This window comes from Symphalangus syndactylus, chromosome X (genome assembly GCF_028878055.3).
Source record: "Symphalangus syndactylus isolate Jambi chromosome X, NHGRI_mSymSyn1-v2.1_pri, whole genome shotgun sequence".
Classification (NCBI taxonomy): Eukaryota; Metazoa; Chordata; class Mammalia; order Primates; family Hylobatidae; genus Symphalangus; species Symphalangus syndactylus.
Window position 1 is genome coordinate 113732221 of NC_072447.2, and position 288358 is coordinate 114020578.

Below are 288358 nucleotides of genomic sequence, written 5' to 3' on the forward strand. Positions count from 1 at the left end.
AAAGATCACGTATGCATTCGACTCTCAGGTTCCATTGCGGACAGAGTGGTAGGAGTTGATTCAAAGAATAAAGTGCAGGAGGAGAAAAGGTAAGATGATGAAGTCAAAGAGAACGAGCTTGCTCTGGCTCCTACTGTTGAAAGATCACTGGACCGGGAGTTAGAACCTCAAGTTCTAGTCCTCACTCTGCCACTAACTTGTGTGACCTTAGGCAAGTCACTTCACTTTTCTGAACCTCAGTTTGTCTGTGGTACAACAGAGGTAATAATTTCTGACACTTTGCACTCCACAGTAGGTCAGTTGTGTTCATAGATGGGAGGCACTTTGGCCAAAAGAATGTAGAGCATTGTCTTCCCAGGCTCATATCTCCAAGTCAGGTAGGTAGATTATCTTTCTGCTTTAAGATTCAAACCAGACTGGGATAAAAAGGTGGAAAGGTTAAGTTCGTAGAATCATAGAAGATTAATGCCAGCAGATATTTTAGAGACCATTCTAGTCCAACCCTCTCATTTTGCTTCTGAGTACACAGAAGCACAGAGACATGATTTTCCACCAGGTTTCACTGAACCAAGCCTGGATTCTGGGTTCCGTTTTCACTGCTGTGGTTCAAGGGTCTACTTAAAAAGCAAAGTTGATTTGCTCTTGTTACTGGTTGGAGACAAGAAAGCTCTCGCCTGTGTCCCAGCAAAGATATGATCAGGACTTTTGCCTGCAGCTTTTGCAGTTCTAAATTCAACATACCATTTCAGCTCAATTATTACCTGCCTTTTACTTATGGGGACAACAATCTCCTAGTGCTTATTTAGTGCCTACTAGGTGTTTGCCACTCTGCTAGGTGCTGTGGGTGGAGTTTAGAAAAGATTAAGATCCATTCCCAGCTCTCAAAGAGCCTGGTGTGGGAGACAAGAGTCACAATGAGAGAACAATGGAAGGCAGTATGTGATTCAGAATAAAATGAGTAGTGCAGGCAATAAATGCTGTACAAGTTCAGAGGAGGGAGAGAGCTCCGGGAGCTGAGGGAGGGGGACTGGGGGGAGTGAAATTTTACGTGGGCTTTGCAGGATGGTAGGATTGTTTATGCAGATGTGGGGGAGGGCACTGAATTTGAGGTTGTGTGTGCGTGCACGTGCTTGGGTGTGTGTACACATGCAAATGCAGGGATGGGTAATAATAGGGAGCACTTAGTGAACACTCTCTATGCACCAGACACTACCTTATGGTCCCCAACATTCAGCTCATTTGACTGTGCATGACCTCATCAATTTGATAATAGTATCTTTCAATTAATAGCTGAGGCAATTGAGGCACAGGGAGGTTGAGTAAATTGTCCAAGGTGACACAGCAAGTAAATAATATAAATGGGGTTAGATTCGAATCCATATCCTAAAAACACTTTGTTATTCTACTTGTAAACCCAGAATAAAATTTTAAGCCCCCTAAATGACTGAACAGACACACCCCCCAACACACACCTCCTACCTTGGCTAAGAGGATCTGGAAAGAAAACTTGAAAAACTAGCTCAGGCTGGCCAGATGCGGTGGCTCATGCCTGTAATCCCAGCAGTTTGGGAGGCTGAGGCAGGCAGATTACCTGAGGTCAGGAGTTCAAGACCAGCCTGGCCAAAATGGTGAAACCCAGTCTCTACTAAAAATACAAAAATTAGCAAGGCATGGTGGCACATGCCAGTAGTCCCACCTACTTGGGAGGCTGAGGCAGGAGAATCAGTTGAACCTCGGAGGCGGAGGTTGCAGTGAGCCGAGATTGCACCACTGCACTCCTGTCTAGGGGATAGAGTGAGACTCTGTCTCATGGAGGTTGGATGTTGTTTTTTTTTTTTTTTTTTTTCTTAAGGGGTATAGGAATTCTATTTGGGGTGATGAAAACTTTCAGAAATAGAGTAGTGATGGTTGCACATTGTGAATGTGATTAAAGTCATTAAATTGTACAATTAAAAATCGTTAAAAAAATTAGGCGCGGTGGTTCATGCTTGTAATCCCAGCACTTTGGGAGGACCAGGTGGGTGGATCACTTCAGGCTAGGGGTTTGAGACCAGACTGGCCAACATGGTGAAACACTGTTTCTACCGAAAATTCAAAAACTAGCTGGGCATGGTGCATGCCTGTAATCCCAGCTACTTGGGAGGCTGAGGCAGGAGAATTGCTTGAACCCAGGAGGCAGAGGTTGCAGTGAGCCAAGATGGCACCACTGCACTTCGGCCTGAGCAATAGAGCGAGACTCCATTTCAAAAAAAAAGAAAAAAGAAAAGAAAAAAATAGTTAAAACGACAAATTTTATATTTTACCACAATAAAAAATCATTAGAAACCTTGACAGAAACCATCACAGAATTTCCCATGTTCAAAAAACCTCGAGGACATTCTTCATTATACCCTCTGTCTTTGGAGTTTATGCACAATTGGTCAGCATTCACATTAAATAGAGATCATAAGACTGACAAAACAGACTCTTCGTGAAAATACAATGCCAAATTCTAACCTGACCCTGGTATAGCACCACATGACAGAAAGCAGGCCCTGAAGGAAATCAAAGTATTGTACCCCAAAATACATTTCTTTGACATATTTTGAAATGGCCTTGTAAAGCTATCTTTTGTGGAGAAAATCTACATTCTATAGAGAATCTCCTTCCCTTTCCAGGTCCTTTCATGATCCAGGAGAGATTTAACTAAGAGTCGGACACGTTTTAAGGTCCAATAAGAGATTTTACATCTATTCTCTCTGAAGGTTGCTACCTGTAGGCTTCATCTACATAGCAAGAATCTTGGCTTCCACAATACCCCTTATCTTAAGCATTTCTTTCTGCTGACTTCAACTATTTACTTTAAATAAAGCTTAACTTTTTCAACCAATTGCTAGTCAGAAAGTCTTTGAATCCACCTATGACTGTGAGCTTCCCCCAACCACCTGAGATGTCCCGCCTTTCCAGGCTGAGACCAATGTATACCTTACATGTATTGATTTATATCTTTGCCTGTAACTCCTGTCTCTCTAAAATGTATAAAACCAAGCTGCAACCCGACCACCTCGGGCACAGGATCTCAGGACCTTCTGAGGCTGTGTCACATGTCATGGTCCTCACATGTGGTGCAGAATAAATCTCCTCAAATATTTTACAGAGTTTGGCTTTTTTCTTCAACATGCCTGTGAAAAAGGAATTTATGGCTCAATTTAGAAAACTGGCCTGGCTACAGTCATTATTAACCATAGTCATTGTTGCAAACTCGGGGCAGTCTAGGCCAAATTCTCAACAGAAGCTCAGCATGGAAATTGGAGGGATTACTGAAGCCATTGGCTAAGTGCTATATCCTCATTCTTGCTTCTTTGAAGATAGCCACTTGAGGTCTTGGGATGCTGTATTCCATTGCTAGGTGCTCCACAGCTTTGTCCTTAATGTTCCTTGGTTATGTTGCTGAGGATTTAACAAAACACTTAAGGAGAATGAACTAGTGAGCCTCTGAATCAAGCCTTGTTTGTTGTTGTTTATTAATTGGCACTTGTATTACTGGAAAGGGGTCTGGATGCAGACCCCAAGAGAGTGTTCTTTTTTTTTTTTTTTTTGATACGGAGTCTCGCTCTGTCGCCCAGGCTGGAGTGCAGTGGCGCGATCTCGGCTCACTGCAAGCTCCGCCTCCCGGGTTCACGCCATTCTCCTGCCTCAGCCTCTCAGAGTAGCTGGGACTACAGGCGCCCGCCACCACGCCCGGCTAATTTTTTGTATTTTTAGTAGAGACTGGGTTTCACCGTGGTCTCGATCTCCTGACCTCGTGATCCGCCCGCCTCGGCCTCCCAAAGTGCTGGGATTACAAGCGTGAGCCACCGCGCCCGGCCAAGAGAGTGTTCTTGAACCTCGAGCAAGAATTCGGGGCAAGAAAGAATTCGGAGTGAAGTCAAAGCAAGTCTATTAAGAAAGTAAAGGAATAACGAATGGCTACTCCATAGGCAGAGTAGCAGCTTGGGCTGCTCAACTGATAATTCTTATGGTTATTTCTTGATTATATGCTAAACAAGGGGTGGATTATTCATGAGTTTTCCGGGAAAGGGGTGGGCAATTCTCGGAACCGAGGGTTCCTCACCCTTTCAGACCATATAGGGTAACTTCTGGACGCTGGTGGGAGTGACTTTTAGCATGCTAATGCGTTATAATTTGCATATAATGAACAGTGGGGACGACCAGAGGTAACTTTCATCACCTTTTTGGTTTTAGTGGGGTTTGACTGGCTTATTTACTGCATCCTGTTTTATCAGCAAGGTCTTTGTGACCTATAATTTTGTGCCGACCTCCTATTGCATCCCGTGACTTGGAATGCCGAACTTTTTGGGAATGCAGCTCAGTAGGTCTCAGCCTCATTTTATCCAGCCCCTATTCAAGATGGAGTCGCTCTGGTTCTAACGCTTCTGACACTTGGAGAACATCAGGCCTATGGTAGATGTTGTACAAAACTTGAAGTCAGACAAGGCTACCTGGCTGGACTTGTTCGGAAAACCAGACTTGGAAAAAACGGGAGGGCGATGGCCTGATAATACAGTAGATTGCATTTTATGTTTTGAGCCTGGCTTGCAGCCAACATCCAAAAGTGTTTCCTAGGCAAGGTGCCTAACTGTGTTTTTCTGGATATTCTTCTAACTCATCGTGAGTCTTCAATAAATATTAAATCAACATGAGGAAGGTCCTGAGAAGGTCCTTTTACTGTCCCTTGTCTCAAGAAAAGCAAACAGCCGATCGGTAAAAAGCAGCAGGTAGGAAGAGGGGATTTTATTTCCATCAGTTGTCCTTATCCAGGTTTTGGGCTTAGAGCTGCTCCTCCACAGTCATATAGTCCTGGCTGGCTTTTCCACGCATAGGTTAGGAAGCAACTGCTCTCGGGAGGGGGAAGGGGGGAAGAGGGGGAGGGAAAGAGGTCACGGGAAGCCTCCCTTCCTCCCACTGGCCTACCATTGAAGGCCTGTCAGGAGAACGGGGAGAAGTGGGGGAGGGAGAGGGTGTGGCAGGGGTGGTCTGTGTGGCAAGAGGTAGAGAGAAAATACTGGATCAGAGCAGGAGGGGGAGGAGCAGGGAAATGAAGCCCCTGTCCTAGGCACTGAAGTGTGGAGTGGGGCTGTGGCTAGAAAGGGGAGAGAAGATGCCTTTCTGGTCTTGCATGAGTGGTGGCAGAAAGGAGGAATCGCGAAGAGGAGCCGGCCATACCCAGCACACACCCCAAAGCCAAGCTGCTCATTACTAGAAAGGCTTATTCGCTGCACAAAAGTTAGTGCGGGCCAGCTAAGTGCCTACTATGTGTCCAGTATAGAAAGAAGTGCCCTGGAGAACCAGGTCGCGGGAGGCGGAGCCAGTCAACAGGGCTTCACCGAGGGGGCGAATTCTGTACACGGTTGTGAAGGAGGGTGGCTGTGCACGCGTGCAGGCTCCGAGTGCAGAAGACTAGGCAGGCCAGGGAGGAGGCGGAAGGAGGCGGAGCCTGAGCCGGAGGAGGGAGGAGGAGGGAGAGCCGAAGCCGCGGAGGGTGGGAGGTGTGAATGGTGGACGGGTGAGGGGAGTGCCAGAGGCAGAAAAGGGAAGGAGGCGAGGAGGAGTAGTCGTGGCCCGAGGGCGTGTGGTGGGGCGAGAGCTGAACTGGAGGGGAGGAGGGAGGCAGTGGCGGTGGCAGCGGCGAGGGGGAGGAGAGAGGGAGGGGAAGAAGGAGGAAGCGAGCGCGGCTGCTGCAGGGGGAGGAAGACGGGGAGGAGGAGCCGTGCGCCGCGGCGGCGGCCGCCAGGGGAACCGAGCGCCCGGCGCGGAGAGCGCGGGAGCGGAGCAGTAGCCCGATCCGGGGCCGCGGGCCGAGCTGCCGGTGAGTGAAGCCCCGAGGGGCGCGGCGGCCGGTCCCCGGGGCCGGGCGGGAGGCGCGGGAGGTTGCGGCGCCGGGGAGGAGGGATGGGGCCGTCTTTAGTCCAGCCCCCGGCTGGCCCGGCCTCCCGCCCTCCCTCCGGCTTCCTCCCTCCGCTGCCTGCGCGAGGGGGGCAGGTCCCGGGCAGGCCGCGGGCTGGGGGTGGTGCTGCCCGGAGGGCGGGCGTCTGGGGCCGGAGGGTGGAGCTGGGGTTTCGGGGGTGTACCCGGGGGCGGGAGGCTGGACCAGGACGGCTCTAAATTGGCTGGAGGGGCCCGTCGGCGGCGAAGTTGCTAGCTGGGGGCAGAGACGGCCACGCGGTTGCAGGAGTAAGAGATCCCTCTGTGGCGAGTGCGTGAGACGAGGAGTCCGGCGTCCCTGCCATCCCCGTCGCCCTCCCCGCCTGCCCGGCCCCGCTAGCTCCTCTCCTGGCCTCCGCGTGTCCCCTAGCTCTGACCCCTTTTGGCTCCCGGTTCGCTGCCGCAGCACTGCCGGGTCTCCTTGGCTCCCGCCCTGACCCTCTCGGCCTCCGGCTTCCCCTGACCCCTGCTTGCTTCGCCACTGCCCCGTTCCCCTTTTCTTCCCTCGCTAGTTACCCCTCCCGCTTCCTAATTCCCGGTGCAATTGCCTCTTTGAGACCTTTTTTTTTTTTTTTCCTCTCCTTCCTTTTAGATTGGCCAACGGCTCCTTTCAACCCTGCCTCGTTGGTGGCCACTGGAGAAGCGCGGGGGGCTCCCCCAGACAGCCGTGGGGACAAGTTAGAGCCAGCACTTTACCCCGGGCCTTGCGTGTAGCTTCCCCTCCCCTACTCTCGGTGCCCTGGTGTCTGGAGGGGGGTTGTGGGGGTGTGCCCGCCTTACATGGTCCACCACCCGGGCAACCCTCTGGGCTTGTGTTCCATCTCACTCTTGCTTCCTGTACTGTGGTCAAGGGGAACCACTTTGCATCATGTCCCGGTATAGCTACCAGAGTCTCCTGGACTGGCTCTATGGGGGCGTGGACCCCAGTTTTGCAGGCAATGGGGGCCCCGACTGTGCTGCCTTCCTCTCTTGGCAGCAGCGGCTGCTGGAAAGTGTGGTGGTCCTGACCCTGGCTCTGTTGGAGATCCTGGTGGCCCTGCGGCACATCCTGAGGCAGACGAAGGAGGACGGTAGGGGTAGCCCTGGCAGCCAGCCAGAGCAGGTGACCCAGCGGCCAGAGGAAGGCAAGGAGAGCCTGAGCAAGAATCTGCTCTTAGTAGCCCTGTGCCTGACCTTCGGGGTGGAGGTGGGCTTTAAGTTCGCCACCAAGACCGTCATCTACCTGCTCAACCCCTGTCACCTGGTCACCATGATGCATGTGAGTCTGTTGACTTTTTCCTGGGCAGCCTAAGTGATAAGAGTCATTTATGTGCTCAGGACACTCCATAGTGTACAGCACCTCATCCCGGCGGGCAGTGGGACCCTTAAAAATGATTTTCCAACGAGTGGCTGCCTTTGTGCCGATTTCAGGTTTGGCTTTCTTTCACCTTTGCACAATGCGTCAGCCCCACAGTGGAGGTGAGGAACCTTGTGCCTGAACCCTAGGAACGACTGGCACTCACCCTGGCTGCCCCTCCCCTCCAGCCCAGCCCAGCCCTGCCCTGCCCTGGCCTTTCACAAGCAGGAAGTCCAGCCCCAGCCAGGTGCCCTTTCTGAATCACATCAGTGGACCATGACCCAGCTCCCTTGCCTTCTGTGGTAGTTAATTTCCCAGGGGCCTGGTGACACTCTTTCCTGGAGGTGGTCGCATAAACTTTCTCATCTACACTGTGGTACTTTGGGGAAATACTTTTACAGGTTTCTCTTAATGACTTTCATTTGGGAGTGTATGCTCTTAGAGTGAGGTCTTCCTTTGCGTTTTGAGGCATTGGAGCAGCACCAAGCTCCTACTAAGTGAGTTCTGAAGCAGGTCCCCAGGCTGACATGTGAACTTTGGGCTTGTGATCACTATGGTGAGAGGGTATTTCTTTTTTTGCAAACCTCTGCATCCTATCACTGTCATTCTGTCTCCTGTGGTTATAGTCCAAGGGTGCTTAGGAAGCTGATTTCTTTACCTCCTCGACTTCCACCCATTAGCGGTGCTAAGGAAAACAAATGGGATTGAAAAGGCAAGTTGCCAGATACATAAAAATAATCTGGGTGAGGACCAAGAGTGAGACTGTCTGTACTCAGCCTGTGTGGAGAGATGTTCTAAAGCTATAAAATCATGGAGGAGGAGGAAGAGGAGACTGGGAGAGCAATCAGTCTTTTTTAGATTTCAGGCTATGGAAAACCCAGTGTGTTTTATTCAGGGGCAGTTCTGAAACCTGTCATTAGCATCTTTACTGCCTTTATGTTTGTGGAAGGTTATTCTTTGGAGACTTGTGGCAGCCTAGCTTGGGGCAGGAGATTGAGATTATTATCTCCATTTTACAGGCCTGGAGGGGTTTAGGAATGGCAGGTCATTTGCTTGCAGCCAAAAGATGAATTAGTGCCTGGATTGGAAAGCAAACTCATGCACCTTGAGGTTGCAAGCTGTCAACCCCAAAGTGAGGGTGGCAGTGGGTGGTGGGGCAGTCCTGTGGGAAGACTCAGGCAGATGAGCACCACACTGTCTACCCATGGCTTGGATACTTGCTTGCACTGTGTTCCTAGGAACTCATTTGATTGCAGGCTTCTTGATGTGGTGAATGACCCCAGCCCCTTCCTTTCTTGCAGATATGGTAAGAAGGTATGGATAACTTTGGAATAAAGTGGCTGTTTTTGATTGGGTGGCTGTAAGCATTGGGGCTGGAGTGGGCAGCATTTTTTAAGAGAGGGCTTCTTGGGAAGTGATGCCATTCACAGGAAGTCCAGGGCTGTCCCAGCTAGACCTTACGTGTAAATTTCAGCCAGTCTTCTTTCTTCCTTTTTTTATGAATAGGCTTTTTGTTAATGATAGGAAACAACGCATCTTAGCCGATGCTGTGTGAGGCTGTCGGGACAGGAGTGCTTTTTTAGGATGGCAGGTGGTGAGGGTCAAAGGGTGCATCTTCTACAAAGTGGTCTTGAGGCCTCTGGCAATCACATATCTAGAAGGTTGACAAAGGACTAAATTCAGCCTGACTGGAGCTGCGGCTGATGTGATGACATCAAGACTGGCAACGCCATGGTTTTTAGAAGCAAAATTTTTAGAGGCTCTTGAAAGACTCTGGAGACCTAGTGCTGGCATTAATTCACTGTGTGACTTTGGAGAAAGTACTCTTCCTGGGCCTCAGTTTGCCTACCTGTGAAATGAGACAGAGTTGCCCTCTTAGCTCTTGACAGTCTATGTGATTCTTGTCTCCATAAGTCGTAGATGGGTATGCAAAAGAGAGCTATTCTGAAATGCTTTTGACCTCCTATGTGGAAAAAAAGGAAGCTAGTTTCTTCTCTGTGGAAGTCAGGTGGCCAGTCCCCATTCATTGTTTTCTCCCTGTGTCTCCCCAGTAAAGTAAACTCAACTGGGCCATGCTTGGGAACACATGCAGAGGATGATGGCACTTTAGGACTCTGAAGCCTTAGGATGGGGGCATGGAACAGAGCCATGCCGAGGAGTTCTTGAGCCCCATCAGAATTATGCTTCTTTGCCCTTTTCCCCTAAATCACTGCTTTGTATCATTTAAATAGTAACCCCTGGCGTACCAGGAGAGCTAGCCTCTGATTAATCCAACTTTCTATACCCTCCATATGGCTTTTCCTGGGAAGCAGGAATGTATGGATTTTTAAAAGTTGATGAGTCCTTAAAAAAAAAAATTAACAGCAGATGGTTGGAAATAATTTTCTGACTTGGTTGCAGCAATGACCAGTGATAGTATGTATACCCAGAATACCATAATACCTTGCACTTATCTAGCACTTACTGTTTATAAGGTACTTTCATATACATTGTTACTTTTAGCTTAGGCCTGGAAAAAGGGATGTTAAAATGTTTCCTGCAACAGTGTATATTCCAAAGAGGAGATACTATGTACAAAGAAATGTTTGGCAAGTGAACTAGCTGAATTAGGCTATGTTGTAGTGGCAAATTCTGTGGAATTTAGAAGTCCTAACAAGGAAAGAGAGATATTAGCTGAAGTGAAAGGGATAGCTTAGCAGAGACATGTCTGATACGTGTCTCTCAACAGGATGACTCAGTTTTGGCTTTATAAAAAGGCCTTCTTCCTCAGAGAGTCAGTGTAAGTTTGTAACAAGGGAGGTATTGCTTTAGGCCAGGAAATAGATAAGTTGGAGGGAAATTGGTTAGTCTCCCCATCTCTCATTTTTCAGTCTGCAAAATATTCATTCCCAAGGCCGTGTTACACAGGCTCTCATCATAGCCATGCTGCCTTTGGGTGACTGCCAACTTTAGTAGCATAAGGAAGGGCAGTACTTGTGTCCAGGTTCTGTTATTGATTAATATTTGTCCTGTCAGATTTCTTTTTGGCCTTGTCTGATTTCTCAAACGTGTCCTGGGACTGTAGACAGATACAGGCATGTATGGTTGACCTAGCACTATCTCACAACTAAGCCTCCAGCCAGAGATATTTGAGGGTTCTCAAGATCAGCAAGCACCAAGGTTACCACATGGTTGCTAAACCCCTTGCTAAATATCAGTGGTGTCTGTCGATTATACCAATAAGTATTTCTTCAAGCATGGCTAGTCCCTTTTTGCTTATGATTTTGGCAGGTATGGGTGACAGGGAGTGAATTTATGGAGTGACTGTCCTGTTTACTAAAAATCACCCAGTAAGTTAGTGGCACAGGTGGCTTTAGAACTGAGATGCCACAGTGGGAATCTGGGCTTAGCAGGAAGAGATTCTCATAGCTATTTAAGTCTTAAAAATCTACAGTTTCTCAGCAGAAGGGTTAAAATGCTAGATAGTTTGACTGGTTGTTGTAAAGACTGGTGGTCTTAATTTAGTGGCCCTTTACCCTCCTTGAGTCCAGTTATATTGTCTTTGTCTTAGAAACTTAAGAAAAAGATCCTATTTGGGATGTCTTGTTTAATTGTCCAATTCCTGTTGGTTCTGTATGTGTCTGTGCCAACATCTCCTGATTAGGCACAGAACTTAGTGGGGTGCAGCATATGCAGTTTAACCCTCCATGTCTATGCGCATAAGGCAGGCTGTATCCAGGCTGGACATTTGACAAAGAATAATTGGTGCTGTTGACCCCTTAGTCCCAAGCTGTTGGTTTTTAGTGAGTAACACTGAATCCCATCCTTTTTTAGAGTTGCTGTAGCTATTTGATTTTTTGTCTTCTTTACAATATATTAGAAATCTAACTTCAACCAAATATGGCTTACCCGCTTTTGGTTCACTGTTTGATTTTCTTACTTCCTCTCTCCTTGCTAAAAGTGTAGAATGACACACACTCAGAAAGTCCTGAGCTTTTTGTGAAACCCTTTGCAACTCGCTGAATACACACTGTTGCATTCCAGTTGTCATGTGATGAATTTGTTTTAGAGAAAACCTGATGGATTTGAGAAACTTGGCTTTCTGTTTTCCCCCTTGACTTCAGACCAGACACACCTCCTCATTCTCCATCTGTTGTCTGGAGCACTGATTATCATTCCTGCTTGGAATTGACGTTGGTGGGTAATGGGTACAATAAGGGATCCAGCCATCTGCTGACAGCTTATCAGATGGACTGCGTCCTGTGTCATCAGTCCAGGGGGATACAAGGGGATGATGTTTATATGGGCCTCACTAGTGAGGCATGACATTCGTTTTTAGTTTATTTCTCCCCCCAAGGAAATTTGCAGAGAATTTTTCCATCTTTCATTGTTACAGTCATTGGGGGCGTCCATATAAAGAGAGATGCTGTGGATCGGTGAATTAACCCACAGACAACCCCAGGATTTAAAATTATGATGCTAGTTTTGCTCATGGCTTGCTACAGGAACCTCAGCAAACTATTTAACCTTTTCCTATCTCAGTCTTCTCTGTGAAACGGGCCACATGGAAATGAAGCATTTGAATTCTCTGAATAATTATGTGGTCCCTTAAACAGAGAAGCTGGGCAAAACTGGTCAAAGATGGCAGATAACCAATATAGTTTTAACTTCAGAAACCGACAAAGCTCAACTCCTTATACCTCTCTTGATAGCTTCTAGAAGGCATTCCTCTAATCATTTTTGTTACTTTTCTCTGGATCCTTGCTTGTGTCTGGTTACCTTTCTGATGCATGGCATATAAAACTGGACACTGTAACTCTTATCAGAGGTCCAGCCCACACCAAGCAGAGAGGAAATATTTTTTTTCCAGTCTTTTCATGCCTTGCACCTGTTAATACAACTCAGCTTGCTTTTAAATAACAGTATGTTGCTGGCCCCTACTCAGTGGCTGATCCACAAGCTCACAGAATTTTTATTCCTTTGCCACAGATGTGCCACCTTCTTCTCAGTCTTTGTGGGACTTGTTTTTAGTTTCCTCCCCCTCTGTAAATACTCCCCTGAAGATTCTCCTCTACGAAACCTTTCCACAGGAGCCTGACATGACTCCAGTAACACTTTTTGTCCTTTCCCAGCCGTCTGAATACATGTCAGAATGTTGGGCTCTTTAATGAATACCTTTGTATGCATGTAGGTAATCTTGTGTTTGGCCAGATCATTTTTTTTTCCTGTTTCTTTAATGTTTCTCCACCTTTAGTGGGAACACTTTTTTAAATTAAAGGAATAGTGGGTTTTTCCTTTGTAACTCCTTGCAGAGCTGAATATAATCCTGTATATGCACATTAATTGTTTAATGTGTACCTGGATAATGGTGACTGACTGATTGATGGAACTGACTTTTTGCTTTCCTTTTTTCTTTCTCCACTGGTGACCCTATGTTCCTATTAAGAGAATCTTCCAGCCAGGCACGGTGGCACACGCCTGTAATCCTAGCACTTTGGGAGGCTGAGGCAGGCAGATCACGAGGTCAGGAGATTGAGACCATCTTGGCTAACACGGTGAAATCCTCTCTACTAAAAAGTACAAAAAATTAGCCAGGTGTGGTGGCACGCACCTGTAGTCCCAGCTACTTGGGAGGCTGAGGCAGGAGAATCGCTTGAACCCAGGAGGCAGAGGTTGCAGTGAGCCGAGATCGCGCCACTGCACTCCAGCCCGGGCGACAGAGTGAGACTCTGTCTCAAAAAAAGAAAAAAAAAATCTTTCTGCCTGTTTGTTGAAACAGCCACAGGAGTGAGGCAATCTCAGCTCCTGCTCGCACATCTTTTTGTAGGATTTCCATCACAAAGAGCTGGTTATTAGAATCTCTACTCTTGGCCCAAAGTGTCTGTTTGCTTTTCTCCCAATCAGGAAATTACACTGTTGGATCTTGATCTTAATCTCTTGGACATGCCAACTTTCTTGCTTCTTAATATCATATAAATAAAAAATTTTATTAAGCCAGAGACTCACTTTTCCTCTTTCTCCCCTCTTCTCTTTTTCAGTGGATACCTCATTGTTATGCCTCATTGAAATGAAGAGCCAGGTTTCTCTGCTTTTCCCGGTCTTTCATATATTTTGTTAAATTGAGAATGTCTTGTCTCAGGTGCTCCTCTCCTGCCAGTAACTGGCTAAGTGAATGCGAAGAGACTCTGGATGTGGAGAGCGGTGATTGTCAAACTTTATTTGTAAAAGAGTCTCTTGGAAGCTTGTTATAATGTGGATACCTTGTTCTCTACACAGTGATTCTGAGCAGGTCTAGGGTGAGGATGGGAATCTGCATTTATACTAGCTCTTGGTTGATTCTAATGCTGGTCAGCCTTGGACCCCACTTTTAGAGACATTATCTAGTAGCTGAAGTAATTAGGTGGGAAGTTGGTTTCAGTGCCCATCCTAATTGAGCATGAGTCTGGGTGATCTGTGGGCAAGGCATTAAGTGTTCTGGCACCACCTCAATACCTGTTAAATAGTGTGATTCAGATTAGAGGATGAGGGCCCCAAGTTACTGTGAAGAGGGTTTTAAGGTAGCTATAGAGTTCCAGTGGCTTGTTTGGTGACTGTTATGTCAATGGAGTATTTCAACCAGGCCACCTTTATTACCTTCCAGTGATATATGGAATATATCCCTCCAGTCCTTCTATATCCCTCCACTTTCCAGTCTCTAAGATCTGCAGGGACTAACAAGAGGGAATGTTGACACATGGTTTGTTGCATGCTAACTCTCTGTTTGCAGGACTCTTGTTTTAAATGTTCGTGGGAGTTTATTCTTTCTTGCGTTCACTCAACAGATATTTATCGAATGCCTACTGTGTGCCAAACATTGGTGCCAGGCATTGGAGATTCAAAGAGAAATAAGAAGCAGTCATTGCTGATGTACTTTCAAAAACAAAACCAAAAAAAAAAAAAAAAGAAGTAGCCTTTGCCTTCATTTTGCTCACAGTTTTGATGAGATGGACAAGGAAATAGATCAACTAAATTACAACATTACATGTGTATAGTAACAGATTTGAACAAAGCATAGAGGACAGGGGTCTTTTTTTTTTTTCCTAATGCGATTAAGGAAAGCTTCCTAGAAGAGGTGGCATTTGAGCTGGCTCATGTTAGCTCCATGAAAGCAAAGACCCTTGGTTTTTGTTCTCTTAGTGCCTAGAACAGGGACTGGCTCTAGTAGGTACTCAGTAAATATACTTGAATGCGTAGGAATTCACTGGGTGATGGAGGAAAGAAAGCAATTCTAGGCATAAGAAACAATAAGTGCAAAGGCTATGTGCTAGCTCCCCATTTCTCCTATTTAATATCTATTCACTTACCCAGGGTTCAAGTAGACAGGAAGAGGATGGATGTGGAGAGCAGTGATTATCAAACTTTATTTGTGAAAGAATCCCTTGGAAGCTTGTTATGATGTAGATGTCTAGCTCTCTTCACAGCAATTCTGAGCAGGTCTAGGATGAGGATGGGAATCTGCATTTATAACAAATTCCCAGATGATTCTAATGCCTGTGAGCCTTTGACCTCACTTTGAGAGATCCTACCATAAGTTCGCAGAGTTGCTTCCTCCTTCACAGAAAAGTGTTTCAACTGTAACCTGGAATTATTTGCTTATTATTATCAGGGGTAGATGTCTTACTTCTCCCTTGGCCAACTAAGTGAAACTCTAGGAATGCTCTGTCATTTCTAGGCTGTTGATAAGCGAACTGCAGATGCCCTTGAATCCTCGATAGGGGATGAGATAGAAAATTGTGTTCTCTGTGCTGTCCCAAGGAGGGCCCACACTGTCAACAACAGAGCCACAGAACATTGGGGTAAGTGAACAGACATTAAATGTGAGAAATGAGGAGATAACAGGCATCCCACCTGCAACCAGTAGATGCTTTTTAGTGGCTTGTGGATGGTTGCTGCTCTAAAGTCCACAGCAGCACTGATGAAATGTGGTGCCATCTTTCTACCTTTCTTTTTCATATCTCTTCTTCCCTGTTTCCAAGTCTGTCCACCTGATCCACCCCACACAAGCTTGCCTTCTTCCAGAGTACTGCAAGCTCCAAAACAATCCTTTCTATAATTCAAAATGCCCATCTCATCAGAGGAAATGATAGCCATGGGGGATTAGGAAGAAAGCAGTTTTATTTCAGAGGTTCATACTGAAATGTGAGTGGACAGACTCCACTGGGCATCAGGGAGAGGATGAGTTTTAAAAAAGGGCCTTGTTACCCTAACATTATATCTAATTGGTAGACTGTGTCTAGTGTTTTTAAGCAGATATCCTTTCTCATGTCCCTTGCTCAGGTTTTGGCCTCTTCTGTCCCCCTAAAGCCCCTGATCAGGAGAACTGGAGTTATCCATGCCTTGCCACCCTACATGCTGACCCCCAGGGTTTCATATTAATGTAAATCTCCCCCCACAGTGCTTGGATGCAGCAGTTAATCTGAAGGCCTGGGGAGGACCCCTCTTCTGGGCACCAGTCAGTCCTCTGTGTTTACTTAGCTCTTTCATGGCTACACAGGGCAGCGCTTGCACATCTGTCAGTTCATGGGCATCAAGGCACTTGGACCTGTTACCAGCATGAGATCCTGAAGGGAAGGGTTTGGGGGATCTCTTGATTGGTTTTGGTTCCTGTCTAGTAGCTACTGGAGGAAATGGCAGAGGGGGGAAGGATAATATGAGTTTTATTCTGAGCTGGGTGGTGTTGAGGGAAGGGAATGGATTGCAGGAGCCAGGAGGTCAGACAGGATTGGCCTGTTTGGCGAAAACAGTGCAAGCTCTGCCCTGTGGCCATGTGTTTACGTGGGTAGGAGAGGGAGGAGTGAGATCATCTGGAGGGGAAAGGAAGCATGGTACCATCCTAATTCTAGCCCAGTGCCTTCAGTCTCCCCATGTCCATCACATGCCAGTAGTGGTATAAAGTCAGGGTGTATTTTGCCTGTGAATTGAATTGTCTTTGCCAATTGACCAGCAGTGTTTGCAGAAAGACTCTGACTGACTGTGCTCTGGCTGTTGCTAGCAAAGAGACATTTCATTCAGGTGCTGATTAAATAAGGTGCAGAGCCAGATTGCACATTAAGGCCCTTAACTATGGCTCTGGGAGTCCTGGGTAAACACTTATTAGATGTTCTGGGCAGAGCACAAAAAGGCTGGTAGTCAGGTGTTCTCTTCAGAAATCAGGTTGAAGGAAAATGGGGTAAAGAGAGACTTCTATAAAGAGTTTTGATCTTCTTTTCCTACATTAATCAGATCTGAGTCGCTGGTGTGTACACATCAGGGCCAGATAAGTTTCCTCATTGGCATTTACTTGCCAAATTCTTGCTGGGACGTTGTAGGCTTGGATTGGGATACAGCGGGGATCCTGCCTTAAGTGGGGCAGTAGAAATGCTTCATTTTCCTAATGCAAGTTCAGCTTGGTGGATAGAGCCTTTGGACCATATTTCCTGGGTTTGGGTTTGAGCTCCATCACCATGTGACCTTAGGCATGTTACTTAGCTGCATCTGTAAAATGGGAATAATAATAGGGTTGTTGTGAGGGTTAAATAAAATAATTTAAATCAAGTATTTAGCAGAATTTCTGGCTTATTGTGTGCACTAAATAAATGTTAGCAGTTTTTAATAGTAATAGTATTACTTAACATTTCAAGATGACAGTGGTGTATTGGGTAAGAGTACAGGCTCTAGGGTGGTAAAAGCCTAGATTCATATTCTACCACTAGCTCTGTAACCGTGGGCAAATTACTTAACCTCTCTGAGCCTGTGTTCCCACATTCATAAAATGATATGATCAAACTTGAACATTACCAGAGTTGTTGTGAGGATTAAGTGAGAAAAATGAGAAAATATTAATAAAGCATTTAAGATAGTATCTGACACATAAGAAACATTCGATACATTTAAATGATGACGATGACGATGATGACGATGATGTCGGCAACTAAGATGGTGAGGGTGATGATGACATCATCATTCTCACTATGGCTGCTGCTTCGAGCCTGGGTGCCTGTTGTTGCAATAAGATGGTAGGGATTTGATACAGGAAAGCTTTTTCAAGAAAATCTTCCCTGACATCATAATTTCATGCAGTGGGCAAAGGTATTGGTTCCATGAAGTTAGCACCCATGTAATAATTTCTGCGGGACAGGGTTGTTTGGCTGTTTGAGGCTTAAGGACATGTTTGTGGGTAATGTGAAGGTACTTTAAATTATCCAGTCCTTTCTGGGTGACTGGGTGATTCTGTTTAAAATGGCAACTCTTCTTACATCTCTAAGATTTAAAGAATTTAGAAGGTGGTTCTCATTGTTAGGAAGCTTAGCTTTCCGGGGACCTATTGGCTTAATTATTACTGCTCTTTATCAATGGGCTGGCTCCATGGTGCAAACTCTCTTGAGATTGGTAGTCTAGGAAACCAGTGAGTTTGTGACAGAAGTATGAAAGGAGTGAGCTTGGGGGAATGGGGTGGGCATAGACTGGTGAATGGGTTTTTTTTTTTCGTTGTTGTTGTTTTCTTTTTTTTTTTTTTACTTTTTTATTTATTTCTTTTGATTAAGGGGAGTGCAACTTTCTCCAGTGCCAACTATTACCAGAGTTGGGTAACTGTTGGAGGAGGAAGGGCCACTCCCAGAGCTCCTGGGTGAAAGGCAGGTTTCAAGTGAACAAGTATCTTAGCTGAAGGAGAAGCACGGTATAGTGGAAACTGTGCTGCTTTCAGGAGAAGACTTCACTGTGCCTTGGCTTTTCGCATCAGTAAATGGACAGAAAAAACAATTATTCTTACATCTCCGGGATATGGTAATCCTGTCTCCTTAAGACCAGCTCTCTTCCTTTTCAAGACTTTGCTCTGGGGCCTCGTTTTCAAGACAGGTCTGGGGCCTAAGCCACCAATCACTAGAGAAGGACCCCTTTAAGAGCAGCCTTCTGGGGTCATGTGATTTCAGGCCTTGGGATGTGGGGGGTGTGCTGTATCCTGCCAAGGCCATTGGAAGGCCTCTGGGCATATTCCCAAGCATTGTGGGTAAGAAGGCTGTTTCTTCTTCTTGGAGGTGGGAGAATTGAGAAAGCTAAGGTCATGTTTTCTATAACCTGGTTCCTGGAAGAGGAGCTGGTTTAGAGGGCATTTCTAAACAAACAGCAACCCAAATAAACAGCAGCGCTTGGAAATTAGCTATGAAAGTTCACACATTCTAAGATGTAGGGAAGATTGTAACAAAGAGTCCTCTTCATATCAGCACTTGTTCATTGTTGGTTTGCATTTGTTAAGAGTTTCCTTTTTTAAGTTCCAGGAACTTTGTGTGTGTGTGTGTGTGTGTGTGTGTGTGTGTGTGTGCGCCTGTCACTTTATTCTCTGCACCCTGCAGGAATGTTGCTCAGAGTCATGTGCACAAGCGCCTCATTATCAGCAGCGCTTTCACACTTGGTCCCTTGGGCTGCCACCGCTACTGGCTGCTGCTTCATGTGGGTATTTCTCCCTATTTCCTGGACCCCCAGCCCCACAGGGAATGTTGGCACCCTGAGGAAAGGGGCCGCCTCTACATTTGGATCTCCCTTCTGCTGCACGGCAGCTGACTTTACTCTGCTTTCAAGTTCACCTTTCCTCAGAATAGCCCTGCAAGCTAGCACCAAGCCAAGGTCATGTTTCCTTGCTTGCATGTGGGGTTTCTGGCCAGTCAGCCAGGTGAACTGATTGACCCCCAGCCCTGTGGGGAATTTCAGGGGGGTATTGTCTTGGTCATCGGAGTCAGGGGTGGCCTTTAGGCCAAGGCTGCATTAGCTTTGTGGAGAAGAATGTGAAGCCTGCCGTGTCACAGGGTCTCCTGACCGGCTGGGTAGTGTTTGGCCATATCTCACAGCCAGTGCTGTGTTTGCTCAGATGGACGCACATGGAAACCAGGCTAGGATCATCTTCCCAAATGTCTTACTCCCTGCTTTGGCTCTGTCCTGAAAAACAATTTGCAAAGTACATTGTGGTCTGCACCTGTTGTTTTTTCATCCCCCTTTTCCACAGTCAGTTTGCAGTGAATGGAGGATTAATCCTGGCTCTTGCCACTTGTATTTTCTCTTTCCCTTCTTTCCTTGAGGTTGGGTTCTCGCTTTTCAGTTATAACTGTCCGTGGACATTAAAGACAGCTGGTGCCCCTGCTCATTTAGGACCTCCCTTAGGCCTTTTAAACGCTGGAAATGTGTAACAGGGCCAGATGGGCAAAAAAGAGTCGAATTTAGGAGAAAACTCACTAAAATTTCTGGTTATCTTTGTACACTCTCAGAAAAGTGAGGAGTGGTAGTAATAACACTTGTAACATTTTTGAATACACGTTAATTATGCTTTAGGCATGGTGCTTAGTCTACTGCCTGTATATTACCTCATTTGCAGCCTTCCAGAAAGGTTTTTTGTTTCATGTAATTTTTTTTTTTTTTTTTTTTTTGAGACAGGGTCTTGCTCTGTCACTCAGGCTGGAGTGTAGTGGTATGAATATGGCTCACTGCAGCCTTGACCCCTTGGGCTCAAGTGATCCTCTTGCCTCAGCCTCCCAAGTAGCTGGAACCACAGGCACGCATCACCACACCCAGCTAATGTTTTTATTTTTTGTAGAGATGGGGTCTTGCCATGTTGCTTAGGCTGATCTTGAATTCCTGGGCTCAAGCGATTCTTCTGCATCAGCCTCCCAAAGTGCTGGGATTATAGGAGTGAGCCACCACACCTGGCCTGTTTTATCTAATTCTTTTCTTTGCTTCTAGCTGATTTCCCCTTTGGTAGACTATAGGCACTGGATGTTCTAGCTGTACTTTCTCAGGTTGTTAAAATGGCAGAGTGATACCAAATCAGAGCTGAAAGAAACCTCTGAGATCAACTAATTTGTTTCTCCTTCATCCTTTGTTTTCCAGATGAGCAAACTGAGACCCAGAGAGGTGAAGTGATTTGCCCAAAGTCACACAGCTAAATAGAAGCAGAGCTGGGTCTCCTGACTCCCATTTCAGTATCTCTCTATAATACCACACATGGCCTCCTTCTATCCTTAACCTTCCGGCATGATAGGAACTAGACTTTTCTTCTTGCTCACTATTAGATAAATGGAAATCTTGTGTTTTTTGAGCATCATTGTTTATTGCCTTCTTGAAAGTGAGGATCTCCTGGCTGCAGGCCACCTCTTTCTTTCTTTCTCTTTTTTTTTTTTTTTTTTTTGAGACAGAGTTTCACTCTTGTTGCCCAGGCTGGAGTGCAATGGCGTGATCTTGGCTCACCGCAACCTCTGCCTCCTGGGTTCAAGCGGTTCTCCTGCCTCAGCCTCCTGAGTAGCTGGGATTACAGGCATGCACCACCATGCCCGGCTAATTTTGTATTTTTAGTAGAGATGGGGTTTCTCAATGTTGGTCAGGCTGGTCTCGAACTCCCGACCTCAGGTGATCTGCCTGCTTCCACCTCCCAAAGTGCTGGGATTACAGGCGTGAGCCACTGCGCCCGGCCTGCAGGCCACCTCTTTACCTGGCTGGTATAGCAACTGTTTTTTTCAATTTACTTTCCTGCCCTTGCTTCCTGTCTTCCACAGAGGAGTCTGGCCCTGGTGTCACCATTACTTGCTGTTTGCCCTGGACAGGCAGTTCACAGGGATGTGTGTGCTCAATGAGCCTGCATGTAGAGCCAGTATGGGTTGCTTGCAGATATTGGTTGTTTGGAAATGGGACCCACTCAGCTGTGGATATAACTGAGGACATCATTTCCTGCCTCCAAATAGAGGCCCGCATCTGATCCTAGTAAACAGTTGTATGGGGCTCCAGGGCAAGGGATCAGAATTAGAACCTTAGTCTAGCAGAGGTGACAAAGGCCAAAGAAGACAAACGTCAGAATAATCTGTCAGCCTAGTAGTAGAGGTTAGTTCATCTTGGTAAATGATGTTGAGTAGTAGAAACAGCACTGGATTAAGGGTTAGCCAGACCTGGGTCCTGGTTGTAGGTTCATCACTAACTGGTTGACAAAGCTGAGTAATTTTGGCCATTCAGGTAGCCTCTCTGTGCCTCAGTCTTCTTATATAATAAGTAATAGAGTGTGGTAGTTAAAAGTGCAGGCTCTGGAGCCGGACTAGTCAGGTTCAAATCCCAGTTCTGCTGCTTTCTAGCTGTGCAACTCAGGGAAAGTTAATTGACATATCTAGGCATGGTTTTTGATTTGTTTTGTTTGAGGTCTTCCAAGTTCATTATTTTTCTTGTTTATTGCTAGACCAGTATACCTAAAACCTCTGGGCCTGTTTTCTTATCTGCAAAATGGGGATTAATAGTAGTATCTACTTTATGGGGTTCTTGTAAGAATTAAATGCGTGACTACATGTGAAGTGTTTAGAATAGTGGTGCATGGCAAGTGTTTAATAAATATGAGTATGGCTGTTATAATCTGTAAGACAGAGGTGATCTTTGCCCTTCTTACCTTATAGGGTAAATATGAGAATCAAGTGAAATAAGGTATGTGAATGTGCTGTGAATATATGAATGTGCTGCGAATATAAGAAAGTGCTATCAAAATGAGAACAATCATCATGTCTTGAGAGCAGGAACATTTAAACATTCCTTAGCCCCCTGTTTCTGGGATCAGATATTGATGGTTATTTCTTTGGTAGCCTGGCAAAAGGGAGAAAGGTAGGTTTATATGTAGGGTTATATAAATGCTGGGGCCATTAAGCAATATAGATCCTGCTTTTTTCTTCCCAGTGTACTCAAGAGGGCTTGAAAGCCATGCATCCTAAGTAAAGTTGTTGGGGGATTTGGAATGAAAAGGAAGGACTGCTATGATACTGTTCCTTTCAGTACTCTTATTTAACAGCACCACAATCCATCCAGTGACCCAGGTTAAATCCCTAGAAACCTTGATACATCTCAATTCCCTCCTCTTCCTCCTTTTCATCATCATAGTCTCAGTCATCTTGATTCTGCCTTTCATGATCTCTTCCATTTCTCTTCCTTTTCTTCTTTGATTCCCCTGCCCTGGTTCATGTTGTTATTTATCACTGTCATCATCATCACCTGGCTTGTTAGAGCAGCCTTGTGATTGATCTTCTCTCCTCTATCCTTTACACTACTCTATCCTTTATCTACTACTCGACCCTTTACACTACTGCCAGAATGATACAAGTAAAATACATGTTGGATCATGCCATTCCCTTCCTCCAAAACCTTCGATAACTCCTTAATGCCTTCATCAGGGATGGTAAACACACAGATGCATACACTTTATATTCTTCCTGGCCGACTGTGCTAATCAATCACAGGCACGCTTTCCCAGGGAGAGTCCAAGTAGATTTAAAATCTTTTTAGCATAGCATTCTAGGTAGCCACTTATCAATCAGTCGGAGTTGGTATTAATATATAGACTAGGGATGGCACATAGATAAAGCCTGTAGAGAAATCCTAATCTCCTTATGATAGGATTCGGTATCTTCTGTGATTTTGGTCCCAACCTTTTTTTTCAGCCTTGTTATTTAGTATATTCTTCCATGTGTTCTCTGATCCAGCCACCAGCACCATGCACTTCCATTCTTCTCTGAGTTTATACTTTGTTTATGCTGCACTGTTAGACAGAAATATTCTTTCTTTTCTCTTCCTGTTGAAATGCTAGTTATCATTCAAGGCTCAGCCCAAACACTCCCTCTTGTGAAGCTGTCTTCAAGCCTCTAAGCCGGATTTAGCCTCTCTTGTCTATTTTAGCATGTTATTCTGCCTTGTATTATGTAATTGTTTGTGTATCTTCCCTACTCCTTAGATTGTATGTTCCCGAATGTAAGGTCTATGTTTTTATTAATTTTTGTATCCCCCACAGCTTCTGGTACATTCTAGACTCCTAATTTTTTAAAAAGTAAGTCTAGTCTAATCCCTTTGTTTTCCAGATGAGGAAACTGTGGCTTAGAGGAAAAGGTCATTAGTTCATTTTGGGATTTGTTGATTTTCAGATGTTTGAGATGTTGAGGATGTTGTCCAGCAGGCTATTGAGATGTGGTGAAGGCTAGAAATGTTGATTTAGGAGGTATTGGCTTCGAGAAGATAAAGGAGGAGAAGAGGAGAGCATCATGCAAGCTAGAGAAGAGAAAGAAGAAAAGTATTCTGGGGAATGTCTCCTTTGGGAGCAGAAAGAAGACTCTGACGGAGCAGCCATCCAGGAAGTGGAATGAGATCCAGGAGAGGAAGGAGTTTCAGAAGGCAGGAGCTGGTCCTCTTGTCATGAAATGTAGAGGGTGAGGCCAAGGAGGACCTGAGAGAAGGTAATTAGACTTGGTGTTTACAGGATGGTCCCTGTGGCCAGCCACCCCACCCACTTTAAAATATTTACTCTACAAATGTTAATGTGTGAAGAGTTGCATGCCAGAATATTTATGGCATCAGTGTTGGTGGATACAGAACATTGGGAAACAACCCATTAATAGCAGAATGGTAAATCTGGCCAATGAATAGTATAGCTTTTTCAAAGAAGGCTGATGTCTGAATTCACTTTCAAAATTGTTCACAATATATTGCTAAAATACAAAAATGTTGCAGAACCGTATGTATGAGAGAAACCCCTTTTTCTAAAAAAAAAAAAAAAAAAAAAAAAGCCCAAGCAGCCCCTTTATATGTGCATGTTTATGAGCACATTTTAAAAATCTAGAAGAATTCTAAATAGCACTTACTCCTGAGTGATTAGGGAGAGAGGAGAATTCTCATTTTTTAATGACCACATTTCTGTATTATTTGAATTTGGTATAAGTATGGATTTCTTTAGTGATTAAGAGAAATACTTAAATAAAGAAAGGATGATTGGCAGCCTGTGAGAATAGTTTTACTAAAAAAGATTCAATGGACAAAGGAAGCCAACTCACGAGAGAACATTTGGCAACTGCGAAAACATCATGTGTTTTGGAGGCTGTGCCACAGGTGCCTTGCTGTCTGTGTGGCTGGTAGGGGTGAGGCAGGGGGCATGGAGAGATTACGGCTGGAATGAGGCAGTTACCCCATTGCCAGGAAGTTCAGCGGAAAGGGAGGGGATAAGTAGAAGAGTAGCTAAGTGGCCAAGAGGCAGGCAGGGGCTGATTAAGAAGGAATTAAAAAAGCAAATCTCTGTGTGTGTGTTTGTGTCTGTGTGTGTGTGTGTGTGTCAGACAGATTCAGTGCTGAGCTGCAGAGAGAGAAGGAAGGGGACACTCATTGCTATGAGGAAACATCAGTGTGAAGCGGGGAGCAGGGTAGTTGAGAAGGGACAAATGAAATACCAATTTTAGTAGTAGGGAAGCTTCCAGAAAAGCATGAGATCTCAGGCCATTTAAGCCTCTGATACATGTAATGGTTGGGGACTAGGCTGGACTAGCTAATCGACTTCTCTAACGGTAGGTTAAGAAAGCTCCTTTTTGTTTATGTTTTGGTTACAAAAAATGTTTTGGCAGTAGCAGACTTACTATACTGGCTCAGAGAATAGTCTGGTGAGTGACTGAAATGGAATTTTTGTGAGCCCTTGAAGGACTTTAAGTCATCTGGACCTGCTGCTAAGTTTGGGACTAGAAGTGGAGATGGAGAACAGTGGAGGTCAGAGTCCTCAACCCTGGCTGCATCTCTCAGTCACCTAGGGCAGCAGATAATAAAACACAAACCAATGCCTGCTCCCACACCCTGTTCTTAGTAATTGATTACACTTGGGGCCTGGACATAGGCATTTAAGAAAAAACTCCTCAAGTGATTCTAATCTGTAGCCAGGGTTAGGAATCAATAGTTGAGAAGACTGGATTAAATGTGTTCTGAGCCTAAACTGACCACTAGAAATGTGTGTGTGTGTGTGTGTGTGTGTGTGTGTGTGTATTGAGTGATATCTCAATATAGTTGTTTCCTCCTCTGTATTCCCAAAGCCTTGGGAGTGGACTGCTTGTAAAGTATTGGTCCCATTGCCTGCTAGTTAGTTGTTTACTTGTCAAGAGAGATCTAAGATGTAAGATTCTCAATAATAGTAACTACCTTTATTGGGCCTTTTTCAGGGATAGGTTTTCAGACTTACCCTGAATCATACAGCTTGTAGGATGGGTGCCAGCACTAGGACCCATATCTGCCCCTTTTGAGCAGAGTGCCTGGCATATAGGTATTTGATCATTGTCACATGATGTGACAAGGAGCTTTGTTTCTTTGTGCAATGCTTCTTTTTATTAAAAAACCCAGCGGTGGTAAAATCTGACATATTTGAAAAGTCTGGTGGGAGAGAGGTTTGAGGAGAACTGCCTGGCATTCAAAAAGCTTATGATATGTTAGGTATTGTGTGGTGAATCTAGATCACATAACATGTATTAAGCAATTACTCCAGGCCTAGTCGTACTAGAGAGATACAAAAGTATTAGATGTGGTTTCTGCCCCCAGGGAACTTATTATCAAGGCTCATTAACAGTCTGACTACTGTATTTTCAGGTGGCAAGCATGTACAGAATTTATGACCAGAAAATGCTAGAGATCAGAGGGGCTTTCAAGTTCCTGAAGTTCAAGCCCATCGTTTTGCAGATAGAGAAAAAAGCCCAGAGCAGAAAGCTGCTTGCTGAAGGTCACAACACTTGGGAATGGCAGAGCCAGGGCTGGTGCATATGGGCTTACCCTTTGAGGTCCTATTACACTCTGTTCTGTCTCCCTAGAAGGACAGGTGAACCTAATGGCCCATGTTAAAACTTTAACGATATGCTTTATGCCTCCAGGCCTCCTTATGGTTTGGGGGAGGGGAGGTTAAATTTTAGTCTTTCTTAAAACCTTGAGTGGGAAGGGCCAGCACTGGTTACCTCTGGCTCAAGCCCAAGAGTTCTAAAGATGGCTAATTTTCCCTTTACTGAAACAACCACTGATTCTAGTCTAATTAGGGCACTTTTCTACTCCTCCTAAGGGTCTTTCCCAAGCTCAGTGTGTTTATGACTTTTCTACTTGAGTTCCTCATTTTTTTTTTCCTTTTTGTGAAACTCACCTTAAAGACAAGAGGTGCCTGTCCTTATGGGTGGGCTTGAGAATTATAGGAGTGGGGCCAGTTCCTAGTGATACTAGCATCAGGCTGGTTCTTTTGGCCTTGTCCCCTGCTACTTCCCAAGCTAGAAATTTAGATCCAAGTTTGGGGCTTTCTCAGAAGATTCAGGTATAATTCAAGGTAGAGGTATTCTTCCTTCCAGACCCCTCTCCCCACACAGTTAGTATTAGGGTATAATTCTAGTCACCATTAACATCTATTGAACACTTACCAAGTGCCAAGCACCCTGTGGAATAGATGCTATTATTTGCATTCCCATTTTATAGATAAGAAAAATAAGGGTCAGGGAGGTTACATAACATACCCAAGGTCACACAGCTAGAAAGTGACCAAGCTGGTATGGATGTGTAGATCCGGCTGACTCGTTACTGTTAGGCTAATGGAGCCTAACATGAAAATAAGTTACCAATTATATTTTTGTATTGACGAAGAACCATTTGCCAATTTTCTGCAAGCCAATTTAAAGAACTGGTCGAAAGAGAAGCATCCTACCTATAGTTCTGTTCCTCTGTGGGGTGGACTGTATCACCAGGCTTGCCAGTCACCTGCATTTGTCAAGTAAGTCACTTCCCTTCTCTGAGATTCAGTTTCTGCCTCTGTAAATGAGAGGGTCAGACCAGATGGTATCTAAGACCTTTTCTGGCTTCATTTGCTACTTCCTGGTAGAATGGAAAAATCGTAGAATTGGATGAAGGACACAATGCATTAGAAACACAAATGTGGGGAGTATACATAGTTCATCATGGATGGGTCAGTTAGCCAGTTACACACTATTTCTGTTTTCCCTTGTGAATTTATAATGCAACATTTTTTTTTTCTTTTCAGTGAGCTCCTTGCTAACATCAGAAAGTACTAGCTTTCCTTTTTTGTTGTTTGGTTCTTTTGTTTGTTTGAGACAGGGTCTTTCTATCACTCAGGCTAGATGCAGTGGTGTAATTACAGCTCAACTGTAACCTCGAACTCTTGGACTCAAGAGTTCCTTCCACCTCAGCCTCTCGAGTAACTAGGACCACAGGCACATGCCACCGCACCTGACTGATTTTTAAATTTTTTGTAGAGACAGGGTCTCACTGTGTTGCCCAGGCTGGTCTTGAACTTCTGGCCTCACGTGATCCTCCTGCCAAAGTCCTGGGATTACTGTTGTGAGCCACTGTGCCTGGCCTCTAGCTTTCTTAAAGTAGCTGTTATTTAATTTCAGGCCTTGTAGTCTCTAAAACTGTTGGTAAACATTGAATAAAGGCTGAAGAGTAACAGGGCACTTAAATATGAGATGCCATGTTTTATGGCTCTGTGTGAGAATTAGTAAAATTTGTGTTCTGTTTTACAAGAGGCCTTGGGAGATGATGGTTTCTAGAAGAAAAGCAATTGAAACAACAGATTGTACATGTAACTTTTATCTCCTTGCAGGGTTTAAGAGCAGGCAGATATATAACTAGGTCTAGTGTATGGTATCATTCATTTATCTGTGTGTTGTAAAAAGATCTTGTATTCAGGAACACTAGGTTAATAATCTACAAAATCTAATACTATTTGAATGGTAGGCTTGATCTTAAAATTTTTGTGTTGTTGTTATTGTTGGGTGTGTGTGTGCGTGTGTGTGTGTTGGCATATGTGTTCTTGAACCCAGTGGCCTTTATTTTGGATGGTTTGTATATCAGCTTGCATCAGGGAAGGCTCTGAGGGCTTGTCCCCAAAGCCAGGCTCTTTCCTCCTCTCCTGCTGGCTCACGTATGTCTCCAGGTTCTTATAAGGCAGAATAGACTAGGTACTGCTATTAGAAGGAACGAAATTATTTACTTTGGGACAGGAAGGAGAAGCCCTAACAGGTGGGCTCTGATGGCAGTGCTGCTTGGCACACAGTCAATGCTACACAAATGTTAAGCATTCTGCTCACTGGTCCCAGGTCAAAGCCCTTGGGATGCTCATCACTTGTGGGCTCAGGTATCAGGGCAGCTGAGTTAGAAAGCCCAACAATTTTGCTATACAGAAGGAGTTAAAAACCAGATGGCATCAAAACCCAAGCTGTACACTACGTCTTGTTCTTCAGCTGCCAACCCTGCACCTCAATCTGATTTTACCTTATTCTTACCTAGGTCTGGGTAAGTTCGTGTAATTGCATGTTTCTGCCATGAATATCCTGGTTTTCAGAAAAAGAGTGAGTGAGATGAGGCCACAGTGTGGCAGTATTTGTTTTGTTTGTTTGTTTGTTTTTGTTTTTAATATTGCTCAGTCATGCCACGAAATGGGTACCTCCTAAACACTAACTTGGATACCCTGCTGGTTTGCTGCCTTTCAGTTTTCTATTCACATAATTATTGTTTGCATTCCCATTCTAATTTTGGCCTCTGGTCTCAGAAAGAAGGAGAATTGAAATACTCAGCGTCACACGCATTACACCCACGACCCTCATTCATTTCACAAACTAGCCTCCTGTATTTCTTCTCTTCTTCTGGCTTGGCATAGGGCTTTTGAGTTAGATCGGAGCTCAAAGCAAATTTCTATTACTCATGAGCTGTGTGCCTTTAGGCAAGTCACCCAATCACTGTCATTATGCTTTTCATTTGTAAAATGGGGCTAAAAATTCTGTCTACCTCTTCAAGTTATTTAGAGAATTATGTGAGTTAATATTTCTAAAGCTCTGAGAACACCGTGTGGTACATATTAGGTATTCAAAAAATATTAGTTACAGTCTTCCTCCTTGCTCCCCAAGAAATACAGCCAGTAACAACAACCTTTCTTCTAACACCTCATGAACTTCTCCTGGCATTAGCTGTCTGAAGGGGCTGAGGTTTGCCTTTTCTTTTGACGATGGAGATTAGTCATTAGAAACTCTGGATTTCATCCTCACAGGAAACTTGAAGTTGTTGACTTTTGTTCCTTGTTAAAGAGTTGGTACAACTGGGGCGGAAATCTCCAGAGAAAAGGGCGTGTTCCTCTACTAATTACTCTGTAGACGGCAGAGGGTGTGTGAGTAATGAGCTGTATGCTGGGTGTGGGAGTTCAGTGCCCAGCCTTCAGGAAAACATGGGTAAATTTCATTGGCTCTTATAGCAGTTCGTGGCTCCTTGACTCTATCTACCCTGGAGATGTATTGGAGTCCAATAGTTAGAACCTCAGAGCCGTGGGTAATAGGCCTATTACCTACTTCTTCACAGTAATGATAACACCTCACATTTATTTTGCCCTTACTTTGTGCCAGGCACTGTCCTAAGTGCCTTATGCCCATGAACTCATTTAATCCTCACAAGAATTCTAAAAGGTAGGGTGCAGAGCAACTAAATAGCTTGTCTACAGTCACACAGCTAGTGGGGTGGAGCTCGGATTAGAAATTAGGCAGTTCAGAGCCCAGAAACTTAACCAACTGCTTGGTTGAGTCTCTAGTCCTTCAGTTTTCTTTTTTAACTTAATGTGTTGTAATTTTGTAACTCTTGGTCTTTAGAAATGCAGTTGATCTTTGGCATAATTTTTGTATCCAGCAACCTTGCTAAATGCTTTTAAGTTAATTATAATTAATATATCCGAGGATTCTTTGGATTCTCTATGTTGGCAATCATACATAATCTGCAAATAATGAGAACTTTGTCTCTTCCTTTGTGGCCATTATTTTTTTTTAATATCTTTTTCTCAACTTACTGTTTTAGTTGAGACCTCCCGTATAGTACTTAATACAAGTGACAATGTTGGGCAACTCTTCTTTTTTTTTTTTGAGACGGAGTCTCGCTCTGTCGCCCAGGCTAGAGTACAGTGGCGTGATCTCGGCCCACTGCAAGCTTCGCCTCCTGGATTCACGCCATTCTCCTGCCTCAGCCTCCCAAGTAGCTGGGACTACAGGTGCCCGCCACCATGCCTGGCTAATTTTTTTTTTTGTATTTTTTTTTTAGTAGAGACAGGGTTTCACCGTGTTAGCCAGGATGGTCTCGATCTCCTGAACTCGTGATCCACCCGCCTTAGCCTCCCAAAGTGCTGGGATTACAGGTGTGAGCCACTGCGCCCGGCCAATGTTGGGCAACTCTTATCTTGTTTTCTGCCTTAAGGGATATGCTTTCAGTGTTTCATCATAAAGTATGATCTTTGCTATAATTTTTTTGTTGGTATTATTTATTAGATTATAGAAGTTCCCTCCTATTCTAAGTTTGCTAACATTTTTTAAAAATCATAAATGGATGTTGCATTTTATCAGAAGCTTTTTCTTCATCTGTTGAGATGATCATATTGCTTTTGTTCTTTAGTCTTTCAGTGTGGTCAGTTATACTGATTGATTTTCTAATATTAAACTGTCTCTGTATTCCCGGAATCAAGTCACCTTGATCATGATGTATTATCTTTTTTGTTGTTCCTGGATATGGTTTGCTAGTATTTTACATGGTATTCTTAAACACTGTGAGTGGGCTGGGCACGGTGGCTCACGCCTATAATCCTAGCATTTTGGGAGGCCAAGGTGGGTGGATCACCTGAGGTCAGGAGTTCGAGACCAGCCTGACCAATATGGTGAAACCCCATCTCTACTAAAAATACAAAAATTATCTGGGCGTGGTGGTGTGTGCCTGTAGTCCTAGCTACTCGGGAGGCTGAGACAGGAGAATCGCTTGAATCCGGGAGGTGGAGATTGCAGTGAGCCGAGATCATGCCACTGCACTCCAGCCTGGGCGACAGAGCAAGACTCCATCTCAAAATAAATAAATAAATAAAAAATAAAATAAAATAAATCTGTGAGTGAATCTGGCTCTAGTTTTCACTTTTCATACTGCCTTTGTCAGGTTTTCTTATTAAGTTTGTGCTGGCTTCATAAAATGGATTGGCCAATGCTGCTTCCTCTTTTTCTAAACTTTGGAAAAGTTTGCATGAGATCAGAGTTATTTGTTTCTTAAAGGTTTGTTAGAACTTGCCTATAAAACTATCTGGGCTTTGATATTGTCTTTGTGGGAAGATTATGGACTACTGATTCAATTTCTTTAATGGTTATAGGAATTTTCAGACATTCTATTTTTCTTTAGTCAGTGTCTTTATGTTTTGCTAGGAATTTGACCATTTTGTCTAAATTTTCAAATTTATTGGTTTAAAATTGTTAATAGCCTCTTAACTATAAACACTACAGATATTTAAAAGTTTCTTCCTTTTCTCTCATACTATTATTTACTTCTAAAAAATCAATCTCACCAGTAGTTTGTAAGTTTTATTTATCTTTTATAGGAAATAATTGAGGCTTTGTTGATGGAGCTATTATATGTTTGTTTTCTATTTTGTTAATTGCTGCTTAGTTTAAAAATCTGTTTTGTCCTTCATATTTTCTTTGGAGTTATGTCTCGCATTGTTCTTTTCTTAACTTAGGTGGGATGCTTAGCTTATTTATTTTTAGACTTTCTTATTTGACTATATGAATTAAAAGGTTAATAATTTTTGCTACCTACTGTTTAGCTACATTCCACTAATTTTGATATGTTATAACATTTTGTTATTGCTTAGTTCCAAGTATTTTGGAATTTCCATTGTGCTTTCTTAACTCACGGGTTCTTTAGAAGGATTAACAGTTTTTTCCTAAACGTTTTGAAAGTCATCTTTTTGTTGCTGATTTCTAACTTAATAACACTGTGATCAGAGAATGTGATCTGTATATTCTGTTTCTTTGAATTTTGTTGAGATTTGTTTTGTGGCCCAGTATGATACAGTGTCCACTACATCAACCTTGTTAATTTTGCTGCTCTTCAATCACCTTACCTTATTTTTTCTCTGCTTAATCTATCAGTTACTGGGAGAGTTTTAAAAGTTTACCACCACAGAGGTAGATTTATCTATTTCTTCTTTTAGTACTGCTAACCTTTACTTTACATATTTTTGAGGTTGTGTTATTAGATATAGTATGTTAATTTTTGCGTTTATTGTTACATCTATTGATCAAATGTTCAATATAGGGGTCCCGTGGCAACTTAGAGTGTGGATAGATCTACATGCTATAAGGGTGGCTTGGTAATGGTGAAAGCATCCCTCTGGTTGGGCTGGGTAAATTGGATTTTCAGCTCCAGGGAAGAAACACCCTTAAAATCAAAATTGCACCTTCTTAAAAAATTCTTAGATTTGACATTGCCAAACAAAATTAACACCCTCATATCCTCAAGTGCCAGAGGCTTTTGTCGTTATTAAAAACACTCTTAAGAGCTGCATTCCTTCTGGGATGCATGAGAGGTTGGGAAGGAAAGCTTTATTTTTCATGGGCCTTACAGACATTACTTCTGGTTGGTCAGACATGTTTCAGACCCTTGGACTTTCTTCTTCTTATTGCCTAGTATTTTCTATGAGACCTGAGCCAAATCCTGTTACCTCTCTGCTTTTTAGGTTCAATGACTGGTTCCCTTTTCCCCTGACAGAGTGAGGTGTGGAGAAATTGAAATAATAGTTGCATAGGGATTCTAAATAATTTATTAGTTCCCTCACTTGCTCTGCAGGAAACAAAAATAAAGTCTATAGAAGACAGTGTTCACAAGGATCAAGCAACAGAAATGATGTCAGCGATTCCCTCTTTTATTAGATTTTCGAATGGAATCAGACTATGTGAAGCTGGAAGGCATACAGAGAGACAAATTACATTTGGTCACATATGGGTGGGAATGGAACTTTTCAGCTCCAGTTCTTGAGCCTATGTGGTGCTGCGAAATCTTATTTTCATGCTGTGTTAGGGCAGCAGCTCCTGATTCTGATTGCGTTTCCTAAATAAGCACTCTGAGCTGGTCCTCTTTGCTAGCCCTTCCTTACTTCTCAGAGAGTTTCAATGAAGGGGGAGCAGGTGACCCAGTTAGGGTCCCCTGTTTCAAGTGTTCTTTCATTTGAATGTAACAATACTTCTCTGTCTCTTTTTTTTAAAAAAAACTTTATTTTTTGATTATAGAAGTAGCATATGATCACAAATTAAGAAATTAGAAATATAGAAATATATAAAACAAAAGTGAAAGTTTCTGATAATCTGTCTCCCTGACCTGTTCTCTTCTCTCCCTTTTTCTCTCTCTTTTTCTCTGTCTGTTTTTTGTTTTGTTTTGTTTTGTTTTGTTTTTGAGGCTGGGTCTCACTCTGTCACCCAGGCTGGAGTGCAGTGGCATAATCATGGCTCACTGTAGCCTTGACTTCCCTGGGCTCAGGTGATCCTCATGCCTTAGCCTCCCGAGAAGCTGAGACTACAGGTGCGTGCCACCACACCTGGCTAATTTTTGTATTTTTTATAGAGACAGGGTTTCACTGCGTTGCCCAGGCTGGTTTGAACTCCTGGGCTTAAGCAATCCTTCCATCTCTGCCTCCCAAAGTGATGGGATTACGGGCATGAGCCATCTCCTTCGGCCTCTTTTTTTTTTTTTTTTTTTTTTACATTTTTTTCATGTTTTTAAATGTGGGTTTTATTATTGTTCAGATGTGAAAAGGCCAACGGATCAAGAGACAGTTGCCATTTAAAAGATAGTACATTCACTGGGTGCAGTGGCTCACGCCTGTAAACCCAGCACTTTTGGAGGCCGAGGCGGGCAGATCAAGGATTTCGAGACCAGCCTGGCCAAAATGGCGAAACCCCATCTCTACTAAAAATACAAAAATTAGCCAGGTGTGGTGGTGGGTGCCTGTAATCCCAGATACTAGGGAGGCTGAGGCAGTAGAATTGCTTGAACCCAGGGGACGGAGGTTGCAGTGAGCTGAGATCGTGCCACTGCACCCCAGCCTGGGTGACAGAGCAAGACTCCGTCTCAAAAAAAAAAAAAAAAAAGAAAAAAAAGAAAAGATAGTACATTCTTTTCAAAAGGAACTATTATGGTACATTGTGTCTTATAATTTTTAAAATTTTTAATTATACTTTCAGTTCTGGGATACACATGCAGAACGTGCAGGTTTGTTACATAGGTATATATGTGCCATGGTGGTTTGCTGCACCCATCAACCCTTTGTCTACATTAAGTATTTCTCCTAATGTTATCCCTCCTCTTTCCCTGCAACTGCCGACAGGCCCCGGTGTGTGATGTTCCTTTCCCTGTGCCAATATGTTCTCATTGTTCAACTCCCACTTATGAGTGAGAACATGAGGTGTTCGGTTTTCTGTTCCTATGTTAATTTGCTGAGAATGATGGTTTCCAGCTTCATCCATGTCCCTGTAAAGGACATTAACTGATTGTTTTTTATGGCTGCATAGTATTCCATGGTGTATATGTGCCACATTTTCTTTATCCAGTCTATCATTGATGGGCATTTGGGTTTTAACATTTTTTAAAGAGTTGATGTCTCACTCTATCACTCAGGCTTGAGTGCAGCGGCACGATCAGGGCTCACTGCAGCCTCAAACTCTGGTGCTCAAGCTGTCTTCCCACTTCAGCTTTCCAAGTAGCTGGGACTACAGATGCACACCACCATGTCTAGCTAATGTTTTATATTTTTTTTAGAGATGGGGTGTCTCACTATGTTGCCCAGGCTGGTCTCGAACTCCTGGCCTCAAGTGATCCTCCTGCCTCTACCTCCCAAAGTGCTAGAATTACAGGCATGAGCTGCAGTGCCCTGCCCTAGTCCTCCTTTTTGTAATAATTTTAAAAAGCTTTTTTTGCTTATTGTTATTATTTTTAATTAACCCATAATATTTTATATATTTTTGGAGTACAGTGTGAGATTTTGATACACGTATCCATTAACCAATGTCTCCCTAATCCCTCCTTTTCCCCTACCTTTCCCCACCTCTAGTAACTACTACTGTACTCTCTACTTCTATGACATCAACTTTTTTAGTCCTGCTCTTTTTCTTTCTTTTTTTAAAAATTATTATTATTATACTTTAAATTTTAGGATACACGTGCACAACGTGCAGGTTTGTTACATATGTAAAGACCTTGGCTAATGTGAAAGAATATCTCCTTCTCACTCTCTGATCTTTTCCTTTAAATTTGCATTTCTCACAAAAGTGTAGTGTGAAAAAAAATCCAACTTGATGGGGGAGAGGGCTCCAGATTTTACAGAATATGGCTGCATGAAGTAAAGGTCAGGGGTTGAAGGAACTGGAATTAAAAATACCAATTACTCATCTTTATTTAAAAATGGGTAAATATAAGGCAGAAAATAATATTTTAGGTACACGCATCCTGATCTAGCTATGTTTATGTGTGTTGGGGTGATGGATGGACAAGAGGTATAGTTCAAATGAGATCATTTTTGTGAAATGGCTTTGTAAACTGTAACATGCCCTATAAATATGAGATTAGCTTTAATATTGGCCCTGACTCTCCAGTGTGGCTTTGTGTGTTTGTCTAAACAGTTAGTTAATATCTGTCAGTGGTCCATTGCACAAGGAACTGACAGTGGTATCCTGTGCCTCTGTTGTTGTTGTTTTTTTGCAGTTCTAAAAGCTTAGTTAATTGCCTTCATTAGCTTAATATATACCACGTGAAAAGTGTAGAAAAGCAGAACTCAAAACTCAGAGAATAAAGGACAGAACATAACTAACTACTGATATGCACAGTAGTTACCTGATGCAGGGAATTGAAGCATATAAGCTTCATCTAGTTCTACCTCAAATACAGTAAAGTGGATGACAGCACTCTATAAACTGTAAAGCTGAATAATAATGCCAAGGATTGTTGTCATCATGACTACTGAGATGGTCTGTCACCTAGTGACTTAGCTGTGATATGCTTCCAGGAACTTCCTGAGAGCTCCTGCAAGCCCCTTTCCTGTACAGGTGCTAGAAGGTGCCATAGAAATACAGTCTCCTGATGACTGTAAAAGCCAGGCAGCTAAATTTAATAAGACATTTGTCAAGGAGATGGAAGATTATGGCCAATTTTGGTAGACAGATAGTTGCCGGCTAAAACAAAGCACGTATTGAACTGTTTTGGAGTAGGAAGAAGCATTGCTATGACAACAAATTACTTATATTTGATTTAGAAGAAGGGAGCAGTGTAGCTTAATGGTTTAGAAAGCTCATGAGAACAGTTGTTGGCACAGGTTTATGTTAAAATATAAAATGTTAAGTATGATCTGTTAAATAATTGAGCACCTCAGTGCATTCTGTCTCTTCTCTCACTCTCTCTAACCAATAAAAGACAATATAAATAAATTCAAAGAAAAAAAAGCTAGCAGAGTTACATGCAAATTGTTCCATTTTATAAGGTGCCCAAATGAAATTCACAGCCAAAATTTGCTGGAATGCAAAAAATGTCGTTTCTTTATAGGAAAAAAAGAACCCAGAGACCTATTCACTGTGTTTTCATGCCATCCGAACCTGATGATGGTAGTTTGGAGTTTCTCATTCTGTAGGTGATTAATCTTTGTGATTGGTGGTATGTTTTATTTGAAAAGAAACTACACTTCAGACCATTTCTATCCTTTGACTGTGTTCATGCCTGAGAGAATGAGTAAACAGTCGTTTGTATGAGCTGGTTATTTGTAGTTCCCCTGGGGAAGTAGGTATCAGGCAGGTAGCTAAGGCATCTAGCATCTAGAGGAAGCTTGTGGATATAGAGGCTTTCTCTTAGAAAGATAGCTCTTTCCTTTTCCTAAAGGTAAAACCAAACAGATGGCCCATATTCACTGGGGATATGTCTCAGGGTCTTCTTCATCAGGTTCTGAGGATGGGTAGATCTAAGGACTCCTTGAGGGCTCTTGAGGCAGAGAATCAGATACTTTCTAATCTCTCCTTTTTTGCTTTTCCCTGATCCCCACTTTTACCCAGTACCATCTTCCTGTTTTCCCCTTATACTTCCAGAACAGTACAGTAAAGTAGGAAACCGGGAAAAGCTTGGAAAATGGAGGACTGACTCCAAGAGGACAGGAATAACTACCCTCAACTTTTAAACTGCCTCTGCAGGCAAAACTCACAAATTTGTATTCCCCCCGCCCCACCGCCCACCCAACTTCTTTGGAGGGAAAAATTCCATTGGTCACTGTTACTGGGAGGAGGCCGTGTCATAGAGTTCATTCAGAGGAGGAAGACTGAAAATAATAAGCCAGATCTTAGGCTAACCTTCTCCTGTAAAAGAGAAGTGGCCCAGAATCACAGCTGTTTGATGAATCATAGAATTTGCCTGGCATATAGTTTAAATTTCACCTTTTTATGTGACTTGGTGTTCTGTGTTTTACTAGTTGGCATCATGTCAGATCATGTTCTACCCTCCTCGGAAACTTCTGGTGCTCTCAGTTACTTACAAAATAAAATCCAGAATTGGTGAGCTGTTCCTTAAGGCCCTTCATGATGTGGAAATAGACCTCTTAGAAAAAGGTTGCAAAAGCAATGCATACTCATTATAGAAAATTTGGAAACTAAAGAATTTGGCAGACTTTTTCTGTAAAGGGCCAGATAGTAAATGTTTTAGGCTTTGTGAACCATGCTGTGTCTGCCACAACTACTCAACTCTGCTATTGAAACACAAAAGCAGCTACAGATAAGGCCAGTATGTGAGTGAATGTGTGTGGCAGTGTTCTACTAAAACTATATACAAATCAGTCAGTGGGCCACGTTTGGTTCGCGGGTTATTGTTTGCTGAACACCGCTATAGAAAATAAAAATCACTCATAGTCTTGCCACAAAAATGTTAACATTTTTGCTTATTCTCCTTCTTCTCTTCATATTATTTTACGTGCTTGTGTCTATACTGTATATTGCCAATTTTATACCTGATTTTTTTCACTAAGCATCCTCATAAACATTTCCTGTGTTATTTAAAACTTGTCGGCATAACTCTTAATGCCTATGTGGTACTCCATCCTGTAACTGGATCATAATTTACCTAGTCATTTCCTTTTTGTTTTTTTAGGGGGGAATGGATTCTTGCTCTGTCACCCAGGCTTGAGTGCAGTGGCATGATCTCAGCTCACTGCAACCTCTGCCTCCCAGGTTGAAGCGATTCTCGTGCCTCAGCCTCCCAGGTAGCTGGGACTACAGGCTACCATCACCGCGGCCGGCTAATTTTTGTATTTTGTAGTAGAGATGGGGTTTTACCATGTTGTCCAGGCTGGTCTCGAACTCCTGATCTTAAGTGATCCGCCCACGTCGGCCTCCCAAAGTGCTCCTATTTTTTTTTTTTTTTGCAGTTATGAACTTTAAAAACTTTCTTCTTGTACAAATCTTTGTGTTTCACATTATTTTGTAGGTCACTTTCCTTGAAGTAGAGTTACCAGGACAGGGGTATGGATGTTTTTAAGCAGCTTAATATCTCTTTTTTTTTTGTTTTTTTTTTTGTTTTAAAAAGGTAGTGCTTATGTACATTCCTACTAGCAGTGGGGACAAAGAGAGCCTCTTCCAACTCATCCTCACCAACATCAGATATTGTCACTAAAGCAAAATCTTTTTTTTAAAGCAAATTTTAAAAAAATGGCATCTAAGTTAATGTGTAATTCTTTGATTATTAAGGTGATTGGAGAAAAAGTTTCAAATGATTGTTGAATGATGAATGGGATCACATAGTTCTTCTTTGGCTCAGTTTTACATAAATGTACCTTGGGCCCTAACTTGCTTCTCCTTTTCCTCATGCAGTTCCCCCCTTTCATCTTCCTGGCTCCTTCTGTTAAAAAATTCTACTCATTCTTTAGGGCTCAATCCTATCTGTATTCATGTACCTGTCTGTGGAGTCCTCCCTATTTCCTCCTACTCGATATGATCTCTCTGCCTTTGAATCCCTGTAGCACTGTGTACCTCTCTTGTGGTACTTATCTCTTTCTGCCCCTTTTTGTGGTTATCTCTGTACTGGCTCTTATGCCTATGGCGTGGACACTGGGTAATGTTATCTTTGCATTGACTCCCAGAGCCTAGTAGAGAGCTTAGTGTACAATGGGCTGATTAGCCTACCAGAGCTATGTTGAAAGGTGCCTGAGGTCTGCTGCAGATGACCTTTCAAAAAATTCGATGTTGCAATTACCTGTGATGTTTACAGAAGGGATTGGGATCACTGATAAGAGATGCTTTGCTGGTTACTTAAGATGGGCTGTATCTATAAGTCCTAGTCACTCTTTTTTGTGAAATTTGAATCATCAAATTTTCCAAGTAGTGATAAAAAACAATTTTAGCATATGTTAGGCTATTCTGTTGTGTATCTGGTAGAAGTTTATGTGATGATGGAAATGTTTTATATCTGCACTGTCTGAGATGGTAGTCACTGGCCACATGTGGCTATTGTGCACTGTATATGTGGTTACTGCAACTGAGGAAGTGATTTTTTTTGTTTGTTTTACTAATTTTAAATACTTTAAATAGCCACATGTAGCTAGTGGTAACCATATGGGACAGTGCAGGATAATGTAGAATATTTAAAGTTATGGTCTCTTTTTTATGGCCAAAAGAAGCTGAGTATGTATAGTGACCCATGGTAACATTGACATTGTAGTTTTCTGGAATTTTGGAGAGGCAGTCTAGACCCTGGTAGAACCATAGAGAGAGAGAGAGGGGAAGCCATAAGTTTGGTTCAAAATGGAAACTGATTCCAGTGGGAGGTGTATGTTGTGAGAAAAAGGAGATGATGCCAGATTGGTAGGGTAGAGGCAGAGTACAATAAGCTGGAATACCTAGAAGAGACATTTGGACATAATACGATTGGTGATAGGGAACCATTAAAGATTCATGAAAAGAGGAGTGACAGATGAGTGTGGTGTTGCAAGGTCACCTTTGCCAGGCGTATGAAGCTGCTGGGAAAGGATGTGAGTTATTGGCCCCTCCTTCAGTGGATAGGGCTGGGCAGTAGTGATTCACAGACTCCATCAAAACCCAGCCACATCAGAAAACACAAATGATTTATTTTTGCATTAGCTTCCAGTTATTGTGTGCCTTCCTGTGGTTCAGATATACACCACCATATATTGTGGAGGGCTTGTAGCTGGGGGGCTGTGGAGAATGGCCGCCTGTGTGACAGGAGGCAGGCCAGTCCCCTTTGCTTAGCCGCAAGCAAAATTTTCATCTGTGACCCCGGTGCCTTGAAAGGTGTGTCTTGAATGGCTCTTTGACTCTTCAGAAACAATCTGGGAGCCCATTCATTCTGTTCTCACTTGCCTGCTTCCTTTAAGGGCCGATAGCAAATTTCTCATTTTACTGTTAGGAGAATATTTTCAATCTCATTTTTTAACCTTTAAATTAAGTTAACCTTTCAATTAAGTTGAATTAATATTCCTTCCCACTACCTACTCCTTACTGCCCTCACTCCGTCCTTTATTAGATTGCTTATATTTCCATAACTGCATCGTGACCTTAGCACATGGACTTAATCATTAACTATCATATTCCTAAAAACAGCCTTTGGACTCATTTTTAAGAAAAAGAAAAACACTATTAAAGGGATTCTCTCTCTTCTCACACTCTCCCACATGCCCAGCTAGCCCAGCTACCCTCGTTCTCTACCCTACCTGTACTCCCACCCTCCATGCCCACTTTGGCTCAGGGAGATGGTCCAGCTGAGGAACAGCCTCCCTTTTGGGAAAACATGCTCCAGTTAAATCATACCTAGTAAGTCTTCAGAAACTCTGACCCAGGAGGGGCTTTGGGACACAACTGACAATTAAATCTCCCGGTGTCAGGAGATCTTGCAACTGAGAACTGAGTGCCCCTTCCACCTTGCTCATAATTGACAGGGGCCATTGCCTTGTGTGGGCCTCACCTCACCTGGCATCACCACTCCTCGCCCCACCTTACCTCACCTTACTCCACCTTACCCCACCATACCTCACCTCACCTTCTCTCCTGCTCTTGAGAGACAACTAGGTAACTGTGAGTAGCACTTCTCCCTTGGCATAGTGAAGCAGCTTCCTCACTGATGCTCAATTCAAGGAAAGAGAAAAGTTCTTGCCTTGAGTTATCATGGGGCAGGGGGGAAGGGGAAATTTTTTTAAAAAACTACTTTGAGCTTCACACTTAAGATTTTTACAAAAATCAATTATATTTGATTTCTCTTTTGATCATGAAGGTGGTATATAGTTTAAGGGTTGAGGCATGGATACTACTGGAATCAGACACTAGTGGACTAGAATTTTGGTTCTATCACTTGCTAGCTGTTTGAACTTGGGGAAGTTTCTTAATTTCTTTGAACCTCAGTTTACTTGTCTGTAAAATGGAGATAATAATGCTTGCTTTGCATGATTGTTGTAAAGATTAGAGAGTGTCTGTACAGCATGATTCCTGGGACCCAGTAAGGACTCAATAAAAGGTAGTTGTTATTATTAAAGCAGGTCATTTATGTTTGTAACAACCATAGGGTTAAGCTCATTGTCCCAACATCCTTTTTTCTCATCCCTCAGCATGCTTGCTTTTGCCTTCCCGAAGCTGAAGATATTTATCCTCAGGGCAAGAGACATTGGGTGTGAGGGATTTAATGAGACAGATTTTCTTGACAGAGGGATTCTTAGGTCAAGATGAGTAAGGAAAACTCGAGTAAGGAAAACTCGAGAGCTGGATGAGTAAGGAAAACTCGAGAGCGGCCTTTGCCAAGGAAATCTAAAGCAATTGCCGCCCTGTTGGAGAGATTTCTGTCCTGTCTGAAGGTAGGAATGGGGGATGGATGGATGGATAGATGACAGCCTTCTGCTGGCCTTTCGGAGAGCACATTCCCAGGAAAATAGCCTCTACTTTCTGCAGTATGGGAGTGAGGGCGGGGGACGGATATTGTTTTTGAGTGAAGGAAACCTTGTGTTCCATACTTAAGCGTCATGTTCCCCCAACCTGGGATGCTCTGTTGGCCTCATTTAAGGAAACCTTTCCAGTTGATCTTTTAATCTTCAGAAATAACACCAGAAATCAGTTATGCCATCACTTTCCTTATACAACTAACTAGCTTTCACTTAGCAGATTTTGTTCTAGGGATTCAGTGTGTCTGGATATTGAATTTTTGTACTGTCCGGGCAAGGTTTTCTGAGAGTGGTATGTGTGATGTATGTGGATAAGGGGTTGGGGGTGGCTCAGAGGGTGAGGGTGTGGAGCATTATCTTCAAAATCCCTGAGCAAGGCTGAGGGTGTTTCCATGTCTACTGCCCTAATGAGGATTCTAGCAAATAGGGGCAGTGCTGACTCATTCATAGATATTAAAATAAAATGTTAAGGGGGCTTCCTTCTAAGAGCCAACTCTAAGGCATTCTGTCCAAATTTACTCGTCTCTGTTGCTATCTCTTTTGTTAGAATGAGAAGATACTCTTGAAAAACTGTTTATGATACAAATTTGTATGTTAAATCCTACTTTTAGTGCAGAGAGGCAGCTTGCAAAAAGTAAATTCCACGGAGAGCCTTTTAGACAAACTCCTTTGGTAATGTGAATTGTAGCCTTTGAATTTCTTGGTTGTTAAATCTTGATTTTTATATATAGGTTTGCTTCAAGCAGTTTAGCTATTTTTTTACATTTTAGTAGAACGACTGGGTATGTTCCTTTTATAAAATACTCAGAGAAATGGAACCAGTGTCATGGTCTCCCTTGATCTAAGTTCCCAGAGACTTAAGACCTCAGAGCTGTAGCAGCAACTCAGCGAGTTCCATCAGCATACCGGTTCCCAGCAGCTTTTCTCTATCTGTATTTTAAGGAGTTGTATACAGAGTCACTTTTCATGATGACAAGATGCAGGGTAATATGATTTGAAAAAAGAACTGAATGAATCTTTTTTTTCCCTCTGTATTTTAATGGAGGCAAACTGAATGAATTCTTTCCTTAGTCCCTTCTGCTGGTCTTTGCCTTGGTTGAAACCTCCTTTTCCAACTTTGCTCAGCCACCCTCTGGGGTTACCTGCTGCTTGGGCTGAAGTCCTAAGGCTTAGCGACAAGTAACCATGTTGCCTCCGAGGCTAGTGGGCACAGCTGAACACTAATATTTGGGCCCTTTCAGCTTGATTTGAAGAAATGCCACTGCTAAATGTCATCTTTTTTTGTGGATCCCTATTTGACTGACTCTTTGGATAAAACAGGTGGGCAGGCAACAAATTAAGTGGGAAATGTTTCTGTGAAACAAATCCATTTAATAGTGTTACCTCATAAATAAGTAACAAACACAACCCTACTCCCTAACCCGCACTAGCCCATATAGCCAGAATGGAAAAGTAGATTGTTTCTTTGTTGCTTCTCTTACGGTTTTACTCAAGTGAATTATCAGATCAGACCCCTGTTTGTACAGAAGTTTCAAAAATGTTTGTTGTAAATTGATCTGAGCCAGTTTGGTTTTCCACAGTTAATTACACTCTATTCTGGTAGGTATCATTAATCTCCAATAGTAAGAGGTAGGTAAGGGCTATAGGTTTTTCCCCCACAGCCAGTAGATTACAGTGAAAGGAATTCTGATTAAATTCTGCCATGTAATTTTATTAATAATCAGGCACAAGACAGTTACACAGCCTGACCTGTACACCCAGAGACATTCCAGTACTTTTTTTGCAAACCACCATATTGTGTGAAAGGTTCACCGTAGATAGATGTGATGATATTTTAGCAGTAGGAGTCAGCTTACCTTCTAATTAGAGGGCACATCTGAGTCCTCCATTAAGTGTCTGGACATAAGATTTGTTGGGACTCCTGAGCCTAAGGTGTCATTTTAAAGGGGTGAAGAATGTTGGGCTAACCAGAGTCTTATATCCAATTCATGCAAAAGTGGGAGCAACTGAATATTTCTAAATGATATACCTGTCTTGAACACTAGGCAGTTTCCCTAATGAAATATTTCTAGTATCCATTGTTGTAACAAACAGACGATCAGAAGTACTTCAGAGCTGAAGCGTGTGTGACTTTTTTCCCCATTAGAAAAAAGTTGAGGTATATTTAACATACAGTAAAATTCACCCTTCTAATGGTATAGTTCTGTGAATTTTGACAAATGCATACAGTTCTAGGAACACTCCAGTCAAGATAGAGAATATTCCCACCACCCCCAAAGATTCCTCTGTGCCTTGATTGTAGGATTTTTTAAGAGCAGCTTTACTGAGATATAATTCATATACCATAAAATTCACCTACTTGAAGTGTATAATTCAGTGGTTTTCGTATACTACATTAAAAAAAATTGTGGTTAAATATATACATATAAAATACAAAATTTGCCATTTTAAGCATATTTAAGTGTACACTTCGGTAGCATTAATTTCATTCAGGATGTTATGCAACCACCACTCCTATTTCTAGCACTTTTTTTTTTTTTAAATCACACCAAACAGCAGCTCTGTACACATTAAGCAATAACTTCCAATTCTTACCTTCCCCAGGCCCTGGTAACCACTGTTCTACTTTCTGTCTCTATAAATGTGCCTATTCTAGGAACCTATTATCGGTGGAATCATATAATATTTGTCCTTTTATGTCTGGCTTGTTTTACTTAGCAAAATGTTTTCAAGGTTGTAGCATGTATCAGAACTTTGTTCCCTTTTTAAGGGTGAGTAATATTACATTGTATGTATAGATCACATTTTATTTATCTGTCAGTGGACATTTAGGTTTCTACCTTTTGGCTATTGTGAATAATGCTGCAGTGAATGTCAGCATACAAGTATTTGAGTCCTTGTTTTCAGTTCTTTTGGGTATGTATATACCTAGGAGTGGAATTGCTGGGTCATATGGTAATTCTATGTTTAGCTTTTTGAGGAACTGCCAAACTGTTTTCCACAGCAACTGGCCACTTTACATTCCCACCAGTAATGTACAAGGGTTCCAATTTCTACATATCCTCACCAGCACTTGTTATTTTCTATTTTTAAAATTATAGCCATCCTAGCAGTATGAAGTGGTATATCATTGTGGTTTTGTTTTGCATTTCCCTGATGACTAATGATGTTGAACTTTATTTCATGTGCTTATTAGCCATTTGTATATCTTCTTTGGAGAAATGTTTGTTCAAGTTCTTTGCCCATTTTTTGAAAAACCTGGGTTTTTGTTGCGAGGAATTCTTGATTGTAGGCTTTGATTAGACATTTCAGTTGCTAACTAATATCACCCCTGGAGTTTGTATTCTCAATTAGGGGTCTTCAGATGTTAACAGTGGTGTGTGGTAAATGTTTAAAGCTCTGATTTATGGCATTTGCCAATTTCCATGGTCAATTTCAAGCTACCAGTCTGGCCCCTCACTAAGGTAACAAAGGAGTTGGGAAGAGATGTACACAAATCAACTCTTTCTAGCCAGTGCTATTGGGCTTCCAGCATGCAACAGAATGTTAACTCACCACCCTATGGTGTAGAATAAAACTAACACGGAGGCATATTTATCACAGTGTCTACACTGAAACTATTTAAATTAAATTAGACATAACTAAAAGTAAATGAAAATAATTTTCAATTACAACACTTTAGCTCCTTCAATAAAAGTAAGAATAATTATTTGTTGAGCACATCATATGCTGGACGTGTTCCAAGTATTAATAGATATTATCAGTAAATAGAGGAAGAAATGTAGAATAAGTTAGTAGTAGGCTGGGACTTGAAGTCAGACCCCAGAGCCCATGTGTTTGATCTCTTTACCGCACTGTCTTCTATCCCATTAGCGGAATTTACTTACTGAGTGTTGACTACTATAAACAGAGTAGACTACTTTCTTCTAACCCCAGGGATGCTTCTGTGTTACTTTGTACCCTCCAGCCTCTCTAAATCCTGTTCAAACTGGAATTGAAAACTAAAGCTGTGGTGGTACCACATATCAACAAACTGTAAGGGGTTAAAAATATCCTTTTCCTGGTTGCAAAAAAGCATGCGTTGTAAGAAAAATTTAAGCAAGTGAGAAATGGCAAAAATAGAAAGTGAAAGTCCCCCATAAACCCATCTGCCAGAGATAATCATTATTAACAACTAGCATTTATTCTTTCAGAGCTTTTTCTTTACACATTTTTTAAAAATAACAATGGGATGATTTCTTATAATCTGAGTCTCTTTTCACTTGATAATATAGTTAGGCTATTTTCCATGCCAGTGTGTATAGCTCTACTTCATTCATTTTAATAGCTTTACTTCATTTATTTTAACAGCTACATAATATCCCTTGTGTGAAGGAGATGTAAGGGATTTTGAAGGGCTATTTTGAAGAAGTGATGATAGGTGGCACATGGGATAAAAAGGTTGAAAACTACTGTTGGGTACCAACAATAGTGGCACTATACTTTCCATTTCTCCCCCCAGAGGCTACTATAACTTACCTGAAACGATAAGACAAAAATCCATGAGCACTGGGAAGAGTTACAGGAAAACTCAAACTAAGCTAGTCAGGGATAATTGAGAGATAAGACTACATATCAAATTCCTTCACATGTCTTTAGGGCTTTACAGCTCTGGTCTTTGAAACCCTATTTGGAATCTTTCTTAATCTCCAGTAGGCCCTGCTTTGAGTTTGGGAAACATTGTTTTCCAGGAAATACAACCTTTTAATTTCCCCTCATCTGTTCCTCATCTTGAGAGATGGCCACTGTCATGTTTTCTTGCTGTGATAATCTGTCAGGTTTTTTGTTGTTGTTGTTGTTTGTTTTTGAGACAAGGTCTTGTTCTGTCACTCAGGCTGGAGTGCAGTGGCGTGATCATAGCTCACTGCAACCTTGAACTCCTAGGCTGAAGCAATCCTCCCACCACAGCCTCCTGAGTAGCGGGGACTGCCACCATTCCTTGCTTTTTTTTTTTTTTTTTTTTTTTTTACTTTTTTCTACAGATGGGGTCTCACTATATTGCCCAGGCTATTTTGGAACTCCTGGGCTCACATGATCGTCCTGCCTTGGCCTCCCAAAGTGCTGGGCTTACAGGCATGAGCTGACATGCCTTGGCCTGATATGTCAGTTTTCAGTGGTTGTCAGTGTTTCTTTGTTTTCTCCTCTGTCCTAGGCACTTGTCACTAGGAAAGTGCCTAATGACTCCATCAGGTGTGGCATTTATTATTGTTGCAACAGGGAATTGATAAGAGAAAAGAAGGCTATGTGGGGGATGAGTTAGCCAAGAAGTGGAAGAAGACAGCTGTTATTAGGTTGCTGTCAAAATAGCTTGCTTTACTCTCTGGCGTGTATCACTCCAGGGAATGAAATAATCCAAGAACGATAAGCTCTCAATTGCCATCTGTTGGTTTGTGATGCTGCTTGCCTTGTTCTAGTTAACATTGAACACTGACCTCACATGGCATTTGGAGAAACTTAGAGGAGAATAAGATGATCATAGGGTGTAAAGCAAACTGACTGAACGCTTGCAGAGAGATGGGCTAAAGGCCAGTGGTATCAGTTTATCAGGATTTGTCTGCCTTACACTCTCTTATCCTTCCCTCTTTACCCCAGGGAGCTGGCAGAATGGTGTTTCCTCTGTAATATGACATATTTAGATTCTTTTACCAGTTTAAAGAAGTTAATTTAATGGGGGTAAAGGGGGCTAAGTTTTTAGGGTTGGGGTCAGGTACTATCCTTTATAAGAAAGATTATGGGTGTTTGAAGCTCATGAATGGACATGTCATTATCTTTCAAATTACATGCTAAGGATCAGGTTTGTATCATATGTATTTTACTATGCTTTCTGGTCCATATCTCAGACAAATCACTCTATGCCAGCTGTGCTAGGTGCCAGCAGCCATGAACTGTGCCAGAGACCCTGCCTCCCTGGCTTAGGTTGATTGGACTGAGTGGCCACCTGTCACCAAGACAGCCCATCTGTCACCTAGCAGGTAACATGGGCTTGACGAGCTGAGAGCTGGCCCTTTCGTATTCCTCTCTTAGGAAATTAGAATTGGGAAGCTGAGAGCCTAAGGCAGTTTGTAACAGGGAAAAGAGCCAAAAGATGATGGGGAGTGGAGCAGTCATGACAGTCCATGTCCTAGCTAGTTTTATGAAGGGACAGAAACCATGAGCAAACAGAGGGACCTTGCAAGGGAGGAAGAGAGATGCCTTGAGAGACAGAAGAGCTGTTTCCTACAGACACCATGAACCCAGAACCACTTTCCAGTTCTCCTGAGGCCCAGCTTTATCCTACCCTAGGATTCGAATGGGATACCCGTATTCTTTCCACAAACCTCCCTTTTCTTGAGCCAGCTTGAATGAGACTCTGTTTTCCCACAATGGAAATTATCAGACCAGATCTAGGCTCCTACCTTTACAATCAACTTCTGGGTTGAGTCAACAACAGTTGGTTTACATTTAAGGCTAACATGAAGTGCTGAAGACTATTCTAGGTATTACGGGGAACAGTGGAAAAACACAGATACCTGATTATTTCTGTCAAGCTCAGTGCTGACGTTATGGGCTTTGAATCCGTGTTCCTGGCAAACAGTGAGAATGAAAAGAGGCAGGGATCCTGACTGTTCATTTATCACTTCACAGCTCTCAACCAACAGGGGGCCTTCTTTATCCTATTTAACCTCTCAGTAGAGTATTTGCCTTTTGCTTATTCCTCTTTCCAGTCAACTCTTGATTATTCATGTAATAGAGGAAAGCATTAATGTGAATGATAGAAGACTGCCCCACCTTGGCCTCTCTTCCCTGCCACAGCAGCATCCAGTCACAGAAATGGAAACAACTAGCAGGAGAGGTAAGGAGGCTGAAAAAAGGTGGGATGGGGCCAAGCAAATTAACATTGTTTCTTCTACTTTTATACCTTCTTTCTGTTAATAAATGCCGCCTGTTTGAGTTTCTCTTCTGGTGTCACTAGGAGATTGCTGGAAAAGCAATGCCATTTGCTTGATTTAAGTCAAAATATGGGATCTTTTAAAAAACTAAAATAGAGTTGGGGGCAATTGACTAGGCTGTTAGTTTCCTCTCCCATCTATTGTACCCCCTTTTTGTCGGTGCCATCCAGCTTTCTTGTTGGCTGAGTTTAATGTTGGGCCACTAGCAACCATTCTTCAGGATTTGGGACTCAGCTAGCCAAAATATCCACAATAGTATTTCTCAAAGTATGGTTCTTGACCCACTTGCATCAGAGTCACCATGTGTGCTTTTTAAAAATGCGGATTCCGTCCACCTTGAATGCATTGAAGGAAAAATGCTAATTCCTGAGCCCTATCCCAGAACTATTGAGTCCAGATATTGGGGTGGGGGACAGAATTGGCTTGGAAATATGAATTTTAACTTACCCAACTCCAGGTGATATTTATGTGCTCTCAACTTTGAGAAAGGCTACTCTGTAAAATGGTCTGAGGGGATTTGGAGGGTAGCTCTGGGAAATTACCAACACTTCTCTTTCACTCACTATTTGTAAAGCAAGTGAGTGGGTGGGGAGAGGAAAGTGGGGCATTCCAGGTGTCAGAAGGTATTTTTCTAAGTGCAGATAGTTAAAGGCTGTCTACTGAAAGGAAAGTGAAGAAAAATAGAGATGCCAGCATGCTAAATTAGATGACACTTAACACTCAAACATTTGTTGAATTAATGCCTGAATAATTAAGAGTTGATTGGGCAGAGACACAGGAAGATTGTGTTTAAGTTACAGACTTGGCTTGCATCCGTGTTTCCTTCTAAAGAGACCACCTTCTCCATTTCTGCATTGTCTTTCTTTAGAGTGAAAATAGCTAGTCATCCCCAACATATTTGGGGTTTTGTGGTAATTTAGATATCTAATAGGCGCCGCATAATGCCATTTAATGGTTGCACCTAAATATAACCCTACTAATCAAAATGAGGATATTGTGTTTAAGAGTCTGGCTATATAGTCTCTGGTCTCATTATAGTGTTGAGTCTTTTTTCAAAAACTGTCTCTATGGAGTAAAGCAGGGTCCTGTGTTTCATTGCTTTCCAGACATTCCCCAACAAGTGCTGAATGGATTTTGTTGCAAAAGTTTCTTTGGAAGTCTATTTAGAATTCAGATTGCATTTTCCCAGGGACACAATATTCTTCTTGTGGTTCAGGTTCCCAGACCAGCTGGCAAAAGCCTATTTAATGTGAAGTAGAGTAGAAGTCCAACCCCACTAGCCCCTTACCAGAATGCCTAAAAATATTTTTGATGGGGAAAAGCCTCAGGGTTCAGACCTGTGATCCTAGGCATACATCCCAGCTTCATTCTCTGAGCAGCATCATAGGGATTTATTGTTGGAGGGAACAATTCAAACTCCTTTTCTAGGCCTCCTAGGCTTTGTGTGATCTGACCTTTCTGCTCATCTCTCCAGTATCTTTTCTTACCATGTTTCCTCTGGCACTCTATACTATCCAGGCAAAAGGAACTACTTTAAGTTCCCTGAAGGCGTCTTTGTAACCTCTGGGTCATTTAAGCCTTTAGCTATGCTCTTCCCTCTGCCTGGAGCCTCCTCCTCTTGCCTACCCCTTCTCACTGGTGTTTTGTGTTACAGCCCTCAAAGCTCTGATCACCATTTTTATTATAGAGTGATTTGTATGCTTTATGTCATTTATCTTCCCTTCTGCCAGACTGAATACTCCACAGAAGCAAAGACCATGTCTATGTTCTATGTTACTCACTGTAGTATGCCCAGCACTTAGCATAGTGCCTGGTTCTTAAGTAGTAGTAGGTTCTTAATAATGATATGGCCGGTGAATGAATGATCTTGTCCAGGGGTTCCCCACCCTCTTTTACAGATGTGGACCCTGAGATTTAGAGGGGCCAAGTTTTTTTTTTCCAAGTCCATAGCAGCTGTTTTGGAATTAGAACTTAGGCCTTCTGATTTCCAGGCAATGGTATTTTCTTCCGGAGGTATACATTTCTATAAATAAAGTCTGAATGCATTGGAATAACTTATCCTGGGGGTTATTTGTAGCAGTCTCAAATCATTTGATCCGGGTCACTACTGGTGATATATAGAGGGAAATAGGAGAGTGAAGTAATGCAGAACATACCTTCTGTAATTTAGATTTGGATCATTTTTGCTGGGCCTGGAGAGGAGGAGCTAGGGGAGTACAGCTTACCCATGGCGCTGCTTATGGAATTTGGACATAACAGATGACTGTTCATTATTCTGGGATTCCACATCTGTACAGAGTGTAGAACATAACTGAATACTCAGTGAGTGTTTCTTGATTATGCGATTTGCTAAAATCACTCTGCTAGTGTGTTAAAAATACCGTTTAGAGTTTTCTATACCATTTACCATTTAATTGATAAGCATGTGGTTTGATAAATGTTGTTGTTATTATTGTTATTAGTAGTAGTTTTATGTAGTTCTTACAGAAATATAAGGGCCTTTAGATCATTTGATTTGGGGCCCTGCCTCAGCTATTAAAAATTGCATTGTACCTTAAATACCTGTTGCCTAATATTATTTGCCTTCTCATTGTGGCTCTTAGGGGTTTCTGCTGCTCAGAATAGAATGGAATCTTTCATAAGACTGGATTAAAGGGCATACGGCCTAATGCAGCAGTCTCTAACCTTTTTGGCACCAGGGACAGGTTTTGTGAAAGATAATTTTTCCATGGACTGAGGTGGGGAGTGGGGGAGGATGGTTTCAGGATGAAACTGTTCCACTTCAGATCATTAGGCATTAGATTCTCATAAGGAGCATGCAACCTAGATCCCGAGCATGCAGCCTAGATCCCTCTCATGCTCCTATGAGAATCTAATGCTGTCACTGATCTGACAGGAGGTGGAGCTCAGGCGATGATGCTCACTTATCTGGCACTCACTTCCTGCTGTATGGCTTGGTTCCTAACAGGCCATGGATTGGTACCATTCTGTGGTCTGGGGCTTGGGGACCCCCGGCCTAATGGATCATCTTAGTAAAGTTCAGAGGCATTTAGGAGGAAGACCCATCTGATGACATGCAAGGAGGAAATATCTGTAGACCCCTGGAGAAGAGGGAAAGCAGTGCTTTTCCAAGTGTAAGCTTGGGACTGAGGGTTGGATTTTTGTGGTAGGTACATGACTGGGTGGAGAGGATGACATTCCTCAGTTCTCCACTTGGCTTGCAGTAGGACACACTTCAGGAGCCCCACATCAGGATGGCTTTTTTCTCCCTGTGGTGAAGAAAACAGCTGGCAAGTGGCTAATTAAAACCATCGTAAGCCCAAAAGCTAAACTCAAAGGCCTTTGGGAGCCTTCCATTGGGCTGCCCAAAGTCCTTAGAGGCTGGTTGGCCAATATAATGAATAATAAAGGAAATTCATTGAACACCATTAAGAAAAGGTAATGCATGTCTTCCTTCAAACCATCAATGCTTTGCCCCGTCGCTGATTTGCTTGTGCAACCCTTCTTTTATGTCACTCTGAATAAACTCCCCTTTGTCTTTCTGGGCCGAGGGAACCAAATGAGTATAGAGGGACTCTTATTGGAGTCACACATTTCTTTCCTCCTTGTGATTGCCAAACCACCAAACTCTGGGCCATTTGCATGTGTCTTAATTTCTCCTCATAATGTGGCAAAACACGTTTTGGTGCTAGGTACGATACAACCCTTCCTGGAGTGAACCAAATGTGGAAAGTGCTGTAATTTGAGGCAGTTTTCAGAAAAGAGCTTCTTCTGGTACAGAAAGGCCCTTTTTCCTTTTTCCTTTCTCTTTTTTCATTTATGCCTCATCATATTTTGTCCAATTTCAGCTCATCTCAGGCTGAATTTTCCTTTTGATGTCTGCTTTATAGAATAGCCCTTGCCTGAGAAAAGAGAACAAAAGGCCAACTCTGTGGCTTTCAATTTGCAGTGTCCCCAGCCCTTTTATCCATCTCAGTGCTTCCCTGGTTGGGAACAAAACCCAAGCTCCAGGGTCAGAGTACATATGGAGGAAGAACCCTTTTTGAAAATCCAAGCACATGAGGAATTCATGTTTCATTGTCATCCTGCTTTGCAACTGGGTCAGGTACATATGCGGGGAGGAGAGAGTGGGCTTGGAAGAAAAAAAATTGGTTTGTTACCTCCACGAAAGCAGACATTCTGATTTTCCCCCAGAAGTTCCATTAAGAAGAAAGCAAGTTTTTAAGGGTTTAATTGCTAATTCAGGGTGGCTTTCAGCCATTAGGGCATCTGTATCAAGGCGCCTAGTTTGGGAGGTGGAACAGAAGTTTGACGTGCTAACATTTGGGAACTTTCTCAGACAGGATGTCTTTGTTATCTAGTTTCTTTCCATTTTTCAGTACCTGCTTTGAGATCTCTACTTTTTCTCTTCTGCTTCCTTTGGTTTCAAATCACAGAAGACCTATCTCTTTGTGCTCCCAGCTTGTTGTCTTGGTTACAGGCTTCTTCAGCTTGCCTTCCTTTGAGGGGAATATACAGTGTAAAGAAGATTTTTTGAAATGGTGACTAAGGTCCGTTTCTCTAAGGTTACTGGGATATTAAGCAGTGGGTAGAACAGTGACTTGTAAACCTGGCTGTACATTGAAATCAGCTGGGGCACTTTAAAATACTGATGCCCAGGCCCCAGGCCCAACCAGTTGAGTAGGGATCTTGAGGAGTAGGCCCCAGGAATTTTTTCTTTTATGAAACAATAAACTGCCTACGTGAGTCTAATGTGCATTCAGGATTTAGAACCGCTGAGTTTTACAGCAAAGCCAAACAACTTGGTTCTGGCTGTTTGAGCCAGGTGAAGGAAATAGAATCAACTTTTCTGTACCTTAGTTTTACCTGCCTAGAACAGAGAAGCAATAAAGCTTAAGAATTTAAAGAGGCTTACTATGACCCCCCCGTCATTATTGTTGCGTACTAAAGAGAGGTAACTTTCTTTCAAAAAAAAAAAAAAGAAAAGAAAGAAAGATCTGATTATTCAGCTCTCTTGGCTTCTGGGCTATAACAGTGGCTTGAGGATTAAAAGAAATCTTTCCAGTTGCTTGAAGAAGGGTTATCTGTATGGAGGAACAGCAGCTTCATTCCCAGTATGGTTTGGACAGTGCATTCCAGGTTTTCAAACCTGCCCCAACTTCCAGCTGACTCCTTTCTCATGCCCCAGGTGGTTAGCAGAGTTAGGCACCATACTTATATTTTTAGTGAAATTGCCTTTTAATAGTATTTTCCTAACATAAAAACAACAGATGTTCATGATTCGAGCCCAGAACATTATAGGAATATGACATATAGCAAACAAAAGTCCCCTAGAAGTCGGTCTCCCAGACATATCCATTGTAAGCATGTTTTTCCTTCTGATTTTTATCTCTGCATATGCTAAACATTTTATATTTTTATTCTAAAAATGGGATCATTCAACAATGTTTGTATTTTTTTCCTTAATATCTTAGCCATCAATCCATGTTAGTATATATAAATCAACCTCATTCTTAAAGACCCCTGATACTTAGGATTTTAGTCACACAAGGGCACAATCTCCTTCTGCTTCCCTCCAAGATTTTGCTTTCCTATGGAAAGGCTTGGGTTTTGTTTGTTTCTTTGGGCTTCAAATAGAGCAAATCCGTTGTACCTGGTATATTTATGTTTGGTTGTTATTTAAAAATTCGTACAATTTTAAAGGAATAGAATAGCATATATGATTCCCTCCAACCTCTGACCCCTGATCCACTAGTTCTTCTCCTCAGAAACAAACTGCCATTACCAGATTCTTGGAAATCTTCAGAATTACTGCATGCATAAACAAGGCTTGAATATTCTAAAATGGCTTTTGCTTAAGTAACCAAGTCTATCCATATTGTATAGAGACATCTTGTTTCATTTATTCATTCAGCAAGTACCTGATGAGCATCTCATATGTTCCAGGCACTGTGTTAAGTTCTGGACCTACAATGAAGACCATCACACAGCTCCTGCTCTCCAGGAGCTTATGGTCAGCAGGGAAGGTCAACATTTAATGAAAACATAGCTAAATATAAATGAGGAATGGTGATATGTGTTGTGAAGGAAAAGAACAGCATTTACATGCATCTTTTTTTTTTTTTTGTGACGGAGTCTTGCTCTGTTGCATAGGCTGGAGTGCAGTGGCGCCGTCTTGGCTCACTGCAACTTCCGCCTCCCAGGTTCAAGCGATTCTCCTGCCTCAGCTTCCTGAGTAGGTGGGGCTACAGGTGTGCACCACCATGCCCAGCTAATTTTTTTGTATTTTTAGTAGAGACGGGGTTTCACCATGTTGGCCAGGGTGGTCTTGATCTCTTCACCTAGTGATCCACCCACCTTGGCCTCCCAGAATGCTGGGATTACAGGCATGAGCCACCGTGCCTGGCCTACATGCATCATTTTTTAAAACAGTGATTAATGGAGTCCCCTTTCCCAATTTTTTAATACAAAGGTATGGATGGGAGATTTGCAGCAAAGATAGGGAAGCAAAGATATAACCCACAATCTTTACTCTTGCCAACAGCTCTTACCTTCTTTCCCACCAAAATTTTCCTTTGATAAAATGTCTTGCTGAGAGTTAGGGTAACTCACCAACCAGCTTTATTTTTGGTTAACAGGGTGCCGTAGAAGACCTTTGCTAGCCAGACTGTGAGCTTCTTGCAGACAGGAATTATGTCCTGCATCACTGTGTGCTCAGAACCTCAGGAAGAACAAACTGATTTAGGCACCAGGAAATAGGTGCTTTTATTACATTCTCATTTTATGCCTTAGAAGCACTGCAAATGGTAGGTATTCTTATTTCTGTTTTAAACGATGAGAAAACTGAGGCTTAAGGAGGTCTAAAAAATACTTCCTTTTAAAAAAATACACCTCTCCCCCACCATCATAAAAACCCCAACTTTGGCCATAGAGTTCATTGGTGGTGGAGCACTGCAAACATTAGCTGTCCCATGTGGCTTAGACTGTGACACAATTGGTCCTCTTGCTTCAGGGAACTAGATACCATCCATCCCTTCCATGGGTTGGCCTAGGCTCTGTTACTTCAGAGTTTTCTTGATGAGTTTCAAGGTAACCAGGTCATCCTGTTCTAAATATTTTTCTGGGATTGAGGTCAAGGAGCAGCAGGATCCTCTCTTAAATGGGTCAGAGGAGGAGGACTCCTGTGGCTCCCTGAAAGGTCAAGCCCCTTCATGCTAACTACACTGTCTTCCCTTCTCTTCCAGCTTATGTCCTGGGCTGGGCTCTGGACAGGGAGCAGAGGTAGATGTGCACATGTGTTCTGGAGGACTTTTATGTGTCCGATGGTGTGTTAGGCACTATGTGGAGTGGAGGCAGAGGGAACTCCAGAAAAGACAAACTATCTTATGGTGGAGACAAAAGGTAGTATTGGCAACAAACATGACCTCTGAAATCAGATAGTTCTGGGTTCCAGGCCTGACTCTTTGACTCACTTATTGGTTGTGCGACCTTAGGCAATTTATTTAACCTTTCTGTAGCTCAGTTTCCTGGTATGCAAACAGGAGGAAAATAATAATCTCTTACATAATAGGATTGCTGTGAAGAGTATATGAACTAATACGTGTAAGACATTGACTGTAGTGCCAGACACGTAGTAAGCACTCAGTAAGGAATAACTACTGCCATTATTGTTGTTACTAACAACAGTATGAGACTAATAAGTGATTAGTGTATAAGTACCAACAAATACCAATGGAGTTCAGAAAAAGAATGCTTAATTTTTGTAACTTATCCAGGAAATCTCTAGAGGAGACAGAAGAAGTGGAATGAAATATTCCAGGTGGAGCAAATATGAAACTGGGAGGCTGAACTGAACTGGAGTGGGGAACAAAAAGAAGTAACAAACCCAACATCTGGCACCCATGAACTCTGCCATCAGCTCACCTGTTGTCACTACCAATATGTCCAGTCCTTTATGGCTCTCCATTTTGGAGTGCCCTGAATTACTGGCTGCAGTTTTGACTTGGCCAGCTAGTTGGCCGGCTGCTCTGACTTGAGCTTGAGGGTGTCTGTGCCTTGGTGGAGTTACACGGGTCCTAACTCTGAAACTTGGTTTGTAGGTTCGAAGCCTAATTTTTATCAGCTTACCCAGGGCTCTTGGTTTCTAGTGGATTGAGTCACACTCCCCAACATTACAAAACACTTCTTAATAAATCACCAGGCTGATAAGTCAATTGATGATGAGAGAGAGACCTTTATAGAGATGAGAACACTTGTGTGTATCAGCCCTTTCTGATATCAAGGTACCTGAAGCCAAATTAAACAGGGATTGTTTTATAACCTAAAATAAGAACCTAATGGAGTTGAAAAGTCTCATGAGTGAGACCATATAGGCTTTGGTAGTCCATGGAAAACTGTACCTTTTTGCATGTCTGTCATAGCTTTGTAGTGTGACCAGAATGTGTGTCCTGTTCTCTCTCCACTGCTGGAGAAACATCAGTAACAATTTTTCTCTTGGATGTTCCTGTTTTCAATTCCATGCAAATGCTGTTTGTGTGCTATGACCATGCTATTCTCTTGAGTTTCTTCTTTCTTGACAAGATTTTTGAGTTGCCTACTTAGCGACAACATAGTGATTCTCTCATTGAGTGTTCTTTTTGGCTTTGTTCTCAAACACTAGGAATGTTTCCAAGCAGGGCTGCCACGAATGGCTATGCACTGCACAACCCTAGGAGAGGGTGCCATTCACATAGACTATAATTGAATGGCGCCACTAGGGTTGTGCAGTGCACAACCTACACAACTGTACTCGGCGGCCCTGGCATAATGTAATGTCAGTACTTTCTTCATCAAGGTACCAGTTTGGGATTGTCCTCAGGGTAAGGGGGCTGAAGCAGTGAGCTGCTGCTGTGACCAGGAAAGGAAGAAAGAAGTAAAGTTGTGGCTTTGGGAGGATTATGTCTTCTCTGTAAATGAGAGCCATCATATAGGAGAACTACGTACCTTCATTCTTTCAGTAAATAGTTTTTTGAGTGCCTACTATGTGAGGGTTGAAGAACAGGGAGGGGTTTGCATAGGAGGGAGCATCTGAACTGGGCTTTGTGAAAGAAGCAGAATATTAACATGTGAAGATGAGTCAGGAGGAGAGAATCTCAGGGGGGAAGAAATAGCGAGAAGAAAGACAGATGGGAGACCACAAGGGGTATATGGTGCATAATTCATCTTGGTTGGATAGAAAAGCATGTAAAAGGGAGTAGTGAGCAATGATGCTGGTCGGGGGTCAAATGATGATGCAGTAGGGGAGGGAGTTGAATGCCCAATTAAGGAATTTGGACTTTTATTTATCAAGCAATAAGGAGCTATCCAAAGTTTGTTTTTTAAACAGCTTTATTGGGTTATAATCATATACCATATAATTCATTCATTTAAAGTGTACAATTGAATGTTTTTTAGTATATTCACATATATGTGCAGCCACCACCACAGTCAAATTTAGAACATTTTCATCATCCAAAAAATAACTCCATACGATTTAGCTTACCCCCCTCCCTACCTTTCCCCCACTCACCAGCCCTAAGCAATGGTTAGTCTACTTTCTGTTTCTATAGATTTTATCTATTCTGGACATTTCATATAAATTGAGTAATTATAATATGTGACCTTTTTCCACTGGCTTCTTTCACTTAGTATGTTTTCGAGATTCATCTATGTTTAGCATGTATCAGTACTTCACTTATTTTTATGGCCAATTAATATTCCATTTTAAGGATATGCCACATTTTATGTATCCATTTGTCTGTTGGTGAACATTTGGGTTGTTTCTGCCTTTTGGCTATTACAGATAATACTTCTGTGAACATCTGTGTGTAAGTTTTCAGGTGCACATAGGTTTTTATTTCCCTTGGACATAGGTTTTCATTTCCCTCAGGTATAGGAGTGGAATTGCTGAGTCATATGATAACTCTATGTTTAACCTCTCAAGGAGCTGCCAGACTGTTTTTATAAAATGGCAGCATCATTTTACATCCCTACCAACAGTATAAAAGGGTTCCAATTTCTCCACATCCTCATGCACACTTGTGTTTGCCTTTTTTATTTTGGCCATGCTAGTGGGTATGAAGTGTCATCTCATTGTGGATTTGATTTGCATTTCCCTGATGACTAATGACGTTGAACATCTTTTCATGTGCATGTTGAGTACCCGTATGTTTTCTTTAGAGAGATGTCTATTCAAGGTTATTTGTCTTTTTATTGTTGAGTTTTTTAATACTTTGGCTATTTTTAATGTATATATTTAAGGTTTTCAACTTGATTATATGTATATGAAAGTCACCACAATAGAGATAACACATGCATTACATCATAGAATTATCATTTATGTGTGTATGCGTGTGTGTGTGTTGGAAATACTTAGGATCTATTCTTATAGCAAATTTTAAGTATACATTACAGTATTTTTACCTATAGTCGCCATGCTGTACATTAGATATCCAGGACTTATTTGTCCTGGAAAATTAAAACTTTGTACTTTTTGACTAACATCTTACTTTCCCAGCACCAGCCCCAGCTAACCATCATTTTATACTCAGCTTCTATGAGTTAGACTAATTTACATTTCATATTTATATGACATCATAAGATATTTTTCTTTCTGTGTCTGGCTCATTTCACTTAACATAATGTCCTTTGGGTCCTTCTGTGTTACTGCAAATGATAGGATATCCTTCTTTTTAAAGGCTGGATAATATACCACATTTTCTTTATTCATTCATCCATTGATGAACATTTATCTTTTTTCTATATCTTGGCTATTGTGAATAATGGTGCAAGGAATATAGGAGTGCAGACATCCCTTTGAGATCTTGATTTCAACTCTTGGATAAGTATTCCAGAAGTGGGATTGCTGTGTCATAGAATAGGTCTTTTTTTTTTTTGGAAACTATACTATTTTTGATAATGGCTCTATCGATCTCCATCAGCAGTTTTCCAGGGTTCTATTTTCTCCACACCCTTCCCAATATTGCCATCTTTTGCATTTTTTATAATAGCCATTCTGACAAGAGTGACATGAGAGCTCACTGTGGTTTTCATTTGCATATCCCCAATGATTAGTGATGTTGAGCACCTTTTCATATACCTGTTGTCCATTTGTATGCCTTCTTTGGAAAAATGTCTATTCAGATCCTTTGCCCATTTTAAAATTGGGTTATTTGTATTTCTGCTATTGAGTTTATGAGTTCTTTACATATTTTAAATATTGACATCAAATTTGTGGTTTGCAAATATTTGCTATATAGCTTTTTAGGTTGATGTAGTCCTAATTGTTTTTGTTTGTTTGTTGTTTACTTTTCTTGCATGTGCTTTTGATGTCATATTCAAAAAATCATTGCCAAGACCAATTTCAAAAAGTTTTTCCTTTGTTTTCTTCTAGGAGTTTTATGGTTTCAGATGTTACATTTAAGTCTTAAGCCCAACTTGAGTTGGTTTTTGTGTGTGGTGTAAGATAAGAGTCTAATTTCATTACTTTGCATGTGGATATCCAGTTACCCCAACATCATTTGTTGAAGCAAGCATCTTTTCCCCCATTGTGTATTTTTGACCCTCTAAGCTTCTTTATTCCTTTTCATCCTTTTTATTCTTTTTCTCTTCTGATGAGGTAATTTTAAATAACTGTTCTTCAAATTTGCTGGTTCTTTCTTCTGCTTGATAAGTCTCCTGTTTTTAGTTCAGTCATTGTATTCCTCAGCTCCAGAATTTGTTTGGCTGTTGTTTACAGTTTCTATCTTTTTATTTAACTTTTCATTTTGATCATAACATTGTTTTCCTGATTTCTTTGAGTTGTCCATCTGTTACTTTTCTTTTTTATTGTTGAGTCTTAAGAGCTATTTATTCTGAGTACTAGACTCCTATTAGATACATGATTTGCAGATTTTTTTCTCCCATTCTTTGGGTCCTCTCCCCTCCCCTCCCTTTCTTTTTTTCTTTTTTTCTTTCTTTTTTTTTTTTTTTTGAGACAGAGTCTCACTCTGATGCCCAGCCTGGAGTGCAGTGGCGTGATCTCAGCTCACTGCAACCTCTGCCTCCCTGGTTCAAGCACTTCTCCTGCTGAGGCAGGAGAAGTAATCCCAAGTACCTGGGATTACAGGCATGTGATGTGCCACAACGCCTGGCTAATTTTTTTTTTTTTTAATTTTTAGTAGAGACAGAGTTTCACTACGTGGGCCAGGCTGGTCTCAAACTCCTGACTTCAAGTGATCTGCCTGCCTCGGCCTCCCAAAGTGCTGGGATTACAGGTGTGAGCCACCATGCCCAGCCTGGGATGTCTTTTCACTTTCTTAATGGTGTCATTTGAAGCATAAAATATTTTAATTTTGGTGAAGTACAGTATATTTATTTTTTCTTTTGTTGCTTGTGCTTTTGGTTACATCTTAGAGTCCATTACCAAATCCTAGGTCATGACATTTATCCCTATGCTTTCTTTTACAAGTTTTATAGTTTTTGCTCTTACAGTTTGGTCTTTGATTTTGAGTAAATTTTTCTATATGGGTTATGAGGTAGGGGTCCAACTTAATTCTTTTGCCTGTGGATAACCAGTTGTCCCAGCATCATTTGTTGAAGAGACTATTCTTTCTGCCATTGGATGGTCTTGATACCTTTGTCAAAAATCAGTTCTGAGGATTTATTTCAGTACTCTCAATTCTATTCTGTTGATCTCTGTGTCTTTCCTTAGGTTAGTACCACACTGTCTTTGTTACTGGTGCCTTGTCATAAGTTGAAATCAGGCTGTGTAAGTCCTCCCACTTTTTCTTTTCAAGGTTGGTTTGGCTATTTGGGGTCCCTTGCATTTCCATATGAATTTTAAAATCAGCGTGTCAGTTTCTACAAAAAAAAATGTCAGCTGGGATTCTGATAAGTACTGTGATGAATCTGTCATTTAAAACTTTCAAGGAGGAGTGTAACAGGATCAGAATGCTATTTTAAGAATAGGAACCTGACAATACTATATAAAATTAGAGCAAGCTTATCCAGCCTGTGGACTGCATGCAGCCCAAGGCAGCTTTGAATGCAGCCCAACACAAATTCATAAATTTTCTTAAAACATTATGAGATTTTTTTGCAATTATTTTTAAAAGCTCATCAGCTATCATTAGTGTTAGTGTACTTTATGTGTGGACCAAGACAATTCTTCTTCTTCCAGTGTGGCTCAGGGAAGCCAAAAGATTGGACACCCCTGAATTAGAGTGATGAAAGAAAAACACTGGATACTTGGAGATCAGATAGGAAACTGCTGTAGTAGTTTAAGAAAATGATAGGGACCAAACTAGGAAAAGATAGTGAGGGTGGATTTCAGATGTATTGAAAAGGTTGGGCTGGGTGCAGTGGCTCACACTAGTAATCCTAGTGCTTTGGGAGGCTGAGGTGGGAGGATCACTTGAAGCCAGGAGTTTGAGACCAATCTGGGTAACAAAATGTGACCCCATATGTACAAAAAAAAATAAAAATAGCTAGGTGTGGTGGCACATGCCTGTAGTCCTAACTACTCCGGAGGCTGAGGTGAGAGGATTGCTTGAGCCTACGAGTTTGAGGCTGCAGTGAGCCATGATCACACCAATGCACTCCAGACTGGATGACAAACCAAGACCCTGACTGAGAAAAAAAAAAGAAAAAGAAAAGGTCTAAGTGACAAGACAGGATTTGGGGACCGAATACATGTGGGACAGAGAAAGGTAGGGGATCAGGGATAACTCTGAGGTGTGAAGAGAGGCTAATGGATTAGATTATAGTACCCTTTAAAATTTTGTATTATTTTGAAATGACTTTTGACTTACAGAAGAGTTGTAAAGATATTACAGAGAATTCCTGTATATCCTTCACCCAGCTTCCCCTAATGTTAACATTTTACATAACTATGGTAAAATTATTAAAACTGAAAAATTAGCATTTATGCAATGCAATATGAACTTAACTACAGTCTTTATTTGGGTTTTACCAGTTTTTTTCAGAAATGTCCCTTTTCTGTTGCAGGATCTATCTAGGATCCTTAATTGCATTTAGATATTATCTCTCTTTAGTCTTCTCTAATCTGCGGTAGTTCCTTAGTCAGTCATTGCCTTTCACAACCTTGACTATTTTGAAGAGTACTGTTCAGTTTACTCTGTAGAATGCCCCTGATTTGGGTTTACCTGATGTTTTTTCATGATTCCATTGAGATTATACAATTTGGGCATCCAATAAGGATGATGCTATCAATAGCTCATGCTTATTTTATTCCCTACAATGTGCCAGGCATTTGAACTAGGTACCTCAAGCATTTAAATTTTACAGTTACTCTATGAAATAATACTGTTGTAATCCTCACTTGACAGATAAGGGAACTGAGCCTAAAGGGTTAAGTATTCTCTGTAGGCAGCTGGACAAGGGAAGCTGAGTAATATGTCAGAATGTTGTTATTGCAAACATGGAATTAAAACAAGTGAAGTTAGAGGAATTGAAAATTTAATATGATTTGTTGCTGAATTGGCTCATAGTAGGGATGAATTTTCTATTGAAATCAGGATAATTATAGCTATTATGTGTTGAGTGCTAGCTATGTGCTAGGCATTGTGCCAAATGCTTTTCTTGCTTTGTTTCATTTTGTCCTCTCCCAAACCTTGTGAGACATAGATACTATTTTTGTCCCTATTTTACAGATGAAAATTCCTCTAATCTCTTGCCTAAGGCCAGAGTGCTGGTGAGTGGCAGAGCCACCATGTGGATCCAAGTTTGTCTTAACTCTAAAGCCTGTATTCTTAACCGCTTGGCAATGCTAAGTGTCCTCCTTCCATCTTCTTAGTAGGGATGAATTTGCCAATGGGACTAGAAAACATGCTATTTATGGGCTTGGATGTAGACACTGCTTGGTTGTGGACATTACCAAATACATGTTTGCAACTCTCCTTATTTTATACCTCAGTGGTTGGTCAACCCCATTCTTTCTTTGGGTATATTTCAAGCAGGTTACAATCTGGTCTTTCAAGTCTGAGATTTTAACACTTAACTCTTAGTAGGCACTCTTATTTCCCTTTTATTCAAATTCTTGAGGGAAGCTTCTTTATAAACTCCTTAGACTGACAAAAATAGTAAAATCTCAGAAATAGGCAAATCAAGGGAGATAATGAAATCACCAGAATGGGCGTTTAACCGTGGAGTGTAAGGGAAGCTTTCCTGGAGAAAATAATGTTTAATTTTGCATTTGAAGGGTAGATAAGAGCCACAAGAGGAAAGTTGGAAAAACCATCTGGAAGAGGGAATAGGATTAGCAAAGGCACAATTTCTTGATGTTAGAGATTTAAATTTAAAAAATAAAATCATGAAAATATTAAGAAAACAATAGGTGACTCTGTAATCCCACTGTTATAAAAGATTTTCAAAGCGTGATATCAAAGACAGAAGCCATAAAGGGAATGACAAATACATCTGATTACATAAAGATTTAAAAAGCTTCCATAAATAAAAACCTACCATAAACAGAGCTGCAACAATGACAGCCTGGGAAAATTTTTTGCAATAAATTTCAAACAATCTATATTAGCTGTCATTAATATATAAATAGCTCTTTACAACTCAATTGAAAAGAACACACCAGCTGAAAAATAGTCAAAGTGCACAGATGGTCACATCCCAAAAGAAGAAATATGGCTGGCCAATACACCTGTTAGAAAATAGTTTAACATTTCTGGTAATCTGAGGCGTGCAAATTGTGTGTGTGTGTGTTTTGCCTTTTAAATACGTGATAATTACCAAATGATAATGACCTGTTTGTCAGGTTGCAGCAGAAAACAGATCCTTGTATATTGCTGGAGGGAATAGCAATTTAAATAATTTTTCTGGAGGGTATTTTAGCATTGTGGGTCAAAAGCCTTCAAATGGATATTCCCTTTGAAGATCTAGACTGTCTTCTACCAATGTGGGCTAAGGAAATAGTAAAGGAACTGAAAATTTAGATGTAATTTACATGTGCAACCAGAGGATATTGGTTGAGTAAATTATTGCATATCCATATAATTGAATAAAATGAAGGTATTGGAAAATGAGATAGTAGAAGTGTAGTAATTGACATGAATACGTTCAGGGTACAGCTTGACATAACGCACAAGGCTGTCATGCTGGAGAGGTAGGCAGGATCCAGAGGAAAGAAGGCCTCGTCTGCCATCCTAAGAACCTTGAGCTTTTTCGGTAGGTAGTGGCAAGCCATGGAAGGATTTAAAATAGCAGATCAGAGGGGCATTTTAGATAGATCCCTCTTGTAGCAGTGTGCCTGGAGGCAGGAGACCAGTAAGGAAATTATTGCAGTGGTCCTGAAAGAGATGATGAGGGCCCGAGGGTATGAAGTAGATGGAGTCACAGGACCAACTTTGGGCAGCCCAGGGAGTTAATCTTCCTTATGGTTGGTAACAGTCATAAGCACTTGGCCTCAGGGATCCCCAGATAGCTATGTGCCATCACAGGAGATGGTGACAAGAGAACTGGAGCTTGGGGAGATCGTGTGCTAGGCCAAATACCACTCTCCTGTACCTCTCTCACTCTCTGTTTCCCTTTCATTTAGTTTGCCCATATCCCTTTATTGCTTACCCTGGCTAGCCTCTCGTTTAGGATGGCCTGTGGTCACTGGCCCTCCTTCCCAATTACATTTCTCATAGTACTAACACTTGCTCCAGTGTACAAAAGCTATCTTCTTTAAGTGCTATGAAAATGGGGATTGGTGAATGTAACACTGGGGTGGAGCAGAAGTGGATGGGAGGCTGAACAATGGTGGCAGTGAACTTGGGGCTGATATGACTGGGGGAACAGGAATGGGAAGCAGGCCAGGTGTTGGCTGAGAGGTTCGGTAGAGAAGGTGGGAACCTGGAACCAGAGAGGTTCGCAGGTAGAGGATGAACTGGAATAACAGCTGATGCCTAGATTGGATGCTTAGGAAAGAACTAAAGGTTAGTACAGGGATCTTTCCTGAGGAAGCTGAGAGAGTGTGTGGTTTTGAATGGAAACTGTGGATTTTTTCTGGGAAAACCAGCCAAAAAAGACCTCAGTTTTATAAGGATTGCAAGTGCCCACCAGACCTGGGGATGAGGCGGGTGGAAGCTATAATGAACCTGTCTTTGGGACTCTGAAACTCATCTGTGTAAATGCAATTTGCTGTCCAGTTGAGTTTATGTTTTGAGATGTCTCACACTGTAGAGAGTAGATCTTATGAGCTGGCTGATGGCACAGGTGTGGGGCTGTTGGGGTGACTCCCTGTGTGCCATGTGGTCAAGGGCCAGGGCTAGAGTCTAAAGAAAAGGAGCTCCCATGAGCCCTGGTCTGTGTCAGGTGTGAAGTGGAAGTGCATTGAACTGGGAGTTAGGGGACCTGGGCTCTCGTCAGAAAGCTTGTCAGAACCTTTTCCCCTCAGTTTTCCTCATCTCTGAAATGAGGTTTAATAACATGATTCTGCCTGCCTCCCAGGTGATGGGAAAGTGGAAGTGCTCTGTAGCACTTCTCTATATGCTACCTGCTCATGCCTTTTGTTTCAGGTGCTGAGCTGGGCAGATTTCAGCATGAATGCAAAGTGCCAAGTTGGTACTGGGGTATGCTCAGATATATTCTCATCTTTGTACCATCCTTGTTTGAACTTCTAAGTCTCATCTCTTCCTATTCTATTTGCAGCCAAAGTGATAGTTTAGCTTTTCACCTCCTAGTCTAAAAATGCATGCCACCAAAATTTTCAGGCAGTTGGAAGCCAAGCAAAGAAGAAAGCAAGGATATTCAGGCCAAGGCTGGGGGCCCTTGTACCTCTGAATTAATGTTGAATATGAATGTGACTCTAGCATGACAGGGTGAAGAGGTTCAGTATCATAAATCTGAGAAGTTCCTAAAGGAGGCCATGAGTTTTCTGGAAATGGAATATGAATAATCAGGAATCCCCAGATAACTGTGTACCATCATAGGAGGTGGAATGTAATGTAATAAATAATCTTTCAATCAGATACATTTAGTTATATCAAGTCAGCAGATTTGAAAAAGGACCCTAGAGGCCAGGCACAGTGATAAACCTGTAATCCCAGCACTTTGGTAGGCTGAGGCAGGAGGATTGCTTGAGGACAGGAGTTCGAGACCAGCCAGGGCAACATAGTGAGACTCTGTCTCCACAAAAAAAAAAAAAAAAAAAAAAAAAAAATTAGCCAGGTATGGTGGTGCACACCTGTAGTCCCAGCTACTTGAGAGGCTGAGGTAGGAGAATTGTTTCAGCCCAGGAGTTGGAGAGTGCAGTAAGCTATGATTGCACCACTGCCCTCCAGCCTGGATAACAGAGTGAGACTGTCTCAAAAAAAAAAAAAAAAAAAAAAAAAAAAAGATACCCTCTATGCTGCTATGCTGGTGATAGAAATAGGCAAGACAGAAAAGATGAAACGACTAAAGTTAGATCCATGACTGATGGAGGATAACAGGATAACCAACTGGGTTGAAACTGGAGGCTTGTTCTCTTTAGTAGTTTTCTGGGCTTCTAGCCTAGGGAAATTGTGGATCAGAACCAGCCAAATGGACTTATAAGGGAAATCTGTCCCCGAAAATCTGCTTACCTCCTCTTGTCTGTGGGTATAGAAAAGTAAGATTTAACTGTGGTGCCCAGTGTTGCATTTTTACTTCTCTGTTTAGCATGTTGGAAGTGTCTTGGGTATTCCAGAAGCTCAGGAAGGCTGCTGGCATGACTCTGGTGACTCCAGAAGTATTGAGGACCTTTCTAAGGTGGTTGGGGCCCCTGCCTCTTCTCTGTGTACTGTAGTTTCTGAGTGTAGCCTTTGATGGGCCTGATGCTGGGTAACTATGTGCAGCCTCCAACTTAGTCCCTTACCTATGGTGAGTAACTTTACTGCTGGATCAAGGGTAAAAAATATTAGCTTTGTTTATTTCTTGGACTGCTCCTGAGGGGTGGGATGGGGAGTGGGGATAAGTCAATGTTTGGATAATTGAAATTTCAAGTCTGTAATCCTTATCCAAAACCATTAAGATAGATATATTTCAGAAGTCAGAATTTTTTTGGATTTCAGAGAGGCCGTACAGTGCATGTAGAGTCTTTTACATACTCTCCCAGTGGGGTTTGAGGCAGCACCCCGCAATTAAATACATTATTATTTTTATGGGAAACATATGAATATTCACCATAAGTGGAAGAAATAAAGTCTATAAATAGCCTCACCTCAATGCAAGTCGTATTTTGCTGTAACATTAGCTTTGAAGAAAACAAACTTTCAGTTTTTAGAGCTTTTTGGATTTTGGGATTGCCAACAAAAGATTGTGGACCTGTAATTATCATCGGCTTTGTATGTTTAATGAAATTGATCAAGGGAAAAGGCACATTCTTGACAGATATTTCCTTTGATGAGGTATCATGCAGGTGATGGACTCCTGACTGTGTTCTTTTTAAGACCCTTTCTCATTTTCATTCTTCTTCCACTTCTTATTGGCAGGGATTCATGCAGGTGTCTTTCCTTATAGTGATTTTTCTTATAATACCCTTTTCTTCTAAATATGGAGTCTGAGTTAACAGAAGAACCATATACTAAAGAACATACAAGTGACAAAGCCAACAAGTCCATAATGCAGATATCCCATATTAATAAGAGCTCTCAACAATATAGGGACACGTGTCAACGATTTCTAAACCACACCATTAAGTCACTACAGGTGAAGAAACTCTACAAACATGAGTTTCATTCCTTTGTCAATCCTCAGTTCTGCTGAATGTTTTTGACTCCTGTAGTAGTTCAGTCCAAGGGCAAAAATTCAGCATCTCAGGCTACCAGGAGTGATTCAATCTCCTGGGACATTTGTGAAACATGAGGATTCCTGGAGTCCCATACTTGGGGAATCAGAATTCTTAATGGGGGAACCCAGGAATTTGTATGTTTTACAAGCTCTGCCTAGGACTTTTTTGTTCCTCTTGATGTTTGAGCACCACTGCGTGGGGGAAGGTCAAACTGCCACAGCTGCAGGTTTCCAAAGGCTGTAATCGGGGTCCACGTCACACCAGGTATCAGGGAACTGATTTGTCTGTTAGGACAAGGTTCTTTTTGTTTGGTTTTACCTGGGAGGAGAATGGAAGAGTAAAACCACCTAGGCATGCTTAGAAACAAAAGAATCAATCAAAGGGAGGCTTGGAACCTGGGGGTGGCAGTTTGATAGGGTTACCAGCTAAAATAAATACAGGACATATTTATACTAAAACTATTCATTGTTTATCTGCAATTCGAGTGTAACTAGGCATCCTGTATTTTTATTTGCTAAATTTGGCAATGTTGAGTATTGATAAACCCACCTTCTCCCCTGGGAGGCAAACCAGATGGCATGGTGTGTGCGTGTTCCATGCTCAGAATCTATTTTTACCTGCCCTGGGTTAAATTTAAGACTGACTACTTGTGTCATATTGAAACTGAAGCATTGAAATATTGAGTCTTCTCACCCTCCTTCTCCCTTTCTCATGTGTGCGTGCACACACACACGCACGCATGCATGCATGCAAGTGCAAACATGTACCTGTTGCCTTTAAACATTTTTATATTACATTATTGTGTTAGAGTTTTGGTTATTTTTTGTTATTGTTAAAGTAACATTGTCTCACTCTGTCTGGCATTTTTTCTTGCTAACCATTCTTAATTCTTCTTCAATTGCAGATCTTTCTCCTGGCCTGCCCTCCGTGTCGGGGAGCTATCGTCATCTTCAAGTAAGAGAAAACTGGCTTTTGCTCTGTTGCTCTTAGAGTATTTTTGTCTGTTTGCTAACAAGACTGATAACACATTGCTGTGAACACCTTGGGATTGTACCATTTTGTCTTTGCACTTCCCAAAGGGATAAAGGTCTGTGAGGGCCTACTGAAACAGGGAAATATTGGTTGTGAAGACCTGGTTTTTGTCAAGCCATCAAATCCTTTTTAGCAAATCCTTCCAGTAGAGGATGTATGGCCAAGGCATGCTCCCTTGGAAGGTTGCTGCCCTGCTAAAATTTCTCTTGAGAGCATGCTAGGGGCCAGACAGCTTCCTTTCTCTCAAGAATCTTTGCTTTGTGAGCCTACTGCTCCACTGAGCATATGGTTCTTCACATTGAAGGGCATTGTTCTTATGTTTTTATGGAGTTTTCCCCCTAAAGTGCAAATTAAAGTGAGGAGAGAAAAATATCCACTATTACAAGTTCGGACTTTCATAAAAATAGCAAGCATCAAATCTATTAAAGTATATTGCAGGCACATAGTGTTTCTCCGAAGGCAGGTTTATTTAAATGAAATTATCAAGAGTCCTGGAACCCTCATTTTAACCGTGAGTTGTGACCACCTCACTTATCAAACCTTTTATTAGAGTTGCTAATGAGAAGCCAAATCGACTGAATTAATTTCATCTCTTTTCTCCTTCCCTGGCCCCGGTTCTGGAGATGTTCCTGAGCAGTGAAATGGCTGCAAGCCAGAGGAAGGGAACAGGAAATAAAGAGCCCAGCAGATTCTTGGATAATTGAGAGTGGTGTAAATGGCTTTCTGATTTACTTAAGTCATTAAAGTGTTAGGTAGGGGAAAAAGGACCCCATTTGCTGCTTCAAATAGCTCCTTGAAATAGCCACTTAGTCTCTTGCCTTAGGTGAGTAACTTTCAGCTGCGTGAGGGATAATGGATCCTGATTTCATGTATTTCTTACTTGAACAGCTCCTAAGGGAAAGGGGTATTTAACCCTGTTTTCCTTCCTTGATTCTCCAAAATGAGCTCAATTATTCAGTGTAATGTTTTAAAAGTAACATTTATTGGTTCTATTTCATTATGAAAGTAACAATTCTCATTATGGAAAACACAGGGACACATAAGGAAGAAACATCATCCATCCCTAATCCAAGCACCAAGAGATAATTTTGCTTATTACCTTTCTTTTCTTAAGAAGCAGAGATCATATTGTATATTGAGGTGTTTACTGTATCTTTTCTAAATTTAACTTGGTTTATTGATACATTCATATACGTGTGTAAATCATAAATATGATTGCTGGATTTTTTTTTGTAGTGATCCTTTCTTTTCCCTTTTTTTCTTCAGCTCCTAGTTCTACCTTTCCACACTATCCCTTTGTATTACCAAAACAGTATGAATCTTTTCACATTTTTCTCCATGTGCATAGATACACACACACATACACACATACACACACAAGTTTTGGAATGTTTTGTTGTTGTTCATTGTTTGTTTTACAGAAATAGAATATCATATATACTTTAATATATCTTTTTCATTCTACAATATCTCATAGAAATCTATCAGTCTATTGATGTAGCTCTTATTCTTTTATAATGTTGTAAAATATTCCATGAATGCACAATAAGTTATTCAGCCATTCCCCTATTAATGAACATTTACTTTCTTTGCACATTTCTGCCACTACATTCAATGGTGAAATCAACATGATTTTGTATACACCCTTATATACTGTTGCTTTCAGTTTAGATATAGATGTAGGTAGAGGTATATAGGTATATGTGAATGTTTATATATTTATGTTAATAGATGTCGCCATATTGATTTGCAAAAACAGGCTGTTATGCTACACTTTTTGCTTTTGTATGTAGTATGTCAGATTATTATTTTCTTCATATCCCTGTCAGCAGTAGGTGTTATGGTTCTTTTGTAATTTTGACAACCTAATGGATGCAGTTTCTTGGCTACTAGTGAGTTTCAGTATTATCTCAATTTTTTGTGCAATTAAATTTGTTCCTCGAATTGTCTATTCATATCATCTGCACATTTGCCTGAGTTGTTTATATTTTTCTAATTTCTAAGACCTCTTTGTATATTTTAGATTTTAGCCCTTTGTCTATCATCATTGTTACAGATATCTTTCCCAAATATGTTTATATTGACTTTTTTTTTTTTTTTTAATATTTTTTTAGTAGAGACGGGGTTTCACCATGTTGGCCAGGCTGGTCTCAAACTACTGACCTCAAGTGATCTGCCTGCCTCAGCCTCCCAAAGTGCTGGGATTACAGACGTGAGCCACTGCCCCCAACCTATACTGACTTTGTTGATGGAGTACATTTCCATATAATTGTTTGCATTTTTATATCCAAATATGACTCTTTTCTTATATAGCATCTGAATTTCGAGTCTTGGTTAAGATAGTTTTCTTGAAGATAGGTAGCCAGTTGTATTGGAATAATATATTAAACGATCCCTATTTTACCCTGTGGTCTCCTTGCAGCTATTAAATGTTTTATATGCTAGGATCTACTTATGGATTCTCTATTCTGTTTCTTCTTTTTATCTATTTGTGTACCCAAATCTCATATATTTGATTACATTAGGCTTTAAAAAATATTTTTCTGGGGCCGGGCGCGGTGGCTCACACCTGTAATCCCAGCACTTTGGGAGGCTGAGGCGGGTGGATCACTTGAGGTCAGGAGTTCGAGACCAGCCTGGCTAACATAGTGAAACCGCATCTCTACTAAAAATACAAAAATTAGCCAGGCATGGTGGCACATGCCTGTAATCCCAGCTACTCAGGAAGCTGAGGCAGGAGAATCACTTGAACCCAGGAGGCGGATGTTGCAGTGAGCCAGGACTGTGCCACTGTACTGCAGCCTGGGGAACAGAGTGAGACTCTGTCTCAAAAAAAAAAAAATAAAAAAAAATTCTTGGCTATTTGTTGTCACTTGTTCGTACACACAGATTTTAAGATCATTTATATTCACCTACCTCTCTCAAATACTAGTGGAATTCTAATTAGAATTGCCTTAAGTATATATTTCAGTTTTTAAATTATATGGCTCCTTTTATCTAAGAAATGGTATTTCTTTCCATCTGTTCACGTCTTATTGTTTCAATTAGATTTATCTTTTTCTTCATATCTGCTCTATGCCTTTCTTGATGCATTTATTCTTCAAGAATTAACAGCTTTTCTGCCAGGTGCAGTGGCTCACGCCTGTAATCCTAGCACTTTGGGATGCTAAGGTGGGCATACTGCTTGAGCTCAGGAGTTTGAGACTATCGTGGACAACATGGTGAAACCTCATCTCTAACCCCCTGCCAAAAAAAAGAATTATAAAAAGAATAGAAAAAGAATTAATAGCATTCCCCCTTTCCCCCAACCACGCCGTAATGAGTGGAATATTTTTCCCCTTTCTATTCCTAAGTGCTTTTTGCTAGAATAGGAAAAGATTGTTGATTTTTAAAAATATCTTATATCTGGCTATCTTACCAAATTCTCTTGTTCTTGTAAATTTTATTTTAGTTTTATCTCTTCTTTTCCTTAGTCATACCAGTTATTTCATTTTCTTGTTGCATTTGCTAGAAATTCAGAGTTAAATAAAAATTGTGCTGATGGGCTACTCTTGCCTAAAACTGATTTTAAATGGAAATATTTTCTGTACTCCTCCATATTTGCTGTTGATGTTTGTTAAAAAGTCTATTATACTTAAGTAGTTTTCACATTTATGTAGAGATTTTTAAATATTTATTTATTTATTTATTTAGACAGTGTCTCACTTTGTTGCTAGGATGGTCTTGATCTCCTGACTTCAAGCAATTCTCCTGCCTCGGCCTCCCAAAAAGCTGGGATTACAGGTGTGAGCCACTGTGCCCAGCCAAGATTTTTTAAAAGAAGAAATGGTAGCTGTATTTTATCTAATGCTTTTTCTAATCTATTGATCATGTGGGATTTTTTCATTTAAATTTTTGATACAATAAATTACATTGATAGATTTTCTGGTTTTGAACTACTCTTACATTATTGAAATACACCCGCTGATCATAGTATATTATTATTTTGATACGTTGCTGGGTTCTATTTGTCAATATTTGATTTAGAATCTCGCTTCAATATTCCCAAGATTAGAGTCGTGTTTTTCTTAGTGTTCTTTTCTTCAAGTTTAAGGATTGAGGCCAGGTGTGGTGGCTCACGCCTATAATCCCAACACTTTGGGAGGCTGAGGTAGAAGGATTGCTTGAGGCCAGGAATTCAGGACCAGCCTGGACAACATACCAGGACTTTGTCTCTACAAAAAAAAAAAAAAAAAATTAAAATTAAAATTAAAATTAGCAGGGCATGGCGGTGTGTGCCTGTAGTCCCAGCTACTTGAGAGGCTGAGGCAGGAAGATCACTTGAGCCCAGGAGTTCGAGGCTGCAGTGAGCTATGATTGTGCTGCTGAACTCCAGCTTGGGCTACAGAGCAAGACTCAGTCTTTTAAAAAGAACAAGTTTAAGGATTAAAGTTATGGTGGCTATGTAAAATATACTGCAGAATGTTCCTTCTTTTTCTCTTGCCTGGAATACTTTAATTACCATTAGAAATTATGTATCCTGGCTGGGCGTGGTGGCGGGTGCCTGTAATCCCAGCACTTTGGGAGGCTGAGGTGGTCAGACCACCTGAGGTCAGGAGTTCAAGACCAGCCTTACCAACATGGTGAAACCCCTTCTCTACTAAAAATGCAAAAATTAGCTGAGCGTGGTGGCAGGTGCCTGTAATCCCAGCTACTCGAGAGGCTGAGGGAGGAGAATCACTTGAACTTGGGAGGCGGAGGTTGCAGTGAGATGAGATCGTACCACTGCACACCAGCCTAGGCGACAGAGACTCTGTCTCAAAAAAAAAAAAAAAAAAAAAAGAAATTATGTATCTTTTAAAGGTAAGATAATCTGTGAAGCCATCTGGTCTTGGTGCCATTTTTCAATGGGTAGACCCTTAATCACCTTTCTAATGTGTTCTGTGGTAATCTATTCAAATCTTTTTGGGTCAGTTTTGGTTGTTTGTGTTTTGCTAGGAAATTATCCATTTCTTCTAAATTTTCAAATTTGTTGCCAAATATGTAGTATCCTCCTATTTTATAATTTAAAAATATCTCCTCATCTGTAGTCATGTATTTTTTCTTGGACTTGATCTTGTCTGTTTTTGTGTTCTCTCCTCTATATATTAATCAAGTTAGTAAGCACTTACCTGGTTTTGGTTGCTACATAGAACCATGTTTTCAATTTATTTATTCTTTCTACCTTATTTATTTTTTTCTACTTAATTTTCAGCTTTTATCTTCATTAATTCCCTCTTCTGTTTTTTTCTTAATCTCTCAAGCACAAGGACAAGTATTTGTTCCTTTATTTATTTTTTGTCCTTTTTTTTTCCCAATTTTTCTTCTAGATCCAAGGGTTACATGTGCAGGTTTGTTACAAGGGTATGTTGCACGATGCTGAGGTTTGGGGCATGATTGAACCTGTCACTCAGGTAGTGATGAGCATAGTACTCAATAGGTAGGTTTTTAGCCCTTGTCATCCTCCTTCCCTCCCCTCTCTCATAGTCCCCATTGTTTGTTGTTTTTATTTATTTTTATTTTTTGACAGGTTCTCACTCTGGTGCCCAGGCTGGAGTGCAGTGGTGAGAATGCAGCTCACTATAGCCTCGACCTCTTGGGCTCAAGTGATCCTCCTGCTTCAGCCTCCCAAGTAGCTGGGACTACAGGCACTAGCCGTGACACCTAGCTAGGTAATTATTTTAGTTTTTGTAGAGATGGGGTCTTTCCGTGTTGCCCAGGCTGGTCTCAAACTCCTGGGCTCAAGAAATTCTCCCACTTCAGCGTCCCAAAGAGCTGGGATTACAGGCATGAGCTACTATGCCTGGCTTGTTTTTCCTATCTTTGTGTCTATGTGTATCTAATGTTTAGCTTCTGCTCACAAGTGAGAACATGTGGTATTTGATTTTCTGTTACTGTGTTCGTTAGCTTAGGGTAATGGCCTCCAGCTGCATCCATGCTGCTGCAAAGGACATGACTTCATTCTTTTTATGGCTGTATACTATTCCATGGTATACATGTACCATATTTTCTTTATCCAGTCCACCATTGATGGGCATCTAGATTGATTCCTTGTCTTTACTATTGTGAATAGTGCTGCGATGAATATACGGGTACTTGTATCTTTTTGGTAGAATGATTTATTTTCCTTTGGGTGTATACCCAGTAATGGGATGGCTGGGTTGAGTGGTAGTTCTGCTTTTAGTTCTTTGAGAACTCTCCAACCTGCTTTCCACAGTGGATATGAACTAATTTACATTCCCATCAACAGTATATATGCATTCCTTTTTCTCTACAGCCCCACCAGCATCTGTTATTTTTCAAATTTTTGATAATAGCCATTCTGATTGGTGTGAGATGATATCTCATTTTTTTGTTGTTGTTGTTGTTCTTTGAAACAGAATCTCGCTTTGTTGCCCAGGTTGGAGTACAGTGGCCTGATCTCGGCTCACTGCAGACTTCTTCTCCCGGGTCCAAGTGATTCTCCTGCATCAGCCTCCCAAGTAGCTGGGACTACAGGCATGTGTCACCATGCCTGGCTCATTTTTGTATTTTTAGTAGAGATGGGGTTTTACCATGTTGGCCAGGCTGGTCTTGAACTCCTGACCTCAGGTGATCTGCCTACCTCAGCCTCCCAAAGTGGTGGGATTACAGGAGTGAGCCACCATGCTTGACCTCATTGTGGTTTGATTTGCATTTCTCTAACTATTAGTGAAAAGAGATTTTTTCATGTGCTTGTTGGCTGCTTGTATGCCTTCTTTTGAGAAGTGTCTGTGCACGTCCTTTGCCCACTTTTTAGTCAGGTTATTTGTGTTTTGTTTGTTGATTTGTTTAAGTTTCTTATAGATTTGGGTTATTAGATCTTTTTCAGATGCATAGTTTGTGAATATTTTTTCCCATTCTGTATGTTGTCTGTTTACTCTGCTGATAGTTTCTTTTGCTGTGCAGAAGCTCTTTAGTTTAATTAGGTCCACTTGTCAATTTTTGTTTTTGTTTTGGTTGCTTTTGAGGACTTAGCTATAAATTCCTTGCCATGGCCAATGTCAAGAAGGTATTTTCCAGGTTTTCTTCTAGGATTTTTATAGTTTGAGATCTTACATTTAAATGTTTAATTCATCTTGAGTTAATTTTTGTATATTGTGATAGGAAGGAGTGCAGTTTCATTCTTGTGTACATGTATAGCCAGTTTCTCAGCACCATTTATTTAATAGGGAGTTCTTTCCCCATTGTTTACTTCTGTTGACTTTGCTGAACATCACATAGTTGTAGGTGTATGGCTTTATATCTGTGTTCTCTATCCTATTCCTTTAGTCTTTGTATCTGTTTTTGTACCAGTACCATGCTGTTTTGGTTACCATAGCCTTGTAGTATAGTTTGAAGTCAGGTAATGTGGTGCCTCTGGGTTTGTTCTTTTTGCTTAGGATTGCTTTGGCTATTTGGGCTGTTTTTTGGTTATGTATGAATTTTAGAATAGTTTTTTCTAATTCTGTGAAGAATGACTTTGGTAGTTTGATAGGAGTAGCATTGAATCTGTAGATTGCTTCGGGTAGTATGGCCATCTGAACGATGTTGATTATTCTAATCCATGAGAATCTAATACTTTTCCATTTGTGTCAGCTATGATTTATTTTAGCAGGGTTTTGTAGTTCTCCTCGTAGAGATCTTTCATCTCCTTGGCTGGATGTATTCCTAGGCATTTTATGTTTTTGTAGCTATTGTAAATGGGATTACATTCTTGATTTGATTCTCAGCTTGAATGTTATTGGTGTATAGAAATGCTACTGATTTTTTTTATATGATTTTGTATCCTGAAACTTCACTGAAGTCGTTTATCAGTTCTAGGAGCCTTTTGTTGGAGTCTTTAGGGTTTTCTAGGTATAGAATTATATCATCAGTGAAGAGAAGATAGTTTGAATTCTTCTTTTCCTATTTGGATGCCTTTTATTCCTCTTGCCTGATTCCTCTTGCCTGATTTCTCCTTTTATTCCTATGCCTGATTTCTCCTACTGTGTTGAATAGGAATGGTGAGAGTGGGCATCCTTGTCTTGTTCCAGTTCTCAAGGGGAATGCTTCTAGCTTTTGCTCATTCAGTATGATGTTGGCTGTGGGGTTTTCTTAGATTACTCTTATTATTTTGAGGTATATTCTTTCAATGTTTAGCTTGTTGAAGGTTTTTATCATGAAGGGAAGTTGGATTATATAAAAAACCTTTTTCTTTGACTATTGAGATGATCATATGGTCCTTGTTTTAAATTCTGTTTATGTGTCGAATCACATTTATTGATTTGCATATGTTGAACCAACTTTGCATCCCAGAAATGAAGCCTACTTGATTTTGGTGAATTAACTATTTGATGTGCTGCTGGATTCAGTTTGCTAGTATTTTGTTGAGGATTTTTGCTTCTATGTTCATCAGGGATATTGGCCTGTAGTTTTCTTTTTTCATTGTGTCTTGGCCAGATTTTGGTATCAAGGTGATGCTGGCTTTGTAGCATGATTTAGGGAGGAGTCTCTCCTCCTTGATTTTTTTTTTTTTTTGTAATAGTAAGATTGGTGCCAGCTCTTTCTTTTTTATCCATCTGATAGAATTTAGCTCTGAATCTATGTGGTCCATGGCTTTTTTTGGTTGGTAGGTTTTCTTTTTTTAAAATTACTGATTCAATTTCAGAACTTGTTATTTGCTCAAGGTTTTAGTTTCTTCCTGATTCATTCTTGGGAGGTTGTGTGTTTCCAGGAATCCATCCATTTTCTCTAGATTTTCTAATTTGTGGGCATGGAAGTGTTCATAGTAGTCTCTGAGGTTCTTTTATATTTTTTTGGGATCAGTTGTAATGTCACATTTGTCATCTCTGATTGTGGTTATTTGGGTCTTCTCTCTTTATTCATTGTTGATCTAGCTATCAATTTATAGATCTTGTTTATCCTTTCAAATAACCAACCTTTTTTTATTAATCCTTGGTATAGATTTTTTTGGGTTTCAGTTTCATTCATTTCTGCTCTGGTTTTAGTTATATCTTTTCTTCTTGCTTTGGAGTTAGTTCTTGTTTTCTAGTTCCTCTAGATACAACTTCAGCTTGTTAATTTGAGGTCTTTCTAACTTTTTGATGTAGGCATTTAGCACTATAAATTTTCCTCTTAATACTGTTTTTGCTGCATCCTATAGATTTTCATATGTTGTTTCTATGTTTTCATTAATGTCAAAGAATTTCTTGATTTCTGCCTTAATTTTATGGTTTATCCCAAAATCATTCAGGAACAAGTTGTTTAATTTCCACATAATTGGGTCTTCTTGGTATTGATTTCTATTTTTATTCCACTGTGGAACAAGAGTATGCTTGGAATGATTTCAAGCTTTTTGAATTTATTGAGACTTACTTTATGGCCAAACATGTGTTTGATCTTAGAGTATGTTCCATGTGCAGATGAGAAGAGTGTTTATTCTGTGATTGTTGGGTGGAGTATTCTGTAGATGTCTATTAGGTCCAATTGGTCAACTGTCAAATTTAAGTCCAGAATTTCTTTGTTCATTTTCTGACTTGATGATCTGTCTAACACCATAGTGGAGTATTGAAGTCCCCATTATTATTGTGTGGCTATCTAAGTCTTTTTGTAGGTTTCAAAGTATGTGTTTTATGAATTTGGGTGCTCCAATGTTGGGTGCATATGTATTTAGGATAGTTAAGTCTCCTTATTGAATTGAAGCCTTTACCATTATGTAATACTCTTATTTGTCCTTTTTTATTGTTTTTGGTTTGTAGTCTTTTTATCTGATATAAGAATATCGACCCCTGTTCTTTTTTGTTTTTCATTTGCATGATAGATTTTTCTCTATCCCATTACTTTGAGCCTGTGGGTGTCATCACATGTGAGATGCTTCTCTTGAAGACAGCAGGCAGTTAGGTCTTGGTTGTTTTTATCCATCTTGCCACTCTGTGCCCTTTCAGTGGACATTTAGACTGTTTACATTCAACATTAATATTGATATATGAGGTTTTGTTCCTTTCATGATGTTGTTAATTGGTTGCTTTGTAGTCTCGATTGTGTAGTTGCTTTTTGGAGTCTATGGGCTATGTACTTAAATGTGTTTTTGTGGTAGCAGGTATTGTTCTTTTGTTCCCATGTTTAGAACTCCCTTAAGGAGCTCTCGTAAGGCTGGTTTAGTGGTAACGAGTTCCCTTAGCATTTGCCTGTCTAGAAAAGATTTTATTTCTCCTTCTCTTATGAAGCTTAGTTTGGTGGGATATGAAATTCTTGTTTGGAATTTCTTTTTTCTAAGGATGCTGAAAATAGGCCCCCAGTCTCTTCTGGCTTGAAAGGGTTCTGCTGAGAAGTCTGCTGTTAGCCTGACGGGATTCCCTTTGTAAGTGATCTGACCCTTTTGTCTAGCTGCCTTTAAGATTTTTTCTTTTTCATTGACCTTGGAAAGTCTGATGACTATGTGTCTTGTGGATGGTCATCTTGTATAGTATCTTGCAGGAGTTCTCTGAATTTCTTTAATTTGCGTGTTGTCCTCTCTAACAAGATTGGAGAAATTTTCATGAACTGTATCCTCAAATATGTTTTCCAAGTTGCCCACTGTGTTTCTTTCTCTCTCAGGAATGCTAGTGAGTCTTAGGTTTGGTCTTATTACATAATCTCATATATCTTGAAACTTTTGCTCATTTTTAAAAATTCTTTTTTCTTTATTCTTGTCTGACTGGGTTAATTCGTAGGACCATTCTTTGAGGTCTGAATTTCTTTCCTCAGCTTGGTCTAGTCTGTTGTTAATGCTTCCAGTTGTATTTGGAAACTTTTGTAGTGAAGTTTTTCAATTCTAGCAGTTCTGTTTGGCTCTTTCTTAAAATGGCTATGTTTTCTTTTAACTCTTGGATCATTTTACTGGCTTTCTTTGATTGAGTTTCAACTTTCTCTGGAGTCTCCTTGAGCTTCTTGCCATCCAGATTCTGAATTCTGTGTATGTCCTTTCAGACATTTCAATCTGGTTAGGATCCATTGCTGTGGAGCTAGTGTGATCCTTTGGATCATCACATTTTAAAATTAAACTTTAGGTTGGGCACAGTGGCTCACACCTGTAATCCCAGCACTTTGGAAGGCTGAGGCAGGTGGATCACCTGAGGTCAGGAGTTCGAGACCAGCCTGGCCAACATGGTGAAACCCCGTCTCTACTAAAAATACAAAAAATTAGCAGGGCATGGTGGCGGGCGCCTGTAATTCCAGCTATTCAGGAGGCTGAGGCAGGAGAATTGCTTGAACCCAGGAGGCAGAGGTTGCAGTGAGCCGAGATTGCACCATTGCACTCCAGCCTATGCAACAATAGCGAAACTTTGTCTCAAAAAATAAAATTAAATTAAACTTTATACTTTGAGATAAGTATATAATATGAGGAGATTTCAAAAAGTTCACAGAAAATGGAATTAAAGATAAAAATTATAAACTTCATTTCTCAACAGAAGCTCCATGAACGTCAATTTAATTCATCCCTAAAGAATGCAATTTAATTCATCCCTAAAGAACTGAGGGTACTGGGAATGTAACTGTCAATGCATTCTTTTTTACATTATTAACTAAAGATAAATGAGGGCCTTTAAGATATATATATTTTTAAGTTTAAGAAACAAAATGAAGTCAGAAAGAGCCATATCAGGACTTTGAGATGATTGCCTAATGATTTCCCATCGAAACTCTCACAGAATTGCCCTTGTTTGATGAGAGGAATGAGCAGGAGCATTTTCCTGGTCAAGAAGTATTCCCCGGTGAAGCTTTCCTGGGCATTTTTTCACTAAAGCTTTGGCTGACTTTATCAAAACACTGTCATAATAAGTAGGTGTTATTGTCCTTTGACTCTTGAAAAAATCAACAAGCAAAATGTGTTGAGCATCCCCAAAACCTGCTGCCATGACCTTTGCTCTTGACTGGTCCACTTTTGCTTTGACCGGACCACTTTCATTGCTTGGTAGACATTGCTATGATTGTGCTTTGTCTTCAGGATCATGTTCCATCTCCTGTTATAATTCTTTGAAGACATGCTTCAGGATCTTTATCCCGCCTGTTTAAAATTTCCATTGAAAGCTCTGTCCTCATCTTCAGCTGATCTGGGTGCAATTTTGAAACCCATCATGGGGAAAGTTTGCTCATCTTTAATTTTTCAGTCAGAATTGTGTAAGCTGAGCCAATTGAGATGTCTGTGGTGTTGGCTATCATTTCTGCTATTAACCATTGGTCTTCTTCAATTAAGAAATGAACAAGATACAAATTGACGTAGGTAGTCTGCCACTGCAGGCTTCATCATCAACATCTCACCCTTTCTTAAAATGAGTTATCCTGTAAACTGCTGATGTCTTCTGGGCATTGTCTCTGTAAACTTTTATAAAGCATAAATGACTTCACCATCCTTCCACCCAAGCTTCACTATAAATTTGATGTTTGTTCTTGCTTCAATTTTAGCAGAATTATTGTTGTTCTGTTAGGGGCTCTTTTCAAACTGGTGTCTTTTCCTTCTTAGTGCCTCAAACTAGATCCTGTTCAGACATGTTAGAATAAGTTAGCACGAGTTTATTTTGGTGCAAAAAAATTTGAAATTCATGCATAGTTTTTTTTTAATAATATGTGTTTCCCATTAACTTATTGAAGACCTGTTGTCTATTAAGTATAATAATGTAGAAAAAATAATATAGGAAAAAACATGAAGAAATCCCATGTACCTTTTACCTAGTTTCCTCCACTGGTAACCTCTGGCAAAACTATAGTACAGTATCACTGCCAGGATATTTTCATTGATATGATCTGATAAACCAGAACAGTTCCGTCACCATGCGGATCTCTTCTGTCATTCTTTTATAGCCATACCCACCATCTACACATCTAAACCCCATCCCTGATCCCTGGCAACCATGAATCTATTCTTCATATCTATAATTTTGCTATTTTAGGAATCTTGTGTAAATATAATTATACATTATATTACCTTTGGGGTTGACTTTTAAAAAATCACCTAGCATAATTCCCTGGAGAGTTATCCAACGTTTTATAATACACAACATTTTTTTCTTTGTTTTCGAGACCACGTTTTGCTCTGTTGCCCAGGCTGGAGTGCAGTGGTGCATTCACGGTTCACTGCAGCCGTGGCCTGCTTGACTTAAGTGATCCTTCCACATCAGCCTCTCAAGTAGCTGGGACCACAGGTGTGCACCACTATGCCTAGCTAATAATTTTTTTTTTTTTTTGTAGAGACGGAGTCTCATGTTGTTCACACTGGTCTGAAACTTCTGGCCTCAAGTGATGCTCCTGCCTCAGCCTCCTAAAGTGCTGAGATTACAGGAATGAACCAACACGGTGGCTGATACACACCATTTTTAATGGGTGCATATTATTCCATTGTGTGGAAATACCATGTTGAGTTAAAAATCAGTATTTTCAAAAGTAGAGAGCCCTTAAAATACTTTCACTTTACATTAGTATTGTTCTTTACTGTTTAAAAGTTCTTTGCTTTAAATTTTCTCATCTAATCTCTAAAATAGTGTTGGGGGATAGTGAATACATTATCCATACTATAAATAGAGCAGTAGGGGACCGAGAACTATTACATAACTTGGCTAAGATTACTTCGTGGCAGAGTCAGGATTCCTATTCTTTCTTCTCTTGCCAGTGATCATAACATAATCAGGTTTACTGTGTGCCTAGGCATGGTGGGAAACACTTAACATTGATTATTTTATTTAATCCTTCTAACAAAACTGTGTGGGAAGTACTAATAGTAGTACTGGTACTATTAATAGTAGTTTGGTCAAGAGAACTGAGGCTCAGAAAGTTTACATGACTGGATGTGGCTTGCATGTGGTACATGCAGGATTTGATCCAAAGTTTCTCTCACTCCAGAGCCCATGCTGCTAATCATGACCTTGTGTTGCTGAAGTGAATGTTTTCTACTATCCCATTGTTGTTTAAATTGTTAAAAGTATGAAAGCATCTTATTTAAAATTCCCTATGTCTCAGTGTACATGGATGAGCTCTGTTGTGATCTTTATGCCCGTGTGTTCTTTGGGTTTGTTGACTAGCATCGTATACCTATCTCTCTTGCTTTCTCTATGGGCCCTTTGCTGTGCCAGCCACACATGAGTTTACCAGCTTCCCAGCTAACCAGGGGCCAGCATGTTCTTCCTGGAGGCACGCCCAGTCACTATAGGAAAGGGGCATGACGTGTGCAGCAGGCTGCATGTCCTGTGCTGGGCAAAGGCTGGCAACTCCCATTGGGGTGGAGAAGGGACAGGATTCTCCACATGGTTCCCATGGTACACTTGACAGGAGGGAATGATAGTACTACAGTGTTATGTCTGGGTCCTGGAATGCTTCATTTATATGTACCTCAGTTGACATGTGACTTGCTAAGTCCTGCTGCTGTAGCCTGCTGCTGGAAAGGCTGCCTCAGTGGAAAGCATGCATCCAGGGTGTGGAGCCAAAATTAGAAGGGGTTTCTACCTGGCCCACTACCACAGCAACCTTGGGCATCGTGTTCTTTTGATCTCTAGTGTCTCCAACTCCTAGAATTCCAGCCTGGCAGCCTTCTGCCTCTGAAGGCCTCTTATCCTCCCTGTTCTTGGCTCCTCTTCTCTGTAAATGCTTACATAGCAGCGTCAGAGTTGTTTGTTGTATTGTGTCTGTACATGCAGTGCTGTTCTATATCTCTTTGAATCTGAACCATTTTCTTTTGACTCATTTGGCTGATGTGAATGGTACTTTCCTGAAGAGCTATCTACCAGTGCCGTTGACATCCAAGCCACAGAATTCTTTTCCTCACTTCGGTTTGAATAAAACCAACATACCCTTAGAGATGGTTTCACACTTACTATCCTGCTACTAACTTGGAAAAATGTTACATGTCTCATTCACCTTAGGGAACCTACCCAGTCCTAAAATATGAACTAGCCTGCCTCACCGGTTATTAACAAATAAAATTTCCTTTTGAAAACCTCAGGGATAGGATAAAGGACTGTGTTGCAGTGTAACCAGACCTCCCCCTCACCCCCCAGTTCCCCCAACACATCTCACATCTCACTGGTGGCTTCTCTTTTCTTTTTCCCTTGCCTTTTGCGTCAGTTTTTTTTTCTTTCAAATATCATTATATGTAATTTGGAACATATGCATAATATGGTTGTTACTTATATCTATTAGCTATTTACATATTTTATTCTGTAGATTGTCACCTCATGGTCTCTGCTGAGTTTTGATGTACAGGTGTTTCCCTTGTTGATTTGTATGAGTTTTACATATATAAAGAGTCTTAATCCTTTATCACTTTTGCAGTAAATGTTTTCCCCAGATTGTCTTCTAACTTTTTAATGATGCTTTTGATAATAGATTTGGTTTACATTTTTATTGGTCAAATTGATTGATTTCTAAACCCCCTTCAGATCATGGTAATTTCTTCCACGGCTTTTACACTTGAAAAGACATTTCCCATTCTAAGGTTAGATAGAGAATCCAGTTTTAAAATAGTTTTAAAAATATTTAACTTGTCAGTCCATCAAAAATTCATTTTGTGACTAGCATGAAGTAGAGTATAGCTTATATTTTCCCCCAGAGAGTCATTTATTTGAGCACCATTCATCAAATAACTATTTTCCTATGATTATTGCTATTATACTTTTATCATACATAAATTCTTATATATGCTAGGATTTATTTTTTCAGCTTGTATTATTCATTGATCTCTCTCTTGGGTTTTCCATCAGTTTCATACCCTTATATTTGCAACAGCTGGTAAACCAGATTTCCTTTGCTTTCTCTGCAGCCTAGCACATTACCCACACTTTTTTCTTAGCTAGTCTCAACCATTTTTTCGTCCAAATGAACTTGGAATGTTTTTGTCAGGTTCTCCTCAAAATCCTACCAGGATTTTGATTAGAATTACTTTAAACCTAAAATTTCATTGACATCATCACAACACTGAGTCTGTCATCCAGGAAAAGACATGATATGTTAATCTATTAATTTTCTTTTATGTTCCTTAGTTGCTCACGTGCATGTGTGTATATCGCATATATTTCTCATCAGGATCATCCCTGGATAGTTGATGGTTTATGATATTTCTTTATTATATTTTCAAACTAGTTATTACTGGTAGGTAGGAAAATTTTTGATTTTGTGTGTCTATGCTTAATTCTTATTTCTAATAGTTTTTCAGTTGCTTCTCTTGGATTATTTTTGAAATTAATCACGTCAGCTCCCATATGATAACTTTATTTCCTTTTAAAGAACAAAACTACTGTTTTGCTTTCAAACCTGATTGTATTGGCTAGATCTTTTTGGATAATGTTAAATAATAGCAGTACTAGCAGGAGTCCTTCTCTTGCTTCTGATTTTAATGGAAATGTTTCTAGTGATTCACTTAATAGAAATGTTTCTAGTGGTTCATATTAGTTGGCTCTGATGTTGGCTATTGGTTTAAGTTAGATGTTTTTTTATAATGTTAGGGAATTACCTTATTCTTAAATTATCAAGTCTTTACAAAAATCAAGAATAGTTGGCCAGGTGTGGTGGCTCACGCCTGTAATCCCAGCACTTCAGGAGGCTGAGGCAGAAGGATCACTTGACATCAGGAGTTCGAGACCAGCCTGACCAACATGGTGAAATCCCATCTCTACTAAAAATACTATATATACATAGACTATATATATATATATATATATATATGTACATAGTCTATATATATAGACTATATACTATATATATATAGTCTATGTATATATACAGACATGGTGGTACATGCCTGTAATCCCAGCTACTCGAGAGGCTGCGGGAAGAGAATCACATGAACCCGGGAGGTGGAGGTTGCAGTGAGCCGAGACTGTGCCACTGCACTCAGCCTGGTTGACAGAGTCAGATTCTGTCTCAAAAAAAAAAAAAAAAAAGAATAGTTGTTGAGTTTAGCTGATGTTTTCTAGGAATCTATTAAGAGGTTCATTTGTGTTTTCTACTTTGATCTCCCCATTTGGTATATCGTATTATAGATTTCCTAATATCAATCTTTGTTAGCTTTCTAAGATAAATTTTCCTTTTCCTTTGCATGCTTGGGAGAGCCTCAGATTTGGCTTCCATACTATTAATTTGATTGATTTTGCTCTCTGCTGTCTCCAGTGTGAAATTTATTTATTTTTGTTACAATGTTAATTTCTCTGTATTTCTTTCTAGCTCTGTTGAGCTACTTACCCTAGCTTGTCTTTCCTTCTCGATGTTTTATTCTAGTGGCTTTCTATACTTGTTTCATAGAGTCCATGTTTTCTTTCATTCTGTTGAGGATATAAACAGTTTTCTAAAATATTTCTTCTGGTTTATACACAAAATTAAGACATTTTTGTTTCCTCTGAGTTGTCAGAGTAATATGCATTTCCCTTGTGCTGCCAGAGGTTTTCATATGAACTTTTTTTTTTTGTAAAGCTACAGGGTCTTGCTCTGTTGCCCAGACTGGAGTGCAGTGGCATGTTCATAGCTCATGGAATCTTCAAACTCCTGGGCTCAAGTGTTCCTCTCACCTCTGACTCCAAAATAACTGGGACTACAGGAAAACACCACCATACTTGGCTAATTTAAAAAAAAAAAAAAAAAAAAAATATATATATATATATATATATATATACAGGGTTTTGCGGTATTGCCCAGTCTTGAACTCCTGACCTCAAGTGATACTCCCACCTTGACTTCCCAGTGTTGGGAATACAGGCATGAGCCACCATGCCTGGTCAGGTTTTTTGTATGGTTTATGAATATTCAAAAAAGGATCTGTCTTTCATCAAATACAGAGTATGTAGATTGCCTTTGAATATCCTAAAGCTCAGATTCTCTCTCATATTGGTTAGAACCCTTTTCAGCTCCACCGTTGGCAGGCAGGTTGATACACATAGCTTTTAACGTGTTTCACAGTGTCTGTCAGCTACTCATCTAGTGGGTTCTGCTGGACCCATGTGGAATTGTCTACCCCTACTACAATGTTCTCAGATGCTCTGAACCAGATAAACTATGCGAAACAGTACAGCCTCCCACATGTGTTACTACCTGAGTGTTACTTGTGAGGGCTCCCACTCCTAGCACACAGTGTGCCAGCACCAGTTCTGCCACTTCTGCCCTTTTGATTTTGGGGAATTAGAGTCTCCATGTGAATGTAGACCAGTTTTGAGAATTGCTGATTTCCTCTGCAAGTAGTAACCATGTAGTCCAAATGGATGTCCAGTTTGCCAGTTTCTAGATGAACTCTTGGCTTCTAAGCCATGAGGCTGACAGTTGTGGAAGGACTCAATGTTTCCTATCTTCTTTTAGGTTTCTGTGGGCTGCTGCACGAATTGGCCAGATTGTTTTTTCTCATTTCAGCATTAGGCTTATTGTTAATGGAGATTTCTCCCAGATCCTGGTAATAAGTTGGCCATCAGTCTAAGTTTTCAGTGTTTGGGGAATTTTATCTTTTTCTATATCTTCATAGGTATTTGAGTGGGAAATTAAGAGAGGCTATGTTAGTGACTGCTAGCCAAGTGCTATTTTAAAGTAGAAATCCAGTGTATATTTTGGATTAGAGCAGAGATTGGCAATTATTTCCTGTAAAGGGCCAGAGAGTAAATATTTTAGACTTTGCAAGCCATATGATCTCTGTGTTTTAACTATTTAACTGTTTGGAGCATGAAAGCATCACAGAAAAATGCAAACAAATTAGTGTGGTTGTGTTCAAATAAAACTTTATTTACATAAACAGGAGGACCAGATGAAAAAGTTCTGGAGATAGCTGGCAGTCATGGTTACGCAACAGTGTGAATGTACTTAATGGCACTGAACTGTACACTTAAAAGCAGTTAAGTTGGAAAAAATTATATATATATATATAATCATGCCAATAAAGAAGCCAAAACAGAAGGACCATATTTTGCTGACCCTGAGTTTAGAGGAATTAGATCTAGCATAGGCAGAGAAAGAGAGGAAGAAATTACATATGTACAGTAGGACAGTGACTCTGTTAATAAGCTAGAAGGCAGTGGGAGACATTTCTTGAGTATTTAAGAGGAACACCATAATGGGGATGGTGAGATCTTGGAAAGCTACAATTCATCCTAGTGATGTCATCTTACGATCTTTACAGATGGAGATACACAAGAGTTCACATTCACAGTCTTTGACATAAGGATCAGAGCAGGGATTTTCTACTTCTCTAGAGGCTTGAGAAACCTCTGCAGCTGTCAGAAGTGTTCATATCAGAAATAAAAGCTAACCAGTCATTTCTTTTTGCTTGTAGTACAAATGGTGACTAGTGATGCTTCTGGTAGTTGATCTGAGCTCTTCCCAGGACTAGAAGATCGTAGCTTTTTAGTTATTAACCACAGCACACTTACTCAATAAAAGAGCAGTCATTAGTCTGAGTCAACTGTTTCTACAGCCTCCAGTCTAAGATTCTTCCTTATCAGCTAGAGACCTGGGCTCAAGAATTCACAATGGGCTGGGAGCCTCTTAGAGAAACTAGCCTTTTGAGACTTTCTCTGACGTTGGGCTGTCTTGTTTCTTGTTGTTGTTTTTGAAACTGTCTCACTCTGTTGCCCAGGCTGGAGTGCAGTGGCGTGATCATGGCTCACTGCAGCCTCGACCTCTGAGTTGGGATATCTTGAAGGAATACATGAAGGAAAAGGGAACAGAGATTAAGGTTTCCCAGGCTTTGGGTTGTAATCAGACGGTTTAGCTGTATTCTGAACACCCAGCACTTAATGTGCTTGGTTATCCATGTGTATGTAGCAAGGGTGGGGGAACTCATGGAGTGAGTCACTGAGTGGTATGGTTTAAATGGCAGGAAACTCTTCCCTCACCCCGCCTTGGGTAAGAAAAGTGCATAGCAGCACGCTGACACACATCCCGCTGCTCCAGAAAGTGTACAGTACCCCTCTGCTCCCCACTGAAACCCTAAAGTTGCTCATCTTCATGTGTGCCAGGAAAGGAGTGGATCTGTGATGCAAGTAGGATCATTTGGTCATATCTGCTGACTCAGTCTAAAGAAGCTTTTGAAGGGGATGAGATGAAATTTCATCTGTGCTGCAGAGAGCAGGAGGTGCGTTGCTGGATGGAGAGAGGACTGTAGGTTGCATGTGAGCCAAGGTAGATGAGGGAAGTATGGGGGTAGGCATGGGGAACCGGGGCAGCCTGACACGTGATCTTGGCATTGCAAAACTGATATCCTGTTGGCCTTCGAGCCACATGATATTATGACAGTGCAGTATCCCCATGGCCTTTTCTTTTTCTAGATTTCATTTATGATACTCTCAGATTTTTAAAAAGCATGACTTTCCCCAGGAAGAAATTCAGACCTCAGATCTCTAGGACTGCTCTGAGGTCATGAGATAGACTCAGTCTGAACCTGTTGAGTTTAAATGTCTTGGAATGATTTTAGCATCTCAGTACCCCCTTTCCCAGTGCTCATCTGGTCAGCTGCTCTGGAACCTGAGGGATTCTAAACTGAGACTTAGTTTGGGGTCATATGCAGTTAAAAAGGGACAGTCTTTTGGCACCTTCACCTCAGAGGTGGCTGCTTTTTGGCTTAGCGTTGGACTCATCACTGAAAAAGATAGTTGAGAGGTTGTTTATGACCTGAGCTGCCTTATTAAGACTCAGTTATTGGCAAAGGAGTGAAGACTCTGCTTATAAATGCTGCAGATTTAAAGGGGAAAGAGGAAACCACAGTAAGTAAAGAGCAATTCAGGGAGACCAGTTTCTCTTTTTTATCCAGAATGCTGCTCAGGTATCTGCTTTCCTAGGAGCCACCTTATTGTCAGGTTCTGCCTTCGGTTTATGTGTATTCTTCCCTTAATTCTTAGAAGAGGGAAGATGCTTTCGGGTTGTTCACAGGTCTCTCTTCCCATTCCACATAAAATAGAAGCTGCCTACCTTTACATATACTCAGTTTTATCTTCTCCAAGTCTCCCAGAAGTTCTCTTTGAAAGTTCCTAGAGCAGGGACTGCTTTTATTTTTTTTCCTTCTCCTAGGCTTTAAGCATGTGTTTAGATGTATGTCATCATTGGGTAAAAGAAAGGCTAAAGATTCAGATAACTTTTCCCATCTGCGGAAACATGGAAAGCAGTACTCAGCAGAGGAATGAGGACTGATTATTTTGGCCTCTTTTTACTTTATCCAAGTGAAGAATCTACTGTGCTATATATTGGTCAAAAGCAATTCCAAAGGGTGGGGGAGGAAGCAGTATGGCATAATAGATAAGATTTGGGCAAGTTAGATAGGAGCTGTGCAGTTGGTAATGAAGAAGCAGAACTGTTTCTTTCTCATTATAAAAGTAATCCATGCTAATTGTAAGGAAAAGAAATAAAATATTATAGAAAGCAATAAAGAATACAGTAATAATAACTGATAATTCCTGTTAATATGTTGGTATAATTTCTTCTCAGTTTTCTGTAGGTATAGATTTCGGCTCACTGCAACCTCTGCCACCCAGGTTCAAGCGATTCTCCTGCCTAAGCTTCCCGAGTAGCTGAGATTACAGGCACTGCCACCGCACCCGGCTAATTTTTGTATTTTTAGTAGAGACAGGGTTTCACCATATTGGTCAGGTTGGTCTTGAACTCCTGACCTGATCCATCCGCCTCAGCCTCCCAAAGTGTTGGGATTACAGGCGTGAGCCACCATTTTTAGAAACAAAATAAAGATCATTCTACATATCATACTTTGTAATATTTAAAATATAGCATGATTGCTTACCCATCTAAGTATTCTTAACATGATTTCTTTATTTTTTTATTTTATTTTTTATTTATTTTTATTTTATTATTATACTTCAGGTTTTAGGGTACATGTGCACAATGTGCAGGTTTGTTACATATGTATCCATGTGCCATGTTGATTTCCTGCACCCATTAACTCGTCATTTAGCATTAGGTATATCTCCTAATGCTGTCCCTCCCCCCTCCCCCCAACCCACAACAGTCCCCGGAGTGTGATGTTCCCTTTCGTGTGTCCATGAGTTCTCATTGTTCAATTCCCACCTATGAGTGAGAACATGCAGTGTTTGGGTTTTTGTCCTTGCAATAGTTTACTGAGAATGATGTTTTCCAGTTTCATCCATGTCCCTACAAAGGACATGAACTCATCATTTTTTATGGCTGCATAGTATTCCATGGTGTGTATGTGCCACATTTTCTTAATCCAGTCTATCGTTGTTGGACATTTGGGTTGGTTCCAACTCTTTGCTATTGTGAATAGTGCCACAACAAACATACATGTGCATGTGTCTTTATAGCAGCATGATTTATAGTCCTTTGGGTATATACCCAGTAATGGGATGGCTGGGTCAAATGGTATTTCTAGTTCTAGATCCCTGAGGAATCGCCACACTGACTTCCACAATGGTTGAACTAGTTACAGTCCCACCAACAGTGTAAAAGTGTTCCTATTTCTCCACATCCTCTCCAGCACCTGTTGTTTCCTGACTTTTTAATGATCGCCATTCTAACTGGTGTGAGATGGTATCTCATTGTGGTTTTGATTTGCATTTCTCTGATGGCCAGTGATGATGAGCATTTTTGCATGTGTTTTTTGGCTGCATAAATGTCTTCTTTTGAGAAGTGTCTGTTCATGTCCTTTGCCCACTTTTTGATGGGGTTGTTTGTTTTTTTCTTGTAAATCCTTAACATGATTTCTGATGGCTACATAGTATTCCATTGTTTGGATGAACATAATATAATGTATTTAAACACTGTTCTGTTCAATTCAGCATTTGATTTATCGGATAGACATGTTTTGAAGGGATCTTGAATAGTACAGTGGAATTAGAGTTATAGTTGTGGTTCTGCTTAATTCTTAGCTCTGTGATCCTGAGTAAAGATTAAAGTCTTAGCTTCCATTTCCTCATCTGTAAAAGAATGCTATTAATAGTAACCACCCTCCTGAGTAACAATGATTAGATGGCATGACCCATGTAAATTTCTTAGCATGAAATCTAACATATACCAGGTACTCAATAATTGTTAGTAGTAATGCATAGCATTATACTTGTCTTGACACTTTGTCATCTGTGTACTCACTGTTAGAATTTGGGTCTCAAGGAAAGAAAATTGCTTTCATTCAGATAAGTAAAATTTCAGAATGAAAATTGCCTTTAGATAAGTAGCCTCTTTTACCAGTTGAGTACCTTCCAGATAGGGGCATTTGCCAACTTCCGGAATTTCACAGGGAAAAAAAATTTCTGCAGTCTCTGTGGTTATGTGGCCCCATTTGGTTCAGAACAAGGAAGTGGGAAACCACCAGCTGCAACCAGGGAATTACCTTTGTGTCCACAGGCAAAGCCAGCCAAGCCTCCCTGTTCTACTTATCTTTTTTTTTTCTTTACTTGCTTGTTTTTTATGTTCTTTTAGTCTGAATTTTTTTTTTTTTGAGCGGAGTCTTGCTCTGTTGCCTAGGCTAGAGTGCAGTGGCGCGATCTCAGCTCGCTGCAACCTCCGCCTCCTGGGTTCCAGCGATTCTCCTGCCTCGGCCTCCTGAGTAGCTGGGACTTCAGGTGCATGCTACCACACTCAGCTAATTTTTTGTATTTATTTTTTTTTTAGTAGAGGTGGGGTTTCACCATATTAACCAGGATGGTCTTGATCTCCTGACCTTGTGATCCTCCCGTCTCGGCCTCCCAAAGTGCTGGGATTACAGGCGTGAGCCACCGCACCTGGCCTGGAAATTTTTAAACATATGGAAAAGTGAACAGCGCAGTACATAGAATACTTGTATAGCTTCTGCTTAGTCTCAGCAGTTGTCCTACTTTCGTTATTTTTATTTATTTTTATTTTTTTTTATACTTTAAGTTCTAGGGTACATGTGCACAACATGCAGGTTTGTTACATATGTATACATGTGCCATGTTGGTGTGCTGCACCCATTAACTTGTCATTTACATTAGGTATATGTCCTAATGCTATCCCTCCCCCAGCCCCCGACCCCATGACAGGCCCCGGCGTGTGATGTTCCCCATCCTGTGTCCAAGTGTTCTCATTGTTCAATTCCCACCTGTGAGTGAGAACATGTGGTGTTTGGTTTTCTGTCCTTGCGATAGTTTGCTGAGAACGATGGTTTCTAGCTTCATCCATGTCCCTACAAAGGATATGAACTCATCCTTTTTTATGGCTGCATAGTATTCCATGGTCTATATGTGCCACATTTTCTTAATCCAGTCTATCATTGATGGACATTTGGGTTGGTTCCAAGTCTTCGCTATTATGAATAGTGCCACAATAAACATACATGTGCATGTGTCTTTATAGCAGCATGATTTATAATCCTTTGGGTATATACCCAGTAATGGGATGGTTGGGTCAAATGGTATTTCTAGTTCTAGACCCTTGAGGAATCGCCACACTGACTTCCACAATGGTTGAACTAGTTTACAGTCCCAACAGCAGTGTAAAAGTGTTCCTATTTCTCTACATCCTCTCTAGCACCTGTTGTTTCCTGACTTTTTAATGATGGCCGTTCTAACTGGTGTGAGATGGTATCTCATTGTGGTTTTGATTTGCATTTCTCTGATGGCCAGTGATGATGAGCATTTTTTCATGTGTCTTTTGGCTGCATAAATGTCTTCTTTTGAGAAGTGTCTGTTCATATCCTTTGCCCACTTTTTGATGGGGTTTAATTTTTTCTTGTAAATTTGTTTAAGTTCATTGTAGATTCTGGATATTAGCCCTTTGTCAGATGAGTAGATTGTAAAAATTTTCTCCCATTCTGTAGGTTGCCTGTTCACTCTGATGTTGGTTTCTTTTGCTGTGCAGAAACTCTTTCGTTTAATTAGATCCCATTTGTGTATTTTGGCTTTTGTTGCCATTGCTTTTGGTGTTTTAGACATGAAGTCCTTGCCCATGCCTATGTCCTGAATCGTATTGCCTAGGTTTTCTTCTAGGGTTTTTATGGTTTCAGATCTAACATTTAAGTCTTTAATCCATCTTGAATCAATTTTTGCATAAGGTGTAAGGAAGGGATCCAGTTTCAGCTTTCTACATATGGCTAGCCAGTTTTCCCAGCATCATTTATTAAATAGGGAATCCTTTCCGCATTTCTTTTTTTTGTCAGGTTTGTCAAAGATCAGATGGTTGTAGATGTGTGGCGCTATTTCTGAGGGCTCTGTTCTGTTCCAATGGTCTATATCTCTGTTTTGGTACCAATACCATGCTGTTTTGGTTACTGTAGCCTTGTAGTATAGTTTGAAGTCAGGTAGCATGATGCCTCCAGCTTTGTTCTTTTGGCTTAGGATTGTTTTGGCAATGCAGGCTCTTTTTTGGTTCCATATGAACTTTAAAGTAGTTTTTTCCAATTCTGTGAAGAAAGTCATTGGTAGCTTGATGGGGATGGCATTGAATCTATAAATTACCTTGGGCAGTATGGCTATTTTCACGATATTGATTCTTCCTATCCATGAGCATGGAATATTCTTCCATTTGTTTGTGTCCTCTTTTATTTCACTGAGCAGTGGTTTGTAGTTCTCCTTGAAGAGGTCCTTCATATCCCTTGTAAGTTGGATTCCTGGGTATTTTATTCTCTTTGAAGCAATTGTGAATGGGAGTTCACTCATGATTTGGCTCTCTGTTTGTCTGTTGTTGGTGTATAGGAATGCTTGTGATTTTTGCACATTGATTTTGTATCCTGAGACTTTGCTGAAGTTGCCTATCAGCTTAAGGAGATTTTGGGCTGAGACGATGGGTTTTTCTAGATATACAATCATGTCATCTGCAAACAGGGACAATTTGACTTCCTCTTTTCCTAATTGAAAACCCTTTATTTCTTTCTCCTGCCTGATTGCCCTGGCCAGAACTTCCAACACTATGTTGAATAGGAGTGGTGAGAGAGGGCATCCCTGTCTTGTGCCAGTTTTCAAAGGGAATGCTTCCAGTTTATGCTCATTCAGTATGATATTGGCTGTGAGTTTCTCATAAATAGCTCTTATTATTTTGAGATACATCCAATCAATACCTAGTTTATTGAGAATTTTTAGCATGAAGTGCTGTTGAATTTTGTCAAAGGCCTTTTCTGCATCTGTTGAGATAATCATGTGGTTTTTGTCTTTGGTTCTGTTTATATGATGATTACGTTTATTGATTTGCGTGTGTTGAACCAGCCTTGCATCACAGGGATGAAGCCAACTTGATCGTGATGGATAAGCTTTTGGATGTGTTGCTGGATTCGGTTTGCCAGTATTTTATTGAGGATTTTTGCATCGATGTTCATCAGGGATATTGGTCTAAAATTCTCTTTTTTTGTTGTGTCTCTGCCAGGCTTTGGTATCAGGATGATGCTGGCCTCATAAAATAAGTTAGGGAAGATTCCCTCTTTTTCTATTGATTGGAATAGCTCCTCTTTGTACCTCTGGTAGAATTTAGCTGTGAATTCATCTGGTCCTGGACTTTTTTTGTTTGGTAGGCTATTAATTATTGCCTCAATTTCAGATCCTGTTATTGGTATATTCAGGGATTCAACTTCTTCCTGGTTTATTCTTGGGAGGGTGTATGTGTCCAGGAATTTATCCATTTCTTCTAGATTTTCTAGTTTATTTATGTAGAGGTCTTTATAGTATTCTCTGATAGTTTGTATTTCTGTGGATTCTGTGGTGATATCCCCTTTATCATTTTTTATTGCGTCTATTTGATTCTTCTCTCTTTTCTTCTTTATTAGGCTTGATAGTGGTCTATCAGTTTTGTTGATCTTTTCAGAAAACCAGCTCCTGGATTCATTGATTTTTTGAAGGGTTTTTTGTGCCTCTATCTCCTTCAGTTCTCCTCTGATCTTATTTATTTCTTACCTTCTGCTAGGTTTTGAATGTGTTTGCTCTTGCTTCTCTAGTTCTTTTAATTATGATTTTAGTGTCAATTTTAGATCTTTCCTGCTTTCTCTTGTGGGCATTTAGTGCTATAAATTTTCCTCTACACTCTGCTTTAAATGTGTCCCAGAGATTCTGGTATGTTATGTCTTTGTTCTCATTGGTTTCCAAGAACATCTTTATTTCTGCCTTCATTTCGTTATGTACCCAGTAGTCACTCAGGAGCAGGTTGTTCAGTTTCCATGTAGTTGAGCGGTTTTGAGTGAAATTCTTAATCCTGAGTTCTAGTTTGATTGCACTGTGGTCTGAGAGACAGTTTGTTATAATTTCTCTTCTTTTACATTTGCTGAGGAGTGTTTTACTTCCAACTATGTGGTCAATTTTGGAATAAGTGTGATGTGGTATTCAGAAGAATGTATATTCTGTTGATTTGGGGTGGAGAGTTCTGTAGATGTCTATTAAGTCTGCTTGGTGCAGAGCTAAGTTTAATTCCTGGATATTCTTATTAACTTTCTGTCTCATTGATCTGTCTCATTGATGTTGACAGTGGGGAGTTAAAGTCTGCCATTATTATTGTGTGGGAGTCTAAGTCTCTTTGTACGTCTCTAAGGACTTGCTTTATGAATCTGGGTGCTCCTGTAGTGGCTGCATATATATTTAGAATGGTTAGCTCTTCTTGTTGAATTGATCCCTTTACCATTATGTAATGGCCTTCTTTGTCTCTTTTGATCTTTGTTGGTTTAAAGTCTGTTTTATCAGAGAGTAGGATTGCAACCCCTGCTTTTGTTTTCCATTTGCTTGGTAGATCTTCCTCCGTCCCTTTATTTTGATCCTGTGTGTGTCTGTGCACGTGAGATGGGTCTCCTGAATACAGCACACTGATGGATCTTGACTCTTTATCCAATTTGCCAGTCTGTGTCTTTTAATTGGAGCATTTGGCCCATTTACATTTAAGGTTAATATTGTTATATGTGAATTTCATCCTGTCATTATGATGTTAGCTGGTTATTTTGCTTGTTAGTTGATGCAGTTTCTTCCTAGCATCGAAGGTCTTTACAATTTGGCATGTTTTTGCAGTGGCTGGTACTGGTTGTTTCTTTCCATGTTTAGTGTTTCTTTCAGGAGCTCTTGTAAGACAGGCCTGGTGGTGAGAAAATCAGCATTTGCTTGTCTGTAAAGGATTTTATTTCTCCTTCACTTATGAAGCTTAGTTTGGCTGGATATGAAATTCTGAGTTGAAAATTCTTTTCTTTACGAATGTTGAATATTGGCCCCCATTCTCTTCTGGCTTGTAGAGGTTCTGCTGCAAGATCTGCTGTTAGTCTGATTTGCTTCCCTTTGTGGGTAGCCTGACCTTTCTCTCTGGCTGCCCTTAACATTTTTTTCTTCATTTCAACTTTGGTGAATCTGACAATTATGTGTCTTGGATTTGCTCTTCTTGAGGAGTATCTTTGCGGTGTTCTCTGTATTTCCTGAATTTGAATGTTGGCCTGCCTTGCTAGGTTGGGGAAGTTCTCCTGGATAATATCCTGCAGAGTGTTTTCCAGCTTGGCTCCATTCTCCCCATCACTTTCAGGTACACCAATCAGATGTAGAGTTGGTCTTTTCACATAGTCCCATATTTCTTGGGGGCTTTGTTCGTTTCTTTTTATTGTTTTTTCTCTAAACTTCTTGCTGCATTTCACTCATTTGATCTTTAATCACTAATACCCTTTCTGCCACTTGATTGAATCAGCTACTGAAGCTTGTGCATGCGTCACCAATTCTCATGCCATGGTTTTGAGCTCCATCAGGTCATTTATGGTCTTCTCTACACTGTTTATTCTAGTTAGCCATTCGTCTAATCTTTTTTCAAGGTTTTTAGCTTCTTTGCGATGGGTTCGAACATCCTCTTTAGCTTGGAGAAGTTTGTTATTACCGATTGTCTGAAGCCTTCTGCTCTCAACTTGTCAAAGTCATTCTCCGTCCAGCTTTCTTTCATTGCTGGTGAGGAGCTATGTTCCTTTGGAGGAGGAGAGGTGCTCTGATTTTTGGAACGTTCAGCTTTTCTGCTCTGGTTTCTCCCCATCTTTGTGGTTTATCTACCTTTGGTCTTTGATGATGGTGACGTACAGATGGGGTTTTGGTGTGGATGTCCTTTCTGTTTGTTAGTTTTCCTTCTAACAGTCAGGACCCTCAGCTGCAGGTCTGTTGGAGTTTGCTGGAGTTCCACTCCAGAACCTGTTTGCCTGGGTATCACCAGCGGAGGCTGCAGAACAGCAAATATTGCAGAACAGCAGATGTTCCTGCCTGATCCTTCCTCTGGAAGCTTCCTCTCAGAGGGGCACCAGGCAGAAGGAGGTGTCAATCGGCCCCTACTGAGAGGTGCCACCTAGTTAGGCTACTTGGGGGTCAGGGACCCACTTGAGGAGGCAGTCTGTCCATTCTCAGATCTCAGACTCCATGCTGGGAGAACCACTACTCTCTTTAAAGCTGTCAGAAAGGGACATTTAAGTCTGCAGAAGTTTCTGCTGCCTTTTGTTCAGCTATGCCCTGCCCCCAGAGGTGGAGTCTACAGAAGCAGGCAGGCCTCCTTCAGCTGGAGTGGGCTTCACCCAGTTCGAGCTTCCTGCCTGCTTTGTTTACCTACTCAAGCCTCAGCAATGGCAGATGCCTCTCCCCCAGCCTTGCTGCCACCTTGCAGTTCTATCTCAGACTGCTATGCTAGCAGTGAGCGAGGTTCTGTGGGCATGGGACCCTTTGAGCCAGGTGCAAGATATAATCTCCTGGTGTGCTGTTTGCTAAGACCATTGGAAAAGCGCAGTATTAGGGTGGGAGTGTCCCAATTTTCCATGTACCGTCTGTCACGGCCTCCCTTGGCTAGGAAAGGGAATTCCCCGACCCCTTGTGCTTCCCAGGTGAGGCGATGCCCCTCCCTGCTTAGGCTCACGCTTCGTGGGCTGCACCCACTGTCCGACAGTCCCCAGTGAGATGAACCCGGTACCTCAGTTGGAAATGCAGAAATCACCGGTCTTCTGCATTGCTCACACTGGGAGCTGTAGACTGGAGCTCTTCCTATTCAGCCATCTTGGATGGGCAAGCGTCCTACTTTCTTATATGTGAATTCTGAAATGCAAGGTCCTAACTGCACTCCCTGCCACAAGACAGACAGGATTGTGCTACAGGACCTCACAAAGTGGGAAAAAAGTGTATACACTCTTAGATCCAAGGGTTTATAGAAACAGAAAGTCAGTGCGGAAGGACTCTGGACTCTGGGATGGTAGAAATAGAAATAGGTTTTATTTTATTTTTTCAGACAGAGTCTCACTTTGTGCCCAGGCTGGAGAGCAGTGGCACGATCTTGGCTCACTTCAGCCTCTGCCTCCTGAGTGGCTGGGATTACAGATCCATGCCATCATGACCACCTAATTTTTGTATTTTTAGTAGAGATGGGATTTCACCATGTTGGCCAGGCTGGTCTCAAACTCCTGACCTCAAATGATTTGCCTGCCTTGGCCTCCCAAAGTGCTCAGATTACAGGCATGAGCCACTGTGCCCAGCCAGATCTTTTGTTTTTATAATACAAATCAGAGAAAGTAAATCTCAGTGTCTGGCTGAAGGAAAAATGTAGCTCCAGATGTCCATCAACATGACAATGGGTAACTACCTTGTGGTATATTCATAAAAGTGAATAATATTCAGCAGTGAAAAACAGATGAAGTAGAGCTACATGTATAAACATGGATAATTAGAAGTTAAGTGAAAAATGTAATTTGCCTAATGATCTTTCTGTATACAATTTACCATTTATTTAAGGGTATAAACATGAAACAACACTATATGTGATTTGTGGATACATACAAACATAATAAATATATAAAAACGTGGGCAACAAGGAAGTCAACTACTTTAGAGTAGAGGTTCCCCTTGTAGATGGTTGGGGGAGATGAATCGTATTCAGGAAGGATACATAGAGGACAACTGAATCAATAATATTCTAATTTATTAAAGCTGTATGGTAGGTGCAGAGGTGCTCATTTTTAAAATATTTTGCTGTATGTTTAAAACTTTTGGTGTAAATAAAAAACCAGGGCAAAAAAACGTTTAAAATGCTCAGAATCCTGGATCACTTATTTTGTGAGTATGAAAGCTGAGACTGGGAGAGTTCAGTGTTTTGCTTCTCATGTACATTTTTGAATTTTGTTCAATTATCATACAGCCAAATTGGCTTTTTTGGGAATAAAGTTCTATGAATCTTAAGACATGTATAGATTATTATAATTACTACCACAGACAGGGTTTAGAACTGCTCCATCACTAATAAAACCTCTCATACTCTTCCTTTAGTGTGACATCCAGATTTCTAAACCCTGGCAACCACTGACCAGTTCTGCATCACTGTAGTTTTGTCCTTTGGAGAATGTCATACTAATGGAACCTTACAGTATGTAACCTTTAGAGAGTGGCTTTGTTTACTTAGCATAATGCCTTTGAGATTCATCTGAGTCGATACATGTATCAATTGTTTATTCCTTTTTATTTCTGAGTGGTTTTCCATGGTCTGTAGGTACCACAGTTTGTTTATCCATTCAGCCATTGAAGGGTACCTGGACTGCTTCCAGATTTTGTCTATTATGAATAGAGTTGCTGTAAACATTGGTGTAGAGGGTTCCATGTAAACATAAGTTTTCATCTTAGTAGTGAGCCAGGAGCAGAATTATTGAGTTGTAGGGTAAGTACTAGTATTTTTAACTTATAAAAGTTTTTTCTTTTTTTTAATAAAAAAAATCTTTATAAGATACCATCAAATAGTTTTCCAAATCAGTACTTTTACATTTACATTCCCACCAACAGTGTATGAGAATTCCGGTTTCTCCACATTGCTATTGTCTTTTTTTTGTTGTTATTATAGCAATTCAGGTGAGAAGTGGCATCTTATTATGGTTTTAGTTTGTATTTCTCTAATGGTAGGGAACATATTTTTATCTGCTTATTTGCCATGAAAACAACAACATATTCAAAAACAACTTCTTTTGGTGAAGTGTCTGTTTTTGTTTTTTTGCCCTTTTTTTTTCTTTCTTTCTTTTTTTTTTTGACAGGGAGTCTCGCTTTGCTGCCCAGGCGCAATCTTGGCTCACTGCAGGCCCCGACTCCTGGATTCACACCATTCTCCTGTCTCAGCCACCTGAGTAGCTGGGACTACAAGGTGCCCGCCACCATGCCTGGCTAATTTTTTTTTTTTTTTTTGTATTTTTAGTAGAGACGGGGTTTCATCGTGTTAGCCAGGATGGTCTCGATCTCCTGACCTTGTGATCTGCCCACCTCGGCCTCCCAAAGTGCTGGGATTACAGGCGTGAGCCACTGCGCCTGGCCGGGTTGTGTGTTTTCTTATTGTTGAATTTGAGGATTCTTTATATATTCTGGATAAAAGTTCTTTGCTGGATTTGTGATTTGCAAATATTTTATCCCATGTTATATGTTATATAGCTTGTCTTTTCATTGTCTTAAAGTGTCTTTCACAGATGAAAAGTTTTTCATTTTGATTAATGTCAGTTTATCATTTTTTTCTTTTATGTATTGTGTTTTTGGTGTCATGTCTAAGAACTGTTTGCTTAACTGAAGATCACAGATTTTTTCATACATTTCCTTCTAAGACTTTTATATTTTCTATTTAGATTTATGGCTTAGCTTTTATATAAGTTGTGAGGTTTAGGTTAAGTTTGTTATTTTACATATGAATGTCCAATTGCTTCAACCCCATTTACACTATTTTCAAAAATCAAATGATTATATTTGTGTGGGTCAAATTCTGGACTATTATGTTTCACTGATTGATGTGTCTATTCTTGGGCAATACTGCATTGTTTTGATTGCTGTAACTTTGTAGTAAGCCTTAAAATCAGGCAATGTGACTCCTTCATTATCTGCTTCTTTTACAGAATTATTTTAGCTATTCCAGTTTCTTTGAACTTCCATATACATTTTAGAGTCAGTCTATCTATAAAATATCCTGTTGGGATTTTGATCAGAATTGCTTTGACTCTATAGATCGTTTTGGTGAGAACTGACATCTTTCCTATGTTGAGCCTTTCAGTCCTTGTACAAGGTATGTCTTTCCATTTATTTAGGTCTTTTATTTTATCAGCATTTTGCCATTCTCAGCATATGGATCCTTTAAATATTTTGTTAGATTTATACCTAAGCATTTCAGTTTTTTCAAACATTTTAAGTGGTTCTTTCAAAAATTTTGGTTTTCAGTTGTACACTGCTACTATGTAGAAGTGATTGATTTTTGTGTGTTGACTTCGTATCCTGTGACCTTTAAACACTAATGTATTTTTTAGGAGCTTTTTTGTAGATTCCTTGGGATTTTCCATACATATAATCATGTCCATTGCAAATAAGGACAGTTTTACTTCTGCCTTTTCAATCTCTATTATTTTTGTTGCCTGATTTCCTCGCTAAAGCTGCCAGTCTAATAGTAGTGGTGAGAGTGGACATCCTTGTCATGTTTCTAATATTGTCAGGGGGAGCATTTAGTCTTTCACCATTAAGTATTAGATTAGGCGTAGTAATTTTAGGTGCCCTTTATCAGGTTGAGGAAGTTCCCTACTATTCCTAGTTTGATGACAATTTTTATCATGAATAGATACTGAATTTTGACAAAATACCCTTTCTGTATCAGTTGATATGATCACGTACTTTTTAGTCTTTTTTAGTCTTTTCAGCACTGATTTGGTGAATTATATTAATTGAATTTCAAATATTGAACTAACCTTGTATTACCAGGAGAAAATGCACTTGGTCATAGAGTATTATTCTTTCTTTTTTTTGAGACGGAGTTTTGCTCTGTTGCCCAGGCTGGAGTGCAGTGGCACAATCTTGGCTCACTGCAAGCTCCGCCTCCCAGGTTCACACCATTCTCCTGCCCCAGCCTCCAGAGTAGCTGGGACTACAGGTGCCCGCCACCACACCTGGCTAATTTTTGTATTTTTTTTTTTTTTTTTTTTTTAGTAGAGACGGGGTTTCACCTTGTTAGCCAGGATGGTCTTGATCTCCTGACCTCATGATCTGCCCACCTTGGCCTCCCAAAGTGTTGGGATTACAGGTGTGAGCCACCGTGCCTGGCCGAGTATTATTCTTTCTATACTGCTACTTTAGATTTGCTAAAATTTTACTGAGGATTTTTGTGTCTGTGTTCATGAGGGATATTGGTTCCTTCCTTCCTTCCTTCCTTCCTTCCTTCCTTCCTTCCTTCCTTCCTTCCTTCCTTCCTTCCTCTTCTTTCTGCTTCCTTCTTCTTCCCTCATCTTCTTCTTTTTCCTCTATTTTCTTCTTCTCTTCCTCTCCTTCCTCCCCACTACCCACCTCCTCTAGTTTGGGTATCTGGGTAATGTAGTGATGGACCATTCTGTTTAATTTATTGATGTGTTTATTCTTTCCCCTCTTCAACTCAAAATGAGAAATGTTTCCTTCTCTTTTATTTTCTGAACAAGATTGTATAAATATTTGGTAGAATTGGTCACTGAAACTATCTGATTCTGGAGATTTCTTATTCAGATGATTTTAACTATGAATTCAATTTATTTAGTAGGATTATTCAGGTTGTCTTTTTCATCTTGGGTGAGTTTTGGAGTTTGTGGTTTTTGAAGAATATGTCCATTTCATCTAAGTTGTCAAATTTATGTGCATAGAGTTGGTTGTATTCTTTTATAATTTTAATTGCTAGGGTTCTAATATCTTCTTTCATTGCTGATACTGTTAACTTTTTTCCTTCTCTCTTTTTATCCATGTCATTCTACCTAGAAGTTTATAAATTGTATTGACTTTTTTCAAAGACAAACTTTTGGTTTTATTGATTTTTTTTTTTTTTGAGACAGGGTCTCACTCTGTCACCCAAGCTGGAGTGCAGTGGCATGCTCATGGCTCACTGCAGCCTCAACCTCCTGGGCTCAAGTGATTCTCCCACCTCAGCCTTCCAAGTAGCTGGGACTACAGGCTTGCACCACTACACCCACTAATTTTTTAAATTTTTTTTGTAGAGACAAGGTTTCACCATGTTGCCCGGGCTGGTCTTGAACTCCTGGGCTCAAGTGATCCCCCCTGCCTTGGCCTCCCAAAGTGCTGGGATTACAGGCATGAGGCACTGTGCCCTGCCTCTCTGTTGTTTTTCTTTTCCATTTCATTGATCTCTGCTCTTTATTATTTCATTTTTTCTGCTTGCCTTGGATTTATTTTGCTCTTTTTTTTTTGATTCTTAAGGTGGGAGCTTAGATTGCTAATTTGAGACCATTCTTTTTGCCTAATATAAGAATTTCCGGCCGGGTGCAGTGGCTCATGCCTATAATCCTAGCACTTTGGGAGGCCGAGGTGGGTGGATTGCTTGAGGCCAGGGGTTCGAGACCAGCCTGGCCAACATGGTGAAACCCTGTCTCTACAAAAAAAAAAAAATACCACACACACACACACACCAAAAACTGGGCATGGTGGCGGGCACCTGTAATCTCCTACTTGGGAGGCTGAGGCAGGAGGATCACTTGAACCCAGGAGGCAGACGTTGTAGTGAGCCCACATCCTGCCACTGCACTCCCATCCTCCAGCCTGGGTGACAGAGTGAGACTGTCTTAAAAAAATTTTTTTTCCTGTTACTAGCATATTTTTGTTGCTGTTGTTCAGTTCAAAATATTTTATAATTTCCTTTGAGAATTCCTCTCTATGAATTTGCCTTTCCAGCCATCCAGAGAATTTGTCATCTGTTCCATATCTTTTTGTTCTTGGTTGTTATCGAGTACTAAATTGAAATAGAATTCATCTCGTGAAGGATCATAATAGCTTCATTTGTTATGAATAATGTGATATTCATTTACATTGATCTATTAAGGATAATACAACCACTGTATATTGAGTGCTTATTATATTCTAGGCACTACATTGATCACTTTACATGGTCTTATTTTATTAAATTCCCTAACCCTTTCAGTAGGTACTGTTATTAGTTCCATTAACAATTGTGAGGCAGTTGACACATATTTTAAGTGATTTGTCCATAGTCACTTGGCCAGTAAATGGTAGAGATGGGATGGAGTGTAGACTTGATTCCAAACCCCCTTAACCATTATACTACATTTCCTCTAGTTATTTCACTTCTTGCCTTCTCATAAAAATTGTTAGCTTTTTGAGGGCAGATACTGTGTCTTACTTATACTTATCTTCTTTTCCCTACAATACCTGCAACAATGTTAGGCACACAGTAATGGACTGACTAATGTTTGTGGAACTAAATTCAACAAAATTAACTGATCTAGAAGAGAATCAAAACCATGGTGCTTGCCATATTGCCTCAGATTCTTACCAGCTAAGCAGACTCAGTGTAGCATCCTATACAAAACCAGAAAAGCTTATAGGAAATATTTGTGTCAGTAATAATGGCTATCTTGTGTTCTTTTGTGATGATCAGTCAGATATGGCCACAAGAGTAGGCAGAGGAGAGGGTAAGGAAAAAACAAAGTTTATTATATTCACAGGTCCTAGAGACAAGAGGCCCGGGATACTAGGCAAGGCCACTTGGGAAAGACATTAGGGTGGTCAGGAGGCAGGAGATAGGAGCAAGGAGGAAGTTTTAGGCCACTGCCTTTATTGGGGTTTCCACAGAAAAAGCAGGGCAGGGCAGGACAGGGTGAATAGTTAAGGATTGGGTAGTTTGAATAATTTCAGCAGGCCCCTAAGCTGTAGGGCTGCACCCTAGTTGCCTGGTATCTGGCCCTGGGGCAATTAAGGAAGAGGAATATAGCCTCCTGGGGTGTAAGGGGCAGATAGAGGAGGTCTGGCTTTGGATTGATTAGTTTGCATATCAAAGGCATGTTTCTGGCTGAATACTTGCTGTCTCTAAGAATTGGCTGGAGGATGGGGGTGGGGCGGGGGGCAGGCTGTCTCTAGCCAGAAAGGTTTTTAAAGATATCAAAATATCACAATATACAGAAAACAAAATATATGCTGCATATCAAGCAATTCAACTTTTTCTTGTAATGTCATGACTTTTCTTTGCTTCTTGGGAGCACTTCCAGCATGACTGGTGGCACTTCATCTGGATCCCCTGGTGTTATTCAAGGGTTACAGTATCACACTATAAACAGGGATGGAAAACATGAGGGAAGGGTCGACCCTTGAACAACATGGGTTTGAGCTATGCAGGTCCACTTAGAAGCAGGTTTTTTCAATAAATGTATTGGAAAAAGTTTTGGGGATTTTTGACAATTTGAAAAAATTTGCAGGCAAGCCTTATAGCCTAGAAATATTGAAAAAGATTAAGAAAAGGTTAAGTATGTCATGAATGAATAAATATATGTAGACACTAGTGTATTCTATAGTTTACTATAAAATATACACAATCTATTATAAAAAGTTAAAATTTATCAAAGCTTATGTACACAAACACTTATAGACTGTACATTGTGCCATCGTAATTGAGAGATGTAAACAGATATAAAGATGCACTATTAAAACATAACTGCATAAAATTAACTGTAGTACATACTGTACTCCTGTAATAATTTTATAGCCGCCTCTTGCAGTGAGCTTAGGTGTTGTGAGTATCCCTTAGAATGCCCTGTGCCCCTAATCATCTCCGAATGGGCTTTTCTTTCTCCAGTAAATGGTTGATCCCAATAAAAAAGTGATCCTTGTGGTTCTCGCATTTTTTCATCGTGTTTAGTGCAATACCATAAATGTTGAGTAACACCAGAGGACCCATACAAAGTGCACTAGTCATACTGAAGTGCTCCCAAGAAGCAGAGAAAAGTTAAGACATTACAAGGAAAAGTTGAATTGCCTGATATGCACCATAGATTGAGGTCTGCAGCTGCAATTACCCACTATTTTAGACGACGATTCATCTTGTGAACAGATGATGCAAACTTATGGTATGGATAAATGTAGTACAGTATTCTAAATGTATTTTCTCTTCCTCATGACTTTCTTAATATTTTCTCTTCTCTGTAAGAATACAATATATAATACATATAACATACAACATTTGTGTTAATTGATCTCAGTAAGGCTTCTGGTCAACAGTAAGCTATTGGTAGTTAAGTTTTAGAGGAGTTAAAAGTTATGGGCCTATTTTAGACTGCTCAGGAAGTCAGTGCCCCTAACCTCCACATTGTTCAAAGATCGACTGTATATACAATACAATGACCAATACTCTGAGCTGGCAAGGAGGTTTATAAGTATGACTAACCAAATATAAGTCTGCCCCAAGCTCTGCTTTTTGATTCTGGCCTTCAGTCTGTCCATCTGCTTTCTCTGGACCTCTTTCTCATACTTTGAATTTTTTAAATAGTTTGTCTCTCATATGATTTTTTTTCTATTCCTTTTTCCCTTCTGGTCCTTCCTTCACTCCTTTCCCTTCCCCCTCCCTTCCTCCCTTCCTCCCTTCCTCTCTCCCTTCCTTCTTTCCTTCCTTCCTTCCATCCATCCATCCATCCATCCATCCATCCATCCATCCATCCATCTATCCATCTTGAGGCTTTAGGTGAATTCCTCACCATTTATTTAACAAGCATTTTATATGAGTCTTACTATATGCCATGCACATTTTAATGCATTTTTTAAATATAATTCCCTATAACAATCCTATGAGTTGGGTACTATTATGGTTCCTATTGTACAGATGAGGGAACTCCCTCACAGGACTTTCTAGTGGCTCTATAGCCATTTGCCACACCCATTACAAATTTTTGTGGCAGGCTGGAGGGGGGTATAAAGTTAAAACAAAAGCCTCTGCTTCTGAGTTGGTCAGTCATTTACCTGTAGAGCTGTGCTTTGTCTGTAAAGGGCAATGTAGTTGTGTGATCAGGATAGTTGCCACAGAACACACAAGGGGTTTAGGCATGACCTTCCTTGCCCCATTGGCACCCAAGAACTTTTTCCTTCCTGGCCTGCAGTCTGATACATACACACATAGAAACACAGACACACACACACACACACACACACACACACACACACAGAGAGAGAGAGAGAGAGAGAGAGAGAGAACATATGTAACATTCGTGCCATGGATTTAAAGCAGAGTACAATGGCAAAAATACAAGCTTGAAACTTGGTGACATCTGAGTGTGACTTCAGCCTCTGCCACTTATTGTCTGTTTGATCTTGGGCAGATCACTTAATCACTTGGAGCTTTGGTTTTCTCCACTATGAAATGAAGAAGATGATGGTGGTTATAATAAAAACTCTGATGACTGAATGAGATGATGTATTTGAATCCTTAGCCCAGTGATTTGCACGTAGAAATGTTCAATACATGTTAGAAATGTTTGTGATTATTAATATGCAAGGCTTCTTTATGTATTAAAGATAATTCACCCTCTAGCATATATATAGCTTGTATAAACTGAATTTTGAGAACCCAGAGCAGTGCTTGTCTTTATCTAGGGACTTAACTGTTTTGGATCTTGATGTTAGTTTTATCTTCATCTTTGGCTGTCCGTAGGTCCTGATCAGTTCCATCAACCTCAAGATTTAACTTTTGGTGTCCAAATGTCTAATTGGCCCTGTGCAAATGCTAACATTTCTTTTGAGGTCCATGGCAAAGCCTGGCACCAGAATCCAGCTTTTTTTTTTTTTTTTGAGATGCAGTCTCGCTTTGTCACCCAGGCTGGAGTGCAATGGCATGGTCTCGGCTCACTGCAACCTCTGTCTCCCAGGTTCAAGTGATTCTCCTGCCTCAGCCTCCTGAGTAGCTGGGACTACAGATGCCTGCCACCATGCCCAGCTAATTTTTGTATTTTTAGTAGAGACGGAGTTTCGCCATGTTGGCCAGGCTGGTCTTGGACTCTTGACCTCAAGTGATCCTCCCGCTTCAGCCTCCCAAAGTGCTGGGATTACAGGTGTGAGTCACCACGCCCAGGCTGTGGCATAAGAATCGCTTGAACTCAGGAGGCGGAGGTTGCAGTGAACCGAGATCATGCCACTGTACTACAGCCTGAACAACAGAGCAAGACTTGGGGAGGGGAAGGGAGGGGAGGGAAGAAGGGAAGAAGGGAAGGGAGACAGACTGAAAGATGTTACAAGGAGACCCCGGAGAATGGCACAGAAACCCCAAGACTGCTTTTCACTTCCCCTAGTCTAGTCCAGAATCCAGCTTTCATCTGGACTGTTGATGTGATTTTTTTTCCTCTCCCAGGGTGAGTCTTTATGTTGTGGCTGTCACATAGGAAGTCCCAGGGGCGGGGTTAAGCCAGATTCTACTTCACTGAAGGCCTGGAATGGCTGTTAATAGCTCCTGCTATAGACAGGCTTGAGCCAGAATTTTTAGTACTCCATTTGTCAGACATGAGGTGCCACCTTGAATGACACTGCTGATAAAGGGTCGTGGTAACCTGGCCAGCCCCAGGGAGGTTGGAGTGACGTTGCATTGGTGTGCCTCTTCCCTTTTATGGACCAGGCCAAGCCCTATTAACCTGAAGGAGTGTGATGGCCTTGTGTAGCCAAACAGCCTTTTCCACTTTAGTCATCCTTTGAAATCTTATTAAGCCAGGGGCAGGGAATGAAGAAGGAGGTGGAGAGACTCTTGAAACTAAAAAGAAGGAAAGAGGAACATTCTAACCCTCCACCTGAGGTCATACTTTGGCAGGAGGAAGGGACCAGGGAATTTTATACAAGGCAGCAAGAGAGATATAAGAGTTTGGGGTCTGGAGTCAGATAAACCTGGTTTTGAATTCTGACTCTACTCTCTTATGTGTGGTGTTGACCAGATCACCTCACTTCTCTGAAACTCGTTTCCTTATCAACAAAATGGGAAAAGTAATTGTACCTATCTCGGAAGATTGGTATAAAAATTAAGCAAGAAAGTTCATGTAAAGCAGTTAATCAGATATTTACCTGGAATATTATTATTTTTCTTCTGGTTCTTGATTAAGGATGCCTGGAATATATTAAGTGCACACCATCACTATTCGCAAAGTTTTGGTGACAAAGAACAATAGGAAGAAACAGACTAGGGGAAGTGAAAAGCAGTCTTGGGGTTTCTGTGCCATTCTCCGGGGTCTCCTTGTAACATCTTTCAGTCTGTCTCCCTTCCCTTCTTCCCTTCTTCCCTTCTTCCCTCCCCTCCCCTCCCCTCCCTTCCCCTCCCCAAGTCTTGCTCTGTTGCTCAGGCTGTATGTAGTACAGTGGCATGATCTCGGTTCACTGCAACCTCCGCCTCCTGAGTTCAAGCGATTCTTGTGCCTCAGCCTCCCGAGTACCCGAGGTTACAGGCGCCTGCCACCATGCCTGGCTAATTTTTGTATTTTTAGTAGAGATGGGGTTTTGCCATATTGTCTAGGGTGGTCTTGAACTCTCGACCTCAGGTGATCTGCCAGCCTCTGCCTCCCAAAGTGCTGGGATTACAGGCATGAGCCACCGCATCCAGCCATATCTCTTAGTGTTACAAATACATCTGTGAGTGCCAAGAGAAGAGCTAAAGTTCTAGGGAGTCTTCAACATGTGAACTGTTTTCCCAGCCAGGGCATAGGAGGTATGCTGTGTGTGTGTGTGTGTGTGTGTGTGTGTGTGTGTGTGTGTGTGTGTGTGACAGATTGAGTTTGACATCGACCCCCAGCCAGGGCATAGGAGGTATGCTGTGTGTGTGTGTGTGTGTGTGTGTGTGTGTGTGTGTGTGACAGATTGAGACTGACATCGACCCCCAGCTAGTGTTGAGGTCTAAGAGGCATGTTGCCTCGGCGGTGGTTGTCCATGACCCATCAAATCAACGTTTCTTTAAGAGGAACAGACTGTCATTCTTTTCATCTCTCTTAGTAGTAAAGAACCATTTGCCTTTAATAATGAAGGAAGCTACTTAAATCCATCCCCAGAGCCCTCACAAGCAGGGTTTGTTCCTGAGTTAATTGTGCTTGACTTATGAAGGGTTTATAATATGTATGTATTTTAACAAGTCTGGCGTTGGGATTGGGAAACAGTATCATTAACCAGTGCTGGAGACCAGTGGTTTACTTCTTCTTTTTTCTTTTTTGTTTTGCTTTTAAGTCACAGAGCCCAATATGTAAATGAAAGCCTGGAAGGCTGCCCACTTTTGCTCCTGAGGGCATTTCTAAGAAAGTGGGGAAATATAGTTTGCAAAACACTGCAGTTGGCTTCCTGGGTTGTAGCAATCTTTTTCTGTCTAGGTCTCTGTTTGGGGAAAAGGATTATACATGACAGTGTAAATAAGCAGCTGTGTTATAATAAATAGGTTTCCACTGTAATAACAGAACACTTACCTCCCGCAGTTCCCCTTTTCTAATGCTGCCCAAGCTGTAGCAGTTGAAGCTGTTGATTGGGACCAACTGAATGTTTAGGGAACAGAGAGCTCATTATTTAATAAAGTGTTGTAACCAAAGTATGTTCAGGAAGTGTTCAGGGGATTCTGAGCCAGTGATGGTGCTCTTCAGAATGTTTCAGTTAATATAAAATATGCCACTATTAATTTATTTTGTGCAAACTCTAGTGCCATTTTCCACAGAGAGCAACTTGTATACATAGTTCTCTTCTATATGCCATGGCTTTACCTGACATGTCTTTTTTCTCCCTTTGTATCAGGGTCTAAGTATGACCTGAACTTTGTCTTTCTCCCTCTCTAGGCTACAGATGCACATGTTGAATGGAGCTCTTCTGGCATTGCTGTTTCCTGTGGTAAACACTCGGCTGGTAAGTAGCCTCTTCTAGGAATGTAACAGCAACATCCAAAGCAGTACTTGCCCATATGCCCATGTGATTTTAAAAATATACATATAGCTGGCCAGGCACGGTGGTTTACGCCTGTAATCCCAGCACTTTGGGAGGCCGAGGCGGATGGATCACTTGAGGTCAGGAGTTTGAGACCAGTCTGGCCAACATGGTGAAGCCCCATCTCTACTAATAATAGAAAAATTAGCCAAGCATGGTGGTATTTGCCTGCAATCCCAGCTACTTGGGAGGCTAAGGCAGAAGAATTGCTTGAACCCAGGTGGCAGAGGTTGCAGTGAGTCAACATTGTGCCACTGCACTCCAGCCTGGGCGACAGAGCGAGACTCGGTCTCAAAAAAATAAAAAAACCAGGGCAGATCAAAGCCTATACAAACTCTTGGAGAGGTTTAATGGAAAGAAAGCAGCTTTCAGGTGTCCTAAGGGGCTCTCATCAGATTCAGCCACATTGGCCTTGAATAATCTGCTGTGGGAGCCTCATAACCTGTCCACTTCTCCAAGGACTTCCTAGGGCAAGAATTAGATTCCTTCCCCATCCACCCAAACCCATGGGCCAAACAGCCCCTCATGGCTAGCAGGGAGAATCCCATGGTCGCAGCGGGCTGGGTGATAAACCAACCCAGTAAGAAGCAGGAGCTACGAGCCATGTCCTCAGACTCCCAAATGTGAGACTGTGGAGGGGATTAGCAGGTCACATTGAGAAGCTCAGAAAAAGAAATCACTTGTAAAATTATTACTACTGCTTTCTGACTTAAATTTGCCTTAAACATTAAGATCATAGTTTAAATCTTTGATAATCATTTTTGGATAGCATTTTACAGTGTACAAGGTTTTTCTCATAACAGTGTTTGAGGTAGACAGGGCAAGAATTATGACCTATTGTTTTACAGAGGAAGAAAATTTTACTCAGGGAGTAAAATTCCAAGTGGCAGTTAGGATTGGAGCCTAAGCCTCTTGATCCTAGAACCACAGCTATGCGTTGCTCCCTCTCCACAAATATTCATGTATACCTTTATGATAGTTACAATTTTCAAGATGCATGTCATTTATCAGTAGAAATTAATAGAGAAAGCATTCATCTAAAGCAGCGATTTTGAACCCTAGTATGTTCCAGGCTCACCTAATTAGCTTGATTTAATCATTTCACAGTGCAAACATATATCAAAACATACTGTACGTACCTTATAAGTACACACAATTATTTGTCAGTTAAAAATAAAATTAAAAACAAACACTGATGCCCTGCCCCACCCTTGGAGAGGATGAGTTCATGATCCATGATGAAGCCTGAGCATTGTGTTTTAAAAAGTTCCCCAGGTGATTCTAGCATGGAGTGGGATTTGAGAACCACTGACTTCATGCAATGATTCTGAAACGTAATGTTCATAGCAATCAACTGAAGGGCTTGTTAAACATGAGGCTTGTCAGGCCCCATCCCCAGAGGGTCTGATTGAGAGAGTCTGCAACTAATGGCAGGGACTGAATGTTTGTAACAAGTCCCCAAAGGATGCCAATGCAGGGGTCCTTAGACCATTCTTGGAGAATCACTGTCCCAGGTGTTTGTAACTCACAGTTACTCCAAATATGTAACTCAAAGTATGGTCCTAGGATCAGCATCACATGGGTGTTGCTTGTTAGACATGCAGAATTTCAAGGGCAACCTGCAGACCACCTGCATCAGAATGTGCATTTTAACAGGACTCCTAAGGTAGCTTATATGGACTAGACCTTATCTGCCAAGGACCCCAAAGCATCTTACAGATAAAGCATTTGAGCTCTTGATGGAGGGGAATGTCTGTGTTGGGGAGGGCAGGGGGCACAGCCTCTGTCTTAATAGTCAGGGTGCACTTGGTTCAACATTCCCCTGTGAGCTGGGATCAGTAGGCACAGGCCACTGACACAGACACTGTTGCCCTGCCTTCTACATCTCCCACAGTCTGTGACTTGCCTGACTGCACCTGGTGAACTGTAGAATCAGAACTCCTGACTTGGTCTCAGAGTTAGAGGGGATAATTCCAAAGAATGGTAAAAATAAACCAAATTGAAAAACTTAACAGTTAACAAAAAACGGTGAATTTCCCATACCAAAGCATAAGTCCTTCCGGCCTCAGGGATGTGGAACAGGGTTGGAGAAGAAGTTACTTCCTGCTTGTGGAGGTAACCTGCTAGGGCAGAAAAGTAGATCCAATGCTATCTTATCATCTCTCTGCTCCCCTTTGTACCTGTTTTCTCAGGAGACTGAGAAGTCAGGCAGATAGAGAGCTGCTTTCTCAAATTTCAGCAGCTCTATCAGATCCCAGAAAAGGAAGGTGCATCAGAAAATCTCCCCCTAGGCTAATGGAGTTAGTGATCCTGAATTGGGGTGTTTCCAGCCCACAACTCTGGCCAAACAGCACCTGCTGAGGTGGATAGATATAGTTCCTCTAGACAGGCCACCTTCAGTTCTCTTTCTAGTAGGACCTTTCCCCCAAAGAAAACCAAATAACCTTCTTCTTGCAAAGCCATCGAACATAAACAGAAATTTTGATTCTCATTGTAGAAGCATGAGAATGAAGGCCCCAAAATGCTCCATTACATACCTGAAATCAGTTAGAAAGCTGGTGGTGAAGTTTTCATTCAGTCAATATTGTTACACAAAAGGTACATATCTCCCTAGGTCTGCTGAAGTATCCTTAGTCCCTTTATCAATAACAGTAGCAGTTGCTGGGTGCAGTGGCTCACACCTGTGGTCCCAGCTACTCAGGAGGCTGAGGTGGGAGTATCACTTGAGGCCAGGAGTTTGAGACCAACCTGGGCAACACAGTGAGAACTCATTTCTAAAAAAAATTAAAAAATCGGCTGAGCCTGGTGGCTCACACCTGTAATCCCAGCACTTTGGGAGGTGGAGGCAGGCAGATCACGAGGTCAGGAGATCGAGGGCAGCATGATGAAACCCCGTGTGTATTAAAAATACAAAAATTAGCTGGGCGTGGTGGCATATGCCTGTAATCCCAGCTACTTGGGAGGCTGAGGCAGGAGAATCACTTGAACCCAGGAGGTGGAGATTGCAGTGAGCCAAGATCACGCCACTGCACTCCAGCGTGGCAACAGAGTGAGACTCCGCCTCCAAATAAATAAATAAATAGATAGAAATTAACTGGGCATGGTGGTGCAAGCCTGTAGTCCAGGCTGCTTGAGACTTCCGCCCTCCCTTCTGAGGTGGGAGGATCGCTTTATCCTAGGAGTTCAAGGCTGTAATGATTTATGATCATGCCACTGCACCCCAGCCTAGGCAACAGAGTGAGACTCCATCTCTAAAAAAATAAAAAGTAACAGTAGCAGCACTATCAGCTGCTGATTCTTGAGTGCTTACTATGTGCCACTGTTCTAAGTGCTTTACATGGCTTAATTTATTTAATCGTTGCAATAAACTTATGAGGCAAGGTACTGTTATTATTCCGAAGATCACAGTGCCAGCAAGGTTAGTTTCTTCTGAGGCCTCTCTCTTTGGCTTGCAGATGGCCACCCTCATGCTGCCTCTTCACTTGGTCCTTTCTCTATACACACATCCCTAGTGTCTCTTGTTTAGCCAAATTTCCTCTTATAAGGACACACATCTGATTGCATAGAGCCCATTCTAATGGCCTCCTTTGAACCTGCTCACCTCTTTGAAGGCCCTATCAGTCACATTCTGAAGTACTGAGAGTTAGGGCTCCAACATGTGACTTTTGGGGGGACACAATTCAGCTCATAGCACCCATACTACCCTACATAGAAACCATTGTTTCTTCCCCCCACCCTGCTTTCCTTCCTCCCTCCCTCCTGCCTTTCCTTCCGCCTTCCTTTTCCCCCATCTCATAGCAGATGTGCTGGTGTATCTGTTATATTGACAGCTAATACTTTCCAAATAAATGTGAGGCTGTAGTCAACTAACTTATCAAAAATGTTCAAGTAACCTCTTCTGGCATTGAAACTTCTTTGTTGGGCTGTCTCTTAACTAGTGATTCCAGTCAATCTGGTCAATCTTTGTGCTCTTTTTCTAAAGTGATGCTTAGAAAAGCTGGGGATGTCTCCATTTGCCTATGTATTTGCAATTGGTTTAGGTCTGGTTCTTTTAGATGGTTGGGACCCCTCTTGGACTACTCTGCTCTGGCTTTAGGGTTTTTTGCCTTGCAGCCCCTTAGTTGAGCTCAGATTGACTTAACATGAGACACATGAAGATTGGCAATTCTTTCTTAAACCTGATGATCCAGTTAGGTAGGAAGCCAGCTTTTGACTTTTGCCCTTCCTTCTTGGCCCTTTATCTTTTTAATTATTTTATGTTTCTGCTCATTAGCAGTAATGAGAAAGCAAGAAAAATAAAATGAACTGATTAGTGTGTGTACTGGTACCATAGACATACATATACTCACATACACAAAGACAGAGTGACAGGGCATTGGAAGTAGTTGTCACAGTCAGCTAAAGGATTTGGGGCCCTCAGTGAATTTCCATGTGTTCTACTCTGGCCTGTGACTTACTGGCACTGGGATTTGCAAACCAGCTAGAGAATACCTAGGCTTCAGTTTCTCTGGGTTTTCCATCTTCCAAGCTGAACCCAAAAGGACTGTGTATTCCAGTGGCCCATGTTACAAGTAAATGCTCTTTACACCTAGGATTCTGGAAGAAGGTCTTTTTCTAGATTCAGATGAATTATATTAAAGGGCGATTTACAGTGATATGCCCTTTTGTTTCTTGGAGTGAAGGAGGGGAAGTACATGATGAACCTATTGATTATTAGATTAGCAGGGAGCTCAAAGCTTGTCTGATGTAATCTTATCTTCCAGAGGGTGAATTTAGGAGGATAAATGATGAGTTTAAGTAGTCAAGGTGGGTGTCCGCAGAACTCACATCTCTTGACTGAGACTTCAGAGTTATTTTTCTATTCCATGAATGAAATTCAGGGAGAGTTTGTGTGCTGGTGATAGAGCCTCTTCCTAGATAAATGCACAAACACACAATTTTGCAGACAATTTCAGGAGGGACACAGACTACAACTTCCTCTCCTAGCCCCTCTCCCCTCTGTAAGCCCACCTATGGATCCCATGTTAATGTCTTCCTGCCTAGGCTACAAATAGTTCATAGTTTAGGGAATAGATATGCTGTCTAGTTTGTGAGTTCCTTGTTATAGCCACTGGCCATCTGTCCTCATGGTGATGCTGGGTTCCTTATCTATACCCGTGACTTTGCAAAGAATATCATCCAATCCAGGATAAACCACTTTCAGGAAATTAAAGCCAAGAAGTGGAAGCTAAGTAGGGTGTCCATGGAACCTGGTTACAGATTAGATTTTCAGTTACAGTACTCACGTGCAAAACTAATGATCTGGCCCTGAAGTGAGACACTGGGCCCGTGCTGCAACTTCAGCGCTCTGCTTTCCATCCTCTAACCCCCATGAGAGTTTCTTCTGAATGCAGAATGTTCTTAGCAAGGGAGACTGGGTACAGAAAAGAAAGTTAAGATACTCCATCAGCCCTCTTCCCAGACCAAAAACTCTAGCCTGGCCTGCATTTGTGTTTGTACCCATCTGTCTTCTACTAGAAGAAGCATGGTAATTATTCTTTTCATCAAGCACCTTTCTTCTCCAAGGCCTAAAGCCTCAAGTACATTATTATCTTATTATCAAACTTGCCCATTATTATATATCCATGTTGATTATGTTAGTTCCTTTTTACCCCCTTTACTACCACTCTCCTTTTGCCCAGTTCTTTTTGCTCTGTTGGATGGGATGGTTCTTTTGAATATTCCTAACTTTCAGACTGAGTGGAAGAAGATAGTAATGATTCTGTCATTACTGGGGTGTCTAGCCTCCATTCACAAACATTATATCAATGTTCTTGGGATGCAGCTTTTCCACTGACACACCTTGTACCCGTGTGTGCTGCTGGAAAAGCCTTGTTGTCACCGATGCAAATAGGCTTGAAAATCTCACTCTTTGCTAATTGGCACATCGAAATGTGTTAGTTGACCTAGAAAAGTTATTTCTGTGTCTGGCAAATTGGGCTACTTTAAAAAGTTATAGTTTGGATTTTGGACCTGAACTGAGGACAGAATGTCCCTTTATTATCCTGAGGGTTCTTAAAGTGTACAAAGCTTGGTTTCAAAAGAGGTATTAATTTTCTAAAGAATTGAGTGAGGCAAAATAGTGCCTCAACCTTCTGCAAAGGCCAGTGTGTTTCTGATCAGATGAATGCATTGTGTCTGAGGATGTGGGGAGTATTGAGATGAGTTTGGGATTCCTGGTCCAAACCAAATTCTAGGGACTATCCTAGAATATGTCAACTTTCTAGCTTTATTTTAAGACAAAGCTTTGAGGGTCTTAAATCCTCGATGAATCCAGCCTAGATCACACCAGTCAATCCACAAATTTTTATTGAGCACTTTCCTGTCTTAAGTATCGTGCCATGTGCTGCAGAAGATACAAAAACAACCAGTGTACTTTCCTGGTCCTCAAAGAACTTGCAGTTTAGTTAGAAAGATAAGGTATAAATGCCTGAAAAGTTATGGCAATATTAAAGTTGAAAACATGAAAAAGGAAAAATCACGGTTGGGCATGGTGGCTCATACCTGTAATCCCAACATTTTGGGGAGGTCGGTCGAGGCAGGAGGATTGCTTGAGCCCAGGAGTTTGAGACCAGCCTGAGCAACATATAAGACCCTGTCTCTACAAAAAAATAAAAAATTAGCTGGGTGTGGTGGCACGTGTTTATAATCCGAGCTACTTGAGACTCAAGGCTGAGGTGGGAAGATGGCTTGAGCCCAGGAGGTCGAGGTGGCGGTGAGCTATGGCCCACACTACTGCACTTCAGTCTGGGTGACAGAGCAAGACCCTGCCACAAATTAAAAAATAAGAATTACAAGGCATTCAGGCTTGACTGCTAAATTGCAGTTGTTCTGTGTTTCAAGAAATGGGAAAAAGATTAATATTAGCATTCACTGAGCCCATACTATTTTCCAGGTAATTTACATATATATTATTCAGTTCTCATAAGAAACCCATTTTACATATGAGGAAACTGAGGTTCAGATCAGATTAAACGACTTGCTCAGAGTTACATCATTTGTAAGTGCTAAAGCTAAACCTGTGCACTTTGTACCTTAATACACAGCCTCCTGGAGTAAGTGGTCTAGAAAGGCTTCATGAAGAAATAAAGCCTGAGCCAAGCCTTGAAGGATGGTTAGAATGTGCATGCAAACTGCGTAGGAAGGAGGCCGTTCAAGCTAAGGGAACACATGGACATGGAGGCAGAAAATAGTCAACTAAGTATTGAGATTCTGAAGAGCAGGGTGGGAGTCACGAATTCCAGTTGTACACAGAGATATTACCACTTATTTGCAAATCGCAAGAAGACACTGTTTCTGTCATGTCTCTTAACCCTTACAGTATTTAGATTTTGTGTACATTTCCTATCTTTGCAACCTCCACAAATAAGAATTTCTTATGTGTGGATGGGACTTTGGAATCAGAATAGCTCTTTTACACATATCTCACCCTAGTGTAGTTGTTAAGGGGATTGGCTCAGGGATCTGATTCTCTAGGTTCATGTTCTGACTGGGCTACTCCCGTGTGTGTGTGTGTGTGTGTGTGTGTGTGGTGTGTGTGTGTGTGTGTGAAGGGGGGGCATGGGTGGGAGACAGAGAAAACACAAGGAGAACAAACTTGTGCAAGTTACTTATCCTCTGTGGGCCTCAGTTCTCTCATCTATAAAATGGGGGTGATAATAGTGCCTATTTCATAAAGCTATTGTGAGGATTAAGTTAGTTAATGTGTGTAAAGCAAATAGCATTGCACCATTAGCCATTATTAGTCTTTGATCCTCACCAGAACCCTGTGAAGTGTGTATTAGCATGTCCATTTTACAGACTGAGCCTTAGAAAGTTTAAGTAACTTGTACAGGGGGGCACACAGGAAGTGACAGGACTAGCATGAAAACTTTGGTCTTTCTGATACCAAAGGTCATCATACCAAAGGAAGGTTTGGTCTTCTTCTTTCCTAATTATTTAGATTGATTTTTAAGTATTCAGCCACATGACCGCCTTTTGGTAAATTTTATAGGGTATCGATTAGCAATTTGGGGGCTTAATTTTACTTTTAGGATTTTTTTGTTACAGAAATAATAGATGCTCATGACTACAGTAGCAATAATATATTGTATATTTCAAAGTAGCTAGAAGAGAGGACTTGAAATGTTTCTAACACATAGAAATGATAAATATTCAAGGGGATAGATACCCCAAATACCCTGACTTGATCATTGCACATTCTATGCATGCAAAAAATACTCACATGCACTCCATAAATCTGTAAAATATTATGTATCAATAAAAGGAAAAAGATTTTTTAAAAAATGAGGTATGTGAAATATAGTGAATTATTTCAGATAAGTTCTAGGAAAAAAAATAATACATGGTCATTGAAAAGTAACTCAGAGGACTATAAAGAAAAAGCTAATCATTTTACCAGCTTTTAGTCCTGTTGCCTCAAGGGTAAATTGTGTTAAAAGTATCTTTTTACACTTATCCTTTGCTTGTACATGGAGATTAAAGATTTTCGTATTTCTAGGATTGTTGGTTTATTTGGGTTCCAGCTTCTTACACACTTGGAATTCTACAAATACTACTCCAGTATATTTCTTTCTCTTTTTTTTGAAGTCTCATTCTGCCACCCAGGCTGGAGTGCAGTGGTGTGATCTTGGCTCACTGCAGCCTTTGCCTCTCAGGTTCAGGTGATTCTTCTGCCTCAGCCTCCCAAGTAGCTGGGATCACAGGCATGCACCACCACACCCGGCTAATTTTTGTATTTTTAGCAGAGGCAGGGTCTCACCATGTTGGCCAAGCTGATCTTGAACTCCTGACCTCAAATGATCCACTTGCCTTGGCCTCCCAAAGTGCTGTGATTACAGGCGTGAGCCACCATGCCTGGCCCAGTATATTTCTTTGTTTAACTTAAACACTAGATAATCAGTAATCTCTTCAGGCATGGACATAACTCATTTCATCCATAGTTTGGTTGGACTATATATTCATATATTCCACCTATTCTCTGGGGGTAAGGACAGTGTCTTTTTTCTTTCAAGTGAGCAGTTTAATAGGATAAAAATATTGGGGACCACTGAACTACTTCAAACCCCTCATGTTACACAAAAAATAGACACAGAGAGATTTGTTCCAGGGTCCACTGTTAGATAATGGTAAGCTGAAGTACAGACTTAGAATTCCCGTTTGTTTACTTCAAATCCAGGACTCTTTTCTGCTTTGCCATTCTCATTATTCCCGAGTTCTGAAGACCATAGTTTCCACAGAGTGCATGTGCAAGTGGATTATCGCTGGACACCAAATTCCAAATGTTCAAGTACACATCATTTCAGTACCCACACATGTGGCTAGTGTCCTTTCCAACCTTTGCCAAAGTACCACCTCACTTTATGAGGCAAAATGTGTAATGGAGTCAAAGTCTGAAGAACCAAGCAGTAGATTGTAGAGCATGGATAGAGATCAATAATAAATACTTCAAAGTTCAAAAATGGCCACATTTGATTCATTGTGAATTGACTTGTAGAAAGCCCCATTGGAGCTGAGGACAAGTGTCTTTTGTGGCTGCCCCTACATAGCCTTGTACTTAGCACATGGTAGATATCTATAGATAGAATAAATGAATTCATCAGCCAACCTGAACCTCTATGTTGCTTAGGGAAATTCTGGGGATCCCTCTCACATATGTCCTGGGATCTTGGGTGCGAAGACAAAGGGGTGATAGATAGTATTTTTTTCCAGGAGAATTATTTTTTTTTCAACCACCTAAAATAATGCCATTTTCTTGATTACAACAAAAGACATATTTACTGTTGAAAATTTGTGAAATATAGAAAAGTATAAATTTTTAAAAAATCATCACCAGTGCAAAGGTGATTATTTTCCTGGACACTGAAAAAAAAAAAAGGAGGAGGCTTTGTGCCTTTTGTCTTTATACATTTATGTATCATTTCTTTACAGAAGTAATATATGTTCAAAATAGAAAAAAATGGAGGCCAGGTGCAGTGGCTCCCACCTGTAATCCCAGCACTTTGGGAGGGCAAGGCAGGAGGATCACTTAAGCACAGGAGTTTGACACAAGCCTGGGCAACATAGCGAGACCACATTTCTTAAAGAAAGGAAGGAAGGGAGGGGAGGGGAGGGAAAAATAGAATAAAACAAATCATTGAGCAGAAACAACTATTAACATTGTTTGTTATATATTCTGGAAGTCTTTTTGTCTCTGTATAGATGTTAAGAGTTTATAGTGTAGTGGTCAAAAGTACCAATCCTTGAACCAGCTGGTCCATGGTTTTATGGCTGGCTCTTCTACCTGTAGCTGTGTGACCTTGGGTAAGATACCTAACCTTGCTGACCTCATTTTCTTATCTGTAAAATGGTGCTTGGTTGAACGGAGATGATGTGTGGTAAGCACTTAGCCCAGGGCCTGGCGCATAGGAAATAACCAATAAATGTCAGATGCTGTTGTTTTTACTACTATTACTACTGTTATCCTAAACACTGAGGAGGTGCATGTTCTTGTTGATGTTAGTCTTTAGAGCTTTGACCCCAGCTTCCTGAGCTTTTCAGTAATGGTAATGTGAAGGGGGCTTTGTTTCTGCATTAGCCTTGCTGAGTGAGATTAAGATTCCCAGGCAGGCTTTCCTATCCACATTGACCAACACTGCCTTTGTTTTTCACATTTGTTTCAGTGACAGCCTCTTTGATTAGGGAACTGGCCAATCTGCTTTTCTCCCTTCTGACAGGTAATTGGGCCCACTCCTTTTTGGGTTTTCAAATAAAATGTCCAGACCTTTTAGGTTTGTCAGTAGGCTCAAGCCTTTCAGCCCATTTAGGGAGTGGCAGCAGTGAGTGCCAGGCAGCAGCCTGTTTGCCTCCGCTTACTAGTTTGCCTTGGCCCTTGTTTGCCTTGGCCCTGTCTTCCTAAAATCACATTAGAAGGAACAGTCTCTGGCAGTCTTACCCAATGTCTTCTCTCTCCACCTTGAGCCACTACTTCAAGCAGTGTTTCTTTATGCAATAGAAGCCTTATCTAGTGAGTGCTTCCACTCCTTAGTCTGTGGATCAGTGGTTCTCAATGCTGGCTGCACAATTAGTATCCCCAGAGCCACTTTCAAAACACACTCATTTAAAAATTTTATATTATTTTATTTTTGGCACCTAATAATTGCACATATTTTGGAGGTACATTGTGATATTTAGATACAGACAGTGTGCAAAGATCAAATCAATCTTGTTAGCATATCTGTCACCTCAAGCATTTATCATTTCTTTGTGTTGGGAACATTTAAATCCTCTCTTCTAGCTATTGGAAAATATACAATACATTATTGTTAACTATAGCCACCCTACATGGCTATAGGACATTATAACTTATTCCTTCGATCTAGCTATAATTTTGTGTCTGTTAACCAACCTCCCTATCTCCACCCTCCCCATCCTCTAGTAACCACCATTCTACTCTCCCTTTCTATGACATTAACTTTGTTAGCTCCCGCATATAAGTGAGAACATGTGGTACTTATCTTTCTGCACATACTCATTTTTTAAAAGCACTCCAGGCAGTTCCAATGTGTGCAACCAGGGCAGCTCTGCTGTACATCTTGTTCTAGTTCTGCCCTGCCACTGGCTGGAGCTTGGGGCTTTGAAGGATTTAATTTCACCATATTAAGCATCAGTTCCCACATTTTTCAAATGGGATTTGTAAAATTTACCCTCTCTATCTTTCAGATAAGTTATAAAGAAAAGATAACAGAGATAACAAAAGATAACAATGAAAAGATAACAAAGAGCTTTGGAAAGTTAAAAGCACTACACAAATGAGCACTTGCCTTGTTCTCTCTTTGACTTCAGTCACAATTTTTTGTAAAGGGGGTTTAATTGAGATATAATTTACAAATGAAAAGTTTATCCTTTTCAAATATACGATTCAGTGGTTTTTAATATATTCACAGTTGTTCAATTAGCACCACAGTCTAATTTTAGAACACTTTCATCACCCCAAAAAGAAACTGCATAAACATTAGCATCATCCCCATTCCTTCTTTCCTTGTTCTGGACCCAGGAAACCACTAATCTACTTTCTGTCTGTATGGATTTGCCTATTCTGGACATTTCATGTAAATGTAACCATACAATATGGCATTTTGTGACTGGCTTCTTTCACTCAGCAGAATGTTTTCAGGGTTCATCCATGTTGTTGCATGTATCAGTACTTCATTCCTTTTTATAGCTGAATAATATTCCTTTGTATTATATATCACATTTTGTTTAGCCATTCGTCGGTTAGTGTACATTTGGGTTGGTTCTACCTTTTGGCTATTGTTAATATGCTGCTATGAACATTTGTATAAAGCTATCTGTTTGTCTGCTTTGGAGTATGTACCTAGAAGTAGAATTGCTGGGTCAAATGATAACTCAGTGTTTAACCTTTAGAGTAACTGCCAGACTATTTTCCAAAGTGGCTATATCATTTTATATGTCCACCAGCAATGTATGAGCATTCCAAGTTCTCAACATCCTCACTACCACTTGTTATTGTGTCTTTTTTATTATAGCCGTTCTAGAGGGTGTGATGTGGTAGAGGTTGAGTATCCGTTATCCAAAATGCTTAGAACTCGAAGTGTTTCAGATTTTGGAACGCTCCACTTTGTACTTACCAGTCGAGCATCCCTAGTCTGAAAATCTGAAGTGCTTGAATGAGCATCACTTCAGTACTCAAAAAGTTTTGTATTCAGGAACATTTCAGATTTTGGATTTTTGAATGCTATTTCTCTGATAACTAATGATGTTGAACACTTTTTCATGTACTTACTAGCTATTTGCATGTCTTTTTGGAGAAATATCTTTTCGGATCCTTTCCCAAGTTTTAATTGGGTTGTTTTCATTGTTCAGTTATAAGTGTTCTTTCTGGACATTAGACTCTTATCTGATATGTAATTTGAAGTATTTTCTCCCATTCTGTGGGTTGTCATGGCATTTGCTTGATTGTATCCTTTGAGGCACAAAATATTTTACTTTTGATAAAGTCGAATTTCTCTATTTTTGATTTGGCTGCTTGTGCTTTTGGTATCACATCTAAGAAACTGTTGCCTAGTCCAAGATCATGAAGATATATGACTGTTTTCTTCTAAGAGTTTCATAGTGTTGGCTCTTACGTTTAGGTCTATGATCCATTTTGAGTTAATCTTTATGTGTAGTGTGAGGAAGGGGCCCAAATTCATTTTTTTCATGTGGATATCCAGTTGTCCCAGCACCATTTGTTGAAAAGACTCTTCTATCCATCCCCATTGAAATATCTTGGTATCCTTTTTAAAAATCAATGAAAAATAAATGTGAAGGTTTATTTTTAGACCCTCAGTTCTATCTCATTTCTCTATATGTCTATCCATATGCCAGCACCACACTGTCTTGATTGCCGTAGCTTTGAAACTGAGTGTGCATTGTAACAAGATCTTCTGGGGATTAGTGTGTGTGTGCGTGAATGTTGAAAAGGGCTGGAAAGCAAAGTTGAAAGAAAGCAAAATGAGCAATATAGTGTTCAGATGATAAGGCCCACGGGGATTGACTAGCCTGAGGCCACATAGCCAGTGATTGGCAGATCTTGGATCAGCACTCAGGTCTTCTGACTTCCACATCAGTGCTCTTTCCACCTCCCCTGTTGCATAAGTACTGAATGAGATGCCTTTGGTTAATGGACACTCTGAGCAAGAGACTTCAGGGTTATTTAGCAACTGAACTTTGCTCAATCGCCTCATCTATAAAACAGAAATATTACCTCTATCACTGGCTGGGCCTGGTGGCTCACACCTATAACTGCAACACTTTAGGAGGCTCAGGAGGAAGGATCACTTGAGCCGAAGTGTTGAGACCAGCCTGGGCAACAAAGTGAGACCTTGTCTGTACAAAAAATAAAATAATTAGCCAGGCATGGTGGCATGTGCCTGTAGTCCCAGCTAGTCAGAAGGCTGATGTGGGAGGGTCACTTGAGCCCAGGAGTTTGAGACCAGACTGGCCAACAGTGAGACTGGCCTCTACCAAAATTTTTTTTTAAAAATTAGCCAGGCGTGGTGGTATGTGTCTGTAGTCTCACCTACTTGGGAGGCTGAGGCAGGAGGATCACTTGAGCCTAACAGTTCAAGGTTACCATGAGCCATGATCATGCCATACACTCCAGCGTGGGTGACAGAGTGAGAACCTGTAATAAGAAATGGAAGGAAGGAAGGAAGGAAGGCAGGCAGGCAGGCAGGCAGGCAGGCAAGCTGGCTGGAGGGAAAGAGGGAAGCAGGGAGGGAGGGAGAGAGGTACATCATAGTTATTATGAGGATTCAATGAAATAATCCTTTGTTGCCTGCCAACTGGCAAGGTGAATGCAGTTTTCTATTGCGTAAAAAGAATCGGGGGGTAGGCAGAGCTCCTCCTGAGGCCCATCTCTTACCTCAACAGGTGGCCTGCCAACCTCCCCTTAGGTCCCACATGCCTAGGACCTTGAGTGGAGTGAACTGAGACTTTAGGGCAAACTGAGGGTTTCTTTAGAAAGCCCAAGGAAAGAGTGATCACTTCTGGGTCCCAGTACTGCATGGGTGCCAGTTGAGGAAGCTTTGGGGGTAGGATCAGGCCAGAGGAGCTAACGCAGGAAAGAAGTTTGGGGTGGAAAAACTTTGTAAGCCAGGAGGTCCTATGATGTAGTGGATAAGAACAGGAGTGTATGTATACAATTTTATATTGTAGAAAATTGAAAGCATACACAAAAGTAGAAAAAATGTTCCCTAATGCATCTGTCACCCAGTTTCAATGATTGTCACCACATAGCCCATCTTTTTTTTTTTTTAACAATACGCCTCACTCCACCACAAATCCATTCCACCCCCAACACAAACACCTATCCCTGGATTATTTGGAAGAAAGTCTCATGTAATTTTAACTGTAAGTATTTCATTATGCATCTCTAAAATGTAAGGACACAGTAAAAAATAAACATTACAATACCATTATCATACCTATAATAACTAACAATAATTCCTTAATATCATCAAAGATACCTAGTCAGCAGAGCCCAGGCTTTTAATCTAGCCAAATCACTGTTCCAGTCTTCCTTCTACAGCATCAATAGCCTGTCTCAGAGCCTGTTTTACATTGTAAAATGAGGACGGCCGTAACAATTCCTGAATCTTTAATAAGGTAATGCATGTAAAGTGCTTACCACAATGCCTGATACAAAGTAGTAAGTGCTCAATAAAGGTTAGCTAAGATTATTTATTAATAATAATAGGAAATATTTGAGTTGCTATTAAGGTGCTTTTGAGAATGGCTTTGACTTAGAATCAAGAGGCAGATTTGGAGTCCAGCAAAATGATTGTTGCGGGGAGGAATAACGACAAAAACAGAACAAAAAAACTTCCAAAGTGGCTGAAAAGAGAGCACTGGTATGAATTGGGAAGTGGAGCTGGAGATGATGGCGTCCTGGTAATTTTCCTCCACTGTATGTAGTTTATTCCCCCTGCAATTCCCCTGGAGGAGAGAGGAGAACTGGCTCGGGTAGGGGTTGCAAATACTAGAAAGTATTCTGGGCAAGAAGGGGCACTGCAATCAAAGGGCTGGGGGCCCCCAGAGTCCTGGCTTAGGAGATGAAGTCTCAGGTTCCCTGGGCTCATGGGCCTACCTTGTGGGAAATGGTCTGAGCGACTCTGTTTCTGTGCATGGAGTTTGGAGGCATGAGGCAGGCTCACTACATCGTGTTAGAAACGTTCCCCTTGTTCAGGAATGGTCTTGCTCTCTGCTGCCAGTTTCAGGCATCAGCTGAAAGCTTTTTAATAAAAATGGAACCCAAAGGAGACGTGATAAGGTACCTGATTTTAACCTGAAGTGAGAGAACACCAGATGTTTCATTCTGTCTGAGGGTTTGAGAGAGGAAAAGCAATTAGCAGCTGCTACTGATTTAGCAACAGACACCTGCTAAATGAAAATCTGTAAAACCGGCCAGGCTTGGCAGCAGAAGCGCATACACTGCTTCTCAGGCATTTCTGGGAATTGTAAATTATGTTGGCTCAAATGGCAGGGCCGGGGGCTTCTAGTGAAGCTGAACATGCTCATCTAGACCAGGAGTGTGTTTTTCTAAGAAGGCAGTAACTTAGAAATGGCTATTTGGTTGGTGGATGGAGAGGACGAGATGAGAACAAATCTTCCAGAAGCTGTCTGGTTCATCTCTGCTGCTGGCCTGGCTCACAGGTTGCCCTCTGGGAGTCATCCTATAGCTGCCCTCTGGGGACAGATAGGGCTGACAGAAGGACAAGGGAATCCTGTCTCCCCTCTTCTGCTGATCCAGAGCATATCTCTTCCTGCCACCAAAGGCAGTAAGTCTTAAAGCAGGAGGAACACCCAACTCTGGACTCACAGCATCTCCTGCTCTGGGACAGTTACAGACTGTTGGCTTTAGCAGTGATTTGGAGAGTTTGTGCTTTGCTTTGGCTGGGAAAGAGACTTATCCATAGCCTACTGCCTTTCAGGATTCTTTTCTAAGGGGACATCAATGCCTGCTCTCCACTTCTATTTTCTTGAGGCCCACAGTGGAGCACAAACAATGGAAACATAGGAATCCATGAAGAGGGCTTTAGCGATCTCCTGGGACACTGCTTCTGTCTGTCTTTTAGCCCTTACAGTTTATAGTTTAGATTTTACATGTGTTTCCTATCTTTTCAACCTTTTCTAATAAGAATTCCTTACGTGTGGATGGGACTTTGCAACCAGCAAATCTCACCTTAGTGTAGTTGTTGAGGATGGGCTCAGGGATTTTCTAGAAAATAAACCTATTTTCTAGGTTTATTTCCTGGCTGGGCCACTCCTCTCTCTCTCTCTCTCTCTCTCTCTCTCTCTCTCTCTCTCTCTGTGTGTGTGTGTGTGTGTGTGTGGTGTGTGTGTGGTGTGTGTGTGTGTGTGTGTGTTGGTGGGAAGAACATAAGGTTCTTCATGGAGTAGGTGTTCAATATATGACTGATTGAAGAGAAGGTCAATTTGTAGGTCATCTAGGTGGTGCTGAAAGAGTTGAGCAACTCCCATTTGTGCCTTATGCCACATGCACTGTACATAACTGTGTCTTGGTCTCCAAACTAGGCCAGAGGTCAATTGTAACTTGGGCCAAAGGTGCCTTCTGTTTCCAGTTTTGAGCAAGGGAATGGCAGCTCTCCATATGGAGCAGGGACCAGGGGGTGCTGTTGGCAGATGCATGGTGAGAGCTGTCCTGAGGAAGTACCATCCAGAGTCTCGTCCTAGCAAGGTGTTTTAGTGTGGTTAAAGGGTCACTCCTGGCCGGGTGTGGTGGCTCATGCCTGTAATCCCAGCACTTTGAGAGGCTGAGGCGGGCAGATCACCTGAGGTTTGGAGTTCGACACCAGCCTGACCAACATGGAGAAACCCCGTCTGTACTAAAAATACAAAAATTAGCCGGGCATGGTGGCGCATGCCTGTAATCCCAGCTACTCAGGAGGCTGAGGCAGGAGAATCTCTTGAACCTGGGAGGCGGAGGTTGTGGTGAGCCAAGATCGCACCATTGCACTCCAGCCTGGGCAACAAGAGCAAAACTCCGTCTCAAACAAAACAGAACAAAACAAAACAAAACAACCACAACTCAACTCCTGCTTCCGAAGATGGAAGTAAGAGAAGATTCTTTTTCCTTTAACTGAGTGGGCCCTTAGTTGAGATATACAGACATGTTTTAATTTCACTAACTCTGCCCCACAGTGTAGGAGGGGGAAAGGAACAGCAAGTAGTCCAGGTAGAGGAAGAGCTAGGGTCCCCACACTCTAGCCAGAATTGGGGGAGCTCCACCTTCTCTGATCAGGGGAGAGACAGGATTCCCATCACCTCCTTCCAATAACTAAAATAACCACAGCACAAATACGTGTTCTGTATCAGCAAGCTGCCATTGAAAGAGGGCCAGGGACCCTGCGTATGATAGAGCATGCTAGGTGCACTCATGGTCCTTATAAAAGCAGCCAGGTGTGCATGGGCTGGGCCCTGCATGCACAAGTTACCCATTGGTCCACTAAACATATGTTCCTAAAAACCCATTATGGTGTTAAGAATTCAGACTGGCATGGATGCAAAAATTCAGATAATCCCTAAGTAATAAAAGCACTTATTTTTCTTTAGAACCTAAGACCTATAAGTCTCCACTAATTTGAATAATACTTTGGTGACCAAAGGGAGAATGCCTCTTCAAAAGATTGCTTTTATTTGGAGGTTGCAGGCCTTGCATAGGATCGTTCCCCCAGCCCCCGGGGACTCTGTTAATGAGGGGGTTTGGGTGGGGCTTGAGCCTCTGCTCCTTCAACATTTCAGCCTACACACAAAAGAGCCTACTTCTCAGCACAGATGTGACTACTGTGTGTCCACTTGGATGCCACATTTCAGGGCAGGTTCATTCATAATACAGATAAAATGTTACTATATTTTATCCTCTGTTGTTGCTTTGAAAAGTCAGTGGTGAGCCTTTTTAATCCTTTGAAAGTAAACTTTTCAGGTCACTTTTGAGGTTTTTTTTTTTTTTCTTTTTGTTTGGTGTTCTGCAATTCTGCTATATGTTTCAGTATTGATTTGTTCTTTCTTAGTCTGTTTGGGAGTCTTTGGGCTTCTTGTGTGTGGGTATATATCATTCATCAGGTTTCAGAACATTTTCAGCTGTTATAACTTCAAACTCTGCCTCTGTTCCATTCTCTTCTTCTGGGACCACATTTTAGAGATATGTTAGTCCATCTTACTGTGTCTTCTTATCTCTTAATCTTTCTTTGATATTTTCTAATTTGTCTTACTGTATTGCACTTTGGCTAATTTCTTCAGCTGTATATTCCAGTTTATTATTTATCTCTTTAGTTCTATCCATTGAGTTTTTATTTCAATTATTATATTTTTAATTTTTTTCAAACATACAAAACAGTCTGTAGGTAATAATTTTATTATCTGCAGTCTTTAAATTTCTGTTTTCAGGATTCCTGGCTTGTTTCCTTGTGTATTTAAGTTTTCTTTGTTTTAAATATTATTATTTTTGTTGCTTTACTGTAAGTTGCTTATTTTCCTTGGGATTTTATTTATGGGAAATTTTTGACTCCTGGTTTCCTCTAGAAAGGATCTGTCTTCATTCTTGCTAGATACCTGAGAGCTGCCAGTCTGGAATCATGCTAAATGAAATTCTTGACCTCAGGTTTTTGGATTACCCAAGTAGTATACATTCACTTTTTAAATACACATGATGGCTGGCTTGCAGTTCCAAGTTTTTATTGGAGATAACCTAGTTGCTTTCCCTGCTACTCCAACTCAGTGTAAAGATTGAGAGTAGATTTTCCTTATCGTCCTAGGGGGCAGGAGTAATTTGTATTTCTAGTACACGTTTACACTGAAGTGCAGCTTTTTGGGGTCCCAGCTTTATGAGAGTTATCTCCTATCAGACTCTTTGGGATATCTTGACCTTTGTCCCCCATCCGTTTTGCCCTGTGAAGCTATGAGAAATCAAAGCTCAAGTTCAGCTGGCTTAGCAAATCTACTTTGGGTGAAAATTGGATGCAGTATCCCACTTATGTCTCTGAGTTCCCACTTTCACTTTTTTTCTGGCTAGAAAATTCCTTGTGTATTTGACAGTTCATAGATTGAAAAAAAATTTTTTTTTAAAATATTTTATCCAGGACTTCTGGATGTTTTCACTGGTAGATTTGTTTAAGAACTGGCCTTTTATATGCTCAGAAATGAACATCTGGGTCTTGTTTTCCAACCCTTTTATGGCTGTGTCCTTACTTCCAGGAGCAACCAGGAGGACATTCTAATTCTATTCCTTGGTTGTCAGTGCTCTCCTGAAATATCTCTAAATAAGTTGATAAATACCTACTATGTGTCTAGTATTGTGCTAAGTTCTATGAAATATCAGGAAGCCCATGTAGCTTCTCATGTAGCTAACAGAACATTGGCAGTAGTGGCCTTAAGCCCTTGGAACACTGATTTAAACCATATTTTCATTTCCAAACCCTTTTAAGCCCTAGAAATTAGCATTTAGAATGATGTGGTTGTAAGACTGTAAGGTACATAAAGGCAGAGGCCATTTGTATCTTGTTTATAACAGTTGGCGCATAGTAGATGCTCAATAAATACTGAATGAATGAGTATCTGGGAGGTCATGGAGGCAGATTCCAATGCTGATCAGTTCCCATGGCAATTTAATTAGAATATTCCAGATCCATGCTCACAGGTGTGGAGGAGAAAGAATATCTCAATAGCAGGAGGTCAAACCATCATGTGTTTGGGTCATTTGTATATCAAGTTTCTAAGTCAAGAGTCCCCTCTCTTCCATAAAGGGCCTCAAGGCACATGTAGGTAGTATAAGTCGGTGATTAAGAACATGGACTCTGAAGTCAGACTGCCCATTTTCATCCTGGCTCTGTAAGTTACATTGGGTCAGTTACTTAACCTCTTTGTGTCTCAGTTTTCTTAGGTTCTACCTATAGAGTTGTTGTAAGAATTAGCTACTACATACCAAGTATTAAGACAATGCCTGGCAGAGAAGTGCCATGTACTAACAATTATTACTTATTATTTCTATTATTATTATCTCCTTTGTTGTTTTGAACACCAGTCACATCATAAAAAATACATTCTCCTGGGAGTTATCTGTCATTTCTATATGAAAATATTCTGAGTTTTCACACCTACCCCTTGGGATTTTGGAGCCTGCCCTACTGGAGTATTTCTCCAGGTATGGATTGAATACCTCGGTATCCACATTTTTTTTTTAGGGAAATATATTAAAATACAGGATGCTGGGCCCCATCCCAGTTGGTCCAAAGAAATTTCTTTCTCTGAAACTCTGTGATGAAAATAAAGATTCTACACATTCTCTGTGTGTTGAGTTAGCCAGGAACTGCTGCAGATTTAAGTTTACCATCCTTCAGTGCTGATGGAAAATCTGGGAGCAGGCTTGGAGCCTGAGAAGAAATAGAGAATTGGAGAGTTAAACAGAAGAGAAGAAAGAAAGAAATAAAAAGAAGTGACCAGAGTGTACTCATGTCAGGAGGTGGTCAAATCCCATCCATCTCTGGTGGCCTCCAGGGGATATGTGACATTTGCTTTCCCTTGATTTAGGGATTTATGAACCTGGCTCCAACTTAAAGCAGAGGTCATGGGGATTGTTAGGGGGAGATGTTGGAAGTAACAGGCCAGGAAAGCCTGCCTCACAAATGACTGCCAGGCCCACTGGTTGCCTTTAAGCAATGACCCCCAGGGAGTAGATTAACCAGATTTCCTTCTTGGCAGATGGTGGGGTGGGGGGTTAGGCTGAGTGCCCTTGAGCTGTTTTGACTGGCTTGAAAGCCAAATCCAGATGCTTTCCTGCTTGCCTTTGCTCTAGTGCTAGTGGAGGGTTGGCTTTTATATCAGTCATGCCATCTGATGCTCAAGTCTTTTAAAGACATTACAATATGGGTGGAGGGTAACACAGACTACCTGTGCGGACGAAGAACTGGGAGTTTAGTACCTTTCCTCTCATACCTACCGCTCTACCTGGCCTAAATTTTCTAGGTGGAATCTGTAACCCAGGGTAGAGGAAAATGATGTGTTGGTCCTGTCATTGGTGGAAAGGGGCCTCGTTGATCCCCTTGTTCCACTACCTAAGCAGGAATGTTAGGCCTGGGCAAGTCAGTCTGCAGGCACAGTTTGGCCTTCCCATACAAGCCGATTTTCTTTTGACTTGCAGCTGCCCTGGTTCCTCGGTAGGCTTTTGAACCATCTATCTGATTAATTAGACTTTCCTCTGAGTTCTGTGGAGAGATCTGTACAAATACTAACTTTCCCTTATTGAGTAAAAAGTCAAATAATGTGTTCAGGGCTGGACTTCGAAGTCCTGAAACACCATCTTGTATACTCAAAACGTCTTTCTTTCTTCTGTATGAAATTCAACCTTTGTCTCAGTTTGAAGAAGTGATAAATAAATTTGCATTTTGTGAATTTGGAGCTCCCTGGGTCCACTTTGATGGCTAGGTAGTACCTATATTATGGCAGCTAGGTAGCGTGAGACCTTCCGTTTTCATAGTAGACTCTATTTCTTTTCCATCAGGGAGCAGCCTGAAGTATGGAACAGACAATAATGGTTAAGATGATGGGTTTTTGAGCCAGGTTCCCTGGGTTCAAATGCCGGCTGAGCCACTTAATAAACCCGGGACCATAGGCAAATTATTTTACTGAAACCCTATCCCTTTTTCTTTTAAAATGGACCTTGGATACACATAATTGGAGTAATCATATTTCTAATCCTTGACTCATTTCATGCTGCACCATTCGTCCATGTATAGCCTGCTTTAATTTTATTTATGTGTGCATTTACTTTTTTATGGATAATATGACAACTGTGAGCCCAATCTAAGAATTAGCCACATTGATGAGAACTCAGTCTGCCTGTGTGCCGCTCCCCCAATCCCGCTCTCTACCTCCCTCTCCACCCTGAAGGAATCGCTGGCCTGAATTTTGGTTATTATTCTTTTGCTCTTTTTGAAGTTTTATCTCTCTCATATGCACAGAGATATTTATATTCATATTGATATAGATACGGACATATAGATACATACATGTAGATATATCTTCCTAAATAAAATTACTTGGTTGTTTTTCTGGCCCTCATAAAAAGAGTATTATGTTTTAGGTAGTTTTCTGGTACTTGCTTGTTTTACTCATCATTATATTAGTATGATTCATTCCTGCCACTGAGTATAACTGTAGTTACAGTTTCACTGTGGCATAACATTTCATCATGTTAATATACCACAATATGTTTCTCCAGTCTCCTTGGGATGGGTTTTTGGTCATTTCCAGTATTTTACTATCATGAAAAATTCCTCTGTTCCTCAGTTTTCTCATCTTCAAATTGGGGAATAACCATAGGAGCTACCACATAAGGGTGTTATGAAGATAAAAGGAGTTAATAGTTATACAGTGCTTAGAACAAGACCTTGCTCATAGCATATTGTTGGTCCGTGTATTGGTTTGTTAGGGCTGCTATGACAAATATCACAGACTGGGTGGCTTAAAAACAGAAATTTATTTCCTCACAGTTCTGGAGGCTAGAATTCTAAACTCAAGGTGTTGGCAGGGTTGGTTTCTTCTGAGGGCCTCTCTTTTCCACTGGTCAGTGGCTATATTCTCCCAATGTCTTTGTAGGGTTTTTTCCTCTGTGTCTGTCTGTGTTGTAATCTCTTCTTTATTTTTTTTTTCTTTTAAGTTGTAGTCTTGCTCTGTCGCTCAGGCTGGAGTGCAATGGCACAATCTTAGCTCACAGCAACCTCCACCTCCCAGGTTCAAGCAATTCTCCTGCCTCAGCCTCCCGAGTAGCTGAGATTGCAGGCACCTGCCACCACACCTGGCTAATTTTTGTATTTTTAGTAGAGACAGGGTTTCACCATATTGGCCAGCCTGGTCTTGAACTCCTGACCTCAGGTGATCCACACGCCTCAGCCTCCCAAAGTGCTGGGATTACAGGCATGAGCCACCGTGCCCCGGCCTGTAATCTCTTCTTATGAGGACACTGGTCATTTTGGATTAGGACCCACCCATATGACCTCATTTTACCCTAATTACCTTTTTTAAAGGCACTATCTCCAAATACATTCACATACTGAGGTATTGAGGGTGAGGAATTCAGTGTATGAATTTGGGGAGAGACACAATTCAGGCCATAAGAGTCAGTAAGTATTCATTATGACCATCATTCTCTTCACCCTCCTCCTTATCATTAAAGCTCAAGAAAATGCAGCAGACTTAGTTATGACATATCCCCTAGGAACACTATTATGTGAGCTATTATTATTATCCTTAGGCAGACCAAACACCAGAGCTTCCTTCCCTGCCTTTTCAGAAATGACTTTGGATACCAGCAACAAGTACTCAAAAATGGTACTTTGTGGTTTCTTAAGATGACAGGCAGGAGCTCCTTATGTCAGTTAGATGTGGGAGGAGGAGAATGAGGAGGTTTCATTTCCATCTTGGTTAAAAGAAACAGCTAAGTGAGCTCTTGTAGAGTATCTAATGGTATACAGACTCGAAATTGCCACTTGGTAAAGTTCTATGGGTTTTCCTGAAAGAGGCAGGCAGGTCTGGGTTGCTACATTTTTCAAACCAGGAAATACACTTGCACAAGTGGCTGTGCCACCAGAACAAACAGCATCTTTTATGGGCTCAAAGTATTTGACATTAGGGAGCTGGCTGGGGGAAGGCAGCTGATGACCACAACTCTGTTCCCGTGCTCTCTCAAGGGCTCTAAGCACTAAGGAGGAAGTCAGGAGTAGCCCTGATAGGGTTTGGACTCCAAAAGGAAGGACCAGCCAGGCACAGTGGCTCACGCCTGTAATCGCAGCACTTTGGGAGGCAGAGGCAGGCCGATCACTTGAGGCCAGGAGTTCGAGACAAGTCTGGCCAACATGGCAAAACTCTGTATCTACTAAAAATACACACACACACACACACACACACACACAATAGCCAAGCACAGTGGCCTGTGCCTGTAGTCCCAGCTACTTGGGAGGCTGAGGCAGGAGAATCTCTTGAACTCAGGAGGCAGAGGTTGCAGTAAGCCGAGATCACACCACTGCACTCTAGCCTGAACAACAGAGCGAGACTCTGTCTCAAAAAAAAAAAGGACCAGTGGCTGCCCCCGCTTTAATTATGCTCCCCTGCCCTTTCCACATCAGATGATGAAAATTAGATGGAATAGCATGTGCCTGGCAGGGCTGTGGGCATCTGTCCTTACTGGAAGTGAGGTGAGTAGTGGGAGTAGGGTCTCAAGGGAAAAATACAATGAGAACAAGGGATTTGGGGGTCTATGGATGCCCCCTTTACACATTATTTTCTTTTCTTTTTTTTTTTTTTTTTTTGAGACGGAGTCTTGCTTTTTCACCCAGGCTGGAGTGCAGTGGCGCGATCTTGGCTCACTGCACGCTCCGCCTCCTGGGTTCACGCCATTCTCCTGCCTCAGCCTCTCCCAGTAGCTGGGACTACAGGCGCCCGCCACCACGCCCGGCTAATTTTTTGTATTTTTAGTAGAGACGGGGTTTCACCGTGGTCTCGATCTCCTGACCTCGTGATCCGCCCGCCTTGGCCTCCCAAAGTGCTGGGATTACAACCGTGAGCCACCGCGCCTGGCCTACACATTATTTTCTTAACATGCTATGCTACTCCAAAGGAGGGAATTCTTAAAAACTAGAACAAATTAGCACTAATCATCATTAATAATTTAATGCATCCTCTTGGTTAAGGATTCCTGTAACGTAGAGATGTAAAGAATATAACATAAAAGTTCACACCTTCTACTCCCCAGAGAGAATTGCTGTTAACAGTTTGGTGTACTTATCTTTTAACTTTTTTCATCCTTTAAAAGAATTTAGCTACATGATTAAAAATGAATACATTCATTTGTTATAAAAATATATATATATATATACAAGTATACAGAGCCCAAAGTCAAGATCTTCCCTTTCCTATCCCAGTCTCTCTTCCTCAATCCTGTTTCCTTCTCCAGTTTGGGAAATAGTAACTGGGTGCTATCTTAGATCCATTTTATATACACCCAAAAATACATATACAAACTTACTCCTTTTCTTCTAAAAAAAAGGATCATGCCTTATACAATATAGACTTGCTCTATTTTACCTAGAAATGGTTGTACCTCCTTAACAAAAAAATAAATAAATAAAAGGTGGAGTAATACATCTTCCAGAGTGTTTTTTGATGACTGTCTTACTGATGATGGTCATTTAGATTGCTTTTTTAAATTACAAATTTTTTTGTAATTATAAATAATGATGCAGTGAACATCTTTATGCATATATTTTTGTGCATGTGGGCAAGTATTGCTGTTAGTACAAATTCCTAGAAGTGAAATTACTGAGTCAAACTGAATGGACATTTTAAAGTTTTTATAGATATTGACAAATTGTTCTCCAGAAATAATGTATCTTATTTCTTCTTTGGTGTACTGTATATTGGGGTTTCACCATATTAGTTCATACTTATATCATTTAAATTTAGTTAAATATTTAAAAATTCCTAAGTTTTTACTATACGAATTTTCAAACATATTGAAAAGTTGAAATAGTAGCATAGTGAACAATGACTGTGCATCCTTCAGCTAGATTCAACAATATCTAACATTTCTCCATATTCACTTTCTATCTAAATTTGCTGAATCATTTCAAAGTTGCAGACATCTTGACACTTCAGTCTAAGTACTTCAGCCTGCAGCTCCTAAGACTAAGGGCATTCTCTTGTATAACTACAATACCTTACCACACTTAAGAAAATTATCAACATTTCTATAATACCATCTACCTTATTTAATCAGCTTACATTTAAATTTCCTTAATTGTCCCAAGAATGTCTTTTTTAAAAAAACCAGGATCTAGTGAAGTTTCAAGTATTGCTTTTGGTTGTTCCATCTCTTTACTGGTTTTCATTTTTTTAACCTAAGAACAGTACCCCCTTCTTCATTTATGATACTGAAATTTAGGGAGTTATTTTGTAGAATGTCCCACATTCTGGATTTGAATGTTTCCTTAATGACACCTTGTTGTTTTTAATGGCAATGTGGTATTCTGTACCATGAATTCATCGTGATTTTTTTTTAAGTAATCCCATATTGATGGTCATTTAGGTCGTGGCATTCCTTTTGTGGCTCCGCTCACAAGTGGTATTTCATCCTAAGGAGTTTGTGGCCCCAGTAAGCCACAGTTAAAGTCTATGGTCAGTTAATGAAGATAAAGTGTTCCAAAACCTAACTTCGTTGGCAGGAACATTATCAAGGGCAGTTGTAAACTGTGGATTTCATCCTTTCCCCTCTAAAGGAGATGGATTATCTTTTTTGATTCCCTGATTTATTCTCAGAGTCTGTAGTCTAGGGCTGAGCTGAGACCAGGGTTCTGTCTTTGTAACTACCTATTCTCACTTGGCACCTAATCATTAGCCATGGACTCTTCTGGTAAGGCCAAGTCACCTGAGGTATAGTGTGAGCTCCCTTAATTTGCAGTGTGCGGCCCTCCCTCAAGCAGTTATTCTCACTTCAGCCTGTTCTTCCTTCCTCATCTCCTGGGATCCCAAAGCTAATCTTTCCGTCTGTGCTTTGGGTCCTATTCCCTCCCACCTGCTTCCAGTCCTCTCTCTGTCTAGTGCCTCCTGCCCCTTTTGCTTCTCCAGCATCTCCCTGTCCACTGGCTCCTTCCTTCAGTCTATACAGAATCTCTCCTGTTCTTAACAGTTATTTCTCAATATTGATACCACCTTTTAGTTATAGTTTTCATCTCTCTCCAGGCATTTACTCTTCTCAAAAGATTACTGAGGACCAGGGGTCCACCAAATGGGGTGCAAGAGATGTTCCATTGGGTGTGTGAAGAAAATATTAGATTTCTATTCTAATAAAATTTCATCCTTTTAAATTTCCATGTTTGTGTGTTCTGATGTACATTTAGGTGTGCATATTTTATAATGTACAGTTATACATGTATATGATTTGCCCTACTTTCAATTCTTCTCATCCTCTCTAGCCCCCTTCAGATCCACACCCACCTACATTCCCACCGATTTATGAGCTTCTCTCCCAGGCAGTCACACTGGCATCACAAATTCAGCATGGCCCCAGCTTCTTTTCTTGTACCTCACCTCGTCCAATCTGCACCCTAGACTGTAGGTCCCAACATAGGGAGAAGCCCTAACATCCCACCATCCATCTAAGCCATAGCCTGTGAGTCATCTTCAACTTCTTTTCTTCTCTTACTTCTGCACAATACCGTGTCCAGTCAATTAATTAGTCCTGGCAATTCAACTTCCTTACCTTCTCTCAAATCTGCCCATCCTCTCTTCTCTCACTGTGTCTGCCTTTGTTTAGGCATTGCTATCACCAGCCCCTAACTGGTCCCTCTGCCTCAAGTAGCAAACCCTGCACACAACCACCAAAAGGAGCCCTGCAAAACTATATGTCATGCATGCCTCTCACTCACTTAGAAAATTCAAACCAAAGCCAATGCATGATCTGCAGGGCCTCCCATGATCTTTTCCTGCACTGATATTCTCACCTTATCTGTTAGCCTCCTCAACTAGACTATGAACTGTTGTAGGGCAGAGGTCCCTACCCTGCAAGATGTCTTCATTATTGCCACATAGCAAGAGGCAAGCACATTACCTATCACCTAGGCGTGCCTTAGTAGGTGTTTTTGGTCAACTGGATGAAAGTGAGAATAGGACTGTTTTGGGTAAGAACAGGAGAGTGGAGTTGACCTTCCTTTGAGAAATAAAGAGGTTTCCAGTGAGAAACTCTGGCCTATAGATAGGCCAAATGAATGGACTAATGTGGGGAGCTAAAGTTACCCTGGTAGTCATCTGATAAACATACTAATGTGTGACTTAGGACTGTGGGACAGGCCCAGGTGATACCATCTCTTCTTGCTAAGGCAGAATGATGAAATGAAACCCCAGCTTTCGACCTAGAAAGATCTGGCATTAAGTCTTACTGCCTGGGGTGGAAGTTCTGGCTTTCCTAGTTACTGGCTGGATTGATGTTGAAAAGGGGAATAGTGATTATAACAGCCAGCATTTAATGAGCACTTACTATATGCCAGCACTGGGCCAAAGATTCTACAGGTATTATTTCACCACAACTGGATGAAGTAGATACTATTATTCCCATTTGTGAATAAGTCAACTGAGGCTCAGCAAGATTAAATGATTTGCCCAAAGTTGTATAGAGAATAAATGATGGAGACAGAATTTCAATCTCAGCAGCCTGACTCCAGGCTGGGGATACCGATTGGGAGTCATCAGTATACAGATGGTATCTAGAGCCAGGAACCTGGATAAGATTACCTAGTGAGTGGGAGTAGCTACAGAAGAGGGACATGGAATTGGTTCTTGGCCCCTGTAGTATTTAGAGATGAGAGACATAAGGGAAATTCAGCAAAGGAGATTGAGAAGGAACGCCACTGAGGTAGAGAAAGAACAGAGGGTGGTGTGTGAGAATCCCAGCACAGAAAGTCTATTCAGGATGAGGGAATGATCAACTGCATCAAATGCTGTTGATGGACCAAGTAAGATGAGACCTGAAAATAGACCAGGACTAGTATCTTTAGTTATGCAGGTTGTTAATTGCATAATGGAGTGAGTGGTATCTAGAATCTCTCTGACACCCTGGCATGGGGTTGAGCCTTGGCAGAAGAAGGAGCACCTATTTCACATAAAGATGCCACGTGGGCTAACTTCCATTCTTGTGTTGCCTACTGGAGTTAGAAACATGGAGGTCATTGGTAACCTCAACAAAAGCAATTTGAGTGAAATGGTAGGAATGAAAATGTGATTGAATTGGATGGAAGAATACTTCAGAGGAAAGGCAGTGATGGCAATGAGTAGAGACATCTTTGGAGGAGTTTTGCTATAAAGTATAAAGGAAAGCAGAGAAATAGAGGTGGAAGCTCCATTACTACCACAAATGGAAGTGATGTCAAGAGCTTTTGTTTCTTTAGATGAAAGGTATTTTAGCATGTTTGTTTTCTGATAGCAATGATCCAGTGAGAAAAACAGACAATTGCTGGTATGACGTTCTTGAGTAGGTGAGAAAGGATAGGATCTAGTACAGGAGTGATGATACTAGCCTTAGCCAGTAGCACAGGTGCTTCCTGCATAGTAGCAGAGGAAAAAGCAGCTGTGGGGATGGGTGCAGGGAGGAGGGAGATGTGGAGGTGGGAGCTTGTGCATGTTATCTTCCAATGGCTCTCTGTGCCCCCTCACCCCACTGAAATAGGAAACCATTTCCTCAGCTGAGAGGGAGGATGGGGGAGGTCTGAGGAAAGCAGGAGAAGTTGTGAAATAGTGGCCTGGGAGAGAGGAAAGTAAATGGTCTTGGGAATATAGTGAGATTGTAGAGCAACATGAAAGTCTGGCACTAAGTTTGTTGTCATGAATGTAAAGGGTTAATAGCATGGCTTTATATTTTTCTTCAGACATGTTTGCTTGCATGGGTTTAGGGATGTGAAGTCAGACAGTTGGATTTAGCCAGGAATGTGGTATTGCGAGGTAAGTAGGACAAAAGGAGAGAGTGTGTCAGGAGAGTTGGGAATGTACTGAAGGAAGTGATGGGTCTTGAACTCAATGCTGGTGAGCATAGAAGTGAGGACGTGAGATTGGTGAGGGGGCAGTAAAAAGGTGGTAGGATCAAGACTGTAGGTCCTGGTGAAGTGGGAAAATTGTGAGAGTAGGGATATTAGAGGGAGTGAATTGGCCAGACACAAGGTGGTGGCTGGAGAGTAGGGTGCATGACAGAGGTTATGGAGAGATCACAGCCATTAATAATAACTGGTGTGACCATGTGAAAAACGTATGAGGTAAAATGGAGAGGAGATCTTGAGGAGCATGAAGGGCAAGGCATTGAGAGGCCAGGGTGTTGCTAAATATTGATACCGCAGGGATTTTGACAAAGGAATGTTGGAAAGGCGTCACAGGGAGGGGAAAGGCAAAACCTTCAGGGACTGAAGAAGGGAGGGTATACATGGAGGGGGCCGTAAATCACTGCAACAAAAAGGAGTAGTGGGTGCCATAGTCTCAGGACATGAGATTCAAATCAGCAGAGCGATTAGCAAGGAGGCAGAGAGAATGGTCTGGAAGAGACAGCAATTTAGAAACATCTGTGAGGCACAGAGAGGCACTCCCTTGGCCCAGTGGTGTAAGGTTATATGAGAAGAAAAACCCCCACTACTTGAGAGAGCTGTCAGGATAACAGTGTCTTCAGAGAGGGAGAACTAAGTTTTTCTTAAAGAAAGAAGGTGAAGGGACTGCTCAGGTGACTGATGTAAACAGGGAAGTAGGGGCGTGGTGGGATCAGTGGTCTCCATGGCAGAGGACAGTGGTGTAGCTGTCAGGGTTGTAGAGTGGGAGGAAGCAGGTTGAGATTCTTGCCACGAACAGAGTCCATGCACCTAATGTGTCAGGCAGTCTAAACTCTAGAGCCCTGGAGAACTTTACCACTCTGGTCTTTTGATTCTAAAAAGGATGTTGACTTGTGAGAAGGTAGTTAATGACCTGTGTTGCTTAAAGCATTTTTGTTGCTTTTGACTTTAAATTGCACTGATGCAGGACTTTTTGTCTATAACCTCAGGATTCCTCCAGCTGAAAAAGAACCAGGCTATGTATGTTAAAGTGGAGTTCCAGGTATGAGTTCTCTAGTGTGTAGAAATGAATTAACCAAGTGGAACTCTTTCTAGGGAAGTATGGCATTTCACAGATATTACTTGTAAAATGGGGAAAAGAGGGTCAGGGGAGGCTCCCTGAGAAAGTTCCTGGAACTCAGCCCAGACTCGGTGCTCAGTAAAGAATTGTCTTAGCGCCGGGCGCGGTGGCTCAAGCCTGTAATCCCAGCACTTTGGGAGGCCGAGGCGGGCGGATCACGAGGTCAGGAGATCGAGACCATCCTGGCTAACACGGTGAAACCCTGTCTCTACTAAAAATACAAACAAAAATTAGCCGGGCGTGTTGGTGGGCGCCTGTACTCCCAGCTACTCGGGAGGCTGAGGCAGGAGAATGGCGTGAACCCAGGAGGTGGAGGTTGCGGTGAGCCGAGATCGCGCCACTGCACTCCAGCCTGGGGGACAGAGAAAGACTCCGTCTCAAAAAAAAAAAAAAAATAAATAAATAAATAAGCTGTCTTAGCTGGGCATGATAGTGCATGCCTATAGTCCCAGCTACTTGGGAGGTTAAGGCAGGAGGATTGCTTGAGCCCAGGAGCTCAGGGCTGTAGCATGCCATGATTGTGCATGAGAATAGCCACTGTACTGCAGCCTGGGTGACATAGTGAGACCCTATTTCTTTAAAAACAAAAACTTTTTCCTCCATTGTTGAATGCCCTTTCCCCCCATCCCTGTGCCTATTGCTGTTTCTTTGGATGTTATTTAATTTCTCTGTGCCTTAGTTTCCTGTCAAATGTGCATGATCATAGTCCCTACTTCACAGGAAAGTTGTAATAATTAAATGAGATAACATGTGTATTAGTCTGTTTTCATGCTGCTGATAAAGACATACACAAGACTGGGTAACTTATAAAGAACAAGAGGTTTAATGGACTCACAGTTCCATGTAGCTGGGGAGGCCTCACAATCATGGCAGAAGGTGAAAAGCACGTCTTACATGGTGGCAGGCAAGAGAGAATGAGAGCCAAGTGAAAGGGGAAACCCCTTATAAAACCATCAGATCTCATGAGACTTATTCACTACCACCAGAACAGTATGGAGGAAAATGCCCCATGATTCAGTTATCTCCCACTGGGTCCCTCCCACAGCACGTGGGAATTATGGGAGCTACAATTCAAGATAAGATTTGGGTGGGGTCACAGCCAAAACATATCAACATATAGAAGTATTTAACACAGTATATGGTACATAATATAAGTACTTAAATATGATTTGCTATTAAATGACAAGTGGTAAGTTCTTGGCTCCCATTCAACTCTCTTATTCTTGCCATTATGTTTCTTCTTACTTCACCCCCTTTCTCTTACATCTTCTTCTTCCCTTTCTCTCCTTCTTTTTCCACACTTCCTTCTTAACCTATTTCCTCTTTCCCTCCCCTGGCTTTGGTTGCAGTGGCATATGCACCTAGTTCAGTATTCAGTACTCTTTGTGGCCCCCTGAAGTAGAGAAATCTTAGAGTAGGGGTGAGGCAGCCATCAGAGGAAGGAAACTGCTGGTGGGGACAGTCTCTTGGCCATTCCATCTGAAGTCTGTAGCCACGGTGGCTGCAGAGATGCAAAGGGCCAGTGACAAGAGGCTCAGGAGCTGGGAGGCCTGTGTTGCAGGGCAAGTTTGGCTACTGTGTGATGTGTGGCTGGGGCACCAGACAGTAGGCAGAGCATGCTATGAAAATGAGGATCATTTGAACAGGAAGGGACTGGGCTAAATCACCATGTGGAGGGACGAGTGAGGACATGTGCATGTCCTGCCCCGGTCCTGTTGCTGATACCGCTATGACTACTCCCATTCATAAGGGTGGCTCCTCCCCACAGAGCATCTCCTATGAGTCAGACTTCTGTGGGAGGGAGCGAGTGAGCAAAGGATAGCTGAGTGTGCTGGCTAAGACTATAAATTCTAGAGCCAAACTGCTTGGATTTGAATCCTGGCTCTGTCACCGAATGAGAATGTATCCTTGAGTAAGTTATCTAACTTTTCTGTGCCTCAGTGTCCCATCTCTAAAATGGATATAATTGGAACAATACAGTTCTTATGAGGATTTGTTTAAATTAACAATTTACAAAGTGATTTTCATAGTTCATGGCATAAAAGAAGTACCATGTGAGTTTTTGTTATATTTTAAAAATTTTAAAAATCATACAACAATCTTAGAAGACTTACTTTCATTTTACTGATGTCAAAATGGAGGTGGAGAGGTTAAGGGCCTTGGCCAAGGCCACGGAGCTACCGAGCAGCAGAGTCAAATCTAGAACACAGCTTTGACAGACTCCAAAGTCCTAGCTTATAACTGCAGTGCTTAACTGCCTCCCTGGACATTCAGGTGGAGACTTTGCTTTCTAGGAGAGCTGGGAGGCAGGGTGAGGCAGGTGGGCAATGTGAGTCAAGGTGGGTGGTCAGCAATTGGAGTCTGAGAGGTTGGCAGAAGTACTGCTTGAGGACACACCTGGGACTAGTGGCTGCATGCCCTTGGCCCGGCTCCTTGGTGGGGGAGAGCAGCCTGGCTTCCCAGGCCCATTTCAGAGAGAGGTCAAGTCCCTTAGGTGCATGAAGGTGCTGATTTCACCCAGAGAGCTAAGCCTTCTTGGGACTTTTTCCTTCCTTCCCTATTTTCCAGGTGACCTCAGTGAAGTTAATAACCCTTTTGCACCTCAGTTTCCTCATCTGTCAATTGAGGATAATACTTCACCTGGCTGCTTCCTGGGGATTTCGAGACATTGAGTAGATTGTGGATGTGAAATCATTTGAAAAGCATAAAGCAGTACTTAACTTTAAGATACTAGAGTGATCTCAGACCACATTACTGTGAGGGTCCAGTGTAGATCTCTCAGGCCTCTCCATAGCTACCTTGTGCTGATAATGCCCAGTGTCCAATTTCATGACCTTTTCCAGCTGGGGTCTACAGTGATACTTGCAATCTTACCTCCTTTTCTCGGTTTTTACATTTCCCTCAGTGAGTGTAAAGTAATAGTTGAGCAGCATGTGGGTCCCTGGGAAATTATTTTCTGTATGGATTTTTATTTTTAAGAGCCAGAGCCAATGCCTGTGTCCAGCCTCCACAGTTGTCCCAGCTCCCATTCTGGGAGCTCTGCCATCTTCTTGGTTTCAGCCCTTGGCATAAGATAGAACTGGGTTCCTGTGCCTGGGGAGCCTGTAACTGCCTCCTCTCATTAGCAGACAGTCTTGGTTATGTGCTTGCCCTGTGGGGAACAGGGAGGCAGCTGACCCTTTCCCCTGGGTGCCTTTGTCTGTCCTGGCATCCTTTGGTGTGTGTGTATGTGTGTGTGTGTGTGTGTGTATACACGTGTGTGTGTATGTTAGGGATTCTGTAAGCCCAAGAGGCTAGGCCTCTTGTCAGCTGCCAAAGTTCTTTTTTCCCCACAATGGAGTTAGCACCTAACTGTTTCCATTCTCTGCCTGCTGCGAAGCTCTACAGCAGGGCTGCTATGGCAGGTCAAAACATGCTCTGCTTTGAGAATACAGAGATTCCATTTTGAGAGAGATGGGAAACAGGAGCGAGTGAGTGGGTGCGTTGGATGTAGGGAAAGTGAGGACATTCTTTTTGGTAAGCTGTGCCAAAATTGGCCCAGAAGCTTGGTCTAAACTCAAAAGTAGGGCTAATGCTGGGCTGACACCCAAATATCCAATGGGGAAAGTTTATTCTTGGATCTAGACCCTATGAGACCTAGCAATCATTTTTTTTTTCTCATCTGGAATATGGGGATAATTCTACTCCATATGTTCTTCATGTCAAATGAGAAATAAACTTGTAAATAGTCTACCATCTAGTCTCCAGGAGCAGGAAGTGACATAAGGTTTTGATTCTTAAAGTATATTTTGCAGAATACAAACTGTTACTAAAAAAAGAGTCACTGTTGGCCGGGCGCGGTGGCTCACGCTTGTAATCCCAGCACTTTGGGAGGCCGAGGCGGGCGGATCACGAGGTCAGGAGATCGAGATCACGGTGAAACCCCGTCTCTACTAAAAATACAAAAAATTAGCCGGGCGTGGTGGCGGGCGCCTGTAGTCCCAGCTACTCGGAGAGGCTGAGGCAGGAGAATGGCGTGAACCCGAGAGGTGGAGCTTGCAGTGAGCCGAGATTGCGCCACTGCACTCCAGCCTGGGCGACAGAGCGAGACTCCGTCTAAAAAAAAAAAAAAAAAAAAGAGTCACTCGCTAAATAAGTTTGGGGAACACTGGATAAACAATGGCAAGTAGATTTCTTGTCTGTAGGGACCACTCAGGTCCTTCATATTCCAATATTCCAATAATACACATGGGAAACCACCAAGGGGATATATTATATACCACATCTCCTAAATTTTTAACCAAACTTTCTTAGTGGAACATTTACAAGTACCTTCTCTATAAAAGACATCTAGGAAGATCCTGATCTAGATCAGAAGAATATTCATTTTGTTCTTTTTTTTCCCTGCAATTGTAAAGAGAAGTGAATTGGTGAAATGCATGGGATTGCTAAAATATGGGTCCTGAACAGCAAGGGAGGTCAACTTTGGACTCTATTGAAATGAATGCTTCCTGCTCTGAAACACTTCTCTCCCTCCTATCCTCACAGCTCCCCTTTGAATTGGAGATTTACTACATTCAGCATGTTATGCTCTACGTGGTACCCATCTACCTGCTTTGGAAAGGAGGTAAGGCCAGCAAACCACATTCCTATGCAACTCCCACACCTAACCTCTCCCTTCTGTTTTTGGGAGACACAGCCTCTTGGGTGCTTCCCAGGATCTTCAGCAACCGCTTGGCTGAGTTTCTTCAGCATAATTTATGCCGGGCACCAGGAAGTGGGGAGATGGGAATGGACGAGGCCTGCAAGGGGTCTGGGGACTTTTTAGACCCATCCTTCACTGGGTTACTATGGTGCTGCTGACTGTCACAGGGCCTGGGCTTTCGGTTCTTGGTGGTGGCATTGGGTTTGCATGGAGCCCCCCACACTGTCACCTTGTACTTGTGCCTTCCCCCTGCCTCAATGTGCAGTGTGGGATAGAAGGAGAGAGTGAAGCACTCAGTCCCCTCAAGAACAAAAGAAGATATTGTAAGGGGCAAGAAGTCCAGGGACCAGGGCAATTATGGGATTGAGGGGAGAGGCAGGTGAAAGAGCAGTGGTCACCCATGTAAAATAAACCACTGAAAACCTTCATTTGGGGAAGAGGGAGAGACCACCAACCTGGTAGAGGCAGCCTGGAAAGGAAGCTGATCTATTGGTAACCTCTCAGTGACCCTTAGATTATCCCTTCCCTCTATCGTGTAACAGACGAAAGGAAAGGGGTGCCTATCCATCTAGGCTTGTTGTGACAGCCACTCCTGCTCGGTGTTCTTTACTTTCTGAAAGGCCCTGTGAATGGAAGACATCCTCTTTCAGTTTTAGCCCCAGCCTCTCTATCTCAGTTGCTGAGACTTCTCTGCTCCTACCTCACTCCAGGCAGCAAGGGTTTCATTTCTACAATACTGAAAGTGGCATGAGGCCACATGGGCCCTTGAGCTCACTGGAAGATAGTCTGGGAGTTCTGCTGGGCACTGCTGCTTCTTGGCTTATGTGTGGATGCTCTAACTCAGGCATTCCGGCAGATCTTAAGATCTGGTGTGAGATAGCCCCAAGGACTGGTCAACCCAGGAACATGTTACAGGAGGGAGTCTACTTATAGTCCAGAGATTTGCCTCCTATGCCTTGATTTCTATCAGTTCTCCATACTTGCCTAAATATTCTTTGAGACTGCTTTTACCCTGTGCGGCCACTTGGGGTCTCACGATGTCCCAAAACACTTCCTTTTAATTTGCTGTAAAAGCACTATTTTCCTCATGAGGCTTTAAGGAAAGTCTGAAGTTCCAATATCCAGGAGACTTGTGCCATTTCTCAGGTCTGTCCCCTGTGGCACAGGAAACAGCCTCTTAATATTAAGTCTCAGAAATACACACATTCTGAATAGAACCAGGCAGATAGGTGTTCCTGGGCCTCAGACCCCTGCTAATCATTGTTCCTGGCTTCTGAGGTGTGTGATGGAAGTCCTAGCCAAATCTGCATGGCTGTTATTTAAACATATTTGTACTCTAAGGTCACCATAAAAATCTGTCAGGTAGCTGGGTTAGACTGGTCTGACATGGAAAATGCCAAGTAGCCATCTTTCCTCCCTCCAAAAGAATAATCCAGGAAGCCACATCCTCAAGACTTGGCTAACTCTAAGATAATTGTATCTTCTTAGAGCAGATCCTCCCGATAGCCCAGTTCCCTAAGTGGCGAGATGAGAGATAGTAGGGCTGTAATGAGAGACAGTATGCTCTGTTATTGCTAATAACCCATAGATACCCTGGTGCAGTGAGAATTTAGCTTGCAGCACCAGTGGAGTGATCTCACCAAACTGACTTTTTACTCCAGGACCTCAATGAGAGCATCCACCACCCTGCAGAAGTTGATGGGCCCCAGTACCTTCTATCTGGCCAACTTTGAGCTATTTTGAGGGCTCATCTCCCATCTCCCTTTCCAGCTCTTTATTGCCATCTGCTGTTCACTTGGGGGGAATTATGAGCATTGAGAGAAACATCTGGATTTCTTCACCTTTGATCCCAAGCCTTGGACCTAGGCCTTGCAGAGGGAGAATGGATCTGAAGCGAGCTGTCGGAAGATTAGTTTTCTGTAAACCAAGAAAGCCGAGAGTTTGGGGCTTCTGTTCCCTAGAAGTCTCTTCTAATTTTTTAGAAATAAATGGCTTAGCAATTTTTACTCAATACAAGACAGCTCTCCTATAGGTATCTCCCATGCTCAGGAACCCTGTTTTCCTGAAAGGCAAGGTCCTGCTTGAGCATATAGTGCCTCTTCCTATGGTTTGGGGTGGGTGGATAGGTGGCGCCTTGTGGGAAACCCACTCATCCCTTATTCTTGCATACCTTATGCACTGTCACAGTACATGGGACCTCTCTCATCCACACTGCTCTTTTCTTCCTCTGGCCTGTCCCTTTGTTTCCCTGTTTCCTTTCCTTCAAACTTGTTGCCTGTGGCCCTCTGGAACTGTATTTCTTTTTTTTTTCTGTGTTACAGTATTTTTAAATTTAATTTTTATTAGATACTGACAAATTATGCTTTTATATATTTATAGGGTACAAGGTGATGCTACACTATATGTATACAATGCAGAATGATTGAATCAAGCTAATTAACAAACTATGTTTCTTACAAACCACTCCCAACCCCACCGGCAACTCCGCATGGGGCACAGAGCCTTCCTGTCTCTTGCCTGCAGCTTCCTCTAATAGAGGCTGCTCTTTCTGCCCTGCACCATATGCTGCAGAGCCCCCTCTGTCTCTTCTAGAGCACTATCTCATCTGTATGTTAGGGGAAAAAGGCTTTCTCTTTTACCATTCTCTCTCTTTTTTTTTCATCACCACCATCACTTGACTTCTTGGTCACTTCCCCCACATTCCTAGAAGTCGCTGGCCTGTAGCTCTCAATATTTCCATTATAATTTGAGCCAACATCCTGAGACACTTCTTGTAAGGACCACCCATCCACCCCAGCTTCTCAAGGTTTGGGCTTCTTAATTGCAGTGACCTCAGCATTCTCTTCTTTTCAGCCACCAGGACCTTGTTTTCCCGTAAAGCTCCTCTATGTGAGAACATAACTGCCGTTATGTTCTTTCTTTGACCCAAATCTCCACTCCTTTCCTCTTCTTTTCTTCCTATTCAGCTTGTGTCTCCATGACCTGTCATTGAAACTTTCACTAGCTCCTGAAAGTATCTCACCTCCCTTGTCCCTTCCAACTGGGATCAGTGTCCCATGCCTTTTCAGTGTGCCCAGTCTTGGCCTACTGGAGGAACTCTTTCAAGCCATTCTGATTAGGGCCATGAAAATTTCATGATGTCTATTATAATTGTGCTCTCAACACCATTGCTCAGTTTATTTTCTGTCTATTGTCAGCTCCTCCACACATTGCCCTCACAAGTCCTGTGCTAAATCTTTACCAGCCTCCTCAAATTTCCTGTCTACTCTATTCAAACCTTCTGTTCTCTTCACCCTCAGTAGATCCCCCCTCTCCCCACAAATGACTGAGAAAATTGAGGTTTTGGGATGGAAATTTCCTCAACACTTCTCTCTACCTCTGCAAGCTTCTTTACCCACATCCATCCCTATCTTCCTCCTTCTCATCCTGGAAGAAGTGGTGTTCATTCTGTTCTAGCCAATAATACTCCTGTGTGATTAGCTCCCACCCCTGCTACCACCTCTGGAGCCTCATTCTATCAATTAATCACTTATGTACCTGGATATTCTTTTTCTTTCTTTTTTTTTTCTTTTTTTAGACAGGGTCTCACTGTATCACCCAGGCTGGAGTACAGTGGTGCAATCACGACTCATTGCAGCCTCAACCTCCTGGCTCACATGGTCCTCCCACCTCAGCCTCCTAAGTAGCTGGGACTACAGGCACATACTACCACACCCGGCTCATTTTTTTTTTGTATTGTGTAGAGACAGGGTTTTGCCATGTTGCTCAGGCTGGTCTTGAACTCTTGAGCTCAAGTGATCTTCCCACTTCAGCCTCCCAAAGTGTTGGGATTACAGGCATGAGCCACTGTACCTGGCCATTAGCTGAATTTTCAACCCTTTCTTCACTGCTGGCTTTTCAGCCAATACAGATGTTCAAATCTTTCCCATTCTAAGAAACTTTCTCGCAATCCCATGCAACTCTGTCTTCCCTCTTCCTTTCACACCTAAGCATCCTAAAAGAACAAATAATATTTTCTAAAATTTAGTTCTTTGGGCAAGACAATTTTTGTCTTATCCACGTAACCATCTGTGTTATGTATGTAATACATGTCCTTAAATCTATTGAGTTTTTTTTTTTTTTTTAACTAAAATATATACGCTTTCATGAGAAGCCTCATAATATCCATGAGATTGTGGCTTTGATTTACTGGTTATCTATTTTAACACAGTTTATATACAAAACTATTAAAAATGAAATGTTTATCTGTTTGCCACCTGAAATCACCTCATACATGGTACATAACTTTGGGAGACACTGGGGTCTGCCCTTGAGTTTTCTTCTCAATTACCCTTTATTCCTCAGACCATTTACTCTGATACCTAACCCTCTACCAGACTTTTCACAGAAATGGTGCTTCTAAAGATCACCAGCAATGTCTGTCTGACCAAATCTAATGACCATCTCTCAGTCTTTATCCTATGGAATGCTGCTGCATTGGATGGTATTGATCACTCCGTTTTGGAATGCTCTGCTTCGGGGCTTCCAAAGTTCCTCCCTTTCCTGGCTTTCCTACCTCACCAATCACATCTTCTCAAGCCTCCTTCACAGGTTATTTTTTCTCACTCCTCTGAGATGTTGATTTCCTCAGAGTTCTGTGCTAGGCTCACATCTCATTCTAATTCTCTGGTATGGTTTTGCCTGCTTTCATGGTTTAACTACTAGTCTTGTCTAGTTATGGCTGCTACATCACTGTCTACAGCTCAGACTTACGAGAGTCACATTCATATAGTTTACTCAACTTCTCTATCTGAATGTCTCAAGCATATGTCAAACCCAACCTGTCTGTGTTAAACTCATTATCTTCCCTGTCAGCCCTCCTGCTCTTCTTGTGGTTCCTGCCAAGTAGCAGCATCCAATCACCCCAGCTAAAAACTGGGAATCATCCCTGCCTCCCGTATGCAATGCATCCGTTCATCTCACATATATTAACATATGCCTTCTTCCTGCCAGGATCCAGACTAACCACTGGAGTGCCCTGACAAGCAAAAATCAGACACCACCCTGTCCCTCATAACATTTATAAGCTAGTGGGGGTGGAGTGGGGAGATGGATATGAATCAAATATCACATGAATATATAGTTATGACTGAGATAAGTACTCTGAAAGAAAGGAACATGCTCTTATGAGAACTTAGAACAAATCAAGCTGACTGAGTTTGGGGGTTTGGAGGAGAGTTCCCTGAGGAAATGACATTTAAACAGAAATCCAAAGGGTGAGTTGGAGCTTATTAGGCAAGTACAGGATTAGGGGAGGTGACTTCTTGTAGACGGGCAAAATGGCATGTACAACAGCACTGTGGCAATGGGGAGCACAGGGGGGAGTGGATGACACCGGGCCTGAGGGGCAGGCTGGGGTCAGATATGAAGGCTTTGTCACCCATGGTCAGGGGTTTGGCCTTGACTGCCAAAGCTATGGGAAACCTGTGAAAATGTGAAGAAAGGATATAACATCAGCTTGCTTCACCGATGGATTCTTCTCTGATTTAACTTATTTACACATTTTACACATTTTAATTCAAAAATCTAAAATATAAAAAGCCATACTGTGAAAAATATATTTCCCGTCCCTTCCCTCCATCCATATAGTTCCCTGCTACAACTCTACAAGTAACTACGATTTTTGGTTTTTGCATATCCTCCCAGAGTTTGTTTTTTTTGCATATACAAGTGAATTTTAAAAATATTTTCCCCCTTCTTCAGACATTCATCCTAAAATAGCAAATACACAACCATCCTGTTGTTACTGTTTTGCTTAGCAGTATTTCTTAGAGAGCTTTCCACGTGAGCCCACAAGAAGCTCCCCCTTTCTTTCTTTTTTTTTTTATAGTGGCATATTACATAGTGTGGATGATAGAATACAGTATAATAAAAATGGCAGAGCTTTGATATAAGACAACTATGTGCCAGATATTGTCACACACTTTTCCCATGCATTAACTCATTTAATCCTATAACAACTCTGTTAGGAAGGTGTTATTATTATCTCCCTTTTATAGAAGAGGAAACTGGTACTCAGATAGCAAGTGACAGTCCCTGGATTTGAACCCAGTAGTATGGTTCCACGGTTCTTGCTTTTAATCATAACACAAAGTTACAACACTATACCATAATTTATTTTTTTGAGTCTGCTATTGATGGACATTTAGGTTGTTTCAAATCTTTTGATAATATAAATAACACCGCACTGAAGGAACTGGTACCTTTGCCATTTTGCGTGTGTGCAAGAATATCTATAGGATATATTTCCGTAAGTGGTAATGCTGAATCAGAGTATATGCATTTGTATTTTTGTTGGATATTTCCAAATCCATGAAAGTTGTACCAGTTTAAATGTTACTAGCAATGTATGAGAGTGTCTGTTTCTACACAACCTCACCAAATTGGATTTTTGCCCATCCGATGGGTTAAAAAAAAAAAAAAGGTATATCAGTTCGATTTTAATTTTAATTTCACTTTGAGTGAAGCCAAGTGTCTTTTTACATGTTTAAAATTGGCATTTGGCTGGGCATGGTGGCTCAAGCCTGTAATCCCAGCACTTTGGGAGACCGAGGCGGGTGGATCACCTGAGGTCATGAGTTCGAGACCAGCCTGGCCAACATGGTGAAATCCCCTCTCTACTAAAAATACAAAAATTAGCCAAGTGTGGTGGTACGCACGCCTGTATTCCTAGGTACTCGGGAGGCTGAGGCATGAGAATCACTTGAACCCAGGAGGTGGAGGTTGCAGTGAGCCGAGATTGTGCCACTGCACTCCAGCCTGTGCAACAGAGTGAGACTCAGTCTCAAAAAAAATAAAATAAAATAAAATTGGCATTTGATTTCCTCTTCCTTGAACTACATGCTCCTATCACATGCTCATTGTTCAATTGTGTTGGCCTTTTTACAAAATTTGAATCCTAAGAGCTTGTTATATATAAATATTAACAGTTTACCCTTTATGATATGAGCTACAGATATTGTCCTCAGTTGTGTTTTCTTTTGACTTTGCCAATGTTTTATTCTTGCCATGCAGGATTTTTAAATTTCTTTTTCTTTTCTTTCTTTCTTTTTTTTTTTTTTTCTGAGACGTAGTCTCACTCTGTTGCCAGGCTGGAGTGCAGTGGTGTGATCTCAGCTCACTGCAGCCTCCGCCTCCCGGGTTCAAGCGAGTCTCCTGCCTCAGCCTCCCAAGTAGCTAGGACTACAGGCATGTGCCACCACGCCCGGCTGATTTTTGTATTTTTAGTAGAGATGGGTTCACCATGTTGGCCAGGATGGTCTTGATCTCTTGACCTCGTGATCTGCCCGCTTCGGCCTCCCAAAGTGCTGGGATTACAGGCATGAGTCACCCTGCCCGGCTGTTTTTACCTTTCTATGTAATTTATCTTTTATGGCATCTGAATTTAGAGTCATGGTTAGAAAGCCCTTTACTGCTCCAAGGTTATAAAAAATATATATCCCATATTTTATTCTGGTATGTTTATAGTTCCTTTTATTATTATTTTTTTACATTTAAATCACTTGGAATATATCCTGATATACAGTGCAAGATAAGGATCCAACTTTATTTCCAGCTGGCTTCCCATTTGTCCCCACACTGTTTATCAAATAGTCCAACATGATCCAATCTGCCTGTGGAGAAGATCATATTGGCTGCTGTGTGGAGAAATCGCTGGGTCCTCCTGCTCTTACCTCCTAAATATCTCTCAGACTCATCCCCTCCTTACCATCTCTAGGACCACTACCTTGGGTCAAGCCTTGCACATCTCTTCCCTCAATGATGATAATTGGCTCTGTGTGATCTCTCTCCAGCCAGCCTCCTTTGCTCCCCCTAAGCCCATTCCTGGAGCTTCCAGAGCTATTTCTATAGCTCAAATAGGATCATAGCAGTTTGTCATTTGGAAGCTTTCAGTGGCTCCCCATCTTCCCCAGTGCACAAGACCGTATGACCTGGTACCCAACGCCTTCTCCAACCTCATGTCTTTACACTCCCTTCTTTGTACTGTACACTGTGGTGATACCCAAATCCTTGGGGTTCCCTGAGTATTTTATCCAATTTTCATGCCTCTGTGCCTTTGAAAATGCTGTGACTTCTGCCAGGAATGCTCTTCTCCAGCAGTGGGCCTGGAAAACATTCATTTCTCAAAACTCACCTCTGTAGTTACTTTCTCCAAGAAGCCCTCCATAACTATTCTACCCCAGCTCCCACCAGCTGCCTCTGTTCCTCCCATTTTTGTCATCCTCACAGTATAGTCTTTACATGCTGGTCTCCCTGAGGACAGGAATTTTTCATTTCTTCTTGGTATGTAGGTGATGAATGAATGAATGAATGAATGACCTTCTATTCAGGGATGTATTCATGTACTGCAAATTGCACATAATTTATTATACATCTTACAAGCTAATGTTTACTAGGCACTGGGTTTGTTACATGTGTGATCTTGATCTCATTTAATCCCCACAGTGTCCACTAGACTTATGGGAGTACATCACGTGAGGCCCATGACCTTGAATGAGAAAAATAATCACATCTTTATGTCCATTAACTCCAACTGAAATACAGTCATCTCTCGGTATCCATGGGAAATTGGTTCTAGGACTTCCCCTGCCACAAATACCAAAATCCAAGGATGCTCAAGTCCCTAATGTAATGACATAGTATTTGCATCTAACCTACACACATCCTCCTGTATACTCCAAACGAAGCTTGTCTAACCTGTGGCCTAGGATGGATTTGAATGTGGCTGAACACAAATTTGTAAACTTTCTTAAAACATTATGTTTGAAAACAAAATTTTTTTAGCTCATCAGCTATCAGTAGTGTATTTTATGTGTGGCCCAAGACAATTCTCCTTCCCATGTGGCCCAGGGAAGCCAAAAAATTCGACACCCCTGCTTTAAATCATCTCTAGATTACTCATAATACCTAATACAATGTAAATGCTATATAAATAGTTGTTATACTGTTTTTTATTTGTATATATTTTTTACTATTGTTATGTTTATTTTTAAAAAATATTTTTGATCTGTGGTTGGTCAAATCCACAGATGTGGAACTTGCAGATATAGAGGGCCGACTTTGTGGTATATCCTTTAGTAGGGAATGTAGATAACAAACCACAGTTACATTAGCAGCACTTGGCATGCTGTCGTTAATGTAAATTACACATATTTTCCTCTTATGTTACAGTTGTTGCAGATATCTCAAAAAATCATTTGCATTCATCACCTCAAAATTTAAAAACAGATGTGCCTTTTAAAAGCATTTTGATAACTATATTTCAACATGATTATTTTCTTTTATAATCCTATATATTCTATTTTGTATACTTAAATACTTTATTCTAAGAGAGAGCCTTTACACTTCCCCAGACTGCCCAAGGAGTGCATAGTACCACCAAGGTTAGGAGTCCCTTTACTAGAGTTTATTTTATTTTTATTTTCTTGAGACAGATACTCACTCTGTCACCCCGGCTGGAGTGCAGTGACCTGATCTTGGCTCACTGCAACCTCCGCTTCTCGGGTTTAATCAATTCTCTCACCTCAGCCTCCAGAATAGCTAGAATTACAGGCACATGCCGCCACGCCCGGCTAGTTTTTGCATTTTTTGTAGAGATGGGGTTTCACCATGTTGGCCAGGGTGGTCTGGAACTCCTGGCCTCAAGTGATCCACCTGCCTCTGCCTCCCAAAGTGCTGGGACTATAGGCCTGAGCCACCGTGCCCGGCCTGCACTAGAGTTTAAACTGGTGTTTGAAACCAGGTGTGTAGAGATGCCTCTATGCTGCTTGTCCATGGGGTTGCTGCATTCAGACAGACTGTAGGTACAAATCCTAGTTATCCCACTTGCTAGTTAGTTCTGGCATTTGGGCGAGTACCTTGACCTCTCTGTGTCTGTTTTCTCACTTGCAAAATGAGGGTAGTAATAGGACCTACCTCATAGGGTGTTGTGAGGATTCACTGAGCTGATACATGAAGAGTATACAGAACAATGACTGGCACATAGTAAATACTATGTATTGAGCTTGTATAATTATTAATTACCCACTCTTCTGCCTTGTGTTAATTATACATCTTTCTTCCAACTAGACTGCCGTCTCTAGAGGTCAGGATTGTGCCTTGCTGTGTTCTAAAGCCACAGAACCTTGCAGGAACTGAAAGCATGCTTGTCAGTGGATTTAACATTACTGGTACTCCCTCCTTTGAGACACCTGTTTCTCCTTTGAGCTCCAGGATACCTCTTTCTCCTGGTTCTCCTACTTCTCTGGTTCTTTCTCCTTGGGCTCTTTTGCTCTGCCTGCCCCATAGATCCTGGTGTTCTCCATCAATAGAGATAACACAGGCTTGAGAAGCAGTACAGGTACTTCAAAAATAACAGTTAGAGTCCTCATTTCTGTACCCCTTCTCTCATCCTGCTTGTCTTCCTCCTCTGTTTCCTGTCTTGGTTAGTGACTCTACTCTCCATCCACTACCAAAGCAAAAAACGTAGGCAACATCCTGGATCTCTTCCTCTGCATCTTCCCATGTACCAATCAGTTCAGAAGTTCTGACAGTTTAAATTCTCAAAATTGTTTGCAAACTTGGCCCTTCCTCCCCATCCTCACCACCCCTGTCCGACTGTGGGCTCTCAGCCTCTATTACCAGGACTACTTTGCTTCTCTCCTCTCCCTGTCCCCTGATTTCCCCTACCTCCTACCCAGGCTATCCTCTATACAGTCTCCAGAGTGACCATTTTAAGGAAAGAGGAAATCTGATCTGATTTTGCTCAACTGCTTAAAAATCCCATCCAGGATGAAGACCAAACTTCTTTGCGTAGCATTTAAGACCATTTACAGTCTGATTCTTGTCCATCTCTTTGGCCTCATTTCTCATTGCTTAGACTCCTATTCTATCACTTTACCTTCTGGTTTTTATTTGTTTTGTTTTTTTAGAGATGGGGTCTTACTACGTTGTCCAGGCTGGAGGGCAGTAATGCAATCACAGCTCACTGCAGCCTGGATCTCCTGGGCTCAAGTGATCCTCCTGCCTCTGCCTCCCAAGCAGCTGAGACTGCAGGTACATACCACTGTGCCCAGCTCATTACTTTACTTTCTGAATAAACAGATCTGCTGACAGGTTTGCCCAGCCTTCCTTGCTTTATGTCCAGGCTCATACTATCTATTCTACTTGAAACCGGCAAACTTCGTGTGTTCCTTTGTGCAAGCTCAAGGGTACTACCTCCTCTCTGGAGGTGTCTCTGACTTTCCTAGGCAGCCAAGGGCATGTGTTCCTTAATGTGCCTTTCTCCTCGTACTTTTATTATAATATGCCATGAGTGTAGTAACCACCATTTCTAGTTGTCTGTATTTTGCCACTAGGTGGCAGTAGTCACATCTTTTCAGGAGATTAAGATAATTAATATTGGATATTTATTTATTTTAATTATTAAAAATGTTGATTAAATTAATAATTGTTGTAATTGAGGTGCTATGGGAATAAGGGTGCGGGTAAAGTCCATGAGGCCCCTGGATTTTGGCCTGAGTGACTGGGTGGGATAGAGTATCATTAACTGAGAAGGGGGGCGCAGAAGGAAGGAGCATGTTTTAGAGAGTGTCTTAGTCTTTTTGGGCTGCTACAACAAAAATGCTATCAACTGAGTAGCTTATAAACAATATAAATGTACTGCTCGCAGTTCTGGAGGCTGGGAAGTCCAGATCAAGGTACCAGAAGATTCAGTGTCTGGTAAGGGCCTATTCCTCCTAGATGGGGTCTTCTCACTGTGTTCTCACATGTGGAAGGGGCAAACAGGCTTCCTTGGGCATCTTTTATAAGGGCACTAATCTCATTCATGAGGGATCCACCCTCATGACCTAACAGCTCCTAAAGGCTCCACCTCTTAATACCATCACATTGACCATTAGGTTTCAACATGAATCTGAGGAGAGGAACATAAACATTCAGACCATAGCATTGAGGAAGATGATTTTACTTGAGTTTGAGGTGCTTATAGGCTATCTAGGTTGAGATGCCCAGGAAGCATTAGGATAAAATATTCTGGAACTGTTCAGGGAAGTCTGGACTAGACACTGACTTTAGTATCAGTGGTTATAGAACTAGTAGATGAAAACATTGGAATGAATGAGCTGGTCCAGGGTAACTATGTAGGTAGGGAGAAAATAAGACTTAGAGAAAGCCTTGGGGAACATCAACTTGCAAACAGCAGACAGAAGAAGAGTGTAAGGAGATTGCAGGAAAGATCAGTGATAGAAGGAGAGGCTGGTTGTCCTGAAAACTAAGGTAGTAGAAATTTTTCCCAAAGTGGTATTAGCCAAGCCACGTTGGATCTAAGAGGTACAGTAAAATCAGGTCATCAGAGAAGTGGGAATTACAAGGAAGAAGTTAAGGGCATTAAGGAAGGAGGGGTTAAGGGTGCTACAAAGCCAAGGGAAGGCGTTTATCCTCCTCCCTTCTCCCCCTCCCTTTCTCTCCTTTTCTCCTCCTTTTCCCTTTCTCTCTGCTCCAGGGCTGAGCATGTTCAAATGCTAAATTGAAGCCCAGTAGAGCCAGGGAACATTGAAGGTACCAGGGAGAAAGGGGAGTGGATGAATTACAAGTTGATGACAACTGCTGAGAATGACAGGGGTTTGGTGGTGGATTGAGAAGGGTAATGACAAGAGAAATAAGTGCTATGGGAAATGGAAGAAAGAGATAAGCCTAGACTCTCTCAACACTGTCCAATAGAATTCTCTGTGATGATGAATATATCCTATATCTGTTCTATTCCACATGGTAGCCACTAGCTACATTTGGCTTTTGAGCAGTTGAAATGTGCCTGGGGGGACTGGGGAGTTGGATTTCTCATTCGATTTTAAGGTTAATTAATTTGAATTGAAATTGATTGGTTGATTGATTGATTGATTGATTGATGAGATGGAGTCTCGTCCTGTCACCCAGGCTGGAGCACAATGGTGAGATCTTGGCTCACTACAACCTTGACCTCCCGGGTTTAAGCGATTCTCCTGCCTTAGCCTCCTGAGTAGCTGGATCTACAGGCACATGCCACCATGCTTGGCTAATTTTTGTATTTTTAGTAGAGATAGGGTTTCACCATGTTGGCCAGGCTGGTCTCAAACTCCTGACCTCAAATGATCCACCCACCTCGGCCTCCCAAAGTGCTGGGATTACAGGTGAGAGCAACTTTGCCTGACCTGAATTGAAATTTAAATGGCCATATGTGGTTAGTGGCTATTGGACAACATAGCTCTAGAAGGTCGGTGACTGGCACTGTGGGGCCCTCCTGAAAGAAGAATCCATGGATTTTTCTGGCATTGGTCTGTACGGTTACCCCATTTGGGGTTCAGCAGCCTAAGTGGAGGTGCAGGACATTTGGCTGGAGGGATCCGTCCAATGCTGAGGCTTTGTAAGTAGGGTCAGTATTGTTGAAAATCTAGAAAGTGAGGGATGTTTGAGGGGTTCTGGAGAGTTTTGGTAATCCTGCAATGCACTGTATTGCTTTCAGGTTTCTGAACAAGGACAGGTCACCCAAGGAGCAACAGCAGAATGGGAGACACAGCAGCACTTTATTATTAGCTGAGCAGGCATCCAGTACCTTTAGTGCTGGGCGAGAGCTTGCAGCTTTGTTCTCAACATCTAGGTGAGCTTCCCACTCTGTACCTAGAGAATATAATGTGGCTAGATGTGTAGCACAGGCCCCCCCTTACTTTCCACCCTATCAAAGGCATTGAGAAGCTAGAGTAAAGAGGAAAGTGAAGAGGCCTGGCTATGCAAAGAGACAGGTTCTGCTGAGATGTGCACGACGAAATACACATGCTGCCCATTACAAAGCTAGACTACCTGGTTTCAAATAGTGGTTCTCCTCCTTACTAGCTGTGTGACTTTGGCCAAGTTCCCTTACCTTCTCCATGCTTCAGTTTTCTCATCTGTAAAACAAAAATAATAACAGTACTTCCTCATATGGTTGTAATGAGCATTAAATGACTTACTGTATTAATATATAAAGCGCTTATAACAGTCCCTGTCATGTAATGGTGGTATATAAGTTGTTTGCTATTATTAGTATGGTTTCAGCTTGCCAATATACTGTGGCCCTGCCTACTAATCTAATAAAATGTGGTTTGAGCAGTTTTTTAGGTTCTCACCTTTAGTAAGCCACCCTTTGGGGATGATGTAGTGAGGGGATAGGTAGAAGTGTGGGGAGAGGGGGATGAAGAGTTCACCTTCCCACCAGGGATTTGAGAGTGCTGGTGTCAGAGTTCGAGGCCATGGGGTCCAAGCTGGTGTGGAAGAAAGGCTAGAAGAGAGCTGGGGAACAAGGAGGAACTCTATGGAGGAGGTAAGGAGCATCAAGGGATCACAGGTCACGAGGAGGTCTAGGGGCATGTGCATAGTAGGAATAAGGACATGAAAGCTGAACTGTCGGGAGGTTGTGGTCAGATGATCCCAGCAGAGGCGGGGCAGTTCAAAGTGATGACAGAAGGCAGGTTGTGGTTAGTGCAGTGGAGTAGACCTGTAGAGCTGAGGAGGTTCAAGAGGCCACGAGGTTAGGGTATTGGAAGAGGTGCCTGTATGGATGTTAAAATCACCCAGAATGCCATCAGGAAAAGGTATAATGTATAAAAGAAGGTGGTAAGCTAAGTGACACTGATCTGAGATGAATTCAATGACCTGGAGGCCAACAACAGGTGACAGTAACAAAGAGGAGGAACTGGATCTTCAAAGAGAACGAGGGAAGAGTAACCATCTAGAAGCAATAATGGAGGGCTAGAGGAATCTTCAACTTCCCTTCCCCCACAAAAAATTGCTACAGGAATAGAAGGATTAAAAAAGAACAGCCTTCTCAGAGCTGTTAGTGGAAGAAATCACACCCTCAGCGGACAGCCAGGGTTCCTTAGGGTGAGGAGGTGAAAGGGACATTCTGGGGAAAGGTGGCAGGTATAGACAGATTGGTTGATCATAAACACCCCAGGCCAGTGGTGGTGGTGGGCTTCCAGAGGTTCTAGTGGGATGGGTTTGGAGGAAGTCAGCCACAAGGTGGTTGGAGGAAAGTGCCCACACAGCTTTAGGCCCACAGCTTGGTCCTGCCTACGGCTCGTGACACAACTCAGGAGTTCCCCTCTCTTTATCCTTGTGATGTGTTTCGATTGCTTGGTTGTGTTTGTTTTCATTTTGGCAGCAGTTCTTAACCTGAGGTTCACAAATAGGATCTTAAGGGGTTCATTCACTTGAATGGGGGGAAAGTCACATCTTTATTTTCACTGACCTCTAGCAGAAATGTAGCACATGAACACAGACAACAAGCACCAGCGGTATTAGCCCTATCTGTGTCTTTGTTGTCAGTAGCAATCACAGATGGCTTCCTATCACATTACGGTAGTAGCGGCCATCTCAGGATAGTGTTTATGCTCATCTGCTTTGAAAGTGATGGTAGTTATTAGGCCTGCTGCTAGATCTTGTGATTAAATGTATTTATAAAGAAACATAATTAGTATATTACAAAATTTTAAAAATATTTTGGTAACTGTGTTTTAATATAATTGAATTCCTTTGCCTTTTATTTTATGCATTTCAAACATTGTTCTGAGGAGTCCTTTGGTCTCCCCAGGCTGCTGGGGTGCTGGGGGTGGGGTAGAGGGCCTGCTTCAAGTCTGCTGGGAAATCCCTTTCTATTTCACTAGAGGGAGCTCTTGTTTCAGAATTGGTGAGCAGTGACCCTCAGGCTTGACACCCAGTAATAAGGTTGTTTTTTTGTTTTGTTTTGTTTTTTTGTTTTGAGACAGAGTCTTGCTCTGTCACCCAGGCTGGAATGCAGTGGTGTGATCTTGGCTCACTGCAACCTCCACCTCCTGGGTTCAAGGGATTCTCATGCCTCAGCCTCCTGAGTAGCTAGGATTACAGGCATGCGTCACCATGCCCAGCTAATTGTTGTAATTTTAGGAGAGGTGGGGTTTCACTGTGTTGCCAAGGCTGGCCTTGAATCCCGAAGTGTTGGGATTACAGGCGTGAGCCACCATGCGTGCCTGAGAAGGCTGTTTTGAAATACAGGCAATTCAGATGTCTTCGGAGGGCATTTCAAGAAACTGGGGTTAAGAACCTCAGTGTTGTTTGTTCTAGGCAGGCCACCTCTCTCTTGAGTGGGCGTTCAGCTCATCTTCTGGAGGATGAGGATTCGACCTCCCGTGCTAGTTACTTTCTGGGACCAGTCAAAGCAGAAGCACTTTGGCCAATGGCAGCTCAAAAACTGGCCCCAAGGTCATACTGACATCAGTATCCAGGTTGAGTTTCCTGTTTCTCCTCCATACCAGTGAGCCCATTGCCCCTTCCATCTAGCTAGTGTTAGGATGTTGGAGAAGTTCCCCTCTTCCATGAGGCTTCCCTGCTCCACTATACTGGTCAGGTAAGGGCAGGTGAAAGTATAGGAACTCTGGTAAATCCTGAAGGCTCCTAAAGGGTTAGTGGATGAGGGGGGAACTGAGGGATTTGACTGATTGGCGAAGGGCTGAGCCTTGTGCAACAGGTGGGTAGGTGAGTTTCTGAAGACCACTGGATTGTCCCTGCTGAGGAAGAAGTGATTGGTGCTCAGGAGTCCTTTGTGGGAGCAAATGGTTAAGTCAAGTGTTTTCTGCCTTAATTTTCTCACTTCCAGGAGACACTGCTCCTCACACCTGGCCAGACTCTGTCCCCTTTGCTGGCAGCTTTTCCCAGGTCTCTTGGTTCATCTTGCAGCTCCAGGATTCCCTCTAAGTCAGTGTTTCTCCTGTATGGTTGGAGGACCCAAGCATCAGGATCATCCTGAAGTGCTTGTTACTACAGTGGAGATTCCAGGGCCCACTCAGACTTCCCGGATTCAACTCTATGGGGCAGGGCCCAGGAAGCTGCATTTTCTACAACTTCCCTAGGACAGTTGTTTTCAAAGTGTGGTCCCTGGAATAGTAGTATCTGCCTAACCAGGGAACCTGTTATTAATGAAAATTCTCAGATTCCAGATTCCAGGCCTCGTCCTAGACCTACTAGAAACTCTAATCAGAAACTCTGAAGTAGGGTCCAGCAAGCTGGATTTTAAGAAGCCCTCCTAGAGATTCTGATTTTGACCCACACTCAAGTTTGAAAGCCACTGCTATAGCGGATTCTGATACAGAGCGAGTTGAAACCTTGTTGCCTCAGATGATCCAAGAGTTGGCTCCCCCTTGCGTAAAGCTCAGCAGAGACACAGCTAAGGTCACACAGCAGCTTGGTAAGAGTAGAAGCTGGGACCTGGGTCCTTGGACTTCAGCGCATATTCTGCTAGGTCAGGTCCACCTGTTGGATTCTTTGCCAATTCAGGGCCCTCATCCTGTGTACTACTGTCAGGGGGCTGCCTCTCTGATCCTCATGGATGAAGGTGGGTCTTTAAGTTGCCTTAGCCACAGGCTGGGTGGACAGTCAGCCCCAACTAGGCTCTTTGAGGGTGAAGCATGGCCTGGGTAGACTCTCCAGCCTCTTAGGTTGGGAGGTTGACAAGATGGACCTTCCATGTGAACACCTAACCCAGGACATCCTCCACTTCCAAGTACAGTAAACAGAATAGAGGATAGGATCTTTTGGTCAAATGCCTGGATGAGGGGAAACCTGACTTGAGCCTATACTCAGTGGCTAAGAATGGGGAATCAAATATTCACGATCATCTTGGGGTTGTGCCATGCTGAGATATCTTTTAGGCAGCCACAGCTTACAAAGGCTAAAAATGGAGCTATCTCATTTAAAGAGTACCAAAGATGGGAATACATTGTTGTCAAGAACCAAACTTGTCATTCTCTTCCCTATCCCCAAACCTGCACCTTCTCTGATGTTCTCCATCCTTTTCAGTGATACCATCACCTATTTGTTATCCAGGCCAAAAATCTAAAGCCAATCATTGGTCTATACTCCTATCCCTGCCCCCATCCAATCAGTGACCACATCCTATTAATTTGACCTCCTGATCATTTCTCAAATTTATTTCCACAACTCCAACTTTAGTTCAGGTCAGATCATCCCTGACTTTGTTTATTGCAACAGCTACCTAACTGGTTTCCCAGCCTCTAGTCTCACCCTGTTTTGTCCTCCGGGCACATAGGATGAGGCCTGAGAATTGGCCATTGAATTTAGCAATGAAAAAGTCATTCGTGACCTTAATGGGAGCTGTTTTGATGGAGGGAGGGAAGCCTGATAAGAGTGAGTTTAAGAGAGAACAGTAAGAGAGAGGAATTATAGGTAGGGAGTATACCAGTGCTGTCCAATAAAAACATGGGAGGCACATATGTAATTTCAAATGTTCCAGTAGTCGCATTAAAAGCAGGTAAGAGAAACAGGTGAAATTAATTTTAATAATAGATCTTAACCCAGTATATCCAGTATTTTATCATTCCAATATAATCAATATAAAAATTATTACCAGGATATTTTGCTGGATTTCCTTTGAAATCCAGTGCACATTTTATAATAACAGCACATCTCAAGTTCAAACTAACCACATTTCAAGTGCCCACCAGCTGCATGTGACTAGTAACTACCATATTGGACAGCACCGGCATAGACAATTATTTCAAGGAATTTAGCTATAAAGGGGAGCAGAGGAGTGAGGTAGTGGCCAGATGGGGAAGTGAGGTCAAGTGTTGGCTTGTTGGTTTTAGAATGGGAGCTATTACAGTACTTTTCGTTTATACACTAATGGACTTAATCCAGTAGAGAGGAAGAAATTGTTGACATAAGATGACGAAACAGTGACTGGAGTGATGCTGTTGAGTAGGGGAGAGGGGATGGAATCTGGATGCAAGTGGAAATGCTGGCCTTGGCTAGGACACAGGGCAGTTCATCTGTGGTGACAGGGAGCAGGGGAGTGAAGGAAGAGCATACTGGGCACTGATGCAGATAGATGGGTAAATGTGATTGTGGAAGCTTATGGAAGTTTTTGTCTGATTTTTTTCTCCGTGAAGTGGGAAGCAAGGTTAATATCTGAGAGTGAAAATGGGATAGAAGTATTAAAGATTCGAGAAGGGAGAAAATATTAATTTGTGGCCTAGGAGCATGACAGAGTGAATGGACTGGGGAAATACAGTATGATTGCCTGGCAACATGAAAGATGCACTTGAGGTTTGTGATCACAAATTTGAAGTGAGAACAGTCAGCGCTGTTGTTTTTCTCTAGTACATTCAGCTGTGAGGGACAAGCAAGGCAGAGGAGGAGCTTTGGATTCAACCAGGGCTGGGTTTTTTTTCCAGCTGAGTACAATAATGAGAGGAACAATGGAGTCAAAGGTGTATGCAAGGGATAATTAGAATCATGGGCCATGGAATTTAAGGACAGAAAAGGGAGCCATGAGGGACAGTAAAAAGATGGTAGGACCAATGGATCACAGACTCCAGTGGGGTCAAAGAAGTATTGGGGTCATGGTTATCGGGAGTGAGCTGGAAAGGTAGAAGTGGTGGTTGAAGTGGGAATGCTTGACTTGGAGATTAGGGAGGGGCTACGGATACACATAATTATAAGGTCTCAGGCACGACCATGATAATGAGTGGCTGAGATGTGGTAGAGGGCAGGGTCATTGAGAACAAGAGGCCAAGGAACTGACAGACCAGGATGCTGGAAGGTTCATCTAGATGCATGTTGAAATTAACAAGAAATCTGATGAGTGGTAGTGAGCCAGGTACTAAAGGAATGAGGGTCATGACCCATATGTCTGTAGATGACTGTGAAAGGGAAGGATAGCGGGTGGTACAGTATGGTAGTGGTGGGATTTTAGTGAGAAGGGAGGGCCACTCATGTGGGACTACAATGAAAAGAAAGAAGTTATTCACTCTACCTACATAGGCCAAAGGAGAAAAATCAGTCACTACTTTAGAGGGCCACAGATGAAGCAGGCAAGGAGAGGTGGGTTGGGTAAGAATAAAAGGGTGAAGGGAACATTCAGAGAAGAGATTGAGAACATAGGAATTGAGCTAATGATTTCTCTGTGATTTTTGCCCATCTTGTTCCCTTTTCCTGGAATTTCCTTCCTTACCTTGTACACATAGAAAACTCTTCTTCATCTTTCCTCATCCAGCTCCTGCATTGCTGCTTTCCTGAAACGGCTATTGCAAAGATTACTAACTAGTGATCGGCATGTTGCCAAACCCAGTGGAAGTGCTTGTCTTTACTGTACCCCTGTAGAGAAGTGTGTTCCCAATGGAATTTCCTGTGGTGATGGGAATACTCTCTCTCTGCACTGTCCAGTATGGTGGCCACCAGGCACATGTGACTGCTGAGTACATGAAATGTGGCTGATGTGACTGAGGAACCAAAGTTTTAATTCTGCTTAATTTTAATTCATTTAAATGTAATTAGCCACATGTGGCAAGTGGCTACCTTATTTATTGGTTGGTGCAAGTAATAGAGCATTTAACATTATTGATCCTTTCCTTCTTGAAACTTGATGTTCTCTTGAATTCCAGCACACCTCTCCGAGTTTTATGGTTGCCTCTTTAATTTTGTCTTCAATCTTGACTTCTCATGGATCTTTCTCCTTCTGCTAGCCACTTAACTGTTGTATTTTCCAGGCTTCCTCCTTGATCCTTTTATCACATTTTGTGGACTCTTTCTCATTGATCTTATCCATACCCCAAGTCCTGTTTCCAGGCCATCTCCCTCTCCCGAGCACTAGACCTGGACATAACAGCCTATTGGAGAAATCTGCTGGCGTAGTGGATAGGCATTCAGTGCTGGCATGCTCCAACCTGAGCTCATCTCTTCCCTAAATTACCTCCTCTTAGTTACTGAAGTCATAGACCTGGAAGTTAGTCTAGATGTCTCCTTCCTGTCTGACAAATTGCCAAGTCCTCTATGCCACTGCAGTACCATTTGAACTTGTCATCAGTCTTGTCCCTCTCCAGTCCATTGTCCACATTGCTGCCAGGGCAGTCTAGGTAGCTGAAACATAAATTTGACCTTTCTATTCTCCTTGTTAAAACCTTTCAGTGGCTTCTCATTGTATATAAGATAAAGGCCAAGTTCCCAGCATGGCAAACAAGGCTTTTCATGACCCAGCCTCACCTGCATGTTTTTCCAGCTTCATCTCCTGACACATGTCCCTTCTCACAAAGTTCTCTCCTTTCCAGTAACGCAGAACTCCTTGTAACTGCACACAAACAGCATGCTGTTTCATGTCTCCACACCTTTTCTCAGGCTATAACCTCTGCCTGGAGGGTACCCTCCTTCCTTCAAGGCCCTACCCCAACCCCTTCTGGTTCTGCAAAGCTCACCTCAGCTGTCATCTTCTCCAGCTACTTTTCCTCAGTGTCCCTGTTACTTAATGCACTTATCTTACTACACCATTGCATTATTCACTTGTAAACACAGGTAGTTCCCAAGAGCGGGGACCATCTTTGCCTCCTTCTTTCCACTGTCTGGCATGGAGTCTTACTCCCAATGTGGACTCTATAGATGTTGAGTGAATGGGTACCATGAATAAGTGAGTGAGTTGAAGGAAGCAGGAAGAAGATTGGAGAGTGGGATGTCACACTGCCCCGTCTCATCTCCTTAGTATAACTCCTTCATGAGTGGGATTATAGGATGAGAAAAGGGGCCCCTGGGAGGCCTGTGGGGATCAGTCTTGGCTGCTGCTGGTGCAGTTGACTTCTTTCCCAGGACTCATAAAACTTGCTTCTGGCAGAAATTGATTTTAGAAAAAGCTATTATCTAGGTTTTCCCCTACCTTTACAGCTGACTTGCTTCTCTCTTCCTGGGATATCAGATGCTAGCAAAAAATGTCACATTTTTTCTTAAAGGAGAAAAAGCTTTTATATGTTTAATTTTTTGAAAGTGCTTAAGTTTCTGTTTTCAACTGGTTTTTCACTGGGATTTTCCCAAGGGCCACATGCAGGTATACAGAAAAGAGAATGATGTGTGTTTGCATACAATTTGCATATATCTGTGTAGACTGGATCATCTATTCTCAGAGTACTTTCTTTTTTTACTTTTTCAAAAAAAATTGAATACTTGATCAACTTTTCAATGAAAAGAATCAGTAACAGTAAAAGGCAGTGGAAACCATAGTGGAAGTCCTCCTTCATAGGGAAGATCACCTCTTTAGAAGATTCCCCATCCTCTTCTAGTCTTTTAGAAGATTTTGGATGGTTGTGGTCGCCGTGATAAAAAATAGCAGCAGCCATCTGCATGCCAGGATAGCTGTCGTATATACTTTTATCTCCCTTTTTCCACTCACCAGCCCTTAGAGGTAGATGTTACCCTCAGCCCACCAGCAGGAAAACAGGCTTAGAGGGGCAGCACAATTTGCCCAAGGTCGCTCCTATGGGTAGTGGCAGAGCCATGATTCAAACCCAAGGCTACATGGCCCCAAGGCCTTTGTTTTTAAACTACTAAGCTGTATTTTCTGCCATTTGTGTACTGCCTGGTGTTTTGTCTTTTGTCCTTGCCATTACCAGCCATAGACAGATACATAGTTTGGCTGTCATTTGAACGGTAGTGGACTCTGTTGCACAATGTTGAGGTACCATAGTTTATGTAACTATCTCCCCACTTGATTTGTTTCCAGTTTCTCAGTATTATAGATAGCGCAGGTGTAAATATCTTTGCGCAAATTAGGGTGGTTTGTTGGAGTATTTAGGTATTTGATGGTGGTCCGCAAAGTAGTATTTTTGAGGCAAAGAGTTATAATTTTATGATTCTCCAGAAAGTCTATACCATTCATTCACCCAAGCAGTGATTACTTTTGGAGTGCCCACTGTGTACCAGGTGCTGGACGTGAAGAGGTAATTCAGAAACAGCCTCTCTCTCAGAGAACTAACAGTCTGGTGTGGGATGGATGATGCAGCACAGAATGAATGCTACTAAAGTGGGGGTTTGGGCAAGGGGCAGTGAGAGCACTGAGAAACAGTGTCCCTGGTAGTTTCCGTGAGTGTTCCTTTCCCTCTGCAGCATGGGGCAAGACGGGAGGAGCATGATTACAGGGCTGGCTGTAGAGCTGCCTCCTGGCTGAGGACACCCCCTGCCAACACCCACTGGCTTTCCTGCCACCGCCCCTTGGCTCAGTCACTGCTGCCCATCTGCCACTAGGGGGCGCCGAGCAGGGAGGATGGAGGGAGGGGGCACCCGGGACAACAGGACTGGGGGCTCCAGCAGTGGGAGGAGTGGCAGCCTAAGCATTTGTTGGTCCTCCAGGCCTCCTCTTCCTCTGTATGCCCACCGCAGCCAGGGTGACAACATGGTGCCCAGTCCACACTCATTCAGCAGACAGGAATGTCTGCATGCCTTAAGGGCATAGCTCTGTGCATTTTCACGCACCAAGCACTGTGCTAGATGCTAGGAATGCAGAAGTGGCCTGACGTGGTCCTTGACCCTGAGATGCACTTGGTCCAGAGGGTTGGACAGACAAGGGAAGAGACAATCCAACTTGTGTGCTGGAGGCCTTCACAAGTGGCAACAGGAGCATTGAGCTTCCTAGTGAGTCCCCTGGCAGTGAATGAGAGTTCATTTCTGCAGTACTCCACTCTTACGACTTTGGCTGTGATATTGCCCATCTTCTAGCCTGGAATTTCTCCATCTATAAAATGGAGGGAATGATATCTATGTCTGCAAGGGCCTTCTGACTCAGATGTGCCATGAGCCTAAAGCAAGCCTGAGCTTCTTCCACAGAAGAGCCCCCAGCCCTGGTCCCCACTTTAGTCACTGAAGAAAGTCTCCTTTCTCTTCTCCCCCACGTGCTCTCCTTACGTGGTTTTCCTTGGCATTCTGCCTCTGGCCTTTTCCTTCTCTCTTTCTACGTATGTTCCCATGACTTCAGTTACCACTGTGTGCTGATGACACCTACATCTCCATGCTCACCCCCATCCTCTCCACTGAGTTTGTGACTCATACAACAATGAAAATAATCAGCATTTGCTAAATCCCAGATACAATACTGTAATTACGGTATATTATCTCATCTCATCTCTCCAACAATATTGTGAATTAGGAAGTGCCACCCCATTTTATAGGTGAGTAGAACCGAGTTCAAGAGATGCTGAGACTTTCCCAAGGCCCCAAAGTTGATAAGTGATGGGGCCAGGATTTGCAAACCTCTACCTGTTGAGCTTCACTGCCCACGCTCTTATCCATCACACTATATGTCCTAGAGTACAGGCAGCTGCCAAAGACCTATTTCCACTTGGATATTCCACATACACCTCAATTTCATGTCTAAACTTGGCCTCATCATTTCCCTTCTGTCCCAATTTGCCTTTTCCTCTCTTCTCCATAGCAATAAATGGCACCATCAACCCAGTGATACCCCAGCCAGAACCCTGGGAGTCTTCCAAGATCCTTCCTCTCCCTTACCAACCCCCATCTCCCCAACAGTCTTCTCCAGTCTTCCACATCGGGGTGATTTTCCCCCCACTCTCCTCCAACTTCACTGCTGTTGCCTTCCAAGGCCATTCGTCCTGTTCTCTTTTTGGGCTCCTGCGGCAATCTTCTTACCAGCCTCCCTGCCTCGACTCTGTCTGCTTGAGTCCATCCCCTGCACACCAGCCAGGGCGATCCTTTGCAGACACACATGTGATCACCTCACCTTACTGCTTCAAAACTTCTACTCCTTTCTGTGACTCCACAGCAGAGCTCAAAGCTGGCCACCCATGGGCTGAAATCCATTCAGAAGACATGTTTTGCTTGGTCCAAAATGTTCTTAAAACGTTTTGAATTAGTCGCCAACATTGGAAAATCAGAAAATTTCACATAAAAGTTCATATATGTTGGCTTCTCTTGCAAAAGTGAAAAAACCTGGTAACTCTGGGTCCACATCCCTTCAGGGCAATGATTGGATGGAGCTGAGTGGTGGTTGCCCTCTTTAGAAGGGGTGTGGGCTTTTCAGTTTGACAGTCTCCAGCATCCTGTAGTGTCTGTTAGGCCCTGGTCGCACCCCTGCTTCCAATTATCTGCCTGAGAGTTGGGGCATTTGAGTTCATGACCCTGGTGCATGGGATGAAGCCCGAAGACCTCAGCATGGCTTCTAGTGTCCTATGTGTCGCAGCCTGGAGCAGACCAGCCCTGCCAACCTCTGAGTCTAGTACCTTCTAACTGCCCCATTACACTCTCCCCTGTGGCCCCATGGAACCTTTATCCATAGTTCTCTGAATTGCCCCACTCTTGTCTGTCTCCATGCAAGCTTGTGCTTTGGAATTCCTAGGCCCCTCCTTAAGTCCTATTTGTCCTTCTGGGCTTTGCACCAGTACTCGCTGTACCAAGAAGCATTCCTTGTGCCCCTGGCTGAGTTTTGTTGTCCCATAACAGGTGGCGCAGACCTCAGTCATCCCACCAGCTACCCTGTGTTGTAGTTGTTGACTGTGAGTCTGCAATTGCAGGGAACCTGCCTTCTTTATTTTCCTGTCCTCAAAGCTTTGCACAGGACTTGGAATACACAAGGTGCCTTATAACTGTTGAATGAATGGATGAATCAGTGAAAGACTGACTTGGGAAAATGATAGTCTAGGATATGATGTCAACCTTAATTGCTTGGGGTGGGGGTTCCAGATCCCTTTCATTCGTCAGCATTCCCTACTCTGAGTTCCCACTCAGAGTGATACCCACAACATCCTATAAACCATGCCCCCATTCTCCAAGCTCTGGAATACATCCAGGCCTACTGGGATGGTACTTTTTAGCAATGATAGAGGGAAAATATATCATTTTTGGTATCCCTGGGGGAAAGTTGGCACATTCTTCAGTTATTTGAATAATAATTAAGATAATGCCAGCATTTAACACTCACTGAGCACTTACATTGTACCAGACTCTGAACTAGGAGCTCTCAGTATATTGTTTCATTTATTCCTCCAACACTAAGAAGTAGGTAGTACTATTGTCCCCATTTTATAGGCAAGTAAGCTGAGATATGAGGATTTTAAACAACTTTTCACATGGCCCGTAAGCAGTAGAGTCAACATTTGAACTCAAATCTAACTTGATAGTTAACATTCTCAACCACTACACCATACTTCCTCAATGACATTTCTCTTTAGAAACACGAGGAAGTAAATGTGGGAATGAAGGGTATACAATTATATGTACAGTAAGATTGCAAATACTAATTTAGAAAAGAAAGAAAAGAAAATCCTGAGGCAGAGAAAATGACCAAAAAGACAAACTCGTGAAAATTTTCTTTAATGAATACATACCACTTTTATGATTAAAAAAAAAAAAAGTCCTCTCTTTGTAGTGACCCCAGAAATAAGTGGCAGGACAGAGGGCAGGAAGGGGCTGGGTTGAGTACCCAGCTAATCAGCGGGGCTGTCTCTTGAGTAGTTGCCTATGATCAGTAAAAGGAACAGTCATCAGGCAGCAGCTGTGACCTCAGTACCTGCACCCTCATGGTACAAAGGTGAAGTGGGTCACTATTCCTGCCATCTCACCATCTCCCCTCTTCCTCCAGGTGCTTACACTCCAGAGCCCCTCAGCAGTTTCCGGTGGGCTCTTCTCTCAACTGGCCTCATGTTCTTTTATCACTTCAGCGTCTTGCAGATCCTTGGCCTGGTAAGTTTGGTTATATCCCCTTCTATCCCCTCTGTTTGCAGTTCTCCATAAATCTCGATAATCCTGGTTGGTGCTGGCGTATCACTTTGTTTTGAAAATACAAGATGCTAAAGGCCAGGATGTCAGATTGTTGTGTCTGAATTGCTGATTTATGATCTACAGCCTTGGCCTCTCCAAAGAGTTTTCTGAGTCTGTCAGTAATGACTGTTTCCTTCATCCCTGGGGAGGCAAGGATGCCTTTCACTCGTGGCCACTTGGGTCGGAAACAATGAGCTGCAACTGGAAAGTGGTTTGTTGTGGACCCCATGGGGAGGCAGGACCCTAGCCCTGCCCCTTGGCCTGGGTGAGTCTTCTGACCTTGGGTCCATCCTGGGCCCATTCATAGGCCCTGAAGGCTGCGCTCTTCCCTGAGCTTCATGGCCAGTGGAAGTGTGGTGTTGGGGAAATCCTGTAGCATTCTGGGGTGTTTAGAACTTCCTGGAGTCATGAAGAATGGTTGGATGGTTGGACTCAGTAGCTGAGTTATCCAGAGCCCGAAATTGCTGAGTGTAAGAGTGTATATCAGTGGCAAAGTGAGTAGGAAGAGCTCAGGACTGGGGCTGGGGGTCAGGAGACCCAAGTTCAAGTCCTCGCTCTGCCACTGCTCTGTATGAGTCACCTCACCCTTGAGGGCAGAGAGTTCTCCACCTCTCTTTGACATGGTATAAAAGCCCCAGCTTCCCTGAGAGGTGGTGAGGACTTGTCTTTAATGTGAGCAGGCTTGAAGGGCTTTGGAAGGCAGGTGCCGCGACCGTCCCCGGGGCAGGTGTGGCATGTCTGGTTTTGTGTGCAAGCGGCAGTAATGTAGCATTAGCCATGTGGAGCCTCGCGTGACCTAGCATGACTAGGGCATGTAACTGATGTCCCCAACACCTTTGTAGAAGCAGTCACTTTCTCTTCCTCATTCTGGTGTATGGCTCTGCTCTGGTTTGCTGGGGGCTTAGTCTGAGCTCCTTGCCAACAGTGTGAATGCTTCCCGTGCTCTCAGGAGGAAGCCGCACAAAGTTCACACCCTTACCACTTGCTGCTCTCCACTGGGACCCAGATTCCAGAGGCATCAGTGTGCTCATGTCACCCTACATACCATGCTCAGGCAACGCCTCTTACAAGGAGGGCAACCCTCACCCCATTCCTTACCATAAACCCCCATCCGTCTTTCATGAGTCCATTCAGGTACCACTTCTGTCATGAAATCTTCTCTGAGGACTCAGCCCCCATATTGTATGCTCCTCAGACCTCCTCATAGTGTATAAAGCTGGGTGAGCCGTGTCTGGTTTGGGGTCAGATGTAGTAAACCTTTGACCACCCCCACTTGATTGATTGCCGGTTACGTGGAGGCAGGGCCCACGCTGTGGGCTGTACTGTTAGCCTGTAACACCTCTCTGGGTCTAGGCACATAGTAGATGCTCAGGAATGGCAACAAGTTCTGGGCCCAACCAGAAGGCAAGACCGTGAGCAAAACTGAACAGCTTTTCCACTGGACGGCCCTCCCCCATCACCTCCAGAGGCCTCTAGCCTTGACTTACTCAGAAAACCGAGGGGAGAGAAGAAATCCCTTTATAAACAGGTGGGGATTGGTCAATCCCTCCTTGTCTAGTCCCCCATTAGGTAGAGATGGCTGAACTGGCAGAAGCCAGAGAAAGCCTAAGGATGGTGAACGCTCACTCTACCTCCCTTGTCCCTGCAGGTCACCGAAGTGAATTTGAACAACATGCTGTGTCCGGCCATCTCAGACCCATTCTACGGCCCCTGGTATCGCATCTGGGCCTCGGGACACCAGACTCTCATGACCATGACCCACGGGAAGCTGGTCATCCTGTTCTCATACATGGCTGGGCCCTTGTGTAAATATCTGCTGGATTTGCTCCGGCTTCCAGCCAAGAAAATAGACTGAAGGTGCTTATTTTTTTTTTTTTTTTCCTCCCTGAGGAAGCAAGTCGTGACCTGACTTGGAGAACACCCAGTTCTTCATGAAATCATGGGAGAGGGCAGTAGGATGTTTGGTGTATTTCTTTTTCCTCCTTTCTGTCCCTTTCTTCTACCACTCTTCCTTCCCCAGCTCTTCCCCCTACAATGTCTCCTTGAGCCTGGGGTGTAGTGCTGGGCGCTGGATTTTCCTCCTTCCCTTTGGCTCTCTCTCTGCTCCTAGTGGCCTTACATGGGGAGATTGCAGTGAGCGGCTCTTTCACTCTGCTTGTCGGTGCTTTAACAATAGCTGGTTGAGGAGAAAGGGAACAACAAGTAGTAGTTCTTTGGGCATCGAAGCAATGAGATTGGGTTGTGTTTCATTTCTCCACTGCCAGGGACCTCCAGGCTTATGCTGGCATCCCATTTAGTCTCCAGCACAGCCCTTACCACGGGGGACTGAGGCCTTGTTTCTATACCAGCGGCAAGCCCAGAGCCGAGGGATTTCACAGCTCATGGTCAAGACAGAACCACCCAGATTCTGGTCACTGGTGTCCCATGAGTCAAAGTAAGCAGCCAACCAGCCACTCCCTCCAGGATGCTGCCTGGAGTGGGAGGTGAGAGCACCACCCAGCCCAAGGGCTAGATTCCTTTGAGAGGGTTGGAGATCTATTGCAATGACAAATCCAAAGTGAAGAGGGTCAAGATATATACAGTACTAGGCCAGACCCTGTGTAAATTCTGCCTGTGAGAGTTGAGAACTGATGCATATCCCAATCAGAAGTGAGCACAGAAAACTGTGATTTGAATCATACACTCTGTTTTAGGAAAATGTTGATAATAGATACCATTTTCATCTTGAGTGCCCCTTAAATGTGTTCCCACTTCCTTTCCCTCTCCCCCACCCCTCCTCCTCCCCCCCTCCCTCCCTCCCTCCCTCTTTCCCTCTCTCAGGCAGCTTCAGGTAAGAATGAGCTGGAAGTGGCTGGTTGGTTGGTTTTTGAGTTTGGAGAATCCTCGCATCAGGGCCCATTTCTGGAAGACTCTGTAGATCTGTTTCTTGGTTTCACAGGGAATGTCTGCATCCCGGAGTTGAGCAGCTGTAGCTCTTGCCATTGTTGTTTCCCTGGGGCCAGGTTTCTTCGGTGTATCCAGACTCAGTGCTGAATTGTTTAATGTGGGGGACATCACATCCTCCTCATCCTGTCTACCCCAAAATCCCATGTCTAGGTTGAAAGGGGGCTGCCAAAGAATTAGGTCCTCATGGGTGGAGGTTCAGGTGCTCCACAAGGAGGAGCTTTTGTTGAAGGACTTCAGCTCAGTTATGCACGGACCTCAAGCAGGCAGGAAGTGGCTGGGCATTGCTGACTCCACATGGACTCCCACTAGGAACAGATTTGCTTAAGAACAGAAAAGATCATTTGGTGACTTTGTCTGATGAGCCTCCCTTGCCCTGTCCCACTCTAGGCACGCAGTTGACCTAGGCCAGTTCCAGTATTTCCAGTTTGACCGTGTTTGACCTACATTGAGCTTCGGTGCCTCAGTGGTCATAGTTTTAGCTAATGGACCTATAGGAAGCAACCCTGGGAGGGACCGTCCTTCTGCAGAGGCCTGCGGGCATTGAGGCTATCAATCCCCAGGGCTTGGGGAGCAGGAGGGGAGAACACCAAGTGCTCTTACTCTCCTGAGCTCCTTTTGATGTGTAAGCTTTGTTTTTGGCCCTCTTTGAAGGCAGGGCCAAACTTTTCTTAGTGCCTCTCACCCTAGGGTAGCCCTCCAGGGGAGGTGCTTCTTGAACGGCTGGATTGGCCCTGCCCACCGTCAAACTGCTACGTGTAGGAATAGCTGATGAGGAAATACACAAGGCCCCAGTGCCCCTTGGCCTCTTTATAAAAGGAGAAGTTGGAAGGGGATTGTGGGAGGAGCCCCTGGGGGCCTGGCCTGTCCTCCACCAGAACTTGGAGTTGCTGCCAGCAGAGGATCTGTGCCTCAGCTGAGGGCTAGCTCCGGAATGTCGTAGGGGTGTGACTGTGTAGGTCTTCTCCTCCTCCTCGTTTCTGTGGCATGGCACAGGTTGCCTGGTTGCTCGAGCCTTCCCCACGTTGACATCCTCCACAAGCTTGCCTTTGCTGTGTCTACAGCTTAGCAACCCATTCTGGAGGGCACTTTCTGGTGCTTGGAAGGAGAGAAGAAAGCAAAAGTCACATGCCTGGCATGGCCAAGTCAGAGACAGATCCACCTGTCAGAGGAAGGAAGAAGTAAAGGGGGCATGCAGGGCTTTTGGGGGCCAGATTGGCTCAGAAACATGTAGGTCAAAAGAATAGAGGCGGCCCAGTCTATAGGCTTCACAAGGAGCCATGGCCTGTATTTGGGGCATTGGGGAGCATAAGGCATCTGAACTGGTCCAGATCTCACTCTTATCTTGGGCCAAGCCAACGTGGAGAGAAGCAACCCAACCAGACTCTTGGCAGCCTGCCTTACAGGGTAGCCCACCTTATAGGGTAGCCCTCATATCTGCCCAATGCCAGCCCTCTACTGCCCCAGCTTTGGTACAGGAGTGAGGGAGAAGCTGGAGCTTGCACACCCAGTGGCTAGTGGGGCTGTCTTCCCAGCTCCTCCTCAGGGCTTTCCTGTCGGTGCCAAGCCAGTTCCCCAGCCAGGTTTCCATGTGCCATTTGCCAGCGTGTGGGAGCTCTGCGTGCGTGAGGGTGTTTGTAGAAGAGGGCAGTTTCCTTTCAGATGGCCTCAGGAAGGGAAAAGAGTGCTCCCTCCAGCCCCTAGGTAGCCTTGGCCAGGGATGTGGGCCAAGAAGAGTCTGTGGAGCTGGCCAACTTGTGGCATCCACTCCAAATAGCAGAGACCCAGTCACGCCTGCTTCTGGTCCTCCCTGCCCTCAGTATTTGGTTTTGTACACCAAAGATGATCTGGCCCATCTTCCCAGAGGCACAACAGTAACATGTTCCTCTGTCAGCCTGTGAAGGCATGCAGGGTTCTGAAGCCACAGACTCAGTCTTCCCAAGTCAGCAATCTCTTTCTCTCTCTCTCTCTCTCTCTCTCCTCAAACTTCATCGCATTCATAGAAGCTGCTTGCAGGGTCGCCGGGCTAACCAGGGTGATCGGCGAACTTTACCGTACAGTACCTCAGTCTAGCTGTCAGATCATCCCTTTTGCTGTAGCCTCTGTTGAGGTTTTTATATTTGTGATCATTGGTAATTCAGTGTCTTATGAAGTGGGCACAGCTCCCCACAGAGAGCAAGTTGTCAGCCGGTCTCTGTGCACTGGTGTTGGGGCAGGGCAGTGCGCTGGGGGTAAGCTACGTGGCTCAGGGGGTGGCAGAAGGGCCCAGTTTCCCCCCTTCCTCTGCCAAAAAGACTTCCTTGGATTTGTAGATGTTGACCCAGAGTCATCTCTCCCCTCCTGAAGAGGATTTTCTTACTGGTTTCTCCTGAAGGGGAGGTAGGGGAGGAGGAAAAAAGGACCATGTGTGATGCTGTTAGACAAGACACTGACGCTGATTATGGAGGGGCTCCTGCAGGCCCTTGTGGGCTCCTTGGCAAGGCCCCAGGCTGGGAAGGAGCTCCCCCCCACTGCCCATCCTGCCCGCTTTGTGGTGGGTGGAGTCAGTGACAGGGAGGCAGCCCTCCTTTTGTGTATATAGAGTGAGCTGATTTGGGCTCAGGAAAACCTAGTTGCTTGTTGCTCTTGTCTGTGACATTTTTGTACACTGGTTTGCTACTCATGGCAAGAAACAGACAAAGCCCCATGAAAAATAAAACAAAAGAAAAGTCATTTCAAACAAAGCTGTTGTTTTGAAAACTCTTGCTTTCTTTTGGTGTCCATTTTGTGTTCTATTTTAAATAATCTTTCATTTATATTGGTGTTATTGTAGTGAAGAGAATGTGATAGGCTGATCTGTAATGGTTTCTGTCAGGAGCTTAGCAAACGCCTCTGCCCCTCTTCCCCTACCCCTGTCCTTCCTCAATTCCCAGCTGGGATTGCTATGCACTGGGCAGACCTGTCACTGTCTCCCCTGAACCCCCACACAGTGGCTTCCCTTAGAACCAGTCTTTGTACGCTCCCTAAACAGCAGCAGGCTTAGGATTTTTGTCAGGCTGGTTCTTGCGTGCTCTGTGCCCCCACCAGTTTGCTCACCTCTTGGGGCATTTTGTAATGTGTTTTCTCTGTCTTGTAAAACCTTTTGATTGTACCAAAATGGTTTCTGCAGTCGCCTTTGGAAATAAATGGTCATTAATTTGTATACTTAGCATTCTGAATTTTAGTCTCAGGTGTTTCTGTTGTTGAAGATCCTTGAATGAAAAGGAACCCTCACCGTGGGGCTTACTGTTATAATAATGTTTCTTCATTTACTGTTATTAAAAGATTTATGAGAACCCAGGAGTCCTGGCCATGCTTCCCAGAACCCTCTCAGAAGGCCCTCTGCTTTGAAAAACAAACAGACGACAAAAGGGGCCTCTGGCCCTCTGTGCTGTGGAAGACCCTCAAAGGGCAGCTGGGCTTTCTCAGCACACCTTTGTCCTGGGAGCTGTGTGGCTGGTTGCCCTTGAATTCCCACACATTGCCTACTTCTGCCAGGGACCCAGCAGGCCATTTGCTCTTAGCAGAGGGCTTGTCTGCCGGGCACATTTGCTGGGCTCTCTCTCTGGTACCCAAAGTGCACTGGGTTAGGCTGGAGGACTGAGCTGGAGAAGGCAAACACATTCAGGCCCACTCAACCCAAATTTCCTGAGGGCCAGCTCTGCACCAGCACTTCTCAGCACAGGCCTACACCCAGCATGGGTCGGACCATGAACAAGATGATAGCCTTACCCTTTGGAAGCAGACCTGCTTTTCCAAGGCTGCCTGCTGAGCAGCCCATGATGACTGTGATTGGCCCTTTTTACACAGGACAGAGGCCCTGTTCAGGCTTTCACCTGGGCTGCTATTTCTAGAGGGGAGAGGTAGCCAGATGATTGATTGATAGATAGATAGGGAAGGGTAGCAGAACTGAAAGAAAGACACAGGAAGAAAGGGGGCCACATATGGTGAAGGGGAAGGACGGAAAGAGGCTGGTGGGGAGGAGGTGAGGAGAGTTGGTTCGTGTCCTTCCCTCATGTGTTCTTTTTCAGGAAGAGAGCTGAAAAAGACAGTGACCTAGGCCATTGCCATCCCTACCCTGGGCAGTCTTTCTTTGTACAGCTAGCCAGACCTGGCAGCCAGTGCAGGTGGATCTCCTCATTTGCCAGTGCTTGGGCACCCAGGCTATGAATGAGGCAGGGTTTTGCAATCCTGGACTAGATTAGCAGCCTAGAAAAGTCACTTATCTTGCTGCCTCAGGTTCTTCTTTATCAGCAAAGTAGTAGCTCCAACTGCTTGCCAGGCATGGAGCTAAATCCCTCCCATTACCTCTTAGAATCCCCATCAAAGTACAATTAGCTGACTGGCAATGCTGTCCTTGTACGGTAGGGAGAAAGAAAGAAGTGAGAACATGGAGGCTTACTCATCATAAATGGAGGAGCTGGAATCGGAAACTAGTTTTGTTAGACCCCAAAGCTCACATGCTCGCCACTCTCCACCAGCTTCCACTGCCTTTCCAGTGTGCTGGCACTGCTGGGTAGACCCTTGCCCAGGGGCCCCTGGTCCTTATAGAAATGGAAAGAGCGCCGGGCAGTGGTGTGGAAAATGAGAGAGAAAGGGGAGGCCCATGAGTGCAGAAAGCAGAGGAATCAAGGCCTGCCAGCAGCAGCCTCAAAGCAGACCTGAAAGGCACAGGAAGAATGGGGGCCAGGTGAAGGGGAAAGATGGAAAGAGGCTGCGGAGAGGAGGTGAGGAGGTGAGGAGAGTTCGTGTCCTTTCCCCATGCGTTCCTTTTTAGGAAGAGAGCTAAGAAAGACGATGACATGGGCCATTGCCATCCCTACCCTGGGCAGCACATCTGCCCCTACCACCCTGCCCATCCCCACCCTAGTCTGTATTCTCTCTTGCAGGCAACAGTCTTTTCCAATGCAAGTCTGCATCACTTCCCTGGGCCCCTGGCTCTAGAATATAAAGCCCAGGCTCTTTCATGTAGCACACAAGCCCTGGGCTCTGTAAGCATCTTCAACTACATCTCCTCCACCCCACACTCCCAAAAGAAGCATGCAGAGAGACCCTTCACTCCAGCGGGATTGTACTCCCCTTTGGCGTGCCACGCCATTTCCCAGGTCCTTGCCATTTGTTTCCTTTGTGCTGTTTTCTCAGCTTCCCACTCTCTCCTTTCATCCTAAGGCCTCCACTCAAAGGTTAGCTCCTCTCTGCAGTCTTCCCTGAGCCCCAGGCTACGTTAGGTGCCAGTCCACTTTGCTCCCACAGCACCTGGTACTAACAACTCTGGCCATCATTTGCCTCCGTCTTACGTGATTCATTACTGGTCTCTCTCCCTCTGTAGACGTTAAGCTCCTTGAGGGCCAGGTGGGGTCTGATTCATCCTCCAGCCCCTGGCACAGGACCCATTCCATGGAAAGTGCTCTGTGAACAAGGATCCTACACCTGAGTGCTAAAATATGGTAGGAGGCACCACTGTTCTCTGGCTACATAAGCCATGCCCATCCCATGAATTCTCCTGGATGGGGCTGGGATGTCTTTGTTTGCCCAGGTACCTCAAGCATCTTGCTGAGGGGCCCCATCCTGCTTCTCTGCAGGGCTCTATATAGTTGGTGTCCTGGATAAGGAGGCAGTGTTGTGAGGGAAAAGCACTAAGACCAACAGCAACTGTTCACCTGACTCTTCCCTGGACCTCTGGGCAAGGTGTCCAACTGCTTTTCCATATCCTTTATAGCTGTTCATCACCACCAGGGTCACCCCTTCCTTCCCTGGAGGCACACAGAGTTGGTGTCTGCATGGCAAAAGCCCCACCAGCCCAGGGAATGTGTCATCCACCCCACTGAGGGGTAGGGAGCAGCTTGAGATGGTTACAACCTGAGCGCCCAATGAGCTTTTCCCTTGTCCTGGTTTGCCAATGCCAGTGGAGGAACAGAAATACACAGATGTCAGCCTGACAAATGCAGTGGTTTAATCAAAGGATGTGTGGTTTGCTAACCTTGGCAACAGGCAAGGCCAACGTCGTTGAAATTCAAGGACTCTGTTACTGCCTGAACCCGCCCTCCCCACAGTCAGCACTCTGCCTAGCATCTGAATTGCACACCTGGGATGTCTGAACTGCTGGGCAAAGGGGTTTAAGAGCCAGGGAGGCAGTAGGGAGAGGCTTCTCCTGTGGCTAATGGATGCCCTCCACAGCTGATTCCTAACTTTCAATAACTCCTGCATCCCAGCCAGCCGGTAATCTCTGCATTTCACACTGAGGCAGGTCTTTGCAGTGGGGGTGGATGCTTCCTTGACACATCTCTGCTAGGAAACAGGGCCAGTAGCATGAGTCACAGAGCTGTTCTCCTGTCCAACAACCTATTCTCAGCCCCATCACTGCTCCAGCCAGCAGGCCTCTCTGCTCCCTTCCACACTTCCCCTCTCCATCCAAGGGGCTTGCCCGGGTGATGCCAACCTGCCATTGTTGTCCCTTCTCTATACTCAGGAGGCTTATGCTTTTTAGCATTGCATTTTTAGAAAGACCTTGGGCTCTCTAGTATTCTGTCCCCTGAGAACAGAGGGACCTTCCTGTGCGTTCCAAGACATACACTCAGATTTCTAGCATGTCGGCGCTAACAAGATACCTCCAGTACAGTGGATTGTCGATTTTGTTGCACATTAATCCCCTGGGGAGCTTTAAAAATCTCAGTGCCCAGGCCTCACCCAAGCTCATAATTCAAAGCAAACTTCTTTTGCTTTCAAGTTTCCAGGCAGGTTCTGAGTCATCTCTTTGACCTGACCATCTATAGCAGTGCCTTTTTAAAAAAGGAAATATTTAAGATATACCAAAAGGTATGAAGAATAATACCTAAATCCAGCTTAAAAAAAGAACATTACCAATACAGTTGAAGCCCCCTTGCTCCAGAGGTTTACAGATTCTTCCTCAGCACCTCAGGGATGCTGGGGAGGTGGCTCAGAAGCCACCTCAGGCAGCGGGGGATGCATCGGAGTAGAGTGGGTGGTGCTCTGGCCTTCCCCTGGCTTCACCCAGAACAACTCCAATTTTATTCTGTTTTGTATATTGAGGTTTTGGAAATAACTTTGTTGGGAAAAGGAGTTAAAAGTTACTTATTTACAACCTCAGTAGTTATGTCTCTATCCTTTCCCTAAATAATAGTTGTTGTCCTGTAGTAGTCAAACCAGCATTGTAGCAGGACTGAGCAGGCAGGGCCTGCTCTCCCAGTTCTTCCCTTTCAGGTCCCGAGTGCCCTTGGCAAAGTCATACCCTTCCTGAACTCCATTTGTAAAATAGTAATAAATATCCTTGTCTAGCTTACCCCACAGGACATCTATGAGGAATCCAGTGAGACCAGTGGGTGTGAGAGGGCTCTATAAATTTCTGTCCAGTGGAAGGGGTTCCTATTTCCAGACAGTTTGGTTACTATGCTTGTTCTCAGAGCACAGAGGTTAGCTGGGGTTTTGACTGCACTCATACCCACTCTGCCTTAATGTGCCCTGTGTGGTTGCGGTCTGTGGTGTATATGTGAGTGGGTGTTTGTGTGTAGGACAGGTGATACCTCAGTTTATTTCATGGACTCTAAGACACATTTTTTCACATTTTAACATCAGTAAAATTGGAATGCATCTTAAAATCAGTGGCATGACAGTTTAATCAGCAACTTTTTTCTTTTTCAGCAGTATATAAAATAACAGACATCTTATAATCTAAGGCATATTAGAGTCAGTGAAATACTGTAATTGTTAACTTAGATTCCTCTTCCTCTTCTCCCATGAAAGTCACCTTCTTGCTACAGAAAACCCTTTTGGAAAAATATATAGACTTTTAGCATACAGCCTCATTCTAACACTCCTCTTTTTCTTCCCTGCCAGCATCCGCCCAGGCCAGGCAAGCTTTCTGCTTCTTGACCAGAAGGGAACCCACTTTGTTGAGCTCTCTCTTGGGACAGATGGTTTGTGGGACATGAGAGGGAAGAGGCAGAGTATACCTGCATAAGGGAGCCCACCGTGCCAAATGACAGGGAAGGAGTCAGACAAGCTAGGCCAGCCAGCCCCAGTAGCTCTGGTTTCTTTCTTTCCCTAACAGCAGCCTGGCCAGACAACTCAGCCTGCTTCCCTGGGGAAATCCTAGGGCTAGTCATTGCCAGAGGTGAGGTGAGCTGGCAGAAGTAGGGGTGGGGGTGTGAAGCCCACCGTGTCCTGAACTCCCTGGGTTGACGTGAGTGGCTGTCTGGCCCATGCAGAAGAACACAATGATTTCCCTACCTCCTCCACCAAGGTGGAAGAAGAGTCAGGTAGTAAGCCTTTCGAGGAAAAGCAGCACTTTGTCCTAGGGCACCCTGAGCCATGGGCATTTCACTGCAGTTAAGAACTGCCACCAACATCCCCTCAGTCCTGGCAGTCACTCAAATTAAGCTCTGCTCTTGTAACCTTTAGGCCAACCTCTTCCAGAAGGGAAGAGGCGTGTCTGCATAGTGAGATCTAGGGATACTTGGTCACAGGAAGCCGCTTTTGGACATTTCTCCCCCAGAGAGCTTAGCAAGACATGATCAGCCTGGATTACAGCTGCCCTCACGTAACTGGGTTAAAGTGTTGGCCTACTTAGGCCCCTCCTGCAGTGGCCTCCTTCAAAGCTGATGAGGCCGATTAGGGGGCTATTTCTGAGATCTAGTCGTGTACCCAGAAGCCTGAGGGCGGTCCTCCCCTGACTAGAAAGACAATGACTAAGGCTGGACAGCCAAGGGCAGAGTCAGATTTGCCCATAGGAGAGCATTGCCGTCAGAACTCATGTATCCTTGTAAAAGAACCAAATAATATCCAGGCTAAGTCCCTGGATTTTGAACTTCAAAAACCAAACCAACCAATCAGTTTTCAGGGACAGGCCTAGTCCTACACCTTTGCCATCTTCAGAGCTAAAGAGAGATAGCAGATCGTCAAAATAAAATCTTCAATTATAGCTGTAGTCACTAGCCGCCACTCAGTAGGTTCTGTGCATTTGAGATTGTTAACTAGCCTCTGAGCCTCAGTTTGCTCATCTACAAAATGGCAGTAATGATAGCATCTACTTCATAGGCTATTGTGAGGATTGAATAGAAAAGGCAGATAAGGCACTTGGCGCAGTACCTGGCAGCACATTTGTTAGATACCACCACTACCATCACCACAACCATTACCACCACCATTGTCAGCACCATCATCCTCATCAAGACAACAGTGCATGGGGAAAAGCTCAGTCTCTGGGGCCTGACAAACTTGCTTTGAATCCTGGCTTTGCCACTTCACAGCTACGTGGCCTCAGATAAGTGACAACTTCTTTGAACTTGATTCGTATTCTGTAAAATGGGACACTCATAAGGCTATTGAAAAGTGTATAACATGGTTCTTCACAGTAAGCACTCAATAAATGTTAGCTATTATAATTATTAAAAAGGAGTGATCAAGGTCAGTGGTTGCCAGGTGTTAGGAGGACACAGAGATGAATGGGCTAAGCACAGAGGATTTCTAGGGCAATGAGACTACTATTCTGTATAATACTATAATGGTGGATACATTTCATTATATATTTGTCAAAACTCATAGAATATACAATACCAAAAGTGAACCCTAATGTAAACTTTGGACTTTGGATGATAATGATGTATCAGTGTAGGTTCATCAGTTGTAACAAATGTGCCACTCTGATACAGGATGTTGATAGTGGGGTAGGCTGTGTGTGTGATGGGTGTATAGGAAATATGGGGGAACTGTCTATACATTTTGCTCAATTTTGCTGTGAACCTAAAACTTCTCTGAAAAATAAAGTCTATTTAAAATGAAAAGGAAAAAAAATGGGAGTGATCATACTAGACTGTTATAAACTTAGGATGTTAGCTATAATCCCCATGATAACCACTAAGAAAATAACTAAAATAGAAGAGGAAATGAAGTGGGAATCAAAGTGGATATTACCAAAAAAATACATCAAACATGAAAGAAGGCAGTGTAGGAGGAACTGAGGAACAAAAAAAGATATACAGCACAGTGGCACAAGTCCTTTATCATCAGTAATCACTTTGAATGTAAATGGATTAAGCTCACCAATTAAAAGACAGACATTGGCAGAATGGATTAAAAAACAACATGATCCAATTATATGCTACTGACAAGACACTCGGTTTAGACCCAAAGATACAGGTTGAAAGTGAAAGGATTAAAATAGATATTCTATCCAAATAGTAACCACAAGAGAGCTGAGGTGGTTACACTAATATTAGACAAAATAGAGTTTAAGTAAAAAATTGTCATAAAAATGAAGAAGGAAATTTTTACTGATAAAGGTTTAATTCGTAAAGAAGATATAACAATGATAAACAAGTATGCACCAAACAACAGAGCTCCAAAATATATGAAGTGAACACTGATGGAATTAAAAACAAATAGTAGACAGTTCTACAATAATATTTGGAGACCTCTGTATGCCACATTAAATAATGGATAGAACAACTAAACAGAAGATCAGTAAGGAAATAGTGTTCAACAACACTATAAACCAACTACATCCAATAAACGTACAGAACACTATACCCCACAACAGCACAATACACATTCTTCTCAAGTGTACATGGGATGTTCTCTAGGTTAAAGCATATATTAGGCCATAAAACAATTATTTTAAAACATTTTAAAATGCTGGAATTATACAAAGTATGTTTGATCAAATGGAACAAAGCTAGAAATCAATAGTGAGAAAAACTGGAGATTTTGCAAATATGTGGAAATTAAGAACATACTCTTAAAGAACCAATGAGTGTCAAAGAAGAAATCACTAGGGGAATTAGAAAATGCTTTTAGATGAATGAGAATGAAAATACAACATACAACAACTTATGGGATACAGTGAATGCAGTGCCCAGAGGGAAATTTATAGCCGTAAACACCTACATTAAAAAAGAAGGAAGATCTGAAACCAGGACTCTAACTTTACACCTTAAGGGACTAGAAAAAGAAAAGCAAACGAAACCTAAAGCCAGCAGGGGGAATGAAATAATAAAGATTAGAGCAGAGATAAATGAAATAGATAACAGAAGAAAAAGAGTCAATGAAACCAATAGTTGGTTGTTTGAAAGGATAACAAACCATGACCAAGTGGGATTTATTCCAGGAACTTAAGGGTGGTTTGATGTAAGAAAATCAACCAATGTAGTACACCACAGTAATAGAACAAAGTAGGGGGTGGGGACATGATTATCTCAGTATATGCAGAAAAACCATTTGACAAAAGTTAATACCCTTTCATAATAAAACACTCAGCAAACTAAGAGTAGAAGGCAAATGCCTTAACATGATAAAGGGGCATTTATGAAAAACCCACAACTAATATCATACCTAATAGACAAAGACTGAAAGCTTTTCTCCTAAGATCAGGAACAAGACCAGGATGTTTATGTTTATCTCTGCTATTCAACATAGTATTGAAAGTCCTAGCCAGAGTAGTTAAGCAAGAGAAAGAAATAAAAGGCATCCAAATTGGAAAGGAAGAAGTAAAACTATCTCTATTTGCAGATAATATGACTATATTCCCATAGAATACACACACCAACAACTACTAGAGCCAGTAAATGAGTTCAGCAAAATTGTAGTGTATAAGATCAACACACGAAATCAATCCTGTTTCTAAATGCCAGTAATAAACAGTCTGAAAATAAAATGAAAAAAAAAAAAGCAATCTCCTTTATGATAGCATCCAAAATAACAAAATACCTAGTAATAAATTTAACCAAGGAGGTAAATGACTTGTACATTGAAAACTAGAAAATATTACTGGAAGAAATTTTAAAATGTCTAAATAAATGGAAAGGCATCCTGTGTTCATGTATTAGAAAAAATATCCAAATGGCAATAGTCTCCAAAGCCATCTACAGATTCAGTGCAATCCCTATCAAAATTCCAATGGCCTTTTTTTTTTTTTTTTTTTACAACAATGGAAAAGCCAATCTTCAAAATCATAAGGAAACTCAAGGGGCCTTGGACGGCCAAAACAGTACTGAAAAAGTAAAACAAAGTAGGATTACACTTCCTGATCTCAAAACTCACTGCAAAGCTACAGTAATCAAAACTGTGGTACTGGCATAAAGGTGGACATATAGAGCAATGGAATAAGATTGAGAAATAAGAGAAATAAACGCAGACCTCTTTGGTCAACTGATTTTCAACAAGGATTCCAAGAACATTCAATGGGGGAAAGAACAGTATTAACAAATAGTGTTGAGACAATTGGATAACCACATGCAAAAGAATGAAGTTGGACTGCTACCTCACTACACATACAAAATAGCTGAAAGTAAGTCAAAGACCTAAATGTAAGGAATAAAATTATACAACTAATAGAAGAAAACACAGAAGTAAATCTTCATGATCTCAGATTTGGCAGTGGATTCTTAGATTTGACACCAAAAACATTAGCAACAATAGAAAGAAATAGATAAATTGGACTTCATAAACATGAAAAACTTGTCCATCAAAGGATATTATCAAGAATATGAAAGACAAACTGCAGAGTGAGAGAAAATATTTGCAAATCATATATCTGATAATGGTTTAATATCCTGAATATATCAAGAACTCTTACAACTCAACAATAAAAAGTGAAACAGCCGGGCGTGGTGGCTCACACCTGTAATCCCAGCACTTTGGGAGGCCGAGGCAGGCGGATCACGAGGTCAAGAGATCAAGACCATCCTGGCCAACATAGTGAGAAACCCTGTCTCTACTAAACATACAAAAATTAGTTGGGCATGGTGGCATGCGCCTGTAGTCCCAGCTACTCGGGAGGCTGAGGCCGGAGAATTGCTCGAACCCGGGAGATGGTGGTTGCAGTGAGACGAGATCATGCCACTGCACTCCAGCCTGGAGAAAGAGTGAGTACTCCGTCTCAAAAAATAATAATAAAAGCCAAACAGTCTGATTAAAAACTGGGCAAAGTACTCGAATAGATATTTTTCCAAAGAAAATATACAAATAGCCAATAAGCACATGAAAAAGTGTTCAATATCAATGATCTTTAAGGAAATACAAATCAAAACCATAATGAGATGCCACTTCACATCCACTAAGATGGCTTTAATCAAGAAAAGAAAAGTAATGATGGTGAGGATGAGAAACAGGAACCCATATACCTTGCTACTGGGAACATAAAATGGTACAGCCACTTTGGAAAATGGTTTGGTGGTTCCTCAAAAAGTTAAAGGTAGGCTGGGCGCGGTGGCTCATGCCTGTAATCTCAGCACTTTGGGAGGCTGAGGCAGGTGGATCACTTGAGGTCAGGAGTTCAAGACCAGCCTGACCAACATGGTAAAACCTCATTTCTACTAAAAATACAAAATTAGCTGGGCATGGTGGCGGGTGCCTGTAATCCCAGCTACTTAGGAGGCTGAGGCAGGAGAATCACTTGAACCCAGGAAGCGGAGGTTGCAGTGAGCCAAGATCGTGCCATTGCACTCCAGCCTGGGCAACAAGAGTGAAACTCTGTCTCAAATAAATAAATAAATAAATAAATAAATTAATTAAAAGTTAAGGATAGAATAACCACATGACTCAGTAATTCTCCACTCCTAAGCATATATCCAAGTGAAATGAAAACGTATGTTCACACAGAAGTTTGTACACAAATGTTTATATAACATTGGTCCTAAGAGCCAAAAGGTGGAAGCAAGCCAAATATCCATTATGATGGATAAACAAACTGTGTTACATGATACAATGAAATATTATTCAGCCATAAAAAGGAACAAAGTACTAAAACTTGGTACAACTTGGATAAACCTTGAAAACATACTCAATGAAAGAAGCCACAAAAGATCACATATTATATGCGTCCATTAATATGATACATCCAGAATGGGTAAATTCAGAGAGATGGAAGGAAGATTAGAGGTTACTTAGGGGTTGGGGGTGGGAGTTGGCGAGTGACTTCTCTTAATGGGTGTGGGGTGTTTTTATGGAGTGATGAAAAAGTTTTAAAGCTAGAGAGAGCCAGGGGTTGCACAACATTGTGAATTCACTAACTACCGAAGTGTGCATTTTAAAATGATTAATTGTATGTTATATGAATTTTGCCTTTAAAAATGTCCAAAAATGGAGGGAGGTTGAAAATAAAGGTGTTTCTTTTTCGCTTTCAAGTGCTTTGTGCACCCTGACTGCAGGACCCACTGTGTAACATTCCCTAGAGCAAAGGATGTCACCTGCACTTTCCCAGCCTACTGCTATTAGCAATGTCTATTTGACCTTCTCCAAGGCTGCAGGGCCTGTTAGACCCATCTACCCAACAGGAACAATCCCATCCTATTTGCATCCAACAACTGGATTAACCCCATGTTTCCCTTTTAAGCCCCATCATTCATGAGTACCACAGACCACAAGATATGCTAGGCCAGATAAACAAGAACCAACTCACCAAGGAGCATGACTTCATGTACACAGGTCACTATGGCTACCCACATCTGCCCCGACCACAATTCTGGGAAAGAGGCCATTGCCGAGGCATATGCCAATGGGGTGGCAATGTCTTCATGCAGAGTTCCTGAAATTCATTTGGATGTCTGAAGTAGAGAAAACGTAGGGAAATGTTTGCATTACTCACACCAGCACTGTCCCTCAAAAAGATGGGGGTTTCCCACTCTGTCCAGTCCAAGGCACCCTTTCCATTCTGCTAGGATATGTGGGAGTGGGGAATATGATTGTTCCATCCAGCTGTTTGGCCAGCCCCCATCTCCTATGCTGATACACAGAAACCCACTTACACATGTTGACCCATATGGTAACCTTGGGTCACTCCAAAATACCATTTAGATGGAAAGTGACTATAGCAACTCTTAGTTTCAATATCTGCCTGATGTTCGGAAACTCTCAGCAGCTTCCTGTCAGTTAAAACGTGATTTAAACATTCTATTGTATACAAGTTGTGCTTCCTGCTTTACAATAGCCCACATTTAATACTGCCTTCCTGTCCTTTATGCATAGCTAGTGATTCTGAAAGTTACTCCGATTTTCCTTTCCATGTAGTTTACTCTTACTATTCTTTCCTTCTGCGTCATGAATGGATTTTTTTTTCTCTGTGGGGTAATTTTTCAACCAGTAAACATACTATAAACTGTCTTCTCCTCTTCAGACCTCAAGATAGCCTCTTAGAGTCCTAGCCTCTCTCTGTCTCTTCTTACCTCCTCATCATAGGAAGGGCCCAATGCCTCTAAGAGAGCAGCTTCACAGTAAACACAACTCTCAGCCATCCAATGCCATTCTGTGTGTCCAAATCTATTTCTTATACAAGCGCATCACTTCTCTTCCAGCCACCTTGCATATTCCTGCTAAGGAGCAAGAGAGCCACATTATGGGAACAGAAACAGTCTCCTCCACTCAAGAAATTATGATCATGTCCAGTATGGGGTGGCTTCTGGTGCTGACATATTGGAGTGCAAAGAAATAAAATTTCTCAACAGGGGCAGTTACAACTATGTTCTAATGCCACTGAGGTGGAAGCTATTAGTGAAACCCTATAAAACCCTAATGTTACCTGGGCCTCAGTCTGAAGGACTTTACCCAACTAGACCAAACTCATATGCTCCTTACAACTCTTAGCCCAGAGTGGATTGTTAATTTATCTTACAAAATTATACTATATTCATTCTGTAACCAAGCAAGGTGCCATGCCTCTGGAGGGACAGGCACTCAATAAATATTGATGGATCATGTTGAGCCTGACATTTGGGAGGAAAAGGCCAAAAAAAAAAAAAAAAAAGCTGTCATTTCATCAACTGATGGCTTCCCAAAAGCTCTCAAAATAACTGGGCATGTTGAGGCTCCAGCAGTGGTTTTGATTGTCCTGTGGGATCCTGGGGTTCTGTCAGAACAGCCCCAAGTTTCCATAAACTTTTTTTTTTTTTTTTTTTTTTGAGATGAAGTCTTGCTCTGTCGCCCAGGCTGGAGTGTAGTAGTGCAATCTCGGCTCACTGCAACCTCTGCTTCCTGGGTTCAAGCGATTCTCCTGCCTCGGCCTCCTGAGTAGCTGGGATTACAGGCATGTGCCACCATGCCTAATTTTTTTATTTTTAGTAGAGATGGGGTTTCGCCATGTTGGCCACGTTGGTCTCGAACTCCTGACCTCAGGTGATTTGCCTGCCTGGGCCTCCCAAAGTGCTGGGATTATAGGCATGAGCCACACCATGCCTGGCCCTCTATAAACATTTAATTCAAAAAACACGTGTGTGTCGAAATACATAATATTTTGAAACTGTAATAATAAAAACAGAAACAAAAAACACTTAACAAACACCTGGTAAGTTATGTACAGAATGGCAACTGAAGACCACGAGTGGGTTAGCAGAAGCCATCAGGTTACTTACTTGTCTTCAAACCTCAGGAGTTATGCTTCTCCTGCCCGAACTTCTTGTAAGCTTCAGACAGCCGTGGACTGTGCTGGGTTTTTACACTTTAGACCTATATGTACACACTTTCATAAAATTAAACAATCTGATCTCCGTGCAAATCAGGACCTTCTTGTTGTTGTAGAGCTAAAACATAGAAATAGACTGCTGAGACTATTCACTGTCATTCAACCCAATTGCAACATTTTATAGTTATCAAAACTACCTCGTTCTCCTTAATAAGTAGCTTGTATACATTTGTGCTTAATAGTGATGAAATAGTTCTTTCAATCTGATTTTTAACATAACGAGGTGCCAACTAAGATTCTCAGTAAAAAACAAAGAGCTTCTTCCACCATGGAGGGAGACTAAAGGGGGAACAAATTACCCACCCCTTGTGACTTGGATGTGTCCTTTTAGAATGGGAGCATGAGCTCAAAGATGCCATGGCAGTTGGTGAGCGCAGAGGCATACAATTCAGCCACTGCCCAGCTATGTGCTGCAGACAGCGAGCACACTCCACATCTCACCTCTGTCAGATTAAGTAATCATCTGTCATGATGGAAAGCTGTAAGTGCAGGTCAGCGTTGGTTTACATACAGCTGCACCCTCCACCGGCTCTCTGAGTGGGTCCACTTAAACAATTTGAGATATATAGTTAGTACCTTCCAAACATAATACATTAAGAGGTAATTTTTAATTTTTTAATTGATACAAAATTGTACATATTTATGAGCTACACAGTGATGTTTCAATACATACAATGTATAGTGGTCAAATTAGGGTAATTAGCATATCTGTCATTGCAGACATTTATCATTTCTTTGTGTTGGGAACATTCAAAATCCTGTCTTCTAGTTATACAAAGATATATCTTAAATTCTTAACTATAGACACCCTACAGTGCTATAGAACATCAGAACTTATTCCTCCAGTCTAGTTGTATTTTTCTACCCTTTAACCCAGTGGTCCCCAACCTTTTTGGCACCAGGGACCGGTTTCATGGAAGACAGTTTTTCCACGGATGGGGTGGGTGGCATTAGAGTCTCATAAGCAGCACACAACCTAGATCCCTCACATGTGCAGTTCACAATAGGGTTCATGCTCTTATGAGAATCTAGTGCCACCACTGATCTGACACGAGGTGGAGCTCAGGCGATAATGCTTGCTTGCCCACTGCTCACTTCCTGCTGTGCAACCCGGTTCCTAACAGGCCACAGACCAGTTCTGGTCCACAGCCTGGGGGTTGGGGATCCCTACTGTAACCAACCTCTCCCTTTTCACTCTCCCAACCCTTCCCAGCTTCTAGTAACCACTATTCTACTCTCCACTTCTATGAGATCAACTTCTTTAGCTCCCACATGAGAACATGTGGTATTTACCTTTCTGTGTCTGGCTTATTTAACATAATGTCCTCCAAGCTGATCCACGTTGCTGCGAATGACAGGATTTCAATCTTATTTATGGCTGAATAATATCCCATTGTATATATACAGCAATTTTTATTAAGGGGTCAGTTCTAAACAAGGTTGTAACCAAGCGCTTGGGGTGAGGATGTAGATTGGCTTCAGAACAGTGCTTGAGACCTAATGTGATTCCCTCCAATTCTTGAAAGATTTCTTCCAACAAGTTTGAGGTTTGGAACACGAGATTGTCCCATGGGGCCACAGGTGTCAAGGCAGGCCTTTTAATGCAGTAGCCAAAAATAGTATATCCAGGGCTTTCCTCACTTGCATCCTCCCATTCATTTCTTCCTCCTGTAGGTGAAAAGCTTGAGCATACCGATGGGAAGCTATGAGAGCTTACCCAACCCAAACCCATACTTATCTTGGCTCATGTGGTTGAAGCTGCAGGAAGTGGGGGAAGCCATTCTCTGAATGGGCAGTCATTCACTGGCTCTCCTGGGTGGCAGCTCTGAATCCCGGTGTGACTTCACCGCAGACTTCTCCTTACCTCACACTGATAGGACCCCTTAGATATGGTAGTATTTCCCAGTAACAGAGAGGCACTGCTTCATCCTACATGCCCATACTTGCCCTCGGAAGCAGTAAAGCTATTTACACAGTGTCCAGTAGGGCATGAAATCTAAAGTGGAAATGCTGAAACTCTGGGAAGAATTTAGGTAGGTGGAGTGTGATTACTGAAGTTGAAATTTGTCCAGACCAGAGTTAACCACTAATGCTATAAAAAAAAGAATGCTGTAGGCTCATTAAACTACTTCATTCTACCTGAACCTATTAATATGGTCGAAATCATTGAAAAATCTTACGTCCCATTAAACATGAATGATGAAAATAGGTAAACCCAGAGCAGATGGCTGCCTTTATGGAGCACTGTTTAAAACCACAATAGTCCTCTAGGATCTAAGAACACTGTTTTTAGCCACTGTGATTGACATAAGCACGTGTTATAAAATTTACATGGTTACCAGGGCTTTGGGGCAATGTAACAGAAAATCGTTCTGGATATATTCAACTAGCAACTAATCTTCAAATGTGCATGAGACAGCAAATGTTTTAGAAAGAGCCAGAGGTATTTCAACAATGTCCTTGGTAGCCTTTCCATAGAGAAAGGGATAAGGCAACAGTAGGCAGAGGCAGCATCCCAAGAGATTCCTTTCTTGACATAGGCTCTTATCTGGCCCTTGAAAGTCAGTAGCACCAGTTGCCCTACTCTACACTCCAGGTGTTTCCCCCAAGCCCAAGTTGGGGGTACCAATCTGGAACTGGAAAAAATAGCTGGTAATAAGTGTAAGCGTGTGGTATGCCTAGTGTGTGTATGAGTACCTACAAGCTCTGGGTGACCACATCTTGAGCATTTTCAGACTCTGTCCTGTACTCAGAAAATGGGCAAGCCTTGATGGTAGGAGAAGGGGTCCCCATATCAGATGATTTAACTGAATAGCACTGCTACTGCCCCTCACCAGCTCACAAAGAGGAAATGCCCAATAACCACTGACTGATTTGGAGCGGACCTAAGCACAGCTAAGCTCCCGCCAGAATTCAAGTCTGATGTTTGCCTGAGTTCTGTGGCAAAGGATCTGAAGGATCCTTAAAGGATCAATGTGGCCAGGTTAGGGTGTCCAAATAAAGGCTAATCTATATCAGCAAGCCAGGATTCAGAGAGATAGACAAAAGGATGACACTGGCAAATCATATGGCAGGGAGTGGCTGCAAGCAGGTAAGGTTTCCCAAGTGCCAGTTTGGCAATAAATCAGTATCTGTTCCTAACTATATTCCTTCAGAGCCTTCAACTGTTAACCTTTTAGTAAGAAGTACCAACGAGACCAAGATCCTATGATGAGAGAGGTTAAACTTAAAAAAGAAACACAAAATGATAACTCGGTTTTAACATTTTATTGGGTAAATGATTTTAAAGGTAATAACAATAGTGTCAAAACTACTACAATATCTTTCCACAGCCATACCTTACAGACCCACATAAACCTTCTCATATTTTTTTCTTTTTGCTCATATTTAATATTTTAAAGCCATACATGTCATATAAAATGCCCATTTCCAATAGTTTCTTCAAACTATTAAGCAATTAAATGTGGAAGGAAGGAGGGCCTAGTTATACTGGAAGGGGTTTCAGGTAATCTGTGATGTCTTACGGTAATCAAAAAACAGGTTACTAAGAAAGAAGGAAAAGAGGAGCTACTCCAGGTAGCTTTTTGCTCATTACAAGTCTCACCATTGTATCACCAAGAACTCATTATGCTGGTGACAGATTCAAAGTAATTTTGGGGAACATATAAAACACTAAAATAACTTAGAAACTAGATCCAAATATTTCAAAAGTAATCAACTTTGATATACAAAAGTAGTCAGAGGTGGTTACAAAAGTTTGTTTGCTCAGTGCGTCTATGTACCAGCGCAGTTACTGGGTAGAGCAAAATAAAAGGTTCATTTTCTTCTGAAATAGCAATAAAAAACAAGGAAAACATATCTTTGTATATAAAGGATCAATGCTGGTCTTAAGAATAATGTCATCAGAAACCCTTAAATCGAGAGGCACACAACGGGTTTCCACTTTTAAAAAATAAAAGGAAAGTCACCAGTTTATTTAAATGGAGGAGGTGCTCACACCCCTCAAATAAACTTAATTCATTTTAACATCACTAGCAAAAATCACTTAGAAACTGTACAAAAATAAAAAAGTTAACACATTTAATCCTGCAAGGTTTTTGTAAGGACTGGAAGGCAGGCTTTTGAAGCAGCATTTGGGCATGGCTGGGGGCTTCTTTGGTTTGATCTAACACACATAAGAGATGGAACCTATTCCAGATGACAGTTTCAAATTTCCTGCACATTTGAAGACAAGGTAAGAGGCCAGTATACAAACTTCCGGTGTGCTGGGCACTGGGACTGTATGTGCTGGACTGAAAATCTTACAATTGCTTTAAGCTTTAAGGGTGAGGGGAAGCAAGCCTTGCACTTCCTCCATGAATTTCACTGACCTCTCGTGTTAGGGGAGACTACAGAGGGTAGTAGCACATTCTCGTGCAGTCAGAAGGCCACTTGAGGGGTGGGGGACAATTTGTTCTTTTAGAATCTGGTACCTGGCTGACCTTGTTTAAGAACAAGAAAACCCTTCCAGAAATGGAAGCCTTTTGCTACATACCAAAGCAAAGTACGTACTATTTCCAAGAGGAAAAATACCCAGTTGCATCTGAAAACGGAAAACTTAAATGGAACGAATTAACATTTAAAAGGGGCTATGTAAACTTTGTGCTACTCAAATGAAGTTCAAGTATTACTTCTGAGCTGTTTAAAGATCACTGAACTCATACAATATTCTGATAAGAGTGCAATTCACATTTGTGTTTCTGAACAAATAAATCACAACTGGCTAGAACACAACCTGTGCAATTAGAATCTTCGTCTGAGTTAAAGACATGCTACATATTTCAACATGTTCAAAGTTAATTCATACCACATAATTAACAGCTTTGTATATACGACAAAGGTGAAAGGGTCTAGCATTTGTTTGAAGCACACCATTACAGTTTGTATAACACCCTTTACACTACAAAGTCTTTTAGTCAAAAGCTACTTAGAGACAAAAATGCACTTTGCATTACTTCAATACAAAAGGAGACAAAACTATCCTTTTCCCCCAAGCCATGTTGGGAAATATTGCTGACCTCGTCCTTTGAAGCCTGCAGGATGGTTATTTCTTCAGTTTAACATTACACTGCTAAGAAAATCTGTATAACATCTGCATATATCAAGGATTTTAAAAAATCTGATATGATTTTAGAGTCCGCATGACCAGTCACGTGACCTGCTCAAGATTGATTAGCACCGTTAAATACATAAACACACATATATGTATGTATGTATGTGTAAGTATATGTACACACACACATCTATGTATGTAATAAATCTTTGCTAAAAAAACTTCTAACCATAAGCTCACCCAGGACGAGGAGCCTGTTGAACTGATGAGATGATGGATAAGATGGATTTCACGATAATATTGGTCTATTTTGTCTCTCTTCAGTTTACTTGTTCTATTTACCTTTTGTTTTTTTGTTTTGTTTTGTTTTTGCTTTTTTTGCAGCAGACAATATCATTCAGCTTGTGCTCAGTTTCCCTATAAGGGTAAGAAAAGTTTCCATCAGGTAGCCACTTGTTTTTGTACTGAAAGACTAATCTGCTCCAAAATGCTCCGAAGTAGAAATGACAGGACTCAAAATCCCTTTCTAAAGCCCAACAGCTAACTTTTTCTGACTAATCTCTAGCTTCATTGAAACTGGCTACCAAGATTGCATTTCAGGCTAACAATTGGCTTCTTAGTTAAGGCATCACAACTGAAAATGGTTATTTCAACAATGGATGCTGTGGATGAAGGAATACCAACAAACTTCTAAGAACTCTCATCAAAAACTAAAGCAGTTTGCTTTGCCCCAGTGGCAAGCAGAAGGAATTTAGCCCATTATCTCACAAACTAGGAAAGGATTTTGGAATTCTGAACTAGCAGTCTGTCACTTGTCACAGTAACTATATGTATAAGCTGTATCATTTTGATATTCAGTGACTTTTTTGTAGTTTTAGAATATATATTCTGCAGCATACTTTAATTCATCACTTGATATGTTGGCTTCCTATTTGAAAAAATTATATATATTTTTCCAAAGAGACACAGACACACACACACATAACCATAAAATGAAGGTCATCTTCCTCCAGAATAATCTGTCATTTTTCCTGGGGATATATGTATGGACCTCCTATCGACATCAGTAAGTTATCTTTGTATGCATCATGGGAAGACTATCCTTGCAGAGGAGCTGGGCTCTAATTATAGCGTATCTCAATGCCAACTCCATTTTCACAGGTGTGACATAACATCTTATCACTGTAGTAAATGTGTTTCTATCAAAAGTATGTAGTGCAGAAAGAGATTCAAGCTATTTTATAGTATCTCTAAAACTCTAGTATTGTCCCCATGACAAACATATCTGAAATCATGGCAAATATGAACTTTTGTTTCACTAAATTATCTTTACCATATCTTTAGATGGTAGCTAAAATGGACTCTAGCCAATCATGACTTACTGAAACCTAGAGCTAACAAATTTAAATTAATATAAAATAGACAAATGTCTCTTTTTGGTTATTTGCTCAAAATAATTTTTTTCAGCTTAAAAAAATACTTAAGAGTAAGGAATTTGTCTAATCTTCTGTTTCACATATAGAAACAATAAAATTTTACAAGAATATTTTTCTAAATTGCCTTTTTTCTAACTCCTCTTAATTCCACTTAATTATATTCTTCTCAAAGGCACTAAATTCTGTATCTGCTCTCTTCCTAATATTTGCTGCTCATAAAAATATTTCCTGTAGCCTTTTTGAAAGGTAGTTTGTACCTTCTCAAAACAGTGTTTTAGTTTGCAAATTGGTTCTATAAAGTGGTGAGGCAGTCTCTTCTATGATAACCAGCACAATAGGGATAAATGATTTCTCTCTCTCTGTGACAAGCCCTATCACGGACCTTTGAATGCTCACTACTAGAACTAAAGTTCATATATTTTCACCATGGGAAAAACATATACTTAAGGAGTGAAGACCCAACTACTAGGCTGTCATAGCAAAGTGAATTTCAGACAAAAATCAAGAGTAATATACAAATACCTGAATTTGATATGAATTAATCCCAAACTCAGGTATCAAAAAACAACTATCTTACTGAGGAAAACTAAAGAGAAACCTAAGTAAAATCCCTAAAAACTGCACACTTTCTTCCATCCACAGTCAAAGGAAGGGAGGCAGGGAAGGAAGAAGGAAAACGGGAAAGAAGAAGGAAAACGGGAAGGAAGAAGGAAAACGGGAAAGAAGAAGGAAAACGGAAGGAAGAAGGAAAACAGGAAGCAAAACAGGAAGAAAGGCAAGGAGGACAGAAAAACAGAAACCTGACTGAGACAGCAAAGCAAAATTCTACATAATATTATAAGGAAAAAAAAACCAAAATTATATATGCTGCAAAAAAAAAATCAATGATCCAAAATAATAAAACAGGATCTTAACAAATGCCATTTTTCTACCCGTTGCCATGATGATCTTAATTGACGATGTCGAAGCTTCACCATGGCAACGGAAACTATCATCATAAAATGGTACAGTAAAAGAGATAGCTAGACCAAGAAGGTGTAGGGTCTCCTGGGAAGAGGTCTGCAGAGAGGCCCAGTGACTGGTTGTGCGGCTCAGTGTCAGGAATAATGGTTGTATGGCGGAAGGGGATGCCCAATGCCATTTTGGAAATGATGATGCTGGCGATGAGCAAGGTATTCAGCATAGCTCAGGGTCATCTTTTCACTACGATACCTGAAGGAAAGTCAGGGAAGAGAAAAGTTAACACTGAGAAATAGGTGACATGCCATTGTCAGTGCTAGGAAGGACCTTAAAGATGATTTTATAGATCAGGAAACGGGGTCCCAGAGATAAGCAGTGACTGCCCAAGGTCACAGAGATAGTAAGTAGCAAAGCTAAGATCAGAACTTGGAAATCAAAAGTCTGAGTCCAGCGCTCTTTGCACTCTACTACTCCTTGTTTAAATTGTTCTTTTAAAAATTTAATTGTCCCCTCAGCCTCAGTTTTCTGACAGGAGTATGCATCTCATTCAATTCAGTTGATTATTTTTCTTCAGAAATCTTCCACCTCTCCCTCTTTTACTGTTCCTTTCTGTGTCCACACATCTACTTAGGTCTTACCATTAAGTAACAACAACAAAAACAACTTTTCTTAATTCTGGTATCCTGAACTCTCACTTTTCCCCATGTCTGGCTTTCTTTTCATTGCCACATTTCTCAAATAGTTGTATTTTCTGCCTTCAGTCCCCATCTCACGCTACTACTCAGCTCAGTGCTCCTTGGCTGCTGCTGCCACCCTTCCATGGAAATAGCCGTCAGAAGGCTTCCCCGACTCAGCTTGATCTTTCCATTTGCTCATCACGCCCTTAAGCTCTCTGGTGCTAAGGATTCTATACTTCCACATGCCCCTTGTTCTCCCCTGCCTCTCAGATTGCTCCTTGTCTCTGAATGCTACTGTCCCTGCCTTGTAGAATTTTGTTATGTTTCTGTATTCAGTTATTTTGACTCTATACTGTCTCCCCACAGTGAACCCTATCCTTACAATTTCAATCATATCTAGCCATGAGCTCATACATTTTCATTGACCTACTAGATATTTCTATATAGATATCCTAAGAAGCACCTCAAATCCAAAATCGATGCATAAACTTAACACGTTCCTCTTGTGGTCCCTACTTTGATTAAAGGGATTACCTTGGTCCCTTTTATCTAGATTAACGCCTTGACTTTCTTCTTTATTTCTAAATGATGACCCAGTCCTTTCATTTCTTCCACATTATTTTCGTATTGATCCCAACCTTTCTTCCCATCTCACTGCCACAGCTCTAGTTAAGGCCCCTGTTGCACCTCTTCTGGACTGCTGCCACAGATTCTTAGATAATACCAACGCTTCCTGGCTCATTTTCCTGTTTCCAATTCCATTCTTATACCTCCCCAAGCCCATCTGATTAAAATCCTTCAATAGTTACCAATTGCCTGTAGAACCAGGTCCAAACTAACTACTCTGGAACTCAGAACCCTCAATGGTCTGCCCAACCTACCTTCTGGGCCATATTTTCCTCTAATGATCAGCTTCTCTATTACACTGAAAGACCAGCCCAATCAGACTATTTCATATTCTCAGAACTTGCTTTGTACTTCACCACCCTTGACTCACAAGGTCTTCCTTAAGGGAATCCCTTTCCTCCTGTCAAAAAAAATCCCTTTTTACCTGTCAAATATTCTACCCATTCTTCAAACCCAGCCCCCAACTGACCTCTTTGAAACTATCTGTTATCCCCCTCCCACCCTCTTAGAATTCCTCTTTCCCTACTTTATGGGAATGGATATCATATTATCCATCATATTCTGCCTTAGATTAATAATTTTGTCCATGCCCCTTCTATTCTCCTCCACTGTGAACTCAGGGAGAGCAGAGATGGAGGTATTTCTGAATTTGTAACTCCTCAGAGCTGAGAATAGGCCATTTTTAGACTATAAGCATTCAATGTAGTTTTATGGAATTGAAATAAATGGAACCAGCAGCCCATTTTCCTAAAATGTATGGTATTTTCCTTTTTAAATAAGCATCCCTATTTTTTCATGCTGAAATTTATTTAGCATTTGAGTTTAGCTCAATTGTGTTTTTCAGCAAGCTAACAAGTTTTCTTGGTAGACTTCTATCACTGCCAAAATTCTGAGATTAAATTCGAATTTGAGGACTGTTTATCAGAATCCTGGGGTTCTGCTAAGTAATGTCAAAAACTAGCGAATTGCTAATTCAAGTACTTTCTCCAATAAAGTAGTCTAAAGTCTCCAAGGGCTTGCTCGTACAAAAGCCAGAGTAATCACACAGAGCTAAAGATAGGAAAGATAGGCTCATACATCAGACAGGCTTTACTACCAAGCAGAGTTCCATTGTATCCACCCTCAGTATGACCCTGCCATTCATTTCCACTCTGTTTCAGAAAAGAGAAGTGTAGTTAGAGAGACCAAAGAAATAAAGGGTTATAGGCATACACATCAAAATGTACAGGTTAGCCTTGTGCTAGAAAATGTCTTCTGTACCTGGTCAGTTTTATGGTTTTCCTGAATTCATTAGTAATCGGAGCTTTGTATCCTCCTTTCCTCAATAAGGAGTCTATGGTCTGTATATGGTCCCATCCTGTAGAGAGTTGACCAGATAAAATATCAGTCAAGCACATGTAACAAACACCTTTCATTAAATACAAAATGACTTTGTAGAGGTCAGCCATCACTGTCACCAAATGCCATCAAATCTTTTGGTCCTAAACACAATCACACAGAAAACCTAAGATTTCATCCTTTACAAAAGCAGGGTCATCACCACACTCCTTCAATTCTAGCTATCCACAATGCCAAACAACATTGGCTCCTTTATCTTCACATTCGAAGTCAAGGGGTCTAAGGGGCTGGCAGAAATTGCTCAGTCATGACTGTAACAAACCATATCTGTTGTACTTTCCTCTAACAGTGACATCTTTAAAAGGGAGTGAAAAGCCTATATGCCATTTTGCCAACTCAATATTTAGGACTCCCACACCACCTCACAGTAATTGTTGTTCCTTATGGTATCTTCTGTAATTCTGTAATTATTCAAGTTTGTGTGCAGTATTCAAGGGTATTTTTATTAGTTCTGACATGGATGGTATACTAGTATCTGAGGCCCTCTATCTTTTATGTATGCTTTACAAAGTTAATGATACTAGGAGATTAAGACATTTTCTAAAGCAACCCAAATAAATCTTCAAGTAACTGCCTTGAAGACTTTCTGATCTGGGGATTTAATGGCATTAATTTTGCTATTATGTATCTCACATTTATAAGACAAACATTGGAAAACCAAATTACAAATGCTTTCTGATGAGAAGAAAAGCTCCCCAAGATAAAAGATTCATTTCAATCAACACGAAACCAGAATTTAGTAGTTGCTAAGAAAGGATAAAATACTACGGAGTGAAAAGTTACTTTGTGTTACAATGTTGGTTCATACAGGTCTATGTTCTATGTGTGAAATAGGAAAATTCTGATTAGGAAGTGTAGACCAAGCATATAAAACACTAACACTTCATGTTTTCGCAATGCTCCGATCTTAATGGGAAACCTACAATCTTAATATCAGCAGGATGAGTAATGGCAACCACCTAAGAATGAAACATTTGATACTTAAAATGACAAAGAACTATGTGGCTGATTGTCAAACAAAAGGCTTGTTTATGCCACAATGGAATATGGGAAAAATGCATTTCAAATCGGTAGCAAATTGTTGCCTAAAATGAAAACCAACTAATATAAATTCTGCTTTTTAAAAAATATACACTTATGGGTTTATGCCATCAAACTTCAATGCAGGGATTCAACTTCTGTGAGTACTTCACCAACTTGATACAGACATTGCAGTGGCAGTGATGGAAGAGTCACTTCTTATAATTTGACACTGTTCAATTATTAGACATAACTGCAAGGTCAGATATCGCATTTCAGTTTGTATATTTGTTTAAATTCTTCACCAGATCATATGAAATAAAGTACGACAATGACCTTGCTCCTTTGCAACCTCCGGTAGGTAGGTGGCGGTGCGTTTTGATCCTTTTTCATTGATGAATTCTATTCTAATGCCATGTACACCCACCTGAAAGAAATTGGCAGTTTTATTAGTACAGTCTTCTTCATAGAATCAGAAAGACAAGGTTATAATTTAACTTTCAAGAGAATGCAGTTCTTCCTTTCCCTTTGTTTTTAGAAGGACGTATCAGTTTTCTCTTTCTAAAACTTTGACTTTGGATTTGAAGGCCATTATGATGGCCATGGAGAGGGAAAATACTGATTTGCATGTGCCCAACATGCACTAGGCTATGATACTGTGTTTGGAAAACTGGAACAACTATTCTGAAGCTGTGTGTAGAATAAGACAGTTGATGGCAAAAATCCTGCCCCCACTCCCAAATGGTAGCTCATGCCAATAAGGAACTAGAGACAAAGGTGACTGACTTCAAGGAGATAGCAAACAACCATCCTGTTTTGCAGGACACTCACCACTTCTGATTAAGTTCCAAAATTTTTGGTGCTGATCCCCTCCCAAACTGTCTACTCCCTTTAAAACATTAAATTATACGTAGGCAAGCAAACACAGTCAGGTAAGATTGAAAAATAATAATGAAAACAACCAGATCCTACATCATCACCCAGTGTAGATAGCATTTCTTTAAAAATGCATTATGACTTAGAGTGGGGTAGTAGCAGACCTTCACTGTCCATCTACACCATTGGCTTCACACAGCTCTACTAAATTTAAGAATAAAGATTTCAAATCACTTCACTGTAGTGCATTATTGCACTGTCTCTTTATATACTAGCCCAGAGACCACTGTAACTTTTTAATGTAAAACAAGCTTGTGGTGATGCCCTTAAAAAGGTAGTCTTCTAAGTAACTGTGAGCAATTTCTTGCTAATGCTTTTTTAAATAATGTGCTTTTCCTTTGATTAGCATATGATTGAAAGAAATCTGTCCTTTCCCCTCATATCTCACATAGAATAGTATACAGAGCTAAAGATCAAAATTAAAAGTTCTTAACTTCTTTGTGGACACTGATAATAAAAACGAAATTTCAAAAGCATAACGACCCCATTCTGTTCTCTTGGATCTGTGGTTGCCTCAGATCAATGGTTCCCAAGTGGAGGGTCAGGTTGTGCAAGGTACTGGAATGGAGAGGTAAGACCAGGTAAACATTATTACCCAAGATGGAGGCTTCTTTTCAGAGCAGGTGAGTAAAGTCATAAACCTTTATACTTTCCATGTGTATGGATGTAAAGGTCTAGAAGAGGAAAGGGGGTCAATGAAAACTTCTTTTGCTTCTTCTGCCCCCAGTCTCAAATTTTCCAATTTTTTCAGGAATAAAAAGTCCTCTGGGAAAATCCATTTCATTCTTTCCCCAGGTCTTCACACATTTATCCATTAGAGCCTGTCAGATCTTCTGAGGAATTTATGGTTTTTTATTTTTATTAAAGCATATCTCTGGCTATTTCTTCTATCTACTTAATATCAGTACTCTTATGAATCTCTTTCTACTAAAAATGCGACCAGGGTAGCTGTTTAAAAACTAACACAATACTTGCCTCCCATACTGTGTGGGAAATAACTACATATATAGCTGAGAAGAAATATGAGCGCTTAGCTATCAGGCATTTCCAGGATAAAGGACATCTGCTAATCTCTCCAGTGCCTGATGAGACAATGACAAATTTGCAACATTTTCTGTATACTGACTTCCTGATCAGTAGCTTTGAATTTTTTTTTCCTTTGACAATATCAGATTCCTCATAATTTGTTTTTTAAAAAATATACAGCATAAGTAATTTATACTCCATCATCCACTGAAGTGAATTTTGAATCTTCATTTCTATTTATCAAAAATCTGTCATGTTAAAATTGAAAAGAATTTTGGTGTTTATTAAGGTGTCTAGTCAAAATTGTGATAGGAAGAATGTCTCCCTATCTGTGAGATGAGAGTGTCAGACAAAATTAATGATATTTAACTGGCAAGGGGTGGGGAGCAGGGCTGCAAAGTTTATCAGAATTTCAGGAGGTTTCATGCTTCAACAAATATATTTTGGAAAAAGAACAGCTCCCCAGGTAATTTTTATTCTAATTGAACTAGATAACCTCTAATAAGCATTCTAGTTCTGATAAACTGTGGCTATATACTAAGATTTTTTAAAGTGATTTAGGCAAATGGGGGTAATTTAGACACTTAAGTCCTTTCTTTATAGGAGTACATCCTGTGTTCTTGAACAAAAATGTCAGATTTTTAATGTCTAGTAATTTAACAATTAAAAGAAGTTAAGACTAATTGTATGGTATGTGAATGGTATCGCAATAAAGCTGTGTGTGTATGGATACAAAGGACATATTGCCAAAACACAAATTACTCATGAATAAGACTGCTTTATTTACTCTGCATTTTGAGAAGGTCCTACCATCAAATTTGATAAGAAAAAAACCCCAAATTCTCCAATTTTGATTTAGTACCACATTTACAACTTTTAATTGTTTTCTGGGTTCCTATGACTCTGAACAATTCAAAGCCCCTATAAATTGAACTGTAAGTATAGTGGTTTTAAAGTGAATTCTTTTTATGAACTTTTTTCATAGGTCAAAAATACTCTCCACAAAGCTACAAAGCCCAAACCAGAGTGACTCATTTTTTTCAGCTAGTAGAATTAGGAGAATGGTAATAATGTTCTTAACAAAAGCAAAGCATAGTAGCATTCTTTCTGTCACCTCTTGAGCAACAGCATTTTCTTTACTCCTAGAACCACAAGCCACTAAATAGTCATACTGAACAATCAAAACGGGAGAAGGAGAACATGGCCTGCTGTGGAGAATGACCAATTCTGGCCAACCTGTGGAAATCACTGGCTTTGCAATGAAATGAGCACCAAAACTAATTCCATATTGTTTCAGGGAGGCATCTGTCACAGCTACAACTCCAAAATGTAACCCTCTTGCATAATAATTGAATCTTCCCTTATACATATTGGAGAATCCTTTGGCCCAGCAACATCCCAAGAGACAAAGGCTATAGTTGCAATTATAAACTAGATAAAAGATCAGCGAACCAGGGAACTGGGATTCCCTGAAGCAGATCTTTAAAATACTACCACGGTAACTTTCTAAGTATGGATAAGGAGGCAGCATGTGGGAATACCATGTCACTAAACATACCCCTAACTAATCCTGCCACTGTTTGAAGTACAGCCAGGTGGGTACAAACTGGAAACTTGCAAATCTAGCCTTATGGGTCTGCAGGTCATTTTCAAAATTACTAGATGGTCTATGAAAAAATGCTTTCGAGATCCATCAATTGCGATAATATTCTTTTAATCAAGACTACTTTTGCTAAGCAAAGCTAAAAATCAACCCCAATGGTAGTAAATTAAATGTAGGACTTATAGATAAGAGGATATGGAATTAAGCAGAGCTGTATCTGTGTGTGCTGATAGAACATTAAGACCAGTTCAATGGATTCATATTTCATGCTAAAAAGAAAGCCATATTTATTCTGAACCATTCCATAGCAAGTGATTTTTATTAATGCTATTATACAATCTTTTGTTTTTAACATTGTTCAGAATGATTAAATATCAAGATTAATGTTAAGACCCTAAAATATATCTTCATTATTCTGGGGTTGATTATCCAGTTTAGGGATTATGCATCCCCAGCTCCACCTGGCCTCAGCCCCATCCTCTTTCGTCGCTTGTCCATTTCTCTATTTTTTCACTCCTATATCAGACAGCACGTGGTCACAGAAAGAAGAGGTACACACAAATTAATCAATTTTGCTACACAGTAAAAGGTTTGGTAGGAGAAGAGATTATAAATAATGGCTAAAATTAAGCTTTGAGACTGTCTGCAGATTTCATTTATCCTTGTTATCTAGTCCCGTGTTAGAAATGTGGCTTCATTTAAAACTGTTATCCTCTAATGCAGTGACCCTCAACACAAGAGCATTTTTTAAAAGTACCTTCTCCCATATTATATTCCTTGTAATTGCACAAAGCTTAATATACCCTAGTCTGTCTAATAAGGCAAGTGTTAGCCTTGTGATCCACAAGCAGCGCTACAAAAAGGTCTCACTTTTACTTGTGAGCCTTGTCAGCAAGCCAACAATCTGAATATGCTGAAACATGAAAAAGAGTCATCTGGCTAAAAGCATAAATGAGTATAAAATGTGCTCTGGCTAAGCTGAGTAGCCTCCATGTAAACTTCTGACAGTTTGGGTCCACAATTATCTCCACAGTCCTGACCCTCAAAGCTAAATCTTCCCAATTATATCCAGGCCAACAGAACCACTCTACTACCTTGGGTGGCATCCTGTTTTAGCAAATACCATTCTCATTCTTCCCCATTTTCAGAACCAAATGCTGGGTTTCCCTGTAATAATATGGCCATGGCTTACTCTACTCATTTTCAGTGAGTTCATCTGAATAGCATAAGAAATATCAGGAGGTCAAAGAATCGAAAGTTGTTTGACATGTCTTTTTGGATGAAATCATTTGGCAAAATATGCTTTGCAATTAACAAAGCATCTAGTTACTGGCCATTCATATAAGACTGACCTGCCACGCTCAATATGCCAGTCCAATTGAAGTGAATGAAAGGACACTGTTCCTAATGAGAGGAGCTCAGGATGTTTGGCACACTCCCTAACCTTTAGAGGCTGGTATCACAGAAGAAATGCATGCCCTCTCACAAAACAACCCTGGGTACCACGGCCAGAAATAAACACTGTATTGGACAGTCCATGGGTGTGACCCAGAGTCTGGTGTTTCTTACATTCTTAGGAGGAAAAAACTGTGTGCTGTATCTCCTGACAGCACAAAACCCACGGTGCAGCATGGTCCACTCTTGAATTTATTGCCCCACAGTTCCTTCTGCCCTACTCCAGCTTAGCCTTTTGAAAACAGAAACTCTTCCTTTTCCTAGTGAAAGCAAATTCAACATAAAAGAGAAAAATACTTCAAACTTAGGCCTACTCCAAGTTTATTCTCTTGGATAATTCTTTGAGCTAGAAAAGTTAAGAATTTAATCATAGAAGCTGATAAGAATTTGTACAGATCCTAATGAACCACTTTCCCCAAATCTGATACTACCAAAAAAATATTTAGATGACATATTATCTCGATCTGCCCATCAAATCCTCCCAGTTGTTACTCTGCATCACTTCAACCTGCCCACCAATTTGAAAAGCAATTCTGGAGTTCTGAAGGTACATATCTATCTAACATGATCCCTTCATAATCTGGCCAAATTGTAAATTTTTATAACAGTGTTGCTGCAATTCAGCTTTTGTTTTTGCTCAGTATTATTTACTCTTGTAAACCTTAGAAACTAAACATGCATCTTTTTTTCTGGTTTATAAAAGGAGTACATATGTCTTACAAAAAAATTCCCTTTAGAGCCAGGCAGAGTGGCTTGAGCCTGTAGTCCCAGCTACTTGGGAGGCTGAGGCAGGAGGATCACTTGAAGCCAGGAGTCTGAGACCAGCCTGGACAACAGAGCAAGACTCTGTCTCTAACAAACAAACAAACAAACAAACAAACAAACAAATAAAGCATCCTTTTAGGAAAGCATAAAGGAGAAAATAAAGATGGCCTGTAATCCTAGTACCATCTGACTAGAGATAACTCTTATCTTAGTGATGTAAAAAATATTTTTCTCCTGAACCAACTGAGATACCACCACAGACTACATTTTAGGCTGTTTTTATACGTTATCTGACCAGTTCCTATACCTGTCTTTACTTTCAAATATGCTTTGAGATGCGTTTAGAAGCAGAATACCAGAAACATGAATCAAAAGGGATCCTTGATTGCAAAGTCATCACCTGAGCATGACTAACCTTTTAACATACTCTACTATAAAACCTCTGCTTCATCATCTGTCTCAGCTGAAGTTTTTTTTTTCCCAGTTGTTACTTTGTGAAAAAGGTCCCCCTGACCAAAATACATATGTGTTGCTCTTCTCTAAAATCCCTGCAAATTAGTCACCTTTGGCTTAGCTATTAGTTCAGTCTCCATGAACCAATTCTTGGCTTTTACAGAGCTTACCAAAGGACTAATTAGGGCCAATTTTGATTTATGTAGGAGACTTAGACTACTTGTCTATCAGGAACACAAGCTTGCCAATTTATTTCACAAAAGCCACTGAACAACAATCTGATAACATTTATTTTAATAGCTGACACACAGCTCTAAAATACCTGAACTGTCTAATAGTCACCATGAAATTTTAGTAAAATTTTAAATAAAGTATGCCAATGAAGAGGTGCTTTGAAAACTCTGAAGCCAAACATGTTTGTATTATCTTTTGCAATGAAGGAAATTGATCTTACTCGAAGATTTTGCAGAGAACAAGTGACAGCTCAGAGTGCAATTAAGGGGAAAAAAAAACCCCCAATTCTCTGTAATGATTAATTATAATGAGCATCCCATAAAAACTTAACATCCTAAAGCTTCCCAAGAAATGTTCAGGCAGCACAGGTGACCTTTAAATAAAAAGCGTGCTTTCTATGAAAGTTAGAAAAATGCATTCCTTCCATTTCTTAAAAAAGGGAATAAGGGAGTGAATTTACAGACAAGAAAACTAAAGTTATAAAATTTTCTCAAAACCTGGAGATGTGACTTAGTTTACTTTCCAAAGGCTAGTGGGGACAGGGTGGGCAGGGGGGAAGAAATCACCTCTTAGCAAACATGCCTAATATGAAATAATGCTGTTTGCCTAAAAAGAAATTAAGAAAAATAAAATTGTATTCATTAGAACTGTACATTGAGTATCTGACTCAATACATTTTAACTTAGTCTACAAAAGAAATTTGTTCCTAAAAAGTTACATGTGGGTTGAGTTTACATAAATGAATTAATCTTAAAGTCAAGAGGAAAACAATAAAATTCTATAGTGAGTTCTTCTACAAAGCAAAATACGCATTCGTAAAGTGAATAATCGCTCCCTAATGTATTTGCCTAATTTAGACTTAAATATATAATGTTGACTTAAAACAGGATGATACAGTAATTAAATGGAGACATTAATGGCTTAGAGCATTTTTCTTCCTAAAGAGAATTATTTTTGTGAACAGGAAATCTAGAAGGTACAACTTAAAAACTGGACTGTTTTTCACGTTTGTTGCCTACATTTAACTTGGCAATGGCCACTTTGAAAGTTAGGGACCTCTTCTTAAGACTTCTAAATGGCTAGTGGTGATTCATTCTCTGGACAATGAAACAGAAGCCATCTTTTAAAAAGGAGTATGTCACAGAATCACATTCTGTCAGAGTCCAAAGAGATCTTAGGTATCACTTAGTCCAACTTCTTCAGGTTCCTGAGGAAACTGAGGCCCAGAAAGGTCACAGAGCTGGGCAGTGGCAGTCAGGAACAGAACCCAGGTCTCCTTATTCCCAAAATTCAGCATTCTTTTAATTAAATGCTGGGGACACACATACACACACACAGGCAAACTATACATGAAATAATAGGCTATAACAAAAGTACTAGGGAAGGGGCAGGGAGTTTATGGAATTCCAGGGAAGCAGCAGGCTAATTCCCTCCAACCAATAAACATGCTGCGAGTAAAGCTGGAGACAACTTGAGACGGCCTGAGAAGGGACTAATCAGCAGCCCATTTTGCTAAAGGAACCAACAGCTAATGGAAATTTGTATGCATTAAATCACCTTCTAAGAAGTTACTTTACTTTGTACAGCTTGCTTCCCCGCTAGGCTTCTTATACATTGACTTGTTGATGCACAGCAAACTCTTTCTAGATGGCCAGGAAGCCTGAAGCCTTCCTTTCCCAATGCTCCATAGCACTTTAAAAAAAAAAAAACATTTAAAGTAGAGCATCAAGAAAGGACTAATCTTAATGATAGTGACATCTTATAAAAAAACTCAACGTCCCTGGGAAAATATGTACTGTGAAAAGCATTTTCCTGGATATATGAAGCTCATATTTTTTAAGTCAGAGAGAAAAAACATGATGTATATCATAGTTGGGAAAAACTAACCAAGAGCGGAAACAGAACATATACAACTAGAAGTCATTTCGCTGGGTGACTTCATGAGTCATGCTTACCATCTGTGTATGAATGGGAACTCTGTTTTCAGTGGCACATTAAGAGGAGCTAAAAAATGTAAACCTTCAAGGGGGGAGTGAGGGTGAAAAGAACATTAACTTCTAAAATATGTGGGAGATAATGACGGTAGCCAATTTATTCATCTCATCTGTTTACTCTCACGAAGGTTGTTACAAAAGCACCCTATTATTAACTGCAACTGAACACGTCAGAATTGAGCTGTCATCACTCAAGAGGTGTGCTTTGGAGGTTGCTTTTAAAGTGAAACACAGCTTTCTGAGTACCAGGAGTCCAACGAGGCTCAAGTACAATGACAGATGCTTTGGTACTTTAGGGACAGAGTGAGATCAGGGACCTGAGGTATAGCTTTATAGTCCAGGGACAGATTTTTGGCATCATACAAGAACTGTGCTAGCCAGCCCCACCCAGCATGGGTTGATTCCATGTACGTATTGTGTGCTCCAATGGAACAGTCTGTCTTGGGATCACAATGTATTGCCCAGGTGACAGCTGTATAGACAAAGTGAGATACCAGTGATCCAGGGAGCCAGATATAGGAGAAAGTGACTAATGGTTTGTGAAAATGTCATTAATCTGTTGAAATCTGATCTAAGGAGTTACTTTAGAATACAGAGAATATTTTTACTTCATGCCTTCAAGTGATCTTGTCTCTAAAGTACAGAAGTAAAAGATGCTTGATTACAATTTAGAAAATATTTTGACTTCTGTCAGCAAATTGCTACATTAGCTTCCACAAAATCACTGGTAACATACTTGCTATACGAATTCTTCTACAAACAAAAAGTTTATTCATTTATATCATCCTGAAAATGAGCAGTTATGAGGTGACACACATAGAATCACCCCTCAAGTCAAGCTCCAGTCCATTGTAATGTCTGGTTTTATATCCTTTCAGATTTTTAAAAAGGAAACATGGCTCCCAAACAGTTTAACTCTACAAGTTCCAGGCTATGTCATTTTGGCAGGCTCCAACGTGCTGCATGAGTTTTTCTTTCTTTACAAAGCGCCATGCCTGTCAATCACCCTGTCATTCGGAATTAAGAGAATGATGTCAACTGAAGAACACAGAACAATGGTGATGAGTTTCTGTGTTCAAACACAAGGCATATCATGTCAGATTTATCTAGGGGAGCAATTTTCCTCATTTAACAACCATTTTAGCCTTGCAGGTAGACATTCCAGTTTATCAGCTAATGAAATTTTTCCCCAAATTATTCACTCTTCATCCTTCTCATACCTACTAGGACAATAAATAGATCATGATGTGGGCAATGATCAGTTATTCTTGGAAGGGTGGGGCCACTGCTCTAATTTGTCCTTACTGCCTTTCGTGGATGGCTGTTATTTTTAATGACTGCCCAGATTCCTTCAGAGGCTACCCATAAACACTTATTTTAAATGTTATAATTACTATTCTGAGGAAATAGAACATATGGAAGCATTATTGATTAGTCTGTCAATTCAATATTGACTTGAAATTAGTTACATCCATTTGTAAAACCATTTATCAAACATCCCTCACATTATCAAAGAGAAGCACTCTAGCTCCTAAAACAAGGTCTAAAGTAAATCCTACTTTCCTACTAACTCCCATTATAAAATTAGAGACACATTATCAAAAGAAAGTTCCCAAATAGACCGAGTTAAAAACCTTGAGTGAAAAAGACAGTAAGACGGTAACCAGATGCGTGGCAATTCATTTGTTTCCTGATCATCTGAAAACTGGGTGGCTATTACCACTGGTCGTGGTCACGTTCCTCATCCTCATGACCACAGGGATGACTGTCTTGGTAGCGAAGATATCTACCTCTATGCTTTGGGACTTCTAGACTTTGCCCTCTTCCTGCTTTGATCTGGGCATTTTCATCCCTTTAATTAGGAATTCCACTGCAGTAACACACTTAACCAGTGGGGGTTAATTCTCAAACTGTACTTCCACCAGAAAAGTGCTATGTTAAAAGCTTCTGTTTGTATAAAACATGCTCATTATCTATCTTCGGCTTTAACATTCTATATTAAAATTCTGTAATAATCTCCTTGTTTTCCCCTGTGGCATAAACATACACAGGACTTCACATTTCAGGTTAAAATTGCATACTTATGGTGAATAGGATATTTTTTCTTGGAAGAAAAGTTGTACCTATTAGTGTGAAAATTCTCATGAAGCATATACTTTCATAATATAGACTGACTTCTCAAAAAGGAAATTCAAAATATAATTTACTTACATACAAAGATAAGCCATAAAGACTTCCCCACAATCTTTTAAATAGTGATTGTATATTCAATGTGATCTGTTATGTAACCAAATATGCAGATTTATTGATACAAAGACAGATAAAGAATGGAAAAAAAATTTTAAAGTGTCTTAGTATAATATATAAAAGATAATGGAAAGAAATATTCCAAAATGTTAACAGTAGTTTTTCTCAGAATGGTGTAATTATAAGTGACTCACATTTCTCTCATTATACGTTTTTAATTTAAAAAATTTTCTTCTTTGATAAATTAAAATTGCTATTATGAACAGAATATATGTATAAAGTTTACTTTCCATTTTTATTGTAGTAAAATACACATAAAATTTGCCATTTTAACAATTTTAAAGTGTACAATTCAGTGGTATTAAATACATTCACAATGTTGTACAACCACCACCATCGGGTTCCAGAATTTTCTCACCACTCCAAATGGCAACCCTGTACCATTAAGTAGTCCCTTCCCATTTACCCCTCCCCCTAGCCCCTAGCAATTATTAATCTGCTTTCTATCTCTATGGATTTGCTCATTCTGGATATCTCACATAAATGGAATCATACAGAATGTGGCTTTCTGTGTTTCACTTCTTTCACTTAGCATAATGTGTTCATGGTTCATTCATGTTGTAGCATATACTTCACTTCTTTTTATGGCTGAGTAATGTTCAATTGTATGAATATAACATATTCTATTTATCCATTCATCTGTTGATAAACATTTGGGATGTTTCCACCTTCTGGCTATTGTGAACAGTGCTGTTATGAACATTCATGTACAAGTTTTTGTTTCAACACTTCAATTCTTTCGGGTATATACCTAGAAGTGAAATTGTGTCAACATATAATTTTTTAATGCCTTTAATTCTATTTTGGCATTCTGTGTTTAGTAATGCTTTTTCAGAATCATTAAGGATAACCCTTAGAATATCATTCCCACAATCCTATTACTCCATTTTCAATCACTGAGTAAGGTACATATTTTTTTAAGACCAAATCACATTCTTGTACTTAAAAATATAATTTCCACCCTTACTCTTTGCACACAAATTTCTCTTCTGCCAAATACCTGAAACAATGATGAACTAACTGAAAAGGATGGGCTTTTCCTCTTAGCATTGCCATTCTAACAGTAACTAATTCACTTTCAAATACTTGTATATTAAAAGTAAAAAAAAAAAAATGTGGGCCGGGCACGGTGACTCACGCCTGTAATCCCAGCACTTTGGGAGGACGAGGTGGGCGGATCACGAGGTCAGGAGATCGAGACCATCCTGGCTAACACGGTGAAACCCTGTCTCTACTAAAAATACAAAAAATTAGCCAGTCATGGTGGTGGGCGCCTGTAGTCCCAGCTACTCAGGAGGCTGAGGCAGGAGAATCGTGTGAACCCAGGAGGCGGAGCTTGCGGTGTACCGAGATCACGCCACTGCACTCCAGCCTGGGCGACAGAGCAAGACTCTGTCTCCAAAAAAAAAAAAAAAAGTGTATTTTTTGCCTCAACAGGGAACTAATACTTAATAGAAATTAATATTTAAGCCCCCTAAAATATATTAAATACACAATACCACGTAGGAACAATATAGAATCTTCTGGAAATTGAGGCTGGCAGATGGTGACCAAAGAGGATAAATATGCCTTGAAAGAGTATATAGTAGAGTACACAGTACTACTTCTTAAGGGCTTTACATCCCACTCTCCTAACAAACAGAAAGCTGATGTATCTTTTGGACATAATAGTCCAATAATATCAAGGTTAATTTTAGCTGTAGACAGTGCTTTAACTGGGCGAAAGATGATGATGATGTACTCGGTGCTTAACCATGACTATGTAACAGCTGTTGGATTCTCCCCTTTTTCCTTCCCCCAAAACACATGCACACACATTTATGTAATACTAGTATGTTCATGTTTGTGACACACACACACATGCATACACACAGAAACACACATGCCAGAACTGTACTTCCAACTCAGTAGCTGCAACAGTAGAAGTGTTCTTGTAGCTTGGTCATCCCCCTTGGATCTCAGGCTTTTCCCATATAATCACTCCCACCCGCACTACTACATACACAACACCCTGCAATCCAGAAAGCAAAAGTAAATCTGGCTGCGGAAGAGGAAACAGCAGCCTTAAAACAGTAAAAGAACCACCCAGACTATAATATATGTTAATAATTAGGGAACATGATTTGGGACTGTTTAAAAATAAAGTACTAAGGAATATTTCCATAATATTTGTAGACTTCTCTTTATGAAAAATCAAGTAAGAACAACAAACTTATAGAAAATAATAAATTAGAAATTTCAAGTTTACAAAAGGTTTTCCACATTCCAACTTTGGTAGGAACAACAGTATAAATTTATTTCTTCCTTTGCAAAAATCCTAAGATGTGTTCATATTCTGAAAATGCTCTAGAAAATCTTATCACAAAACCCAGAGGGGACTCTTGCATCGTACTCTCTGTAGAAAAGTTTTTTTTTCACCCCACCCCCGAAAACTTTTTAAATAGCTCTGGCATAACAACAATAATTTATATCATAGAGATTGTTTTTCAAATGAAGAACCTTATAAATGTCTTATTCTGTATATTGGAAAACTGAATTGCAGTGGAGTAAATTGTTCGAAGTCTCACAAGGAATCAGGGCAAAGCCAAAATTAAATTCAAGTCTAATAAACTGTGAAGACAGTGATCTGTCCCCAAGGCAGAATAGTTCAGTTACTATGGGGGATGGTCCTTCTAAAACAGCAGAAGAATTAAAATCTGTCATAAGGATACAATAATGCCATTTATGAGTATATGTGTGAGAGAGAATGTTATGTTTATCACTGAGTTCCCATTGTTTTATTCTCATAGCACTTATTTCTTCATACTTTCTATACACATTTACTTGCCACTAAATTATGAGATGCCTCATGGTGGGAACCAAATCTTACCACTTTTATACATGGAGCACATTGCCTGGAATACAAAAGGCATTCAGTAATATGGACATGCTTGTGTGTAAAATTTCATAGACCCAATAGACCTACACTCAACATCTCCTCCCAGCCACCAAAGCAAATCATGGTGAGAACCTTTGAACTTCACTAACGATGTTGGCCAACCCCATGTACTAAAGAAGAATAAAAATATGATCAATATAAGCTACTCTAATAATAGCAATGCACAGAGATACCCTAGAAATAACCTTAGTATTATTTGTTAGAGTGTTTAAGTGTATAAACTAAGGTAGCCAAGAATGAATTCACATTATTTAACTCTAGTTAATCAATACCTTGTTATTATCACAAGCTGATTCCCCCAAATGGTGTATTATCCTATTTCTTCTTGTTTCTGAGATGTATCCTCTGACCAACTAGTTACTTAGTGGCGGTTTACCAGAGTGCACCAGAATGAAAATAAGAGGAGAAATAAATTCCAGTCAGTCCTTCTTATTACTTATTAACAGCTTTTATGAGGTGCTTTGGTGAGGTAGTAGGATAAAAATGAAAACCAAATTCAGTTTGGGGATTATAACAACACGTGGCACTTTGTCCTTTAAAAAGCTCATTTACTTATATCTCGTTCAGTTGTGAGGTTTATTCATCCATATTACTCTCAACCTCCATTACAATAGAGAATGGGCTGAGAGAGTTATTTTCTGGGCCTAATTTTTAACATCTCCTCAAGAGTTACCTTCATTTTTCTTTAAAAATTTTTCTATAATCTTACCTCCCAGTCCAAATAATCACAGACATCTTCAAAGTTAGTGAGCAGAGACACTGAGCAGAAAAGCCGTGGCAGCTCATCCCTTGTCATTGGGGGAAAACGGCTATCTTTAAGGGCACTGTTAAAAACAAAGCAAATATTAAAGCAATCACTGGATATGAAAGTTCCCAATTTCAAATGCAACAATTGTTTGAAAAAGGTAAGAGTTTCAAAAAGAATCAGTAAGATGTCAAAGGTACCAACAAGCTTCAAATGTATTCAAATTCCCCAAAGATTTTAGAAGTCACCTTTTTTTTTCATATAATAGATTGTGTTTGCTAGCCAATCTTATGACCACTTCAATTGTAAAGAGTGAATCATCAATTACATTTCCTGTACAGCCATTTCCTGAAGTCTTTCCCTGCTACTTGTAGAATCTAAGAATGTTTCATTTTGCTTTTGAGAAGAATAAAAACTAGACTAGTGGAAACTTGTAGGAAGATTTCTGGATCTAGTGCTGGTGGCAGTAAAATTATATATATATGTGTGTGTGTGTGTATATGTGTATGTATACACATGTGTGTATGTGTGTGTATACATATATATGTATACACATACACATATAAACGTGTGTATGTGTGTGTATACATATATATGTATACACATACACATATACACAATATTGTTTTAAAAAAGATTATACTAGGAAGGCCAGTCACCATAAAACAGCACTCAAAGAATTCAAAGGAAGATCGACATTTTTCTTCAATTAAAAAAAAAAGCAAAGAAAATGGAAATAATCATGCAAATTATAGACTAAAAATACTCATAAGAATTTCAGGCCCCCTATAAAGGATAATTTAACATATGACTCAAAAATTGTGAAACTACAGGAAATAGGGCTAATCTAGGAAATAAAAGTATGATTAGGAGACCATTAATCACGTCAATGAATTTCTGAGTACATCAACTCTGATTGGATCCTGTAATCAAGTGTAGTATATCATAGTGCCAAACTCTAGAAAACCCCACTGTAAAATGTGGAAAAACCATAATTCTTCCTGCAACGGAATAGAAAATACACACACACACACACACACACACACAGTGTGTGTTCCTTGTACTTTTAAAAGAAACCACTTCCTGATCAAGAAAAACAAACATACCTCTGATTGCCTACTATATTAATGGCACTACTGGTATTCATAACATCCATCTTCAAATGTCCTAGATAGTAGCCAGGTTTAGAAATATTTTCATGGATTAATCCTCAGAGGTTACAAACTCAGACTCTACAAACTGCTTGGGTCATAACATAGTTCCATAGACTTGGAAAGAATTTAATTCCTTTTTCAGTGACTTTCTCACTGCTGAATTTTCTTTTTTTCAGTTTCCCATCCCTTTGTTTGCATTTTGAAGCTCATTCACTGCGTTTTTATATTTGCACCACATTTTGGTGCTCATTTTATCCTGCTATACAAAGGAAAATGCTTATAGGAAGATATAGAGATGTTATATATGTATAAAAGTATATATGTTTTTCCCATGCAAGATGCCAAGATTAACCAAGAAAATCAGGAAATCTGTGATAATTCATACTCTGAGAACAGCATTTCACTATTTTATAATTTAATGACGTAAATTGCCTATGGTTTGGCTTCTTTTATTTTCCTACTAACAAATAAAAGTTTTAAAAAATACTTCCAGGTTCTCATTTAAAGCCAAGATAAAGACGTGTGTGTGTAACCACCCGCACCCCCCAACGCCACACAGGAAAGAAGTTCTAAAACACAGACCAGAAGAATTACATGCACAAAAAACAAAAGGCCAATCACATTTTCAGTTTTACTGTTAAAAGAAGAAAAAGAGAGTAAAAGACACATTATTCATTAGAATAATATAAAATATAATTTTAGGGGGTTATGGATTTTTTTTACTGTGGTAAAATATACGTAACATAAAATTACTATTTTAGCCATTGTTAAATATATAGTTCTGTAAAATTAAATATATTTGTAGGGTATCTATCACTATCTTCCATCTCCAGAACTTTTTCATCTTTCCAAACTGAAACTCTGTACCCATTAAATACTAACTCCCCATTCCCCCCGCCCCTAGTCCTGGCATAAAATGTAATTTAAATGTACTTTTATAATTTCAAATAGTTATAGTAATATAGTCACTAATGTTTTTAATCCATAACACTTTTATTAAGATATAATTCACATACCACAAAATTCACCCTTTTAAAGTATATAATTCAATGGCTTTTAGTATATTCACAGTTGTGCAACTATCACCATTACACAATATTAGAACATTTTCATCATCCTTAAAAGAAACCACGTACCCAATAGCAGTCACTGCATATTGGCACCACTCCCAGCTCCTGGAAACCATTAATCTACTTTGTTTCTATGGATTTGCCTATTCTGGACATTCTGTATAAATGAAATCATACAATATATTGCCTTTAGCGTCTGGCTTCTTTCACTTAGCATATTTTTGAGATTTCATCCATGTTGTAGCATGTATCAGTACTTCATTCTTTTCACTGCCTAATAATATTTCATTGTATGGATACACCAAAGTTTGTTACCTATTCATGGGTTGATGGACATTTGGGCTGTTCCCACTTTTTGGCTATTATAAATAATGCTGCTAGGGAATTGATGTATAAGTTTTAATGTGGATGTATGTTTTCATTTCTCTTGGGTAGATAGCTAGGAGTGGAACTGCTGGATCATAAAGGTAATTCTACCTTTAACTTTTTGAGGAACCAACGAACTATTTCTCACAATGGCTGCACGATTCTACTTTCCCAGCAGCAATGTATGGGTTCCATTTTCTCCACATCCACACCAATATTTGTTGTTGTTTGACCTTTTGAATATAGTGCTAGACCTCCTTTAATGAAGCACATTTCGTACCTAGCTCTAGCTTTTTCATTTTAAAAATACACATGTTGAAGTCGCTATACAGTTAATTTCTCAATACTTTGAAGCAAGTTATCATTTTGTTTAGTTCATTTCCTAGCAGACCAATAAAAGGTAAGTTTTAGCTCAATGCAATTCAAACTATTTGAAATCAATGAAATTTTCAAATACCTAAAACGTAAGTGAGGATCAGGCTACAATGCTTTTCTCATGACATGGAGCCTTGCTGTTCACTCATTCTAGGCTTAAAAAAAAAGAATGTTTAGAACAAGGAGTTAGTAGGAAAATGCTAGAACAATGAATGGGATAAAATGACAATGGTGCCTCACCATGTCAAGATTCAAACATACTGATTTCAAAGCTCTGAAACAGTAAAGGTTGTTAGTCATGATGGGAATAGTCTGATTTTACAGAGACATTTAAACAAGACTTTTGATTCTTGCATTTTTTAGCCAGCTCTAAGTAATTTTTCATTAAATTCATGAACACAGAAAAATTACAAAGGTAGGAAGTCCTCAATGTCTCTAAATGTAAATTTCTAGGGAAATGAAGTAGCAATGGAAGCCTAGCAAGGATTTAAGGGATTACAAAAAGATGAAAATCCAACTGGAAACTGACCTCAGAGCTGCCAGGCTGGTGTGGACAGCTGATAAACAACAAGATTCAGCTTTCCTCAACCAAGCTTTCCTTAACCAAGCTCTCTTTAGAAAATGCAATGCTGAAATTGTGCTTTTAGAGAGAATGCTATAATCTGGAGTTGGGCAGTGACTTACTCAAGGTGACTCAGCTAAGTTAACGACAAGGTTAGGGATACAACCGAGATTTTCTGACTCAAGTCCAAAATTCTTTCGAGTATCTATACTTTAGTTGTCGCCTTTGCATGGATTTGTTTTCAAATTTTAAAATTAAATGCTTGCCTTACTTGGCAATTCTGATCTCATACCTGTGGTACCTCTACCTAAAGATGATAAATAATCATTCAGTAGCACCCATTAGTAGCCAAAGGGTAAACAGAGCTAGACTTCCTGTCTACTGGAAATCTGCAGGAGTAAAACAGATTTTAAAATATTAATACTGTCCATAGAAAGCATTTTATACCAAAGTAGTATCTGCCAATTTAAATTCTAGGCAGTCTAAGGAACTGACAAGGGGGTCCTGTAAGTAAATTCATATGAATTTCTTTGTTAGAATAGGAAATCATTTTCTAATGTTTAAATATTGCTAGAAAAACAAAACAAAACACTTACATATAAAACCAGTCAGCTGCTCCATCACCCATACGATGGATGGGTAAGCTTTAAACAATTACAATCAAGTTCAAATATATTCAATTCAAATTGGCACCTTCTCAAGAATACACCTCACCTAATTGAGGAGGAACATTAACATTTGTCAAAGTTAATATATAATGTTATATAGTACTTTAATAAAAATGAACATTTTAAGAAAAGATGTTAAGAGTTTAGCTATGAAAGAACCAAAGAGTTTGTGACAGTGCCTGGAAACTATGCTAAAAAGAAAAAAAAGTCGCTGAAAAGAGGCAAAACCTTAGATATTACAAGGCTCATCGTAAACGATAGAGCATGTAACAGAAATAATTTAAGGGACTCTGTCCAGTCATTCGCTCACTTGTTCATTCACTTTCTAAAATACTGTTGACCTTAATCGGTTAACTGCTGGAAAGTTATCAAACTGAGAGGGGCTTCATATTACATATAACTATTATTCAGGACAAGGAAGTAATTAAAACCCAAATTAAAAATCCCTGTTTGGACAGGCAAAGAGAAGCAATTCAACTATGTATTAGTCTAAAACTAAAAGCAGTTTTTTCATGAGGGGTTTCAACCACCAGGAAATTCCATATTCTGTCATTCCCTGCTAGAGCTTCTGGAATACAATGCATACGTGGCATGTTTGAACCCCAGAAACTCAGAATACTAGAATCCTAAACCCACATCTGAAAAATTATCTACCTCTCTTTCTCACTAAGTAGCAATTTTAGCTTTCTAAAATTCAAGAAGTAATGGACACAAAACAAAATGTAAAAATGTGCCTATTCATCAAACCTAAGGGTAGAGAGGAAGAACAAAAGACACAATTATGGTTAAGGAAGGAGGAAAGGTGCTTTATTTTGGTGAGGGCTGTTACTCAAAAGAAAAGTTTCAATTGTAAGCTATATGTACAGTGTTACTTAATTGGGACATGGTTTTCCTTTTACAGTAATAAATAAAACCTTCTTGCTGCTCAATGGCCATTAACATTTATTAATTTTAATATATATGCTTAATATGATATGATGGGTAATTCATGGGGAACAGAGGAAAGAACTAAGGGATGGAACAAAAGGAAGAGAAGATAGGAGAGAAAGAAAAAGGAAAAAGGAATATGTAAAAAGAGAAAGGAAGAGAAAGCAAGAAGCTGAAAAAAGAAGTAGGAGGCAAAGAAAGTACAAAAAAGGGGGACACTTAGAAAGGGCTCAAATAGAGACACATGGAAAGAAACATGGAGAAAGCAAGAAAGGGAGAATGGAAACGTAAGAGGGGAGAGGGAGATAAAGGACAACAGGTTCAGTAGGCTTTGATATATATTATCGGGCTCCTATCCTATGAGATTCACTTAGGCTTTAGAGGGTTATCACTTACTGCCCTCTGATTAAAGTTCCTGAAATGCTCTGATCTTGAATTCTTAAAAGCCTCTACTCTCTATGAGATAGCCATAGCTGCCCACCAGGAAGGGAAAATTCCCTGTGAGCTGCCAGCTGTGAGGACCAGCAAGTATCATCAGAATCTGCCTCCTAGGCCACAAATTCCTCCCCTCTAAATTAAGAGAATTAGGTCTGAATTTGATTTAGTGGAGCAGAGCTAAAACTGGAAAATAAAAGATACATAAAGAAACAGATGGCTAAATGTTTGTATATACAGAAAGTATTTCTTATTTCCCTCTACAAAATGTCTACATAATGCTTTCTCTGCAGAGTTTCTAGATTTACTCTATCTTGTTTTTAGAAATGAACTACTAGAAACTATTTTTGTTTAAATTATGTTTTTCTGATGAAAATCTGCCAAAGTAAAATGAATATAATTTAATTTTCTCTTTACGACTCTGGTTAATCTTTAAAACTCAATATAACTGGGTCATTTGTTACTGTACACCATAACAACAGTGCTCTCAAGGCCTTGGCAAGAAAAAAATGTGTGGGTTTGGAAAAGATTACGATATGACCACTGACAATTATAAGCTTGGAAATGTGAAGATATGAGATTGTCTCTACCTTCAAGAGACTGTGTAACACACAGACTGGCAAAATTTCCAGGGATCTCATCCGTGTGTTCTCTTAGGTTAGGATATACTACAAAACTGAATGAACCACCTCTTGAACTGAAATGGAATTTAGAAACCTGGTCTACAATCCCAAATTCGTATTACTTCCCCAGATCCATCAAAAGTGTGTCTCCAAGGTATAACAACAGTTCTCTGTGACTTATGCCAATAAATATAGCTCCTAAAATGCAAAATTGAAGTAATCGTTTAATGAGCACTATTTCACAGTTCTCTAGAACATAACATATTAGAATGGCCAACAGCTTGGGTTCTGGAGTCAGATATACTTGCATTTGGATCCTGGCTCCACTATACATTAGTTGTGTGACATTTGGGCAAGTCTCTTAATCTATGCCAGCCTTCATTTCCTCATTTATGAAATGGAGATCATAACAGTACCCACCTAATGGAGCAACTGTAACAAATAAAATAATAACTGCACAAGTGCCTTTACTAACCTACTCAATAAGTAGTAGCTGTCAAAGAACTCTGATTGATCATCCGTCTGTCCACAGGGCTGCCCCATATTATGGCTCTGGTGAAAGAAAGGGAGCCACAGGACTAAGCTGTGCTATGGGAAGAACTAAACAAGTTATCTTCTCTAGGAATTAAATGTGGCCATCTTGGGGGATAATGGCTACCTTTCCAGGTTCTGGTGTTTTCATTTCATTTTCAAAATAAGTATTAAACACGCGCTATATGCTTTTTATTATGCAAAGAGCCATGGAGAATATAAGAATAGATTACTAAGTAATATATGGATATGTATAAAATACGTGTTAAAATCATGCTATAGGACTGCTGAGAGGAATAATCAGAGCAGGTTAGCACTCTTTTTGAAAAGGTCTGTTTTACAATTTGCTACTGGTTTACTGGTTACCAACTGACTCAGAGTTACAGGGAGTTTTACAGAAATAAAAAAATATATATATTTTTTTCAGAAACAAATCTACATCAAGTAAGGTACATCTTCATCAAAGAGTTTCCATTATCCTGCAGGCAGAGATTCATATGCTGCTTTGAAACATTTTCTTAGTTTTCTTGAACTACAGTTTTTAAATCTTTTGGGCAGGAATTGTTCTTTTACTTCTGTAGAAGAAATGTTTATCAAGAAATAAAGTTCCCTAAATCATGTTTGATGGATTTAGATATATTACTCTCTATCCTACTACTCATACTATAGCAAAATCCTTAGGTAAAAAACAAAAAACAAAAACAAGAAAAATAATTTCTAAGCAGCAGATACAGAATGAGAGATGAGAGATTCCATAGGCAGCAACTGCTTTCCTCATTTAAAATAGCAGTCTCCAAGCTGTTTTTTTTTTAAATTAGTTTTTCATTTTTTAAATTAAAAAAAATCCATAGAATCCCTTCAGAACTGCAGGACATGTCCTCACTACCACATGGGGATTGGCTGACAACGTCGTCTGTCATCACCAGGATCCAAACAGTTTTGATTGAGTATCCTTATCACTAAAAAAAGTTTGAGCACACATCCTCAATATGTATATTTATAAAGTATATACTTGTACTACTATCACAGGCTAATATATCAAAGCATGATACTTAGAGTAGGCTTCGTTATTAAAGACAGTGAGTATAAATTAAATAATGTTCTTGATCCTTTCTTTCTTGTTTTGGGGCTGACATCTTGTCAGATCTGATTCGATTATTTTTGTTTTCACTTCATGACTTGGCTAAATTAAGAGGAAACTCATAGAAGTGTCAGCTAGTTCACCATTTTCTTGCCCTTGCATTATTACTATTATCATCAACCCATTTTTTTCCTTGCAGGAATCTTCCTAAGCCACTTGTCCATTCTGCGTGGGTTAGTTTATCTAGCTTTAACTGACCTACACACAATAGTCAAACAGCTTAAGAAGATTCCTGTAAAGAAACCACAGGACGAAGATTATATAGGCTGGAATATCCCTTATTCAAAATGCTGGAGTCTAGAAGTGTTTCAAACTTGGGATTTTTTTTGTGATTTGGGAATATCTGCATTATACCGGTTGAACATCCCAAATCCAAAATTCTGAGATCTGAAGTATTTCCTTTAAGCGTTATGTTGGTACTCAAAAGTTTTGGATTTTGGAGCAATTCAGATTTCTGGATTTGGGATGCTCAACCTGTACTAAGAACTAGAAATCTACTTAACTAGGTACATGTAAACTGAAATATGTTACAATATGCCTAAAGTGAGCAAAAGAATGTGCATGCCACTATGAACTCTCAGCAAATCAAGAAATCTCACACTTTTCTCAGGATCCCTCATTTAGAGTATATGATAGTGACTATCCAAAATGGACCAAAGGAGAGCATCAGGGTCAATCCACATGTTAAACATTAGTGGAGTTTAAATACTTTCTTATATTTTATCTAAAATGATCATAAATAGAATTTCTAATATTTTTATCTCACCCCACAATGGATCTTTCAGGTGCATCCCTCTTTGGATGGCCTAGAGCTCCTAATCAAGCTCTAGAAGACTGGTCCTAAGATATTTAGACATGGCACTACGAGCAAAAGCAGCTTAAAATCTCAAAGAGCCAATACCTGCTAAGTACCTACTGTGAGTAAGGTACTATACATGCATTATCTTGTTTAGTCCTCAAAACAACTCCATTTTGTAGAGGAAGAAGCTGAGGTTCAGTGATGATCAGTGAGATTAAGTAACTTGCCAATGGTTCTAAAAACAGGTAAGAGAGCTGGCCAGGAGCAGTGGCTCACGCCTGTAATCCCAGCACTTTGGGAGGCCGAGGCAGGTGGATCACGAGGTCAGGAGTTCAAGACCAGCCTGACCAACATGGTGAAACCCCGTCTCTACTAAAAATACAAAAAAAATTAGCCAGGCATGGTGGTGGACGCCTGTAATCCCAGCTACTCAGGAGGCTGAGGTAGGAGAATCACTTGAACCCAGGAGGTGGAGGTTGCAGTGAGTTGAGATTGCGCCACTGCACTCCAGCCCAGGCGACAAAGTGAGACTCCATCTCAAAACAAAAACAAAAACAAACAAACAAAAACAGGTAAGAGAGCTGACATATGAAGTTAGGACCGCCTGCCTCTAAATCCCATTCTCTTTTCATAGTACCACTGTCAGAATGTCAGCAAATCAACATAAATGTATACACATTTAATCAGTATTAAGGAATTTTTCCCCAATTAATGCTTCCATTTACAGGATTTAACTGAAAGTATTAAGTATAAATGTGAGCAGGTTCTGAAAATGCCTAAGAAAAATAGTACCTTTTTAATGAAAGTGTTAGCTTGTTTTTGTTCTCTTCTTTCTCCATTTTGATCTTGGTGACTCAGAGCTGCTACGATCGAAAAACATCTGTTTTATCTAAACTTAATAAGCCTTATTAGTGGGATGCTAAGCCTTCCCTTATTCTGAAGCCCTTTCCATAGCTTGAAACTTAATCTGCTGGAAGTCATAATAGGTTACCAAAGTACTAGTTTTGGACATATCTAGGCTGGTGGGCCTGTTTCTGATTTTTTAATTTTGCTTTCCCAACCTGTATGAATAAGCTCTCTCATACTCAGTACACAAGTCATGCAATTCTTTTCCTTCCCACTTTCCATGGCAATCAAATCTATTAATTGAACTCTATAAACTGCAAAACATGTGTTGTCACTCTAACTTATGTGTCATGTTAGTCTGGTTCAGTTGTCCTTTCTAAAACTATTGCCAGTCCTAGATGATATAAGTCTGCTGAGAGGCAGGATACTGGTTTCTATCATGCAGCCTGCATAATTTTCTGCATATGTCACTGATCGGGGACTAAAGGTAACTAAAGAAAAGAATGAAGTCAAACTTAAAGATGAGGTACAAAGTAAAATTATCAAGTCTGTCATACTGAGAAGGAGAAAGAGAAAGAGAAAGAGAGGAGCCCAACCTTCCCCACTACCTCATTGTAAAGTTTTTAATCTTTATTTTCCTTTCTCTTCTTCCTTTTCCCCACCCTTTGTATGCGCTCCTCTTTTCTACTCTAATAAGGTAAGGAAGAAAGAATAGTAAAAGGTCACAAGAAGGACATGAAAGAACAGAATGGGGGTGGAGGAAGAGAAGAGGACCACAAAGACAAACGCATACGGCAGCTGCCTTCACTGCTACCTAGTGCTGGCGAGGCCAAGTCTGACAAGCCAGTATGCAAGGCGGCCTCATGTTCTCATACTTTGCTATTGGGTCAAGATGACCCATTCCCTTCTGTACAGGTTTTAATGTTCTATTCCAACTTTCCGGGAGTGGATGGGTGATAGTGACAGAGAAAAGAACATGATCCACTGCCTGTTGCTTTCAAACTTGACAAGCACAAGTGGGATCAGGAAGAAAAGTAGAGTACCTCATCCCCACAGCCTAGCTGCCTAACCAATCAATCAATGTTTATTGAATCATTCCTTGATCTGTGTGCTTTTAAATGGCATATTTCTCTATGGTAAGTATAACTGCATGTCTGTTTTTATGGCCTCTGTAATTGGCCTCACATTCATTTAAATGGAATTACTTTAATTTTTATCACTATATGGTATCTTTGGAGGAAAGAATCCTTTAAACTACTCATATCATTTTTGTTTTATATGATTCTTAATATTTTCCAAAGCATCTTCACATCTTTTATCCTAGCTGAAACTCAAAACAGCCCCATGAAATAGACAAAGCTAATACTACATTATATTAGAAATCATAATAGGTGTCTTCCAAGAACAAGGCCCCCTAAAGTCATGGGGTCAACCAAACATCAGCTAGAAGTGCTTAGAGATCATCTAGTCTACATCCTTCATTTGATTTGGGGGATAACTAAGAGCAAAAAGCTGCATGCCCAAAGTCACAAAACTACTTAGAAATCAGTGACATCTCCTGACTTCCCCAATTCACTGATCTTTCCATCATTCTTTCACATAATCCAATAACACTCCAGAGCAGATGTTCAAGATGCAAAGAGGAAAATGATGCCTAGGGCACCAGGGAATAGCTAAAACAGTAAAACAGTGAGCTGCCCAACATAACTCAGCACTGACAGGCACCTGGCACGTGTCAGCATGCTGAAGCCAAGCAGAACTTAGAAATTAAGCAGATAAGGGTGGGGGAGCAGCGGAGCACCAACACTATGTGTGTGTGGAGAATGCAGTCTTAACTATTGTCTTCCTCTGCATTTCTTATCCACTCCACTCCCTCCTCATCTTGCTTATACACTCCTAGTAGGGGCTGGTCTCACCTCGCAGTTCATCCATTCTGTCCCATCATTTCTACTTAGCTGCTGAGCTACATAAAGGATTATTCAAGGGAAAGACTATACATTTTTAAAATAGAGTATTTGGTTCTCTTTTATCAAACTCTTAAATAGAGAATCTGTCCCTATCGTAAAAGCAACTGTATATTCTGGTTGTGCGTGTGTAACTACAAAATTGTTCAGGGCAAGATAATCTCAACATTCGTTTTCAAGTAAATAGCACAATGACATGGGTAGATTCAGTTCAGGTCAAATATGTGATTCTTGATGTATTGCTAAAGTCTCATACTTTAAGCAAACCTACTTTCCAATCTCAACTTGGAACAGGTTTTACTTTACTCCTTTCAACAAACATGTTTAAAATTAGCCTGATAAAACAGAAAAGGACATTTTAACTCTTCATCTCTTGTCTGGTCATATCTTAAGAACCTAGTTTTCAAAGAAAAATTTTACTTATATAGTTTTCCATTCTATTACCCTTAAAAGTTATTTAATTCTCCCATTGAAAAGGTCCTACTTCACTTTTGTTTCCATGAGATAAGCACATGGGGTAATAAAATATGTTGGAAAAGCTTCAAAATATGCTGCTGAAATAATGGCAATTGCTGATTCTGTACTATGGTACATATTAGGAACACCACAATAGATACAGAAAGGAAATAGCTTCATTTGAGGATGAAAAAATGGCAATGGGAGTTGCCAAGATGGCCAAACAGGAACAGCTCCAGTCTGCAGCTCCCAGCATGACCAATGCAGAAGATGGGTGATTTCTGCATTTCCAACTGAGGTACCTGGTTCATCTCATTGGGACTGGTTGGACAGTGGGTACAGCCCACAGAGGGCGAGCTGAAGCAGGGCGGGGTGTTGACTCGCCCGGGAAGTGCAAGGTGTTGGGGGATTTCCCTTTCCTAGCCAAGGGAAGCTGTGACAGACTACCTGGAAAAGCAGGACACTCCCCACCCAAATACTAGACTTTTCCCAAGGTCTTAGCAACCAGCAGACAAGGTGATTCTCTCCCGTGCCTGGCTCAGCGGCTCCCACGCCCACAGAGCCTTGCTCACTGCTAGCGCAGCAGTCTGAGATGCATCTGCGAGATGGCAGCCTGGCTGGGGGAGGGGCACCCGCCATTGCTGAGGCTTGAGTAGGTAAACAAAGCAGCCAGGAAGCTCAAACTCAACTCAACAAGGCCTACTGCCTCTAGACTCCACCTCTGTGGGCAGGGCATAGCTGAAGAAAAGGCAGCAGACAACTTCTGCAGACTTAAACATCCCTGTCTGACAGCTCTGAAGAGAGCAGTGGTTCTCCCAATACGGCATTTGAGATCTGAGAACGGACAGAATGCCTCCTCAAGTGGGTCCCTGACCCCCGTGTAGCCTAATTGGGAGACACCTCCCAGTAGGGTCCGACAGACACCTCATATATGCAGCTGCCCCTCTGAGACGAAGCTTCCAGAGGAAGTATCAGGCAGCAATATTTGCTGTTCTGCATTATTTGCTGTTCTGCAGCCTCCGCTGGTGATACCCAGGCAAACGGTCTGGAGTGGAACTCCAGCAAACTCCAACAGACCTGAAGCTGAGGGACCTGACTGTTAGGAGGAAAACTAGCAAACAGAAAGGAATAGCATCAACATCAGCAAAAAGGTCATCTACACCAAAACCACATCTATAGGTCACCAACAACAAAGACCAAAGATAGATAAAACCACAAAGATGGGGAGAAACCAGAACAGAAAAGCTGGAAATTCTAAAAATCAGAGCACCTCTTCTCCTCCAAAGGGTCACAGCTCCTCACCAGCAACGGAACAAAGTGGGATGGAGAATGACTTTGACGAGTTGACAGAAGTAGGCTTCAGAAGGTCGGTAATAACAAACTTCTCCGAGCTAAAGGAGGATGTTCAAACTCATTGCAAGGAAGCTAAAAACCTTGAAAAAAGATTAGACAAATGGCTAACTAGAATAAACAGTGTAGAGAAGACCTTAAGTGACCTGATGGAGCTGAAAACCATGGCACAAGAACTTCGTGACACATGCGCAAGCTTCAAGAGCTGATTCAATCAAGTGGAAGAAAGGGTATCAGTGATGGAAGATTAAATTAATGAAGTAAAGTGAGAAGACAAGGTTAGAGATAAAAGAGTAAAAGAAACGAACAAAGCCTCCAAGAAATATGGGACTATGTGAAAAGACCAAATCTACGTGTGACTAGTGTACCTGAAAGTGATAGGAAGAATGGAACCAAGTTGGAAAACACGCTTCAGGATATTATCCAGGAGAACTTCCCCAACCTAGCAAGGCAGGCCAACATTCAAATTCAGGAAATACAGAGAACACCACAAAGACACTCCTCGAGAAGAGCAACCCCAAGACACATAATTGTCAGATTCACCAAAGTTGAAATGAAGGAAAAAGTGTTAAGGGCAGCCAGAGAGAAACGTTGAGTTACCCACAAGGGGAACAGCGGATCTCTCAGCTGAAACCCTACAAGACAGAAGAGAGTGGGGGCCAATATTCAACATTCTTAAAGAAAAGAATTTTCAACCCAGAATTTCATATCCAGCCAAACTAAACTTCGTAAGTGAAGGAGAAATAAAATCCTTTACAGACAGGCAAATGCTGAGAGATTTTGTCACCAGCAGGCCTGTCTTACAAGAGCTCCTGAAGGAAGCACTAAACATGGAAAGAAACAACTGGTACCAGCCACTGCAAAAACATGCCAAATTGTAAAGACCATCGATGCTAGGAAGAAACTGCATCAATTAACAGGCAAAATAACCAAACATCATAATGACAGGATCAAATTCACACATAAAAATATTAATCTTAAATGTAAATGGGCTAAATACCCCAATTAAAAGACACAGGCTGGCAAGTTGGATAGAGAGTCAAGACCCATCAGTGTGCTGTATTCAGGAGACCCATCTCATGTGCAACGACACATACAGGCTCAAAATAAAGGGATGGAGGAAGATCTACCAAGCAAACAGAAAGCAAAAAAAGCAGGGGTTGCAATCCTAGTCTCTGATAAATCAGATTTTAAACCAACAAAGATCAAAAGACACAAAGAAGGCCATTACATAATGGTAAAGGGATCAATGCAACAAGAAGAGCTAACTATCCTAAATATATATGCACCCAATACAGGAGCACCCAGATTCATAAACCAAGTCCTCAGAGACCCACAGAGAAACTTAGACTCCCACACAATAATAATGGGAGACTTTAACACCCCATTGTCAATATTAGACAGATCAATGACACAGAAGTTTAACAAGGATACCCAGGACCTGAACTTGACTCTGCAACAAGCAGACCTAAGAGACATCTACAGAACTCTCCACCCCAAATCAACAGAATATACATTCTTCTCAGCACCACATCACACTTATTCTAAAATTGACCACATACTTGGAAGTAAAGCACTCCTCAGCAAATGTAAAAGAACAGAAATCACAACAAATTGTCTCTCAGACCACAGTGCAATCAAACTAGAACTCACTCAAAACCACATAAGTACATGGAAACTGAACAACTTGCTCCTGAATGACTACTGGGTAAATAACTAAATGAAATAAAGACGTTCTTTGAAACCAATGAGAACAAAGACACAACGTACCAGAATCTCTGGGACACATTTAAAGCAGTGTGTAGAGGGAAATTTATAGCACTAAATGCCCACAAGAGAAAGCAGGAAAGATCTAAAATCGACATCCTAACATCACAATTAAAAGAACTAGCCAGGCACAGTGGCTCATGCCTGTAATCCCAGCACTTTGGGAGGCCAAGTGGGTGGATCACAAGGTCAGGAGATCGAGACCATCCTGGCTAACATGGTGAAACCCCATCTCTACTAAAAATACAAAAAATTAGCCAGGCGTGGTGGTGGGCGCCTGTAGTCACAGCTACTTGGGAGGCTGAGGCAGGAGAATGGCATGAACCCAGGAGGCAGAGCTTGCAGTGAGCTGAGATCACGCCATTGCACTCCAGCCTGGGCGACAGAGCCAGACTCAATCTCCAAAAAAAAAAAAAAGAAAGAAAGAACTAGAGAAGCAAGAGCAAACCAATTCAAAAGCTAGCAAAAGGCAAGAAATAACTGAGATCAGAGCAGAACTGAAAGAGACAGAGACACAAAAAAAACTCTTCAAGAAAATCAATGAATCCAGGAGCTGGTTTTGTGAAAAGATCAACAAAATTGATAGACTGCTAGCAAGACTAACAAGAAGAGAGAGAAGAATCAAATAGATGCAATAAAACATGATCAAGGGGATATCACCACTGCTCCCACAGAAATACAAACTACCATCAGAGAATACTATAAAAACCTCTATGCATATTAACTAGAAAATCTAGAAGAAATGGATAAATTCCTGGACACATACACTGTCCCAAGACTAAACCAGGAAGAAGTTGAATGTCTGAATAGACCAATAACAGGCTCTGAAATTGAGGCAATAAATAATAGCCTACTAAACAAAAAAAGTCCAGGACCAGATGGATCCACAGCCGAATTCTACCAGAGGTACAAAGAGGAGCTGGAACCAATCCCTCTGAAACTATTCTAATGAACAGAAAAAGAGGGAATCCTCCCTAACTCATCTTATGAGGCCACCATCATCCTGATACCAAAGCCTGGCAGAGACGCAACAAAAAAGAGAATTTTAGACCAATATCCTTGATGAACAATGATGCAAAAATCCTCAATAAAATACTGGCAAACCGAATCCATTAGCACATTAAAAAGCTTATCCACCATGACCAAGTTGGCTTCATCCCTGGGATGCAAAGCTGGTTCAACATGTGCAAATCAATAAACGTAATCCATTACATAAACAGAACCAATGACAAAAAACACATGATTATCTCAATAGATGCAGAAAAGGCCTTTGACAAAACTCAACAGCCCTTCATGCTAAAAACTCTCAATAAACTAGGTATTGATGGAATGTATCTCAAAATAATAAGAGCTATTTATGACAAACCCACAGCCAATATCATACTGAATGGGCAAAAACTGAAAGCATTCCTTTGAAAACTGGCAGAAGACAAGGATGCCCTCTGTCACCACTCCTATTCAACATAGTGTTGGAAGTTCTAGCCAGGGCAATCAGGCAAGAGAAAGAAATAAAGGTATTCAATTAGGAAAAGAAGAAGTCAAATTGTCCCTGTTTGCAGATGACATGGTTGTATATTTAGAAAACCCCATTATCTCAGCCCAAAATCTCCTTAAGCTGATAAGCAACTTCAGCAAAGTCTCAGGATACAAAGTCAATGTGCAAAAATCACAAGCATTCCTATATACTAATAACAGACAAACAGAGACCCAAATCATGAGTGAACTCCCATTCACAATTGCTTCAAGGAGAATAAAATACCTAGGAATCCAACTTAGAAGGGATGTGAAGGACCGCTTCAAGGAGAATTACAAACCACTGCTCAACGAAATAAAAGAGGACACAAACAAATGGAAGAATATTCCATGCTCATGGATAGGAAGAATCGATATCGTGAAAATGGCCATACTGCCCAAAGTAATTTATAGATTCAATGCCATCCCCATCAAGCTACCAATGACTTTCTTCACAGAATTGGAAAAAAACTACTTTAAAGTTCATATGGAACCAAAAAAGAGCCTGCATTGCCAAGACAATCCTAAGCCAAAAGAACAAAGCTGGAGGCATCACGCTACCTGACTTCAAACTATGCTACAAAGCTATAGTAACCAAAACAGCATGGTACTGGTACCAAAACAGAGATATAGACCAATAGAACAGAACAGAGGCCTCAGAAATAATGCCACACATCTACAACCATCTGATCTTTGACAAACCTGACAAAAACAAGAAATAGTGAAAGGATTCCCTATTTAATAAATGGTGCTGGGAAAACTGGCTAGCCATATGTAGAAAGCTGAAACTGGATCCCTTCCTTACACCTTATACAAAAATTAATTCAAGATGGATTAAAGACTTAAATGTTAGACAAAAAACCATAAAAACCCTAGAAGAAAACCTAGGCAATACCATTCAGGACATAGGCATGGGCAAAGACTTCATGACTAGAACATCAAAAGCAATGGCAACAAAAGCCAAAATAGACAAATGGGATCTAATTAAACTAACGAGCTGCTGCACGGCAAAAGAAACTGGCATCAGAGTGAACAAGCAACCTACAAAATGGGAGAAAATTTTTGCAATCTACTCATCTGACAAAGGGCTAATATCCAGAATCTACAAACAACTTAAACAAATTTACAAGAAAAAAACAACCCTGTCGAAGGATGGGCAAAGGATATGAACAGACACTTCTCAAAAGAAGACATCTGTGGCAGCCAACAGACACATGAAAAAATGCTCATCATCACTGGTCATCAGAGAAATGCAAATCAAAACCACAATGAGATACCATCTTACACCAGTTAGAATGGCAATCATTAAAAAGTCAGGAAACGGCAGATGCTGGAGACGATGTGGAGAAATAGGAACGCTTTTACACTGTTGGTGGGAGTGTAAATTGGTTCAACCATTGTGGAAGACAGTGTGGAGATTCCTCAAGGATCTAGAACTAGAATTACCATTTGACCCAGCCATCCCATTACTGGGTATATACCCCAAGGATTATAAATCTTGCACAAGTATATTCATTGCAGCACTATTCACAATAGCAAAGACTTGGAACCAACCTAAATGTCCATCAATGATAGACTGGATTAAGAAAATGTGGCACATATACACTATGGAGTACTATGCAGCCATAAAAAGGGATGAGTTCATGTCCTTTGCAGGGACATGGATGAAGTTGGAAACCATCATTCTCAGCAAACTATCACAAGGACACGAAACCAAACACCACATGTTCTCATTCATAGATGGGAATTGAACAATGAGATCACTTGGACACATGGTGGGAAACATCACACACCAGGGCCTGTTGGGGGATTGGGGGCTGGCGGAGGGATAGCATTACAAGAAATACCTAATGTAAATGATGAGTTGATGGTGCAGCAAACCAACATGGCACATGTATACCTATGTATCAAACCTGCACATTGTGCAGACGTACCCTAGGACTTAAAGTATAATTTAACAAAAGAAAAAAAATACCTTCAGGGGAAATATTTCTAGCGGTTAGGACTAGAAAAAAAAAGAAAAAAGGGCAATGGATAAAATCCATGCAATTTAAATTACAGTCATGTGATAAAAGCTCTGTTCCCCATAGTGACAAAACTTTTCACAAATAAGTAGCAGTCCTAATGATTACTGATATGAGGGCATAACTATGAACATGAACTATTTCAACAAATATGTATTGAGTGCCTGCTATGTGCCAAGCATGAGTATACATCCAGGAGCATGCTACGTTCAATTTCAATCCTGTGGAACACCTTGTTTCACTGAAGTTTTACTACACTACAATACCATATTATATGAGTTACTCAAAGCACCTAATGAGAAGTGCAAGTCTTATAAACTAAATCACATTCCAGAAATAAAAAAGAAAAAAAGAAAAAAAAAGAGGAAGACACCTAAACTCACAAGGTCTTACTACTTCTTAAAGTTTATGGATAGTAGCCTATCTCTAGAAATTTACCAGACTAAGCAAAACCCTATAGAAATCCAAATTAAAAACTAACTTTTGGACTCTTTATCCCCATGTATATGTTACAGGTATAACTTTAGCTCTATGAGTATGGTGACTGTGCTCATTTTTACTCACCATTATATACTCAGTGCCTAGCACACAGTAGCTGGTAAACAAATACTTAGTGAATGAATGAAGGAATATAGGAAGGTAGTTTCAAATTTAATAAAGTTATTGGCAGTATAACAAACATTAAATGGCATTACTGCTTATACTTTATTAAATGGTCAGTGTTACCCTACATTCAAAATATCCTTTTAAACTGTTCCACTAAAGTATGTCTTCCCGTTTTCATTTATTTAATGCTGCTCATTTAGAAGGTGTTAACTGTTCTTTTTAGCCTTTAGATTATTGTACATTCAAAGTACAGAAAAGTTTGGCAACATTTTCCTATCTAAAACTCATAGACTGCTATAAATAAAAACATAATTCCATGATAAAATTACAGAATTGCTTTGATCTCCCAGCCTCTATCACCCCCCTGGAAAACACACATAAACTTTGCATCCTGAAGGAGCTCCACTGCTTCTTATGTGGGGCAATTAATAATAATATTTTATTGTAGTTTGAAACACATAGGGACCCATATTACTAGTCTATTTTTATGCTTTTCTCACCTTCTTATAAAGGAACATCTTTTGAACTGGATGAATCATAGGACATCAAGGGCAGGCATAGAAAAAAGAAACATAAGATGACAGACTCTTTAGATGAACATGGGCCTAAAGAAAATCAGACATTAGTGAGTGAAGAGAAGATGGCTGAATAGGAACAGCTCCGGTCTACAGCTCCCAGCGTGAACAACGCAGAAGACGGGTGATTTCTACATTTCCATCTGAGGTACCGGGTTCATCTCACTAGGGAGTGCCAAACAGTGGGTGCAGGACAGTCGGTGAAGCGCACCATGCGAGAGCCGAAGCAGGGCGAGGCATTGCCTCACTCGGGAAGCACAAGGGGTCAGGGAGTTCCCTTTCCTAGTCAAAGAAAGGGGTGACAGACGGCACCTGGAAAATCAGGTCACTCCCACCCTAATACTGCACTTTTCCAACGGGCTTGGAAAACGGTACACCAGGAGATTGTGTCCCGCACCTGGCTCGGAGGGTCCTACGCCCACCGAGTCTCGCTGATTGCTAGCACAGCAGTCTGAGATCAAACTGCAAGGCGGCAGTGAGGCTGGGGGAGGGGCGCCCGCCATTGCCCAGGCTTGCTTAGGTAAACAAAGCAGCCAGGAAGCTCGAACTGGGTGGAGCCCACCACAGCTCAAGGAGGCCTGCCTGCCTCTGTAGGCTCCACCTCTGGGAGCAGGGCACAGACAAACAAAAAGTCAGCAGTAACCTCTGCAGACTTAAATGTCCCTGTCTGACAGCTTTGAAGAGAGAAGTGGTTCTCCCAGCATGCAGCTGGAGATCTGAGAACAGGCAGACTGCCTCCTAAAGTGGGACCCTGACCCCCGAGCAGCCTAACTGGGAGGCACCCCCCAGTAGGGACAGACTGACACCTCACTCGGCCGGGTACTCCTCTGAGACAAAACTTCCAGAGGAACGATCAGACAGCTGAATTTGCGGCTCACGAAAATCCGCTGTTCTGTAGCCACTGCTGCTGACAGCCAGCCAAACAGGGTCTGGAGTGGACCTCTAGCAAACTCCAACAGACCTGCAGCTGAGGGTCCTGTCTGGTAGAAGGAAAACTAACAAACAGAAAGGACACCCACACCAAAAACCCATCTGTACATTACCATCATCAAAGACCAAAAGTAGAAAACACTACAAAGATGGGGAGAAAACAGAGCAGAAAAACTGGAAACTCTAAAAAGCAGAGCGCCTCTCCTCCTCCAAAGGAACGCAGTTCCTCACCAGCAACAGAACAAAGCTGGACGGAGAATGACTTTGACGAGTTGAGAGAAGAAGCCTTCAGACAATCAAACTACTCTGAGCTACAGGAGGAAATTCAAACCAATGGCAAAGAAGTTAAAATCTTTGAAAAAAAATTAGACAAATGTTTAACTAAAATAACCAATGCGGAGAAGTGCTTAAAGGAGCTGATGGAGCTGAAAGCCAAGTTTCGAGAACTACATGAAGACTGCAGAAGCCTCAGTAGCCAATGCAATCAACTGGAAGAAAGGGTATCAGTGATGGAAGATGAAACGAATGAAATGAAGCAAGAAGGGAAGTTTAGAGAAAAAAGAATAAAAAGAAATGAACAAAGCGACCAAGAAATATGGGACTATGTGAAAAGACCAAACCTACGTCTGACTGGTGTACCTGAAAGTGACGGGCAGAATGGAACCAAGTTGGAAAACACTCTGCAAGATATTATCCAGGAGAACTTCCCCAATCTAGCAAGGCAGGCCAACATTCAGATTCAGGAAATACAGAGAACGCCACAAAGATACTCCTCGAGAAGAGCAACTCTAAGACACACAATTGTGAGATTCACCAAAGTTGAAATGAAGGAAAAAATGTTAAGGGCAGCCAGAAAGAAAGGTCGGGTAACCCACAAAGGGAAGCTCATCAGACTAACAGCTGATCTCTCGGCAGAAACTCTACAAGCCAGAAGACAGTGGGGGCCGATATTCAACATTCTTAAAGAAAAGAATTTTCAACCCAGAATTTCATATCCAGCCAAACTAAGCTTCATAAGTGAAGGAGAAATAAAATACTTTACAGACAAGCAAATGCTGAGTGATTTTGTCACCACCAGGCTTGCCCTAAAAGAGCTCCTGAAGGAAGCACTAAACATGGAAAGGAACAACCGGTACCAGCCATTGCAAAACCATGCCACACTGTAAAGACCATTGAGGCTAGGAAGAAACTGCATCAACTAACGAGCAAAATAACCAGCTAATATCATAATGACAGGATCAAATTCACACATAAAAATATTAACTTCAAATGTAAATGGGCTAAATGCTCCAATTAAAAGACACAGACTGGCAAATTGGATAAGGAGTCAAGACCCATCAGTGTGCTGTATTCAGGAAACCCATCTCACGTGCAGAGACACACATAGACTCAAAATAAGGGGATGGAGGAAGATCTACCAAGCAAATGGAAAACAAAAAAAGGCAGGGGTTGCAGTCCTAGTCTCTGATAAAATAGACTTTAAACCAACAAAGATCAAAAGAGACAAAGAAGGCCATTACATAATGGTAAAGGGATCAATTCAACAAGAAGAGCTAACTATCCTAAATATATATGCACCCAATACAGGAACACCCAGATTCCTAAAGCAAGTCCTGAGTGACCTACAAAGAGACTTAGACTCCCACACAATAATAATGGGCGATTTTAACACCCCACTGTCAACATTAGACAGATCAATGAGACAGAAAGTTAACAAGGATACCCAGGAATTGAACTCAGCTCTGCACCAAGCGGACCTAATAGACATCTACATAACTCTCCATCCCAAATCAACAGAATATACATTTTTTTCCGCACCACACCACACCTATTCCAAAATTGACCACATAGTTGGAAGTAAAGCACTCCTCAGCAAATGTGAAGGAACAGAAATTATAACAAACTGTCTCTCAGACCACAGTGCAATCAAACTAGAACTCAGGATTAAGAAACCCACTCAAAACCGCTCAACTACATGGAAACTGAACAACCTGCTCCTGAATGACTACTGGGTACATAACGAAATGAAGGCAGAAATAAAGATGTTCTTTGAAACCAATGAGAACGAAGACACAACATACCAGAATCTCTGGGACACATGCAAAGCAGTGTGTAGAGGGAAATTTATAGCACTAAATGCTCACAAGAGAAAGCACGAAAGACCCAAAATTGACAACCTAACACCATAATTAAGAGAACTAGAAAAGCAAGAGCAAACACATTCAAAAGCTAGCAGAAGGCAAGAAATAACTAAAATCAGAGGAGAACTGAAGGAAATAGAGACACAAAAAACACTTCAAAAAACTAATGAATCCAGGAGCTGGTTTTTTGAAAAGATCAACAAAATTGATAGACTGCTAGCAAGACTAATAAAGAAGAAAAGAGAGAAGAATCAAATAGATGCGATAAAAAATGATAAAGGGGATATCACCACCGATCCCACAGAAATACAATCTACCATCAGAGAATACTACAAACACCTCTACGCAAATAAACTAGAAAATCTAGAAGAAATGGATAAATTCCTTGACAAATACAACCTCCCAAGACTAAACCAGGAAGAAGTTGAATCTCTGAATAGACCAATAACAGGTTCTGAAATTGTGGCAATAATCAATAGCTTACCAACCAAAAACAGTCCAGGACCTGACGGATTCACAGCCGAATTCTACCAGAGGTACAAGGAGGAGCTGGTACCATTCCTTCTGAAACTATTGCAGTCAATAGAAAAACAGGGAATCCTCCCTAATTCATTTTATGAGGCCAGCATCATCCTGATACCAAAGCCTGGCAGAGACACAACAAAAAAAGAGAATTTCAGACCAATATCCTTGATGAACATTGATGCAAAAATCCTCAATAAAATACTGGCAAACCGAATCCAGCAGCACATCAAAAAGCTTATCCACCATGATCAAGTGGGCCTCATCACTGGGATGCAAGGCTGGTTCAACATACGCAAATCAATAAATGTAATCCAGCATATAAACAGAACCAAAGATAAAAACCACATGATTATCTCAATAGATGCAGAAAAGGCCTTTGACAAAATTCAACAACTCTTCATGCCAAAAACTCTCAATAAATTAGGTATTGATGGTAGGTATCTCAAAATAATAAGAGCTATCTATGACAAACCCACAGCCAATATCATACTGAATGGGCAAAAACTGGAAGCATTCCTTTTGAAAACTGGCCCAAGACAGGGATGCCCTCTCTCACCACTCCTATTCAACATAGTGCTGGAAGTTCTGGCCAGGGCAATCAGGCAGGAGAAGGAAATAAAGGGTATTCAATTAGGAAAAGAGGAAGTCAAATTGTCCCTGTTTGCAGATGACATGATTGTATATCTAAAAAACCCCATTGTCGCAGCCCAAAATCTCCTCAAGCTGATAAGCAACTTCAGCAAAGTCTCAGGATACAAAATCAATGTACAAAAATCACAAGCATTCTTGTACACCAATAACAAACAGAGAGCCAAATCATGAGTGAACTCCCATTCACAATTGCTTCAAGGAGAGTAAAATACCTAGGAATCCAACTTAGAAGGGATGTGAAGGACATCTTCAAGGAGAACTACAAACCACTGCTCAATGAAAGAGGATACAAACAAATGGAAGAACATTCCATCCTCATGGGTTGGAAGAATCAATATCATGAAAATGGCCATACTGCCCTAGGTAATTTATACATTCAATGCCATCCCCATCAAGCTACCAATGACTTTCTTCACAGAATTGGAAAAAACTACTTTAAAGTTCATATGGAACCAAAAAAGAGCCCACATTGCCAAGTCAATCCTAAGCCAAAAGAACAAGTCTGGAGGCATCATGCTACCTGACTTCAAACTATACTACAAGGCTACAGTAACCAAAACAGCATGGTACTGGTACCAAAACAGAGACATAGATCAATGGAACAGAATAGAGCCCTCAGAAATAATGCCACATATCTACAACTATCTGATCTTTGACAAACCTGACAAAAACAAGCAATGGGGAAAGGATTCCCTATTTAATAAATGGTGCTGGGAAAACTGGCTAGCCATATGTAGAAAGCTGAAACTGGATCCCTTCCTTACACCTTATACAAAAATTAATTCAAGATGGATTAAAGACTTACATGTTAGACCTAAAACCACAAAAACCCTAGAAGAAAACCTAGGCAATAACATTCAGGACATAGGCATGGGCGAGGACTTCATGTCTAAAACATCAAAAGCAATGGCAACAAAAGCCAAAATTGACAAATGGGATCTAATTAAACTAAAGAGCTTCTGCACAGCAAAAGAAACTACCATCAGAGTGAACAGGCAACCTACAAAATGGGAGGAAATTTTTGCAACCTACTCATCTGACAAAGGGCTAATATCCAGAATCTACAATGAACTCAAACAAATTTACAAGAAAAAAACAAACAACCCCATCAAAAAGTGGGCAAAGGACATGAACAGACACTTCTCAAAAGAAGACATTTATGCAGCCAAAAAAACACATGAAAAAATGCTCATCATCACTGGTCATCAGAGAAATGCAAATCAAAACCACAGTGAGATACCATCTCACAAGAGTTAGAATGGCGATCATTAAAAAGTCAGGAAACAACAGGTGCTGGAGAGGATGTGGAGAAATAGGAACACTTTTACACTGTTGGTGGGACTGTAAACTAGTTCAACCATTGTGGAAGTCAGTGTGGCGATTCCTCAGTGATCTAGAACTAGAAATACCATTTGACCCAGCCATCCCATTACTGGGTATATACCCAAAGGATTATAAATCATGCTGCTATAAAGACACATGCACACGTATGTTTATTGCGGCACTATTCACAATAGCAAAGACTTGGATCCAACCCAAATGTCCAACAATGATAGACTGTATTAAGAAAATGTGGCACATATACACCATGGAATACTATGCAGCCATAAAAAATGATGAGTTCATGTCCTTTGTAGGGACATGAATGAAACTGGAAACCATCATTCTCAGTAAACTATCGCAAGGACAAAAAACCAAACACCACATGTTCTCACTCATAGGTGGGAATTGAACAATGAGAACACATGGACACAGGAAGGGGAACATCACACTCCGTGACTGTTGTAGGGTGGGGGAAGGGGGGAGGGACAGCATTAGGTGATATACCTAATACTAAATGACGAGTTAATGGGTGCAGCACACCAACATGGCACATGGGTACATATGTAACAAACCTGCACATTGTGCACATGTACCCTAAAACTTAAAGTATAATAATAATAATAATAAATTAAAATAAAATAAAAAAGAAAATCAGACATTAGTACACAAATTTTTTAAAATCCTCCAAAAAAATCCAGTGGCCACTCTTCCTGTTCTCTGTGGGATTTCAGGTTAGTAAGCAGTCAAGGGGGATGGAGACTTGTTGGAAATCAACCTTCTGAAGCAATGAGAATTATCTAGTGGGAGAAGGGCTGACTCTAGGGAAAATGGGTGGAAATGATGCATGCCTCATGGGGCTGTCAGGGTATTTGTCACCTAAGAGGTTCTTACAACTTACCTGACTGATAGGGGTTAAAGTATTACTATGCACCAGCACACATTCTCTCAATCACATTAGACTTTAAAATTCCAAGGTCTGGTTTGCCTTTTACAAGGAATAATACTGGTTTAGAATGCTGCTCAAAGCCTGCTCCACAAATCTGAGAGACCAGGTTATAGCACCTCATTTTCCTTTGCCACTGCCATGTCCTCACTCTCCCCTCATGTAACTAAAAACTACTTCTTAAACTTTGGTAAACAACATTAAGGAAACTGAGAGAATGCTTTCTGCAGACTTAACTTTCCTGGAAATAATTATCAATGATGGAAAACAAGCTCTTCATAACAGAATAAAACCTCATTAATTTGAACTCCACTATTTCAAAATTTGTGCTAATTCAAACAGACCTAGACTGAAAGTTTTCCTTAGGAAGTTTGGAAACGAAGGATCTGCTAAGCAAATCAACTTTATAATTAAGGTTGTAAGGGAAACACAGGACTTGCTTAAAGAGAATAAATTATTTCCAGGACTCTGGAATTAACCATCTACAGGCACTGTAACATCATAATTACAAATCTTTTGTGTAGTATGTTAAAAAGGAGGTCTCTGGGGGACTTCTACTTGGTAACACTCCATTAGCCCTTTTTGAGTTATTGTTGTCACTAACACAAGCAAATCAGTGTCACTAAAACAAGCAAAACTACTTTTTAAATAAATATTTCATTCATTCTTTATTGAGTATACTGGGCTTCCTGCAATTATTGTGAATTTGAGAGCTTTTACTTCCATGTTGGTGTTGCTAGATCCTCACCTACAGTCTTTGTCATGCTCAAAGATCTCTAAGTATAAATCTTACAGTCACTAATAACTGAATCAGAAATATAGCTCAAGCCCAGTAGGCAGTTTTCCCCTCACAGTGTAAACAAAGCCACCAGGAAGTTCGAACTGGGTGGAGCCCACCACAGCTCAGCAAAGCCTATGTAGCCAGACTGCCCCTCTAGATTCCTCCTCTCTGGGCAGGGCATCTCTGAAAGAAAGGCAGCAGTCCCAGTCAGGGACTTTCAGATAAAAATCCTATCTCCCTGGGACAGAGCACCTGGGGAAAGGGGTGGCTGTGGGCGCAGCTTCAGCAGACTTGAATCCTCCTGCTGCCGGCTCTGAAGAGAGCGGTGGATCTCCCAGCACAGTGCTCGAGCTCTGCTAAGGGGCAGACTGCCTCCTCAAGTGGGTCCCTGACCCCCGTGCCTCCTGACTGGGAGGCACCTCCCAGCAGGGGTCGACAGACACCTCATACAGGAGAGTTCCAGCTGGCATCTGGCGGGTGCCCCTCTAGGACTAAGCTTCCAGGGGAAGGAACAGGCAGCAATCTTTGCTGTTCTGCAGCCTCTGCTGGTGATACCCAGGCAGATAAGGTCTGGAGTGGACCTCCAGCAAACTCCACCACACCTGCAGCAGAGGGGCCTGACTGTTAAAAGGAAAACTAACAAACAGAAAGGAAAAGCAGCAACATCAACAAAAAAGATGTCCACACCAAAACCCCATCTGAAGGTCACCAATATCAAAGACCAAAGCTAGATAAATCCACAAAGAAGAGGAAAAAACAGCGCAAAAAGGCTGAAAATTCCAAAAACCAGAACGCTTCTTCTCCTCCAAAGGATCACAACTCCTCGCCAGCAAGGGAACAAAACTGGACAGAGAATGAGTTTGACGAATTGACAGAAGTAGGCTTCAGAAGGTGGGTAATAACAAACTCCTCCAAGCCAAAGAAGCATGTTCTAACCCAATGCAAGGAAGCTAAGAATCTTGAAAAAAAAGTTAGAGGAATTGCTAACTAGAATAACCAGTTTAGAGAAGAACATAAATGACCTGATGGAGCTGAAAAACACAGCATGAGAACTTCGTGAAGCATACACAAGTATCAATAGCTGAATCATCAAGCAGAAGAAAGGATATCAGAGATTGAAGATCAACTTAATGAAGTAAAGCATGAAGACAAGATTAGAGAAAAAAGAATGAAAAGGAATGAGCAAAGCCTCCAAGAAATATGGGACTATGTGAAAAGACCAAATTTTTTTTATTTGATTGGTGTACCTGAAAGTGACAGAGAGAATGGAACCAAGTTGGAGAACACTCTTCAGGATATTATCCAGGAGAACTTCCCTAACCTAGCAAGACAGGCCAACGTTCAAATTCAGGAAATACAGAGAACACCACAAAGATACTCCTCGAGAAGAGGAACCCCAAGACACATAATCATCAGATCCACCAAGGTTGAAATGAAGGAAAAAATGTTAAGGGCAGCCAGAGAGAAAGGTTGAGTTACCCACAAAGGGAAGCCCATCAGACTAACAGTGGATCTCTCGGCAGAAACCCCACAAGCCAGAAGAGAGTGGGGGTCAATATTCAACACTCTAAAAGAAAAGATTTTTCAACCCAGAATTTCCTATCCCGCCAAACTAAGCTTCATAAGCAAAGGAGAAATAAAATCCTTTACAGACAAGCAAATGCTGAGAGATTTTGCCACCACCAGGCCTGCCTTACAAGAGCTCCTGAAGGAAGCACTAAATATGGAAAGGAAAAACCGGTACCAGCCACCACAAAAACATACCAAATTGTAAAGATCATTGACACTATGAAGAAACTGCATCAACTAACGGGCAAAATAACCAGCTAGCATCATAATGACAGGATGAAATTCACACATAACAATATTAACCTTAAATGTAAATGGGCTAAATGCCCCAATTAAAAGACACAGACTGGCAAATTGGATAAAGAGTCAAGAATCATTGGTGTGCTGTATTCACGAGACACATCTCACATGCTAAGACACACATGGGCTCAAAATAAAGGGATGGATGGAAAGCAAAAAAAGGGGGGGGGAGACGGTTTGCAATCCTAGTCTCTGAAAAAACAGACTTTAAACCAACAAAGATTAAAAAAAGACAAATAAGGGCGTTACATAATGGTAAAGGGATCAATGCAACAAGAAGAGCTAACTATCCTAAGTATATATGCACCCAATACAGGACCACCGAGATTCATAAAGCAAGTTCTCAGAGACCTACAAAGAGACTTAGACTCCCACACAATAATAGTGGGAGACTTTAACACCCCACTGTCAATATTAGATCAACGAGACAGAAAATTAACAGAGATACTCAGGACTTGAACTCAGCTCTGGACCAACGGAACCTAATAAACATCTACAGAACTGTCCACCCCAAATCAACAGAATATACATTTTTCTCAGCACCACATAGCACTTATTCTAAAATTGACCACATAATTGGAAGTAAAACACCCCTCAGCAAATGCAAAAGAGCAGAAATCATAAGTCTCTCCAACCACACTGCAATCAAATTAGAACTCAGGATTAAGAAACTCACTCTAAACCACACAATTACATGGAAACTGAACAACCTGCTCCTGAATGACTACTGGGTAAATAACAAAATTAAGGTGGAAATAAATACATTCTTGGAAACCAATAGAACAAAGACACAATGTACCAGAATCTTTGGGATACAGCTAAAGCAGTGTTTAGAGGGAAATTTATAGTGCTAAATGCCCACAGGAGAAAGCAGGAAAGATCTAAAATTGACACCCCAACATCACAATTAAAAGAACTAGAGAAGCAAGAGCAGACACATTCAAAAGCTAGCAGAAGATAAGAAATAACTAAGATCAGAGCAGAACTGAAGGAGATAGAGACATGAAAAACCCTTCAAAAAAATCAGTGAATTCAGGAGCTGTTTTTTTGAAAAGATTAACAAAGTAGATAGACCACTAGCCAGACTAATAAAGAAGAAAAGAGAGAAGGATCAAACAGACACAATAAAAAATTATAAAAGGGAGATCACCACTTATCTCACAGAAATACAATCTAACATCAGAAAATACTATAAACACCTCTACGCACATAAACTAGAAAATCTAGAAGAAATGGATAAATTCCTGGACACATACACCCGCCCAAGACTGGAAACCATCATTGTCAGCAAACTAACACAGGAACAGAAAACCAAACACTGCATGTTCTCACTCACAAGTAGGAGTTGAACAATGAGAACATATGGACACAGAGAGGGGAACATCACACGCCAGGGCCTGTCGGCGGCGGGGCCTAGGGGAGGGATAGCGTTAGGAGAAATACCTAATGTAGATATCTTGGGGGTACATCTAGCTGTAAAATAAGGGGAAGGGAAAAAAGGCTTATGCCCCTGAGGTTATAGACCGACACACAAAAAAACAAACATAATAAAAAGCCAAAACAACAGCTAAAATTCTTTGGAAACCTGTAAGTTAAGTCCTAAACATATAATCATTATGAAATAAATATCCAATGCAAATGCAACAAAATAGCATCACTGTCCAAAGGAAGCATTCCTGGAGGTTGTTACTCCTCACACATCTATACTGGCTCTCACTTCACTAGCACAGGGCAGTCTTCCAGCTCTCCACAACCACTCCCTCTGCAAGCATGGCTCACTGCCTAGGAGTCTTAGTTACCTTGTCACAAATAGAGCCTAGCTACTCTAATTATATTGTAAGCTCCTGGATTTGTACAGGTTTCCCTTATCGTAAGACACAAAACTTGCACATCATCGGTGCTCTACAAATTTTGCTTGGTTTGAGGTGATAAGACTCCTCCTTTACATATACAGAATTGTAAATCAGAGCAATAATATAAAAAAAATGGCTGTAAGATTTCTTGTTTCTATAGAAACCTTCAAAATATCAGAACTACCAAATGTATTTTCTTAAGAAAATTTGGTACAATAAAATTGATAGGTATCCTTTCAAAGGCCTATGCAAGAATACTGAATAAAATAATCATAGGTCAATATTCCAACAAAAAGTGAAATGCTAGCCAGTAAGTTTCATATGGAAAAAAAATCTCCAAAATAGTATTGGCCAAGAAAGTCACCAAAAATCTCTCCTCTCTTTTAAGATGTTATGTCTCTTTATATGCTGGGTTAATCATATTTGTCATCTCTGTATCATCAGTGTTAATCAGGAGGAACAAGAGGGCCCACAAGTCCAAACTCATCTACAACTTGACACCCTAAGCTTGTGACTCTTTAAATGAGAATTTTGCTTTTTAAATTATGGCTTGACTTGGGCAAATATTTAAGGTAATCAGCAAACATAGGGCACAAACCAACTGCTGGGGCAGAGGGAGGCAGCTCTGAGTTATTCCAGTTAGGTAACATTTTTCTACAGAACATTATACAAGTTGTAATCCATACTGGGATAAAACTAAGCATTGACTACTAATTTTCTAAATAAATACTAAGAAATAAATGTAGTCATAAAACAATTTGGACACTTGTCTGAAATTGTTTCACTACTCAATGCTAGGCTATTACAGTATATTAGCATTAAAATACATGTTTACAATTGTTATTTGAAATGGTTCTTTCTAATAATGTGTACAATAGCAACTGCCCTGTCATTTTCACTGAATTTCAGAGCTTCTCTTCCTTTCAGAAAATACAAGTCAACGTCTGTACCAAAGGAACCATCTAAATTGTTTTGTGGTACTAGCTATTCATTTTCACTGCATTATATTAATGTTGCTCAAAACTGAGTGATCCCAGAAGATAGCTGGAAATGTTAATTCCTTTGTTAATGTAAATTACTACAATGAGAACTGGATTCTTTGCCTCCAGGAAACTTTCCCGCCACCTAGCTTTGAGAGTCTGGGCAGGTCAAAGAAGCCAAGGTGTCACAGGGCATTCCGACACACATTGCAGAGGACCCTTTGGATACAGTTACACCAACCTAAGAGTTTCATAGTTAGGACATCACTCAGCTACAATATAAAAACAACTCTTGTAAATTGGAATCATATTCCCAAACATCTGGAAAATTCCCCAAAGGAGAAAAGATTACACAAAAGTATTGCTAAATAGATGGAAGATGCTGACTTTTATCATAATCAAAATTCAGTCAGTTTCCATTGTACTAGACAAATCAACAGATGTGTTATTTACCTTTAAAGATGCCTGGAATCTATTTTAATTCAGTCTTGAAACCCAAACATTCTTAGGTAATAAGAACAGATATTTAAATTCCATAACAACCGCCCAATGTTTACAAACATTTATTTCTTTATAGATTTCTCATCCACAAAATGTATTTTTGGTTAGAAAGAAGTTTGAGGATTCAGCTGTATTTTCTAAGCTTTGCTTTGTGGCATGGCCTAAGAGAAAATAATGGTATCAAGGGTCTTTTCCCACTATTTTATTTATTATAATTTTAAATAAAATATTAAATAAGATACAATGTATAATAATGTATTACTCTATTTCACTCTCACTACCATATCCTGAAAGCAAACAATTTTCAATAAATTCTTAATTTTAAAAAATCTTCAACATTCAAATTCAGAAAAAAGATAATCTAGGATTAATTCAAAATTACTTTCACATTAAAAATGACTCTTTAACAAACAATGTGTCAAATGTGCTTCTTGTCTTGTGTTGCCTATCACCTTTCATGTTATCATCCTCCCCCTGCCCCCATCATCTAAGAAGGAACCTTTGAAGCCATCTTCAACTCTTCCCTTTAGCTTACTTTCCACAAATCTCATCTTGTTCAATTACTACCTTGTCTCTGTTATATGTTTCTTTACGTCCCTCCTGTTACTAACCTAATTCAGGCCTCTACTATCTTTCATTTGGAATATTTAAGATTAGCTTCATAACTGTTTCTCTAATCTCTATCCTTTCCATTCCATCCTATATATTAATACAAGCAGCCTGAGTCAGGGTAATAGTAATAGTCGGGGATGTGACTTGGGCTGCTTGTATATACTTCTCTTCTCATATATATTTCTCTGTCTCCTTACATTTGGCTCAGGAAGTTTTCTGGATGCATAATGAATATCTTCTCCATATCTCCACTTTTGAATGTTGAAATTGAGTCGTATATATCCATAGAGGTTCAGCTTACATGTCAGCTAGTCAGTAAAACCTTCCCCAATCTATCCAACTAGTGCTAATTTCTCCCACTTCCAGTAGCATTGTTTCTACATCTAATGCAGTTATTTTGTGTACATGCCAATTTCCCTCAAAAGACATCACTCAGCTCTTAAGCACAGACATCATGTACTGTTGATCTTTGTAGCTGCATAGTACCTAGTACAGTACCATGGTCAGAGCTAAGTGCTCGATAAATGTGGAATTGAACTGACTAAACCTTATGTCAGCCTGATATAAATGAGAAGGAAGACTGTCAGGATTTATAATAAGTTATGTATTTAACTACAGCTGTGTTGTTATAATTGCTACATATTTAGAGAAAACACTGAATGTATCTTTCAATCAAGCTTTGAAACTATAGTGACTATTCTAAGTTTGAATTATCTTATACAGAACAGCAAGAACACTCAAATCTGTAGGACATAATGCCAGTGAAAAAAGACCTTTTACAGTAGATTCAGCTGTATAAGTTCAACCAATAAACCACAAAGGCCATATTTTTTTAAAAAGCCAGAATATAAAGAGGGCAATAGTAAGCATATTAATGAAAACCAGCTAGGAGACACTGGATAGAGCTCATTAGTTCTGAATCAGTCACTGCTCCTTGCTGCAGCTGGATTTGGATCTTCTCCCACTGAAGGGCTGAGTAGATGTGATCCCACTTAATTTCCAAGTCTGACAAAATCACAACTTGGAAGTGGCCTGACTACTGGCAATTGTTAAGCACAGTAAATCCCTTCTCCTTCTGTAACCCCCTCAAATGTCCTGCATTCACAACTCTTTTGTACCAGATGTTTTGTTGAAATTAACACATTCCTATCAAATGCATATCAAAAGGACTTTTCTCTCTACTGCAATGGAGCTTTATTATATTGAGCATTCCATTTAACCTCCAAACTGTTTGTTTGTTACACAGACACTTATTGTATAGTATTTGTTGCAGGGGGAATGACAAGGGAAGCTGGGCTCAGCATAAGGTGGGATCCATTCAGGAGCAAATATTCCCACAGTTAATGATAGCAAACAAAAGCCCTTAGAAGACACATCTCAAAAGGACTTTTTAAAATTTGCTAAATACAAAATCTCCCAATCCCTAGCCCAAATCTTCTTTGTGAAAAAGAGGTGAGGTACTGTTTTGTTTGTTGAATGCAAATTTTATTTTTGTATCAACACAGCATCTCTAGGTGGTTTCATGCATTAGCAGAATCGAGCATAATTAACTAGATAATAAATGGCAGGATGTGAAGCTACGACCTAGGATTGCTCACCTGAAACTTTGGTCCTCCCAAAGTTTTCAGCCATCACAGAAAGATCATTTCTGACAAGCCATCACTCACTCACTAAACCTTTGTAGGACCAGGAACTACAACCAAAACTTCACAAAAACGGCCATCTCTCTTGTAGGGATTTAAAAATAATATATGGACAGTAGTGCTACTGTGAATAAAATGTCCTTCATAAAACAATTTTAATAAGCAGCCCTCATGGCACCTCTTCTTATAAAGCGATTGTAAGTTGCAATTGTCTGCTAGAGGTAATATATAGGATGTTAAATAGCATCCCCATTTCTTTTCCCCAGGCTATTTTTGTTTCTCATCTCATTTGTACAATTAGTATATATGGATTCTTCCATGGGAGCACATCTTAAACTTGTATTTCAACTGTTTCATTTTTATAATAGCACAACTTAATAGGTGTGATTAGAATATCTAAATATCCTATAAGAATTGAGTGTTCCTATCTTTTATTAAATGAAAACTGATCCAGTTATAAAACGAGTAAAAATTTCCTTGATTTAAAACTATAAATAGAAAACAAAATGCAGATACATCTCACCATTCCTAAAAATAAAAGTAAATCACCTTTGCAAATTAATTTTATTTTCCTATGACTTATACTTTCAGAGATGCTTTAATCTTCATTTCTCACTTCCTTTGCATAGGCTGTGGCTCCTAACACTTTCTTTAATTATCTTACCCAGCTAGTAAACAAATACTTCAGTATACTAGGGGAAATGACTCTCTTATTCAAACATTTATTTTGCTCTATGCCTAATCCCTCATAGCTACTTAGGGGATGCAGAGATGTGAAAAATATAGTTCAGGTCCTCAAGGGACTACCAATCTAAGTAGGAAAGACAATCATGTAAGAAACTACATTGGAAGGCAAGATAAAGCAAGTGCTGTAACAGAGATACCAGTAATGTGTTATGAACATACAAGGGAAGAAAACAGTAACTCTGGGGAGTTAGGAAACATCACTGGGTGAGTCCTTTGGGAAATAGAAGAAATCTGCAGTGTAAAAGTGTAGAGCCATCAGCATTTACTAGTTTATTTGCTTTGAAATTTTTTAACTTTTTGGAGGGTTTTCTTAGTCTTGAACTTAAAATGGGCTACACTTTAGGCAAGAAACAAAATAGCAGCAATCAACTCTAACATTCAGCTACTTAGCAGAATTTCTGCTTTACCATGTCCCATTACTCTTTCCTCCTACTTCTCTGGCTTATGACAAAAATGACACTTAAATACACTGTGCACCATCACTGACATCCCAAAGACTAAAAATGTTACTAATTTCTGAGCTAGCATCTACAGCTCTTTGCTGGTTTCTCTTCAACTACATCATTAATTTGCCATTTTGCCATGATCAGGTATGTGGGACTTGAATATGTGAAATAAAAACTTCTTACTGTGGCAAAACTCTTTGAAAACCTATTAGGAAACACGTGACATGGGCTGGGCATGATAGCTCACTCCTGTAATCCCAGCACTTTAGGAGGCAAGCCAGGTGGATAGCTTGAGCCTAGGTGATCGAGACCACCTTGGGCAACATGGTGGAACCCCGTCTCTACAAAAAATACAAAAATTGGCCATGTGTGGTGGCTTGCACCTGTAATCCCAACACGTTGGATGCCGAGGTGGGCGGATCACTTGAACCCAGGAGTTGAAGACCAGCCTGGACAACATGGTGAAACCCCGTCTCTACAAAAAATACAAAAATTAGCCAGGCATGGTGGCTTGCACCTGTAATCCCAGCTACTCGGGTGGCTGAGGTAGGAGAATCACTTGAGCCCTGGAGGCAGAGGTTGCAGTGCGCCCAGAGGGCAACACTGCACTCCAGTCTAGGCAACAGGAGTGAAACCCTGTCTCAAAAAAAAAAAAAAAAAAAAAAGGAAAGAAAGAAACACGTATGACATGGACAATGTCTCAATCAACCCGGCTATTATTAATTTCATTATTATTAACAGGCAGTATATGAAAACAAGTTTGAAAGATATTTTCACTGTCAAATTTAAAAATACCTATCCTGATAACAGGTTTCCAATAATACTTGTTTCAGACAAAGAAAAGTTTTTAAATGGGTCAGGAGCAAAATAGAAGATAATGAATGATGTCTATGATTCTAAAGTTTTCACTATTGTTTGCCACAAAATTGTAAAAGAATGCATCATAAAATACTTGTATACTACAGAAAGCACATTCTAAAAATCTTCTTTGCCTTTTAAATACTGAGATCCTCAAATCCCAGCTGTGGTAAGAAAAAGATACAATCTGAGGCTGGCCGCGGTGGCTCACACCTGAAATCCCAGCACTTTTTGAGGCTGAGGTGGGCAGATCACTTGAGCCTAGGGTTTGAGACCAGCCTGGGCAACATGGCGAAACCCCGTCTCTACAAAAATTATAAAAATTTTGCTGGGTATAGTGGTATGCACCTGTAGTACCAGCCACTTGGGTGGCTGAGGTGAGAGAATTACTTGAGCCTGGGAGGTTGAGGCTGCAATGAGCTGTGATTACACCACTGCACTCCATCTTGGGTGACAGAGCGAGATCCTGTCTCAAAAAAAAAAAAAAGAAAAAAAAGAAAAAAATACAATCTGGAGAATTTTATTGTTTAAAACATACTATTTTAAGAAATCTAAGTTCCGTAAGATGGACACAGTCCATGACTACATACTTTCAATTCCTTCCTGATACCAGTCATGGATATATTTGTCCGCCATTTATATAACTGTTTTATGATAATTTGTTCTATCAAAAACTGCTCCTAAGGAACTTCGAATTGCAAAAATTAAAACTAAGACAATATATTTGGTCTTAATTACTTAGAAACTTGGAATTTGTTTCCTTAATTATAATTTCTAAGGAACTGACTCACTTCTTAACTCCTAAATGTCTACCTTTTGGCCAGCTGAAGAGAAAAGCAGAGTCAGGACTTTTATTCACAGTTCCTTTATGGTGAATCCTTCCCCCGAGGCTCTCTAGTCAGCAGTGGATTTCAGAGAGTTGTGTCTGGCTAGAATCTAAGGGCTAAACTAGTATTCCATGTAAATGTACTGATATTAAGTGCAAATGTTGTACAGAAAGAGATCAAGCACTTCTTGGCCTTTTGGCTAAGATCAAATGTAGAAAGAAATCAGTTTGGGGAGTATGTATCCCTGAGAAGGTGGTAAATTCTGATGGGACTATGGAAGTTCAGAATACCAAACTGAACTGGGAGGATAGCTGTGAAGAAAAAAGGCACATTAAGGGAGACAGTGCCTCAAGATTCTAAAAGGAAAGAGAACCCAAGAGAAGTTGAGAGTGGAATTAATGGACTTAGGGGTATAAGGGAGATTTTAGAAAACTGAGTTAAGAAACTGAGTTCCCAAATGAAGAGAAAGGTTATTCAGTGATTTTTTTTTCTCTAAGTGGACACCAGGGAATACCTGTTGAGTCAGTGAAACAAATGTCCATAAGAAGCTTTCACCAGGGAAGGCGGAGTGATATTACTGGAAGGAAGCAGTATCGCACAGTGGTTGGGAGCACAGGCTTTGGAATTAGAGAGAATCAGGTTATTATTAGCTGTCATTCAGCAAATTACTTAACCATCTAAGACCTTGTTTTCCCTAACTGCAATATAAGTGAAATACTTTCACCTTCACAAGATTGTTGGAAATATTAGATGAGGTAACCTATAAAATACTTACGAGAGTTCCAGCACACACACACAAAACAGAAGTTACAAGTATGATTGGGACACATAACAAGCAGAGATATGTTTAAAGAAAAAGGAAATTTGGCTGGGCGCGGTGGCTCACACCTGTAATCCCAGCACTTGGGGAGGCCAAGGTGGGTGGATCACGAGGTCAAGAGATCGAGACCATCCTGGCCAACATTGTGAAACCCCGTCTCCACTGAAAATACAAAAATTAGCTGGGCATGGTGGCGCATGCCTGTAGTCCCAGCTACTTGGGAGGCTGAGGCAGGAGAATCGCTTGAACCTGGGAGGCAGAGGTTGCAGTGAGCCGAGATCATGCCACTGCACTTCAGCCTGGTGACAGAGCGAGACTCAGAAGGAAAGGAAAGGAAAGGGGAAAGGGGAAAGGGGAAAGGGGAAAGGGGAGAGGGAAAGGGAAAGGGAAAGGGAAAGGGAAAGGGAAAGGGAAAGGGAAAGGGAAAGGGAAAGGAAGGGAAGGGAAGGGAAGGGAAGGGAAGGGAAAGGAAAGGAAAGGAAAGGAAAGGAAAGGAAAGGAAAGGAAAGGAAAGGAAAGGAAAGGAAAGGAAAGGAAAGGAAAGGAAAGGAAAGGAAAGGAAAGGAAAGGGGAAATCTAAGGTTTTGCTTTGAGTTCCTCTAACTCTGATATTGTTACTCCTGCAGTTGAATAGTTCTAAGGGTATTGTTCATTTTATGGAAGTATGCCTAAACTTGACACAAGGCAGATAACTCAAGAATAAATCCATTACAAAATGATCATTTCATTACAGGGTTCCTTGAAATTGTATGCTTCTTAACTAAAATTAACAAATTCATATACTTTTATGTGTACTTTTTCATTTTTTAAGCATCAAGTCACATATAATATGGGTACTTTCTATTCTGGAATTTGTAATGATAGTCCAAGGCAATGTCAGGAGACCTGTGTTCTAACTCTAGTTCCAACTCTGTGTCATTGTTGGGATCACTAAAAGATCTAGCACCAGGTCTATCTTGGAATCTCTGGGCTCTAGGGTTCAGCCAACTCCAGAAGTCTAAGGTAGACTGTGAGAGAAGTTGTGGCAGCAGTAGCTTCAAAGGTTTCAATAATAAGGGAAGAGTTAAAATTTGTATGGGTGGGTGGATGAGACTCAGTTGTAAAGCTGTGTTATCTTACTACTCCTAAACTCCTAAAGACTCAGATAATTCAGATATTACTCGGAGGGTTAAGTTTAACCACTGCTGGTTAATGCAGCTTTCTATAAAGAATAAAGTACTAATTGCAGGCAATCTTTGACTTCTAGCACTTTGACTAAAACTATGTGGTAACTGAAGTTATGGGAGTAGAGTTCAGAGGTTTTTGAAAATTAAATGGGCTACTTAACTGGAAGTGACTTCCAAGTCTACAGAGATGTTCAGATAGAAGCTAGATGCCCATTACTCAGGAGATTTTTAAGAGAGATTATAGTATCTGATAGGGGTTGGACTAGATGACTTAAAAGAATCTCTTCTAGCTCTATGGTTCCATGGCAGGAATCAATTCACATAGTGCATCTTCAATCACTTATAATGAGATGAACCTCATGTCAATTTGCTTTCTAAAGTGTTCTGTATAAAGATCCTTGTCCTCTGGCTCAGTCTAATTCCAAGTGGCCTTAAGCCACCCTTTGCACTATCAATCAACACTGGTAACTCTTACTGGCTCAAGTATGCTGGCAGCAAGAAAAGGTGACAAATGTAAGTTAACATATGCAAACAGAAAAGAAAGAGAGTAGAATGGTTATCAGGATCAAGCAAAGTTGCTACAAAGCAATGAGACTGGTTTTTGTTAGTTTGCTTTGATGTTGCTTGGTAAACTACTGTGGAGTGCAATTTCAAAAGGGAGAGACAAACATAAAATTAATAATTATAATCCAGTGTGTTAAGTGTTATAATAGAGGCCTGAAAGAGACTGACCAATTTTCATGGGGACTGTCAAGGAAATCTCACAGAGGAAGCAATGAGCAAGCTGAGTCTTGAAGGGTAAGTAGGAGTTGACTGGGTGGAAATGGGGAGAGGCAAAGAAAAAAATGTGAAGCCAGAGAGACATGAAAGAATATATCTGGGAAGTGGTAAATAATTGTGCATGGCTGGAGTGTGAGGTTAGGTCCTCAAGTACTATGCTTCTTAATAAAAATGGGTTTTCCTCTCTGGTGATAAGGAATAACAGGCACTGTTTTAAGGAGAGTGAGATACATTTTTGTCAACAAAGATAATTCTGGTGATTGGTGTACAATGGCTTCAAAGGAAAGCAGGGAAAACAGTGAGCCAGAATAAGAACCCAGACAAAGGCAGTGGCAGTGAGGCTGAAGAGGATGGGGTGGATTCAAGAGATATCTGTGGGGCAGAATCAACAGGAAATATAGACTGATAGCGTTTTGCTCAATGATCAGTTACATGTATGTGTGTATTTTTTAAAGAATTACATAAACAGAAATGTGATGGTGACTGATTATGGGGTCACTGGTTTATTTACTGATGATGCTTGTTTCTTCTCATATTATGAAAATTCCTGCCTACCTACATGTGTCCAAGAGAAAAAGAAAAATTGAAATTTCTATAAATATATTTACAATTTCATTTCTTGGCCATTCTCACTACTTAATTTCTTCCTGAAGTAGAAATATAAATATTTACTATGCATGTACTACAATATAAATATTTACTACGTACCTAGTATGTTTAAGATACTTCATATACATATATATCCTAATCCTCACAACAAACTTACCAGTTTAGAATTATACCCATTTTACAGATGAGAAAACCAAGACATGGCAGAAATTCAGTAGCTTCCCTTGGGTCACAAAGCTAAGAATTGAGGGATTCACAACTAGAACCCAGATATGGCTACCTCTTTCTACAACCTCATACTGCCTCTGTACTTCAAAAGCAAGTATCAAAACAAAAATAAGTAAAATGAAAAAGCAGCCAGGTGTGGTGGCTCACACCTGTAATCCCAACACTTAGGGAAGCAGAGGTGGGAGGATCATTTGAGCCCAGGAGTTCATGACTAGCCTGGGTATCATAGTGAAACTCTGTTCCCCACAAAAAGAAAAGAGAAAAAATATCACTATTATAAAAATGACTGCATCATTATAATAGTCTATTTTTGCGAGTATTTAAAAGTGTTCATGATAAAACGAGTTTTAAAAGGGAATTTTAATGCCAAATCACTCACACACACAAAAAAAGACATTCAATATGCACTCAATGAAAACTGTAAGAAACCAGCCACAATAAAACCAAATAATTTCACATCTAGGTAAAGTAGTAAGACAAAGAATTATACTTTATAATCCACTATTTCTAAATGCTGATAAAAACAAGACTTTTATTTATTCAACTAATATTTTCTGAATGCCTACTATGTACCACACACTGTTGTAGGCTTTGGGGAATATTATAGCAGTCCTTGTCCTCATGGAATTTACATTCGCATTAAGAGAGACTCACAAATATACAAGTAAATTTACGGTATGCCAGGTGGTGATAAGTGCTATGGAGAAAAATGAAGCAGGGTAAATGGGCAGGGAGAGCCAGATATCAAATGTAGGCCTTGCTATTTTACATACGTGTCACTGATAATGGCATCATTTGAATAGAGACCTGAAGGGAGTGAGGAAGCCAAGCTACACGTCTATCTACTAGAAGACTGTTGCAAGTAAAGAAAATTCAAGTGCAAAGGCCCTAGGTGGGGACCATGCTTGGTGTGTTCAAAGGGAAACAAGGAAACCAGCCTAGCTAAGGCCAAAAGAATGAATGGAGGTGGGAAGAGGGGAGTAGGAGATGAGGTGAGAGGGGCAAGCTGGGCATGGTGGCATTCATTGCAGAACATTAACTTTACTCTGAGTGAAATATATGTTTTTTAAACACTTTGGCTTTTACTCTAGGTGAGAAAGGTAGACACAGGAAAGCTTCTTATCTCAAATATAAGGAAGGACACCAACTGAGGAGAGTTCAGTCATGCCAATGGGCGTGTTTGTGCCATTTTGGCTAATGGGGTAAAATGTGCTGCTCTGGGCAATAATAAAGCCTATGAAGAGGAAGCTGCAACAGTATGAGAGGGTACATATTTTTAGATAATAGCTACCACACCTTAGTGAGCTGATCTGTGAGGCACAGGAACATCTCAATACACAATAGATGACAACTTTAAAATGTAGGCTTTTAAAAAAATATGTGCTTTTAAAAAGAACAATTACATTTTATACCATGTATTTACAAACCCATGAATTTAACATAGTCATCCTTTTACCACTGAAATATTTAAGAGTTGCTTCAGCTGAAATCCATTATCATCTGAGATGACTCCTATTCCTAGCCACTACTCTTTATTAGAGGCAGAAAGAAATCTCCCCTTTTGACCATACCATTTTCAGGCCTGCTGAAGTCCAACCTGTGTTGTCAGTTCTACTGCCACTCCAAAGACCTTTTCTCTAATGTCACAATGACACTCTTCAGAGAGTTTGTGAAGAAAAATTAATATCGGCCGGGCGTGGTGGCTCACGCCTGTAATCCCAGCACTTTGGGAGGCCGAGGCGGGTGGATCACGAGGTCAGGAGATCAAGACCATCCTGGCTAACACGGTGAAACCCCGTCTGTACTAAAAAAATAGAAAAAATTAGCCAGGCGTGGTGGCGGGCGCCTGTAGTCCCAGCTACTCCGGAGGCTGAGGCAGGAGAATGGCGTGAACCCGGGGGGCGGAGCTTGCAGTGAGCCGAGATCACGCCACTGCACTCCAGCCTGGGTGACAGAGCGAGACTCTGTCTCAAAAAAAAAAAAAAAAAGAAAAGAAAAATTAACATCTAAAAATACTCTTTTTTCTTTTAGATTCAAAGTAATTATTATTATAATTATTATCAACTATTCATGAGATAGCTAAGTTTTGGGTAGTCTCTTTTTTTCACTAAAACTTTATTTCAAAGTTATTCACCTCACCATTAATAAGGTGTATGATTAATGCTCTGTGCCAGTATTACCAGGCCTGCCCATTGCCAGCAACGGTCTTTGAGATAACCCATTTCCTGGCACCCAAAAGTTAAATTACTCTTTTCAAAACATACCGATCTCCCCAACACTTGTAAAAGTATTACATGCACCATTTTGTCACCATTCTTTAAATCAGAACTTACATTATTAATCTACATTGGTACATGTTAAAATGAAGTCATTTTAACAAATTATGACTGTACAAATCCAAATAGTACTAGTTAATATTACACAAGAGAATCTTACAAACACATTACATATTACCTTGCAATCTGAAACATTACATTTCATATTTTTGCATGTTTATTTTAAATAACTGAAATTTCACAGAATTTAACAGCAAATAAAGTTTAAAAATTTTAGTTATGTACATTAGTTTCAACTATATTTTACAATCTATAAGGCTCATGTCATAGTTCATCACCAAAAAGATCTACAAAACTTCTTATCCATCCTGTGTGATAGTTTTTGTTTGGTAATGTTGTTTTTTAAGGTGAAAGTTTGAGAAAATGCTACTCTCAGATCTTGAAGTGTAATACTTCTAGTCAGACTATGTAAAAACCTGAGTTGTACCTTATTTTCATTGAACAGATACAAAAAAAGGAAAGAAAAAAGAAAAGAACTGTGTTACACCATGAATTTAGGTTGTCAGCCTATATGTTGAATTTACAACACTAAGCATCAGAAGTAAACTTCCCTTCCATTTAAAATTTTTTAAAAGGCAATTAGAAAAATGTTTCATTTATTCTTTAAAATAAGGTACAAAGAAGGACTGCAACAACAAACTTCCTCATCCACATCTCCAATAACATCTCAATGTTGTTAAGCATAATCTACGGTGAACTGATTCAGGAGCACACCTGGAGCTATATTCACAGCTCCCAAATGTACCATGTTTTCTGTACCAGAGGCCTGCTCAGTGGCAGTGTCTGTCTGTTCAGAGGTCATTACAATAACTTTTGTCACTGCTGGCCTGGACTTAAAGCAACATTCCAGATTCCAGAACCAGTGTTTTATTGTCCCAACTCTTTTCTTCCTCTTCAGGATTTGTCAATTTTAGAAAAAGGGCATGTCTGTCTTGCTACTTTCAAAGGGTTTGTGTGTATCACATTTTAAGACCACATTGTTTTGAGTACTTTTAATGTAACACGTTTCATAGGCTGAAATGATGCTAAAACTTGGGTTTGGTACTGATTCGCCCACATGCTCTGTCTGAGCCCCACTGTAATCAACGCCTGGGATCTAGGGTACAGTCTTTGATGTGGAACAAAACAAAGAGAACTGGTCCAAATAGGGATTGAACCCATGATCTCATTAGCAGTACAAGTCTAACCAGCAGTGTACAGTTGTTTACTGTTCTTCATATGCAACACAGCTCCACTCATTTCAAAGGCTTAAAATACTTCTCCAGGCTTAACTAGGAGGCAACTAATGGTCATCTTAGAAGAATGGTTTAGGTTAAAAGCAGCCTGCAAAACTTAAGAGATTCTCTTTCCTGCCATCCTCAGTGAAGTGACTACAGTTGGAACCTTTTAAATCAGCTTTGTAGAACATATAAAGTAGTCCTGAAGGTAGTTGGGTATAGCAACAAGAAGTTGAGTTCTGGGCAATCCCTTTAATTAAAGCTTCTGAAGAATTTATTTTATGGCCTTTTCTAACTTTCTCTTTCACTACTAGGAAGGATACAAAAGTTAGCATTTCTATGTAGAAATAAAAAAACAGAGTGTTAAAAATGGAGACAATAACATGCTAATCTAATTTGAGTAAGTCTATAGCTTCAGTATGTATATTTACAGGATAATTTTTTGAGCTGAAGTAAAATTAATAAAAATGAGTTTTCGGAACATGAGACCAAGTGTAAATCTGTACCTTATGAATCCAAATGTATTTTCTTCACTTTTAGATTTTAAATATACTGAAAAGTACACTGCATATTTGATATTAACAATAATTAGAGCTTCATTCTCAAAAGAATGTATTAAATACAGTCATGTATTGCTTAATGGTGGGGATTCATTCTGAGAAATGCATCATTAAACAATTTCATTGTTGTGTGAACATCATAGAGTGTACTTACACAAACATAGATGGTATAGTCTACAACGCACCTAGGCTATATGATATAGCCTATTGCTCCTAGGCTACAAAGCTGTACAGCATGTTACTATACTGCATAATGTAGGCAACTGTAACACAATCGTAAGTATTTGTGCATCTAAACATAGAAGTGATAGAGTAAAATTACAGTATTATAATCTTGGGACCACTGTTGTATATGCAGTCCACTGTTGACCAAAACGTCAAACTATATTGTTTTCCATCTTTAGAATTTCCTAGCATCTATGAAATTCTATTCCAATAGAAAATTTTTTAAATGTTACAATTTGTCCATGTCTATTTTGTTATATAAACATAGATATATTTTATTTCTTTTGTTAACAAGAAGTAGATCAGATAATGTAGTTCCTTAGGACAGGACTTTTATGTTGAAAGTTTGCTCTTTATTTAAAAATTAAGAGAGAATGTAAGAAAAACTAGAGTTGTTTCTAAGAAAAATATATTTATGATGCAAGATAAAGGACTTATGATGCAATAAGTGTTTAGCATTTAAAGATCAACAAATTGTTATCAATGATGAAAAGTAAGTTTTTTCCAAGGACTACTACTTTGGATAACCACATTTAAGGCAGTTTAAAGTTTGAGAGAAGGGGAAAGATCACAGAGAAGGGCTTCATTTCTTTTTCCTTCTACTTTTAAAAAGTATTTCTCATGCTCATAAGATCATAACTAAAATTTTAATATTCAATTGCTACACCAAAACCTCAACTTTCAATTATTTTAAAGTACTCAAATTCCTAACATTGTCCCCTTAAAAGTGGTAAAAGCATACGATTTGCATGATAATCACCTTTAGTTCCATCAAAGCATAACCATCTTATTCTTCCAGAACACTAAGATACAAATCTGTCCTCCTGTTCATTCAGGTCCTAATGACTCAAATACTTTAGACACTTATAAGTAAGCCCCATATTTATTATGTAAATATTCAGACAAAAGAAATATATTTTTAATGTCTATAATTTTAGGCCACATCTAATGTAATAATTTCATACAATATTTGTGTTCTAACTTAGCTTTACCATTTCAGTCATTCATCTGAAAAAATGAAGACTATCGCAGACAATGACTCTCAGGAAAGGAGACAGATATCAGTTTACTGTACCAAAACAAAATATGAATTCACTTTAACAAGAGAAGAGGAAAGTGAAATCTAAAGTATAACTTTTAATTTTCTTCATTTGCCAAGCATCAGAGCTATAATCCAACTTGGTTCTAGCTAATGTTTGGTAAACTCCGTGTGTGTGTGCACGTGCATGCACACTCTTTTAAGAGTCCTCTATTTCAAAGGCTTTTTCTTCTATGACAAGATCATTTTCCCCTTTAAAATATGTATTACAAATTTCTTAAAATATAAATACCCAACACCTTGTATATGGTTGCTTTGATAATAATGATTTATATGCATCCCTATAATTTTGACCTTTTTGGACCATGTAGGATAAAAACAAGCCAGAAAGTGGTACATACTGTTTTGCTTTTATAAAAAGTGAACTAGGGATGAACCAAATAAAATAATTACCTTTAAATACATTTTAGCTTTTATAACAGATATAGAGTAGTAATCAACCAGTATCACCTCCTCTGCTTCTTGAGAAAAACTGCTTTCTACCTAGGACTACAATTATTTCGATAACTTCTTATCTCTCCTAATATATCATAAACTCCTAAGGCAAAATTAAGACAAGATTTGCAGGATGAACTATTTAAACATGACTAAAAGGGGAAACAGCCTCGAAGGACCAGAGAGGTATTAAACTTTACAGATAGATGTAAGAATAGGGTAAATTTCTTTTTTTTTTTTTTTTTTTTTTGAGACGGAGTCTCGCTCTGTCGCCCAGGCTGGAGTGCAGTGGCACAATCTCGGCTCACTGCAAGCTCAGCCTCCTGCGTTCAGGCCATTCTCCTGCCTCAGCCTCTCCGGGTAGCTGGGACTACAGGCGCCCGCCACCACGCCCGGCTAATTTTTTGTATTCTTGGTAGAGACGGGGTTTCACCGTGGTCTCGATCTCCTGACCTCGTGATCCGCCCGCCTCGGCCTCCCAAAGTGCTGGGATTACAAGCGTGAGCCACCGCGCCCAGCCTGGGTAAATTTCTTATAGTTCACTCTCTCCCTATCAAACTTAAGAACCAAGAGCCCTAGCGCTGAAAAAGCCCATTTTCAGCTTCTCTCAACACCACCTTTTCACAGATGGCCTTTTCTGCCCCAGGCATTTTGCCTGTGGCTCTTAATCAAAGCAGCAGGGAGATTCCAACTGGAAACTCTGAAGATCTGAAAGATGTGATAAGGAATTAGAATCTGATATACTCACTACACTTAATTTCTGTGGCAGTAGGTGCTATATGAATTCAGACAATTCTTTACAATTCAGGAGCCATTACCCATTCTGCAAATGGTTCCTGCTGTTTAGTTTCCACATTCTGCTGGGAATTTTGTGGCTACATCTCTGCACATTAGCACAACCTTGGGATAATGAAGGAGTGCATTAACCTCACGGCTAAAATGAGGATTCCAGATTTGAGCAGATAGTTCACCTTGCTTTCCTGTGGATAATTTTGAGTAAACAGCGTACAACAACCTAGGTTCCAAACTGTACCTTAAATTAAGTGCCTATAAAATCTGACAAATGTTTCTCATTTTGTAATTAATAAACTGAAACTATCAAATTAGGTATAAGTTTTAGGACTCAGGCCATCATCTCTTTTATAAAAAGGCAAAAAATGTAGGTTGTAAATTAAACTAATTAATTTTGCGTTGTTTGTGATACATCTAATTTATTTCCCCAAAATGCATACTTTAGCCAGAAGTCTTGCCACAACCACTTGCCAAAAATTGTTTGGCCTTAACATCTCCAGAATGAGCTTCCATAACAATAATGTACAGTCAGAGGTGATTCGTACAGCTTTTCTTTTCATAAGAAAAATCAATCTAGGTGATGCTACCATAAAGACTAATATTCAATGAGAGGGAAGAGGAACTTATTTAATCTAATTATTCATAATGAGCCTAGAGTGGTTACCCAAATAATCAAGAATAAAAATGATCACAAGATAGTCTACTATGACAGGGAAAATATTACACTGCTTATAATGGCTTTAAACTCATACTGCTTTAGAAAAATGCCAGATTACAACACCAAAATATAAAAGGAAATTCAGTTTACAATGAATCCCATAAGTACCCAATCTAGCTAGGACCTTCAAAAGTAAAAAAGTAGGTTTGTTAGCTATTTTCAATATCTCAAAAAATCTAATAGAAAGTGAACATTTGTACCATGCAAGCAATCAATCCCCCCTCAAACTCCCCTGACACACAACCCCACTAACCCACACAGAACAAAATAAAACTCCAAAACAAAACATAGCACATCACCTTTTATGTGGTCTTACTGTTCCCTAGAAAGGGCTAAACTTTCATTGCTAATTTCTTAGAATTAAGTAGTTCAACAAAAGTGGCATAGTTCACAATCAAGCTCTAGAACTGCCAGCACCTGCATAATTATTTCACTGCCGAGAGGTCTAAGTACAACGAAGGAGAAAAAAAGATAGTCTTTTAAGTGTGGTGACAGACCACAATCCTGTTTTGCTGAATAAGAATACATCTATTAATTACTTACGTGTTCTAGAAAAATTACTGCCAACTTGAATTTACATAAAGAAATAGATCTGCATTTTGCTGGGAAATTTATTAGCCAAAATTTTAAGGAATTTTTTTTTTTTAAGAGACGGAGTCTCGCTCTGTCGCCCAGGCTGGAGTGCAGTGGCGCAACCTTGGCTCACTGCAAGCTCCACCTCCCGGGTTCATGCCATTCTCCTGCCTCAGCCTCCTGAGTAGCTGGGACTACAGGTACCCGCCATCACGCCCAGCTAATTTTTTTGTATTTTTAGTAGAGATGGGGTTTCACCGTGTTAGCCAGGATGGTCTCGATCTCCTGACCTCGTGATCCGCCAGCCTCAGCCTCCCAAAGTACTGGGATTACAGGCGTGAGCCACCGCGCCCGGCCAGGAATCTTTTTTGACTGAGATGTTTATATTCATCTATATTAGTGGTAATTCTCCACTCTATAAAAGTATGTTTTCTAAGTACTAAAATTGGGGAAATGAATCTGCCTCTGCTTTCTAATATATAAAAGCCATAAGCACAATACCTGGAAATTATCTCCTTCAGCTCAGACAAAGAATATTTCTACTTTGAAGTCTTGAGCAATGATAAATAGGGTAATTTGTGGACTTTATCACCAAATTCTATGGATAGACTTTTATCAATAATTCTGAGCTCTCCATCCTGCTTCTTATTTTCTATAATCTTTCCTGCTTTTACCCAGATCCTTCAAGGTCAGGGAAAGAATAGTCTATTTATAATAGTTCCATGTACTTCTCATAAACTTTTCATTACCTACACAGATACTATGTATTTTCACAATTGAGAAGAAATCCTCAGTCTCTTTATAAGATTTTATTTCAATCTAAAATCAAAATTTCAATTAGGAGAACATATGACTTGACTTTGACAAGTATTTTACATTTAAAAGATTATGTTTATATATATATATTTAAAAAACTTAATTCAAGATAGTCATTTCATTTAAAAAATACCTGGTCATATTTGAACATACAACTTGACTATGACAAGTACTTTAATTTTAAAAGTTTTAATAATTTTATTAAAATTAAAAGTTTATAATTTTATTTATAAATAAAAACTTAATTCAGGATAGGCATTTCATTTTTAAAAATACCTGGTCATATTTTTAAGAAAGGTTTTAGAGTTAAGGGACTACACACAAGCTAGCATCACTGTCTTCTACAAACTGGTTAACTTTTAAGAGGAAAAAGGGTACTCAAACAGATATTTTGCACACCTATGTTCATCGCAGCATTATTCACAACAGCCAAAAGGTAGAAGCCACCCACCCAAATGTCCACCAATGGATGAAAGGATAAACAAAATGTGGTATATACATACAATGGAATATTCAGCCTTAAAAAGAAGGTAAATTGACACACGCTACCACATGGATGAACCTTGAAGACATTATGCTAAGTGAAATAAGCTAGTCACAAAATGACAAATATCATACGATTCCACTGATATGAGGTACCTAGAGTAGTCAAATTCATAGCAACACAAAGTAGAATGCTGGTTGCCAGGGCCTGGAGGAGGAAGAATGTGGAGTTCATGTTTAATGGCTACAGAGTTTCAGTTGGGGAAGATGAAAAACGTTCTGGAGATGGATGGTGGTGATGACTGTACAACAATATGATTGTGCTTAAGGCCACAGGACTATACATTTAAAAATGGTTAAAATTGTAAATTTTATGTTACATATATTTCCCCACAATAAAAAAAAAGAAGAGATATAATTGAGTAACATTCTGAAAATCAAACAATAGTCTATCTAATCACAGATGAACCGGATATTCGAATTTTTAAAAAGATGCCTATACCTAGAATGCCTTTAATTTCACTGCTTATTTTTTGTTTTGTTTTGTTTTGTTTTTTGTTTTGCTTTCTCCCTCCTTTATGCCCCTATCCCCTAAGTTCATTTAATTCTATTTATTCATTTTGTGAGTTATGGCTTTTTAAGGTGGGACGACCAGAGGCCAAGAATCACCAACTTTTATGTTCAAAAAAAATTGTATTCTTAAAGTCTAGTCCATGTAGCCAAAGAATACAATTTCCTATCCTACAGTAGTATTGTTTTGTAATAAGCTTTATCCTTAATACAATATTAGTTCAAGTCAATTTTCTTCTGTCTGGGCTATACAACTCTGAGTTGTACACTTTCCATAATAATATCTATGGTCTTGTTGCAAAATTTCAGTCTTAACTCCTAACTAGAACTTTTGAAGGATTACTGATCTATGATTTATAAAATTTATACTAACTTGCTTTCAAGTTCATTATTTTCATGACAAAGCTGCAAAACATAAATAATCAGAAAATTTTATCTCGGTTAGGGGATGGATTTTGTAGACATATGCTCTGGGTTTGAATCCTGGTTCTATCACTTAATAGATGTGTGAGTGGGTAAATTATTTAAATTACCTAATTCTCAGTTTCCTCATTTTGAAAATGTAGATATTAGTACCTAAGAATTATTACAAGGACTATGCATGTAAAGCTCCTCAACAATGTCTGACGTAGTAAATTCTTAATGAATGGCAGCCATTAACAAAAATAATCATAATAACATAATACGAGCACACTACCAGACAGAAAAATATTATATTCCAACTTTTAAAAATGACTCCTTACAACTTTTGATGCTAAAATGAATCCAGGAAAAAAGCTTAATTGTATTTTGTAAGACTTGTTTTCTTTTGTTCATCTTTTCCAAATAGTATGTTTAATATCTTGTTAAACAAAAGAAATTAAGCCAAACAAAAATGAGAAGTAAAACCAGGTATGTGCATGTGTGTATACACACACAAACATATGTATACACACACACACACATGCCTCTTTAACGTGATATATACAATTTGAGGAAGCTGTACAGAAACATGAGAAAAAAAGTTGAAAAGTAAACAGGAAGAGCTATAGATTGCAATGAGGGTAACAAGGTATACAAATGTAGGCAAATTTCCAACTTGAAGTATTTGAACAATTCATTCAGAATCACATTATTGTCAGAAAATTACACTGTAATTCTTCTGGTCATTACCCTAGGATATAAATGGACAAGTCTAGAAAAGTTGGATGTTTTCACCCCTTGCCAACATAGGCAAAAGAATTTATTTTTTTCTTTAAACAAAACCCAATTGCTACCACAGTTAGTACTACAAAAGATTTCTAAGGTATATAATGTTTGATAATGGGATTTCTGCTACAATTTCACTAGAAAGCACAAAGGGTTTCTATACTACCAACTCTTACTACCCAAATATAAAGCAATATTCTGTTTTGAAAACAGACTTGTGTTTCCAAAAATGTTTTCCTTGGAACACTCAGACTTTGGGGTGGGAGGATAAAAGGGTCCTGTAGTCAAATAAGCCTGAAAAATGCTACATTCTATTTCTCTCTCTTAGATATACATAACACTATTAACATAAAAGGTTCTGAGAAGTCCTACAGTGAGCAGAGTTGTTTACATTTTTTTAACCAGTGTTTCCCAAACTTATTTGGTCATAGAATTCTTTTCTTCAGGTAGCGCAAAGGAACCAGTGTTCCTCATAACTTATTTTGGGAAATGTACAATAAATTGCCATTGATTAGTATTAAATGTGTAATTTAATATGTACCTGTCCCAAAAAGGTAGCCATTGGCAGAATTTGCTGAAGTCCTAAAAATGAGCCCACTGTATTTTATGTCAGAAAAAAAAAAAATCTAACATGCCTAGACTAGTACTTATATTATCTTTAACAAGTTGAATTTATTTCCAGAATATGTGTTTCAACCCTAACAGCCTGTATGTTATTTAATCAAATCCAAACACCCAGTTTCTTATACCTGTGAAAAGCTAAAAAATTAATATGATCCTCCAAGCCACTGGTTTTTTTTCTGGGCTTCACTGTAAGCTGAGAAAACCCTGCAGCTGTGAGCTACTGCATACCTTCAAATATGAGAATACCAAACTCAGTTACAGCATTTTATTAACTGGTGCTATGAGCCTGCATTTATGCAGTTCTACAGTAAAATAATTAATGTTCCACATTAATCCTGAAGTAAAATAGTGATTATTAGTTCATTCTCCTAACACCTCTATTAAGTATATAGAACAAAATACTGTAATTACTATTTTACCTATGGAGGTTGAGCAACATGCCCCAAGTACCAATAGTCAGCAGGGAGCAATTTCTTGTTGGACAGACACTGTGCATATTACAACTATAGAAACTGTATCAGATAATCACCCTAAAATGTGAACAAAAACAGGAAATTCCTTTACTAATAGATTATTATTTAAGGAATTTTCTTCTTTTGAAATAATTTTGGGTCACAATTTGCTTGAAATCTAAACTTGAACCAAAAAACTCACATTGTGTGCTAGATAGCTTTTTGTGAATTCAGAAATTAAGAACAAAGTTTTAAACAACTGTAATGAGGAATTACTTTGTCCTTGTGTTAGATAAAAGAAAATAAGCAAGCTACAATTAATTCTGGGTGAAGTGTGAATGTGAATGATTATACTGCTAGGCTGTGGCATCACTTTCTTCCTAGGCTCTCCTTTCAATTTCAAAAGTACTTAAAAGTGTAACAAAATGTGTAAGATGAAAGAGACAACAATTATTTTTAAAAAACATAAGACGGAAGAAATAATGACTGTTCCTATAGAAATCACATATTTTGGTAACCCATGGACATTTGGTCATTGGTTTTCAAGTTATACAAAATAAGCTGGCCACTGGAAGAAAAAAAAAACACTTCAAAACATCGATGGCAGAATATATTAATCACAGTATTTTATATTATGGTAATATATATCAATAACATTTTACCAGAGAGAAGGTAAATGGTCAAAGACAAAGGAAAAACCTGACATGAAGGAAGACAAGAACGTTGACAATTCAGTAAAAGGAGTTAAAGTATCATTCAAGTTTCATAAGTTTTTTTTTTAATGTAAAAGCAGAGGTAACGAAAATTGGTCTTCACCTGGTAAGTGTGTACTCCCTGAGTCCTGAATGCAAATTCATGGCAGAAAAAGTACCTATGCATCCACGTAATCTTTTGTCTCGACCAATCTTCCATGTTACAAACAGTGGGCTGTAATGGAAGATAAAAATAGGGTAAATAAATCAATTCAATTCAAGCAAGTATTTATTGAGTATTGACTGTCTGCTAGGTTAGGTGCCTGAGATATAAAGACCAAAAGACAGGCCTTCAAGGGGCTCAGAGGCCAGCCCAATAGGACCACATTTAGCAAAAGTTATATTATACTACCGCTACATTATATTGAGTGTATCCTATATGTTTGGCATCTCAATAAATGTTTTAAACAAACTAATTATGTTAATCTTCATCAACAATTCTAGGAGGCTGATACTAACATTCCTATTTACAGATGAGGGAGTCTCACAGTTGATATATAATGAAGTAGGCACTCAAACCTGGGCAATCTTAACTACAGAGCTTTAATCATTATGGCTAACTGTGTAATTACTCATTTAAACCTCAAATTACTGACGTATTTGTAAGTCTAATTTGGAAAATCCGGGATAAAAACCAATGATTTTCATAAATACTTCCTGAAAATATAGGGGATATGTACTGTGAAAGGTGCTACAAGGATGCCTAAAACACAGTCATTGCTCTCTAGGAGCCAGTATAAGAGGCAGGCATAACTATTACACAGCTAACTAATACAAGGAAAAAGGAAATGGATACTATAAACCATGTCCAAATGCCATAATTTAAGTTATTAAGATAGAAGGAAACTTCATCAAGCTTGACATTCTTTAGCTTGACCTAGAAAAATCAGTAGGGTTCAGAAAGGTGAAGGGCAACAGCAGACATTAACAAAATAATACTCTGAAACCAGAAATTTCATTTAAAATTTTAGATAAAAGTATTACCTGCAAATACAATCTCTCAAGCATCAAAGAACAAAGTATCAATTATAACAAAATATCATCAAGAATAATGTGGTTTTAGATGAAGTTTAATACAGTAGATGTTTGGATTCTGCTGCAAACTACTGACAGCCTCAATTAATGGTTAAGTCTAAAAACAATTACGTTCTAATTAGAGCAACTTTGTATGCCAGTTTTTATGAAATAATTTACCCATTTTAGGACGTTCTATAAAAAGATAAGTACCTTAAAATGGGGATGGTCTATGGTAATATAAGTATTCACAGTAATACTGGAATAACGCATTTCTGCTTTCTAAAAACTTAAATTTTAAGGGGATATACCTTATTTTTTTTCCTCTAATACACTGGTGAGTTGGAGAACATCCTTTCTTTAAAATACTCTTTAGTGAGTCATCAGCAGATGGATGAAAAGATATCTCATTCAAGTACTTCAATCACCCACCTTAAACATTTAAATTATGCTGAGCTCTGACAGCCACAATGGCAGATAGGTTCCCAAATAAGTAATATATACAAACCAGGGAGAAGTACTAAGAGTTACCATCTTCCAAGAGCCAATGACCAGTGGCATTCAAAAAGATGACTAAAGTATAAGGTCAAGTTACTGTCAACATTAGCATTCAAGTGAAGGACGACCTACACTAAAGGTATTAAAATAACAAACAAAAGGTAAAAGCCAGTTTTTTTTTTTTTTTGCTTTCTATATCATATGCAATAAACCTGTTATAACTTGAGACAAGATTCTAATGCTCCATTTGGAAATTTTTCTCCAATTGTTCTTGACTAACCACTGATCAGGAAGACAAGAATTAGATGAGATTACTTTCTCACCAATTCTTTCATTACTCGTATAAATACCAGTATCTTAAAATTTAAACCTTATCTTTAAGGATGAAGTTCACCTCTTCATTTTTCAGTTTCTAACCTGGCATAGTCAATATCAGCAACCACTTTTTTGTTTTGTTTTGTTTTGTTTTGAGATGGAGTCTTGCTCTGTTGCCAGGCTGAGTGCAGTGGTGTGATCTCGGCACACTGCAACCTCCGTCACCTGGGTTCAAGCAATTCTCCTGCCTCAGCCTCCTAAGTAGCTGGGATTACAGGTGTGCACCACCATGCCTGGCTAATTTTTGTATTTTTAGTAGAGACGGGGTTTCAACATGTTGGTCAGGCTGGTCTCAAACTCCTGACCTCGTGATCTGCCTGCCTGAGCCTCCCAAAGTGCCGGGATTACAGGCGTGAGCCACCATGCCCAGCCTGTCTCTCTCTCTCTTTTTTTTAATTATACTTTAAGTTCTGGGGTACATGTGCAGAACGTGCAGTTTTGTTACATAGGTATACAGGTGCCATGGTGGTTTGCTGCACCCATCAATCCGTCACCTACATTAGGTATTTCTCCTAAAGTTATCCCTTCCCTAGCCCCCAACTCCCCGACAGGCCCTGGCGTGTGATGTTCCCCTCCCTGTGTCCATGTGTTCTCATTGTTCAACTCCCACTTATAAGTGAGAACATGTGGTGTTTGATTTTCTGTTCTTGTGTTAGTTTGCTGAGAATGATGGTTTCCAGCTTCATCCATGTCCCTGCAAAGGACATGAACTCATCCTTTTTATGGCTGCATAGTATTCCATGGTGTATATGTGCCATATTTTCTTTATCCAGTCTATCATTGATGGACATTTGGGTTGGTCTGAAGTCTTTGCTATTGTGAATAGTGCTGCAATAAACATATATGTGCATGTCTCTTTATAGTAGAATGATTTATAATATTTTCGGCATATACCCAGTAAAGGGATTGCTGGGTCAAATGGTATTTCTAGTTCTAGATCCTTAAGGAATTGCCACACTGTCTTCCACAATGGTTGAACTAATTTACACTCCCAACAGTGTAAAAGCGTTCCTATTTCTCCACATCCCCTCCAGGATCTGTTGTTTCCTGACTTTTTAATGATCGCCATCCTGTCTCTTCTTTTTTTTAAAAAAAAACAAACTTTATTTTTCGATCACAGAAGTAGCATATGATCATAAATTAAGAAATCAGAAATACAGAAATGTATCAATCCTCTCCCATAACAATGGCTATACAAAGTATCTCTATGTAAGACAGGTCTTTTGGCAGCTTCAGAATGAAGTGAATCACAATGTAATATAGATAATAGCATGTTTTTAAAATACCATGATGGTTTCTGAATAAGGCAGAACTATGTTGTATATTCTCTTCCTCAATGACTGCCATGAGAAACCTAAAAGTGAGTGAATTCATTTCCTATCAAAAACGCTAGAAATGAAAGTCATTTAAGTGTTTTACCTTCTACTTTCTTATTTATCCCAGGAAATATACACATACACCATTCTTACTATAATATAACCCTATCTGCTCAAGTAAACATTTAAAACTTAAAGTAGAAAAATAACACAAACTAAACACTATACTATGAAATACGTTGCAGGGCACTCAAACATATGGTGGGAGAAATTATATATTACTAGTTTCTTATAATACCATGCTATCACTGATGACAGAATGATTAATTCAGAGCTTAGGTTGCTGGAGGACAAGCTGCATTTTACAAGGCAGCCTGAGGAGCAAAGATGCTCCAAAACAAGCAAGGGCATGGACATGTAAAAGTGCACAGCACATTCAGGAAACAGGAAGTAGTCTGACAGTCTTGATAACTTGCTATGGGCTCTTTCAGATTTAACATTTCTTTGAATTTGAAGCACTGTGGACTATGTGTTCTCAAGAGCCTTCATAAGACATAGAGCAGATACAGAATCATCTGTACTCTCCCTGATCCTTACCTGCCCCAGGCAACATCCACTTTGGGAGTTGGGATTGCGGGGAAGTATCTTTGTCAAAGATGGGAGGGAGTGCTACTCCACAACCTCACTGTGTTTAGGACAGATGCCTGAAGATGGAAGAGGTCAGACTTTTAGTAGACAGAATAAAACTATTCAATAAAAATCTGGGACTCTAATTTCTCATTACAAATGCTCATCCAACACATTTTATAAAGTACACGTGTATGGAATTAAAAACAACTAAAATACCTAAAAGCAACATTTAATGGGGATAAGAACCCGGGAAGTTAAGCATTTTAAAGTAGACAGAAACATAATAAACATCCCTGAGCACAAGAGATTGTATCTTGTGTGTGATAACCACGTTGTACAGGGCAATGACTACGAGAATGTTCAATACATATTATCTAAAAATAGGAACAAATTTTTTTCTTCACGCAACACAGAGGGAAGGAATAGGCAATTTCATTTTTAAATGTGCTATTAAAACATGTATGAGTTCCAAAAAGGACCTAATACATCAGCATAATCAGAGGCAGATCAAAGTAGAAAAGGGGTTTTGAGCCTGTTGAGAGGAGCTGCTCAATGAGAAAAAAAATACAGAAAACCAGTTCATAGTAAGACAAAGATTGGATGTTTTGGGAAAATGCGTTTGCCATATGGTTTGAGGCCACCTACATACATTGAAAAAATACTACAAACTAGAAGAGGGCTCAAAATGAGATGAAATATTAAGGAAAATGTTTATCTGAAGGTAACCAGACAAAGCTTTTAAAGTAATTTTCCTACTTCTGAGAAACCTTTGGAGAAAAGTAAACACTCCATTTTTTCTTGTCTGTAGACAGGAACAGGAAGTAACCATCTAATCTAGATGAATCCTCCCTGCCAACTAGCACCCAATACTGTCAGGTCAACAGTAGCTCTAGGGAAATGTAGTTGCATACAATCAGCAAAAGTACAAAAAGCAATGTAAATCTGAACAGGACACTCCCCATCTATTGATGTGAGCCAGAACAAATCAGAAATATGTTTGCAGGAGCAGAATACAATTCAGTGATACAATGAAAAAGGTGTATTTACTTAATAATATTTTACCTTAAACCCTATCTCTCCTGCCATATCAAGGCAAAGCAGAGGTTACAAAAAAGTCTTAGACTCTGGCAATTTGCTCTTCTTTAGAATGAGATTTTTTAGAATGAGATTCATAGGAGGCAACATTAACAAAATAACATCAATCTCTACCAGTGCAATAATAATTATAATAATTAATAGAATGGAGTACTCAACAAGGTTATTTATATTGGAGCGGGGCGGGGGGACACAGGAAAAGAGAGAAGCCCTGTAACTTGTTCTGTTCTTCTGCCATCAAATAATGATTGTTTCTCAACTGTATTCAGGTTTCTCAGCAATTTAGCTCAAAAATACAACTATATTCCTCATAACATCCAGCTAAAAATACCATAATTCCCCAGGATCTAGCAGCTTGCAGAAGTATAGAAATGATGATGTCTTCTTTCCACCACCAGGTAAAAACCTTTCACTTCCTATTTCAACAAAAAGAAGCTTTACATTTCTAAATCATATAAACTACAGATTCAATTCATAAAAACATACCTAATATGGTTAAATCATGTAATAGGGATGCCATAATAAAATCCTATACACTAGGTGGCATAAACAACAGAAATTTATTTCCTCACTGTTAAGGAGGCTAGAAAGCCCAAGATTAAGGTACTGGCAGAGTTCAGTTCCTGGTAAAGGCTCTCTTCCTTTACTAGGCTTTAAGGCTGCTATACGGCCACTTTGTACTCACATAGCCTTTCCTCTGAGCGTGTGCAGGGAGAGGGAGAGCACGAGCTCTCCAAGAGTCTTTTATAAGGACAATAATCCTATTGGATCAGGCCCCCATCTTCATGACTTCATTAAACCTTAATTAATTTCTTGCAGGCCTTATCAAACACGTCACATTAGGGGTTAGGGCTTGGACATAGGAATGTAGAGGTTGGGGGGGTTACAATTCAGTCCGTTACAAATCCCTAACCCAAACTTCAGTATATAGTTTAAAGTGTATATAACAATGTATCTAAGCTCACTCACTGAAAGAGTCTTTAAGAGATAATCCATTTGCTTTTCATTTTACAGGTGAAATACAAAAAGAGATCCAGGCAGACAGTGCAGAATCACCAAACTGGTTAGTGTTAGAACCTGGCAAGTCCTCCAAATTTTCTTACTACTGGTTTAATATGGGTTTTTTTTTCCCCCACTACAGGAAAAAAAAAAAAATGTGAGTGGCAAACCTAGGTGTCTTCTCAAAGACCAAAGCATAGGAAAATCCTATGAATACTACATAGCACCACACAGGTGAGCATAAGCACAATCTCCTCTTCCTCCTGTTTCTCCCAGTAGGGGAGAGAAAGATTAGCTGAGAAGACACCAGGACAAACTAGAAATGCTGCATCAGCCTAGAAACACTAGCCCCGATTTATAAGTTTCTACATTATCACCATTAGAAGCCCACAAAAAAGCCTACCATTTTATGCTTGATGGCTTCCCAACACTCTTTCTGATCTCCCTCAGCCTTCTCACTTCATTTTTTCCTGTTGTCTAGCCGGACTTCATCAAACCCAGGTCCTCTGTTAAATACAAATTTCCTCCAAATCAAAATTTCCATTTATTATACCATTGGTTAACAACTCCTCAGCTAGGTATTGATCTGATTATTTGATTAAGTAGTTCATATTATAGAATGAATGAGACTCCTCCCGATAATTTGAAATTCAAATTGAGAGGAATGGAGAGAAATAGGAGGGGCTAATCTGAGGCAGGGTCGAGAAGTTAAGATTCAGATGTATTTCTCATCCAACCATTTGCTGTAGATAAAGAAAATGCACTAAATCACCACTGTTTCCTTATACCACACTCCTCCCTCCAACCTTTGTATAATAAATAGCCTGTATCCCACAGGGCTCAGGAAAGTAAGATCATACTGCTTAGATAGACAGCATAAATTAGTATAGGAGACCACAAATATCTGAAAGCGGGGATCAGGACCAATCTTTTAATACTTTTCTTTGCCTGGTGTTCCAAGAAATTCTATCATAGCAGCATTATATTCTCTTTCTCCCATTTATATAATTCCAATTTAACTGGCAAATGCCAGAGGAAGGGAGGCAGACTAAAGTCTAACAGATGATTGGGAAGGTAGAATTTTTTGCTGTTGTTAATCAAGGGTAATCACCACAGACATACAATCAGCCAAAGCACAAGCATACTTTAAGGGATTAGCTTGATTCTGCCAATTTTTGAACTGAAAGAACCATTTCTTCCTTTAACAAGAGCAAATCAACAATTTTCAGCAAACGAAAAAAAAAAAATTAGTCCCAGACTTGATATGCTGAGACAATCTTATAGATTTTTAGAGCCCTAAATCAGATGAGAAAGACTACCTTAATTGGAAAAAAAACAGTATTTTTGCACATATTTTCTTAGTTTACACTGCAGTGGGTATTAAATTTAATATATAGTAACATTTAAAGGGAAAAATAGCTGTGGGGTTTTTTTCCTGATAATAGGAAAACACCACAAATCTCTATGACCTGAAAATACAACTTAATTTTAAATGATATTTTGCTATAGATTTCAAAAATGAAGTAATTTCTATTTGGAAGCCCTATTCTGAACCCATTTGTTCAAAGGGCTTTAAGGTTTGAGATCTAGTCTTTACTATTAAAAAAAATTAATTATTTTAGGCTGAGCGCAGTGGCTCACGCCTATACTTTGGGAGGCCGAAGCGGGCGGATCACGAGGTCAGGAGATCGAGACCATCCTGGCTAACATGGTGAAACCCCGTCTCTACTAAAAATACAAAAAATTAGCAGGGTGTGGTGGTGGGCGCCTGTAGTCCCAGCTACTCGGGAGGCTGAGGCAGGAGAATGGTATGAATCTAGAAGGCGGAACTTGCAGTGAGCCAAGATCGGGCCACTGCACTCCAGCCTGGGCGGCAGAGCAAGACTCCATCTCAAAAAAAAAATAATAATTATTTTAATATAAAACAAATCAGGCAAAAAAGAGCTTCTATTGAAGTCTTCCAATTCCTAAGCTAAATGTTAAGCAAAACTAAGAATAACAGAAGAACTAGGTCCAGAAATTTTAGAATGAATATTAATTGATACAGTCAACTCCTATTTTTTATGCCATTAAAAACTTGTATGGAACTTTGTTTTGGTATTTCCATTTGACTGTGTATGTAGGATGGTCAGGGAATTCATAACACTTCAAACAAAACAATGAAAACAGTTAAGGGTTTTTTATTTGTCTTTATTTTCTTTTAGGTTTAGGCTTTACATGTGCTTGTTGTTACATGGGTATACTGTGTACTGGTGGGGACTTGGTTTCTAGCGTACCCATTACCCAAATAGTGAACATTGAACTGGATAGGTAATTTTTCAACTCTCACTCCCCTCTCACCCTTCCCACTTTTGGAGTCTCCAGTGTCTATTATTCTTTCCATCTTTATGTCCATGTGTACTCACTGTTTAGCTCCCATTTACAAGTGAGAATACATGGTATTTGGCTGTTTCTTAGTTTACTTAGGATAATGACCTCCAGCTCTATCCATGTTGTTGCAAAGGACACAATTCCATTCTTTTTTTAATGGCTGCATTGTATTTCATGGTGCATGACACACCACATATTCTTTATCTAGTCAATTGTTGATGGACACTTAGACACTGGTTCCATGACTTTGCTATTGTGAATAGTGCTGCGATGAACACATGAGTACAGGTGTCTTTTTAATGTAATGATTTCTTTTCCTTTTGGTAGATACCCGGTAGTGGGATTGGTGGGTCAAACAGTAGTTCTATTTTTAGTTCTTAGAAAAATGGCCATCCTGTTTTCCATAAAAGTTGAACTAATTTACATACCCTCCAACAATGTATAAGCATTCCTTTTTCTCCACATCCACACCAACATCTGTTGTTTTTTTGACTTTTTAATAGTAGCCATTCTGACTGGTGTGAGATGATATCTCAGTGTGGTTTTAATTTGCATGAAGATTTGCGACGTTGAATGTTTTTTCATGTGCTTGCTGGCTGCTTCTATGTCTTCTTTTGCGAAATTTCTGTTCATGTCCTTTGCCCAGCTTTTAATGGGTTTTTTTTCCCCTCTTGTTGTTTGACTTCCTTGTAGATACTGGATGTTAGTCCTTTGTCAGAAGCAAAATTTGCAAATATTTTCTCCTGTTCTGTAGGTTCTGTTTACTCTGTTGATTATTTCTTTTGCTGTGCAGAAGCTTTTTAGTTTAAGTTTCATTTCTCTGTTTTTGTTGCATTTGCTTTTAGAGTTTTCATCATAAATTCTTCACCTAGGAAAATGTCCAGAAGAGTTTTTCCTAAGTTTTCCTCTAGGATTATTATAGTTTCAGGTCTTACATGTAAGTCTTTAATCCATTTTAATTTTTGTATATGGTGGGAGATAGGGGTCCAGTTTCATTCTTCTGCACATAGGTAGCCAATTTTCCTAGCACCATTTATTGAATAGGGACTCCTTTCCCCATTGTTTACTCTTCTCTACTTTGTTGAAGATCAGTTGGTTGTAGGTATGTGGTTTTATATCCAGTTCACCATTGTGTTCCACTGATCTGTTTGTCTATTTTTGTACCAGTATCATGCTATTTTAGTTTCAGTTACTATAGCCTTACAGTGTAATTTGAAGTCAGGCGGTGTGATGACTCTCAACTTGGTCTTTTTGCTTTAGGATTGCTTTGGCTATTCATGGTCTTTTTTTGTTCCATGTGAAATTTAGGATTGTTTTTTCTAATTCCATGAAAAATGACATTGGTAGTTTGATAGTGATTGTGTGGAATCTGTAGATTGCTTTGGGCAGTATGGTCATTTTAACAATATTGATTCTTCTAGTCCATTAGCATGGGATGTTTTTCCATTTGTTAATGTCATCTATGATTTTTCATCAGTGTTTTGTAGTTCTCCTTATAGAGATCTTTTGTGAATCTGAAAAGAAAATGTATTCTGGTAATGTTAGGTCCAGTGTTTTATAAGTGTCAATTAGGTCCAGTTGGTTGGTAGTATTGATCATGTTTTCTATCTCCTCACTGATTTTTGTCTACTTGTTCTATCAATTACTGAATTAATAATGTTGAAATATTCAACTCTAATTGTAGTTTTGTCTACTTATCCTTTTATGTGTATTTTTTTTCTTGCATGTATTTTGAGAATCTGTTAGGTACAGATTTTCGTCTTCTTGAGTTAACCACTTTATCATTATGACATGGCCCTCATTCCTGGTAACACTGCCTGTCCTGAAGTCCAATTCATCTCTTATTGGCATAGTAACGATAGCATTCTTATGAATGTTTGTATATCTTTTTCTGTCTTTTTGCTTTCAACATACGTGTGTCTTTATCCTTAAAGTGGGTTTCTTATATACAGTATATGGTTAGGTCTTGCATTTTTTATGCAGCCTTTTAACTGGAGTGGTTAGACTACTTACATTTAATATAACCGCTGACAGAGTTGGGTTTAAGTCTACCATCTTTATATATAATATTTGTTTTTTATATTTCCCATTTGTTCTCCACTTCTCTTTTACTGTAAGATTAAATGAGTATACTTTGGTATTTAATTTTATCACCATTACTAGCTTATTAGTTATGCCCTGTTTAGTAATTTTTCTAGGTTGTATCGATGCATCTTTATCTTATTGCAACCTACTTTCAGCTAATATTATATCACTACAAAAGCAATGTAAAGACCTTAACAGTATACGTCCATTTCACCCCTCCCATCCTTTGAGGCTACTGTTATACCTTTAACTTCTATATGCCATATAATCCTATAATAGATTATTAATTTTCCTTTAAACAATAACTTTTAAAGAAATTTTTTAATGAGGGGGAAAATGTCTTTTATATTTATCCTGCACTTGCCACACTTAATCTGGCACTCTTCATTACTTTGTAGAGATCCAAGTTTCCATCTGTTATCATTTTCCTTCAGCCTGGACAGCTGCCTTTAAATTTCTTGTAGTTAAAGTTTGCCAGTGATAATTCTTTTCATTTTTGTCTGAAAAAAATATATATTTCACCTTCATTTCTTTTGGTCTTCATTTTTAAAGGGTGTTTTCATTGGTATCAAATTTGAGATTAGCAGTATTTTTTTTTCAGCACTTTAAAGATGTCATTCCATTGTCTTCTGGAAACTTCCATCGTTTCTGATGAGAAGTATATGGTTCTTCTCTTTGTTCCTCTGTAATGTGTCCTTTTTTTCCTAGTGGCTTTCAAAATGCTCTACCACTAGTTTTCAACAATTTAATTATAATTGCTTTAGGCCAGGCATGGTGGCTCACGCCTGTAATCCTAGCACTTTGGGAGGCCGAGGTGGATGAATCACCTGAGGTCGGGAGTTCGAGACCAGCCTGACCAACATGGAGAAACCCCCATCTCTACTAAAAATATAAAATTAGCCGGGTGTGGTGACGCATGCCTGAAATCTCAGCTACTCAGGAGGCTGAGGCAGGAGAATCACTTGAACCCAGGGTGCGGAGGTTGTGGTGAGCTGACATGGTGCCACTACACTCCAGCCTGGGCAACAAGAGTGAAACTCCGTCTCAAAAATAAATAAAAAATAAAAAATAAAAAAATTATAATTGCTTTAGTGTGGTTTTTCTGTTTTGGATACATTGAGCTTCTTGGATTTATGGATTTACATTTTCATCATATTTGGAAAATTTCTAGCCATTATTTCTTCAATTTTTTTTCTGCCTATTTCTCTCTCTCCTTTCCTTATGGGACTCCAGTTGCAAGTAGGTTAATCTGCTTGATATTGTCTCACAGTTCACTGAGGCTTTTTTCCTCCCATTTTTTCTATTCTGTTTCAGATTGGATAATTTCTATTGTTATGTATACAAATTCATTGATATTTGCCTCTGCAGCATCTAATTTGCTATTTATTTCGTCAATGAATTTTTCATTTTTTATAGTATACTTTTCAGCTCCAGAAGTTCCATTTGGTTCTTTATATGTCTTCCACTTCTTTACTCACTATATTCATGTTTTCCTTTCAATCCTTCAACACATTTTAATAGCTGTTTTAGAGTCCTTGTCTGCTAATTCTATAACCATCATTTCTGGTTCTGTTTCTACTGATTGGCTTCCTCCTGATTATGGGTCACATTGTATTCCCTCTTGAAATGTCTAGTAATTTTTTGTATGCCAGATATTATAATCATTATATTGCTGAGTGTTTGGAATTTCCTGTCCTCCCTTCAAAGAGTGTTGAAGTTTGTTTTGTCATGCAGTTAAATTATTTGTGGATAATTATTTAAAGTCCTTTACTTTAAAGTAGCCTTTACTACTAAAGTATGACCCTTCTGGAGTCTCTATGGAATGCCCTGGGTGTTCAACAAGGGCTCACAACTCTTGCTGTAGGAACTCATATATCTCTCAGGTCTGTATGAGCTCTGGTAAGTTTTCAGCTTATAGCTCCTGAGTAGTTGTTTTCTGCCCAGCCTCACAGTGTTGCCCTTGATACATGCACAGATTCATATTCAGCCAGAGATAAGGGGAACATCTATGCAGATTTCTGGAGCTATGTCTCTGAGTAGCTTTCCCTCTCCAGTATTCTGCTCCATAAATTTCTGCCACCTAGGCCTCCCTGAGTTCCTATCTCTGTCTCACCAATTCAGCAAGATTGCAGTTCTGCTTGGGTTCCCCCTCACAATGCTGTGGTCTAGAAACTGCCTGCTGACAAAAAGTCAGGGTGATGATGGTAGAGCTCACTTCGTTTGTTCCCTTTCTCTCAGTGACCACAGTCCTGTGCTGTCTGTTGCCTGATGTCTAAAAACAGTTGTTTCATGTATTTTGTCTGGTTTCTAGTTGTTTATGGGAGATGTAAGGTGGAAAGGAGCAAGTCTTGCACCAGTTACTCCTTCGTGGACAAAAGTAGAAGTCTCAAAGCCCTTTAACCCTAAGTCACATTAAGGTTCAAATTCTGTGGTAGGTTTTACATACTAAATGTGGGAAAACCTATCACAAATAAGAGAAGACTAGTGCCAGCAGAAAAATGGTTCAGGAACATCATTCTGAGCAAACTATCGCAAGGACAGAAAACCAAACACCGCATGTTCTCACTCATAGGTGGGAATTGAACAATGAGAACACTTGGACACAGGTTGGGGAACATCACACATGTCATGGGGCCTGTCATGGGGTAGGGGGAGGGAGGAAGGATAGCATTAGGAGATATACCTAATGTAAATGACGAGTTAATGGGTGCAGCACACCAACATGGCACATGTATACATATGTAACAAACCTGCACATTGTGCACATGTACCCTAGAACTTAAAGTATAATAATAATAAAAAAAGAAAAATGGTTCAGGAAGTAAAAGGCAAAAGGGACAGATCTTTTCAGCTTTGACAGGTAGTGAACTCTTAGAAGAATATAAAATGACTCAACCAATTTCAGGGGCAACACACTACTCAGAACCCAAAGGTTAGACAAGTCACTCTTAAAAATTTCATACTGAGAACTCTAAAGTCCAAAGTAATGAAATTTAAAAGAAATTAAAGGCACATGGATACATATGTAACAAATCTGCACATTGTGCACATGTACCCTAAAACCCTAAAGTATAATTAAAAAAAATAAAAAAAAAAAAATAAAAAAAAAAATTAAAGCACTCAGGTAGAAACTGAACTTGACAAACATGTCAGTTACCAGTCACACTGATATTTCCTTCTTTAAGCCCATGCCAAAAATAGCTCACTCCTCTTACACTCTCTCCATGAGTTTTTAAAAAGTGCAATCTGAATGTCCTTATTCATAACTCCTAAAAAATCTTGAGGAAGTATTAATAATCATGCATTATGTCTAATGTATGTGTATTCTGTTATTGCTATTTTTAAAGGCCCATTTTTTCAGCTATGATGATTTAAACAATCTTACAGCACAGCTATTTACCTCACTACTGTCCTGGAAAACACTAAATTTATCAAAGTCTTACCAGTACAAATCTTGTAATAACAATGCCATATCTATAGAAGGACAGTCACCTAAGGACAGGAACCCTACACTAAGGAAACCAGATATGAAAATTTCTTTTATGATGGAACAAATAGAAAAAATAATGTGATGTGTATCATTAAATTATCAAAAATTATTTTTAAAAAATTCCTAACACATCAGGCAAAGCTTTGATAGTTAAATGTTCAGAAAGTAAACTGAGCTAGTATCTAATCTGGGAGACACAAAACTAAGTAAGTTTCCACAAAAAAATTAGGATAGCAGTAAGTAAGCCAATGTCAAGCCTATGAGAAAAGCCAAATTCATGAAAGACACTGGCTGAGAAACTGAGGTAATAAGGCAGTGAAATAAGGATAATTGCTTACTTATAAAGCAGACTTCTCACTTTCCATGTCTCTTTAGGCAATCCTATATAACTGCCTACTTCAAAGCCTATAACTTTGTAAACAAATGAAACAGAAGCTAAACAAAGGGGCCACACTCCCTAGGAAGATAAGAAAGAACACAGTAGCCACCAATAAGCACCAGTACAACAACTTCCTATGTATATTTAAATACTTTGGTTTAAAAAGCCTCCAGCCGAACTGCTAGGTATATGACAGAAGACAAATTAGCCAAAGGTGGTGTATATGGTCTGGAAATGGCAGTGACCCACTCAGCTTATGACATCAATACAAGAAAGCAAAATTTGCCACCTGAGCTATTGAACATGCTTATCCCTAAAAGCGAATTTTTCTCTAGAGTTCCACCCAGTCCACTTCTTTCACCAGCAAGAACAATACCCCAAACCACTGCTTCTTAGATAAATCCCACAGATAAATGTACATGTACATGTATAAATAAACTTC

At 40.6% G+C, this 288358-nt stretch overlaps 3 protein-coding genes across 21 annotated transcripts in view; 2 read left to right on the plus strand and 1 right to left on the minus strand.

Moving 5' to 3' along the window:
• Positions 1-5729: 5729 nt before the first annotated feature.
• TMEM164 (transmembrane protein 164) lies at positions 5730-181003 on the plus strand. Of its 18 annotated transcripts, none has more exons than XM_055268672.2 (8): positions 5730-5848; positions 6557-6641; positions 6941-7222; positions 69472-69521; positions 112015-112081; positions 147980-148058; positions 174568-174668; positions 176395-181003. In XM_055268672.2, exons 3-8 carry the CDS (start codon positions 7214-7216, stop codon positions 176599-176601), a joined length of 513 nt encoding a protein of 170 aa, XP_055124647.1. In that variant the 5' UTR covers positions 5730-5848; positions 6557-6641; positions 6941-7213; the 3' UTR covers positions 176602-181003. The 18 variants fall into 18 exon arrangements, 17 of the variants coding, with proteins under 17 accessions (XP_055124647.1, XP_063491329.1, XP_063491332.1 ...); XM_055268673.2 differs by lacking the exon at positions 5730-5848 and adding an exon at positions 6145-6235; XM_063635259.1 differs by lacking the exon at positions 6557-6641 and having other exon boundaries at positions 5750-5848.
• LOC129476081 (uncharacterized) lies at positions 179134-181003 on the plus strand. The gene is given in 2 exon segments (XM_055268674.2): positions 179134-179309; positions 179311-181003. Coding segments are annotated over 2 exon segments (456 nt in total). The 3' UTR covers positions 179591-181003.
• Positions 181004-197427: 16424 nt separating this feature from the next.
• AMMECR1 (AMMECR nuclear protein 1) overlaps positions 197428-288358 on the minus strand; it is a 139642-nt gene continuing 48711 nt past the window's right edge. Inside the window, exons 2-6 of one of the 2 annotated variants that reach the window (XM_055268656.2) lie at positions 273730-273840; positions 219806-219920; positions 205722-205812; positions 204228-204324; positions 197428-201915 (exon numbers count right to left, since the gene is read on the minus strand). In XM_055268656.2, coding sequence (XP_055124631.1) covers positions 201801-201915; positions 204228-204324; positions 205722-205812; positions 219806-219920; positions 273730-273840 — 529 coding nt within the window. In that variant the 3' untranslated portion in view covers positions 197428-201800. The remainder of the gene's footprint in view (positions 201916-204227; positions 204325-205721; positions 205813-219805; positions 219921-273729; positions 273841-288358) is intronic. The other variant, XM_055268657.2, reaches the window with a different exon arrangement.

What these genes read in the sequence shown, in the direction of transcription:
- TMEM164 (XM_055268659.2), top strand. Translation starts at nt 6,833, where the DNA reads ATGTCCCGGTATAGCTACCAGAGTCTCCTGGACTGGCTCTATGGGGGC. An exon ending in CTACCTGCTTTGGAAAGGAG is followed by an intron (nt 148,059 to 174,567) that starts GTAAGGCCAGCA and finishes CTCTTCCTCCAG; the next exon opens with GTGCTTACACTCCAGAGCCC. An exon ending in TCTTGCAGATCCTTGGCCTG is followed by an intron (nt 174,669 to 176,394) that starts GTAAGTTTGGTT and finishes TTGTCCCTGCAG; the next exon opens with GTCACCGAAGTGAATTTGAA.